At 37.2% G+C, this 218,296-nt stretch overlaps 5 protein-coding genes and 1 long non-coding RNA gene across 8 annotated transcripts; 4 read left to right on the top strand and 2 right to left on the bottom strand.

Moving 5' to 3' along the window:
• Positions 1-5,383: 5,383 nt before the first annotated feature.
• TEFM (transcription elongation factor, mitochondrial) lies at positions 5,384-14,488 on the top strand. 2 transcript variants are annotated; one of them, XM_081271626.1, is made up of 4 exons: positions 5,423-5,777; positions 7,206-7,669; positions 11,747-11,896; positions 13,932-14,488. In XM_081271626.1, exons 1-4 carry the CDS (start codon positions 5,747-5,749, stop codon positions 14,376-14,378), a joined length of 1,092 nt encoding a protein of 363 aa, XP_081127752.1. In that variant the 5' UTR covers positions 5,423-5,746; the 3' UTR covers positions 14,379-14,488. The 2 variants fall into 2 exon arrangements, with proteins under 2 accessions (XP_081127753.1, XP_081127752.1); XM_081271627.1 differs by lacking the exon at positions 11,747-11,896 and having other exon boundaries at positions 5,384-5,777.
• A 1,021-nt stretch (positions 14,489-15,509) lies between these two features.
• On the bottom strand, positions 15,510-88,135 carry ATAD5 (ATPase family AAA domain containing 5). The gene is made up of 24 exons (XM_081271617.1): positions 87,663-88,135; positions 84,605-85,136; positions 76,057-77,975; positions 74,532-74,640; positions 69,838-70,002; positions 66,912-67,035; positions 65,715-65,796; positions 55,059-55,243; positions 52,485-52,639; positions 51,211-51,370; positions 50,439-50,768; positions 47,596-47,692; positions 47,262-47,341; positions 46,533-46,675; positions 46,285-46,435; positions 41,371-41,544; positions 40,574-40,707; positions 39,735-39,828; positions 38,215-38,279; positions 24,627-24,807; positions 19,865-20,046; positions 18,698-19,548; positions 17,734-17,892; positions 15,510-17,627 (listed from the first exon to the last, which is right to left on the bottom strand). The coding sequence occupies exons 2-24, from the start codon at positions 84,668-84,670 to the stop codon at positions 17,549-17,551; spliced, it is 5,685 nt and encodes a 1,894-aa protein (XP_081127743.1). The 5' UTR covers positions 84,671-85,136; positions 87,663-88,135; the 3' UTR covers positions 15,510-17,548.
• Positions 48,364-48,910, top strand: LOC308636248 (ragulator complex protein LAMTOR5-like). Its single transcript, XM_081271628.1, has one exon. It carries the CDS (start codon positions 48,380-48,382, stop codon positions 48,653-48,655), a length of 276 nt encoding a protein of 91 aa, XP_081127754.1. The 5' UTR covers positions 48,364-48,379; the 3' UTR covers positions 48,656-48,910.
• Positions 85,792-86,734, top strand: LOC308636249. Its single transcript, XR_014019381.1, has 3 exons — positions 85,792-85,914; positions 86,065-86,193; positions 86,684-86,734. It is a non-coding gene; the product is annotated as an uncharacterized lncRNA (long non-coding RNA).
• Positions 88,136-88,186: 51 nt separating the features above from the next.
• Positions 88,187-128,911, top strand: CRLF3 (cytokine receptor like factor 3). Its single transcript, XM_081271616.1, is given in 9 exon segments — positions 88,187-88,455; positions 104,684-104,891; positions 107,963-108,050; positions 109,180-109,357; positions 113,728-113,950; positions 115,469-115,601; positions 125,888-126,000; positions 127,282-127,501; positions 127,503-128,911. Coding segments are annotated over 9 exon segments (1,320 nt in total). The 5' UTR covers positions 88,187-88,326; the 3' UTR covers positions 127,531-128,911.
• A 4,915-nt stretch (positions 128,912-133,826) lies between these two features.
• On the bottom strand, positions 133,827-184,511 carry SUZ12 (SUZ12 polycomb repressive complex 2 subunit). 2 transcript variants are annotated; one of them, XM_081271614.1, is made up of 16 exons: positions 183,978-184,511; positions 181,682-181,728; positions 181,528-181,592; positions 174,701-174,769; positions 163,306-163,355; positions 159,879-159,964; positions 157,499-157,730; positions 156,439-156,532; positions 150,949-151,054; positions 146,544-146,721; positions 144,027-144,118; positions 143,527-143,670; positions 141,418-141,575; positions 139,504-139,702; positions 138,381-138,460; positions 133,827-136,175 (listed from the first exon to the last, which is right to left on the bottom strand). In XM_081271614.1, the coding sequence occupies exons 1-16, from the start codon at positions 184,249-184,251 to the stop codon at positions 135,830-135,832; spliced, it is 2,220 nt and encodes a 739-aa protein (XP_081127740.1). In that variant the 5' UTR covers positions 184,252-184,511; the 3' UTR covers positions 133,827-135,829. The 2 variants fall into 2 exon arrangements, with proteins under 2 accessions (XP_081127740.1, XP_081127741.1); XM_081271615.1 differs by lacking the exon at positions 174,701-174,769.
• Positions 184,512-218,296: the final 33,785 nt, after the last annotated feature.

Raw genomic sequence — 218,296 nt, 5'->3', positions numbered from 1 at the left:
GCTCAGTGGTTAAGCGCTTCTGGGTTCAATCCGTGGAACCAAAAAAAAAAAAAATTGTCTAAGGTTACACAAGTGAGGTGATGCACACTGGATGATGCAAGGTACTGGAGCTAGATTTGAATCCAAGTGTGCCTTGGGCCCTTTTCACCAGCAGTTCAGGTTGAGCCAGAAGAACATGACTTACAAAAGTGGCAGTTCAGCCTGATTCTGTGCCTTGAATAGTCCTGCTCTCAACCATCATTAGCATTTTTTTGTGAGTTTCTTTCTGGGCTTTATGTATATTTTAATATGATTGAATATGTTTTCATACAACTTTATATTCTTTTATATCCCTTATATCCTTTTTCTACTTTTTGGGGTGGGGGAGGCACTCTACCACTAAGAGACATCCCCAGCCCTTTTTAATTTTTTTTGAGATAAGGTCTTGCTAAGTAGCCACGGCTAGCCTTGAACTTGAAATCCTCCTTCCTCCTTGCTTCTCCTGAATTGCTGGGATTACAGGCGTGTGCCACCACTGCTAGTTTTTTTTTTTTTTTTTACTTTTTTACATAATAAGTGTCATATCAGGGGCTGGGACTGGGGCTCAGCGGTACAGCGCTTGTCTCACATGTGTGAGGCCCTGGGTTTGATCCTCAGTACCACATAAAGATAAATAAAATAAAGGCATTGTGTCCAACTACAACTAAAAAATTAAAAAAAAAATAAGTCTCATATCATTATCATGGATGCTCTCTGAGATCATTTTAATGGCAGCATGATAGCCCATGGAATATGTATCTCTCTTTACTGTTAGACATAGATTGTGACCAATTTTTTGCCGGTATACATAATGCTGTAATGATTGTCTTTGTGCCTCATGCTTTTTCCATTTTTAAAACCATTTATTCAAGCATCTCTCCCTGTTGTAATCACTTGCTGATTGACTGGCTTTCTTCATTCTTTAAAGCTTTATGAGAACAGGGGTCAGGCCAGTTTTGTTCTCGTTGTATCCCCAGCACTTTCTGCACATTCAAGAAATCTTTGTTCCATAAGCCAAAAAAACAAGAAGCAGTAAAAATAATAAACAGGGCTGGGGTTGGGGCTCAGCAGTAGAGCACTCGCTTAGCACATGGAAGGCCCTGGGTTCAATCCACAGCACCACATAAAAATAAGTAAATAAAATAAAGGTATTGCGCCCAACTACAACTAAAAAAATAAATATTAAAAAATAATAAATAATGAGAGCAGAAGACTTTCTTTATTTTCTTCTTCTTCTTCTTTTTTTTTTTTTTTTTTTGGTACCAGGGATTGAACTCAGGGGCACTCAACCCCTGAGCCACACCCCCAGCCATATTTTGTATTATTTAAAGACAGGGTCTTACTAAGTTGCTTAGTGCCTCACCTTTGCTGAGGCTGGCTTTGAACCTGCGATTCTGCTGTCTCAGCCTCCCAAGCTACTGGGATTACAGGCGTGTGCCACCACACCCAGCCTACTTATGTATTTCTATGTTCAGTATCACCTTGTCTTCAACACTAGGAACTAGCTCAGAACCCAGAGGGACTCCTCAGGACAATACTGCCAAAGTGTTTGTTCAACCATTCATTAATTATTCACAGGACACCTTACTTTGTGCCTGGTATTGATTGTTATGGGTGCTGGGGACGTAGCTGCCTTTATAGAGCTTTCCTTCAGGTTGAGGGGACAGAAAATGAACACATAAACCAATACACATTTTACACAGAATATGGTGTAAGAGTGACAAATGCTATAAAGAAATATAAACAGAATAAAAGGTTAGAGAAGGATAGAAGATGCTATTTGGACAGGGAGGTCAAGGAAATGCTCTCTGAAGAGGGGACGTGTCAGCAAAGATCTGAAGAAAGAATCAAGGCAATTCTGTACCTATCTGAGACAAGACTGTAGCAGGAAAAGCAAACGTCCTGGGGTGATGACATCCTTTGAGCATAGAGCTGTCCAGCTCTATACCATGGCGCCTTGCTCATGCTGCTCCCTCTCCTACTGTAGCTGTCTCTCTCTGTTCACTAGTTGCCATGGGTCTAGCGAAAATCGCTTGTTCTCACAGTTTTTGTATCTCTGTCACAACAATCATTACTCTATTCTACACTTGTTTTTTAACCTGTTTTGTCTCAATCAGCAGTGTTTACGCGCAGATTGTCCTGTGCATTCTTGTACCCTTGGTGCCTAGCCAGTGTTGGGCCCCAAATAATGTTGATTGTTCCATTTCTATGAAACGTTCAAGATGGGCTGATTCACAGAGACAGAAGGCAAATTAGTGTTTGCAGGGTGGGGTGTGTGTATGCGTCAGGGACTAGAGAATTACTGCTCAACAGGAATGAGGTCTCCTGTTAAGGTGTTGGAAATGTTCTGAAACTAGATAGTGGCGACGGCTGCACAACACTGTGAATGTACTAAATGCAACTTAATTGCACACTAAAATGGTTAAAATGGTGGATTTTCTTATGTGAATCTTGCCACAACTTCAAAAGATAGTGGTTGACTTGAGTGGAGTTGATACCATCAAGAGACAGGCAGTCCTGCTTATGAACGTGAGACAGGGCGGCCAACAGAGAGTCAGAGAAATGAGAAATCTAGTCATGGGACCCGAGGAACCAGAAAATAAATCCTGAGCAGACACAAGATGATTGTTTACGATTCACACCTTTACCTGGAACACTGAATGAGAAGTGAGTCAACCAGGTTTTAGTCATGGCTATAGGTGAAGGGATTGGAGTGACATCTGTTAAAACTTTGAACTTTGACAGGGGGAGGGGCGCGTCTCCAATGGAATCAGACTTTAAAAAATGGGCTCAAGAATCCCCAACTTGGGGGCTGGGGATGTGGCTCAAGCGGTAGCACTCTCGCCTGCGACCCGGGTTCGATCCTCAGCACCACATACCAACAAAGATGTTGTGTCCGCCGAGAACTAAAAAATAAATATTAAAAATTCTCTCATTCTCTCTCTCTCCCTCTCCCCTCTCTCTCTTTAAAAAAAATCCAATTTATCCATTTTTCTTTAAGTTTAATGCTTTTTATATCTTGATAAGAAATGTTTGATAACTTCAAGGACATGATATTATAGAACATTAACCTTTATTGTTTTCCCGTACAGAATTAACCTGTGTTAATTAAACTAAGCCAGTGATTTCTTACATAGAATCAGGGAAGTGAGAAAGAGCTACTTTCTGAAGGAAGATATGATTTTTCATTTTGAATGCACTGATTCTGGTTTACAGTGAATCATGAGCACCACTTCCAGTCTGGTCAAAGTATAATTCTGAATGAATGCTCTGAGGAAGAAGGGCCTTTCTCCTCAAGGTCATTAGTTCTGAAGAAGTAGTGATGCTTCATGGAGAAACTAACATTTCTTGAAACTTTTATTACATATTGGATTCTCTATATCCTGTTTCTTGTGAATACTTCAAACAATCTGTCTTTTGAGTTAGGTATCATTATCTCCATTTTACAAATGAGGAAGCTGAGGTTCAGAAGATAAAAAACTGCCTAAGTTTGTGAAGTAAGTGCTAAGTTGTGTCTTGCCAGACAACTACTCCATCTCTGAAAGCATAACCAGGATTCCTTATTAATTAGTTTCTTCCAGATGTTGTAACAAGTCACCATGAATTGGGAAGCTTAAAACAAGAGAAATTTATTCTCTCACAGTCCAGAAGGCTAGAAGTCTGAAATCAAGATGTCAGCAGGGTTGCTTCCTTCTGAGGGTTCTAAGGAGAATCTGTTCCATGCCTTTCTCCCAGCTTCTGGTGAATGCCTTCCTTGGCATGTAGTTCTATCATTCCATCCATCTTCATCATGACATTCATATGGCCATCTTTTTATAAGGACAAGAGTCATATTGGATAAATCACTGCCCTAGGCCAGCGTCATCTCATGTTTTTCTGTTTGTGTTTGAGACTGGGGTATTACTATGTTGTCCAGGTTGGCCTCAAACTCTTGGACTCAAATGATCCTCCTATAGCCTCTGGAGCAGCTGGCACCATAGGCAGTGACTGTGCCTGGCATTTTCACCTTTTTGTTCATGTGGTGTGATCAGGTACTGGGGACTGCAATTTGTGACTGGTGCATGCTAGGCAAGCATGAGACCACTGAGCTTCTCACCCAGACCCTATCTTATTTTAACTACTTACATCTACAATGCCTTTATTTTCAAACAAGGTCACATGGTCACATTCTGAGATATTAGGGGTTAGGACTTCATCTTTTTTTTGGCACCAGGTATTGAACCCAAATATGCTCAACCACGGAGCCTCATCCCCAGCACCCCTACCTTTAAATTTTTTTAAAAAAGTGGGTGTAGTTGTAGATGCACATTATGCCTCTATTTTATTTATTTTTGTATGTGGTGCTAAGGTTCCAACCCAGTGCCTCACATATGCTAGGCAAGTGCTCTGCTACTGAGCCCCAGCTCCAGCCCCGCCCCCAACTTTTTTGGGAAACAGGGCCTCAGCTAAGTTGCTGAGGCTGGCTTTGAACTTGAGGTCCTCCTGCCTCAGCTTCCTGAGCTGCTGGAATTACAGGTGTGTGCCACAGAACTCGGCTCAACTTTTATCTTTTTTGAAGAATGCAATTACAATATTTCATTAAGTTGCATAAGCTCTGGAGTGAAATGGGAATCATTTTCTCCTGATTTGGAGGATTTTTGCACAAAAACTTAACTTTATTTCTTGTTAGATTCCTAACTTCCCCCAGGAAACTGTCAGGATTCTTAGAATTCCTATTCTTAGAATTCTCATTAATATTTATTATTCCCCACATCCTCATTGCCTTCTGGACAATATCCACAGGGACAATCAATCTATTGCTGCCCCACAAAAAACACAAACTCATTACCTTTTTCTTCCTCCTGACTTCCCATTTTTCACAAAATTGGCTAAAGCCTCCCCATTTTCCAGAAAGAATCCTTTTCTTTCCAGTCTCCTCACATCTCCCAGATTCAATTCCTTACTGTTCCCTGTCCCTTGGGAAGATAGTCTAGCTTCCAGACTGTTCTTCATGTTCCCAGGTTCTTCACCTTCAAGCCGGTCTCACATTGGCTATATACACAGCCATTTTTTTTTTCTAGAAAAGTTCGAATCTAACTTTGCAAATCAAAGACCAGAGACCTGAGGTAGCTCTTCAACTGAAAACATAGCGCCCTCAACTTTCTCCAGCCAATGCAAATGGAATACTTCACCCAGGGGCAAAGCCATCTCCTCCTTCCTCGTCCTCCCTGGTATCTTGCCTGCCCTCTTTTCCTCGCTGAGCTTCTGAAACAATTTGGGCTTCCCTCAGTTATCCCGCTCGACCTGAAGACATGGTTATTGGTGCACCTTTCTACTTCCCGTCTTTCCCATCCCCACCGGGCATTAAGCTCCAAGCTGGGTATCAACTGGAGCTCCTCCATCTATGCGACTCTACTCAACCCAGGAAATTTTCCCCGAAGAGGGCTGCCGTAACGAACTACAGATGAACCTGGCCTAGGTGTCTCCTTCCCGGAGATTCGGTCCTGCAGCTACTATGGGCAGGAGCGCAAGAACTTTTCCCGGAAGCAACGGAAGTCTGCGGGCCACCCGAGGCCTTGAGAGAAGCGCACACGGGTGTGGCCACCGGCCAACCCACTGCAAAGCCAGGTGTGTCTCGGAACGACACTTTGGCCGGAATCTTTCCGCGGAGCCCAGGCCGGACGCTTTGTGGCGAAGCAAACAGGAACCGGAAGTCAGTGGAGGAAGCCTGTAGCGGTGGGACTGGAGGATGAGCGTGTCTTGTCTGCTCAAAGCAGGAGGTAGGGTACCTAGAATGCAGGGTTGTTCTCCCATCTGCCATTAGCCCCTGAACTTGGAGTGTTTGTCTTCTCCTGTTCCATATCCAGGTCGTCCGCTTGGAGCTGTAGCCGAGCTGTCGGGACGGTTCTGGTCTCCGAACCTTGGATCTTGTGTGCTTCCCTGGCCCATGGCTCCAAGAGGAGGATTGATTCCCCCCCCCCCCCCCCGCCCATGCTGGGGATCAATCCAAGTGGATTCAGATTCCAACAGCAACTTGCTTACTTCTGGCTGCTTTATTCCCTGTGGCTGCGATGTCAGAGTGACTTTCCCTGGTTTTACAAAGTCATTTATTTTATGGTGTTTCTTTTGCTTGCAAAAACATAGTCATAGTAGAAATCTTGAGCAGTTTATAGAAGAAAATTAAAACCGCCCTTTAATAAGGCGCCTTTAAACTCGGCTAAAACTTTTCTTATAAACATAAAATTTAATTTTCTTAATTCCACCAGATGAGAATCCAGTGAAAATGGAAGTGAAGATAAATCTTAAACAGAGATCAATTACAAAAAAGATCCATCACATGGAAATATATTTAAAAAAAAAAAAAAAGGATATCAGTTGAAATGATTATTTCAGCTAAAAACCAAGCGCTGCTGGAGATCAACCCAGGATCTCAAGAGTGCTAGGCCAGCGATCTACCAATGAATTATGACCCCAGCCCTTAACTACAACTTTTTGACGGGCATAAAATACAAATTCTAGGTAGTGAAATTTAGGACTGATCCATAAAAATCAGAAGACAATTCTTGTGACTTAAAAACAACAAAAGCCCTAAAGGAAACAAAAGTACAGGCCCACAGTGGCTCAGGCCTGTAACCCCAGTCATTCAAGAGGCTGAGATAGGAGGATAAGTTTGAGGCCAGCCTCAGAATCTTAGCAAGACTCTGCCTCAAAACAAAAAGTGAAAAGGACCGAAGATGGAGTTCAGTGGTAAAGTGCTCCTGTGATTAATCCATAATGCCAACCCTCCCCAAAACAAAACAAAAAATGTATATTTCCTATTTTAAAGTTGATTCTCTGTAATAATTTAATATGGCCCATTATTTCTTTTTACTTATTAGTGTATTGTTATTATTGTTTTTGTACTTGGGTTGAACCCAGGGGTGTTTTATCACGGAACTACATCCCCACCCATTTTTGAGACAAGGTCTTCCTAAGTTACTGAGGATTTTGCTAAACTGCTGATGCTGCCCTTGAAATTTCTGACTTCTTGCCTCAGCCTCCAAAGTTTCTGGGATTCCAGGTATGTCACTGCACTTGGCGAATATAGTCAAGTATTTCTTAAATTATTGGAAAGTCTATGTGACTTTGCAAAGGATCTGGTCAAGCTTGTAACTAACACTATATAGAAGTAGGACATCTGGTTTATATTTTGTTAATTTTCCTTTTAGGGAGATGGAGATCCTTTCCAGTTCCAGTGGAGTTATCCTTGTTCCAGACCCTACGTAATTTCTGCTATCGGAAAAAATCTACTGCACCTGAGAAAACTACCAGCAGTGTTTCTTTTTATGATGAAAATGCAAAGGAATCTGGAAATGCACTTGACAAGCTCTTCTCTTCAGAACAGCAGGCTTCCATCCTGCATGTGTTGAATACAGCATCTAATAAAGAACTTGAAGCTTTCAAATTGCTTCATGGAAAAAAGTCCATCAGTATTATAGAACACAGAGAAAAGTTTGGGCCATTTCAGGATTTGGAGAGTTTGATGAATGTGCCCTCGTTCCAGTTTAAAACTATTGTTCAAGTTTGTAACTCGATTCTTTGTCCAGAGGGTGAAAAGAAAAAAAGAAAGTTCCAGGAAAACCGACTGTTGGGAAAGCTCATCAAACCAGACATAGAAAGAGAGAGACTTAAGGTATGTCATTTTCTTATGCTGCTTAATGTTTGAGAACTTTGTAAAGCACTGTTCCGGGCATTGTATTGGTAGGTTACTAAGACAAGTTTCTTCACGCTTAGTTGGTGGATCTAGACATATAAATAGATGACCTATTACACAAAGTATCTCATTTGAGCACCATACATGAGATGTACAGACAGTAAATTGACAAGTGAGAGAAGGGAAAACTTAGATATGACTGTTGGGGAAAGCTTACTGGAAGAAATTTGGATTTTGAAAATTAGGCTGGTTGGAGAGCATTATAGATAGAACAGTGGTCAAGAAGTAGGTCTGTGCAAGGTTTATTTAAGAGGACTGTCATAAACCAGGCGCAGTGGTGCCAGCCTGTAATCCCAGTGGCTCAGTGGGAATTTTAGACAGGAGCATTTAAAATACAAAGCCACCCTCAGCAATTTAGGGAGGCCCTAAACAACTTAGCAAGACCCTGTCTCAAAACAAAAAATAAAAGGCCTGGGAACATGGCTCAGTGTTTAAGCATGTCTGGAATTGGGTCCCCTGTACAAAAAAAGAAAAATAAGGAAGACCCGGCCCACGTGGAGAGCCTACAGGAGAAGGCACAAGTGGCCCTCACGGAGTACATGCGGGCCCAGTACCCGTCCCAGCCCCAGCGCTTTGGCCGCTTGCTGCTGCGGCTCCCTGCCTTGCTAGCAGTGCCCGCGTTCCTCATCTCCCAGCTGTTCTTCATGTGCTGATCCAGGACATGCTGCTGTCAGGAAGTACCTTCAACTGGCCCTACTTGGGACAGTGACTGTGGGAGGGCTGGATGCACACTGGCTGATCTGCAGACCTCAAGGGACATGGATGCCAGGCCTCGAGGGACCCAGGGTGAGGGCCCTGGCTTCTCTCCTGAGACACCTATTTTTTAAAGACTGTGGAATGTTTGTCTTTCCCGTTTTTTAAATGATCATAAAACCAAAAAGAGACTGATCTTCCAGGCCCAGCTGGCCCCTCCTGGAACCCCACCCAAGGAGGGCCCAGTGCTGGGCCTGCCTTGTCCCTCCATGTCTCGAGCATGAATTTGCGGGAGGGTGGGGTTGGCCTCCTGGTGATGTGGGCGAAGGCCTGGCCTCTGGCCTGGAGGGGCAGCGGCATGTGCAGGCAGCTCTTCTGGACATGGGGTCCACGTTGGACACTAGGTGACACACATGAGGCCAATAATAAAGCCGTTTCCTACTTGTGTAAAAAAAAAGGAGAAAAAAAAAGAGAGGACTGTTGTAAGATAGATACCCAGCTCTGTTTGAGGGTCATGTTGGAAATAATGAGAAGATATAAATATGTATTATGACTGAGGAGTGATTCTAGAAGAGTATACCAGTCTTTCCAGCAAAATTTAAAATTATTTTCTGCCCCCATCACCACTTTGTTTTTTGGTTTTTGGTACTGGGGATTGAACCCATGGTTGCTAAACCACTGAGCAACATCACCAGACTTCTTCTTTCTTTTTTTCTTTTTTTTTTTTTTTTTAAAGAGAAAGAGAGAATTTTAATATTTATTTTTTAGTTTTCGGCAGACACAACATCTTTGTTTGTATGTGGTGCTAAGGATCGAACCCGGGCCTCATGCATGCCAGGCGAGCGCGCTACCGATTGAGCCACATCCCCAGCCCTTTTTTATTTTTTTCAAGACAGGGTCTTGCTAAGTTGCTTATGGCCTCACAACTGCTGAGACTGCCCTTGAACTTGTGATTCTCCTGCTGCAGCCTCCTGAGTTGCTGGGATTACAGGTGTATGCCACTATGCCCAACCCACTGCCACCTTTAACAACCGTTCTAAAAGCCAATCTTTCAATGTTATGTTAAAAGATAAATATTCAGGGGCTGGGGATATAGCTCAGTTGGTATAGTACTTGACTCACATGTACAAGGCCCTGGGTTCAATCCCAGCACTAAAAAAAAAAAAGATAAGTAGTCACGTTACTTGACATGTCAGTCAAGTAATAAGCTTGGGAGCATTTAGGTCCTGTGTCACATTGCTTGATAAAATATTCACTTGTCCCATAATAAGTACCATTTTTATATGGAGCAGTAGTTCTCAGGTTTTTGGGGGGAATATGGATATTTTTAGTTAATTTTTTTTTTTTTTTTGGTACTGGGGATTGAACCTGGGGATGCTTAACCACTGAACTGCATCTCCAGCCCTTTTTATTTTTTGACAAAGTTTCACTGAGTCGATGAGGCTTTCAAACTCAACGATCCTCCTGCCTTGGCCTCTCAAGTCACTGGGATTACAGATGTGCGCCACCATACCCAGCAATATGGATAAGTTTGGTAAACACATTGAAAGCTATGGACCTTATTCCCCCCCCCCAAAAAAAAAAAAAGCATAGTGTGTGTATACACATACACACACACACATAGAACATCACACATGCTTTCAGAGGACTTGCAGATGCCATTACATATATCTGCAGGCTCAGGACAGAACTCCTGCTGCAGTTGATGTGGAATATATTTCATTCATATTTTTCAGGGAAGATTTTCATCCAAATTCATGGCTAAAACTATACTCGGACTGTAGTAGGGCTGCATCTTGTTTATGGGTTTGGTTTTTTAAGTCAGTTTGTAGGGAGAAAATTGTGTAGCGCAATCCTTAAAATCTGTTGCCCAAGGAAATGCTGTGCACAGTATGGCTCAGTGATGTTTATGCAACCTAAAACTAAAAGAATCAAAAGGAGGACTGTGTTTTGTAGATGTTTTTGCATCCAAATTATTCTGCCCACAGATATTTATCCAGTGATTTATGTAGCAGTGAAAGGGAAATGGGTGTAGCATTATAAACTATTATAAACTATTCTTCTTTATCCTGTATCTATGGAACACAATAGTAGTATCTCTCTCCGTAAATGAGTCTTATGGGAGTGAGGTGACATCATTGTACTTTATTTCCAAACTAAACTCAGCAGAGCTAAATCCATATAGCCAATCAGCTGTTATACATCTTAGAAGCTCTGTAGGTATCTCAAACTCATTAAAAGAAACAAAAACAAAAAAGCCTCATCTCTGGGCTGGGATTGTGGCTCAGTGGTAGAGCGCTTGCCAAGCACAGGCGGGACCCAGGTTCAATCCTCAGCACCACATAAAAATAAAGGCATTGTGGGAAAAAAAAAAAAAAACAACCTCATCTCCCACCATGTTCCTAGTTGATCTGCCTCTTACCTTCTTGCTTAAAAGTACCATCCAGTTGAGTTATCAGTTCTATTCCCACTATTCCTTGGCAGGATGGGGCGGGTACTGGGGATTGAACTCAGGGGCACTCAACCACTCAGCCACATCCGCAGCCTTATTTTGTGTTTTATTTAGAGACAGGGTCTCACTGAGTTGCTTAGCACTTCACCTTTGCTGGAGCTGGCTTTGAACTTGAGATCCTCCTGTCAGAGCCTCCAGAGCCACTGGGGTTATGGGCATGTGCTCTTTTCCTTCTTGTCATTATGTTTTGTTCTTAATACTATTAAGAACAGTTCCTTACACAAATCCCTACCTTTTGTTAATCCCCTATTGTCCATCTCCCACACAGCTGTCAGTGATTTTTCTGAAATGTAAATCTTATTATTTCTTAAAATCAAATGTTATGTTCCTTGTTTCCCAATATCTATCATATTAATAATTCTCAGTTTAATTACTAAATAAATTTTATATTACATACTAGTTTGGCATTCTGAGGTTGTAAATCAGGTTTTGCATCTGTTAAAATGTTTATATTCAATAAAAAAAAAAAAGTTTATACTTGAGCCAGGCATAGCGGCATATGCCTGTAATCTCAATGACTTGGGAGGCTGAGATAGGAGGATCCCAAGTTTGAGGCCAGCCTCAGCAATTTAGTGAGAACTTGTCTCAAAATAATTATAAAAAGTTCTGGAGTTTTATTGAAAATCCAATGAAAGCTGTAGACTTTATTCCCATTTAAAAAAAAAAAAAATATATATATATATATAGTACATATATACATGATAGAGTGTCCCTGGGTTCAATCCCTGGTACTGCAAAAAAGAAAAAAAAAGTTTATTACACTTATAATTAAATCAGCTCTTTTCTTTTAGGCAGCCAATAGTATTTTATCTATTGTTTTTGGTACTCAAAGAATTGCCTGGGCTCTCCTTGATCGCAAATTGACAGTGCTGGACTGGCAGCAAAGTGACTATTGGAAATTAGTGAATAGAACCTACCCATCATCACTCTATTTAAAAGAGGTAAGGCTGCTGCATCTCCACGTTCCTGTTACTGTGTAGCTTCTTGTGTATGCCTGCATAGCTTCTTTGTAGTTTTTAATCTTCTGCTCCCAAAAAGAATGTAATAAAATAATGATATTGGTTATTTTTTGTGATACTTATTACTTACCCACTCCTATTGTTTTTGTCACTTTTGATTAGTTCAAGAAATGTCTTAGGTATCAAAGGCAGATATTGAGAAAATCAATAGTTAATATATAAAAGGACACTATATATAGTGTCCTTTATATATTCTGCATGTTATAAAAAAACTTCACTATCTTGTATTCATAGCTTATTTTCAAAATGCTATCACTTGTTTCATTTAAGTCTTCAAAATCGGGCTGGGGATGTGGCTCAGGGGTAGCACGCTCGCCTGGCATGCGTGCGGCCCATGTTCGATCCTCAGCACCACATACCAACAAAGATGTTGTGTCCGCCGAGAACTAAAAAATAAATATTAAAAATTCTCTCTCTCTCTCCTCTCTCTTTAAAAAAAAAAGTCTTCAAAATCTTTTGAAATGGTTGGGAATTACTGTCTTGATTATACATGTGAAAACTGCTGTTCAGTCATTTGCAGAGATTATTAATTCTTGGTTAGTTGTTAAAATCCTATGCTCTAGGTGGGTACACTGGGGCACACCTGTAATCCCAGAAGCTTGGGAGGCTGAAGCAGGAGGATCTCAAGTTCAAAGCCAGCCTCAGCAACATCGAGGCACTAAGCAACTCAGTGAGACCCTGTCTCTAAATAAAACACAAAATAGGGCTGGGGATGTGGCTCAGTGGTCGAGTGCTCCTTAGTTCAATCCCTGATATCCCTGACCTCCCCCCCCCCCCCCCCCCCCGCCAAAAAAAAGATCCTATACTCTGCCCTAGATTATTATTATTTTTTGGATACTGGAGGATTGAATCCAGAGGTGCTTAAACACTGAACCACATCCCAGCCCTTTTTATTTTTTGAGACAGGATCCTGTTTTTTGTTTTTAATACTTTTAGTTGCAGATGGGCACAGGGCCTCTGTTTATTCTTCTGTAGTGTTAAGGATTGAACCCATTGCCTCACATGTGCTAAGCAAGCACTCTACCACTGCGTTATAACCCCAGCCCATGCAGAGGCTGGTTTTGAACTTGTGATCCTCCTGCCTAAGCCTCCTGAGCCACTGGGATTACAGGTGTGCACTACGAACCTGGCTGTTGTAATAATTTTTTTTTTTTTTTTAAAGAGAGAGAGAGGAGAGAGATAATTTTTAAATATTTTTTCAGTTTTTGGTGGACACAACATCTTTATTTATTTTTATGTGGTGCTAAGGATCGAACCAGTGCTCCGTGCATGCCAGGCAAGCGCGTTACCACTTGAGCCACATCCCCAGCCCTAGAAAAAATTTTTAAAAATATTTTTTAGTTGTAGGACGTAATACCTTTATTTTTTTTAATGTGGTGCTGAGGATCAAACCCAAGGCCTCATATGTGCTAGATGAGCGCTCTACTGCTGAGCCACAACCCCAGTCCCTGTCATAGAAAATTTTAAATGGTTCATAAAAGTTCTGAGTTGGGTAATCTTTGTCTTATTTTGGTACTGGGAATTGAAACTCGGGTGCTCTACCACTAGCTGTACCCCCACCTTTTTATTTTTTATCTTGAGACAGGGTCTAAATTGCCAGGCTAGCCTTGAATTTGATCCTCCTCCTTCTGAATAGCTGGTATTACAGGTGTCTGCCCAGCAAATTGTCTAAAATTAAGTCCCTATTGGTTTTTAGAAATTATGATGAAGCCTATTTTACAGATGAAGAAACTGGTACTGAGAACTAAACATTTTCTTAGCTCAGCCTGTTCCTGAAAAAATCATGACCAGAGCTTGACTACCCATAAATGCCTTTTCTCTTATTTCAAAATTGTCAACAGTAATATTATGTAAGTTACCTAATTAGAATATTTGAAGATAGAAATGGGACTAAATATGAAACTAAATGAATTATTTCTGCTTACTTATTTTGTCTTTTTTTTTTTTTTTAATAAAGATTTCTTCAGTCATTTCAAAAATGCCTAAAGCAGATTTCTATGTTCTGGAAAAAACAGGACTTTCCATTCAGAACTCATCTCTGTTTCCTGTACTGTTACATTTTCACATCATAGAAGCCATGCTGTATGCCTTATTAAATAAAACTTTCATCCAGGATGGCCAGCATCATGTGCTGAGCATGAATCGGAAGGCAGTTGGGAAGCACTTTAAACTGATGATTGGCGACACTCGGACTAGTGGGAAAGAACTAGTGAAGCAGTTCCTCTCTGAATCTGTACTGAAGGCGAAGCCTCGGGTGTTCTTTCCACCAGACAGAGTGGTATACTATCGACAAATGTTTTCATCTGCTGACCCACCTGATTCACACAGAAGAGAAGAGTTATATGATTCATTGTTACAAGCTATTGCTTTCTATGAATTAGCAGTTTTTGACACCGAGTCTTAGAATTCTGAGATGAATGTACCTGCTCTGTTGTACTATATATATTTATTCTAATTATAAAATCAGCTGTTCTGAACAACCATGTTAATGGAGAATAAAACACATTTTGAGTATGTTTTAGATGTTTAATGTCTGACTTTCAGCTATGAATTGGTATACACAATAATAAGCCAAGACTAGATCAATAAATATTTTGAGATTCTGTGCCTTTTGGGATTCGGCGTCAATAAAATGCCCTGCCCAGCTAAAAGAAAAACAAAGTTTTCTGCTTTTATCAAGTAGATACCATCTATATTGAGGATTTGCATTATTATGTTGTTAAAAAATAGAGAAAAATTAGTTCTTATGGGTGACTTATGAGAATAAAGCTTAAGACACCTGACAACAAAATTTTTAGACTCCTCATTCTCTAGGAAAAATATGGTTTGGCATACTGTCTGCAGTTTTAATCAGCTCAAATGTAATAACCCAGCCAGGCACAATGGTGTGCAGCTATAATTCTGCTGAGAGGGTAAGGCAGGAAGACTGCAAGTTCAAGGCCAGCCTATTTGGCCTAACTTAGTGAAACCCTATCTCAAAACAAGAGGTTGGGGATGTAGCTTAGTGGTAAAGCACCCTTGGGTTTAATCCCTAATACTGGGGGATAAAAAGTGAAATATGCTTCTTGGGAAAAAATTTCAAATAATTAAAAGTATGTGTATAAATAAATAAAGCAAGAAGTAGAAGTCTTGGCTCATCAGCACCTCCAGCTGCCTGGAGTCGTGTATACTCTTGCCAGTCACATGTAAGTCTCCACATTTATGTTTGTGATTATGTACTTACACATCTCCCCTTAGAAATGTAGGCACATAAACTAAACGTGACTCACTAAAATCAGTCTCTCTTCTTTCAAATCATCACCTTTGACACTGTTTTCTACTAGCAAATAGTTTTACAATGTACACAGTTGTTTTATGCCACAAATGTAGCATTCTTCTCCCACATGTTTCTGGAAATAAGTATAAGTGAAAACGTCAGCTTTAGACATTCATAGGATAATATGCAAAGTATTGAAAAGTCATCAAAATTTGATTACTTTTATCACAAAAGTGAATCTAAATCTTAGAGGAATTTATTAGTTTTAAGAAAGGGGCTGGGGACGCAGCTCAGTGCTAGAGCACTTGCCTAGCACGTATGAGGCCCTGGGTTTCATCCCTACCACCATTAAATATAAATAAATAAACAAATAAACCATTTCCCTAATGGGGAGGAAAATATTCCCATTATTTCTTTATTTTGGATGATTTAAATGTAGTTCCTATGGAGTTACTCTACTTTGGTTCATCAATTGTTGAGAATTATCACTTTCTAATAAATTAAAAAAAAAACAAATTATCAGGTAAGCGGTCTAATGAAGGAACTCAGTAGAAAAAAATGGATAAGTGAGTGCACTTAAAAGCTTTGTAGAGGGCTGGGGTTGTGGCTCACTGGTGGAGCACTTGCTTAGCAGGCATGAGGTGCTGGATTCGATCCTCAGCACCATATAAAAATAGATAAATAAAGGTATTGTGTCCATCTACAGCTAAAAGAAAAAAAAAATGAAACAAAAACACCCCCCCCCCCCAAAAAAAAAGCCTGGGTCAGGAGGATCACAAGTTCAAGGCCAGCCTCAGCAACTTAGCGAGACCTTGTCTCAAAAGGTTGGGGTATGGCTCAGTGGTTAAGTGCCCCTGGGTTCAATCCTTTGTACCATTAAAAAAATGCTTCAGAACACCTTATTTTCTCCTATGCAGGAATAAATCTGTAGGATACAGCCTATATCTGACCCACCACAAATATACACATTTACCAAGATGAATACATCTTGAACTCCTACATAATACTATGTAAAGTCTTTAACCTTTAATTAGATCAAGGTACTAATCAATACAAGAAGAGGTACGTTGAACAAATAAGGTAAAAACATCTTCATATACATTTGTAAACAGGTATGCATCTATGCTTTTAAAAACTATAAAATGAGGATCCTTGAGTTAAAAATACAATTCATCAGCTAAAATCTCTAAATATTAACATAAACATTTGAAATATAGATACAGCAATTTTAAACACACCTGATTATCCAATTGCAAAATGATCTCAAGTGATGGGATATTTTAAAGTCTTATCACTAAAATAAAAATATATACTCCCTCCCCACCGCCAAATCAACCTTTCTGGGCATGGTAGCATGTGCCTACAATACCAGCTAGTTTGGAAGCTGAAGCACAATTGCTTGAGCCTATGAATACTGGGCTAGCCTGGCCAACATAGCAAGACTCCTTATCAAACAATCGGGCTGGGGTTGTAGCTCAGTGGTAGACCACTTGCCTAGCATACCTAAGGTCTTGGGTTCCATCCCCAGTACTGCAAAAACAAAACAAACTTTAACATTAAATAGAAATAGCTATTATGTAGAAACTTTATGGTAGAACCCCAGCTTGGCCAAAATAGATATATAAAATGTAAGAAAAATTTACAAAGCAAATGATTTGAGTTGGCAAAATATAGAAGATAGCACCCATGTAGGGGTCCTAAAAATAATTTAAGAAATCTATAATTTAGAATGTTGAGTTTACTTTGTCAGTATTCAATGATTCAATGGTAAAATATGCTGAAGGAGTATACCAGATAAAAACACCAGGAAGTTCTTATGTTTTTGGAAAATGAGGCATAATTTTCTTCCTAGGAAGTTAATTGTTGAGTATTACATATGTAATTTTATGTTCTGTATTGTGCAAACTTATTTTAAAAAGATTACCATTTAGGTGCTTCATATTTACAACTTGACAGAACACTGACACTTGTAAAGGGATGGATTACAGGTAACAGGAAAGGGAAAGATGATAGATTAGTTTTGTATTGAAACATCTTGAGAAATATCTTAGTGAACTCCCAATAAACAGCTCAGTCACATACAAAACAACATCAACAAAGCAAAACTAGATTATACAAAAATGCAGAAAAAAACTATGATCATATATACAATTTATAATCCAACTTTTTCACTTTAAATATTTGCACAATAAAAAAATACAAATAGTCTGTTTTAAATGTACATTAAGAGAAATAAACTCTTCCATGAAAATCAACATAATACAAAAATGCATCTAAAGGACCACATAATCTGTACAAGACATTATTAATGGAGAATATTAAGGGAATTCAGCTGCCAAAGTATTCACAGTCTCTTTTGGAATGTCAAGATGAATTCCTTCAAAATAGTGCAGAAACCTGTCAAAATTACAAAGAAAAATATAAGTTAACATTTTCATCTCTTGAGAATATTTATTAATCCTGAAATAGCTCTCTAAAATGTTATTTTTTATAGAGCCTTTACCTTCTTTTACTTTTTCCTTGTTCTTTTAGCTTCTCAGTCCTACAGATGTTGCGGAGAACTGGCAGGTATTCAATTACACTAGCTTGTCTATTACCCAGGTTCAGAAGAGATCGACTAGAAAACACACTTTTAATGACTGATATCCTCTTCCAAGCACTGCTGGAAATTAAAAGTAATACATAATTTTTTAATGCCCAATAAAAATAACAATTGCAAACTTAACCAGTTTTTCTGCCTCTGATCTATACTGGATGATACTTCTAGATTAATTTCTTGTCATTAATTACTCTCATACATACTAAAAAATATATACATATATATTTTTTTCAATTTTTACTTTTTTTTTTTTTTTGGTACCAGTGATTGAACTCAGGGGCACTTAACCCCACTGAGCCACATCTGCAGCCCTTTTTTAATATTTTATTTAGAGACAGGGTCTCACTGAGTTGTTTAGGGCCTTGCTAAATTGCTGAGGCTGGCTTTAACTGGCAATCCTCTTGCCTCAGCCTCCACAGCCACTGGGATTACAGGTATGTGCCACCACACCCAGCTCTTACTAAAAATCTTAATGGCTATCTGCTATCTGGCAAACTTATTTCCCTGTCACTTAGGGGTTTTTCAAATCTAGCCCACCCTAATCTTCCTTAGAAATCACTCTGGTCTTCTTAATTTTCATTAGAAGCTACTTTATTATTTTTTAAAAAATATTTAATTTTTAGTTGTAGTTGGACACAATACCTTTATTTTATTTATTATTTTTATGTGATGCTGAGGATCAAACCCAGGGCCTTACACAGCTAGGCAAGCGCTCCACCACTGAGCCACAACCCCAGCCCAGAAGCTACATTATTAATATGACTTAACATGATCAATAGCCCAGCATTTTAAAATTAGTAAGAATAAATAAACTAATTATTTCCCCTTTGTCATTTATCTGAAAAATAAAAAGCAAAAGAAGACTTACTCTAAATCAGTTGCTGACTGACTAAAGCATACATTATTGTGCTTTTGTGAAACACTAAAAGTAAGATCCTTGGTTGGATCTCTTCCTAATTTCTTGCAAGAATTCAAGGATTCCAATGCTTTTGAAATAGTAGAAGAACATTTAGTAAAGGTAAGAGCTTCTGCAGTTGCCTTTAGTTCTCTAGAGCTTTGAGAAGTCCATCCATCATTACTCTCAAGACTAAACTCATCACAAAGTCCACTTTTAACCATTCCATCTGTCCAACGAAAGTCATTTTTCCCAAGTTCCTTCTGTTCCTTTATATCAGTTAAAAGGGCATCCAAGAAGGACATGTTATCCATAAACTCAGTGAGAGAATTTAAACAATGAGAGACAAGGACAGAACTTTTTTTCCCCGCTGGTGTTTTAGGAGGATGAGGAATAGATTCAATGCTAGACTCTAAACTATTGTTCAGGTTCTTTGTCCCTGAACTGCTGTCTCTGGTCTTGTTTTCTTCTAAATTTGAGGAAGATGCAGGTGATAGGTTAATAAATTCAGAAAAGTCCAAGTCACTGTCAAATAAATCACTATCATCTAGTGTTACAATCTTTTTCTTATGTTTCTTTTTTTGTGACTTATTCAATGGCCGCTCTCCTTCAGTACATTTCCTAGCAAGACACTTCATGCTCCTTGCTGCACTGGCATCCACATTTATTGATGAGCCACAAATGGTTTTTGATTCTGGAATGATATCAACTGGTAATGGTAGAATAAACTCAAGATTGCTATATAAAAAATCTACATCCCGCATGTGGAATTCTGTAAGAAGCTGGATGAGTTTATGCCATTCTTCCTTTGTAGTGATTTTGTGCTGAAAAGCAATTTTGAATACAGAAATGTTATAACAGTAGTTTGAATGTTTTTCTACAGATATAAATATAGTGTTTTCTATCTTTAAATACTTAGTCACTTACCTCTTAAAATTTTATTAGACTCCACTTAATACATGAAAATAGAACTGAGTCTAAAAACTAAATTTAGACTGCTAATTTGGAGAAATTAAATGCTCTAATATTTAGTAATATACACCAATTCAATAATTAAAGTCTTTGACAGCTACTCTGAAATTGTTGTTTTACAGATGACAAGGAATATAAATTTAACATTCCAAATACACATTAAAATACCTTTAAAAATGAAAATAAGTCTTCAGATGGGGAGAAAATGTTCTTGAGTCCAAACAAGGTCTCAACACAGCCAGTGTCACATTTGGGAAGGTCCACATGATTGCTTTTGGTATTTCTAGTGTTATTTTTGGAAGCAGGGCCATCTTCAGAGCAAGCTAGTTGTTCATTTCTGCTACTTCCTCCTACAATAAAAGAAAAAGCTATACATATTTAAAACAAATTTTATCAAACAATTAGATGCTTTGACACCCTTTGGACCCATATTCCACTTTGTTTTCTATATATGCATTTACTTTTTCAAGAGAATACCTACATCAAATAAGGTGATAATGGCTTTCAATACAACTCAATAGAAAAAGTGCAAAGATTGAATGGGTAAAAAAAATCAGGTAAAAATTACCTATTAAATTCATAAAAGACATGCAATAGAGGGTTTGGTGGTGCACCCCTGTAATCCTTGGGCAGGCTGAAGCAGGAGGACCACAAGTTCAAGGACAGCCTGGGCAACTCTCTGGGACCCTGATTCAAAATGTAAAAAGGACTGGGGATGTAATTCAGTGGTAGATCACCCTTGGGTTCAATCCCCAGTATTAATCAATCAATAAATAAAATGTAGGGGCTGGGGATGTGGCTCAAGCGGTAGCGCGCTCGCCTAGCATGCGTGCGGCCCGGGTTCGATCCTCAGCACCACATACCAACAAAGATGTTGTGTCCGCCGAGAACTAAAAAATAAATAAATATTAAAAATTCTCTCTCTCTCTCCTCTCTCACTCTCTCTTTAAAAATAAATAAATAAATAAATAAAATGTAAACTGCTGAAGTTGTAGCTTAGTGGCAGAGGACCTGCTTAGCATGAAGAAAGCCCTGGTTCAAAACCTAGGACTACAAGGGGAAAGAGATGTGCAATTTCTCTAGTGATCACAGAAATGCAAATTTAAAGTTAAACACTGTCCATGTTTCACCTTTTAAACTGGTAAGATTAAAAAGATTGATAATTGCTGGGCACACTGGCACAATGTCTGTAATCCCAGCAACTCATGAGGCTGAGGTTAGAGGACTACTAGTTCAAAAGCCAGCCTCAGCAATTTAATGAGTACCTGTATCAAAAATAAAAAAATAAAAAGGACTGGGGATGTGACTTAGTTATTAAGCACCCCTAGGTTAAATCTGCAGTACCAAAAAAAGAGTGGGGGAAGAATGAAAAAGACTGGTAATCTAGTTCTATCAATATACACAGCTGGGCGTGGCAGACGCCTATAATCCCAGGGGATTGGGAGGTTGAGGCAGGAAGATAGCAAGTTCCAAGACAGCCTTAGCAACAGCGAGGCACTAAGCAACTCAGTGAGATCCTGTCTCTAAATAAAATACAAATAGGCTGGGGATGTGGCTCAGGGGTCGAGTGCCCCTGAGTTCAATCCCTGGTAATAACCACCCCCACAAAAAGAAGGTGGTGCATGCTTGTAATTCCAGCAGCTCGGGAGGCTGAGACACGAGGATCACAAGTTCCAAGCTAGCCTCAGCAAAAGTCAGGCACTGAGCAACTCAGTGAGACCTTATCTCTAAATAAAATACAAAATAGGAATGGGGATATGGTTTAGCGGTTGAGTGCCCCTGAATTCAAACCCCAGTACAAAAAAGAAAGAAAGAAAAAAGAAAAAACCCACAAACAAAATCCAAAATATAAAACTATCTTTGGAGGGCAATCTGGCAATACAAAGTATATGTAGCCTTTGACCCAACAACAAACTTATAGTATTCTCTCTATCAGAATTATTCAGACTTGTTTAAGGATATATGTATAAAGATATTCACTGCACATCACTATAAAAACAAACAAGATAATTTAAATGTCCATGAATGATTAATGAAATTATAGTACTTCTATGGAATAGCATGTAGCTATGAAAAAGATTAGAGTAGAACTGTACATGCTACCAAAAAACTGCTAGGTTAAAAATCAGTGATTAGGCTGGGCGCAGTGATGCATGCCTGTCCCAGCGACTGGGGAGGCTGAAACAGGAGGATCGTGAATTCAAAGCTGGCCTCAGCAAAAGTGAGGCACTACGCAACTCAGTGAGACCCTGTCTCTAAATAAAATACAAAATAGGGCTGGGGATGTGGCTCAGTGGTCAAGTGCCCTGAATTCAATCCCTGGCACCAATAAATAAATAATTAAATAAACAAAAAAGCAAATAAATAAATAAATTTATAAATAAGCAAGCAAGCAAGCAATGGATAAATAAATAAATAAATAAGTTCTCTAAAAAAAAAAAAAATCCGTGATTAGAACTGGGGATATAGCTTAGCGGCAGAGTGCTTGCCTAGCATGTGTGAGGCCCTGTGTTTAATTCTCAATATGTCCTCCCCGCAAAATAAAATTCTAAAAATTTACTTAAAAAAGCCCTAGTTCAGTGCCCAGCACAGTAATAACAAAATAAAAACATAACAATACATATAAAATCATATATATATATATATGATGTACAAACTTTGCTAAGTTTGTAGCAATATTATATATGATTAGATATAAAGGTCTAATGGGTGCTACCTTTAATAAGTAGAGGAAGGGGCTGAGGCTATAGCTCAGTGGCAGAGTGCTTACCTGATTCTTAGCACCACATGGAAATAAATACATAAAATAAAGGTATTATGTCCATCTATAACTAAAAAAAAAAGTGGTAGTAGAGAAATAATTTTATTTATATATATTTGAAGTGCCAAGGATGGCCTTAATCTTGAGATGTTCCTGTCATGGCTTCTTGAGTAACTAAGAATATAGGTACACACTACCACCTTGGGCAGTCTCTGTGTTTCTTTAAAAGCAGAAATGAAAAATGTAAGATCTTCAAGAACAGAAACTGTGTTATACTTAGATTCTGCTTTCTAAAGTTCTTCTTTTTTTATTTTTTAGTTTCAGGTGGACACAATATGTTTATTTTATTTTTATTTGTTGCTGAGGATTGAAGCTAGTACCTCAAATATGCTAGGCAAGCACTCTACCACTGAGCCACAACCCTGGCCAGTGCTTTCTGAAGTTCTTAAGGGGGTGGTATAGTGCTTGCCCAGTGCTTGATACCTAGTACTGCAAAAAAAAAAAAAAAAAAAAAAAAAAAAAAAAAAAAGAAAGTTCTTGAGTATGGCAATTGTTATTATTAACTAATTTTTTTAAAATTTTTTTTTAGTTGTAAGTGGACACAATACCTTTATTTTATTTATTTATATGTGGTGCCGAGGACTGAACCCAGTGCCTCACAGGTGCTAGGCAAACACTCTACAGCTGAGCTACAACCCCAGCCCCAACTCATTTGTTTTTAATACCAGGATGTTTCCCATTTTCTATTTATTATATTTACCTTTTGAGAAATAGTTAAAGCTATCAGCTTACATTGAATTAAACATCGAGGTATCTCTACTTTGAAAAAAAATAATATGTAAAAATTCTGAGCTTATTAGAGGCAAAAAATTATAGGGCATTAATATTATAGAACTTCATCTTGGTTCTACTTAAATATGTATTTCCCAGATCAGAATCTGAACCTACATAACAGTGTCTATGGGGCATGGAAAGCACAAACTAGCAACTTCTTCAGGGAAGAAACATGGCTTACTCATGATAACACAGCACCTGGCACAGAGAAAGTATTCAATAAGTGTCTGTGCTTTGAGTTAAGTCACAATGAAGACTGAAAAGCAATAAGAAACAAAAGCACTTCTGAAATAAAGTTCTTGGGAAACATAGAATTACAGATTACTAAATAACCTAAAAGGAAGCTTATTTACAATACAGTCACATAAAAAGAATGAGATGTATCTATATACACTGATGTACAGACATCACCAATATGCCTTTTTAAAAAACTTTATTTATATGCAGTGTTGAGAATTGAACTTAGTGCTTCACACATGCTAGGCAAGTGCTCTACCACTGAGCCACAACCCTAGCCACCAATATGACTTTAATAAGTGAAAAAAGGAAGTTGCTAAGTAATAATTATAATTCTATTTATTTTATACCAAACATGTTTATAAACATATAAATAACAGTTTAGAAAATTAAACAATCAAATGTATGAGGAGGTAGGAAATGGGGGGGGTTGTTTTTTGCTTTGCAGTGTTGGAGATGGAATCTAAGTCCTTGCAAATGTTAGGCAAGTGCTTTACCACTGAGCTACAACCAGTTACTTTTAAAATCTTACAACAACTACACAATCAAAAGCAATTTACAGATTATCTAGCTTAAACTTCTAATTTTCCAGATGAAGAAACAAGATCAAAGAGGTAGACTGAATTTTGGAGGTTACACAGAAAGGAGAGAAAAGGCAGGAGAAGATCTGTTTCTAGGATCAGTTTAATAATCTTAATCACTTACTTGTAAAGTTCACAAAACTTCTTATGAGCAAAGCTGAGATATGTATATGTATTTTGAAGATTAGCATGATAACTAGATGGTCAAAAATTTTAGTCTTTCAAATATTTTGATATATATTTTAAAATTAGGTCCTGCCAGGTGTGGTGGTGCATGCCTAATAATCTCAGCAATTTGGAGACTGAGGCAGAAGGATCACAAGTTTGGGGTCAGCCTTGGCAATTCAGTAAGACTTTGCCTCAAAATAAAAGTAAAAATAGGGCTGGGAGTGTAGCTCAGTAGTAGAGTGCCCCTGGGTTAAATCTCTAGTACAACCACAAAATACATAATACAGACAGACAGACAGACAGTCTCATAATGGAAATTTCTCTTATAACATATAACATATGGACTTACGACAATGGGATAATGGCCTTTCTTCTAAAAATCCACCTCCGCTTCTAATCCAAAATTGTAGGTAAAGGATACTTTTTCTGATATCACAACCATTTGCAGTTAACAAGGTTACAAAGTCTTTTACATCAGTTCTGAAATTTTCAGTTAAACATATCATTTGTAGGTAGGTGGCAACATTTAGCTTAAAAACAGGGACAGAGTGGGAGAGAAAGAGAAACATGGTTAGTTGCAATTAATAGAAAAAAATACAGCAATAATAAATCTAAACATTATCTAAAAGAAATTTTGCTATAGTTCACAATATTTTAAAGAACGAAATTGCTCTAAAACATATAAAGCAATATACCAAATGAAAGGCATATATACATATACTATTTCTATTTATTGTATATAATCCAGGATAGCCAGGAAACTTTTATAGAAGGGTCTCCAATCTGAACACATTTTACAAATCTTGAAAAACCCTTAGGATTGTGTAATGGTATAGCTCAAGAGAATATTTCATAGCCATCAAAATTATGAATACTATAACAACACTGAAAAACACATGATTTTTTAAAACTGCAATTAGGAAACTATCAATAAGTGCATAAAAGCATATATGTATTAGGTGTGTGGTGTGTACCTAAAATCCTAGCTTACTCTGGAGGCTGAGGCAGGAGGATCACAAATTCAAGGCCACCTTGGGGAACTTAGCAAGACCCTGATTCAAAATAAAAAAAAATAAAGAGGGCTAAGGATTTAGCTCAGTGGTACTTCATCCCTTGGTACTTCATCCCATGGAACTTCAAAAAAGGAAAAAGAAAAAATATATATGTAGGTAAATAAGAAATAAAAGGGGAAAAATCTAAAACATTTTATTTGTTATGAGTTAACAGACAAAAAGAATTCTTTCATTTTATTTAGTATTCCAGTAGTATGTATGGTTTATAAAATATATGTGTGTGCATATATGGACATATATATATGTACAATTCTCTTTACATTGTTTCCTATGGAAAAAATTTTTTTACCTTGAAAACTAAAAGAAATAAATTGTACTTAAATTTCATAGATCTTATAAACCATTATTGAATTTTCACTATACTAAATAAAGCAAGTAAAAAAAAAATCCCTTTGAAATGTTTGCCTTTATTCTACAAATATACATTTACTCTTGCATACTTCTGGGATTTATGTTTACCATAAATTGGGAATTCTATGCCCAATATCGAAGTAGTGAATACCAGGAAAACCTGGCCTGTGTAAATAACTATAAACTTATAATTAACTGCAAATAAATTAGCCACCTGAAAGTACAAGACAGTGAACAAAAGTAGAGAAAACTGAAGAGGGATTCATTAAATGGCCCTAGGTGAATCCCCTCTACCCCTTTAATTATTTTTGAGGGAATGCTGCAGCAGGGTGGATAAAATTCAGAGAGCAACTCCCAGCTACTGACTTAAAGAACTGCAGGACAAAGTCTGGAATGATTTCAGTGTTTGGAAAGAGAAGAAATGATCCAGAAAGTAAAGAAACAGAAATTCTAGCCAACAGGAGGACTCAAATCTGGCCTCTCTAAAAACAGCCCAACTGAAACTACAGGGACCAAGCACAAATTTGTGCTGCAATAAACTGCAGGCAAATAGTTGTTCAGAGGAACTATCAGGATCCTGGTATCCATAATATCATTCACAAAGTCCAGGAGGAAAATCTAAACAGACACATGAAAATTGGAAAAATAACCAATACTTTAGAGACATGGTAATCAAGAGCAACTGAACACAAGATAATACAGATATTGGAATAGGTAGATAAGGATTTTTTTTTAAAGATAGTAAAATTGCCAATAATGGTGGCACACACCTGTAATCCCAGCTACTTATGAGGCTTGAGGAGGAATTTCAAGTTCCAGGCCAGCCCCAGCAATTTAGTGAGACCCTGTCTCAAAGTGAAAAACTTAAAAGGCTGGAATGTAGCTCCATGGTATAGCACCCTGGATCCACTCAATCCCTAGGACCCTCTCCCTTTCCCCCCAAAGAATAAAGTCTACAGGAGCATTAGAAACATGAAATACCTAATAAGTTTAAAGAAAGGTTTGTTATGCCTCTAAAAACCATCAATACTGTTTAACTGAAAAATTCAATATTGAGATGCCAATTTTCTCTCAAATTGATTTATGAATGTAACATAATTCCCATCAAAATGCTGGAAGTCTTTTTTTGGTATCAGGGATTAAACCCAGAGGTGCTTAACCACTGAGCTATATCCTCATCCCTTGTTTTTTGGGTGGGGGGTACTGGGGATTGAACTCAGGAGCACTCAACCACTGAGCCACATCCCCAGCACTGTTTTGGACTTAAAAAAAAAAAAAAAGTTTTTTTTTTTTTGTTTTGTTTTGTTTTTGTAGTAGTAGATGGACAGAATTATTTTTATGTGGCACTAAGGCTCAAACCCAGTGCCTCACACATGCTAGACAATTGCTCTGCCATTGAGCCACAGCCCCAACCCCCTATTTTGTATTTTATTTAGAGACAGGGTCTCACTGACTTGCTTAGTGCCTTGTTTATCCCGAGGCTGGCTTGGAACTTGCTATCCTCCTGCCTCAGCCTCCTGAGCTGCTGGGATTATAGGCATGTGCCACCAGACCCAGCTCTGGCAGTCTTTTTTAAAGTAAAAAACAAGTTAGAGGTAAGTTTAGTGGTCACATGTGTGCTTGGCATGCTTGAGGCCCTGGGTTCAAGCCTCAATACTTAAAAAAGAAAGAGCAAGGAACTTAGAAAAACCAAAACAACTTGAAGATGACTATAAAGTCATCAAAATTAAGAAATATGGTAAAGACAGGTGTGGTAGCAAACACCTATAATCCTAGTACTAAGGGAAGAGGCTGAAGTGAGAGGATCTCTTGAGTCCAGGAGCCTGAGATCAGACTGAGTGAAACTCTGTCTTAAAGAAAGCAAAAGTATGTTGGCAATAATGATAAATACATCAGTGCAACGAAATAAATAATCCTGAAAGAGACTGACATGTGTGCACAGAACTAAAATTATTTTCTAATATACCAAAGCAATTAAATGGGGGAAAGTAGATTCTATTCAGTAAATAAGGGTAGGAACCAGTGGAAATCCATGAGAAAAGAGAAATTTTGACTACTATCCTATGCCAATCACAGAATTTAATTTGAAATGGATGATAGACCTAAATGAGAAAACTAAAAATATTAAAAATATTTAAATATTAAAAAGATACAAGAAATGTAAGGAATTATATTCATAATAGTATTGTATGCTATTAAAATCAGAAAAAATCAGATTTCATCACAAAGAAAACTAAGTGGTAAAATGGGACATACTGATAAAATCAACTGATCAAGAGAATATGGCAATCCCAAATATAAATGCATAAAATAGTAGAGCTTTAAAATCTATGAAGCATCCCAATGACCTGGGAGACTGAGACAGAAAGATCACAATTTCGAGGGCAGCCTCAGCAACTTAGTGAGACCCTGTCTCAAAATAAAAAAATGAAAAGGGCTGGTAATGTAGCTCAGTGGTAAAGTGCCCATGGGTTAGATGCCCAGCACCCCTGCCCCCCAAAAAAAATTTATGAAGCAAAACCTGATAGAATTAAAAAGAAAAATAGATAAATCCAGGGGTGGGGTTGTGGCTCAGTGGTAGAGCGCTTGCCTAGCACGTTTGAGGCACTGGGTTCGAACCTCAGCACCACATATAAATAAATAAATAAAAGTCCATCAACAACTAAAAAAATTAATATATATTTATATATATATATATAAATCTATAATCAAAGATCAAGTTTTAATGTTTTTCCCTCATCAAATGATTGAATAATAAGTAGTAGAAAGGCTAATGGCCATCCTAACAGGTGTGAGATGATATCATATTGTGGTTTAATCTGCATTTCCCTAATGAGTAGTGATAATCAACATCTTTTCATATACCTGTTGGCCATATGTATTTTTTGGAGAAATGTTTATTCAAGTCACTGGCTCATTTTAAAAACCTGGTTGTTTATTTTGGTATTGAGTTGTAGGAATTCCTTATGGTTTGGCTCTTAAGCCCTTTTTAGATAGTTGATAAATTTATTTCCACTCTATACTTTACTGTTCACTCTGTTGATTTTTTTTCTCCACATTGCAGGAGCTGTTTGATATAGCTCAGGTGCTCCAGCCATTGTGGTGCCATCTTCAATGAGGCCTTCACAAGAGCTAAGCAGAAGCTGGCACTATTCCATTGGACCTCCATATTTGGGAGCTAAATTAAACCTCCTTTCTTTATAAAATTACACAGCTTCAGATATTTCCTTATAGTAACAGAAACTGATACACCAAGGACTCAATTTAACAAAATATGTGCAAAGTGTGTACAATGAAAATTATAAAACCTTGCTTATAGAAATTAACACCTCCCTTCATGAATCAGAAGACTCAATACTGTTTAATGTCAGTTTTACCAAAATTGATCTGTAAGTTTAATGCAATACCTAGAATAAACTATAAAGCTGACAAGCTGTTTCTAAAATTAATAGAGAGAAATGAATAAGATGTACAATAGCTAGAACAATTCCATAAAAAACAAATTTGGGGGCTGGGGTTGTGGCTCAGTGGTAGAGCACTTGCCTAGCACGTTGAGACACTGGGTTTGATCCTCAGCATCACATAAAAATAAATAAAATAAAGTCATGTCCATCTACAATTTAAAAAATTTTAAAAAATGACTTCATTAGAAGTAACCCATATGTCTATCAACAGGTGAAATGATAAACACACTGAGGTACATCCATATGATAGAACACTGCTAATTTAAAAGAAGAAAAAAAAAAAGAACAGACACATTACATGACTAAATATTTTAAAAAAGTTTTATGATGAATAAACACCAACTATTACATACTACAAGATTCCAGCCAGGCACAATGACACTCCTGTAATCCTGGAGGCTTGAGAGGCCAAACAGGAGGATCACAAATTCAAAGCCAGCCTTAGTAACTTAGTGAGACCCTATCTCAAAATAAAATATAAAAATGGCTGAGGATGTAGCTCAGTGGTTAAGTGCCCCTGGATTCCATCCCTGGTTTAAAAAAAAAGAAAAAAGAAGAAGATTTCACTTACATTAAATTCTACAATAAGCATAACTACAGTGACAGAAAAACAGACTGTAGTTAACAGGGCTTAGGAGTAGGGGAAGGGTCTAAACACAATGGAATCTTTGAGGTGATGTTCATTTTGTTCCTTTTTTTATTTTATTTTTTTATTATTTTTTCTAATGCAAAGCTCACATTTAAGATTCTACCAAAGCCTAAATTTAAGGAGAGCATGGATTACTAAAAACATCCATGTCTACGTTGCCTAATGCTTTCAAATGTCAATCCTATTGGTAACTACATATTTGTTTCTTCCTAAGATTATATATTCAACCACCCCCCTGTTGAAAATATTTCTCTTCTTTTCTTTTTTCTTAGAGAGAGAGAATTTTTTTTATTGGTTGTTCACAACATTACAAAGCTCTTGACATATCATATTTCATACATTAGATTGAAGTGGGTTATGAACTCCCAATTTTACCCCAAACGCAGATTGCAGAATCACGTCGGTTATACATCCACAATTTTACATAATGCCCTATTAGTAATTGTTGTATTCTGCTACCTTTCCTATCCCCTACTATCCCCCCTCCCCTTCCCTCACATCTTCTCTCTCTACCCCATCTACTGTAATTAATTTCTCTCCTTGTTTATTTTCCCATTCCCCTCACAACCTCTTATATGTAATTTTGTATAGCAATGAGGGTCTCCCTCCATTTCCATGCAATTTCCCTTTTCTCTCCCTTTCCCTCCCATCTCATGTCTCTGTTTAAAGTTAACCTTTTCTTCCTGCTCTTCCTCCCTACTCTGTTCATAGTTGCTCTCATTATATCAAAGAAGACATTTGGTATTTGTTTTTTAGGGATTGGCTAGCTTCACTAAGCATAATCTGCTCTAGTGCCATCCATTTCCCTGCAAATTCCATGATTTTGTCATTTTTTAGTGCTGCGTAATATTCCATGGTGTATAAATGCCACATTTTTTAATCCATTCATCTATTGAAGGGCATCTGGGTTGGTTCCACAGTCTTGCTATTGTGAATTGTGCTGCTATGAACATCGATGTGGCAGTATCCCTGTAGCATGCTCTTTTAAGGTCTTCAGGGAATAGTCCGAGAAGGGCAATAGCAGGGTCAAATGGTGGTTCCATTCCCAGCTTTCCCAGGAATCTCCAAACTGCTTTCTAAATTGGCCGCACCAATTTGCAGTCCCACCAGCAATGTACAAGTGTACCCTTTTCTCGACATCCTCGCCAGCACTTGTTGTTGTTTGACTTCATAGTGGCTGCCAATCTTACTGGAGTGAGATGGTATCTTAGGGTGGTTTTGATTTGCATTTCTCTGACTGCTAGAGATGGTGAGCATTTTTTCATGTACTTGTTGATTGGGTTATTTGTTATCTTATTGTCTAATTTTTTGAGTTCTTTGTATACTCTGGATATTAGGGCTCTATCTGAAATGTGAGGAGTAAAAATTTGTTCCCAGGATGTAGGCTCCCTATTTACCTCTCTTATTGTTTCTCTTGCTGAGAAAAAACTTTTTAGTTGAGGTAAGTCCCATTTGTTGATTCTTGTTATTAACTCTTGTGTTATGGGTGTCCTATTAAGGAATTTGGAGCCCGACCCCACAATATGTAGATTGGAGCCAACTTTTTCTTCTATCAGACGCAGAATCTCTGATTTGATATCAAGCTCCTTGATCCATTTTGAGTTAACTTTTGTGCATGGCGAGAGAAAGGGATTCAGTTTCATTTTGTTGCATATAGATTTCCAGTTTTCCCAACACCATTTGTTGAAGATGCTATCCTTCCTCCATTGCATGCTTTTAGCCCCTTTATCAAATATAAGATAGTTGTAACTTTGTGGATTAGTCTCTGTGTCCTCTATTCTGTACCATTGGTCCACCCGCCTGTTTTGGTACCAGTACCATGCTGTTTTTTGTCACTATTGCTCTGTAATATAGTTTGAAATCTGCTATCGCTATACCGCCTGATTCACACTTCCTGCTTAGAATTGCTTTTGCTATTCTGGGTCTTTAATTTTTCCATATGAATTTCATGATTGCTTTATCTATTTCTACAGGAAATGCCATTGGGATTTTGATTGGCATTGCATTAAACCTATAGAGAACTTTTGGTAATATCGCCATTTTGATAATGTTAGTTCTGCCTATCCATGAACAGGGTATACTTTTCCATCTTCTAAGATCTTCTTCTACTTCTCTCTTTAGGGTTCTGTAGTTTTCATTGTGTAAATATTTCACCTCTTTTTTTTTTTAAAGAGAGAGTGAGAGAGGAGAGAGAGAGAGAGAGAATTTTTAATATTTATTTTTTAGTTCTCGGCGGACACAACATCTTTGTTGGTATGTGGAGCTGAGGATCGAACCTGGGCTGCACGCATGCCAGGCGAGCGCGCTACCGCTTGAGCCACATCCCCAGCCCCTATTTCACCTCTTTTGTTAGGTTGATTCCCAAGTATTTTATTTTTTTTGAGGATATTGTAAATGGAGTGTTTTTCCTCATTTCCGTTTCAGAAGTTTTGTCGCTGATATACAGAAATGCCTTTGATTTATGCGTGTTGATTTTATATCCTGCCACTTTGCTGAATTCATTTATTAGTTCTAGTAGTTTCTTTGTAAACCCTTTTGGGTCTTCTAGGTATAGAATCATGTCGTCTGCAAATAGTGATAATTTAAGTTCTTCTTTTCCTATTTTTATGCCTTTAATTTCTTTTGTCTGTCTAATTTCTCTGGCTAGTATTTCAAGGACTAAATTAAATAGAAGTGGTGAGAGAGGGCATCCCTGTCTTGTTCCAGATTTTAGAGGGAATGCCTTCAACTTTTCTCCATTCAGAATGATGTTAGCCTGAGGCTTAGCATAGATAGCTTTTACAATGTCAAGGTAAGTTCCTGTTATCCCTAGTTTTTCTAATGTTTTGAACATAAAGGGATGCTGTACTTTGTCGAATGCTTTCTCTGCGTCTATCAAGATGATCATATGGTTCTTATCTTTAAGTCTACTGATGTGGTGAATAACATTTATTGATTTCCGTATATTGAACCATCCTTGCATCCCAGGGATGAATCCTACTTGATCATGGTGCACAATTTTTTTGATGTGTTTTTGTATTCGATTCACCAGAATTTTATTGAGGATTTTTGCATCTAGGTTCATTAGAGATATTGGTCTGTAGTTTTCTTTCTTTGAGGTGTCTTTGTCTGGTTTCAGAATCAGGGTGATGTTGGCCTCATAGAATGAATTTGGAAGAGCTCCCTCTTTTTCTATTTCCTGAAATAACTTGAAAAGTATTGGTATTAATTCTTCTTTAAAGGTTTTGTAAAACTCCACTGTATACCCATCCGGTCCTGGGCTTTTCTTGGTTGGTAGTCTTTTGATTGCTTCTTCAATTTCATCCATTGATATTGGTCTGTTCAAATTGTGTGTATCCTCCTGACTCAGTCTGGGCAAATCATATGACTTAAGAAATTTATTGATGTCTTCACTATCTTCTATTTTATTGGAATATAGGGTTTCAAAATAATTTCTGATTGTCTTCTGTATTTCTGTAGCATCTGTTGTGATGTTGCCTTTTTCATCCCGTATGTTAGTAATTTGAGTTCTCTCTCTTCTTCTCTTCGTTAGCATGGCTAAAGGTCTGTCAATCTTATTTATTTTTTTGAAGAACCAACTTTTAGTTTTGTTAATTTTTTCAATAGTTTCTTTTGTTTCAATTTCATTGATTTCCGCTCTGATTTTAATTATTTCTTGCCTTCTGCTATATTTGCTGTTGTTTTGCTCTTCCTTTACTAGGGCTTTGAGATGAAGTGTGAGCTCATTTATTTGTTGGTTTTTTCGTTTTTTGAGGAATGACCTCCAGGCGATGAATTTCCCTCTTAAAACTGCTTTCATTGTGTCCCATAGATTCCGATATGTTGTGTCTGTATTTTCATTTATCTCTAAGAATTTTTTGATTTCCTCCTTTATGTCTTCTGTAACCCATTGATCATTCAGTAACATATTGTTCATTTTCCATGTGATGTAGGATTTTTCCTTCCTTCTTTTATCATTGATTTCCAGTTTCATTCCATTATGATCAGATAAAATGCATGGTATTATCTCCACCCCTTTATATTTACTGAGGGTTGCCCTATGGCATAATATGTGGTCTATTTTTGAGAAGGATCCATGTGCTGCTGAGAAAAAAGGATATCCATTTGATGATGGTTGATATATACTATATATGTCAGTTAAGTCTAGGTTATTGATTGTGGTATTGAGTTCTATAGTTTCTTTATTCAACTTTTGTTTGGAGGATCTGTCCAATGGTGAGAGAGGTGTGTTGAAGTCACCCATAATTATTGTGTTGTGGTCTATTTGATTCTTGAACTTGAGGAGAATTTGTTTTATGAATGTCGCAGTACCATTATTTGGTGCATAAGTATTGATAATTGTTATGTCTTGTTGGTGAATGGTTCCTTTTAACAGTATATAACGTCCTTCCTTATCCCTTTTGATTAACTTAGTCTTGAAGTCGATTTTATTCGATATGAGGATGGCCACCCCTGCTTGCTTATGAGGACCGTGTGTGTGGTATATTTTTTCCCATCCTTTCACCTTCAGCCTGTGTATGTCTTTTCCAATCACATGTGTCTCCTGGAGGCAGCTTATTGTTGGATTTGTTTTTTTAATCCATGATACCAGCCTATGTCGCTTTATTGGAGAGTTTAAGCCATTAACATTCAGAATTACTATTGATATATGGTTTGTACTTCCAGCCATGTTTGATTATTTATCCTTTTTTGTAAAAAATTTAGTTTGTTTCTCCATGATTATCTTTCCCCTCGCCCTCTGTCTTTACCGAGGCACTTCCCACTGATGGTTTTGGTTAGTGTTTTTCATTTCTTCCTCTTATACTGTTTTGCTCAAAATGCTTTGCAATGCTGGTTTTCTCGCTGCAAATTCTTTTAACTTTTGTTTATCATGAAAGATTTTTATTTCGTTGTCATACCTGAAGCTTAATTTTGCTGGATACAGAATTCTTGGTTGGCATCCATTGTCTTTCAGTGTTTGAAATACATTGTTCCATGACCTTCTTGCTTTCAGCGTCTGTGATGAAAAATCCGTTGTTAACCTTATTGGTTTACCACTGAATGTAATCTGTCTCCTTTCTCTTGTAGCTTTTAATATTTTCTCTTTGTTCTGTATATTGGATATCTTCATAACAATGTGTCTTGGCGTTGGTCTACTGTGATTTTGTGTGCTCGGTGTCCTGTATGCATCTTCAATTTGTATATCTGTTTCCTTTTTTATTTCTGGAAAGTTTTCTGTAATTATTTCATTCAGCAGGTTACTCATTCCCTTGGTTTGAATCTCTGTACCGTCTTCTAGCCCGATGAGTCGCAAGTTTTTTTTTTATGTTATCCCATAACTCTTGGATGTTTTTCTCGTGATTTTTTACCAGCCTTTCTGAGTTGGCTAGACTCTTTTCAAGATGATATATTTTGTCTTCATTATCTGACGTTCTGGCTTCTACTTGCTCCACTCTGTTAGTGATACCCTCAATTGAGTTTTTAATTTGGTTTATCGCTTCCTTCATTTCTAGAATTATTGTTTGATTATTTTTTATAATCTCTATCTCCTGATAAAGATGCTTAACTTCTTCTTTTATCTGTTTATGTAATTCATTCTCAATGTGTTCTTTCGCTGCTTGAATTTGCTGTCTCGTATCCTCTTTAAGGTTCCATTCCATCTGTCTAAGGTGTTCCTTGAGTTCTTTATATGACCATTTTTCTGATGACTCTAGGTCCTCCTGAATATTTAGGCTGTCCTGCATTGTTTGTACTCCTTTTCTTCCTTGCTTTTTCAAGCTGCTCATGTTACTTCTTGTTCTGTTTGACTGCTGAGTTACTGTTTACTCTTATAAATTTATTTGATGCTTGGGAGGAAAGGTATTAGAAGGGAAGGGAAGAAGTCACTGTAGCCGCAGGTTTCAAGGAACTTATCTCCTCCTCCGCAGTCTGGTGACGTCAGTTCTCTGCCATGGTGGTATCTCTTGCAAATGGCGACAGTTCGTTTCCTTTTGCCGGGTGACCAATGCAACGGGTGGGTCCTTACTGTCTCTCCCAAGCCCCGTTTCAAACCTGTGGCCATTACCTATGAAGGCTCGGTTGGCATTTACCTCCGTAGGATCAGAAGGGCTGACCAGTTGTTTCAGCCGGATGGATTAGTGCTGAGTCACAGCTGTTTGTCTGCGGGAAGCAGGTGAACGGGAGCTTGAATTCAGCCGATCCGGGCTCAGTGTGTGTTCTGAGAGGCCCAGACTGTTCGCCCCAGATCCACGTCAGCTCAGCATTGCCTAGTGATCCTGAGCAAACAGAATTTACACTGTTTATGACTCCCTATGCCCGCACAGCTGAAGAGGTCAGAGACTTGATCTCTCCGTGCCCGCCGCCATGTTGGTATCCCTTTTGCAACATGGTTGTCATTTGAAATATCAGTTCTTCATGTCCCTGTTCAGTTACGTACTGGGAGCAGCAAGCAGCTTCTCTCTGCAATTGCTTATGAGTCACGCAGCAGGAGGGGCCCCGGAGCAGGGCAAGTAGGAGAGCCCCCAGGTTCCCTGCAGGCTGACGTCTATGAGACAGCAGCCCAGGAACCGACTTTTGAGAATTTTTTTTTTAGTATTTATTTTTCAGTTTTCGGTGGACACAACATCTTTATTTTTATGTGGTGCTGAGGATCGAACCCAGCGCCGTGCGCATGCCAGGCGAGCTCGTTACCGCTTGAGGCACATCCCCAGCCCTGTTGAAAATATTTCTAATCCTATCACTCACTTTATACTTTGTCTGATCTCCTAACTTATATATTGATATCCATTTTCCTACATATTTTCCCAAGTACATTCTTGTGACTGACTCTTCAATGTGTGCTGACATTTACATTCACTCTCTAACAGAAATCCTATTTCAAAAGGACTTTTGTTCCTTTTTTTAAAGTCATGGTCTCACTGTGTTGTCCAAATTGGCCCAGAATTCACATGGACCTCCCAAATAGCTAGAATTACTTGATGTATGCTACCACACCAGACTTAAAATATGTTCAAATCTTGATGCACATGTCCTATAGCTACATTTTGTCAAACTCATTGAGCCATACACTTAGACTGAGTAAATTTTACTATTATGTAAATTATTTTTCAATAATGTAATTAACAAAAACCACATGAACACAAACACAGGTGAATAACATCATTATGGCTAAAGTTAAAAAAAGACTGATAACTGCAATTCTCATGCACAGACCTATTTGGCAGATTCTTTTTTTTTTTTTTGGCAGCACTGGAATTAAAAACAGGGTATTCAACCATTATGCAATATCCCCAAGCCCTATTTAATTTTTGTTTTGAGACAGGATCTTGCTAAGTTGCCCAGGCTGGCCTTGCCATCCTCTGCCTCAGCCTCCTGAGTTGCTAGCATTAGAGATACATACCATTGCACCTGGTTTATCTGGCAGACTCTAAAAAAACAATTAAACAAATACCTACTGCATATGACTCAACAATTCCACAAACAGAACAGCATGGATGAATCCAAAAAACCTGGTGTTGAATGAAAGAAGCTAGATACGAAAGGGTGCTTAATTTTTATTTCCTATTATTTGAAATTTCAAAACTAATCTCAATTAATAGACATTAACATGAAGAAGTTTTATGGGGTGAGAGAATTATTCTGTATCCAAATTGTAGTGATGGTTTCATGAATCTATATAGGTATTAAAGATCATAGAACATAACTCCCAAAGAAGTCAATTTCAATGTATGTCATTTTAAAATTAAAGAATTTTTTTTTCCCAAAGGTTAAAAGAAAAAATAAACAAAGTGCAATGTTCATCAGTGAAGAAAACCAGAAAAGGAATAATGGTTACTTCTAGTGGGGAAGGTCATGCTGACCAGAAGGCCATTAGGAAGTTTAGAAGGTGATGGAAGTGTTCTATATTTTGATCTCAGTGATGATTTTGGGGGGCTTTTACATATGTTAACATCCATTGAACAGTACATCTAAGAAAAGTTCAAATTTCAACTATATTCATGTTTTCCCTTAATTAGGTACCATTATTGGGGGGGAGTAACACAAATGAACATTTGAATACAGAAAAAATTTAATTATTTTTTAGAAATCTTTTTTTAAGGAAAAAAAAAAAAAGCCAGAAGTTCCCTAAAACTAACAAAAGTTGTAATATATCCCTTAGCAAACACATTTTTAAATTATGATATCTAAATTTAATAAGAAACCACTTTTTTTTTAAGAGAGAATTTTTTTTTTTAAATATTTATTTATTTTAGTTTTTGGAGGACACAACATCTTTGTTTGCATGTGGTGCTGAGGATTGAACCTGGGCTGCACGCATGCCAGGCGAGCGTGCTACTGCTTGAGCCACATCCCCAGCCCTAAGAAACCACTTTTCACATAATTATGGTGTATAATCTATGATCATCAAAATTCAAAACTTACCAGAGAAGGAGTACTGAAATTGATTTCTTCAAAGCAGCCATCAAACAGTAAACTAAATGTTGGATCTACAGGGAAAAAAAAAAAAAATTAAACATTAACACCATTAAGTAACTTTTCCCAGTTATACTTGTCTATCAAAATATTAAACATTTCATTAATAATGAAAGTACAGTAGTCTACCCTTATTTGCTTTCTGCAGTTTCAGTTACTTACAGTCAACGATGATCCAAAGATATTAAGTAGAAAACTGTAAATCTAAACAATTCATAAATTTTAAATTTTCATGACATGATGAGTAATGTGATGAAATCTCAAGCTATCCTGCTTGAGATGAATCATCACTTCATTAGGTATACCCATGCTGTATATGCTTCCCTCCTGACAGTCATTTAGTTCTTGGTTATCAAATTGATTTTTGTGGCTATCACAGCGCTTGCATTCAAATAACTCTTATTTTACTTAATAATGGTCCCAAAGTCCAAAGAGTAATTTTTTACAGTATATTGTTGTAATTATTCTAATTGATTCTTTGTTGTTAATCTGTTACTGTGCTTACTTATAAATTTAACTTATTATATAGGCTCGGTGCTACTTGATATTTCAGGTATCCACTGGGGGTCTTGGAAGTATCCTCAGCAGGTAAGGGGAGTCTACTAAACAATAATACCATGCACATCACTGATCCTTATGGAACTTTCAATCTTGACCTAAAGTAATTATGATCTTTTAATTAAACTACCACCTTATGATGAACAGGATTTTTATAAATATTTTTAGAACACAATCACTGTTAAATGGGCCATCAATTTGTAGGTAAAATCTAAAACATACACATTTTCCTAGAAGTCTATGGCAGAGCTAGTCTCCTGAATAATGCAATGAAAAATATTAGACAAAAATGAAAATATAATATTTGTAATTTTTTTAAAAGAAAGGAAATTGTACGAGTTTTGAAAACTATGCAATGCTAATTCCTGAGAAAGGAGATTCTGTTAGGTTGATGATAGCTTACTTTAGCTAAAATGTGCAATAATCCATATTGGAAGTGTCATAAGGTGCTTAAATTCAATGTTAAGTAACTGTAGAAAGGACTAGAAAATGAGGCCTGCTGATCAAATTACAGATACAATGAAGAAGAAAGAAAATGATCTGATATTTTTTCCTATTGTAACACTAGCTAATCCATAAATCTATCTGTGTTCCAGGCTGTGGTTGGCTTACTAAATATCTAATACTCAACATGGTTATCCAATGTAGTACCTATTTTTAAAAAGCCATCGATATTTGTGAAATAATACAATAGTTTTTAATTACTGAAGGTTGCAAATCAATTTTTTTTTTTCCTTCAAATTTGAAGAATCCTTAAGATATCCACTTGCCTCAGTCTACAGAGCAGCTGGGACTATAGGTACACCTCACTGTGTGGACCAGTCAACTCATTTTTAAAGGAACAAAATTAGAGGCTTTCCTAAACATTTTAACCAAAAGTAATTTTTTGTACTAAAATCATTGTTACATACCACTTGTAGTAAGGATTACAGGTCGTTTCGTTGTTGTCATGAATGTTTTGATTGCATTCAAAAAACCAGCATCTTCATCAAAAATGACATCAACCTACAAACCATTTGTTAGAATATTAACAAGTAACAAAATACTTACTAGATCTCAATTATGTATACAGAGTAAAAATACTATACGCCTGTGAGAGACAAAATTTATTAATTTTTAAAAAAGTATTGTCAGGGGCTGGGGATGTGGCTCAACTGATAGCGCGCTCGCCTGGCATGCGTGCGACCCGGGTTCGATCCTCAGCACCACATACAAAAACGAAGATGTTGTGTCTGCCGAAAACTAGAAAATAAATATTGAAAAATTCTCTCTCTCTCTCTCTCTCTTTAAAAAAAAAAATTAAAAAAAAAAGTATTGTCAGCCCATGATGAAAGCTTATATCTTATACTATAATTTTTTTTGATTATCAAATATTAAACATTAAAACCAAAAAAATGCAGTCACCTGTAAGTGGATAGATGAAGGTCAGAATAATTTCTATGATCATTAAATAATTAGTAACATTGAATTGCATTAATTATCTTCCTTAAAAAATTCAAGAGATAACAGTTTCATTTGCTTTAATCAAATAGATTGGCTGGGGATGGAGCTCAGTGATAGAGCACTTAACTAGCCTGTGTAAGACCCTGAGTTCAATCCCCAGCACCATGGGAGGAATGAGAGAGAGAGAGAGAGAGAGAGAGAGAGAGAGTGTGTGTGTGTGTGTGTGTGTGTGTGTGTGTGTGTGTGTATCTTTTTAAAGAAATTTTTACCCTGAGATGTCATGAATGTTGTACCTCTGTAAGCCTACCTCCTCAAAAAGAATAAGAGATGTTGCATTTTTCCTGTTGGGTTCTTCAGCTCCAAATTCTTTGACGTTTGAATTAGGTACACTTGCAGATTTAGTCTGAGTAATTTGCTTCTGTTCCAAAGAATTTTTAATTCCTGAATAAATAAAATATTGCTATTTTAGGCAAAAATCAACATTTTTGGCTTACACATACTAGGCAAGTGTTTTACCATTAAGCTACATCCTCAGTCCTTTTCATTATTATTTCTTTTAATTTTGAGATGGTCATATTAAGTTACATTGATTGCCCTTGAACTTGAGGTGGTTCCTGAAACAGCTCCTCAAGTAAATAGCCAGTAAAATCAAACACAGTATAAGCATCATCTGAAATCCTTATCAAAACTGAAACGGGACTGAAGTTGTGGCTCCAGGGTAGAGCACTTGCATGTGTGAGGCCCTGGGTTTGAGTCTCAGCACCATATATAAATAAAATAAAGGTCTGTTATAACTAAAATAAATATATATTTTAAAAAAACTGAAACAGAAGTTCTATATGTAGAACCTTCAGTATAATTCAGCTTTCAATAACAGCAATAGGAACTCATGAAATATCTGCATATTTTCATGTATCTGGACCATTATTATTAAAAAATGCCAAGTTTGGGCTAGGGTTGTGGCTCAGTGGTACAGCACTTGCCTAGCATGTGTAAGGCACTGGGTTTGATTCTCTGCACCGCATATAAATAAAGTCCATTGACAACTAAAAAAATAAAAATTAAAAAAAAAAGCCAAGTTTATTTGTCAATTTAATGATTTACCTTTGTTACTTTCCAGAAGTTCTATTTCTTCATTATTTTTGGACTTGGAAGATACTTTAAAGTAATTTGCCAAAGTTTTAGGGGGAATTCCTCGCTTCTGCCCATTACTTTTTGGTGATGATGGAGGAAGTTTTCTTGGTGAAGTAACAACTTTCTTAGGAGAGTTTAATTTTTCTGCACAAAACAAACTGTGTTTAAGGATAAACATTCTAAAACTATACAGGTAGCAAGATTGTATATTACTCCTTATCAGGTAAAAATCAAAGATACAGAAATTTTCTTTCATTCTTACATTCAAATGCTCAATACAGTAAAAAAAAAATCACTATATTGTTACTTATGCCCACATAGAGAAGGCAAGCCAACCATTTGGAAAACGGAAAATTTGAAAAACACTCTTTTCCAAAGAAATACATATTTTTGCAACAAGTAATGATCACAATCCCTTTAGTGAGTTGCTCAACATTTGCTTGAGGTCAGAAGAGGATAGAGGAAAAAATGACAACAGAACATAAATTGTATTGTTCAACTTCAGCTTATCCCTATTGTAAATTGACTTTAGAAGCAAGAAATATATATTTCTAAAGATGCTTTGGAGGATAGAGTTAAAAAAATAAATTACTGATCTCTACCCCCAGAAGCCCCAAGGCATTAATTCCAGAGCATATGTTCTTTTTCTATCCAAAGAAATAGAAAACTACAATCCATAATAAAGAAAAAAAAAAAAAAAAAAAGAAAAAAACAATCAATTGAAAAACCAGATCACAGACAATACAGATAACAGATATACATAGATTAAAAATATTAAAATAGTTACTGTAATTTTACTCCTTATGTTCAAAAACCTCTATGTCTATGTGGCACAAACCTGTAACCCCAGCAACTCAGGAAGCTGAGGCAGGAGAATGGAATGTTCAAAGCCAGCCTCAGAAACTTAGTGAGGCCCTAAGCAATTAGCAGGACTGTGTCTCAAAATAAAAAATAAAAACAGACTGGGGATGTGGTTCAGTGGCTGAATAACCTTGGGTTCAATCCCCAGTACAAAAAACAACAACAACAAAAAACTATATACTCTATGTATGTATAATATGTCAAAATGTGCTCTACTGTCATGTATATCTAAAAATAACAAATGAAAAAAAAAAAAACTATTGGAAAGACTGAGTACATGTTAAGTAGAAACCCATCAGAGTAAAATAGACCCTAATAAAAAGTACAGAAATGGGCTGAGGATATAGCTCAGGTGGTAGCATGCTTGCCTTGCATGCACAAGGCCCTGGGTTTGATCCCCAGCACCACAAAAAAAAAAAAAAAAAAAAAAAAAAAAATTACAGAAATGAAAACTACACTATGGGGCTGGGGATGTGGCTCAAACGGTAGCGCGCTCGCCTAGCATGCGTGCGACCCGGGTTCGATCCTCAGCACCACATACCAACAAAGATGTTGTGTCCGCCGAGAACTAAAAAAAATAAATATTAAAAAATTCTCTCTCGGGCCTGGGGATGTGGCTCAAGCGGTAGCGCGCTTGCCTGGCATGCATGCGGCCCAGGTTCGATCCTCAGCACCACATACAAACAAAGATGTTGTGTCCGCCAAAAAATAAAAAATAAATATTAAAAACTCTCTCTCTTCTCTGTCTCTCTTTAAAAAAAAAAAATTCTCTCTCTCTCTCTCCTCTCTAAAAAAAAAAAAACCAAAACTACACTATGGCACTGAAAGCATATTAGATACTGCAGGAGAAAAGGTCTGTAAACTTGAGTAAATAGTAATAATTATTCAAACTGAAACACAAAGAGGATGAAGATTGAAAAAATGAGCAAAACATCAGAGAGGCCAGGCACAGTGATGTGACTAGAGAGGCTGAGGCAGGAGGATCGCAAGTTCCAGGCTAGCCTCAGCAACTTAGGGATACCCTGTCTCAAAATAACAATAATATTAAAAAAAAAAAGACTGGAGATATTGGTCAGTGGTAAAGCACCTGGGGGTTCTTTACCAAGAAAATAAAAATCACTGAGCTGTGAGACAACTGCAAGTAGTCGAAGATATCTGTAATTAAGTTTCCAAAGGTGGAGAACAGAAAACATATTTCGGGAAATAATGGTTGAAATTTTCCAAGTTTACTGAAAACTATCAACCCATATATCAAAGAATCACAACACCCCCAAACAAACAAAATATGTGGAAAATCACCAACGAACATCATAATCAAATAAATTAAAACAAGTGCTAGACACAGGAGTGCATGCCTGTAATCCCAGGGGCCAGGAAGGCTGAGGCAGGAGGATTGTGAGTTCAAAGCCAGCCTCAGCAATTTAACGAGGCCCTAAGCAACTCAGTGAGACCCTGTGTCTCAATAAAATATTTTAAAAAAGGTCTGGGGGCTGGGATTGTGGCTCAGCAGTAGAGTGCTGGCCTAGCAAAGGCAGGGCCCTGGTTCGATCCTCAGCACCACATTAAAAAATAAATATTAAAAAAAAAAAAAAAGTCTGGGATGTAGCTCAGTGGTGAAGTGCCCTGGGTTAAATCCTTGGTACCAAAAAAAGAAAAAAAGAAAAAACAACAACAACAACAACAAAAACCTAGTGATAAAGAAACCAATTTAAAAATTGCAATGAATAATGAACACAAAGGACTGAAAAACATTAAATATGTTAAAATCCATGAGTTCATAGTAATACCAACCCCTCTCCCCCCAAGGGAAAAAAAAAAACCTCCTTGGTCAATTTGGAGGTTGCTAGAATATCATTACTCTAAGAACAAGAAAATAAAAGAAAGAGCTGGTCATGATGGCACATGCCTGTAATCCCAGTGGTATGGGAGGCCAAGGCAAGTTCAAAGCCAGCCTTAGCATTTGCAAGTAAACGGACGGAACTGGAGACTGTCATGCCAAGTGAAATAAGCCAACCCAAAAAACCAAAGGCCCAATGTTCTCTCTAATAAGCAGATGCTAACATATAATAAGTGGGGAGGCAGAGAAGTTCATTGGATTAGACAAAGGGGAATGACGGGGAAGAGACCGAGAATGGAAATAGGAAAGAAAGTAGGATGAATCTGACCTAACTTTCTTATGTTCATATATGAATATATGATCTGTGTAACTGCACATCATGTACAACCACAAGAATGAAAAGTTACACTGCATGTATAGTAATCAAAATACATTCTTTTCTTTTTCTTTTTAGTTGTAGATAGACACATTACCTTTATTTTATTTACTTATTTTTATGTGGTGCTGAGGATTAAACCCAGTGCCTTACACATGCTAGTCAAATGCTCTACCCCAACCCCCCTCAAAATACATTCTATTGTCACATATAACTAAAAAGAACAAGAACAACAACAAAAAGCCAGCCTAATCAATTTAGTGAGGATGTAAACAACCTAGTCAGACCTTGTCTCAAAATAAAAATTAAAAAGGGATGTGAAGGGCTGGGGCTACAGCTCAGTGGCAGAGCACTTGCCTAGCATCTGTGTGAGGAACTGGGTTCAGTTTGATTCTTAGCACAATATATAAATAAACAAATAAAATAAAGGCATTCTGTCCATCTACAATTATAATTTTTTTAAAGGGAGTTGGGGATGTACCTCAGTGATAAAACACCCCCGAGTTCAATCCCCAGTACAGAAAAATAAAAAAGAACCATTTTAAAATATAGTTTATATCTATGAACTATATTTTAAAGTATCCAAATAGTTGACAAAGAGTAGTGCTTCTCAGAATTCCCACTAATGAATGCAAAAAGGCTGAGAGAATTACAATATCATCATTTTAAAATCCCTAACAATAATTATTCCATTAGACAAAGATCATTAGTGGGTCTAAAGTACCATTAACTAAAGGTAAGGGAGCTTATGGTATATGGGTCAGAATGAAAATACTTGAATTCATTGATTACTCTCAATATCACTAAGAAGGATGTGTGTTCTGCTGCTATGTCATAAGAAGTAGAAGCCTACCTATTCACATATGCCACACACAAAACAGACCTGAATCTAATCAAGCCCCACTATCTAACCACCAATTTATAAGAAATATAGGGAAGAGGAAAATGTTAACTGACAGTGTGAGGATACAGTCATTGCCAAGTCCAAACTACGAGAAATCCTATGGCAAATGACAGGCTGTTCAACATATAAACAACATGAAAATAATGGGTCAGGGAATTGTTAAGGAGATTTAAAAAAAAAAAAACACACACTAAATATAAGATATGAACCTTGTTTGGATCCTGATTTGAACAAACAATGTGAACAACAGGAAACTAAAATCAGTATATTAGAGGATATTAAGTAATATATTGCATTTTGTTAGACCTGATTATGATACTATTGATATGCTTTTCAAAAAGCCTTTATTAGTTAAAAACATATGTGTTGGGGGGGGGGTTGGGGTTATGGCTCAGTAGTAGAGCTTCGCCTCACATGTGTGAGGCCCTGGGTTTGATCCTCAGCACCACACACAAAAAAATTGATTGATTGATTAATTAATTAATTAAAGGTAATGTGTCTTACTACAACTACAAAAAAATAAATATTTAGGAAAACAGAAAGTATATGTGGGTAAAATTACATGAAGTCCCTCAGATTTATTTTGTTTTAAAATAGTCCAGGGGAAAAAACAAAACAAAACATGTTAATATGCAAGAAAAGATTTAAAATGAATGGCAAGCAAGGCATGGTGCTATCCCAGCAACTCAGGAGACTGAGGCAGGAGGATCCCAAGTTGAAGGTCAGCATGGGTAATTTAGCTAGACCCTGTCTCAAATATAAACTAAAAAAAAATTGGGAATACTACTAGATTCTATACCCCAGTTATGGGAAAAAAAAAAAGGCAAAATGTTGACAATTAAAAACTATTTTCTCAGGTTTTACTTTTCTCAAAAGGCTATACCTTAAGAAAAATAATTTACTTACTTGGTGACTTGCCTATGTTGTAGCTATTAAAAAAGCAGGGTTTTTGTGAGTTTACACCTTGCTTGTCTACTTGATGGGACTGAGTAGCTTCCTTCAGCTGAGACAGAATCTGTCTACCACTGCGCTGGGAAGAGGCATTTACTTCAAATATCTAGAAGAATAAATGAGAAAATGGCAGAATACTTTATGTTTTCTTTTAGGTCAAGGTTACTTATTAACATTAACATTCTTCCACTGCACCTACTAACCTTGAATCCAAGCTCCTGAGCACAAGCATACACTGCAGCAGTTTTTCCCACTCCTGTTGGCCCTGTTATAAGAACAGTATTGCAAAGACGACTCTCTTCCTCATCATCTGAACTGCCTTTAAAGTCTTTGCTATCTGACAAATCTGAAAAATTATTCAAAAACATATAAAATGATTAATTGTTTAGGCAGCAATTCTATCTCATGAACCCCAATAATCAAACACCCCAAATTTCTTTTTTTTTAAATATTTACTTTTTAGGTTTAAGTGAACACAATATCTTTATTTTACATTTATGTGGTGCTGAGGATCGAACTCAGTACCTCATGCATGCTAGGCGAGCACTTTACCACTGAGCCACAACCCCAGTCCCCTCAAATTTCTTGACAATAAATACTGGAAAATGAATTTATAAAAGTTAAGCCAAATATTATATACTAATTTTAAAATTACATAAAAATGTTTGAGCTAATTTAACTCTTTTTTTTTTTTTTAAAGAGAATTTTAATATTTATTTATTTATTTATTTTAGTTTTTTTAGTTATTTTTTTTTACTGGATCACAGTTTTCGGCGGACACAACATCTTTGTTTGTATGTGGTGCTGAGGATCGAACCCGGGCCGCACGCATGCCAGGCGAGTGCGCTACCTCTTGAGCCACATGCCCAGCCCCGAGCTAATTTAACTCTAAAAAAATGTTCAGTTAAGAAGAAAAAAAATGAGTCAAATACCTTCCTGTTTCTCCTCTCTTTTTCCCTTCAAATTCTGTCTTTCTTCCAGTTCAGCTCTTCTCTTCCAGTCTTTCAACCAACTGTCATAAAGTATATTAATAAAAAGAAAATTCACAGAATATCAACATCTCTTAAACTTTAGATATTATAAAAATAAGTTTTAATAGCAGTAACCTTGGGCAGTGGAAATATGAGAAGGGAGAAACTTCACTTAAAATTCTTTTTTTTTTAAATGATGTTTCCCATTTAGTATGTTAGTTTGTAATTTTTAACTTTTAGATTTAACTGAACACTAAATTTATAAAATTTTTAATGCTTTAAAAATTTCACCAACCTATGTAACTTTTTTATAGCTAACTCATTGCCTATGAGTTCACTGGCATTCTGAGGTTGATACTTTTCTGTCCAAAGCATGTCTTCAGCTCCAGAATCTAAAGCAGAAAAGAAAAAGCTAAGATAGTATTCACTCCTTGACATAAGCATATATTCTTAGACATTTACATTTTTTATAATGAAATAATACATATTTGTAAAAATATTTACTTTTTTTAATCTTTTTTTTTAATTTTTTTTTGAGAGAGAATTTTAATATTTATTTTTTAGTTTTCGGCGGACACAACATCTTTCTTTGTATGTGGTGCTGAGGATCGAACCCAGGCCGCACGCATGCCAGGTGAGCGCAATACCGCTTGAGCCACATCCCCAGCCCCAAATATTTACATTTATAAAATGCCCAAAATGTAATTTTTAAAACTTAAACATTACTTTAAAATTTTCTACACCAAATCCAACCCCCTGGGGGGGAAAAAAAGCAACAACAGTAACAAAAAAACTAACTACTGCACTCAGTGGGCATGCAGGTCTGCAATCCCAGCAGCACTGGGGCCTAAGGCAGGAACATCACAGTTCAAAGCCAGCCTCAGCAAATTGGTTAGGCCTTAAGCAACTCAATGCGACCATGTCTCAAAATAAAATATAAAAAGGGCTGGGGATGTGACTCTGGGGTTAAGCTCCTCTGGATTTATTCTCTGGTACTAAAAACCCCAAACCTAACCACCATAAAATCTCATGAAAGGTATAAAGAAGTACATCTTAGGCCAGGGTGGCTTTCGAGCGGGATGGAGGTGACTTTGGAGCAGCACTTGGAGGATACAATGAAGAATCCGTCCATTGTTGGAGTCCTGTGCACAGATTCACAAGGACTTAATCTGGGCTGTCGTGGGACTCTGTCAGATGAACATGCTGGGGTTATATCTGTTCTAGCCCAACAAGCAGCTAAGCTAACCTCTGACCCCACTGATATTCCTGTGGTGTGCCTAGAATCAGATAATGGGAACATTATGATCCAAAAACATGATGGCATCACCATGGCAGTGCACAAAATGGCCTCTTGATGTCTCTCATCAGTTCTCCAGCAGCCTGTCATAGGGACTCAATCCTACTATGTTAATCATCTTACAAAACTAGTTAAGTTGCAGTGATTAAGCCATTCATTGAATATGCATTGGGTACTTTTCTATTTATTTTAGAGTGAGTTGCTTTTTAACCAACGTATCAGGATATTAATAAGGATCATGTTTTGAAGCAGCATGTCCAGATCACTTTGTATATAAAATTTTGTTAGGTTAAATAAATCTGCTTGGAGGAAAGCTTAGGTATTTTCTGGATTCTTTAAAATCCTAATCAAATGCTCATTTTTTTCAGTTATAAAGTTATATTTTTCAAAAAGAAAAAAAAAAGAAGTACATCTTAAAATTTAACAACCAATCAAGAAATATGACTATTAAAAATAATTTTTATAAAACCCAACAATCTATAGAACAAAGGCAGCATATGTGGTTTCTTTTGACCAATGAAAATATTTAAAACACCATATGACGTCAATCAGTATAAAAAGACAAATGCTATACTCCTAATAGAAAAACTAAATATTAATTCAATCCCTAGCACCACAGGAAAAAAAAAAAAAAAAAAGACTGGTGACTTGCAATACCAAATATTAAATTATACATAAAGTTTATATAAAATGGATGAATTCAAAGGAATACGTTGGACATACATTGTTTAAAAGTTGCAATAGATGTACATTAAAAGAAAGGGTGGTAGGGAATGGTGGTGTCTGCCCACAGTCCCAGCTACTAAAAAGGCTAAAACAGGGCTGGGATTGTGGTTCAGTGGTAAAGCACTCGCCTAGCACATGTGAGGTTCTGGGTTCCATCCTCGGCAACACATAAAAATAACATAAAGGGGACTGGGGTTGTGGCTCAGTGGTAACGCGCTTGCCTAGCATGCATGAGGCACTGGGTTCGATTCTCAGCACCACATACAAATAAATAAAATAAAGGCTCATCAACAACTAAAAAATATTTAAAAAAAATAACATAAAGGTCACCTACAACTAAAATAAACATTAAAAAAAAAAAAAAAAAGAAGGCTAAAACAGGAGGATCTTGAGTTCGAGCCCAGCCTGGTAACATAGCAAGAACCCAGCTCAAAATTTTAAAAAAGGAAAAAAAAAAATTTTTTTTTTTTTTTGGTACTGGAGATTGAACTTGGGGGCACTCAACTACTGAGCCACATCTCCAGCCCTATTTTGTATTTTATTTAATTTAGAGACAGGGTCTCAGCGAGTTGTTAAGCACTTCACCATTGCTGAGGATGGCTTTGAACTCCCGAGTCACTGGGATTACAAGGGTGCACCACTGCGCCAAGTTCAAAAAAATTTTTTGAGAGAGGGGAATATGGCTGGGTTTGATGGTGCATGACTGTAATCTGAACAGCCATGGAAGCTGACATAGGAAGATCCCAGTTCAAAGCCAGCCTCAGCAACTTAGGCCCTGAACTATTTAGTGAGATCATATCTCAAAATGAAAAATAAAAAGGGCTGGGATGTGGCTTAGTGGTTAAACGTTCTCCAGGTTCAATCCCAGTACCAATAATAATAATAATAATAATAATGATAATAATGATGATGATGATGTGGTTCAGAGGTAGAGCACTCGCCTGGTATGCGTGAGGCACTGGTTTCAATCCTCAGCACCACATAAAAATAAAATAAAGGTATTGTGTCTACCTACAACTAAAAAATAAATGTTTAAAAAAAATAATGCAGAGACGGAAAAAGAATGAGAGATTAAAAACCAAGTTCTAAGTTGAGAGGAAGAAAATCCAATTTACCAGAAATGGAAGATATTTCTGCTGGAAACTCTCTGTCACCATCTATGATCAGAATATCATTATCTTCTACTGCTCCTGTTTTCACTTTACGTGGTGTACTCAAAGCAGTTTGTTTCTTCCGAGACATTTTAGAAAATATACCTTTGGAAGAACCTAGCTTTTTCTCAAAAGAGTTGTTTCTTTTGTCAAGTTCTTCTGGCTTCCCATTTATCTTTACTGGACTTACTGAATATTCATTTGGTTTCTTTCTTTTTGACTTCTGATTTTCTATTTCCACTCGTTTCCTTTTGCTTTCTTTTTGATTGTTATCAAGCTCTACTTGTGGATTTTCTGATTTGGGAAATCATAAAATGCATGTGCTGTTAATCAACAAAAAGCATTTTCAACACCCAATAATCTTCATATCACTTCTAAATAGCCTGTAGTCTTATGACATTAAGATGAAAAGGTAAGAATGGAATGTGACATACTGAAAGTAAGCTGAGACTTTTAATATTTGAGTGCCTTTTGTATAAGATATGTAAGTTAAAATCCTCTTATCTTGCTTTCCTTAATGAATGATTTATAATTAAAACTGTCTTTGGATTGACATCTACGGAAGCTGGCAGGCACTAATATTGCATTGCTCAAGATGCTTTGCTTGAAGTTAACATTTCTCCTTACCATCTGTAAGCAATGTTCTGTCTATGGTGGCTGCTTCTAAGAGTCAAAGCCTAAGTCTTGATGTTTCAAAACCAAAATATTAACATTAATGATAACAATGATCACTAACCTTGTTTACCATGATACTCAGAAAGTGCCTGGTGCTCAATTTGTTTTTTTAGAAGCAAGGGAAAATATTTTCCCACAGAAAATTCAGGATTTGACCACCTAATTTCTTCTAGCAAAAGATTTCTTACTTCTTTAGTAAAATTCTTCCTTGTCTTTATAAGCTGCAATGAAGAATAAAATGCATAATAGCAAACACATATCATTTATGCATGTTAATCACAAAACTACCAACTATGTTCTGTTCATATTAAGTCAATATAAATGTTGGATTAGCTTTAGTCATTAAACACAAAGCTGCACTTGCATAATTTTTGAAAGACTTATTTCATATATTTTTTCTTTACAAGTAATTGTACTTTACACACCTATTAAACAGTGCTGACTTATAAAGCATCTAACTGTGCTATAATATATATAATATATATATTATAATATATATATATATAATATATATAATCTAACATTTCTTTGAAGTTGGCTATTATTAATTCTTTTTTAAAAAAAAAAGAGAGAGAGAGAGAGAGAGAATTTTTTAATATTTATCTTTTTTTTAGTTTTCGGCAGACATAACATCTTTGTTTATATGTAGTGCTGAGGACTGAACCCGAGCCGCACGCATGCCAGGCCAGCGTGCTATGGCTTGAGCCACATCTCCAGCCTGGCTATTATTGATTCTTAAAATGTTTTTCAAGCTCTGTATTTACTGGGTGTGGTGGCACACGCCTGTAATCCCAGCAACTCAAGAGGCTGAGGCAGGGGGATGGCCAGTTCAAGGCCAGCCTAGGCAATTTAGGGAGACCTGTCTCAAAATTTAAAAAAATTAAAAAGGGATAGGGGAGGCTGGTGATGTGGCTCAAGCGGTAGCGCGCTCGCCTGGCATGCGTGGGGCACTGGGTTCGATCCTTAGCACCACATAAAAATAAAATAAAGATGTTGTGTCCACCGAAAACTAAAAAATAAATATTAAAAAATTCTCTCTCTTAAAAAAAAAAAAAGGATGGGGATGTAGCCCAGAGCTAGATTGTCCTTGGATTCAATCCCCAGAACTGAAATCATGTATGTGTGTGTGTGTGTGTGTGTGTGCGTGCACACGTGCACATGTGTAACTGTGAATATTTAAAAGAAATCTGTATTTCAATTAGATACATTTTTAAAAAATTGGACATTAGGGGAAGAAAAGGATTTCTAGGTTAAAAAAGTAGCATCCAATTTTTTTTCCTCTGAAAGATGTGAAGAAAATGCCCTATAACAACAGATTAGCTCTCTAGTACTTACCATGACAGCAGAATTACTTTTTGAATTTGAATTCAGTGTTGAAAATTCACCAAGAGCAATAACACATTTTGAGAGATCTATTACTTTAGTATTAGACTCCTTAAATGTAGTTAACAGAGGACAAGAAGGTAGTTTCAAATTCCATAACCAACACCCTGAAGAGAAACAGAAAAACTATCTTAATTAACTTTTTATACTGTGTTCATTGAATGTCGAATATGAAAAGACTTGATAAATCCTAACACCACAAAAAACAAACAAAAATGATGTGACAACCACATAGTTATCATAAAAGTACCAAAAACCCAAATGAGTACAAAGGGAACAATATCCTCACCTCTAACAAATACAATTAATAAAAATTCCTCCCAGTTGTTAAAAGAAGCACATATTAGCAAACTTTCATTTCTTTTTTAATCAGTTTTGATACTTAGGGTAAAAATTTTAGGATTTTGGGGCTGGGGATGTGGCTCAAGTGGTAGTGTGCTCGCCTAGCATGTGTGAGGCACTGGGTTCGATCCTCAGCACCAAGTAAAAATAAAATAAAGATATTGTGTCCACCTAAAACTAAAAAATAAATATTAAAAAAAATTTAGGATTTTAGGGGGTATTAGCAAACTCATTTAAAGTCTAAACTTTAAAGTCAAATCTGTATTCCAATCCAAATTCTGCCAACTATCATTCTTATATGAACAAGATTCCAAATGAGTGTGGTAAAATGAGTGTGATAAGTGCTCATCAGAACTCCGCTTAACAATGAGTACTTCATAATTATTAAGGATGTAAAAGAAAGGGGATTCCCCCAGTTCTTGCCTCATCTGCTCATCTAAAAACAAAAATACTAAATTTGGGCCAGGCATGGAAATATACACCTATAATCCCAGTGACCCTGGAGATTGAGGCAGGAGGATTGCAAATCTAAGGACAGCCTAGGCAACTTAGCAAGACCCTGATTGAAAATGAAAAATAGGACTGGAAATATAGCTCAATGGTAGAATGTCCCTGGATTCAATCCTTAGCAACACCTGCCCCCAACAAAAAAGAAAGAAAGAATGCTAAGTTTTATAGTAGCACTCCTTTGAAAAATCGCATTCAGGAAAAAAAAAAAAAAAGCACAATCCATTTTTATATTTAAACATGATATTAAAAAAGGTTGAGTTGGGGATATAGCTCAGTGTTACAGTAATTGCCCAGCATGCATGAGGCTCTGGGTTTGGTTCCCAAGACCACAAGAAAAAAAAGGTTTTTTTTCATCAACTTAATGACAGTGGCAGAAATGCAAAATAGGGAAAAGCAGAAAAAATTATTAGACTGAGAAATTCCCTATACCAAAAGAGGCTGAACAAAACTTATTAGGTAATAAGGTCAGAAACACAAAAGGAAAAGAAAAAAGAATAGAAAACAATATGCATTTCATGGTCATGAGGAATGCACAAAACCAAACCTCAAAACCAGCTGAGCTGAACTTGTCTTTCTAAAAAAATCTTTATTTTATTTACTTATTTACTTTTATGTGGTACTGAGGATCAAACCCAGTGCTTACACTTGCTAGGCAAGCACTCTACCACTGAGCTACAACACAAGCCCCAGAACCTTGAAGCTACAAAATAAAATGAAACAAAAACATCTCTGGGTAGAAGTAATGCTGATGTAATGATAAAAGCCTTTTTTGTACTTTATCAGTAACTAAAAACTGTAAGTAAAGGTTATGGTTGTTATAGCATCTGAATCCAAATAAAACTGGATTATGATTAGGCTGACACCATGGAATAAGATACTTTTGCACAGCTTCCTTGCTACTTGTTACCTGTGTATTCTATGAAGAGACTAATATGGTACTAAATAGTTGAAGCTGTTCTGAAAGGATGTGAATGGATTTCTCTGAGCATACAATAATAATGGACAGGACAAATGTGTGTGTGTGGGGCTGGGGATGTGGCTCAAGCGGTAGCGCGTCCGTCTGGCATGCGCGTGGCCGGGGTTCGATCCTCAGCACCACATACAAAGAAAGATGTTGTGTCCGCCGATAACTAAAAAATAAATATTAAAATTAAAAAAAAAATGTGTGTGTGTGTGCTTACTTACAAACACACACACACACACACACACACACACACACACACACACGGTTTTTTTTCTTTAAAGAGTGCTGGTGATGGAACCCAGGGCCTCATGCATGCTAGGCCAAGTGCTCTCCCAGTGAGCTAAATTCCCAGCACTTCAGAGAAATAAAGATGATCTGCTCTGATTTCAGAGAGGAACTGCCTTCCTTTTAGAACATAGTGCCTGTCTAGAGAATATTCACTCAAGGTCCTTCACACTTTCCTGCATGTTTCTGACAAGGTATGGAGGAAGGTTCCCTTTGGCTTCCTTGCTCTGCAAACCTCCATTCTCATTAAACTGAGTAAAAGGCTAAGGAAAAGAGGATGAAACATATACTTAAAATTCCCACTAAAATCACAAAAAGAATGACCTGAGGCTAAGAAAACTTGGCCTCATTTTAAACTACCTATATAGTTTTATATTACTTCTAACAGTTAAAAAAGAGTAAATGTTCAATAATAATAAACTTACCATCATCTTTTTGTTGTATATGAACAACTTTCTGGAAACTGGTACTCAATGAATTGTACACATCCAGAACAGCAGCTTTCTTTGCAATTTGTCGTTTCAACAAATCTGGCAAACCACTCATTAGAAAATCACGCTTTGCTTTAAATTGTACATCACAGTCCTGAGATTTCTCAGATGTATCTTGACTTTAGAAAATGATTTGAAAAAGAAGAGCTAAGGTTATAAACACTTAAAAGAATAAAATACATGGGGCTGGGGATGTGGCTCAAGTGGTAGCGCGCTTGCCTAGCATGTATGAGGCACTAAGTTCGATTCTCAGCACCACATAAAAATAAAATAAAGATATTGTGTCCACCTAAAACTAAAAAAAATAAATATTTTAAAAAAAGAATAAAATACCTAGAAAATAAATACTAAAATTTAACTTAAAAATTAATCACCCATCTAAGATGTTAGCTAGTCGAATTCTTTTTTTGCTTATATAACACTAATATAAAAGCCTGCCATATTAATTAATAAAAACAAATATGTATTTTTAAACAATGACTTGAAGGACATCCACCAAAATGTTAACGGGATATCTGTAGGTGGAAGGAGAGTTTTTTCCCTTGTTATTTTGTTTTGTTTTCAGTGCTGGGAATCTAATGCAGAGTCTCCAGCATGCTAAGCCAATACTCTACCACTGAACTACATCTCCATCCCCAGGGGTTTTTTGTTGTTGTTGTTGTTGTTGTTGTTAAACACTCATTTATGTTGTAATTAGAAAACAAAATCAGTGCCACATTTCAAAAAGTTAACCAAAGAACTTGTAAATGTATTGTTTCCAATATAATAGCAGAAAATTGATGTCTATCTCACTGAATTATCTTTATTTAAATTTCTTGGTATCAGAGATTGAACCCAGGGTTGCTTACCCACTGAGCCACATCCCCAGCCCCTTTTGTATTTTATTTTGAGACAGGGCCTTGATTAGTTGCTGAGGCTGGTTTTGAACTTGGGATCTTCCTGCTTCAGCCTCCTAAGCTGCTGGAATTACAGGCATATAACACTGCACCCAGCTTAACTAGCTTATCATTAGATTATGAATCACAGGAATCTTGACTACAATGGTAGAAGTGGAAGAGGTGAAAGGGTGGGGGAGAATGGAAGGCTGGAGTGGTGGTGGTAGGGGAAGGACTGTAGTGGGTGGTATATCACAGCTTATATATCCTTTCCTAACTGCCAGATAGAGAGTTAGAATTGCAATATCTTGAGTGAAATGAGCGGAAGAAGAGTCTTTTTAAAAATATTTTTATTAGTCGTTGATGGACCTTTATTTTTTATATGTAGTGCTGAGAATTAAACCCCGTGCCTCACACATCTGAGGCAAGCGCTCTATCACTGAGCCACAACCCCAGCCCTGGAAGAAGAGTCTTGAAGCCAGATTAGAGAAATTAATCTTAGAACAGAGGAGATAGGGGCTGGGGATGTGGCTCAAGCGGTAGCGCGCTCGCCTGGCGTGCGTGCAACCCGGGTTCGAGCCTCAGCACCACATACCAACAAAGATGTTGTGTCCGCCGAGAACTTAAAAAAAATAAATATTAAAAATTCTCTCTCTCTCTCTCTCTCTCCCCTCTCTCACTCTCTCTTTAAAAAAAAAAAAAAAGAACAGAGGAGATATATTTTTTCTTTTGTTAATAGGAGGAAACGGGGAAAAGAGGTATAGTTGTAGCTAAATTAGTGTGTTCCAAGAGCAGAAAGTAAACTCCAAGGAGAGAAATACAAAGTGTTAATATAAAATATGCATATATATTATGTTATATATTGAAAAATAGTTTTAGGTGTGTGTGTGTGTGTATGTGTGTTTTAGCTCAAAATAATGAAAATTTATTGTCTCACATATCTGGGGTATAGAAGTCAGTCCTCAATGTGATGGGAGGGTCATGCTCCCTTGAAAAATCCAGAGGGAAGAATTCAATTAATAAGATTAGAGATGAAGTGGGCTGGGGATGTGGCTCAAGCGGTAGCGCACTCGCCTGGCATGTGTGGGGCTCTGGGTTCAATCCTCAGCACCACATAAAAACGTAAAATAAAATAAAGATGTTGTGTCTACCGAAAACTATATATATATATATAAAACCTCCCAACAGAGAAAACCCAGGACGTAATAGAGTCACAGCTGAATTTTACCGGATCTTTAAAGAACTAACAGCAGCCAGGCAAAGTGGCACATTATCTATGACCCCAGCAATTTAGGAGGCTGAGGCAGGAGAAATGCAAGTTCAATATCAGCTTGGGAACTAAATGAGACCCTCCCTCAAAATAAAAAGGGCTGGGGGTGTAACTCAGTGATAGAGCACCCAAGGGTTCAATTCCCAGTACCATACAATAAATAAACAAACATACCAAAACAACTAAGGCCAGTTATCTAATTAGTACTTGAAATAGAAAGGGAGGGAATGCCTCCAAACTCATTATACAAAACTGGTATCACTGGGGCTGGGGATGTGGCTCAAGCGGTAGCGCGCTCGCCTGGCATGCGTTGGCCCAGGTTCGATCCTCAGCACCACATACAAACAAAGATGTTGTGTCTGCCGAAAACTAATAAATAAATAAATATTAAAATTCTCTCTTTCTCTCTCTTTAAAAAAAAAAACTGGTATCACAATGAAATCAAAAATCGAAAATTACAGGACAATATCCTTGATGAACAAAGATGTGACAATCCTTAACAAACACTTTCAGATCAAATTCAATAGCACATTAAAAAGATTAAACATCATAATCAAGTTGGTTTCATTTTAGGGCTGCAAAGATGTTTCAACATTTACAAATCAATAAACATAATAGACATAAATAGAATCAAGGACAAAATCACATGATCTCAATAGATACAGAAAAAGCCTTCTGGTCTCTCACAGCTTCTGGGGCAGCCTTTGGTGTTCCTTGGCTTAGATACCTCACTCCAGTCTCAGAGTCCCTCATTTCAGGGCTTTCCCCCATCACGTCCATGTCTCTGTGTCTCCCCTCCTCCTCTTACATAGACAGCAGTCATACTGGATTAAGGGGCCTCATATTAATTGCATCTGCAGGAATTCTATCTCTGAATGAGGACATGTTCTGAGGTACTGGGCATTAGAACATTAATCTATCTATTGTGGGGACAAAATTCAACATATCAGAGATTTAGGGGACCACCTTGCATTCTTCACCACCTTTAGATTAACCACTATCACCAGAGAAAGTGGAGCATGTGTAGCCCTAGCACCACACACACACACACACACACACACACACACACACACACACAATAGGCTACAGTATCTTGCATTCTAGAATGGGAACAGTGCATTCACGATACTGAGGCCCCAGCTGATGCTTACTGAAGTTTCTATGGCTGAGTTTACTAATGCACCCTGTACTAAGGCATTCAAGGCAAGCTCCCAAAGAATTTCCACACTCTATAGCCATACTTTTTATCCCAGGAATTCATTATGTTTTGTTTTTAGTTTCTTGGCTAAAACATCACAAATTAGAGTTTTAAGGACTCTTGAAATTGACCTAGTTCCTCCAAACCTTTCTGTAGGACTGAGAGCTGAAGGTAATGTGAAGGTAATGCGTGCCTACCCTGCAGTCACCTACAGTCAGGGTAGAGGACCCAGACAGGATGGAGTTCTGCATGCTCGCTTCCTTCTTCTAGATATATGTGTATTTATATATAAAGCATGTCCAAGTTTTATCTACTAAGACGGCCTAGAAGCAGTGACACATCAGGAACAATGAACACAATGAGCACACAGATCTTGGTCTCTAAAAACCATGCTACGTGAAAAGCAACTAGGTTTCCTTCGAAAAGTACCTGACTACAGAGCTGAAGCAAGGCAAGTAAAAGATGAACCTGGAATATCTTCCTGTTCAAAAAAGTAAGATATGCTCAAAAATCATGAGTCTATGTCAAAGGGATATAGGAACCAAGCCAAGAGGCTCAGATTGGCAAAATTAAAAACAATTTGAGCGGGCTGGGTATGTGGCTCAAGCGGTAGCATGCTCGCCTGGCATGCGTGAGGCCCGGGTTTGATCCTCAGCACCACATACAAATAAAGATGTTGTGTCCGCCGAAAACTAAAAAAATAAATATTAAAATTCTCTCTCTCTCTCAAAAAAAACAAAAACAAAAACAAAAAACAATTTGAGCATGAAAATAAATAATATTAAAGGATATAGCCCACTGAATAAAACAGTAATGAGATAAGCAAATAAACAAACATAAGATGCAAAAGCAAACTACCACACAGCAAAAGAATGATTGCAAAGCAGAATCACTATTTTGTAGGCATCATAGTGTGATTAATTCAGAATTGGTTAAGACTGATAGCTGCAGGTATGATGAAAAATAATTATTGGCATTATTTTAGAATACTTGCTGACCAGGCATGATACCTGTCATTCTAGCTACTCAGGAAGCTAAGGAAGATTGATCAAATGTTTAAGGCCAGCCTGGACAAGTTAGCAATACCCTGTCTCAAAATAAAAAGTTTTAAAAGGGCTGGGTATGTAGCTCAGTGTTAAAAGCATTTGCCTTGTATGTGGAATACTGTTAAAAAAATAAAAATACCCAGGCATGGTGGCATATACCTGTAATCCCAGCAACCCAGGAGGTTTTCAAGTTCAAGGCCAGGTTGGGCAATTTAGGGAGACCCTGTCCCAAAATAAAACATAAAAAAGGCTGGGGATGTAGTCAGAAAGATACCCCAGGTTCAATCCTCAGTACCACAAAATAAACAAATAAAGCTTGTCAGGAAAATATTAAGTAACCCAAAAGGAAAGGGGGTAATTTAAGATGAAAAAGTCTGGCAGACACAAACATATCCAACTGATCAAGGTTAACATTCCATCAGTGGGACAGGTGAATGTCACATGCCTCCTTTTTTAAAATATATATATATATATATATATATATATATTATATATATATATTAGTTGTAGATGAACATAATCTATTTGTTTGTTTGTTTGTTTATATCTGGTGCTGAGGATAAAACCCAGGGCATCACACCTATGAGGCAACTGCTTTACTACTAAGCTACAGCCCCAGCCCCAGCCCCTTACGTGCCTCTTTTTGTGATGCACTGAAAAGATCAGAGCACTAGTCTGTGTAATCCTGACAAGTATATAAGCTGAGTCTAATCATGAGGAAATCACATGAAACCAGGGTAAAGGTCATCATATATCATGTAAAATCTTCATTCCTTAATAAAAACAGCCAAGGATATAGGAAATCTTGGTGAGGGGGCTATGGGAATCTTTGTAGTATTCTGGCAGCTTTTCCTAAACATAAGGTTTTTAAAATTTTTTTTGTAGTTGTACACAATAAGTTTATTTTATTTATTTATTTATTTTTATGTGGTGTTGAGGATCGAACCCAGGGCCTTTCACGTGCAAGGCGAACGCTCTACTGCTGAGCCATAACCCCAACCCCCTAAACATAAGTTTTTTTTCAACACAAATTATTTTAAAAATTTTTTTCATGGTACTCAGATTGATGAACGTAAGAATAACTCTAAGAAATCAAAGTAAATAATTCAAAATAAGAAAACTGATTCCTGAAAACAATTCCGCTAGGTAAAGCAAATGCAGATAAAATAACAGTATACTCAAGCAATTACTTTCCTCATTTCAGACTGTCCTTAAGCAAAAATTTCTTTTGTAGGAAGAGGGTATTGGGGATTGAACTCAGGGCCTTGAACATACTAGGCATACACTATACTGCAGACCTACTCAACACAGCCCTTTTTGTTTTCAGGTAGAGTCTTGTTAAATTTCTGAGGCTGATCTTGAACTTGTATCCTCCTGCCTCAGCTTCCCAAGTAGCTGGGATTATAGGAGAATAGCTGGGATTACAGGCCTATACCACCATGCTCCACACCCCAATTTTTTTTTATTTTAAAAAGCACAGAATCAATCAAGATATTACAAAAGCAAAACAGACTGCTAGAGCTGATCTATAGTTTTTCAACCATAAGCTCTTCAACCTCCTGGTAGCTGCTAATTCATTAACATCTCTATTTCCCCCCATCCATCGACATTTTCCTTTATTAATTTCCCTTCTTAACCAGTTTGGATTCCATGTTTCATCATTAAATACCACTCAACAATCTACTCAATGCAATAGCTCACTTTTTGTGGAGCAGCCATAGTCACAAAATTAGGCTCATAAATTGAATTCACAATATCAGCTCAAAGGGCCCCCAATAACATTTTTCTGTTCCACTTGCTCTCCTACTCTACAAAGACTATTTCAAATCTTCGTTCTCTTTGAACTCAGTCCCTGCCTAGTCCTACACCTCACCTTCAACAAGCAATCTCATCTTACACTAGAGAGGAAACAACATATGATAGGTATTTCTTCATCTTCCTATGTAAAAAACACATAATCAGGAAATTCAGCAAATCTATCCTCTCTCTGTCATTTTTTTGTTTTTAGTTGTAAGTGGACACAATAACCTTTATTTTTTTTTATGTGGTGCCAAGGACCAACCCAGTGTCTCACACATGCCATGCAAACACTACCACTAAGCTATAGCCATAGCCCCAGCCCTGTCTCTCTCCTCTTAAAATAGGAAAGTTGCTCTCTATAACACAAGGCTTATTCCTCTAAAATAACTTTAAACTGATTCCATGTAATTGTCCCAACAAACCCTAAAGATTTCTCCTATATGCTCAGCTTCTCCTTAATCCTCCTCTGTAACTTTTAAACAAGATCAAACCTCTCCTTAAATTAAAAAGTCCTGACCTGGCTCAGTGGTATACACTTCTAATTCCAGAAACTTGGAAGGCTGGGCAAGAGGATCTAAGTTTGAGGCCAACCTTAGCAACTTATCGAGGTCCCAAGCAATTTAGCGAGATGCTATCTCAAAATAAAAAGTCAAAAGGGCTGGGGAGGGGCTCAGGTTTGGCTCAGAGGTAGAGCACTTGCCTTGTTTGTGCAAGGCCCTGGGTTCGATCCTCAGCACCACATAAAAACATAAAAATAAAAAGTTATTGTGTACAACTACAAAAAAATAAATATTTAAAAAAAAGGGTTGGGGATATTGCTCAGTGGTTAAGCACCCCTGGGCTCAATCCTCAGTCACAAAACAAAAAAACCCACCATTTCAAAATATACATTAAAGGCCAAATGTGGTAGCACATGCCTATAATCCTAGTTACCTGAAAGGCAAGACAAGAGGATCACAAGTTCCAGATCAGCCTAGATAATTGAGACCTTATCTCTCTCTCTCTCTCTCTCTCTCTCTCTCTCTCACTCACACACACACACACACACACACACACACACACAATTTTTTTAAAGGGCTAGAGGTATAGTTCAGGGGTAGGGTATTTGCCTAGCATGTGTGAGGCCCTGGGTTCTATCCCCAGAACTTAAAAAACAAAAACCAGAATCTTTAAAAATTAAGAAATTAAATTAATTGAGTAGAGTAGGTTTTAGAGACCCTGCTGCCCAGGCCACTTGAAGCTGTGTCTTAGGAGGCACAACAACCAGGGTACAGGTAGAGTGAATAGAGGGCTGGGAAGGGCCACTCCTGTTGATATAGCCTTGTTCACTCCTTTTCTAATAAACTGGGGCTGGGTTAAAAAAAACAGAAGAAGAAGAAATTGAGCCAGGCACAGTGATGCACACCTGTAATCCCAATGGCTGGGGACGCTGAAGCAGGAGAATCACAAATTCAAAGCCAGCCTCAGCAATTTAGCAAGGCCCTAAGTAACTCAGCAAGACCCTATCTCTAAATAAAATACAATAAGGGCTGGGGATGTAGCTCAGTGGTTAAATGCCCCTGGGTTTAATCCCTGGTATCAAAAAGAAAAAAAAAAAGAAGAAAAAGAAGAAATTAAGTGAATTGGCAAATTATAGGATATACAGGATAAAGATGAATTAATTATCTATAAAGAAATAAACAGTTCACAATAGCTAGACTGTGGAACCAACCTAGATGCCCTTCAATAGATGAATGGATTAAAAAAATGTGGCATTTATACACAATGGAGTATTACTCAGCACTAAAAAATGACAAAATCATGGCATTTGCGGGAAATGGATGGCATTAGAGCAGATTATGCTAAGTGAAGCTAGCCAATCCCTAAAAAACAAATGCCAAATGTCTTCTTTGATATAAGGAGGGCAACTAAGAACAGAGCAGGGAGGAAGAGCATGAGAAGAAGATTACCATTAAACAGGGACGAGAGGTGGGAGGGAAAGGGAGAGAGAAGGGAAATTGCATGGAAATGGAAGGAGACCCTCATTGTTATACAAAATTATATATAAGAGGAAGTGAGGAGAAAGGGAAAAAAAAACAAGAGAGAGAAATGAATTACAGTAGATGGGGTAGAGAGAGAAGATGGGAGGGGAGGGGGGATAGTAGAGGCTAGGAAGGGCAGCAGAATACAACAGACACTAGTATGGCAGTATGTAAAAACGTGGATGTGTAACCGATGTGATTCTGCAATCTGTATATGGGGTAAAAATGGGAGTTCATAATCCACTTGAATCAAATGTATGAAATATGATATGTCAAGAGCTTTGGAATGTTTTGAACAACTAATAATAATAAAAAAAGAAAAAAAAAAAAAAAGAAACAAACAGCCAGGAGCAATGGTGCACACCTGTAATCCCAGGGATTTCAGAGGCTGAGGCAGAAGTATCCTAAATTCAAGGCCAACCTTGGCAACTTAGTGAGAGACCCTACCTCAAAATAAAAAACAAAAAGGGCTGGAAATGCAGCCCACTAGTAGAGTACCCCTGGGTTCAGTCCTCAGTATCAAAAAATCTAAAATTAGAGAAATAAACAACTAGAAAATAAAAAATAGTACCATTTACGATGAAAATTAAAAAATAGTACCATTATGATGAAAATACAAAAATAGTATCATTTACAATAACATCAAATAATGAAATACTTAAGAGATCTATTTAACAAAATGTGTACAAAATTTCTACACTGAAAACTATAGCACACAGTCAAAAGAAATTTCAAACTAAGAAAGATGTACTATGTGCCCAGATCAGATAATTCAATATCATTATCTCTAAATCAATTTTTTAAAGTTAACACAAATATTGGAGTCATGATATTCTGTTTTCTTTTCGTGTTTATTTATTTACTTGCATATTGGGAATTGAACCTAAGAGTACTCTACTACTAAACTACATCCCCAACACTTTTTAAAAAATATTATTTTAGTTGTATATGGACACAAGATCTTTATTTTTATTTGTTTATTTTTATGTGGTACTGAGGATCAAACCTAAGGTCCCATGCATCAGAGGTGAGTGCTCTACCACTGAGCTACAACCCCAGCCCCCCAGCCCTTTTTATTTTTTTAAATTTTGAGACAGGGTCTCACTAATTTGTCCAAGCTGGCAAATTACAACTTGAATCTCTCATTCTATTCTCTATGCAGTTGTTAGATTAATTCAGCAGGCACATTAAACTTCCAAAATCCAATTCTGCTTATATCTGTATTATGCTTAAAACCCTTTGGCTACTTCTTTTTGTTCTTAGTATAATCAAAATCCTTTTAGACTGCCTCCAAGATCCTATATTGGCTAGCACCCACCTCTCCAGCTTAATCTCATATTCTTCCTACCCTTGCTCTCTGTGTTCAAGTCACACTGGTATTATTTCAATCTTTGGAAACTCCCATGTTCCATCTAGCTACAAGTACTTTGACACAGATTGTTCTCTCTGGCTGGAACACTGTTCCTCCCCCTGATGAACTCCTGATATTCCTTTAGATTTCAGTTTATCATTTCCTGTACAAAGCCTTCCTTGATCAAACCAAACTTCCTTAATATAAACTCTAATAGCATTTTGTACCTCTCTTTAGCACAATGCCAATTTTTCATTTGTTGACCTAATATTTAATTATAGAAACAATCTTTTATTTAATTTTTTTTAGAGAATTTTAATATTTATCTTTTCTTAGTTTTCGACAGACACAACATCTTTGTTTGTATGTGGTGCTGAGGGTGGAACCCTGGCCGCGCGCATGGCAGGCGAGCGCGCTACCGCTTGAGCCACATCCCCAGCCCTAAACAATCTTTTATTTAGTCTATAATCCTCATGAGGACAGGGGGATTCTGTCTTCTTCCCCAGAATATACCTAGTGCCAAAAATACTGCATGGCACACAGTAGCTATATAAATATTTATAGAATGTTCATAATCACTCTTTTATATTTTTGTTTTGTTTATTTACTATTCTCATTTTATGTCTAGAGATGACCACAAAGCATTTGTAAATAATCAGGATCATAGCAGTGGTAGCACTGTCAGGAGTGTCATCTTTTTCAGGGTTGGAGGTAGGGTACTAGGGATTGAACCCAGGGGCAATTTACCACTGAGTCACATCCCCAGCACTTTTTATGTTTTATTTTGAAACAGGGTCTTGCTAAGTTGCTGAGGCTGGTTTTGAAGTCACGATCCCCCACTTCAGCCTCCCAAGCAGCTAGGATTACACACATGTGCTACTGCCGGACTCCGCTCTAGTGTCATCTTTTAAAATGGACTTAGTAAAGCTCCAAATGATAATATGCATGCTTTCTCACCAAAATAAATGAACAAATACAAAATGTATTCCATAAAATATTTTGGTATTTTAAAACTTACATTGGACTTACCTGCTCTCTTCCAAACCAATGTCAGGATCAGCTGTTTTTGGAACCTTTCTGGCAATAAATAAAGGGGCAACTTTCATTTTTCCTTAAAAAAAAAAAAATAACTTCAGTTAGTATCAATGCTTACAATCTCCATTTACTTTCCACTACTTTCAAAATTATATCTTTTTAGAATTCTAAAAATTAAAAAACAAATTCCCCCTGGTACTGAGGGGTGCTCTACCACTGAGGTGCATCCCAAACCCTTGTTATTTTTTACTGAGACAGGGTCTCACTAAATTGCCCAGGCTGGCTTCAAACATGTGATCCTCCTTCGTCAACCTTCCAAGTAGCTGGGATTATAGGTGTGTGCCACCACGCCTGGTTAATTATAAAATTTCTATATAATGATCTATTCCTTCAACATGGCAATATAGGAATCTCCTTGGAAGCTTTTATTTGTAACTAAAGATTCCCACAACTTACCTCTAGAGATTCTTGTTCAATATAAATAGGAAAAGATCTAAACCATTAATAAAAGTTTTGATTTAAACAGATAATTTTTTAAAAATATTTTTACTTGTTGATGGACACAGTACCTTCACTTTATTTATTTATTTATTTTTAATGTGGTGCTGAGGTTCCTCACACATACTAGGCAAGTGCTGTTCCAAAAGTTACAACCCCAGCCCTTAACCAGATAATTTTGGGAAACACTAACTTAAATAAATAAATATAATAGAGATGCAGTAAGTTAAAATATACTCACAGACAAACTTAAAATTGTGAACAAAGCTGGGCACAGTGGCGCACACTTGTAATCCCAGCTGCTTGGGGAAGCTGAGGCAGAATAGTGAGTTCAAAGTTAGCCTCAGCAACTCAGAGAGGTCCTAAGCAACTCAGCCAGATCCTGTCTTTAACACACACACAAAAAAAGAAAAAAAAAAAAAAAACTGGGGATGTGGCTCAGTGGTTGAGTGCCCCTGGGTTCAATCTCTGGTATCAAACAAACAAACAAAAAAAAAAACTGAAAAAAAAAATGACTATTTTCCCTCTGAAAGACTCTTCACTATATCAAAATTTTGCTTATTAAAAAGGAAATAATAATATAATTAAAATTATCCATTTTACAAAAGAGACTAAATTTCCATCGTGAGTACAGTCAGAATGATCTCCCCAAAGGTTCTACTATTCAGTATAAATGGTATTAAATCTGATTACCAGGTACATTTTTAGGAGACTTGTCAAGCTTTTTTCCTAGCACATCGTTCAAACACTGAAGTTTCTTCTGATTTTTCTCTGATGTCTTTAAAGAAGTAGGACTTGAATCTATTATTATAACATCCTAAGATAAAATAAGAAAAAAAAATTAAATACAGTATTTCTCCTTACAGGGGATATATATCCCAATAATTCCAGTGGATGCCTAAAATCTCAGATAGTTCAAACCATACATATACTAGGTTTCTTTTTTATACATACTTATCACAAACTGTTGCTGTTATTTTTGTAGCTTGAGATATGAGAGCAAAGCTAGAATGAATTTCTTTTTACTTCTTCATAATTTTCAGATAAAAAATTCCTTCTTATTTTTACCTTTTCACTTAAAATAAAAGCTTGGCTCTTTTTTTTTTTTTTAAAGTTTTTCTTTCTTTTTTTTTAATATTTATTTTTTAGTTCTCAGCGGACACAACATCTTTGTTGGTATGTGGTGCTGAGGATCGAACCCGGGCCGCACGCATGGCAGGCTTGAGCCACATCCCCAGCTCCCGCTTGGCTCTTTTTTGACATATTCAATTGCTAGCCTCCCTACTCTTGCACTTTGGGGCCATTATTAAATAAAATAAGGGTACATGAACACAAGCACTACAATACTGCTTCAGATGATCTGATAACTGAAATGACTACTAAATGATTAATGGGCAAGTGGTATGTAGAACATGGATATACTGATCTGCACTGTCCTAGATCAGACAGAGTGGAACAGCACAAAATTTCATTAAGCCACTCAGACCCTAATTGCTTATTTCTGGAATTTTTTATTTATTATTTCCAGACCATGGTTGATCATAGGCAACTGAAATCGTTGAAAGCAAACACAGGTAAGGGAGCTATTATAAATCATACAACCAATGTCATTAAAATATACAAAAGGTTATAGTTATAGAAACCATAGATCTGGCAATTAAATTAGCAGCTCCACGTATCTCCTACCGGACATTATTTGATTGAAAAGAAAAAACATGATAGAATGATAGGAGTATATGTTTATATCATACAACTTTATATGACAGCAAATAGTAGTTTTAATATGACCATGGGACTTCATTTTAAAAGAAGCCACTTTTCCAAAAAAGAAGGATCAATATGGCCAAGCTATAAAAATTCTAGCCATATCCTTTTTAGAATTATACATCCTAGAAATTAATACGAAGTTTGTTATTTTCCTGTGGTCAGCATATATTTATTGAACACCTACTATATGTGAGTTAATATAGGAGGCTCTGGGAATACACAGACAAATAATACTCAATTGTCTGCTTTAAATGTTACAAAAAGGATCAGGAGAGAGAGAACTAGTACATGAGTAGATAGTTTAGCTCTAACTTAGGGTGTTGAGGGCAGTATCTGCTAAAGTACAAAAACCCATGAAAATAAAATACATATAGGAAAGGAAGTTATTTGTCTCAAAAGCATCAGCACAGCTCTCAAGGAAAGGTGGTAGAATTTACATAGTATTATTTATAATAGCCAGAAAGAAACAACCCAAATGTCCACCAAATGGTGAATGAGTAAATAAAATATAGTATAAACACGGGGAAATTATTTGGCAATAAAAAGGAACACTTAGGCTACAACATGGATGAATTTTTCTAACATATACTAATGAAAGAATCTGAACAAAAAGGACCACATGTTATATGATACTGTTTTCATGAAATGTTTTGAATGGGCAAGTTAAAAGAAATAGAAAGCAGATTAATATTGGCAAAGGGGGGGGGAATGGGAGGATTAGGAATTGACAGCAAAGAGAGACTGGATGTCTTTTAAGGGTAATAAAAGTGCTCTAAAATTGATTATTATGAATGTATAACTGTGAATATACTATAAGCCACTGAATTACACACTTTAAATGGTGAATTATATGGTATGTGAATTAATCTCAATAAGCTTTATTTTAAAAAAAAGAGAAGATAGTGTCACTTTAGCATAATCTTTAAGGCTGAGCAAGAAATCTCAGGTAGATTTTTGCATCTAGGTTCATCAGAGATATTGGTCTGTAGTTTTCTTTCTTTGAGGTGTCTTTGTCTGGTTTCGGAATCAGGGTGATGTTGGCCTCAAAGAATGAATTTGGCAGAGCTCCCTCTTTTTCTATTTCCTGAAATAACTTGAAAAGTATTGGTATTAATTCTTCTTTAAAGGTTTTGTAAAACTCCGCTGTATACCCATCTGGTCCTGGGCTTTTCTTGGTTGGGAGTCTTTTGATTGCTTCTTCTATTTCATCTATTGATATTGGTCTGTTTAAGTTGTTTGTATCCTCCTGAGAGGTAGAGAGAGAAGATGGGAGGGGAGGGGAGGGGGGATAGTAGAGGATAGGAAAGGTAGCAGAATACAACAGTTACTAATAGGGCATTATGTAAAAATGTGGATGTGTAACCGATGTGATTCTGCAATCTGTATATGGGGTAAAATTGGGAGTTCATAACCAACTTGAATCTAATGTATGAAATATGATATGTCAAGAGCTTTGTAATGTTTTGAACAACCAATAAAAAAAAAAGAAATCTCAGGTAGAAAAGAATACTTGGAATATGTATCTCAAGATGAGAAAAACACAATGAAATCAGTAAAAATTGTACCACTTGAGGAAGAAATGAATAATTTAGTGTGACTGGAGTAAAGAACTGTTTCGAAAAACGGGAAGAGCCGGTTCAGGTATGGAAGATTTTCAGTTGACTTAAGGAAGATACAGGTTGTATTTTGTAAGCAAAAGAAAGCCAAAGGCTTCTAAAGCAAAACTGAAAAGGATATTCTGTCTTCACTTCACGGCTATCATATAATGCTACCTATGACCTTATAAAGTTTCTTTCTCTCACTCCAAGCAAAATAGGACAGAATTAATACTATAGATATTTATAGTACTTACTTCTGTTTTTGGTGGTTTCTCTCCTTCAGGAAGCCTCTGATGTCTAGAGGAACGCCTTAAAGGTATCACTGTTTCTTCAGTAGCCTTTGACCTACAGATGTGTAAAGCTTTTGCTTTTTCAATCAATTGTTTTGCTTTTGATATATTTTTTTGAGTTTTGCTTGCCTAGACAAAAATTTGAAATATTAATTTAGCCATGGCAAATATTTTATATTTAATAGAAAAAAGTATATAATAATAGGAAAATATAATTGTAAATCAAATAACCAAGAAAGAAATGGTTATCACATCTTACTAGGAACCTTAAAATGAAATGTATGTAGTTATGATTAGTTTACTTTTCCTATTTGAAATTATCTTGATAAACATTTACTTGTAGGCAAAACACCTAGAAGCATGTCTGTAATATAGATTAGGATTGATGGTTATTTTCTCATCATCTTCATGGCAATATATTCCTTTATTTTAGTCACCAAAATCAGGTAAAATAGTTTCCAAATACAAATAGTCTCTCAGTCTACTGTATGCAAAGCTCTGAATTGGATACCATAAATGAAAAAAAACATAGTACATGAACCTTGACCTCTAGAAACTTTTATATGGCAGGGAAGAAAGTAAAAACATACTGGCAATAACATAGTATATGCTATTGTGTGTATGTATATATCTTATATATACAGAGAAAACAAGAAACACAGAAAGACAGACTGGGAGAATGATACATACTAGATACATAAAAAAATAAGCCATAGGAGTTTAGGAGTAGAGAGTATTTTAGGCTGGATCCTTTGGAGTGAGGCTGAAAAGGTATTATGATATGTAAAATGGTACTAGCCAAGAATAACATCTGTCTTTCAAACTTGGCTCTGCCATTGATGTATAATGTGACCTTGTACATTCAAATATTATCTTCCAGAGAATGAGCTTCTCCATTCTGAATTCCTTGAATCTTTACATTGGGATTAAAAACATATACAAGCCAGGCACAGTGATGCACATCTGTAATCCCAGCAACTTGAAGGATTGAGGCAGGAGGACTGCATGTTCAAGACTAACTTCAGCAATTTAGCAAGGTCTTAATCATTTAGCCAGACCCTGTTTCAAAATAAAAATAAAAAGTGGGTGGGGGACAGGAGTGGATGGTGCATGCCTATTATCCCAGCAGCTCAGGAGGCTGAGACAAGATGATATTGAGTTCAAAGCCAACCCCACAATTTAGCGAGGCCCTAAACAACTCAGTGAGCTCCTGTCTCAAAAAATAAAAAGAGATGGGGATATGGCTCAGTGGTTAAGCAACCCTGGGTTTAATTCCCAGTACCCAAAACAAACAAACAAACTGTATATATAGCAAAATGCCAAAGAGTTTACTTTATGTGATTCCTTTAAAAAGAATATATCTAGGGCCAGGGATATAGCTCACTTGGTAGAGTGCTTGCCTCACATGTACAAGGTCCTGGATTCAATCTCCAGCCCCCCCCCCCGAAAATATCTAATCACAGAAGAATAAAGTTTAAGGAAAGAGGCTGGGGTTGTGGCTCAGCGGTAGAGTACTCGCCTAGCTTGTGTGAGGCCCTGGGTTCGATCCTCAGCACCACATAAAAATAAATAAATAAACAAAGATATTTTTTTTAAAAAGTTTAAGGAAAATTTAACTATTAGTATTATCTAGATGGATAAACACCAAGCTTTTAGTGCTCTTAGGAAAACCAGTTTACTATTTATTTTCATAGAAACATGATACATTTCTCCCAGAAAATTATTAAGATTTTTCTCCTAAAGCTAGGACACAAACAGTAATAAGGCTTCTGAGAAAAATCACAGTCCTCTGTTAAGAGGTTCGTTGACAGACTATGAAATAAAATAATTGATCCAGACCCAATTTGGACACATTCATTTTTAAGATTTGTCTTGCTGGATTTACTGAATCCCAATTCTAAGAAATACATAGGACAAACCAACGCACAGTACTTCCAAAATTAAAGTTGGAAGTTGTCCTTTAGAATTAAATAAAAAAGAACAAGATGTATGCAATAAAGTTGACTTCAGACTTTTAACCGTTAGCTGTGGTACAATCAGCGGGCATCTAGAGTGCTTTCCAACAGGGTAAGGATCATCTAACTACTTACAGTTATTATACCATCATTGGGCTGATAATTTTGTTGTGGAGAGCTGTGCTATGCATTTATTATAGAATGTTTAGCAGCAATCCTGGTCTCTCTCTCTAAGAAACCAGTTGCACTCCCATTCCTCTAGTGATGCCAACCAAAAATGTGCACAGACATTGCTAAATATCAATCGTAGGGAGGAAAAAAGTCACTTCCCTTGAAAAACAATTCCTCTAAAGAAATAGGTAGGAGATATATATAGATGTGTGTGTGTGTGTGTGCACGCGCGCGCACACACACACACATGCACACACACCCCACATATGAACAGTATAGTTGCTTCTGCAAAAAAGCTGCTTGTCCCCACTATGGGAGAATTGGATTGTCTTCAGAGTGAATCGATGTGTGCATGTTCCAGAAAAGCCACCAAGTGATTCTGATATAATCCTTGAGTCAAAACTACTACTGCTAGGAGCTGAGGCTACAGCTCAGTGGCACAGTGGTTGCCTTAGCACATGTGAGGCTCTGGGTTTAATCCTTAGCACCACATAATAATAAATAAAGACATTTTGTCCATCTACAAGTACACAATATAAAGAAGAAGAATCTTTTAAAAACTGCTACCAAAGCTTGCTATCTCTTGGTTTTATTTAACAACTGTCATTTTTGATTGCTTATCACATTGTAGGCATTGTGCTTAGTACCCACATTATTAATCTCATAAAGTAAATATTATTTTTTTAATATTTTTTGTCCTCTGCTGCTTCTTTTTTATTTATTTATTAATATTTATTTTTTAGTTTTTGGCGGACACAACATCTCTGTTTGTATGTGGTACTGAGGATCGAACCCGAGCCGCACGCATGGCAGGTGAGCGCGCTACCGCTTGAGCCACATCCCCAGCCCCAAAAGTAAATATTATTTAACCTTATAGTATAGATGAAGAAACTTGTTAGTTCATGAAATGAGGAAACTCCAGCACCACACACACACACACACACACACACACACACACAAAATCTAAGCACAGAAGAATAAAGTTTAAGGAAAATTTAACTATTAGTATAAAGGCATTTATACTAATAGGTATACAATCCAATTCTCTCATAGTGGGAATAGACAAGCAGCTTTATTCTGCAGAAGCAACTAAACCGTGTGTGTGAGTGTGTGTGTGTGTGTGTGTATCTCCTACCTATTTCTTTAGAGGAATTGTTTTTCAAGGGAGGTGATTTTTCTCCTCTCTGCAATTGATATTTAGCAATATTTGTGGACATTTTTGGTTCTCATCACTAGAGGAGTAGGAGTGCAACTGGTTTCTTAGAGGTAGAGACCAGGCTTGCTGCTAAATATCCTATAATAAATGCATAGCATAGCTCTCCACAACAAAATTATCCAGCCCAAATATCTAGGTTGAGGAACCATGTTTCAAAAAATCTAAATTAGGGCTGGGGATGTGGTTCAAGCGGTAGCGCTCTCGCCTGGCATGCATGCGGCCCGGGTTCGATCCTCAGCACCACATGCCAACAAAGATGTTGTGTCCGCCAAAAGCTAAAAAATAAATATTAAAATTCTCTCTAAAAAAAAATCTAAATTATAGATATAAAATAGAAATACAGTTATGACCTACAGGTATGATTTAATGCATCCTATGTAGAAATCCTAACCTTCAGTGTGATAATATTAGGAGGTAGGGCCTTTGAGAGGTAATTTGGTTATAAGGATAAAGCCCTCTCTTGGCTTGCTCTCTGCCATTTGAGGAAGATGGCAGCGCGTTACACATAAGGTACTAGGTCTCTGCTGGGACCTTGATCTTGGACATCCCAGTTCCCAGAACTGTGAGAAATAAATTTCTGTTGGTTAAGCCCCAAAGTATATGTAATTTTGTGGCAACAGCACAAACGTAGATATGCAACCACAGGGAAAATAATTGGAATGTAAGTCAATAAGAAAGTATTTTCTAAGGAAATTATACTTTCTTTCTCAACTGCTTTCATCTCACAATAAGAGTTTTTAATATCTTAAAGCATTATCTAGGGCTGGGGATGTGGCTCAAGCGGTAGTGAGCTCGCCTGGCATGATGCGGCCTGGGTTCGATCCTCAGCACCACATACCAACAAAGATGTTGTGTCCGCCGAAAACTAAAAAATAAATATTAAAAAAAAAAATTCTCTCTCTCTCTCTCAAAAAAAAAAAAAAAGCATTATCTAGAGGAATGGGATAATAGTGAAAAATAATACAAGGTCATAATTAACCAATGTATGAAATATGAATCTTTTGGCTTATTACCTCCACAGTACTTAGTACCATGGGTTTTTTGCTTTTTTTTTTTTTTTAAAGAAAATAAGAGCCAAGTGTGGTGGTGCACAGCTGTAAACCCAGCAACTCAGGAGGCTGATGCAAATTCAAGGCCTGCCTGAACAATCTATCTCAAAATAAAATTAAAAGGATTGGGAATAGATAGCACAGTGGCAGAGCCCCTACCCATGGATTCAAACCCCAGTACCACAAAATTATAAATAAATAAATAAGTATAAATAGAACATAAAAAGGAAATAGTTATCAATTATAGGACTCCAATATTTTAATTACCTTTCTATTTTGAGAAGTAAAATCTCCACCAGTTGCCTCTGATTTCTTAGACTTTTTATTATATTTTTTCTTAGATTTTTTGGGAGTACTAATTCTGGTAAATTTCATTCTGAAAAAAAAGATGAAGTATTTAGAAACTCTTTTCATGACTATAACGTGTAAAATTCTCAGTTAAATATAGGAATAAACCAAGTAACACTCCAATTTCTGGACTTAATTATAATAAGACAGAAGGAAAAAAAAAAAAACAATTCTTAACAATTTGATTCAAAAGTAGTCAAACTTGCTGGGTATGGTGACACACACATGTTATCCAGTAACAGGGGAGGCTGAGACAGGAGGATTGCAAATTCAAGATGAGTCTCAGTAACTTAGCGAGGACCTAAGCCACTTAGGAAGACCATGTCTCAAAAAAATAAAAAGGGTTGAGGATATAGCTCAGTGGTAAAGCAGTCCTGGATTCAATCCCAGGTACCTAACAATCATAATCATAATAAAAATCATAATCATAATTTTTTGGGGGGAAGCCAAAATTTACTATTTGTTAATCCCTTTAGAAATAATAAGCCTTGGGGCTGGGGATGTGGCTCAAGCGGTAGCGCGCTCGCCTGGCATGCGTGCAGCCCGGGTTCGATCCTCAGCACCACATACAAACAGATGTTGTGTTCGCCGAAAACTAAAAAATAAATATTAAAAATTCTCTAAAAAAAAAAAAGAAATAATAAGCCTTAGGCCAGGTATGGTGGTGCTCTCCCTTATTTCTAGTGGCTCAGGAGGCTAAGGCAGGAGGATCACAAGTTCAAAGCCAGCCTCAACAACTTAGCACAGTGGTAAAGCACTCTTGGGTACCAAAAAAAAAAAAAAAAAAAAAAATCCTCTAGGATCATTCTTAAATTTATCCAGAAGCAGCATGCAAGTATATACTTCTTCACAAATGTGTCCGTTTATTCAAGAAGTTAATACTCCATGATTTATTTTTAATCTCATTTGCTAAATTTACAGAAGACATATTTGAAGCATAGTTTTTCAGGGATTATCAACTATGACAATTAAGAGTTTAAAACTCATCTAAAATACATCTAGAACTTTTCTGAAATTATGACTGATTATAAATTACATGTGAGAAACAAAAAGCATTTTGAAATCCTTTTTGCCTTCTTACAAATCAGCTGTGTTCTAGAAAAAATAATGCTCTAATACAGGAAAGGAGAGGGAATGGGAATGGGAAAGAGTAAAATGAATTAGATATAAATTTTCTATGTTCATATATGAATACACAATCAGTGTAACTCCACAGTCATGTACAACCACAAAAATGGGAAGTTATACTCCATATATGCATGATATACATTCTACTGTCATGTATAACTAAAAAGAAATATATATATCTGTCCATATCTCCCTAGGGGATGACAGGTCAAGGAAAAAAGAAAGAAAAAAGAATGCCCTCCAACATATGTAGTATTTTCATTCCCAAATAATACATGCAGAATATTAGAACTTTGGAATAAAAACAAAACTTTACCTAATAGGGCTCTCTGAATCAGAGGGTACTGTTAGTAATTCTGCTGTGTATAGGCTATGCTTTTCTGATACATTGGCTGTTTTGGGAGTAGAAAACTTTACTGGACTATTGTCTTGTACATCTTCATAATCAGGACCTCTAATGGTAGTAGGTGTGCTGCTATTTCTTATAGATCGTCTGGATGATTTAGGTGTGGAAACATTTACCAATCTGTCTTCAGGTTCAGCTTTAGGATATATAATCTTTTCTTTAATTGATGTGCTGGTTTTTCTTGATGATTTATTCTTGTCACACAGAGAAGAAATCATTAGAGGGTCATCATTTGCTATACCTTCACAAACAAGGTTTTCACTGTTAAGTAATGTAGTGCTTTTGAAAATTTCTGATTTCTTGTGTCTCAAACTCATTCTAAGTCTATTCTGATTTTGTTTACTTCTTAAGGAAAGAATTGTTTCTTTCTTTTGATTATTTTCTTTTTGATTTTCACCTGTAGTAGCCCCAGTATCTAATGTTTCCTTATTCTTTTTCTTTAGCATTTTACTTTTCTCCATAGGAAAACTTCTTCTATCAGCATGTGACTGTGAACTACCATTTGAAACCATTTGAATATTAGAATTTTCCATGATTTTCTTAGAATTATTATCTCGTTCTTCTTCATTTATATATTTTTCATTGAGGTCTTTCTGCTTATCTGAAGACTTTTTGACACCATTTTTAATTGCATCTGATGCTGGCTGCCTAAATGCTTTCATAAACTGCTGCCTTTCTTCTAGGGTACACTTTGGTTTCACAGCTTCAGAACTTCCAGCTTCCAACACAGCCAATTCTAATTCTTCCTCCTGTATAACAACATTAGATTTTCTTTTCTGAATTGTCTGTTCATTCTCAGGATCAGAAAGACTATTTTCCATCTCAAATTTCTTTTGTTTCAAGAAAATTGGGGGTATTTTCTTTGTCCTTTTTGGAGGAATGGGGTGAACTTGTGCAAGGACAGTAACTGTCTTAAAGCGCATCAGCTGAGATATCTCACAGTTTTCTGATTCACTTATATAACCACTTGTGCCTATTTCCTCAACAGTTTCAGAAGGTAAACAAATTGACATTGTTGAGTCTGGTATCTGTTCCACTTTATTTTCCTTGTGACTTTTTAAAAATTCTTCATATGAGACAGTTATCATACAATCATTTAAATGGGCTGTTTCAGTAACATGATCACTAGAGTTTGCATCATTTGTAGTACTCTCAATTTCATTAGTTAGGGAAGATACTATCTCTTTGCTGTCTTTATCACTATTTTGAAGCAGATTTAGTTCTTCTGCCAAGGGTAAACTTTCAGATAGATCTATTACATCTCTGTATTTCCTTTTTCCTAGCCTTTTACAATCACCTTTTGTCATCCTTTGTTTAGGATTCACTTTCTTAGAATTTTTCTTGAAAGTCATAGCATTTGACTGTCTTTCAACATCATGAATACTTTCTACAAGAACCTCCACATGTTTATTGTAAAGTAAAACAGAAGCACTATTTTCCACAAAATCATTATTTAAACTACAGTCTTCTTTGCTATCATCACTATTAATTTCAATTGGAGATTCATTCTCAGTTTTTATATTATTTAGCTGTTGAGATAAATTAACCCTCTTTACTTTTTTCTTAAATACTGTATTTGAGAATGTGTCCAAAGGTTTTTTACAATCTTTGTTATTGTCAACAGGCAATGGTGCAGATGACTTTATCTTACACTCTTTCACTGAGTGTGTCTTCTCATTTGTGGGTGAAGTCTTTCTAAAATAATCCATAATATTACTAGATTTGGGTGGAGAGAAAACTCTGTCTCCAGTCTTCCCTATCGGTGATAAATATTTTGTAATTGTTTTACAGGAAGATCGGTCATCATCTTTTCGTCGCTTCTTGCATGGCTAGCAATTTAAAACAAGAAAAAAGTATTTATTTAAAGCAAAATAAAACAAAGTGTAACTTTTAAACATGTCTCTATCATTTTAAGAAACTGAAGCCAGGTGTGGTAGTACATGCCCTGTCACCCCAGCAAATGGGAAGGCTGAGGCAGTTGAATTGCAAGGTCAAGGTCAGGCTCAACAACTTAGTGAGGCTCTATGCAACACAGCAAGACACTGTCTCAAAATAAAAAACAAAAAGGACTGGAGATGTAGCTCAGTGATGCAGCACCCTGGGTTCAATCCCAAGTACCAAAACAAAAAGAAAAAAAGAAAAGAAAAAGAAAGAAAGAAATTGGATTAATGAGTTTGGTAGCACAGGCCTACAATCCCAGCCTATAACCCCAGCTAAACAGGATGATGAAACAGGAGGATTGCAAATTCAAGGCCAGCCTGGACAATTTTGCAAGACCCTGCTTTAATAATTAAAAACAAAAACAAAAACAAAGGCTGGACATGGTGGTACATGCCTGGAATCCCAGATACTCAGGAGACTTGAGATAGAAGGAGGCTGAGACAGAAGGATCACAAATTATAGGCCAATCTTAGAAACTTAGTGAGATCCCACCCCAAAATAAAACCAGGTACAGTGACATTTGCTTGTAATCCCAGCTATTCAAGAGGCTGAGGCAGAGGGATTGTAAATTTGAGGGCAGCCTCCACAACTGAGCAAGACATTGTCTCAAAGTAAAAAATAAAAAAGGATGGAGATGTAGCTCAGTGGTAAAGTGACCCTCAATTAATACCAGTAACACAAAAAACAATAATAATAAAATTAAATTTAAAAAGGGACCACACACCTGTAATCCCAACAACTCAAGAGACTTAGGCAGGAAGAATGCAAGTTCAAGACCAGCCTTAGCAATTTAGTGAGGCCCTAAGTAGCTTAGTGAGATCCTGCTTCAAAAATAAAAAATAAAATGGGCTAGGAATGTAGCTTAGTGGTAAAGTGCCTCTGGGTTCAACTGCTAGTCCCCTCCAACACCTCCCCAAAAAAGGATGGGAGTAGGGAAAGAGGTGTAATCCAGTAGTAGAACACCCGGGTTCAATTCCAAGTACTAAAAGATAAAGGAAAAATAAAATAAAATTGGACCAAAACTGAGTGTGGTGGCACATGGCTATAATCCTGGCTACTCAGGAGGCTGAGGAAGGAGGATCACAAATTAGAGGCCAATTTAAGCAATTTAGCAAGACCCTGTCTCAACACAAAAAGGGCTAGAGAGGTAGCTCAGTGGTATATAGCCCTGAGTTTAATCCTTAATACTATAAAAGTAAAGGAGAAATTGGATTGTGCATGGGGGGGCTCCTTTAGATGCAAAATATGATATATTAGAAAGAAACAAGCTTTATTCATTTATTTATTTATTTTTGGTAAATAAATGAACCCAAGGGGCTGGGGATGTGGCTCAAGCGGTAGCGCGCTCGCCTGGCGTGCGTGCGACCCGGGTTCGATCCTCAGCACCACATACCAACAAAGATGTGGTGTCCGCCGAGAACTAAGAAAAAATAAATTAAAATTAAAATTCTCTCTCTCTCTCTCTGTCCCCCCCCTCTCTTTAAATAAATAAATAAATAAATAAATGAACCCAAGGCACGCAATCACTGAGCCACATTCTCAACTCTTCGTATTTTAATTAGAGATAGGATCTCTCTCTAAGAGGCTTAGGGCCTCACTAAATTGCTAAGTCTGGTTCCAAACTCACAATCTTCTTGCCTAGGCCTCCAAGCCACTGGGTTTACAGATATGTACCACTCTGCTTTAAAGTTAAAAATACATTCAAATCTCAGTGTCATGTCAATTTGCAGGCACTCGCATACACACACACACACACACACACAAACACATCATACTTCAATAAAAAGTTTATATTGAAACAAAACCAAGGCTATACTTATGAAAAAATTATTAATGTTTCTTGGTCTCTGTTTATAACCTTTGATTACCAATAACCACCTTACAGAATTTGTAATAGGTATATAAAAATATGTGAAGTTTGACACATGGTAGGGACCACACAGTTATCAATTGCATTCCCTTTTACTTTTTTTTTTTTTTTAAAAGAGAGAGTGAGAGAGGAGAGAGAGAGAGAGAGAGAGAGAGAGGGAATTTTTTTTTAAGAGAGAGAGGAGAGAGAGAGAGAGAGAGAGAGAGAATTTTTAATATTTATTTTTTAGTTTTTGGTGGACACAACATCTTTGTTGGTATGTGGTGCTGAGGATCGAACCCGGGCCGCACGCATGCCAGGCGAGCGCGCTACCGCTTGAGCCACATCCCCAGCCCCCCTTTTACTTTTTTAGTTAAAGATAAACACATGGCCTAGGGATGTAGCTTAGTGTACAACACTTGCTTAGTACATGTAAGACTCTAGGTCTAATCCCCAGCACTGCAAAAAATAAAAATTAAATAAACACATTATCTTACTACTGCTAAGATGCAGATACTTAGCAAATAAGCCCAGAATCCCAAAATTTACTAAATCAAGTAGAAATTACATTGAAATATCACCAAAAGAACACTTGCCACAATTCCAGGTTTTTTTTAATGTTAACTTTTTTAAGTTGTAGATGGACACAATACCTTTATTTTATTTATTTAAATATTTTTATGTGGGGCTGGGGATGTGGCTCAAGTGGTAGCGCGCTCGCCTGGCATGCGTGCGGCCTGGGTTCGATCCTCAGCACCACATACCAACAAAGATGTTGTGTCTGCCGAGAACTAAAAAATAAATATTAAAAATTCTCTCTCTCTCTCTCTCTCTCTCCTCTCTCACTCTCTCTTTAAAAAAAAAAAATATATTTTTTTATGTGGTACTGAGGATCGAACCCAGTGGCAAGTGCTCTACTACTGAGTTACAACCCCAGCCCAATTCCAGTGTTTTGATACTAAAACAGTTACTGCCTACTTCCTGCACTAGCTATTATTCTCATGGTATCAAGGTGATTAAGCTAAGGATAGTCATATTTTTGTCAGTCATACATTAGTCATTTGTGGTCAGCAACAATGGACGCACCCAAGTAAGTTGAGCCAAGGTTATAATGAGCCCAGGTGTGGCTGAAGAAGATCCAGAGAGGCACTAGCTGTTGTGAGGAAAGCATAAAGCTCAAAATGAAAGTCATGAATCAGATGATACTATCAAGGAAATTTAATTTTTCGTGTGTAAACCCAGGATCCCACACGTTAGGCCACTGAGCTACATCCCCAGCCCTTTTAAATTTTTATTTTAAGGCAGAGTCTTGTTAAATTACCCAGGCTGTCCTTGAACCTACTATCCTCTTGCCTCAGTCTCCTAAGTAGCTGGGATTACAAATACGACCCCATCTGGTCCAGTAAGTATTGATCCTTTCTGCTTCTGGAAGTTGATTAAATTTTCTGGTTATGATATTGAAAATTAAGGTTGGGCATGTGGTATCACATGCCTGTGATACTAGCTACTTCAAAAGCTGAGACAGGAGGATCACAAGTTTGAGGTTAGCCTGACAATTTAGTGAGACATTGTCTCAAAAAATAAAAAGGAGTAGGGCTGGGTATAGTGGTGCCCACCTGTAATCCCAGCGGCTCAGGAGACAGAAGGATAGAGAGTTTAAAGCCAGCCTCAGCAAATATGAGGAGCTAAGCAATTCAGTGAGGCTCTATCTCTAAATAAAATACAAATTAGGGCTGGAGATGTGGCTCAGTAGTCAAGTGCCCCTGAGTTTAATCCCCAGTACCAAAAAGAAACAAGAGGGTAGGGAGGTAGCTCAGTGGTAGAATGCCCCTGAATTTAATCCCCAGGACTGAAAAAATAAAAAAGCAGGAGGCTGGGAATATAGTTCAGTGTAGAGTGCTTGCCTGCGTGTCTGAGCCTGGATTCAATCCCCAGTACCTAGGGGCAGCAGGTGGAGGATCACATATATTGGGACTTGATACTGCTCTCTATAGCCTAATAGCAGTCTTTCAGTGCATCTTGACCACTGAGCCACATCTCTAGCCTTTTATTTTTTATTTTGAGACAGGATCTCACTAAATTGCTTAGGGCCTCACTAAATTGTTGAGGCTGGTCTGAAACTTGCAATCATCCTGCCTCAGTCTTACAAGTCTCTAGGAATATAAACATGTGACACCATATGCAGCTTAGGTTAGAATTTCTAAATGGTATCTTTGAAAAGATGTCATTTCTCACTTTACTCCAGACTAAGTTTGCAGCATACCTTAGGACTAGACAAACTTCCAATGGCTTGGGAGGCTGAGGCAGGAGGAACACCCCGAGTTACCAAAATAAATAAATAAATAAATAGATGGTGTAGATAAGCTACTTCAAAAGCCCATTAATTATTTGAACCTGGCCCTAGAAATTCACTGATTTTAAACAAGTATATATGCACAAATAAAAAGGTGAAAATAAGTAGATAAATAAATCAGTAACTTCTATAATAGGAAACATATCATTTTATTGGTTACAAAAAGTTACATATTGTTTTTACAATGATGAGGATTGAACCCCCAGCATTAAAATTGCTAAGGAAATACTTAACACTTTATCACTGAGCTATGTTCTATTCATGTATCTGTCTTAATTTTGTGAGAATAAATTTGCCAGAATAACAAGAATAATTTTCAAAGCTAAGTAATAAATAGGGGATTTGCATGTCTAGAAAATTAAATTGTATTATAAAGCCTTCAGGATTAAAAGCATACTTCTCATGCATTAGTAGGCAAGCAGTGTGATGTAATAGATTAGAAAACCAGATACAGCCAGGCGTGGTGGTTTACCCCTATAATCCCAGGGACTAAGGAGGCTAAGGCAGGAGGATAGCAAATTCAAAGTCAGCCTCACCAACTTAGTGAGGTCCTAAGCAACTTAGCCAGACCCTATCTCAAAAACTAAAAAGGGCTGGAGATTTGGCTTAGTGGTAAAGCGCCGCTGGGTTCAATCCCTGGTACCAAAAAAAGAAAGAAAGAAAGAAAGAAAGAAAATCAGCAATAGACTTAAGGACTTAAGTTCACATTTAAGAACTTGTATGTGGTAACAACAGCATTCAAATTAGTGGAAAAAGTAACAGTTAATAAAACATGTTGGGACAAATTTCTCAACATTTGGATAAATATGAGGCAAAATTAATTAAAGACAGATTAAATTATACATGTTAAAATGAAATTGTAAATGTATTCAAAAAATGGTATTATTATTTATGTAACTTTCAGATGGTATCAGAGGCTCTATAGAATAGGCTCTTGAGTCTGAAAGATCTAAGTTCAAGTGCTGACCCCAACATCAACTGGAAGGGAACCTTAAGCAAATCACTTACAACTTTTTCTTTATTTTTAAAATTTAAGATGGAGCTGGGTTTGGTGGCACACTCCTATAAATCCCAGCTACTTGGGAGGCTAAAACAGGAGGATCACAAATTTGATGCCAGCCTAGACAATTTATGGAGACCTTGTCTCAAAATAAAAAATAAAAAGGACTTGGGATGTAGCTCAGTGGTATAGCACTTAGGCAGTATGGGTGAGGCCATGGATTCAATCCCACACACACAGAAAAAAATTTCAGAACCTACTCTAACCTACTTTTAATTACTTCTTAACCTTCCTTCATTTGTAGAATAGAGATAATAATACCTCATCATAGCTTGATATTAAGCAAAATAGCATAAAAGACCTTACAATTAAACACAAAGTATCATTATTATGAAATAGGCTCTTTCTAATCAGGGTACCAAAATCACAAACTATTAAGCAACAGAGTGATAAAACTGAACATACAAAATCAAGAATTGTGTAATTCAGTGCCAGAAGTCCTTCACACCTGAGAAAAACTGAGTAATTCACTTGAATTAGCAAATATGAGCATCATACTTATTATGAATGAGTCAGAGTTAAGGGAACTTGGAGCTAGGACTTAACAGAGTTGAGTCTTAGTTAACTTCAAGGACAACAAGATACATGAATTAGAATGCCAGTATGAGATGAAAAGGTGTAAATATAGCAACTATATACCTGAAAATGCTAACCCTCTACTTCCAGCGCAGAATAACATTATGATTACAGAGTATATTTCACTGAAACTTGATGAATCCAGGAGAACATCAGCATGCTGGGCTAGGACTCCTAAGGCTGTGGAGCCTTAAGAAATTGATTTTTTTTTTTAAATTAAGTACCTTATTTGATTCCAGGAGTCACATTCTAAATGGAAATTACGAAATGAGGTGGATGTATTGACTACTTGAATTTAAAGATCTTTTTCAAAGCTTAAGTCCTATAATTCCAGACCACGACTGAGAATCTGACCCTAGGATCCTGCCGTGACATGTCACAAGTCTAAAACTTCAAGTTCCACCCACATTTCAGGATCTGAGAATGGGCTGTGTCTTCTTAAATCCTGAATTGCAGTGACCCCACAAATATCTCACAATCCCAATGTTTGTCAGTATTTACTACGACTCTAAGAAACGACACTACGTTGGCAACTGTCCCACACAAAGTTCTAACTGTGGGTCCTTACCATGGCCCTCCTTTGCCATTCCGTATGCAAACCAAGGATCACCCTCCTCCCACCCCCACCCTACAATCCCCAACAGATGAAGGAAAGAATTTGACAGAAATTTGACCTCACCTCAATCTCGTAGTCCTTCACTGGAGGGGGAGCAGCTGCAGCCGCCATGGCCAGGACCCCCACCATGCTCCCTGATTCCCCGAATCCCAGCTCCTAGGACCTTGTGCGGTCCGGCTCAGCCTGCCTGGAGGCCATGGAGCTGGCCGGCTCCGGTAGGAGCGAATTGCTGGGCCGCCGAGTCAGTCTCAGGGTCCCACCGCGCCCACCCGCCCAAAACGGGCGCGGAGACTGGGCCCAGCTCCGTCGAGTCAAACGCGGAAAAAGGCGGTGAGAAAGCGCGGGCAGCGAGGGCCCTGGGACGCGGCCGCCAGTGCAGGACGTCTCTGAGGCGGCAGTTCCAGGATGAGCGCCCGGGACTGGAGCCCGGGTGCCTACAGCCAAAAGAACACAGATCGGGCCGCGGGGCTTCGGCGGGAGTTCTTGTCAATTGGGTTTTCGCGCCGTCCTGAGCGCAGGGGGCGGAGTTTACGGCTGCTTTGGAAGCCTGCGCGGATGGTGAGTCAGGAGGGCCAAAATACGTCTCTTGACAAACCTGCAAAAGACGGAGCCAATTGCTTTGTTTAATTTAAAATCAGCCAGGGTTTTGGACATTCAGACTTTTTCTGTTGTATAACACAGTGTCACCATTAAAAACTAATGATTTGACTAAGGTCACCTAGTCAGTTAATGGCAGAATGAAAATTTAGACTTTAAGCTAGCCCTTTTTTAAAAAGTGAAAATGGGAAAAATACGAAAAATTGAATAATTGATTGCATTCCTAAATGTAAATTGATTATAGACTAGAATGCTAATATCTTGGTAGCGTCCTACCTGGAGACTCGTCCATTTGGGGGTCCTAAATTTTTATACCTCTAACTGGACTCTGGAGGCATTTTCTCATGAATTTCATCGTTGGGAGCAGCAAACACAAAATTATTGCCTCATCTGGCATGTTTTCAGTTTCTGTAGGGATATCAATAGTTTGCTGGTTTCTTGTGATGGTAATCTCTTGCATTATCTGCAATATTTTCATGGATTTTTTAGACTTTTTTTTTTAACCTAAAAATCGCAATTACATAAATAAACAGTTTATTTAGGTGCATAGTTTCAACAGCATGGTTCTTAAGAACCGGGTTATGTAAACTGTTTTTAACTATTAATTAACCTTTTTTAATCTTTATTTATTTATTTTTATGTGGTGCTGAGGCTCAAACCCAAGGCTTAGCACATGCTAGGCAGAAGGCACTACCGCTGAGCTACAACCCCAGCCCAATTAACCTTTTCTTTTATTCTTCCCTCTGGACGTGCAGCTTCATTGAGAGAGCTCCAAGGTAGGACCTCAAGCAAGCTCCTATTTTTACAAATTGTTATTATTAACTCAATTTGTGTGTGTGTGTGTGTGTGTGTGTGTGCCGGGGATTGAACTCAGGGGTACTCGGCCACTGGGTCACATCCCCAGCCCTATTTTGTATTTTATGTAGAGATAGAGTCTTACTGAGTTCCCTAGCGCCTGGGTAAATTGCTGAGGCTGGTTTTGAACTCGCGATCCTCGTACCTCCGCCTCCTGAGCCACTGAGATTTACAGGCATGCGCCATCGCACCCGGCTACAGTAAGTTTTGTAATGTTCTTTGACATTTTTAACCAAGAACAGGCATTACTTGAATAAATATAAAAGTTATGGGCTGGGGATGTGGCTCAAGCGGTAGCGCGCTCGCCTGGCGTGCGTGCGGCCCGGGTTCGATCCTCAGCACCACATACCAACAAAGATGTTGTGTCCACCGAGAACTAAAAAATAAATATTAAAAATTCTCTCTCTCTCTCTCTCTCACTCTCCTCTCTCACTCTCTCTTAAAAAAAAAAAAAAAGTTAATAATGCCGGCAATCCCCGGCACCAAAAACAACAACAACAACAACAACAACAAAAATCCACTGTACAAAATAACTGATTTCTGATTCATATGTCAGACCTATATCCTAGAGGCAGCTACTTCCATCAATCATTACAAGTGTTTTGTTTGTTTTGGTACCTGAGATTGAACCCAAGTGAGTTTAACCACTGAGTCACATCCCCAACCCTTCTTCTTTTTTTTTTTTTTTAGGACCTCACCAAATTGCGGAGGCTGGCTTTGAACTCCTGAGTCCTGAGTCGCCCATGGCGCCCAGCTTTTTAAATACCATAATATTGTCACCAGCATGGGGTCTGAAGAAGTTCCCAGAAGGGAAAAGGGGACCTCAACGCAACCCTGGTGGGTTCTTAATTTATACTACAGAAAGGAGAGGCACAAAAGTTTAAGAAAGTAGTCTGAGGGCTGGGGATGTGGCTCAAGCGGTAGCGCGCTCGCCTGGCATGCGTGCGGGTTCGATCCTCAGCACCACATACAAACAAAGATGTTGTGTCCGCTGAAAACTAAAATATAAATATTAAAAAATTAAAAAAAGAAAGTAGTCTGAAATGGGTGTAATCCCAGGCAGGAGGATCGCAAATTCAAAGCCAGCCTCAGCAAAATTAAAAAATTAAAAATTTAAATAAACAATAAAAGGGCTGAGGATGTTGCTTAATAGTTAAGCGCCCCTTGGTCCCATCCCTGGTACCAAAAAAAAGAGTAATTATCTCAGGGGGAGTCCTGGATGAGGCAGTTTTCAGCTCTGACATTCTGGATTAGCAGCCCCCACACTATGGGCGCTAGGGACTACATTCAACCTGTTGCCTGTTTTTGTATAGCTTTTCAAAGAATCATTTTTTACCTTTTTTAAATAGTTGGGGGAGCATGCAAAAATTATTTTGTGATTTGTGAAAATTATGTAATATTCAAATTTCAGTGTCCTTAAGTGTCTTTTTTTTTTTTTTTTCTCCAGAGACTGGGTCTCATTGTGTTTTCCAGGCTGACCTTGAACTCCTGGACTCGAGCGATCAGCTTCTGCCTTATTGTCCCAGTAACTAGAGCTACAGGCACAGGCCACCCCACTGCGCTGGGCCCATAAGTTTTTATTGCACTTGATCACACCCATTTACTCACTAAGCTGCAACAGAGACGTCATGAACCGACAAGCCCAAAATATTTATTACTTGACCCTTACAGAAAAATACTGCCAACACCCTTCGTAGACTTGCGCCGGGATTGCTGTATTGCTGGTTATCCTTTAGGCCTCTCTTGGTTCCCTTCTTGGATGATGAGCTCCTAGGCGGTGGTGTCTGGGTTGCAGTAACCTCCTAGAACGCGGGTCGTGGCTAGGAGTCTCATTGACCAGGCCCGTACAACAGCGACGACTAAAGGGCCAAGGCTCCGGCGGCGTCTGCTCTGGTCTCAACTGCTGAGCTTGGGAAAGATAATTCCCTTTTCTGTCCCTGGGCTTCCTCCTCTGTGCAATGGAGATAAAGGCTGTAAAGTGATATAAGAGAGAGATAAGATGTGGAAAGCACCGCACAACGCTCTTATGAGTCTTGCCGTGCCTCCAAACATTTCCTGAGGAAACACTGAGCAACAGCGTGGCGCGGGCGCAGGGCCGAGGCCAGCAAAGTGGGAGACACTGGGACTCGCAGGCCCTACGCCGGGGGGGGGGGGGGGGGGGGGGGGGGGGGGCGCCGCCGCACGGCTGTCAATCAAAGTCGTCTTGGGGCGTGGACTGGAATGGCAGGGCGGGGCGTGGTGGCGCTTCCGCCAGAGCGAGGCCGCCCCGGGCCTCCAGCCGGCGCGGGGCACACTCGGGAACCCGCTCCCGCAGCCGCCTGCGGCGCGGCCTGATGAGAGGGACCATGGAACTGGAGCCGGAGCTGCTGCTGCAGGAGGCCCGTGAGAACGTGGAGGCGGCGCAGAGCTACCGGCGCGAGCTGGGCCACCGGCTGCAGGGGCTGCGGGAGGCGCAGAGGCAGGTCGGAGGGCCGCACCTAAGGGGCGTTGTGGGCCCGGGAGGTCGCGGGGTGCCGAGCGGTGGGCTAGGACTCCGGATGGTGGGAGTGTCCGAAAACTCCGGAGAAAGAGGGGAGAGCTCTGAAGAAGGACAGGGACCTCGTCAGGTCTGAGAATGGGGCGCTGGGAACTGGGGAAGTTTTAGGGGAAGCCAAGTTTGGGGGAATCGTACGAAAGTGTGAGGAGTGTTCCCTAAACTGTGAGGGGCAGCGATGGGAGGGAATAGGATTGGCGTCCGAGGTTGGGGAGAGTGAGGGACCAAAGCAAAATCCGAGGGATCCAAAGGGTAGTGATGACTGAACAGAATCGGGAGGTGGGATTATTTGGGAAAACTTGTGTTAGCGATTAATTTTAGAGAGCCTGAGAAAAACCGGGGGCAGTGATGACCTGGTGAGAGCTGAAGAGGGAGGAGACAAAATGGATATTGGAACCGAAGGACTAAAGTGAAAGGGAAGAGGTAGGGATAGAGAAACCGTAATGTTAACACTAAATGAATGGGGTTAGTGTTTGAATGCCTCATATGATCTTGAATTCATTTCGTAGAAATCGGAGTCATCTCTTCTAGGTAGTTTAGAATTTAAGGATAAGGTTAATTGGAAGGGCAGAGGAAGGAAAATGAAGTGCTTGAAGGAGACTATACCAAGGGACAGATTTTAAAGAGAGGAGTGCTCAAGGGAGAAGCTAAATATACCTGCAAGTGGTGGAGTTATCTGTTCCAAGGGGAAAAGGTTATCAAAGTTGTAGGAAAGCCACATGGTTTCTCTACACCCTCAAACATACACAGAAAAAAGATATAACCTACTGCTTATGTGTGATTGGACAAGTAGTTCTTTAAGTCTACTAATAACCTAAGGGCTTCATAAATGCATTTTGAATGAGTGGGATTCCATCTGAATTTCTCTAAGTCTCATTTGTTATTTATTAATAGATATTGTCAAGCTAGTCAGTCCTACCTGACAAAGAATCTGAAAATGTTAGAAGAGTGTTGTCATAGTGTCTTTGGATCTTGTCATCACTAAGAATACTCAGCATACCTTGGGCTTTATGTATTTTAAAGTCCTTGTAGAGCTGATGTAGGCCAGACGTCATTTTCATTTTAGTAGCAAAACTGAGACTAGAATCTAGGTATGATTATCCTGATTTGGTGAATACTTTTGCATGACATTCGAATACACTTCTCTGGATTTTCTTTTGAAAACATCTGCATTATTCCTTCTGCTATTTTAATGTAAAGGTTCTAATTCAAAGACATTGTTTAAAAAGATACTAAAATACCTCTTAATATACAACTAATGTGTCAGCCAGTTAGAATATGTCTGAGCATAACAATTGTTTTTTAACAATATCAGTAATTAACTATCAGTAGACATAAAAGGAGTGAGCACCTGGGAGTGGTACTTATTAACTTCTCATGTGATATTGAATGCATTAAAAAAAATTAGTGTGACTCCATCCTTCATGGTTTAGTATTCAATTTCCAAACCAATATTCTTTTAAATTTTATATCCAATAATTTAAATAGAGGACATACTTTCCTATAATTTAGTGTTATTTAGTATGGTTTTCCTTTTTGTTCTGTTTCGTTTTGAAAGCCATTGTCTTGGGCCTGAGACAGAAAAAAACTAAAGGAGCATCCATCACAGACTTCTGGTGACATTGCCTTCTGACAAGGAGGCTAAGTGTGGTTCTTTTGTCAACTGGAATGTGTTTTGTGCCAGTGCCAGTTACAAAGGCTAATTCTATTCGATTGTGTGTGTTTGGGTTTGTAGAATAAGTCCACTGTTAACTTGTGTTTTAAGGAAGGTCTGTGTTACAAAAATATTATCAAAATAAGCAGTTGGTTTTGTTTGGTGGTTAGGATATTTTTAGAGTCCCAGTCATTTTCAGAGTAACTACATAAAATATATGGCTTTTTAGCCAAAGAGTTTGCATGGGGAAGAATGAGAAGATCAGAAAGGGAGGGATGTATTTAGTTTTTTGCTTGCTGATTTTATTTACTTTTGGCAAATGATGTTGGGTGTGGGGGTGATACCAGGGATCAAACCCAGAGCCTTGTGCAGGCTAGGCAAGCACTTTACACTGATATGCCTCCAGTCCCTGATATTTTCCAATTGAGATATAATTTATATACCATAAAATTCGTGTTTTAAAGCATTCAATTCAGTGGCTTTTAGTGTATTTACAAAATTATTAATTATTGATTAATTCCAGAATCACCACCCCCACCCCCTGGAAAAATTCCATATCCCTAGTTATTCTTACCAGCGCCTGTCAACTAAACTATTTTCTGTTTCTATGGATTTGCCTGTTCTGGGCATTTCATATAAATAGAATCACACATTATGTACAATATGTATTCATTCTTGATTATCATTCATTCATTCATTATTTATTTATTTATTTATTGAAACAAGGTCTTGCTAAGTTGCTTAGGGCCTTGCTAATTTGATGAAGCTAGCTTTGACCTTGTGATCTTCCTGCCTTAGCCTCCAGCCAGACACCATGCTGGGCCCTGCTCTTTTTTATTTTAATTTTGAGACAGAATCTGGCTAAGTTGAGATGCTGTCTGGCTGGTCTGAAACTTACAATCCTGCCTCACTTTTTCTAGTCATTGGGGTTACAGGCTTGCACCACCATCCCAGCCATGTTTTTACCGTTTTCTTCTTTTTGGGGGGGAGGGGGTATGTGTGTAGTACTGGGGATTGAACCCAGAGCACTCTATATCCCAGCCTTTTCATTTTTAATTTTGAGAAGGGGCCTCACTAAATTGCCCAGTCTTGCCTTGAACTTGGGGTCCTCCTACCTCAATCTTCCTACCTAGTAGCTAGGATTACAGGCAGGCATCATGGCAGCCAGCTATGTTTTTACTTTTTTTAGATTATATTAACAAATTACTGGATCACATGGTAACTCTTTTTTTAATTAATTAATTATTTTTTTAAAAGAAGTTAATGTTTTTTTTTTTTTTAAAGAGAGAGAGAGAGAAAATTTTTTTAATATTTATTTTTTAGTTTTCGGCTACCGCTTGAGACACATCCCCAGCCCAACTCTTTTTTTTTTTAATACCTTTATTTTACTTATTTATTTTTGTATGGTGCTGAGGATCGAACTCAGTGCCTCACACATCAGAGGCAAACGCTGTACCACTGAGCCACAACCCTACCCCAACCCTACCCTCTAACACATGGTGACTCTTTTTGTTTTAAGATTTGTTTAACCTTTCCCGGAACTCTTGTCATATCTTTTATCTTTACTTCTGTTTCTTACCCTTTAAAAATATCTTGTGAAATTTGTCTCATGTTTAGAAATCATGTGCCAGGTGTATAATCTCTGCAAGTTGGTAGGTTGAGGCAGGAGGATTGTGAATTCAAGACCAGCCTCAGCAATTTAGCAAAGCCCTAAGTAACTTAGTGAGACCCTGTCTCAAAAAAAAAAAAAAAAATTAAAAGAGCTGGGGATGTGGCTTAGTGGTTTAGTGCCCCTGGGTTCAATCCTTGGTACAAAAAAAAAAAAAAAAAAATCAAAAACCTGTCAACATGTAGCAGTTTCTCCTCTGTGGTTAAGTTTAGGCCTTCCTCTCTGTTTTCAGAGAAAAGGAAGTTCTGTGTAGGAATGCAAGGGTTGTCTGTAGCTTTTATTGTTTGAATAAGTTAAAGGCAAGAGAGATGTTGGTTGTCTTCAGGAAATCAGATAATGTTTACAGCCACCTTATCCTGAGGTTGAAATCATTAAGAAGAATTCTTTATAGCTCCTTGGAATCTTTGGTTCTAAGATATAAATACCATAGAAATTAACTCCCACTCTCCTAAAATGTTCATTTATTCATTTACTCAGTAAATATTTATTGGGCATTAGAGGTACTTCTGTATACTATATACTGAGGTCAGAGAAAAGATCACTGTCCTCATGGATTTATTCTTATCTTTGGTGGCTGATCATTAGGTTATCATCCCTAAAAATACAACAAATAAGAAAAACTAAATTCTTGTGTATTCATTTTTGGATTTTATTTCCATTTTTTGTTGTTGTTGTTGTTGTTATCACTTGCCCTATTTCTACAGCATTAACTTTTCTGCTTATTCTAAGTAGAGATAAACTGATCAAGGGATGCAACTGTCTCTTCAGGCCTCCTTGAGGATGTTGTTACAATCTGAGGCCTGGTCCTTAAACTTTGCAAATCCAGAATCGCCATCTTTCTCTGTTATTGAAGGGGGATTGCCTTGCAGTACCAGAGGTGCCTATGGTGAGAAATGCTAATATTTTAGTTCAGGTGCAGATAATTGTTTATAAAATGAATCTACTGGCCTTCATGTGTCTTTTAATAGTGTGATTTTTTTGTTGTTTTTTGTTTTGTCTTTCCTGGCACTGACAGAATGAAGTGTCTGTCCCTCAGAGAAAATGATTAGATCCTGGTACATAATTGAGATGCTGTTTGAGAGCCCTGCCCAGCTCTGGCCAGTGGTGTCCCTTAGATCCTTGCTACAAGTGTGATTCATAATCTTCAGGAGTGTTATCACTTATGAAGAATTCAATTGTGTGGTGGTGCACTCTGTAATTCCTGCAAGTTGGTATGTTGATGCAGGAGGATTATTATTTGTGAAGAATTGAAAACCTCAGGCTCCACCCCAGACCCACTGAATCAGAGTCTGCACTTTAGCAAGTTTCCAGGCATGATATGCGTGCACATTAAAGAAAAGGCACACTGTCTTAGAGTACATCATTATCGCTTCAGCTCTTTACTGATTTCTGTTGCTTAAACTGTGGTTTCATAAATTGCTGTGGTTATCTTCAAGGTTAAAATGTTGTTTGAAATACTGCACATTTGTTTGTTAGATAATTGTGCAGAGATATACAAGGGAATAACTGACAAACTCAAGTCAAAACTTGTCTAACATGTCCTCATACCTGTAACATGGCCATTTGATGAATAAGGTTTCCATAGCATTTTCTTTTCTTTTTTTTTTGGTTTGTTTGTTTGGTACCAAGGATTGAACCAGGGGCTCTTTTTTTTTTTTTTTTTTTTAAAGAGAGAGTGAGAGAGGAGAGAGAGAGAGAGAGAGAGAATTTTTAATATTTATTTTTTAGTTCTCGGCGGACACAACATCTTTGTTGGTATGTGGTGCTGAGGATCGAACCCGGGCCGCACGCATGCCAGGCGAGCGCGCTACCGCTTGAGCCACATCCCGAGCCCCATGAACCAGGGGCTCTTAAACTTTGCAAATCCAGAATCACCGTCTTTCTCTGTTATTGAAGGGGGATTGCCTTGCAGTACCTTTTTTATATTTTATTTAGAGATGGGATCTTGCTGAGTTACTTAAGGCCTCACTAAGTTGCTGAGGCTGGCTTTGAACTCTCAATTCTCCTGCCTCTGTCTCCTGAGCTCCTAGGGTTATAGGTGTGTGTTACCCCTTCTTACCTGCTTCATTTTAAAAAAATCTTTATTTTTTTTTTTAGTTGTAGTTGCACACCATACCTTTATTTATGTGTGGTGCTGAGGATCGAATCCAGGTCCTTGCACATGCTAGGTGAGTGCTTTACCACTGAACCACAACCCCAGCCCCCCTGCTTCATTTTTTAAAACAATTTCTGATGACCTTTTGAAGATTTTGCTGCTATTATTTATTAATTTTTTTATTTGGGCCAGGTGTGATGGTACACACTTTATAATCTCAGCTACTTGGGAGGCTGAGGCAGGATGATCACAAGTTTGAGGCCAGCCTCAACAATTTAGCAAGGAGACTCTAAACAATTTATTGAGATCCAAGATTAAAAAAGAAAAGAACTAGGGATGTAGCTCAATATTAGAGCACCCTTGAGTTCAATCTCCATTTCCAAAAAATAAAATATAAGTTTTATTTGTTATTAAAAATATACATTTAAATGGCTTTCTGGTTCGTTTTTTTTATGGTACTAGGGATTGAACCTAGGGTAATTGCCCATGCTAGACAAGCATTCTATCATTAAGCTACATGCCTAATTCTTATTTTAAGACAGGGTCTTGCTAAATTATCCAGGCTGACCTTGAATTTGCAACCGTCCTACCTCAGCTTCCCAAGTCCTGGGATTACAGATTTGCACCACCACACCCCACTTGACTGGTATTCTTGATATTCCTGATGTATAATACTACATGTTTTATAGATCACAATTCCCACAGGATTTGAAGACACAGTGTACTAAAGACTGGGACATATATAGAACCCAGTAAAGAAAAAAAATAAGTTATTTCAGAAAACCAAGACAGGAAGTCTTAGTAGCTCAGCAAAGAAAAAAAGCTATTATTGCTCCTTTTATCTCTCACTTCCCCTCTGTTACCCATTTTCAAAACAGTACAAAAATCTGCTTGAATATAATTTGTTACAGCAGTAGCACTTTAAAATGTCCCTGTTGTACTATTGTAAGAAAAATTTAAATCTAGATCTAGGGAAAACCAAGAACAAATGAAATCCTTTAAAAGTAATCTCTAATTCTACTATTTGCTGACAGCTGTGGTAAACATTTTGGTGTATCCTACACCTGCCCTACAAAGTTGAGACTTCTTCTATACATGCAGTTTTGTATCTTTTTTGGGGGGGGGAGTGGGGGGCTAGCATTGTAAGCATTTATCAAGAAAACTTTTTCACCTGCAGCATAATTTTTAATGCAGAGGTGAGTGGAGTGTATTATGTAGATTTTTGTGGAGCATTTGTTGGTAGTAGGCTGAAAGTATTTACTTAGGTACCCAAAAATACTGAAAGCAAAGCTCTGCAAGCAAAACTAAATAATTTAAACTTAGGTGGGGGTAGGAGGGAGGGGCCACATAAATATCTCCTGTGCTATTTAATAATTTTCATAGAGAAGAACTACTCTTCTTACTATAAACCCAGGAAATATGATTGATTTTGTCATTCAAAAATCCAAACAAGAGGAGCTGGGGTTGTGACTCAGTGGCAGAGTGCTTGCCTTGCATATTTGAGGCACTGGGTTCAATCCTCAACACCACATAAAAATAAGTAAAGTAAAGGTATTTTAGAAATTAAATAAATAAATAATAAAAAGGTATTATGTCCATTTACAACTAAAAAATGTTAAACAGGGTGTGGGGGGCTGGGGTTGTGGCTCAGTGGATAGCGCTCACCTAGCATGTGTGAGGCACTGGGTTCAAGTCTCAGTACTACATATAAATGAACAAATAAAATAAAGATCCATTGACAACTAAAAAAATATTAAAAAATAAAAATAAAAAGCCAAACAAATGTAGGGTAGTCTTTTATTATTGAGAACTATCAGCGAATCACTTATACGTGCATTTACTTAACAGGGACAAGTTAGCTTCAAGATCCAGTGAAATGTAATTTTTCTGATTTTCATGTTCCTTAATTTTAAAATGAGGATCAAGATAGTGCCTACTGTAGCTGACCAATGTGAGAACTGAAATGAGAAACATATTTAAAATGTTAAGCACGATGCTTACAATGTGAGACGTTCTTAATTACTAATAGCCATAATAATAAATCCACTATGTATTGTTTTCAAAGTGACAATTCCTACTTCAACTGGCAGCTTATTCTTTAAGCTTATAGTCTCTTCTAACAGAATGCCATTTTTTATATGATTTATTTTTATTTTTTTTAGTCATACATGACAGCAGAATGTATTTTGACATATAATACATACATGGAATGTACATACATCAATCATATTGTCTATTCTAGCAGAATGCCATTTTTGAACTCTGGTGGCAGTTTGTGGTTGTCCCACTTTTAATGCTTATTATACTTGTACATACAGTTGTCTGTCCTCCTTACTCAGAATGAGAGATTTTTGAGATCAGGACCATGCCTTATTTATCTTTACTATCCCAATTCCTGGCATGTACTAGACCTCAAAAATTGGTTGAATGAATGCCTTCAAGAATTTTGTGGGTTTGGGCTGGGGATGTGGCTCAAGTGGTAGCGCGCTTGCCTGGCATGCACGGGGCTCTGGGTTCCATCCTCAGCACCACATAAAAAACATAAAATAAAATAAAGATGTTGTTGTCTACCGAAAACTGAAAAATAAATATTAAAAAATTCTCTCTCTCTCTCTCTCTCTCTCTCTTCTCTCTATCTTAAAAAAATAATAATTTTGTGGGTTTGATTTTGCAGTCATCCTTTTTTAGATTGTCTGCAGCTTTCTCTGTGACAAACAGGGTCATATATACCCTATTTATTAATAAAGTTAATTAAGAATTAAACATTTGTTTTATCATATAGTTTGGTTATCTTGTTGTATAATAAACTGTGCCAAAGCTTAACAGGTTAAAAAACAATCATTTTATTTGCTTACAGTTCTGGAGGGTGACTGGAACTGAGTTTTCTTGGCAACACTCTTGTGGTTGCAGTCAGATGGCAACTGGGGGTGGAATGTCCAAGACAGAATGTTTACTTACGTGTTTGGAGCCTTGGTGTTAGCAGGACTCAGTTGGAATGCTGGGCCTCAGCACCACTCTCTCTTTCTCCTCCTCTCCCATATCTTCCTCTCCCTTTCTCCTTCCTTCCTCTTTTCCCCTTCTTCTCTCTTTCTCCTTTACCCCCTCCGCCCTCCACTTGTCCTCTCTATGAGGATAGCCATGCTACCTTTCAAACCATACTACTCTGAAACCACAAGAGTAGAAGTTGCCAGGTGTTCTTAAGACTGAGACCTGGAACTGTCACTCATCAGTTTCACTCTATTGCTGTGCACATGTGACTATGTTGTTAGTCATAGGCCAGCCCAGATTCTAGGACAGGGGACTACAGGAGGCTCTGAGTAGCACTGGGAGTTGTGTTTCCTGGCTCATTGGGGGCCACTAATATAACAGATTACTAAATCATATACTATACTTTTTCTGTTGAGAGTTTTCAAATAAGAATTTTTAAAAACATAACTATAAACTAGATTTGGTGGTACACACCTCTAATCCCAAGGACCCAGGGGGCTGAAGTAGGAGAATCACAAGTCCAAGGCCAGCCCAGACAACTTAGTGAGACCCTCAGCAACTTGTCCCAAAAAGGACTGGGGTTGTAGCTTAATGGTAAAGTTCCTCCTGAATTCAGTCCCCAATACTGGGGTTAAAAAAAAAGTTAATATATATAAGTCTTAAGAGTAAACATAACAGGCTTAGGAGTTAATATTTGAGTCAAATTCAAATTCTTCAAATTCTCTGCCACTTCATTGACTTAGTGATAGGAGCAGGTACGTTAGGCTGACTCCCATGTTACTCATCCATAGATGATTTCTATATAGAGTTGGTTTGTTTATTTATTTTTGATATTGGGAATTGAACCAGGGGGCACTTAACCACTGAGCCACATCCGCAGCCCTTTTAAATATCTTATTTAGAGATAGGGTCTTGCTGAGTTGCTTAGGGCCTTGCTAAATTGCTGAGGCTGGCTTTGAACTCTCGATCCTACTGCCTCAGCCTCCCAAGTCACTGGGATTATAGGCCTGCACCACCACACCGGTCTGTGATAGGGTTTAAATGAAACCATGTAAGTTCCTGGCACACCAGGTGCTCAGCAAATGATACCTGCTGCTTTGTTATCATTGCTCTTGTTATTAATGAGTGATATCTTTGTCAGTGCAAAGACAGATAACTAATGTTGTGCATTTCATATGAACTGAGAGAGACAGTATTTTGGTTAGATTCTTCGATTTCAGTTGACTATGTTATATCTCCCCCCACCCTTTTCCTTTTTTCCCTTTTTGGTTCTGGGAAGAACCCAAGGCCTCACACATGCTAAGTATATATTCTACCACTGATCCTCTACCCAAGCCCTTTACTTCATCTTTTATTTTTGATCATTGCGTTCTTGTTAGCTAATGTTTCTTCTTTTTTTTTTTTTTTTTTTTTTTTTTTTTTGTATAGCTCTTTTATTTTTTATTTTGAGACAGGGCCTTGCTAAGTTGCTTAAGTCCTCACTAACTTTGAACTTGTGATCCTCCTGCCAAGTTGCTGGAATTATAGGTGTACACCACCTCACCTGGCAGCTAATGGTTTTTAAAGAAAGAGTGTTAATTTTACCCAGGTTTTAGTTTTTTATTGGTCGAGCAATTGAGGAAATACGTTCTTAGATTAAACCTGAAAAATGTTCTTTCTTCTATAAAGTCATGCACATTCATGTTTTAGAGATGATAGCATAGATTTCACGTTACAAACCATTAAAACTTATTTGGTGAAATATAATATTATATTGACATAGCAATTGTATATTGCTGCTTAAGACTAGAGGTCTTTAAATCACTTTCTCCATAGATTTTATGACTTTTTATTTGCTAAACTCTGAAGGAAAATATGTCAATTATTTTGTTTTGGAGGGTTGTATTCTCTAGGCCTTTGGTTAGCTAGTATTGATGAATGGCATTTTTTGTGTGTTTATCATCCTGTTAAAACTGTAAAACAGTTACTTTGAAATTAGAGTCAGCTTAAGTAGAAACTTTGTAAATATGTTTAATGGGTTTGTTACACTAGAGGTTTTAGTGGTAAATGAGTTCAGGTTATGTTTAATCAATATATACAATGTGTTATAGTTTCCCTTTTAGACCTTGACTTTTCTTTTGTTTGTTTTCTTCTTAAATCTACCTTGTTACAAGCTGTGAGAATTGTTTTTGCCCTAAATGATGTGGTAGCATATCCGGCTGATGGTTGCCATACAATGCTTTATGTAGGGGCAAAAAATACATGTTGTAGGAAGTGTTTGTAGCCAATATATGATTTACAGTTTTTCCTGAGAACTCTTTAAAACAAGGTCTGTAAGTACCAAACAACTTGGTGTAGCAGAAAGAGAATGGTTCTTGGGAGTCAGACTGTTTGGGGGGCCCTATAGAGTTCAGTAGTAAACAATGCAGACTCATCTCTCAGAGTTGTGAAGATTTAAAGAGTTAACTGTGAACACAGTAGACCATTGATACCATGTCAAACAGGAGGAAATTTATTTAGCAGTGAAGTTCCCATTTTTAAATTAGTTTCATAAAGCCAAGAAAATGAACTTGATTAAATGAGAATTTCTGGGAGAAGAGATAGATCCCGAAGTAGTAGTATCAAGTTTGAAATGGCAAGGGACCAAATTTACAATCAGAGCACAAGAGGTGGGTTTAGAAATGGATTCTTCCTTTCATAGTTCTCTCGCTATTTGTGTTCACTTACTTCCCTTTTTTTTTTTTTTCCTGAGGTTCTAAAACAAAAACAAAACATAGTCAGGGTCTGCAACTGCTGAAGGAGCTTTTGAATTCTTTCTAAAGAGGAAATTGACTTTACCTAACCAGTGCACTTCCTGTGTGTGCTGTATCCGTTAGAGAGTGAAATAGAACCTTGGTAGAGTGCTCAACTGCAGTGTTTCCTCTTGGTGGTGGGCTTTTGAAATGTTCTATAGTGTTCTGACATGCTGCCTTCATTTTTTCTGCCATCTGCACTGTGGATACAAATCACATGAGGCCTTGTTCAAAACACAGGTTCTGATTCGGTACTTCTGGATAGAACCTGAGATCTTGCATTTCTAATAATATTCCAGGTGATATATCAAAATCGCAAAGCCTTCTCTCTCCCTGGTTCTTTCAAAATGTTTTTAAAAACACCCATAATTGACTTCATTTTTATTCAGTGTTTATTTGTCACATGCTATGTAGATGGAGGCCTGATTCTCAAGGATCCCAGAGTTGAACAATGTACCAAAACAAATACATTTTGGGTTTATGGCCTTTTTTTCTTTCTTTTTTTTTTTTTTTTATATTGTACTTGGGTTTGTTTCATAGTTCTGTAGTTAACAATTAAATTTAGATTAGGATTTCTATATTTATTTTTATTTTTGATATAAGAATTTCTTTTAGTTACTATACAAATATAATTATATTAATGTCAAAAGGAGAAAACAATTATTTGCATAATCTGCCCAGCACATGAAACTACTCCTTCTTTCTGTGTTTCAGTTCTTGGGCATGGGAATCTTTTGTTTTTACATGTTGTGAAATCGCTTAAAAACAATATTCTCTTCTGTTTTTTTTTTCTTTTCTTTTTATTTTTGGTACCGGGGATTGAACTCATTGGTACCTTATCACTGAGCCATGTCCCTGGAACTTTTTTTAATATATATATTTTTTAGTTGTTGTTGGACACAATATCCTTATTTTATTTATTTCCATGTGGTGCTGAGGATCAAACCCCGTGACTCACACGTGCTAGGCAAGTGCTCTACCACTGATCCACAACCCCAGACCCACCCCCCTTTTGATACCAGGGATTGAACTCAGGGCCATTTAACAACCAACTGAGCCACATACCCAGCCCTTTTTTATATTTTATTTAGATGTAGGGTCTCATTAAGTTGCTTAGGTCCGCCCTAAGTTACTGAGGCTGGCTTTGAACTTGTGATCCTCCTGCCTCAGCTTCCCAAGCTGCTGGGATTACAGGCCTGCGCCATGACTCCTGGCATCCCCAGCCCTTTTTACATATTATTTTGATACAGGGTCTTTCTAAATATCTGAGGTTGGTGTCAAACTTGTGATCCTGTCGCCTCAGCCCCCCAAGTCACACAGATTACTTGTGTCTTCTGCTTTTTATGTTTGCTATTAAGAGAGTATAGAGAAAGCTTTCTAAATTTTTCTATTAACTGTTGAAATATTATCCTTTATCCATATTCTGATATGTTGTTTCTTGGTAGATTTTTCTTGTATTTCAAACTCTTTTTTAAAAAATATTTTTTAGGGGGTTGGGATTGTGGCTCAGCAGTAGAATGCTCGTGTAGCATGTGCGAGGCCCTGGGTTCAATCCTCAGCACACAAAAATAAATAAATAAAATAAAGATATTTTGTCCAACTACTTCTAAAAAATAAATATTAAAAAATATATTTTGGGGGGCTGGAGGTGTGGCTCATTGGTAGAATGCTTGCCTGGCATGTGTGAGGCACTGGATTCAATCCTCAGCACCACATAAAAGTAAATAAAATAAAGGTATTGTGTCCATCTACAACTAAAAATTAAAAAAAATATATATATATATATATATAGACATATATACATATATATATATAGTTGTATATAGACACAACACCCTCACTTATTTATCTTTCTGTGCTGAAGATTGAACCCAGGGTCCCACACACCCTGGGCGAGTACTCCACCACTAAGTCACAACCCCAGAGTATATTTCAAACTCTTGCTAAGAAAAAATTAGCAAAAGGGTTAGGGGGTAGTAAACATAATATTATATGAGACTGGTATAATAATATTTGCAAAGAAGAGTATATATTTCCTTATTTATTTATTTATTATTTGCAGTGCTGGGGGTAGAACTCAGGCACCTGTATATACTAGGCAAGCGTTCTACCATTGAGCCACATCTCAGCTTATATGTTTGTTTTAATTTAACTGAGTTAAAATTGCTCTAAGGAGAAAAAATGGATTGTGTGTTATCTGAATTGTATTTCTTTAAAAATAAAACAGTACCTCACTCTTAGATTGCTGGTGGTACTGCAAATTGGTGTAGCCACTCTGGAAAGCAGTATGGCAATTACTCAGAAAACTTGGAATGGAACCACCATTTGACCCAACTATCCCACTCCTTGGTCTACACCCAAAGGACTTTAAATCAGCATACTATAGTGATGCAGTCACATCAATGTTTATAGCAGCCAAATTCACAATAGCTAAATTGTGGAACCAACCCAGATGCCCTTCAATAGATGAATGGATAAAGAAACTGTGATATACTCATGCACATACACAATGGAATATTACTCAGCATTAAAAGAGTATAAAATTATGGCATTTGCAGGTAAATGGATGGAGTTAGAGAATATCATGCTAAGCAAAGTAAGCCAATATCCCCAAACCAAAGGCCAAATGTTCTCTCTGATAAGAGGATGCTGATCCATATGGGGGGAGGGGGCATGTGAAGAATAGAGGAACTTTGAATTGGGCAAAGGGGAGGGATGGGAGAGGGCATGGGGGTAGTAAAGATGATAGTATGAGAAGGACATAATTACCCTAGGTACATGTATGATTACACAAATGATGCGACTCTACATCATGTACAACCAGAGAAATGAAAAGTTGTGCTCCATTTGTGTACAGTGAAACGAAATGCATTCTGCTTCATGTGTAACTAATTAGAACAAATAAAAAAATTAAAAATAAAAATGGTTTGGTTTGTTTCAGTACTAGGGGTTAAACCAAGGGGTGCGTTACCACTGAGATATACTCCCAGCCTTTTTTTTTTTTTTTTTTTTTTTTTAATACTGAGGATTGACTGCAGGGGCACTTAACCACTGAGCCTCATCGTCAGCCCTTTTATTTTTCATTTTTTTAAAATTGTGTATAGACTCAATGCCTTTATTTGTTTTTATGTGGTGCTAGGATCAAACTAGTGCCTCACACTTGCGAGGCAAGTGCTCTACCACTGAGCCACAACTCCAGACCCTTTATTTTTCATTTTGAGACAGGGTCTTGCTAAGTTGCTTAGAGCCTCATTAAAGTATGAGGCTGGCTTTGAACTTGCAATCCTCCTGCCTCAACCTCCTGAATAGCCTGGATTATTGGTGTGTGCACCATGCCTGGCCAACCTGTTTGTTTTCAAAATATGCATGAGATGTAACAAATTTTCTGTCATATCTTCTCAAACTGGGGTTCTAAATCTCAGCATTGTGGACTTAGGGCAGTGTTTCATAAAGTGTGGCCATCAGAATCTCAGGTATGCTTGTGAAAAATGAGAACTCCATCTATACACTCTTCCTCTAAGCTTCTGGTTTGAGATGGAACCTGGCAATTTGAATTATAAGAAGCAGCCTACGTGCAAAGAAAGTTTTATAATTACTACTCTGGCAAGCCATGATTTGGGTCTGAAGAATTTGGTTTTTTTTTTTTGTTTTTTTTTTTTTGTTTGTTTTTTTTTTGGTTTTGAAATCCATTTGCACCTCTTTCTTTTCTTTTTTTTTTTTTTTTATTGGTTGTTCAAAACATTACAAAGCTCTTGACATATTTCATACATTAGATTCAAGTGGGTTATGAACTCCCATTTTGGGTCTGAAGAATTTGTAAACTTAAATTGAATATTTTTTAGGGCATAGATTATTCATTTTTTCTGGGAAGAGAGTCTATAAACCTCTCATAACTCAAGAAGGATTAAATTATTGTCCCAATTAGGCTACTTTGGACTGTAATTTATAGTCCTGTGGACTATAAATCTTAGTTTTCTTTTAGCATAGCAAGTACATTTTATTCATGAGGTGATTTGTGTATGTTATGACTTCCTAACATACTATTTTGTTGCTTCTATTAAGTTGAATTTTAATCTCCTAGTAATTAATTTTTTTACTGAAGTGTGCTGTTCCCCAAAACTACATTGGATAAATAATAATTCCTAACATTTATTTATTGAGAACCACAATGTGCTAGTTATTTTATGAAATGCAATACATAGATTATTTTAATCTTCATAGCAACTCCATGAAGTTACTGTTATTATATTCATTTGACAAATAAGAAATTTGAGGCATGGAGTACTTAATTAACTTAACCAAATTGACATAGTTTGTGAATAATCGAACCAAGAAATTGAATTCTTTCTGGTGTGACTCGATTTTATGCAATTCTGCAAGTTTGCACAAATGAATTATGTTTAGTTTAGGAATAATGGAAAGTGTGTGTGTGTGTGTGTGTGTGTGTGTGTATGATAGAATATTATTCAGCCTTTTAAAAGAAGAAAATGTTGTGGAGTGAAAAAAGCCAGATATGTTTAAAAAAAATACTACATGATTTCACTTATGTGGTAACCAAAAAACCCAAATGCCTAAAATAGAACGATTACCAGGGATGGGGTAGAAAGGGATAGTAAGATATTGGTCAAAGGGTACAAAATTTCAATTATATATGATAGTTTCTACAGATCTAATGTACAGGATGGGGATTATAGTTAATGATACTGTATTATACATTTGAAAATTGCTAAGAGATACCTTAAGTGTTCTCACCACATACAAAAAGGTAACCATGTGACAATATGGATATATTAATTAGCTTAATTGTAATATTAGTTGACTACATTATGTATATTAGAACATTACACTTTCTACTTTAAGCATATATATTTTTAACTAAAAATTTTAAAGAATAGAAGATTATAGTTATATGGTAACTTTATATAATTAAACTTTTTCTAGAAATTCAGATTTTGAATTTTTAAGTTGTTTCTTTTTCAGATCAAAGACAGTGCATCACAGACAAGGGATGTCCTCAAACAGCATTTTAATGATTTAAAGGGAACTCTTGGGAAGCTACTCGATGAACGATTGGTGACCCTTTTGCAAGAGGTAGACACCATTGAACAGGAGACCATTAAACCACTAGATGACTGCCAGAAGCTCATCGAACATGGAGTTAACACTGCAGAGGACTTAGTTCGAGAAGGTGAGAATCCAGGAAGCCTATTAAATATGGTTCATTGAGATTGATGTTTGGCTGATTTCTTAGGATACCAGAAGGCTTCTTGTCATCTGTGTGGTACTTGGGATGTTTCTACCTTTTCAGCTTATAATACAGGATTAAGATACACTGTGGGCATTCCAGGGTACATGTAATTGAGGTATTTGAAACAAGAAGGAGTGAATGATTTGTCTCAAATAGTTCTATAGTAATAATATCTGTTTCATTTTTAACACAATTTTAAGGTAATTTTGAATCTGTTCAAATATTTTTCAAGGATCATAGAATTTAAATCTAAATGAAAAGGGCTAATTTAAGTTTAAATATGATTGATATTGACTCATGAAATTGAGTTGTTATATTTCTGTCTTCAGCCAGTGTTTTTAAGTCATGCCCAGATCTTGTCTTCTTGTCTTCTTTCCTTCATGTTGACTTCCCTGCCTTCAACATAGGTCTTTATCAAGTGTTTTGTTTCTTTTCTTTTTTTAAAAAAACTGGGGATTGAACCTTCAGCCCCAGTTCTTTTTTAATTTTTATTTTGAGGGAAGGTCTCACTAAGTTGCTGAAGCTTAGCCTTTAACTTGTGAGACTTCTACCTCAGCTTCCTGACTCAATGGGATTACAGGTGTGTGCCATACTGCCCAGCTCTTTGTAAGGTACATTAAATGTTCTTTGAGGTTCACAGCCCAGTGGGAGAGATATACATGCCTAGAGAGATGGAAGAACTTACTGGAACATGGAAGAGGAAGTGCTTCAGTCTCTCTGGAAAAGTAGAGGGTAGATTTTTGCAGGAGGAGTTCCCCAGAGGCTGGAAGAAAGTCATCAAGTAGACAAGGGAAAACAGAGGGTAACCATGATTCCAAGTGGAAGTAATGTCTGGAGTGGAGTGAACGGCATATTCAAGGATTTATTGAAGTATTTTTTTAGATGACACTGTCTACAGTCTGGAGATTGGATCATAGGTGGTGAGACTGGAGGTAGAAAAGACTGATTAGAAAGTTACAGTTGTCCAGAGAAAAATGGAAAGATTGTCAAGTGAAGATGAGACAGGGCTGCTTTTAAAGAGGTTTTTGTTTTGGTTTGGTTTTGAGATAGAACTGAGATTATCAATCAGCAGCTATTGATTTTTGGTGATTATCGAGATATAGATAGAGAGGAAAAGGGGAAAGCCAACCTAGTTTTGGATGATTGGGTGAGTGGTGGTGCTAAAGGGTGAGGGGAGGGTCTTAGTGAGTATTTAGGCATTTTTTTTTTTTTTTAGTTGTACACAATACCTTTATTTTGTTCATTTATTTTTATGTGGTGCTCAGGATCGAACCCAGAGCCTTGCACATGCTAGGCGAGCACTCTACCAGTGAGCCACAACCCCAGCCCCTAGGCATTTGGTTTAAAGTGAATTTGAGGTACTTAACATGAAAATGTGGGTATAATGCTTAGGAGAGAAATCATGCTGGAGATGTCAATGTGCATACAGATCAAATCTGAATCTGTGGGAATAAGTAAAATCATCATATCATGAGAAAAATAAGTGTCAGAGGGTAGAACATTAAGGGATGCCAGCATTTAAAGGACAGTTGGGATAAAGAAGCCTCTGAAGGAGACTAAACTCTTTCACAGAGTGAGCACTATGAGTGGCGTAAGATAAAAAGTCTAGATAGCTCATAAGCTTGGAACTAAAAGTTAATCGCTTTTGTCCCACTTAGAATGTGGCACTACTGTTATCTTTACATGCTAATAATAGTTTTCTCTTTTCTTCAATGGGAAGTGTTTATTTTTCACTGACCTTAACAGTGCCTTTGAGAAAATTCTTTTCAGCAGGAACACAGGCTGTCTTTTCCCAGAGGCTTTGCATTTGGAAACAAACCCAGAAACAGGTCAGCACAGGTCAGGGTTCTGCACCCATTGCCCTGAAAACTAAGAAATGTTTTCATTTTAGAAAAAGTCCTTTGAGGCACATAACATGTTTGTGGTAGCATTTGACACTTGAATTTTTTTTTTTTTAAATACTGCAGAAATATTTTTCATGGGCTGGGGTTGTGGCTCAGTGGTACAGTGATTGCCTAGCACTTGAGAGGCCCTGGGTTCAATCCTCAGCACCACATAAAAATAAAAAAAATAAAGGTATTTTGTCCAACTACAACTAAAAAATAAATATTAAAAAAATATTTTTCACTTCAGACTCTTTCTTGACTCTTTCTCCCAAGGTATAAACACTTATTTATGGAATTTTGAGGCAGTATTCAATATCTCTGTTTTTCTTTTGGTCAAGAAAGTCAGATGGTCTCAAAGAACTCAAGTAAATCCAGGGTACTTTCAAATGGAAAAACGTTCTGGCAATGTCCTTCAGCTGTGGAACCATAATTTTCTTACCCTCTACATAGCTTTTTCTTTTTCTTTTTTTTTTTTTAATATTTTTTTCATTGTTGATGGACCTTTATTTTATTTATTTAAACATGGTGCTGAGGATTGAACCCAGTGCCTCACACATGCTAGGCAAGTGCTCTTCCACTGAGCTACAACCCCAGCCCCATAGCATTTCTTTTTTGTTGTTCTGTTGTGTGATTTCTGATCTTCTAAGATTCTCTAGGAGAGGTGGACAGAAGATCCTGAGCCTGCTGCTTTGTGTAAAATTGATTGTCAAACCAATTTTGCTTTTTTAGAGCAGAATCACTAATATCTGGCAAAATGTTCCATTTTCCCTTCTTAGGCTTACTAATAAAGTCACTTCTTAAATAGTCTCTACTTTTACATATTAGGAATTTGATTATGGTGTCACTTAGGAATTTTTTGCAAGAAAACTGAAAACCATGGGGCTGGGGATGTGGCTCAAGCGGTAGCGCGCTGTCTTGGCATGCGTGCAGCCTGGGTTCGATCCTCAGCACCACATACAAAGATGTTGTGTCCGCCGAGAACTGATAAATAAATAAATAAACCTCTCTCTCTCTCTCTCTCTTAAAAAAAAAAAAAAACTGAAAACCCAGGTAGATAGTGGTTGTATTGATTATACTAGTTGTGTGACCATTTTTCACTGTAATAGTTCTTTCTCTTGATTGTAGGTGAGATCGCCATTCTTGGTGGCATAGAAGAACAGAATGAGAAACTTTGGAGCTTTACCAAAAAGGCCTCACACATTCAGTTGGACAGGTAAAAGAGTTTTTGACTTTTTTTTTTTCTTTTTGTGGCATTAAGGATTATTTTAAAGGCCTCACACATGCCAGGCAAGTTCTCTACAACTGGAACTACCACTTCAGACATTTTTTATTTTTAAAAATTTGAGACAGGTTCTCACTAAATTTGGCCACACTGGCTTTGAACTTGCCAACCTCCTGTCTTAACTTCTCTAGTAGCTGGGATTACAGATGTGTGGTACTATGCTTAGCTGGATTTACTATTTTGGGGGGTGGAGGAGGTACCAGGGATTGAACTCAGGGGCACTCAACCACTGAGCCACATCCCCAGCCCTATTTTGTATTTTATTCAGAGACAGGGTCTCATGGAGTTGCTTAGCACCTTGTTTTTGCTGAGGCTGGCTTTGAACTCACGATCTTCCTGCCTCAGCCTCCCAAGCAGCTAGGATTACAGGTGTGCACTACTGCGCCTAGCTGGACTGACTTTTAAACATTTAAACTATGTCTTCTTTTGCCCCCATTAAAGATTCTGATTAAGGGGTATAGAGAATAAAGTTTTCAAAGTGTCATTACTCATTATCATTAGTATTAGCATCAAATAGTTGTGATTATAAATCTTTGGCATCATAATACTATAGATTTTTTTTTCAATTTCAGTGGAGAAGAGAATTGTTGTATTTGCTTTAGGCAGCATATACACTAAAGTTGGAATAATTCAGAGAAAATTAGCATGAACTCTACGGGGACAGGATTCTGAATATATCATTGAAATTGATACATATTTTAGTAAAGCAGATCTTTTGGTATAAATTGACAGTTGTGATCCTACCAGTTTTTGCCCCTGTTTATTTGAGAAGACAATTATTATGTAATCTTTTTTTTGGGGAACTGGGGGTTGAAGTCAGGGCTTTATGAATGCAACCAGATGCTTTGCCTCTGAGCTACATCCCAGCCCTGTTATGTAATCTTTATGAAGATAAAAGGCCTTCACCACAAAGTCCCCCACTGTCACAAGAATTATTTACCAAGAACTTCAGGACCCTTCTAGGATGTTGCTAATCTAAAATATTCTTTATATCTTTAACTTTATTCTAATTTTAATTTAGGTTAAAAGCCTCATAAACACATGAGCTTTGTTTCCTCAGCTTACCAGAAGTGCCTTTACTGGTTGATGTGCCTTGTTTATCTGCTCAGTTGGATGATTCAATTCTTAACATAGTGAAAGATCACATTTTTAAGCATGGAACAGTAGCCTCTCGCCCACCAGTGCAGATAGAAGAACTAATAGAGAAACCTGGAGGCATCATAGTACGATGGTGTAAGGTATGTAATTCAGGATTGTAGAAGTGGCCTCAACATTATAGGTTAAAGATTGGGAACACTAAAGTTCTTTCATTAAACTACCTTTAAATATTTTCTTATCTTTCCAAACAAAAGTCCCTTTTGCTTTACAATTAAGATGAAGTCACTGTGAACATAAAAGAGGGTGATTCTACAGTTTGAAATAAATAGTTTTGAAGGTACTTTTGTGTGTGTCCACCATGCAGCCTGCGCAATGGTTTCATTAATGAGGTTCTAGGCATAAAGTTAGCTAGATGAGATTGAAATAAAACACACAGATTCAGTTACCTTATTTCTATTGCCAGGTCCCAGACGGCTCCCCTCTCTGGTTCCCTCCTCTAACCGCCCAGCAGGGCAGCAAGGATTACTCAGGGCTAGCGGGAGAGAGAGAGTTTGAACACGCCTGGGAGTAGCCTTTTATTGGGGAACAAAAGATTCAGGGGAGAATTCCATCCAATGAAGGTTGAGGGGGGACCGCACTCCAAGGTCAGGGTCAGTGATTGGGCCCCCAGGGTCAGTGGTCAGGCACACCCCCACATGGATGGGCTCTCTCATCAGGAAAGGGCCGGGAAAGCTCCGACACAGCCAGAGCACCTCAGACCCTTAACGGGAGCCACCCAATCACGTGTCAGAAATGGCTTCCCACATGTGTGTGTGTGTTATTAGGCAAATGTTCTGCCCTTGGGCTCCATCACCAGCCTCTTGAAGATACTTTGAAAAATCTATTCCAACATTGTGTTTTGTTTGTTCTTTTTAGATATACATGACAGTATAGTATATTTTGACATATTATATATACATGGAGTATAACTTATTCTAATTAGGATTCCATTCTTGTGGATGCACATGATGGTATGTTCTTATGTCAACAAAGGAAGGTTATGTCTGATTCATGCTCCTGCCAACATTGTGGGGTTTTTTGTTTTGTTTTGTTTTTGTTTTTTGATAGCAGGGATTGAACCCAGAGGTCTTAACCACCAAGCCACATCTCCAGCCCTTTTGTTTACATTTTATTTAGAGGCAGGATCTTGCTGAGTTGCTTAGGGCCTCACTAAGTTGCTGAAGCTGGCTCTGAACTCTGATCCTCCTGCCTCAGCCTCCTGAGCTGCTGGGATTACAGGTGTGTGCCACCGTGCCAGCTAATATTGTTTCTTTTTTAAAAATATTTTTTAGTTGTATATGAACATGATAACTTTATTTTTATTCTCTTTTTAATAGCTCTACTTCTGAGCCACAACCTCAGCCCTCTTTTTTTTTTTTTTTTTTTTAATGTGGTGCTGAGGATCAAACCCAGTGTCTCACACCTGCTAGGCAAACGTTGTACCACTGAGCCACAACTCCAGCCCCCAACATTGTTTTTTAACATACATTTCCGAGGACTTAACTCTCAGTGAATTGAGAATTTCTTCCTTTTCTATTTATTAGAAAAGCCAGAAGATGACAGTGAATTTGACTATCTTAATTTTTTTGTTCAGCATTGAACTAATAACCTTTGAAATAGGATTTCTGATTGAGCTCTGTGGTGCACTCCACCCAGCAGCTCAGGAGGCTGAGGGCAAGAAGATCTAGAGTTCAAAGCCAGCCTCAGCAAAAGGAAGGTGCTAAGCAACTCAGTGAAACCTTGTCTCTAAATAAAAAATACAAAATAGGGCTGGGGATGTAGCTCAGTGGTTAAGTGCCCTGAGTTCAATCCCAAGTACCCCCCCCCCCAAAAAAAAAAAACAAGAAAAGAAAAAAAGAAATAAGACTTTTTTTTTAAGAGATAATACTTCTTTTATTTATATATATTTTTAGTTGTAATTGGAAACAATATTTCTTTATTTTATTTTTATGTGGTGCTGAGGATTGAACCCAGGGCCTTGCTCATACTAGGCGAGCGCTCTACCGCTGAGCCATAACCCCAGCCCCCGAAATAAGACTTTTTTGGTACTGGGGATTGAATGATTAACCACTAAGGCATGTCCCCAGCCCTTTTTATTTTATTTATTTTTGAGACAGGTTCTCCAAGTTACCTAGGGCCTCACTACATTGCCTAAGCTGGTTTTGAACTTTCAGTTCTGCCTTAGCCTCCCTAGTTGCTGGGATTATAGGTGTGTTCCTTAAACTCTCAGCTTGCCCAGAATTTTGCATGTTAAGTCATGTTATGTGTTTGATTTAACCATATTTTAAGTACAAACAACATCAAAATTAGCTATAGTATATAATATGTTAACTGTGAAGAAATACATCATTCAGAGGGGAATGCTTAGCTTCTGGAAGGTATTTTCTTAAATGGATTCTTTTATATATATATATTTTTTTTTAGTTGTAGTTGGACACAATACCTTTGTTCCATTCATTTATTTTTATGTAGTGCTGAGGATTGAACCCAGAGCCCTGCGCATGCTAGGCAAGTGCTCTACCACTGAGCCCCAACCCCAGCCCCTTAAATGGATTTTTAAAAAAAGTTTTTTAGCTGTAGATGGACACAATACCTTTATTTTATTTAGTTTTATATGGTGCTAAGGATAGAACCCAGTGCCTTACATATGCTAGGCAAGTGCTCTACTGCTGAGCCAAAACCCCAGCCTTTTTTTTTTTCCTCTTTTTTAAGAGTCTTAGTGTGAAAGAAAGAAGTAGAGATGCTTTTGTTGGTACAAAAGAATTCTATTATTGCTCATATTCTCTACCACCACCACCACCACCATCACCAACAAAACAAAGAAACCCTGAGGAATCTTATTTCATTTTTATTATTTTGATGGTCACTCTATGTAGGGTTATTTCCAGTTTCTGGTTTTTTTTGTTTTGTTTTTTTTTTTTTTTTTTTTGTTTTTTGTTTTTTTGTTTTGCTATAAGCATTCTTATTCATGTTTCCTTGCACAGAGGCATAAGGTTTGTTTTTTTTTTTTTTGTTTTTGTTTTTTTTTCTGATATGTACCTAGCTGTAAAATGATGAGATCTTAAAAGTATTGGATTTATATACTATTAGGTAGTACTGGTCTTTTAAAAAAATAATTGCATGAGTTTAGCCTTCCATCACTGTATGTGAAAGTGTTCTTCAACATCTTCACCAATGTTTGGTATTGTCAGATTTTTTATTTTTGCCAAAATGGTATTCATTATGGTTATTACATTGCATTTCCATATTACGAATTGGTTTGAATATTTTTCTTTTCTTTTGGCTATTTACATTTACTTCTTCATCTTCTTTTCTTCTCTCTCTCTCTTTTTTTTTTTTTTTTTTTTTTTTTTGGTACTGAGGATTGAACCCAGGGGCACTTTATCATTGAGCTACTTCCCCAGTCCTTTTACTTTTCATTTTGAGACAGGGTCTTGCTAAGTTAATTAAGGATTAAGGACTTGCTAAATTGCTGAGGCTGTCCTTTTTTTTTTTCTAATTTTAATATTTATTTTCTAGTTTTTGGCAGACACAACATCTTTATTTGTACGTGGTGCTGAGGATCGAACCTGGGCCGCACGCATGCCAGGCGAGCCCGCTACCGCTTGAGCCACATCCCCAGCCCCTGAGGCTGTCCTTGAACTTGCAATCTTTCTACCTTAGCTTCAGAGCTGCTGGGACTACAGGCATGTGCCACTATGCCTGGATTGCGATTTATATTTCTTTTTCTTTTTTTTTTTTTTTTTTTTTTGGCTTGGGGGAACATTGGAATTGAACCAAGAGTGCTTAACCACTGAACCACATCCCCAGCACTTTAAAAAAATTTTTTTTTGTAGTTGTAGATGGACAGCATGCCTTTATTGTATTTATTTTTATGTGGTGCTAAGGATTGAACCTAGTGCCTCACATGTGCTTGGCAAGCACTCTGTCACTGAGCTACAGCCCCAGCCGCCCCAGCACTTTTCATTTTTTATTTAGAGACAAGTTCTCATTAGATTGCTTACAGCCCTGCTAAGTTGCTGAAGCCAGCTTTGAACCTGCAATCCTCCTGCCTCTGCCTCTCTAGCTGCTGGGATTACAGGCATGCCCCACCATGCCTGGCTCTTGGCGATTTATATTTCTTAATCTAACTTACTCATATCTTTTGCCTATTTTTCTGTTGAGTGTCTTGTCTCCTATTTATTTTTAGGATTATACATTACAGGTATTAATTCTTTGTTATATGAGTGATGTATAGACCTTTCAGAATTATTCCTGAATTCTGAATGTTTTACTAAGGCATTATTATTTAGAAAAACATGCCATTTCTTCAAGGAATCAGATTTTTTAAAATATCAGTCTGGGAAGTATTATAAACACTTCAGTCAATAAAGAAAAGAAAGGAACTAGTGATGACATATTTCCTATGGCCTTCCCTAGAATAGCCCATATCCAACCTCGTTTTTACCTAACATAAAACCTTTCTTTTTAGGTGGATGACGACTTCACAGCCCAAGATTACAGGCTTCAGTTCCGTAAATGCTCTTCAAATCATTTTGAAGATGTTTATGTAGGTTCTGAAACTGAATTCATAGTATTGCACATAGACCCCAATGTTGATTATCAGTTCAGAGTCTGTGCCCGAGGAGACGGCCGACAGGAGTGGAGCCCGTGGAGCGTCCCCCAAATAGGTCATTCTACATTGGTGCCTCATGGTATGCAATACCGTCTCACCCCTAAGGCTTAAATGCATATAGAAACAGTTACATTCTGTGCTAAGGGCTACCTACTGACAACTTTTTTTCTTCTTTTTTTTTAATTGCTTTTATTTTTTAAATACATGACAGCAGAATGCATCACAATTCTTATTACACATATAGAAAATAATTTTTCATATCTCTGTATATAAAGTATGTTCATACCAATTCATGTCTTCATACATGTACTTTGGATAATGATGTCCATCACATCTTTTCTAAAGATAAATCCTGAAGTGATGAGAAGAGCATGGAATATCTTGTACTCAAATTACAGTTCCTTCATGTAAATTTTGTTTTTATCAGTTCTTATCTAGGGATCTCAAAAATAATGCTAGATATATTCTTAGCATCACCTAAAATCAAAGATTGAATATATTGCATAGGACACAAAGTTTTTCAAACCTTCAATAAATATCTGGGCAGAGGCAATTTCTTAAATCTTAAGATTTGAAATTGGTCTCTCTTCTCCATTACTATTTCTAAAGACATATTCTTTTTTCTCCTTTTTTTTTCTTGTTTTGATAAAAAAACAGAGTTTCACTTTTCACTATATTGCCCAGACTGGCCTGGAACTTTTGGGCTTTACCAGTCATCCTGCCTCATCTGCCTGAGTAGCTGGAACCACAGGCATGTGCCACACACCTAGCCACTTATTAATAGGTAGTTTTTTTGTCTTCTTCTTCTTCCCCCCCCCCCCCCTAGTTCTGGGGATTGAACCCAGGGCCTCACCCATACTAGGCAAGTGCTCAACCACTGAGTTATACCCCAGCCCTTTTCATTTTGTTTTGACACAGGGTCTTGCTAAATTGTCCAGGCTGGCCTTGATGATTGCAGTCCTCCTGCCTCGGCCTCCCAAGTAGCTGGGATAACAGGCAGGTGCTACTATGCCTGGCAGTGTTCTTTCTTTAATGTGGTGCTGGGCATTGAACCCAGGGCGTTGCTCATGCTAACCGTGCACTCTACCATTGAGCTACACTCCCAAGCCCTATTAATTAGTCAGGTTGGAATAAACTCAGACTTTAACCATGTTTTTTTTTTTTTTTTTTTTTTTTTTTTTTTTTTTTTTTTTTTTTTTTCTGGGGATTGAACCCAGTACTACATCCCCAGCCCTTTTTATTTTTTAGTTTGAGACAGGGTCCTGCTAAGTTGCTGAGGCTGGCTTTGAGCTTGCAATCCTTCTGCCTCAGTGTTCCAAGTTGCTGGGATTGCAGGAGTGTGCTATCACACCAGATTTAAAACATGATTTTTATTAGCTAGGAGATAACACTTAATTGATGCTGTACCAAAACTGTGTAGGAATGTACTAAAATCTTTCTGTAATTTGTAAGAGTACCATGATACCCCATAATTGAAACCCTTTATCTTAGTAAATTTGGCCATGACCTCTATTAGTAGTCATTTTTTAATGTGTCTGTATTGAAGTTATCCTTAAATAGGAGTCTAATAATTTTCAATGTCTTTGCTTTTAAAAAGAGTGGACAACTGGCTTTGAGGGATACAGTCTGAGCAGTCGAAGAAATATAGCACTCCGGAATGATTCTGAATCCTCAGGTGTTCTCTACTCCAGCGCTCCAACCTATATTTGTGGGCAGACATTAACATTCAGGCAAGTGGATATGAATATATCTGTCATAATCTGGGCACAGTGGCGTCCATCTGTAGTCCCAGCTACTTGGGAGGCTGGGTGGGACAGGAAGATTGCTTGAGACTATGAATTTGAGACCAGCCTGAGCAGCATAGCTAGATCCTGTCTAAAACATCTGTCATACTTAAGTAACATAACAAAGTACACAGAACATGTATGAGCTTTAAATTAAAAATATCCTGAATTTATTTATCATTCATAGGCAGTGTTACTTTGGGGAGAGTTCTTTATTTCTGTGTTCAGTTTTCTCATCTGTATTCATAAAGTATTATGAAGATTAACTGATATGTGTATAAAAATGTGTGTAAAAACTCAACATGAGGGGTTGGGATTGTGGCTCCGTGGTAGAGCGCTCGCCTAGCATACATGAGGCACTGAGTTCGATCCTCAGCACCGCATAAATGTAAAATAAAGATATTGTGTCCACCTAAAACTTAAAAATAAATATTAAAAAAAAAAACCTCAACATGAGGGCTGGAGATATACCTCAGTTGGTAGAGTATTTGCCTCGCATGTGCAAGGCCCTGGGTTCAATCCCCAGCACCACCAAAAGAAAAAAACAAAGAAATAATACCTCATAAGTCTCTCCACCACCTCCCCCCTCCCCCTCCCGCCTATGGTACTGAGAATTGAACCAAAGGTCACTTTACCACTGAGCTATATACCCAGATTTATTTTTTATTTATTTATTTTTAAATAAATAAATAAAATAAAGGTATTGTGTCCATCTACCACTGAGCCACAACCCCAGCCCTTTATTATTTATTTTGAGACAGGGTTTTAGCAAGGCTGGCCTCAAAATTGGGGTCCTCCTGCTTCAGCCTTCCAAATTGCTGGGATTATAGACAAGTACCTCCCCACTTGGCTTAAAAATCATTCTTAAGGGCTGGGGTTGTGGCTCAGTGGTAGAGTGCTTGCCTAGCACACGTGAGGCCCTGGGTTCCATCCTCAGCACCACATAAAAATGAAGTAAAGATATTGTGTTCACCTACAACTAAAAAAAATAAATTTAAAAAAAAAATCATTCTTAAAAATTCAGAGGCCAGGGCTGGGATTGTGGCTCAGTAGTAGAGCACTTGTCTAGCATGTGTGAGGTGCTGGGTTTGATCCTCAGTACCACTTAAAAATAAATAAATTAAATTAAGGTATTGTGTCCATCTAAAACTAAAAAAAAAAAAGAAAAAAAATCAGAGGCCAAGGATATTTTTTGCTTTGTCGATCTATGAGAACAAGTCTCTGAGAGAGATAAATATCAGCGTACACAAACCATGCAGATGCCTCTCTGTAAAATGAGGTTCCTCGTAGGGTTAGTTATAAGAAGGAGCAAATAATTAGAGGGTTGGGATTTTTTCAACCCCACCTACCAACATCCAGGAAAGGGCATGGGGTAGGCAGTGCTGGAGAGTAAACTCTGTAGAAACTGTTGAGTCACAAGGTTTGATGAGCTTTCAGATTGCTGTACACAATGAACTGCTGGAAGAGCGTTGTACCTAGAGGGAGTGTGCCATCTCTGTGCCCTCCTTCATCCCTTACCCTATATATCTCTTTGTCTGCTCATCTCTGTTCTTTATAAACTGAACATTGTTTCTCTGAGTTCCAGGACCATTCTATCAAAATATCCCCCAGAGGAGGAGGAGGTCATGGGAACTCCTAGTTTATACCAAGTTAGCAGCATGTGAAGCTCAGATTTATGATTGGTACCTGAAATGGGGGCAGCCTTGTGGGATCTAATGCTGTCTCTAGGTGGAGTGTCAGAATTGAGTTGAATTATAGAACATCCAGCTGGTGTCCAGGGAGTTGGAGAATCGCTTGCTGTGGGGTGGGGGAAACAGAACAGCCCACACATGGTCAGGGAAGTGTTCTGTGCTGTACTGAGGATGAACGTATAAGAAAAGATTGTTTTTTCCTTCATACAGTGTTAGATTTTCAACTGTTGTATCCTCAAGCTTTAAATTCTCATTCTCAAGAGAAGCCCCATTTATCATGCATTATCTTTTAAATATATATCTGATTTGGTTTTTAATATTTTATTGAGGATTTTTGGGTTTCACAAGAGGTGTATTTGTGTTTTTTCTTATGCCTTTGTAAACAATTTTTATACCAAAGTAATGGCCAACCTCAAAGAAATTTAGGAAGTATTTCCTCTTTGCTTTCTAAAAGTATTTGTATAGAATTGGTATTATTTCATCCTTACATGTTTACCAGAATTTACTAATGAATTTGTCATCCTAGAGTTTATCTGTTGGAAGATTTTCAATTAGATATAGGACTATAATAGATAAAGGACTCTTCAAATTATCCATTTCTTTTTTTAAAATATACTTTATGTTTTAGAGTATTTTAGGTTTACAACAACTAAGAGAAAGGTACAGAGAATTCTCTTGAAGTGCCCTCTGCCCCCATATATGCATAGCTTCCTCTATTAACAGTATTCCCCACAAAAATAGTACATCTGTCACAACTGAGAAACTTACATTGACACATCATTGTCACTCAAAATTCTTGATCAATGTTTTAAGAGACAATAAATCCTATTTTAGAGTTAGTGTAGCAAGGAATGTATTTCTGTATCAAAAATCCTTTGCCACAGGCTGGGGTTGTGGCTCAGTGGTAGAGCACTTGCCTAGCATGTGTGAGGCACTGGGTTGAATTCTTAGTACCACATATAAATAAATAAAGTCCATTGACAACTAAAAACAAAAAAATTTTTAAAAATCCTTTGCCATGAATTGATAAGGCATCCTTCTCTCTTCCTTTTTCTTAACAAGTTTTTTTTTTTCCCACTTTAACAAGGACATGTTTGTTGACATATGATTTAATACCTCTTCCTTGGGATTGTCAGACTTACTTGTCACATTCCTGCAGTATGTGATTGTCCTCATGTCACTGATTCGTTTAGCAGCATTAAGTATTGATATTTTTTCCTCAATCTGTAACTGATAGACAAAATAAAATTCTCATTTTGTTATTTCTTAAATTTACTATGAAGTTAATCATTTTTCACAAGTTTATTAGCCATATACCTAAATTTTTAGAATCTTTGTTCTAGGTGTTCACTTTAGGAAGAAGGAAGCTTGAGATTAGATATTAATGATACCTTGCTATTTAAATCTAAAAATAGCCAAAGTGCAGATTAATAAGAGTAAATTAGCTAGCTGGGTTTTTTAAATTGTCATTGTACTTTTATTTTATTTGTTTATATGTGGTGCTAAGACTCGAACCTAGAACCTTACACATGCTAGGCAAGTGCTCTGCGACTGAGCCACAACCCCAGTCTTAGCTAGCTGTTTTGATGTCTTTGAAATTTCTCCCTTTTTGGACCTTGTTCTTTTTAAACCATTTTACCTTTGAGAAAGATTATCATCTAGAACTTCTATCCTACTCTATGAAATAGATGAATTCCAACAAACTTTTACATAAATTTATTTTTTAAATTAATTATTTGTCAGGTTATTTTTGTATGTGGTGCTAGGAATTGAAATCAGGGCCTCACATGTACTGGGCAAGCACTCTACCACTGAGCTACACCCCCAAACCTTATAGAAGGTTTTACCTCCTGCATTGAACCCAGGGGTACTCTACCATTGAGTCATGTCCTCAGCCCTTTTTATTTTATTTTTATTCTTCTGGCACTGGGGATTGAACTCCGGGGCACTCTACCATTGAGCCATGTCCTTAGCCCTTTTTATTTTTTATTTTTAGACCAGAGTCTTGCTAAGTTGCTTAGGGCTCACTAAGTTGCTGAGGACTGGCCTTGAACTTGTGATCCTCCTGCCTCAGCTTTCTAGATGGTTGGAATTACAGGCCTGTGCCACTGCTCTGGTATCTGAAATTTGTGTCAGGATTTTATTATGTAAGTTGACTGAATCATAGTTTGCAGTTCACATTCCTTCCCCTCCCCAGAGGTTGAGTTGATATCATGTGGTTCAAAGGTTGGTCTTTGTGGCAGTTTCCATCCAAAGTCATCTTGTTAGGAGTAAACTATCCAGGGACCCACCTTGAGTCACTTTATTAACATAAGCTGTCCAGTGTGAGAGGTCCACCATGAATAGCAAACACACTCCTGTCTCAAGGAAAATTCCTCCCAGGAACCAGGACATAAACCAGCCAAATTCTTCATTATACAATATTATAACAAATATACACTATTATTTATCCAGGATTCATAAGTATTTATTTTTTAGAGAAACAACAAATTAGGGATAAAATTTTGGTCCTAGCTGGGCACAGTGGTGCACACCCAGGTACTGTAGAGGCTGTGGAAGGAGGATTGCAGATTTTGAAGCCAACCTGGGCAACTTAACCAGACCTTCTCAAAATAATATAGAAAGGGCTAGGGATGTCACTCAGTACTGCTGGGGATGTCCCCTAATTAGTAGAGTGCTTGCTTAGCATGCACAAGGCTCTGGTTTTAAATATCTTAATGTTTATTTTAGAATAAACCCGAAGATTATCATAATCAGAAAATTAATAGCTATAATACTATTATCTAATCTATAGACCCTACCAGATTTAGTTGTTTCAGTTAACATTCTTTATAGAAAAAGTCTTGCATCATGTATCATGTCTTGATAGTCTCTTTTAATCCAGAATAGTTTTTCTGGTTTTGTTTTGACTCTCTGAAGAGTGTAAGCTAGTTATTTTATAGAGTGTTCTCCAACTTGGGGAGTATTTCCTAAAGATTAAATCCAGTCATGGATCTTTGGCAGAAGTATTATAGAAATGATGTCACATTCTTCTCAGCATCATATCAGGAACCACTTGATGTTAGTTGACATGTTGCTGGTGCTATTAAGTCAATAAATCCCAAGTTTTTAATTCTGGGAATATTTTAAATGCAATTGACACAGGTTCATTAAAATAGGTTGGAAATCATAATCTAGAGTTTATTGATTTACTGTAATAATGTTAATGACATTAATAATGTTAATGATATTAATAAATATTATCACTAATCATTCACCTGTTTTCTCAAAAGAATAGATCTCTTAAAATATATATAATTTTTCAGTATTGAGCATGGTGGCACATTCCTATAATCCCAGAGGCTCAGGAGGCTGAGGCAAGAGGATCATGATTTCAAGGCTATCCTCAGCAATTTAGTGAGGCCTTAAGCAACTTAAGGAGACCCTGTCTCAAAATAGAAAACATAAAATGGGCTGGGGATGTGTGATGTGCCACCGGGTTCAGTCCCTGGGATCAAAAACAATTATTTATATATTTACATATATATATATATATTTTTTTCAAAGTTGCCATAAGTGTTGTATTTCTTGGTCAATTTAAGTTTTGTAGGTGTTTCATAACAGGAGATGGGATAGGATGGATTAACTTTAACATTTAGTTAAGGTGGTATCTAACAAGTATCTTTTAAGGAGATAGTTTGAGTTTATATTACTCAATAATCACTTTTTTACTATTAGTTACTTATTTATGGTAGTAAGGCTGGAATCCAGGAGCTGAGCTATATCCGCAGCCCTTTCTTTTTTTATTTTGAGACAGGATTCTGCTAAATAGCTTCAGGCCTCACTAAATTGCTGAGCCTGGCAATTTAGCGAGGCTCACAATCGTCCTGCCTCAGCCTCGCAAGCCACTGGGATTACAGGTGTGCACCATGGTCCTAGGCTCCCCAGCCTTTTTTTTTTTTTTGAGACAGGGTATCACTAAGTTGCTCAGCTGGACTTCAACTTGTGATCCTTCTGCCTCAACCTCCCAAATTGCTGGGATTACAGGTACAGGACTACTGTCTATTACTGATTCTTTCAGTTGGTTATTACTTTGGTAGTTGTTAGTGGTTTTTCCAATTCTATCATTTCTTCTACATTACTTTATACTGTGAGAGTTTTTTCTTCTGTATGTATTTATATCAGTATAATCTCATGGTTGCTTATCTGTTCAAAGGGCTGTACACCCTTACTGCCATATTTCTTAAAATCCTTTCAGGATTTGGGGTTTTTAAACATTATTATTATTTAAACAGTATTTGCTATGCTTTAAATGTGTCTCCAAAATCTCAGGTGTTAGAAACCTAATCCCCAGAGCTGGGGTTGTAGCTCAGTGGTAAAGCACTTGCCTAGCATGTGTGAGGACCACACTAAAATAAAATAAATAAAATAAAGATATTGTTTGCATTTACAACTAAATTTTTTTTAAATAAAAAGAAAAATAAACATAATCCCCAGTACAAGGGGAACGTTGAGAGGTGGGACCTTGTAGGGACGATTAGCTCATGAGGGCTCTGTCTGCACTAGTGGATTCATGTCACAGGAGTGGGGTTTTTGGGGGAGGAGGAACCAGGGATTGAACTCAGGGGCACTCAATCACTGAGCCACATCCCCAGTCCTATTTTGTATTTTATTTAGAGGCAGGGTCTCATGAGTTGCTTATTGCCTCACTTTTGCTGAGGCTGGCTTTGAACTCTTGATCCTCCTGCCTCAGCCTTCTGAGCCACTGGGATTCCAGGCGTGTCCCACCAAGCTCAGCTACAGGAGTGGGTTTTTTTTTTTTAATATATTTTTTAGTTTGTGATAGACCTTTATCTTATTTATTTATTTATATGTGGTGCTGAGAATCGAACCCAGTGCCTCACTCATGCCAGGCAAGTGCGCTACCACTGAGCCACAGCCCCAGCTCCTCAGGAGTGGGTTTTGATAGAGCAAGTTTGGCCCACTCTCTCTTTCTGTGCTCTTTTGCCCTACCACTTTCTGCTATGGGATGTACCAAGCTCTTGCCATCAGATGCTGATACTTGGGTGTTGTACTTTTGGCCTTGGGAACTGTGGCAAATAAATTTCTTGTCTTTATAAATTACCCAGACTTGGTATTCTGTTTAGCAATACAAAACAGACTAAGACAGTATTACAGTAAGTAATCTTATCATTCTGTAGCTTCTCTTTCCAAAGTTATGTATTGAGATTAAGACCAAACTGAGCTAATTTATTTTTTTTAACTTGCTGTATATATTTTTTCCATTTCCTTACTGATGGGTTTTGGGACATTTGGGGTTATACTATTATAAACAACACTCCAGTGCTGTAGTGAATATCCTTGTACAAGTCTCCTTGTATTCCTGTTAGAATTTTTCTAGGTAAAATACACAGAAATGAAATTACTGTGTCATTGTGTGTGCATCATCAGTCCTTTCTGCTTTATGAGGTATTGTCAGGTGGCTTTCCCCAGCAGCCATCTTGGTTTATATTCCAGTCGTGGTATATGGGAGATCCTGTTTCTTTATGTTTCTTCTAGAATTTAGTGTGATACTGTGTCATAAAGTTTTGTCTGTCTTATAAATGGGAAATGATCTCTCACTGTATTTTTTTATCTTCCTTAAGTTCTAATGAGGTTGGAATTTATTGGCCATATAGGTTTTCATGTTGGTGAATTGTCTGATTCTGTAATTTCCCTATTTTTCTTGTGGATTATCTGCCCTTTTCTCAACTTGTTGATAATTGCTAAATTCTGGGACATATCTTCAAATACTAGACTTTTTTGAGATAATTTTTGATCTAGATTTCATCTCAAAATAATTTCCCAGAATATTAAAAATAAAATATTTCTCATCTTTTAATTGTGGCAAAAAAAAAAAAAGCCATTTGTGGTGGTATATACCTATAATCTCAGTTACTCAGGAGGCTGAGTCAAGCCAGCTCTAGATTTTGTAAATTTTTTTTATATCAGCCATGATAAAGATCTGATGTAATACTGAGGGATCTTGGGCTGAAGATGTGGCTCAAGCGGTAGTGCGCTCGCCTGGCATGCATACAGCCCAGGTTCGATCCTCAGCACCACATACAAAGATGTTGTGTCCACCGAAAACTGAAAAATAAATATTGAAATTCTCTCTCTCTCTCTCTTTGAAAAAAAAATACTGAGGGATCTTTTTTTTTTTTTTTTTGGTAACTCTTTTTTTAACACTTAAGTTGTAGATGGACACAACACAATGCCTTTATTTTTATGTGGTGCTGAGGATCGAACCTGGGTCTCGCCTGTGCTAGGTGAGCGCTCTACCACTGAGCCACAACCCCAGCCCCTGTTGGGGTTCTTCTATATATTTTTGCTATTAACCCCTTATCAAATGTATGGTTTGCAAATATTTTCTCCAATTTCTGGACTGGGGATGTGCCACAATGGTAGAGCACATACTTAGCATGTGTGAAAAGCCTCACATCAAAAAAAGAAAGAAAAATGATTCATTCCATAGGGGCCTTTTCACTCCCTGGATGGTTTCCTCTGCTGTGCAGAAGTTTTTTAGTTTGTTCCAATCCTTGTCCATTCTTGCCTCTGCTTTGAGGGTTATATCTGAGAAATCATTGCCAATGCCGGAGTTCTACGGCTTTTCCAAGTTTACTTCTAGGAGTTTTATAGTTATAAATCTTATATTTCTTTAATCCATTTTACTTAGTTTTTGTGTGTGGTGAAAGATAAAAGTCCAACATGATTCTTTTGCATGTAAACATCCTGTTTTCCCAGCACCATTTGTCTTTTCCCCATTGGATAGTCCTGACACTTTTGTCAACAATCATTTGACTGTAGACGAGTGGGTTTATTTGGGGGCTCTCTGTTCTGTTCTTTTGACATAGATGTCTTGTCTTTATGACAGTACCATACTATTCTGTATTGTTAATATGTTTTGGTCTGAAAGTATAAGTCCTGCAGTATGCTCTGCTCTTCTCCTTCCTGGAAGCTATAACAGAAACTGGGGCCTTCTTGCCCAGCCCTGAGCTGCACTGGCTTGGAGAAGGGACATATTTGTTAAGATTAAAATAACACCAACTTCATAGGTTGTTATGAGAATTGGGAAAGATTCCATCCATGAATGACAAGGACACATTCTGGAAAATGCATCATTAGACTATTTCCTCATGGTACAAACATCATGGAGCATACTTACACAAACCCAGAGATGTGACTTACTACACACCTAGGCTTTATGAGTAACCTATGTGTATCCCAGGCTACAGACTTGTACAGTATGTTACCGTACTTCATATTGTAGGCAGTCATAATGCAATGGTAAATATTTGTGTACCTAATCATAGAAAAGATATGGTAAAATACTAGATGACCAGAACTTTTCAGCTCCGCTATAATCTTAAGGAACCATCATTTTATGTGTACTCTACCATCGATCAAAACATCCTTATGCAGTGCATGACTCTAAAAATATTTAAAACAGTGCTTAGAATATAGTAAGTTCTCAATTGTTATTTATTATTATTTAGAAAAGAGCAATTGTGATGAAATTGCTTTTTCTTTTTTTCTTTTTGCCGTATTGGGGATGGAATCCAGGACTTCATTCATTCTAGGCAAGCATTCTACCACTGAGCCATATCCCCAGCCTTTTTTTTTTTTTTTTTTTTAAAGATAGAGTGAGAGAGGAGAGAGAGAGAGAGAATTTTTAATATTTATTTTTTAGTTCTCGGTGGACACAACATCTTTGTTGGTATGTGGTGCTGAGAATCGAACCCGGGCCGCACGCATGCCAGGCGAGCGCGCTACCGCTTGAGCCACATCCCCAGCCCTCCCCAGCCTTTTTTATTTTATACAAGCCGGTCTTGAACTTTCAGTCCTGCTTCAGCCTCCTGAGTAGTTATGCTTACAGGTTTGTTCCACCATGGCCAGCAATGAAATTGCTCTTCTTTAAAAAAAAAAAAAAATATATATATATATATATATAGAGAGAGAGAGAGAGAGAGAGAGAGATGTTAATGGACCTTTATTTATTTATTTGTATTCCATGCTGAGAATCGAACCCAGTGCCTCATGCATGCTAGGCAATAACTCTACCACTGAGCTAAAACCCCAGCCCGAAGTTGCTCTTTTTATATACATACTTAGTCATAGTTGGACACGATAGCTTTATTTTATTTATTCATTTTTATATAGTGTGGAGGATCGAAACCAGTGCCGCACATGTGCTAGGCAAGCACTCTACCACTGAGTCACAACCCCAGCCCCCCAAAATTGTTCCCTTTTTTTTTTTTTTATGGTGCTGGGCCCTCTGCATGCGAGGCAAGCATTCTACCAACTGAGCTATATCCCCAGCCCCCAAAATTGCTCTTTTTAAGATGGTAGCTATAACGGGGCTGGGGTTATGGCTCAGTAGTAGAGCACTCGCCTTGCAATTGCAAGACTCTGGGTTTGATCCTCAGCACCACATAAAAATAAATAAAGTTAAAAAAAATGGTAGCTTTTCGATACTTTGTTATTAAAAAAAAAGACAAAATAACCTTTCTACCTCATTTACAGAGTTGAAACTGTGGGACAGCCAGACAGAAGAGATAGTATAGGAGTATGTGCAGAGAAGCAGAATGGATATGACTCTCTGCAGCGCGATCAAGCTGTATGCATTAGTACCAATGGTAAGAGATAAATAACTGTCATTTTTCTTCAAACATGTTAATTACTGTAGTAAAATATGAGTTTGTCCCAACATCATACATAAAAAGATGAGAAGATTTAGGGTTTTTTTGTTTCTGTTTTTTGGCAGTGCTGGGGATTGAATTTAGGATCTACACCATTGAGCTATAGCCCAGGATTCCTTTTTTTTATTCCTCTATACTGGGAATTGAACCCAGGAGCAGTCTACTGCTAGACTACTTTCTTAGTCCTTTTTATTTCTGAGACAAGCTTTTGCTGAGTTGCAAAGGCTAGCCTTGAATTTGAGGTTTTCCTTCCTCACCCTCTAGGTACCTGGGATTAGAAGTTTGCACCATTGTGCCTGGCAAGGTTATTTTCCATATGTAGTCTCTGGTGCTCTTTGGTCCCTTACTCCACAGTATCACACTTCTCAAAGTCACTATTAAAACAGTTCAATATTTTGCAGCAGCATAATATCAAGCACTAAATAGAACAAGATTCCTATTTATTTCCTATTTATTCCATATTAAACAATCTTGCTATTTTATAAATTGTAATTTTTTTTTTTTTTTTTTAGTACTGGGGATTGAACTCAGGGACACTCCACCACTGAGCCACATCCCTAGCCCTATTTTGTATTTTTTAAGAGACAAGATCTCACTGAGTTGCTTAGTGCCTCACCATTGCTTGCCATACTGGCTTTGAATTTACAATCCTCCTGTCTCAGCCTCCTGAGCCACGGGGATTACCACCACGCTGGACACAGGTTGTAATTTTTTAGTAGTTTCTTTTGATGCGTTCACCTGGGAGATTTATACTCTATTGAAAAAGACTTGAATCTGTACTAGAATTCTAACATGAGCCAGACATGGTGGTACATACCTATAATCCCAGCTACTTGAGAAAATGAGGCAGGAGGATCACAAATACAAGCCCAGCCTGGGAGATTTAGCAAGACCCTCTGTAAAAATAAAGTAGAAAAACAAAAAGAGCTGGGTAGATCACTTGCCTGTCAATTGTGAGGCCTTGAGTTCAATCTCTAAGATTGCAAAAAATAAAAAGTTGGGGGGAGGGAATAAAACGTTAGTAAGGCTTTAATTTTTTCTTCTTCTGTAGATGGTATTGATTAGCATATTTAAATTCATTATTGATGTCGATTTGGCATTCTGAAATGTACTTTTTTTCTGAATTAGGAAATTAGCTATGTTATCAGTTACATGGAGGCTCTTTTAATTATCTAACAGTCATTGCTCACAGGTAAATGACATCTTTAACATTTCTAGGTGCAGTTTTTGTAAATGGAAAAGAAATGACTAATCAATTGCCTGCAGTTACCTCTGGATCCACTGTCACTTTTGACATCGAAGCTGTGACTCTAGGAACTACCAATAATAATGAAGGCGGGAACTTCAAGCTCCGAGTAACTATTAGCTCAAATAACAGAGAAGTGGTTTTTGATTGGTTACTTGATCAGTCTTGTGGTTCTCTTTACTTTGGATGCTCATTTTTTTATCCTGGATGGAAAGTATTAGTGTTTTAGAGTTTTGGATGCTTGGCATTGATTTACTGTATCTGCCTCATCCCAGTTTAGTTAACTTTTGTTGTTGTTGTTGTTTAAAGTTAATCTTTCAGGCCATTGGAAATGAAAAGTGTCTACTGACAACATTTTTAACAATAAGAGAGTTGAATGGTGTGGACAAAACCATAATTCAGTCAATTTTGGTTTTAGCACATTATTAATAAAAATAGAAAATTACAATAAAATCAAATTAGCTTTAAGTGTCTGGGATGATAAAAATCCTATACCCTTCCATTGTAGATCTTAAAGTTGGTTTAATGTAACATTTTATTAAAACTCTTTCAGCATCCAAGACCATTGTAAAACTTTATAACAACTGGAGTAGACCAGATAAGAAGCCAGAGTTCTGTAAAATTCATTCACTTGTTTTTTCCACACGAGTGCATTGACTGTGTGCTGTATGTTCAGGAATTTGAAAGCAGTGTTAGTGTTTATCCCATTTTCATTAATCTTTAAGTCTAAAAAGCTTTATGATTTTTTTTTTTTACAATGCCTGAGTCAGTGTCTGTAATAGGCAAGTATTGTCTTTTGTTCTTGTAGTTTGATTCAAGATAGGATAGAAGATGCAGGGTTCAATGGTTCACACCTGTAATTTCAGCAAATCAAGAGGCTGAGGCAGAAGGATCACAAGTTGAGGTCAGCCTCAGTAACTTAGTGAGACCCTGTTTCAAAATAAAAAGGGTTGGGGATGTGGCTCAGTTGTAGAGGGCCCTGGGTTCAATCAATAAATAAGAGAGAGGGAGAGAGATAGGATAGAGGATTTTGTACAGGGTGAAACTACTTATGGAAGTAGTAAACACAGCAGTGTTAGTCATTTCACAAGTACATTATATGTACATGTGTGCCTTCAGGGTCAATGATATGCATATTGCTATTTGTAGTTACAAGCTCTAGTCCAGTTAATGTCAGTTTGATAAATGGTCTGTTAGTGGGCCAAAGAAATATAGGGTAAATACTTGACCGATTTTTTTAAACTTAAATTTGTGTAAGATATTTATTTGAGGGACTTAATATGTAAAAAAATAATAGCCATAACTTGATATAGCAGCTTACAGATTTTTTAATGTGAAAAGTATTTTTTTTCATTTTTATCAGTAATAGAAAAATGGAAAAGCAAGCTTGATATTTTTGTAAGATAATTTATTTTGGGGCTCATGTTCCCTGTTAGACAATCGTGACCAATTTTCTCCTTGCCTTTTTATGTGTAAGTGCCTTTCACATGTTTAGTGACTGTAAAGAGGTTCCAGAATGTAGATGCCTTGCCCAGCCATCGGAAACAAAATAAAAAGCTCAAATTTAAATGTGTGTATTTTTTATTTTGTGAGATTAAATGAATCTGAAAGGGAAAGGGTTCTTGTGGCTCCAGGCATTTGAATTAGATGTTATGGTAATTTGTGGAAAGTTCTTTGTTCTTTCTTATGTTCTCTAGATCTGATACTAAGTGTGTACCTGACAAAATGTGCCCTATAAATGTTGGACTGAATGTGGATAAATCATTTTCTTCGTACATCTCCATCCCATTCCTTTCATTCATCAAATATTATTAAATGCATTTGTTTCTTATCCTCTATGAGAAAAAGGCACCTTAAATATTCCTTTTCACAAAGTGACTTAAAACTAATTCTAGACAGGAGTGTAATATCTTGAACTCTGAAACTATTTTGTCTTAAACTATAAACTGAAGTTTTGTTTTCAAAGCAAACTCATTCTGTTCAAACAGAGGTACCTAACATAGTATTTCAAAACTGTATGCCTAGAGGGAAAAGAGAATTGGGGTGTTAACAAGAATTGATATTTATTGATCTCCTCCTGTGTACTGGGCATAGCGCTAGATTTTCCAAGTACATAAGTGATCTCAATCTACATTTCATACTTTTATGATAGATGGCATTCATATTAAAACTTAGGCTCAAGAGGTGTGAACTAATTGTCTAAGGTCATGGTTAACAGCAGGTCTTGTCTAGACTCTGGCCCGAGTGTGGATATGTGGGGGGTGCAGTCTAAGTGGAAAGCCCCAAGTTGTTCAGAAAGTGAAGTTCTCTATGAACTGTTTCTTAAACGAGGAGTAGAAAACTGATAAGCGCAGAAATGGCCTCTGAAACAGAGGTGGAGGAACAGGGTTTGTTAGTGCTTCCCCCAAAGTGGTGGTGGGAGTGCTATGTGAGGCTCAGAGTGCAGTGGCTGGAGACAATCTGGGAGGATAGACCAGGATCAGATTGTAGAGTCTTGGATACCAAGTTAAAGAATTGGTATTTTTCAAAAACATTGATATTCAGTCTTATAGGTAAAGAGATTTCTTTTCAAAACATGAGTTAGGCAATAGGCAATAGGCTGTCATCCTTGAGACATTCAGCTGCAAAATGAGACAGTGACAACAGAGATATGTTTGTATAATTATATCAAAATGGATTCTGCTGTCGTGTAACTGAAAAGAATCAATGAATTAAAAAAAAAAAAAGATACATAACCAACCAGTATTTGAGTTAGACCCAAAAGGACTTGACTACTGATGTGAGAGAATTAACCTGAATTTGAAGTCAGACTAATTGGTGACATCCATTATCACATCCATTATCACCATTCCATTTTCACCACAGAAAAATCCGATGTTTTACTTTTATACTTTTTAAGGAAACCATTAACAAAATGCAGGGTTTTGTTCTTTTATGAAACTAGATGATTCTGTTGTGAAGACTGATTCTAGAATGATTTATTTTTAGGGGGCGTAAAATCTGAATGTGTTCTATTAAAAAATGAGACCTGATATGTAGGTATCTGATACAAAAAAATTTTTTTAGAGTCAAGGTCTCACTGAGTTGCTTAGGCCTTCCCTAAGTTGCTGAGGCTGGCTTTGAACTTGCAATCCTCTTGCCTCAGCCTCCAGAGCTGCTGGGATTATAGGTGTGTGCCACCACACCCAGCTGATAAAGACTTTTAAAATAAGACTAGTACTGTTCTTTTTAAAAGACAAAAACTATATTTATTGCCAGGTGCCATGTCACAGGTCTGTAATTCCAGCAACTCAGAAGGCTGAGACAGGAGGATCTCAAGTTCAAAGCCACAGCGAGGCGCTAAGCAACTCAGTGAGACCCCGTCTCTAAATAAAACCGAAAATAGGGATGGGGATGTGGCTGTGGTTGAATGTCCCTGAGTTCAATCCCCAGTACCCCCCCCCCCCCAAAAAAAGAAAAAGTTTATTGAGGAGGCTAGGGTTGTGGCTCAGCGGTAGAGTGCTCACCTCACATGTGTGGGGGCCTGGGTTTGATCCTCGGCACCACATAAAAATAAATAAAGGCATTGGGTCCAACTATAACTAAAAAATATTTTTAAAAAAGTTATATTGAATAAAACTCATCCAACAAAAGCTTTTTTTTAATATTTATTTTTTAGTTTTCTGTTGACACAACATCCTTATTTGTATGTGGTGCTGAGGATCGAACCCAGGCTGCACACATGCCAGACAAGCACGCTACCACTTGAGCCATATCCCTAGCCCCCAACAAAAGCTTTTATTCCAAGTTTAACGTTAATTAAAACAAGATAGACCATTCTATACCACTTCTATAAATCATTCTTACATAAGACTATACTGGAAAAGTTTGTGGTTTTATAGAGAATTAATCTGTTTTAATATGTTCTAAAGAGACTTGTGCTCTTAAAATAGGTTACCGAAGAGAGCTGGGGTTGTGGCTCAGTGGTAGAGCCTTGCCTAGCATGTGTGAAGCACTGGGTTCGATTCTCAGCACCACATATAAACAAATCAATAAATAAAGGTCCATCAATAACTAATAAAAACTAAAAAAAAAAAAAAAAAACCACATAGGTTATGGAAGAAGGACCAAGCTTACATTATTTAGCATGTGATTTTTCTTCCTAGGTGGGAGTGGAGGATTGAAGTAAGCAAAACTGAGGTTTTAGAAAAGGGAACAGTGATGATCCAAAGTCAGTTATTGTGTTAGGTACCTTGAGGGAGATGTTTAATCCCATTTCACATTCAATGAAACAAACTCGTCATGGTCTAGTTACTTCTTGAGTTAAGAACCTGCAAGTGCACTAAAGTTGAAGTTCGATCCCAGCCTAACAACTTCAAAGCCTGTAATTCTTCCACCATACTAGTGTCCACAACACTAGTCTGAGATTAGACACTATGAAACAAGACTAAAACATAAATGTCTCCTTCTTTAGACTTCAAGATTAACAAGGACATTAACAATATATGACTTGTTTATCTTTCTATCTCCATGACTAACACACAGGCCTTACTAATTGCAGTTAAGTGGCTTATAAGGCTCTGATGGTCTAATTACCCACATGACAACTATGGATCTTCCCTACAAGTACCTCAGAAGAGAAACAGGAATAGTCAAGAGAGGATCTATTCAAAAGAAAACTGTAATTGGATTAGGAGGTGAGGTTTATTGGACCCTATTACATATTCTACATAAGCGATTCAATTTGTTAGAATATAAAGAAAAATATTCTAATCTAATGCCTGTATAACTTTACCTTTTTCCTGTAGTGACAAACAATAATTCCCAAAGGGATATATTCTTATTTAGGGAGAGGAGAAAGAAGCAAACAACTGCAGTTTTTACTATAAACCTTGGGAGAATTTTGAAGCAGGATCTCTTCCTCAACTTCGCATTCCCAGCGCTCAGAACAAGTGGAAGCACACAGATCCCCAAAAGATGAAAGGGTGCTTGCTAGTGATAGCATGCTACAAAAGCAGGTGGAAACCATTTGCAGCATCATTCATCAACTACTTCTTGGCACTTACTTCATGAAAGTCCTAATTGTCCAGATATTTCACTTGCATCACATTAGCATCCTAGTAGTGCTTCCTACAGGAACTTTTTTTTCTTTCACAGTACTGGGAAATGAACCCAGGGGCACTTGATCCTTTTTACTTTTCAAGACAGGGTCTTGCTGAGTTGCCCAAGCTGGCCTGGTCTCCTATCTCGGCCTCCTGAGTAGCTGGGATTGCAGGCATTATGCCACCCTGGCTCTCAAATTTTTCTTCTCTCTTTAGTAAATCCTCTCATACTTCAAACTGCCTGAAATCCAAAACTTCAGCATAGCAGTTCAAGTCCTTGATTCATGTCACCAAATATAATAAGCACCAATTAAGACCATCAGGCAACAAGGTCAATGAGTCTTTTAAAAATAAAGCTAACTCCTTAAAAGAAATGTACCTATGGGCTGGGGTTGTGACTCAGAAGTAGAGCGCTCACCTAGCACCTGCAAGGCCCTGGGTTCAATACTCAGCACTACATAAAAATAAATAAAATAAAGGTATTGTGTTCAACTACAACTGAAAAATAAATATTAAAAAAGAAAAAGAGAAACATACCTAGTAAGCTTGGGATCCTAAAAGGGCACTTCTCAATTACTGGAACATAAAGCACAGAATTGTTACTTCAACTTCAACAACTTTTCCTCTTATATAGTACAAATGTTTCTTGACTTACAATGGGGTTACATCTCAATAAACCCTCAAGTTGAAAAAATAAATAGAAAATGCTTTTAATACATCTAAACCTTCTAACCATCATACCTTATCAACAGAACACTAATGATTTTTGCTCCTTGTGACACTAACTGGGAGCTGCTTGTCAGCATTGCAAGATAGTATTGTACTACCTATTGATAATCCAAGAAAAGATCAATTTCAAAGTCAAAAGTACAATCTCTAACATAAACACTTATCAACATCACAAAATCATAAAGTTGGCCCATCATAAACCAGGAACCATGTGTAAATAATTGTAAGATATATTTTTAGGGGCTGGGGATGTGGCTCAAGCGGTAGCACACTCGCCTAGCATGCGTGCGGCCCGGGTTCGATCCTCAGCACCACATACAAACAAAGATGTTGTGTCCGCCAAAAACTAAAAAATAAATATTAAAAATTATCTCTCTTTAGAAAAAAAAAGATATATTTTTAGTTTATCATTGTTTGTATGCCTACCCTATGAACTTTTGAAAATTGAAAAGAAAAATCCACAACTAAAGTAGGATAACTGTTTGGCTAATATTGGTATTACTCTGAACTATAAATCTAGAAATATCTATATATCATAAATGACATAACACTCATAAATTATGAAAGCAGGATTTCATGTTAGTTCCCCCCCCCCCTTAATTATTACCTCTGAGTCATCACTGCGGGTAGAGAACTTTTCTTCTATCTAAGCCAAAAATTTTAGTGTACGAATTAACAATGCATAATAACAACAATGACAAAAAAAGCAGAAATACAGCTTTTATATTATTGAACTTTATGTACAAAATCATTTCAAATAAACATTTAATGTAAAAACAAATGTTCTTTTAAACTGAATTTTTTTTACATCTACTGTACCATTCAAATGCTTTATCATCTTACATGATTTCTTCAAAATCTGTTATCAAGGGTACATATAGAAAAGCATTTTTTCTTTTATAAATAGAAACAAAGGGATTTTTTCAGCTTTTATTATAAGATGACATAAAAAGTTTACTCAACAGAAGTAATTTCATTACTATTTGGGGGAGGGAGTCACCAACTTTTTGTGCAAACAATGCTAGCCTTCTTTTAAGCATTAAGAGCATAACTGCTTAAGAAATGACATAAGCAATAATTCTACACCTACATCTCCCCTAAAATAATCTATTTTTATTTTTTTTTACATATGTGCACAGCTTTAGCAAATTAAAGCCCAAGAGAAATGCTCAAAATCCACTAGTCAGAGGCAAAATGAGAGTTTACTGGAACTCATCATTTAGAGAGCTTACAAATCAAGGAATCTGTAATGAAAGCTGCAGTTTCCCTCTTTCCTATTTTTTGAACACAAAAATCAATGACTAAGAACTTAATACTGGATGACAAATCATATCCACACTATTAGTTAAATAGCCTCACAGTTAAACACATCTTAAAGACCAATCAAATCAGTATTTACATTTTATAAATTTCTGAAGACACCATTAGAAAGCTTATATATCCCTTCACTAAACAAAATAGGGAACTGCTCTGATGGTGATGGAATGAAATTAAAAATACCTGTATTTACAGCAGCATTGATCCTTTATAAATAAAGAGTATGAAAACGCAGTATCTTTAAAGGATAATAAAAAATTGAGGTGATGTTACTCAACCACAGTGCTTGGAGTTGGAATAAAAACCTATTGGTGCTTATTAATGTGCCAGTAGTGAAACTGCTTTCTGTTGGAGAAAATCCAACTGCAAATATGTGCGTAAAACACATAACACAGGGCAAAATTGCTCAAAAACAATTCAAGTCAGCTTATCTGTATTGGATATTCTAATCATGAAATACATTACAAAGACACCCTTGCAATGAAAACAACAAAAACAAAAGTGTAACATTTTCTGCTTCATTTTTTATAGAACACTTCCCCTCCCCGAAAGTGGCATCTTAAAATTCTCAAACTTGGATTCTTTCCTTGGATTATTATTCTAATGAAAAGATTCATACAGCTGAATTTTCCATATGATTACCTAATTGAAAAAGAAAACCAAAAGAAAATAAATGTTCAAGTTTGAAAAAAATACATAGGTGAACAATGCACTAAATTTATCCATGTGAAAACAAATGGTCAGTAACCCTTATAAACCAACATGACATTTTACTGTCAACAATATGAAAAATTAACATCTTCTCAAACAGGCATAAGATGAAGAAGTGCTACCTTAAAATTGTAAAAGAAACTTAAGTAAAATATCTTGCATTGTAATTTTTCATTCCAAATTGATGATTTCAAAATCAAGGATCAAGGTTTGATTGCAAGTAGTAATGCAACAATTTCAATTTCACAAAAATCTTCAATTTCTAAAAAAGAGAATCATTCCAATTTTCCCTCCCCAAGAAAATCTTTCACAATTACAAAATAGAAAAACAGCTAGTCACAAATACAAAAAGCATTATAATTTAAATATGAAATAATTTCTAGATTAATTCAATGTATTTAATAAGACAATTGTTGCAGTTAAAAGTACTTTCTTTGAAGTATTGCTTTTCATGCTCAAACTAGAAAATGTTTTAATGACACCAATAAAACTGATATACATGTAATGCTGCATAATCAAGTGAAATAGAACCCTGATACAAATATCCTTGTTGAAATCATTTACTTCATCTAACAGTGCCTGTTTGGAACCTATGATTTAAAAACAAAAACAACTCTTCTTAGAGGCTGAATTCCCTAGAATGCAATTTCAGTGTTTGTCCATAACATGGGGTTAGGTCTTTTCAGAGTTTTTGTTTTTTGCTCTGTTTTGAAACCCCTGAGACACCATCTGTTTCCAAAGCTTTCTCTTTTGAGTTAATTTCACTAAATCCATTTGCTGTTCCATTTTGTTCCTCAGTTATTTCTTCACTTGAAGGGGAAGCAGATTCTCCTTTTTCTAATTTTTGCTGCATTTCACGGAGCTTGGTAACAGCTTTATCTATTGACATTATGCTAATAAGATTAAAGTCATGCATGCTGACTAGATGAAGCATGAAGTTTCGACATAAATTCTTCTTAATTATTTTCTGTCCATAATTTTCTACAAACAGCATACAGGCATGATTCATTTGATTGTCAGCAATAAACCTATTTAATAAAAAAATAAAAATACATTAATAGTTATATAAAGCATTTCTGTTAAATGCAATAGTGATAACCATTATAGAACAGTCAAGAATATATTTGAATCCAGTAAATGATGTTTATTTTGTTTCTAGCATTAAAAAACAAAACAAAACCCAGATCAAACACAGGGTGTTCTACACTGCACTACAACCCCAGCCCTTTTTATCTTTTAGAGGCACGGTCTTGTATAAGTTTCCCAGGCTGGCCTTGAACTTGCTATCCTCCTGCCTCAGCCTCCTGAACAGAAGGGATTATATATGTGTGCCACCAAACCCCGGCCCAAAAAATGATGTCTTAACAAGTAGTAAGACTACAGTAAAACTGAGATTCAATTGCCTGAATAAATTAATAATTTTAGAAATTTTAGATTAAGTCTCTGTAGACTCTTGAAAGACTTCACCTAATCAGAATGTAAACTAAATAGGTGCCAGTGAAAAGTCAATTCCCTTGGTTTCTTTCTTTTCTTTTTCCTCCTTCCTTCCTTCCTTCTTTCTTTCTTTCTTTCGCTGGGGATTCAACCAAGGGCCTTGGACATGCGAGGCAAGCACTCTACCAACTGGGCTATATCCCTGGCCCCAAACCAAGAGGTTTCTTAATGAAGTCACAATATAACAGCATATTTTCTTTTTTGTCAAATTTTTTTTTTTTTAGTTGTAGATGAACACAATAACTTTATTTTGTTTTTATGTGGTGCTGAGATAGAACCCAGTGCCTTATAAGTGCTAGGCAGGCGCTCTACCTCTAAGGAACAACGCTAGCCCAAACAGCATATTTTCTTTTGCCAGCACCACTGTTTTCACACTGTCATTGAGCTACCAATAGTCTTTAACTCTATACATATTAACAATTCCCCTTTATTTCTTTCCTTGATCGTCACAGATTTATTATAGAAGCAGGGCTTCTCTACTCCTTTCAGTTCCTAATAAACCTTTAAAAAAATTAAAGTTGTCAAAGAAGTGATGAGAAGTGTATTGGTGGAAGCAAAGTGCATGTACAATTAATATCTGAGTGAAATAAATGAAAACAAAGAGACAGCTGCTCAATTATCCACTAAAACTAAGAATCCAACATGGCATCCATATCTCTGGATTTTTGGGGGAGTGGAAATCAATGCATTTTGCCTAAATACCTGTCAATTTATAATGAATCCTAATAGTTGCTACAGTAATAGATTTGGATAAAGGAATTGAAAGGAAACTAAAAGTAACTTGACTAAAATTTATTTATGTATTTTTTGTGGTGCTAGGGATTGAACACGGAGCCCTGAGCTTCCTCAGCCTAAAATTATATTTCGTAACTGGCATATAAGGACAAAAGGAAACACATTTAACCCAACCATCCACCATCCATATATACATACTTTACTCATAATTGATTTTTAAAAAGAATTGTTTTAGTTGTAGTGTCTTATTTTACGTGGTGCTGAGACTCAAACCCAGTGCCTCACACATGCCAGGCAAGCACTCTGCCACTAAGCCACAGCCACAGCCCTCATAATTGATTTTTAAAGACTAGAGTAAGAGTCAAGCAAACTTCATGTATAAAAAGGCCAGACAGCAAGCACTTTAGGCTTTGACGTGATCGGTCTCCTTTTTTCTTTTCTGCATCCACTAAAAATGTAAACACTATTGGTAGCTCAAAGGCAGTTCAAAAACAGGTACACAGACTTCTGGACTAACTTGTGTTCAATCCCCAAGGGTAAAGTGACACACTAAATGGAAAACCTTGGATGTTTATGCTGTAGAACAAAGAAATATTAATTATCTGATAAAGAAAACAGAGCAGAAAAATAAATGACAATAGCAGTTCACACAGAGAAAACAAATTTTTTTTGGCAGGGAGGTAGAATGGGAACCTATTTTATTTTGTTGTTTTTTAGTATCAGGGATTGGGCTCAGGGTCACTCTACCACATATGGAAATGAAGAATTCCCAAGTCCCTTCAAAAACCTGCTATTAGAGCTAGAAGCCAATGTTTTTTCTCTTATAAATTCTGTGAATATCCCCATTTTTCTTTAAATAAAAATTTTGAGATTAGGGCAAAAATTTGGGTTACTATATAAATTAGTGAAATTTTAAATAAGACTGGAACAGGTAGGTTTATAGAATGTGAACAGCAAAAGGAATATAAAGAACAATGGAATATATTAAATTTAAAATACTCTACCCATGCTTCATGACATGGAGATTCCATAGTTTCATCACTTCTTTCTCTCCTTCATTAACATCAGAAAATTCTTCAATTTGCTAAAACAGTAACAAAAAAGAAAAAAAATATATTAAATGCAGAAAATAATTAGTATTTCTAAAAAAGTTTTGAGAATGTCAAAAATAGTTTTGGAATTGAAAACAGAAAAGTGGCAACATTTCTCGAAACCAAGTTATAATTCTGAAAGGCAAATCCTAAGTTACGAGTTATCTATACATATAGAAATTAAAATACCCAATACAAATTCACATGAAGAAAATCTTTTTTAAATTTAACTTGGTAAAACTTAAATGACACTATTCAGAAAATGGACTTTCCTGGATTCAACCCTCAGCACCACATAAAAACAAAACTAATGTATCCACCTAAAACTAAAGATACATAAATAAATATTTTTTTAAAAATTTTTTTTTAAGAGTGAGAGAGAGGGAGAGAGTGGGAGAGAGAGAGAGAGAATTTTAATATTTATTTTTTAGTATTTGGCGGACACAACATCTTAGTTTGTATGTGGTGCTGAGGATCGAACCCGGGCCGCACGCATGCTAGGCAAGCGCGCTACCGCTTGAGCCACATCCCCGGCCCAATAAATAAATATTAAAAAAAAAAGTTTCGGGCTGGGGATGTGGCTCAAGTGGTAGCGCGCTCGACTGGCATGCGTGCGGCCCGGGTTCGATCCTCAGCACCACATACCAACAAAGATGTTGTGTCCGCCGAGAACTGAAAAGTAAATATTAAAAATTCTCTCTCTCTCTCTCTCTCCCCTCTCTCACTCTCTCTTTAAAAAAAAAAAAAAAAAAAAAAGTTTCCTCATTGAAAGTCAAAAAGTCTAGTTCGTATTACATAATGTTTTCAAACAAATTCCCTTTTTTTGGTACTAGGAATTGAACTGAGGGGCACTTAACCACTGAGCCACATCCTCAGCTCTCTTTTAATTTTTTGAGACAGGGCCTTGCTAAATTGTTGAGACTGGGTCTGAACTTCGGATACTCCTGTCTCAGCCTCCTGTCAAACAAAATACATTTTATCATAAAATTCTAAGATCATAGCTAATAATGATGGTAATGACGATGATAATAATTACTGTAATGGTTTTTTCTCTTAGCCATTCGGGATCTTTTTCATCTTCACTGTCTACTTCCATTTCTTGTGGACGGAGAGGTAAGCATGTATCACTGTGAAAATACAGACGATTGTGGCCACTACTGTATGTTCGTTGCTGTTCCACTTCTCCATCTTCAGATTCAAGAAATTCAGACATGCTTGCTTTTGTTCGTTTTGGCCTAAGCAAAAAGAAAGAAATACTGACAGACTATACATTTACATGTACATCATCGAACTGAGTTTGACTTGAGGTCTGCAATAATTTACAATATTACCATTTTATAAAACCAACCACACCATAAAAGTAGTTGAGAGGATGGGGTTGTAGTTCAGTGGCAGAGATCTTGCCTACCATGTGTGAGGCACTCACCATGGCATGTAAATAAATAAAAGTCCACTGACAACTTAAAAAAAATTAAGAAGAAAACCTTATTAAAAAAAAAAAAAAAAAAAAGGTAGTTGAGGCAATCCTCTTAAATTATTTTCCTTCTATACATGATGTGAAGTGGACCTATTATTTATCAATCTAAGCATCAGGGTTTTAATGATAAAACTAACTGTGGAAAAACATTACTTAGAGGGCTGGGGATGTGGCTCAAGCGGTAGCGCGCTCGCCTGGCATGCGCGTGGCCCGGGTTCGATCCTCAGCACCACATACCAACAAAGATGTTGTGTCCGCCGAGAACTAAAAAATAAATATTAAAAATTCTCTCTCTCTCTCTCTCCTCTCTCACTCTCTTTAAAAAAAAAAAAAGAAAAAGAAAAACATTACTTAGAGAAAGTGAAAGATAGTTAAAAGGGAGAAAAAGGAACTATGTGCTAAACAGGGCACAATAGAAATATACATATAAAATTTTACTTGTCAAAATTGTATATTTTGCTGGGTATGGTGATGCCTATAATCCAGCTCAGGAGGCTGAGGCAGGTAGATCAGAATTCAAAGCCAGGCTCAGCAACAGTGAGGCACTAAGCAACTCAGTGAGACCCTGTCTCTAAATAAAATACAAAATGGGACTGGGGATGTAGCTCAGTGGTTGAGTGCCCCTGAGTTCAATCCCCAACACCCCCAAATCCCCACCAAAAAAAAAAAAAAAAAAAAAAGTGGATTCTAATGTATGTATAATTACAAAGTAGAAAACCATAACACTGGCTACACACAGAAAACTATCCAATTTTTTTTTTCACTTTCTTTTTTTTTTTTAAAGAGAGTGAGAGAGGAAGGGGGGAGAGAGAGAGAGAGAGAGAAAGAATTTTTAATATTTATTTATTTATTTATTTTAGTTCTCGGCGGACACAACATCTTTGTTGGTATGTGGTGCTGAGGATCGAACCCGGGCCGCACGCATGCCAGGCAAGCGCGCTACCGCTTGAGCCACATCCCCAGCCCCTTTTTTCACTTTCAAGAGATAAAATTTTCATCTCACCAGTCAAATCTGCTACTATAAATACACCACTGTGGAATAAATCCTAATGGAAGGATAACCAATCTTGGATAGTATCTAACCAGAGACCATCATGTGCAATATTAAATGATAGGGATAGAAGTGTTTATATTTCATACAACCCAATTACAGTACATCCCTTTCTTGTCAGTTCCTATCTAGAAACTTTCACTGGGAAAATTCTTTAATTCTACTAACCAGTATAGCAACCAGTAAAGAAACAGAGATACAACAGTTAAAATTTAGGGGGAAAGTTGGAGGACAAAATGAAAAAAACACCTACAGAAGGAGGATCTTGTGAGAGTTATAAAGCAGTACACCACCTCAGAGACTTACACTTAAAATAATAATTTTTATCTAAACAGTAAGTCTGGCTGGCTCCCCTTTTTCACTCTAACATCCCTGACAAAAGCTAGAGAATAAGCTTTTTGTGGTATGAGCTTTTTACCTACCTGCAAACAAGAATGTGTGTGATAGGTGTTCTCTTTACTGGTCCATTTCGGCTAAAAGCAAAACCTGGCTGGCGATGAATATCTTGAGGATTTCCTGCATAGGAGCCATCATAACACTCATTGATAGAAACATCTATCCTAGCACCTTTTGGATGATACTGTAACAAAAATAGCAGCATGTTTAGGAAAAGAAAATACTAATTATGCTTCTCTACCTAAGACCAGTGTGATGGTGCACACCTGTACGCCTGTAATCCCTGCAGCTCAAGAGGCTGAGACAAGAGGATGGCAAGTTCAAAACCAGCCTCATCAACTTAGTGAGGTCCTAAGCAACTCAATGAGACCCTGTCTCTAAATAAAATATTTAAAAAGGGCTGGAGATATGACTCAGTGGTTAAGTGCCCCTGCATTCAATCACCTGTACCAAAAAAAACAAATTAAAATAATAAGCACATAAATAAATACCTATCTCTCCAGTTAATTAATTAAAAAGCTGGAGATTGAAATCAGGGTCTTCTGCACACTAAAAAAGCAGTATATTGAGTAGCATCTCCATATTGTTATGGGTTTTTACTATTTTTAAAACTAAAATTATCCAGGCACACCAGCCAGTGAACAGGACATCACAAGACCTGGAGTCAAAAACGTGATGCCAGGTGCAGTGGTACATACCTGCAATCCCAACAATTCTGAACATTGAGGCAAAGGGATCGCAAGGCCAGACCGGGCAAACTAACAAGACCTTGCCTCAAAATAAAAATATTTAAAAGGTCTGGGGTTTACCTAACGTGGTGGCACACACTTGCAATCCCAGCAGCTTGGGAGGCTGAGACAGTAGGATCTTGAGTTCAAAGCCAGCCTCAGCAACAGCAAGACTGGAGATGTGGCTCAGTGGTTGAATGCCCCTGAGTCCAATCCCTGGTACTCCCCACCTCCACCCAAAAAAGTCTGTGTCACAGTGCCCCTAGTTTCAAACCCAATGGGGTTTTGGTTTATTTGTTTTGTGGTACCAAGGATTGAACTCAGGGACACTCAACCACAAAGCTACAGGCCCAGCCCTATTTTAGATTTTATTTAGAAACAGGGTCTCACTGAGTTGCTTAGTGCCTTGCTTTTGCTCAGGTTGGTTTTAAACTCTTGATCCTTCCGCCTCAGCCTCCCAAACCTCTGGGATTACAAGCGTGTGCCACCACATCTGGCTCCATCATCTCTATGGGAGTCTTTTATAGGGGAATGAAATATGTGTGTTAAAATTTTCAATTGTGGGCTGAGGTTGTGGCTCAGCGGTAGAGTGCTTGCCTAGCATTTGCGAGGCCCTGGGTTCAATCCTCAGCGCCACATGAATAAATAAAATAAAATACATTGTGTACAACTAAAAAATAAATATTTTTTAAAAATTTCTTTTATTGGCTTGGAGACTTTACATAAATTCTTTCTTCTGGAGACTGGGGTTGTAGCTCAGCGGTAGAGGATTGCCTAGCATGTGAGAGGCCCTGGGTTCAATCCTCAGTACAACATAAAAATAAATAAATAAAGGTATCGTCTCCAACTAAAAAGAAATTATAACAAAAACAGGGGGCTGGGGATGTGACTCAAGCGGTAGCGCGCTCGCCTGGCATGCATGCTGCCCGGGTTCGATCCTCAGCACCACATACAAAGATGTTGTGTCCGTCCAAAACTAAGAAATAAATAAAAAAAACAAACAAACAAACAAACAAACAAACACAGAATCTTGGTTTATTAAAAAAAAAAATTCTTTCTTCTCTCATCAAGAATAAGGAAATTGGGGCTGGGGATGTGGCTCAAGCGGTAGCGCGCCCGCCTGGCATGCGTATGGCCCGGGTTCGATCCTCAGCACCACATATAAACAAAGATGCTGGGTTCGCCGAAAACTAAAAAATAAATATTAAAATTCTGTCTCTCTCTTAAAAAAAAAAAAAAGAATAAGGAAATTACCCAAGTTTCTGTAAACTTTGAATCATTAATTGTAACTCATGCATAAAGCAATCTATCAAATGCAGATATTTTGTTATTTTTACACAAATATAATTTTTAAGAGTTAGGCTCTTATATTTAATATATATTGAGAAAAAATAAAAAATTACTTACAACATAATTAAAAATAAATCTGCTATGGCAGAGTTTAAGATGCTTGAGTAAACTATAAAGTTTGCGGCAGTTCAGAGTGCACCAAGGACAATGCAGATCATCTCTTGCTTCAGTCTGTTGTCTTGTATTGTTGTTATAAAGAAACTAAAGAAATAAAAAACAAAAAATCCAGTTAAGTCCACAACTTTTATCAAGATGTTTTGTTTCAATTTCTAAAAATAGCTAAGACAATTTTTAAAAGGAGTGTCAAATTAATAGATATTTTTATTTAAATATTCCCAAAGATTTTAGATCTAATATATAAAACAAATGCATTTCATGAGGAGCTGAGATTCTAGCTCAGTGGTAGCGTGCTTGCCTAGCACATGTGAGGCACTGGGTTCGATCCTCAGCATCACATAAAAAAATAAAATAAATGTATTGTGTCCACCTACAACTAAAAATATGTATATTAAAAAATGCATTTCATGATTACTTAACAGAAGGTCAGCTATGTTTACCTGATAAAATATTCTTAATTTTTGTCTGTTTTCATTTGAAGTATCCTTTTCTTTTCTTGTTTGTAGATCTGTAGTCAATGTTTCTTTAACAGCTGAAAATATACTTTTGTTTAATGAAAATATTTGCTTCTAAAAGGTAAAATAATACCTGGCTAAAATAATTAAACAATTAAAGATTTCACAGAATTCTATTTATGTGACACAATTTCTATTCTTATCTTTAGCTAATGATCAGAGTAACAATCCGGTTAATCAGTAATCAGATGTTAAGGTCTTTATTGGCAGGACTCAATTTTTCCTTTAAAAACTACCTCCTATGTCTAAACCATCATAAAAGGGGCTAGGGTTGTGGCTCAGTGGTTGAGCGCTTGCCTAGTACGTGGGAGGCACTGGGTTCAATCCTAAGCACCACATAAAATAAAGGTTAAAAATAAATAAACAAAACCAGGTAATTATATGTGGTAACTATACTGTTTTGAACAATTTGAAGTTGAGGAAAGAGTATTTGTGTGTGTGTGTATTATTTGTTCTTATAGTTTGCCTCTTTGGGGATGTACACAGGGCCTCCCACATAATAGGCAAGTACTCTACCACTGAGCTATATCCCCAACCCTAAGAATTGCTTTTGATTGGTTTTCATATTAATATATATTGAGAAAAAATAAAAAATTACTCACAACATAATTAAAAATAAATCTACTATGACAGAGTTTAAGATGCTATGTCCTAAACCATCATAAAAATAAGATATCCACTAAATTCTCATTTACCAGAAAGTTAAGTAAAACGTAATTATATTAAAATCAATCCAGAACTAAAAGATAATCAACATTAACAATTTTGATATATTTCATTCATACCTAATGGGAAAAAAGCCTTTTTCTTGATTCATCTGAGCATCCCATATATACAATTTTGTATAAACTCTTCCCTTTCCCTTAGTTCCTTTGTAACTTTTTTACCTATTTTCAATGGCTTCAGAGTATTGCTGAGAAGTGCCTAGACCACAATTTACGTGGGAAATCTTCCTGTCATGGGTCATTTCTTATATCTCTTTAATTTATTACAGTGACCTACGCATAATCAATGTACATAATTGATCAATGTCAAAGAAAACATCTTAAGCCGTCTGTAGTCTTTAAATAAATAAAAATACATGGATGTGCTCAGGTGAAGGGCAGTGCTCCTAATAGATATGACAGAACATTGTAGCTTGAGAATTAATACAACAGAGTCAACTCCATTTGTAAAATGTTTTTCCTTTTAAAAATATACTACAGGGGTGGGGCTGTAGCTCAATGGTAGAGCGTTTGCTTGCATGTATGAGGCACTGGATTCCATCCTCAGCACCACATACAAATAAACATATAAAATAAAAGCATTCTGTCTGTCTCTGGACTACAGAGCTGGGATTATGGATCATTGGCAGAGCGCTAGCCTTGCACATGAGGCACTGGGCTTAATCCTCAGTACCACATAAAAATAAATAAATAAAATAAAGGTATTGTGCCATCTATAACTTAAAAATATTTTAAAAAATGTACTAAAGGGGCTGGGGATGTGGCTCAAGCGGTAGCGCGCTCGCCTCGCATGCGTGCGGCCCGGGTTCGATCCTCAGCACCACATACCAACAAAGATGTTGTGTCCGCCGAGAACTAAAAAATAAATATTAAAAATTCTCTCTCTCTCTCTCTCTCTCCCCCCCCCCTCACTCTCTCTTTAAAAAAAAAAAATGTACTAAACCAGAATAATCCAGGTTTTGACGAACTTCTTCCAGCAACCCTAGAATTATAAAAAACAGTCTGAATATTTAAATTCAGTTCTATAACACTGTAAAACTTATTAAAGATATAGTTCCAAAGTACTTTTTAAAAATTATTGCAGTACTGGGGATTAAACCCAGGGTCTCATTCATGCTAGGCAAGAAGCCTACCACTGAGCTACATCTCCAACACTTTTTACTTCCTTTTGAGACAGTCTAAGTTGCCTAGGCTGGCCTCCAATTTGTGATCCTCCTGCCTAGTCTTCTAAGTAGGTGGAATTACAGGCATGTGACTCAGCATCTGGCAGTTCCAAAGTCCTTTCCAAGCTGCCACTGAGAAATCTAAAACCCAATCTGAAACCCAAATTTTTTTTTTCCTCCTCAGTTTATGGCATATTCATATATTGGAAAAACTGCTAAACTGATATGAAGGTATCTACAGACACCATGGAAGTGTTAAATAATATGTGGCACATATATTACATACCATATTATGCTTCCAAACATTTAAAAGAAAAATTCAAATTCTCAGACACATCTAGCACAAAGGTTCTAAATAAAGGTATATTTATCAGTACTTCAACATAAAACTTTACATTTAACACAGGAAAATCCTAATGTACAATAGTTAATAGTCAATCTAGCAAGCCAAATAATATTTCCTAAAGAATAATTACATGAAGCAAAATACAAATAAATCTAAAGGCAAAGTCATAACTCTGAAACCATTATTTTAATAGCAATGTTTTCTTTACCAATAGTTTGTGTAGGTTTAACTGAACCAGGTTTGTTTTCTTGATGGAGACTCTCTGAATTTCTAGTGGCAAGTGGCTTGGCTATAGGAGCTGTAGACTTATCATTGGTTTCTCCTGTCCAACGAAGAGTGAACTGCAATGTAGGTCCCTGAGAAAATGTTTCAAATGGAGGCAGCCTCTAAAAGATACAAAAACATGAAAAGTGAAGATTCACTAAATGAACTGAAATAAATTATAGGAATAAAATAATTCATTATGATGAGTCAATGTGGATTTGATTTAAATCAATAAATTTTCCTCAAAAATCAAAAGATAAGGTTAGATAAAATATGAAGGAGTAGACACTGTAGAACTGAAGAACTCAGGCTATTTGATACAGCAGCCACTTATCAGATGACTTTTTATGTAGAAATATTGATACAGTATGCCCAACTTTTAAGTCAGAAACATGAATTGGGAATGTAGGTCAGTGGTAAAGTGCTGGCATAGCATGCACAAGACCCGTTTATCTAGCACGGTTTTTTTATGGAAATCTTTCCATTTCTTATTTGGATGACCAACTGTCTTTAAAACAAAGCAAAATAAATCTGATTCCCACAGACTGCCAGCTTGCTCTCTTTGCTCTAAAGTGACAATTTCCTTAGGCACTTTGCAAACTGAGTAGCTTTCTTATTTCTCTTGACTTCTCTAAATCTCACTGCCACTGAGTCCAAATAAACTGCTCAAAAAATGCTTTCATGCTATTCTTTGACAGAAACCTTCAATGGGCTCTAATTCATTTTAAAGTCCTTCTACATCTTTCCTACCAGTAATCCTATTAAAACTGTAATTTTGGGGGGGAGCTATAGCTCAGCTGCAAAGGCACTAGGTTCAATTCCCAGTATCATCAACACCACAACAAAAACTAGAATTTTAAACTAAAACAAGGTAAAGATGTGATTGTATCAACTGGTTTAGACAGTTAAGTCTATATCTGGGAATGTGTCTTATAGAAACACTACCAATACAAAAAAGATAAGCATGATTATTAAAACATTTCGGAGATGTAAAAATAAAATTTAAAATAATCTGTTTATCCATTAAACCAAATTACCCATGATTTAGTAAATTATGTCATTTATTTAATAGCAAGTTTTAAAAAAGAAGTATACCTATATGATTTAAAAATATATACACATTACACTGTTGCAAACAATTTCTTAGGAGATCAACTTGTATTTAGAATTCTTATTTTCTAATGAATAAAAAGTAAACTTGGGCTGGCGATGTGGCTCAGAGATAGAGTACTTGCCTCACATGCGTGAGGCACTGGGTTCAATCCTCAGCAACACATGAAAATAAAATAAAGATATTATGCCCACATACAACTAAAAAAATAAATGTTTTTTAAAAAGTACAGTTTAAGAATTTTAAAACTAAAAAATTATAAAGATAATAAATAACAGAAAATACAAACACTGTAGATAAGTATAAAGAAACTAAAACTAGCTGAAATCTCATCTGTTAACCTTGAATGAACCACTATTTCATTAATTTTAGAAAAAGGAACTCATACCTGCTATTTAGTAAAAATGAAATATCGTGAAATTCTTCTCTATCATACTTTTAATGGCTTTTTAGATTTTTTTCATATTTAATTTTTAGTTTTATGTGGTCACAATATCTTTATTTTACATTTATGTGGTGCTGAGGATCAAACTCAGTGCCTCAAGCATGCTAGGTAAGCACTCTATCACTGAGCCACAACTCCAGCCCTTAGATTTTATTTACAATTTTTCATTTTAATGGCTGAAAAGATCTGCTTACTTACATTTTTCTGTTGATCAACTTTTTTTAAGTACTTCTATTTATTTTTATGTGGTGCTGATGAGGATCAAATCTAGTGCCTCACTCATGGCTAAGCAAGCACTCTGCCACCAAGCTATAGCCTCAACCCATAGTTAATCAAGTATTACTGTGTGACAAATTGGCAGAATTAGAATTGGTAATGATTATATAATTTTTAGTTTTATGCATATTGCAGATCTACCCTCTATTAAAGTTAAAACCAGGGCTGGGGATGTGGCTCAAGCGGTAGCGCGCTCGACTGGCATGTGTGCAGCCCGGGTTCGATCCACAGCACCACATACAAACAAAGATGTTGTGTCCGCCAAAAACTAAAAAAATAAATATTAAAATTCTCTCTCTCTAAAAAAAAAAATAAATAAAATAAAGTTAAAACCACCATATTCTTAAATAAAAGTATTATCACAATATGTGTCCTCATATACCTAATAACAGTACAAACCATCTCTGTAAAATTTTTGTCAAATTCATAGTCAAAAGTAATATCTTAGGCTGGGGACATAGCTCAGCTGGTAGAGTGCTTGTCTCGCATGCACAAGGCCCTGGGATCAATCCCCAGTGCCACCAAAAAAAAAAAAAAAAAAAAAAAGAAGTAATACCTCTGTCTGTGTCTCTTTGAATACTAAGACCAAGTATCTTGTTTTGTAGTTGTCAATGGACCTTTATTTTTATTTATTTATATGCAGTGCTGAGAACCAAACCTAGTGCCTCAGACATGCTAGGCAAGCACGCTACCATTGTGCAATGACCTGAGCCCAAGACTGAGTATATTTCTAGAACTTTGGTGGCCATTTATATTTGTTCTATTAAGAACTTCTTGATTATCTTTGCCAATTTTTATGTTCACAATATTAACATTTTGTTTTAATGTATCTTCACCCAATCCATTGTGTGTAGCAGGGACAAGGGAACTGCTGGGGATCGAACCCTGGACCTCAAGCATACTAAGCAAGCACTCTACACTAAGCAGACCCAGTTGTTTTCAACTTGAGACTTTTGCAATTAAAAAAAAAAAAAAAATTACTGGGCTGGGGTTGTGGATCAGAGGTAGAGCACTTGCCTAGCACAGGGGAGGCCCTGGGTTCGATCCCCAACACCACATAAAAATAAATAAATAAGTAAAAGACATTAAAAAATTTTCTTAAAAAATTATTAATTTTGGGCTGGGGTTGTGGCTTAGCGGTAGAGCGCTCACCTCACATTTGTGAGACCCTGAGTTCAATCCTCAGCACCACATAAAAATGAAACAAAATAAAGATATTGTGTCATGTATAACTAAAAAAAAATTTTTTTTTAAATTAATAATTTTAGTGAGCTATTTTTTATTTTATACTTTCTATCTTTATATCATCCCTACTAAGGTCTTCCTCACCACAAGAATTATATTAATATTTGCTAACATATTTCTGAAGTTACAATGTTGTTAATAGTTTCTTTAAAAAAAATTAAGATTGTAAGAACTATGGCTTGAACCAAGGAGCACTTAACCACTGAGCTACATTCCAATTCCTTTTTATTTATTTTGAGACTGGTCTCACTGAGTTGCTTAGGGCCTGGCTAACTTACTGAGGCTGGCTTTAAACTTGCAATCCTCCTGCCTCTGATTTCTGAGTCACTGGGATTACAGGGGTGTACCACCACACCCAGGCAGGACTGTTAATTTTTACATTTAGTATTTATAATCCTTTGGGAATTCAAGTTTATTTTCAGATGAGTAGAAACCACAATTAATGAATAATTTCTCTTTCTCATTCACACCTATATTACCACCTTTCTCATAAACTAAATTTCAAGTATACATGAAAATCCTTCAGCACTATAATTCAGTGATATGATTATCTACTCTTATGATTACATCAAACAGTTTAAGTTTTTATAACTTTATGGCTTGTTCCACTAACTGGTAAGTAAATTTTTCAAAAGTTTCTTTAGTATTACACACTATGAGATTAATTTGAGACTATCTTTTGGGCTTTAAAAAAAAAAATTGAGATTTTGCTTTTGTTAGTATACTGATACATTGAGAAATAAATGACACTATTATATTTTATTGAGTCTATTCAAGAAATATGTATGCCTATTTATTCTTTTATAACTCTTCAAAGTTATTTTGAAGTATGCTTCATCTAAGTTATGCAATTTCTTAATAAATTTATTATCAGACATCACATTACTTGTTACTATGAATGGGATTGAAGTTATCAGTTAACATTTATTGAGCACTTATTGTATGCCAGGCACAATATTAAACATTTTATTAATTACCTTATTTAATACATCAATTCTGTCCCTCAATTTACAGGTTAAGAAAACTGAGACACAAGTTAAGTAATTTGCCAAATGCCACACAGTTAGGAACAGAAATTTTAATGAGGCAATCTGGCTCCAAGAACAATGTCTTTCATTAAATATTCTGACTAGATCATTTTTAGTTGTGTTCTTCAAAGTACTAAAACAAAGTAGTCTACTTCCAACATGAATTTGCATTTAGAGAAGAAAACATCAATCAAAAATGGGAGTTCATAACTATAACGTGCTCAGCCTTCTAAGTAGTCCATACCTTCCCATCAAGAATAGTCTCCCATGTTGCTCTTTTCTTGCTTATTGGACATTCTTCCATTTCCTGCATGGCTACTTCATATTCCCCATCTAAAAGCTGTAAGCGCCTGTTAGACAAACACATACACTTTAAAGTAACCTGTGTATTACTAGAAGTACACAAATTCTACAACTTTACACTAAAAAGCACTTATTAAATTTATAAACTAGCTTATGTACCCAACAGGATTTTAAAATATATCTACACTGCAGTGCTAACAACAGCAATTTTAATGATGTACACTAACAGATAAATAACTAGAGAATTCTTCTATTACTGTAGTTTACAGATGTAACTCTACACACTGAAAATATAATATGGCTAAGCTCTCTAGACCTTGTAAGTTGTAAACATTAAGTATAAAGCAAGTGTGTGGGCTTTATACTTTTAAAAAAGGATAACAACAATCTTATAATACTTGCCTTACAAAAACCACTAATAATTAGGTTTGTTATTTTTAATTACTATACATGTCTGTACTAAAATCCTTTACTTTTATACTTGCCCAGTAAACTGATTAATGATTATAATAACAAATCTGACAATTATAGGAACCTGAGGGCACCTGGCACATATAGATGCTCAATAAATATTTCATTGAAGAAATAAATGAAACAGTGGTTGAATCAAAGAATCAAATGAATTATACTAATCAATTAAATTATACTCATGCAGTATAGTTTCTATATGTGTGTGTGTGTGTGTGTGTGTGTGTTATATATATATATATATTCCCATACTTCTAAATACTGGTAACCCTTACTAAACACCATTTTTCTACCGTGTTCAATAATTAATCGTACATAGCAAGAATCTGGCTTCTCTTCATCAGCCTTAAAACAAATACTATTAGTTGATAACAACTAAAATTTATTGAGTGCTTACTATGTGCCAGGCACTAAAGATTTTATATAGTTTATTTAAACTTCCCAACAACTTTATGACCTAGGTTCTACTACTCCATTTCCACTGAGGCACAGAGACGTTAAGTAACTTGCTTTAAGAACACACAGTAAGTAGCCAGATCTAGTCAGTGAATCTAGGTAGCCTGTCTCTCAAGTCTGATTCTTAACATCAAATAATTTTGAGACTAAGAATTTTTGCCTGTTCTCTATGATGTACTACTTAATTTAGTCTACTTCCATAGTACATCAGCAAAGCTATTCAATTCTCTATTTTAAAATACTAATTTTATTTACTCATTTAAATAGACAATACAGTCATATAGCTCTATATTTAAAAGGTGTTTCCATCATGCTTTTACATGACTACATAATATTTCATTGTATGGTTGTACATTTGATAGCTACAATCCAATGCACTCTCCTACCTGTAATGTATGAGGAGGCCTTTTCACCCACAGCCTCATGAACAGTGCTTTATCAAGTTTTTTGATCTCTGTCAATCTGATAAGTGAAAAAATGACATCTCAGTGTACTTTTAATTCAGATGTCTTATCTTTTTAATTGTTTAAGAATCACATATATTCTTTCTTAAATAAACTCTGTATTGTATCCTTTGTTCATTCTTCTGTTGGGCTGTGGTCTTTTTAAATTGCATAACTGTTTTGTATTAGAGGATTATGATATATAGGAGTTGAAAGTAATTCCCCCCACTTTTTTGAATTTATTTTTAATTATTATTTTTGCAGTGCTGAGGATTGAACACAATGGTGTCCACCACTGCGTTATATCCCTAACCCTTTTTATATTGAGACAGAATCTCACTAAATTGCAGACTGGCCTCAAATTTGAAATCTGCCTGACTTAGTCTCCCCAGTGGTTGGGACTACATATGTGTGCCAGGTTGGCTGTCATTACTTTTACTTTAGTTATGGCTTTTTTTTTTTTTTCAAATTTTTTATGTTTATTTTGCCCAATATTTCATACTTTATGTCTCTTGAATTTTGGTTACACTTTAATCTCTCTCTGAGATTGCAAAAACAATTTCACACATCTAATCCCCAGATCTTGGCCTATACTGTTCCTTTACTGAAAAGAATCAGGACTGGAAGAAATGGTAATCCAGAGCAGAGGCAGGAAAAGGCAAGCTTCAATTACTACTCCAGAAAATAAGGAAAAACTAAAAGTCAAGTTCAAAGGACACAAGAGCCTACCTGGAGAGGCTGATTAAATTTGAGATAATATGGCCATTAAAAGGATTAGCAACATGAACAAACTAAAACTAGTTGAATAAAAATGGAATTTTCAGCTGAGTGCAGTGGTACATGCCTATAATCCTACCAACCTGGGAGGTTGATCACAGATTCAAGACCACCTTCAGCAATTCAGCAAGACTTTATCAAAATAAAAATAAAAAAAGTTGGGGATGTAGCTCAGTGATAGAGCACCCCTAGGTTCAATCCTGTGTGTGTGTGTGTGTGTGTGTGTATACACATTTTTTAATCCATGCTGGTAAAAGATAAGAATCATCTGGGCGTGATGGCACACGCCTGTAATCACAGCAGCGCAGGAAGTTGAGACAGGAGGATCTGGAGTTCAAAGCCAGCCTCAAGAAGTGATAAGGCCCTCTGCAACTCCGTGAGATCCTGTCTCTAAAATACAAAAGAGGGCTGGGGAGGCTCAGTAATTGAATGTCCCTGTTTAATCCTCAGCACCAAAAAAAAAAAAAAGAATCATCGATGGATGATTAAACTATTTGGTGAAAGGGTACTGGAGGTAAAAGGATATTCACCCAGGTTCATGTATTAATACAGATCACATGTTAATTAGTGAAAAGCAAAAAACAACTGTTAAAATAGAGAAAAATGGCAACCACCATCTTAACCAACTGACCAAACCTAATATTACCTTGTGTTTGTGATGGAATACACAAAGAACACATTACCAAGGAATTAGTATCTCTGCTAAAAATGTTTAATTTGAATAATCACCAAAGTCCAAACTGAGATATATGCTACAAAAATATATGCCTATAATTTAAAAAGAAGTCCCAACAATATTCTGTGGCACAGGCCCTATGGTTCCACCTACTCGCCAGGGAAAGGTAGGAAGATCCCTTGAGCCCAGGAATTTGAGGCCACCCTGGGCAACACTGTGAGGTCCAATCTCAAAAACAAACAAATATAATAGTCTGGAGAACTATTCCAAATTGAAGGAAATTGGACAGTATGACAACTACCTACAGAATGGGGGAGGGAAACACAAACTATAAAGGATATTACTGAGGTCAAATGGGGAGCTAGTACTGTATTTGTTATATATTAATTTTTCCTAAGTAAGACAAGTGAACTGTAGTTATGCAGGAAAATGCTTTGGTTCTTAAGAAATAAATGTTGACATGTAAGTGAAGAATGAGGAATAAAAAGTAATCTTTCAGGGCTGGGAATATTGCTCAGTTGGTAGAATGCTTGCCTTGCATGCACAAGGCCCTGGGTTTGATCTCCAGAACCACATAAAAAAAGCAACCTGGTTCAGCATAAAAATAAAACATACTCGCTAGTGAAGCAACTGTGGCAAAATATTAACAGATAAATCTAGGTGAAGGATATATGGTGTTAAATAACCATTCTTTCAACTATTTTAGAGGCTTGGTAATTTTCAAAATAAAAACTTAGGGAAATGGGCTGGGGATGTGGCTCAAGCGGTAGCGCGCTCGCCTGGCATGCGTGCGGCCCGGGTTCAATCCTCAGCACCACATACCAACAAAGATGTTGTGTCCGCCAAGAACTAAAAAATATTAAAAATTCTCTCTCTCTCAAAAAAAAAAAAAAAAAACTTAGGGAAAAATTCACACTGTTTCTTCTTGGTATTTTTTCATTAGAAAAAGCATTGCTTGGGGGCTGGGAATGTGGCTCAGGCGGTAGCGTGCCCGTCTGGCATGCGTGCGGCCCGGGTTCGATCCTCAGCACCACATACCAACAAAGATGTTGTGTCCGCCAAGAACTAAAAAATAAATATTAAAAATTCTTTCTCTCTCTCTCTCTCCTCTCTCACTCTCTCTTTAAAAAATAAAAAATAAAAAAAAGAAAAAGCATTGCTTGGGTCTGGGGTTATGGTTCTGGGTTTGATCCTCAGCACCACATAAAAACAAATAAATAAGTTTGTGTTCAACTACAACTAAAAAATATTAAAAAAGCATTCCTTTCATACAAGGAATATGTTAAAACATATGTAAATTAGAAAAAAGAAAACATAATGTACCCAATCACTGCCTAAAACAGAACATTCATCAATATCAACAAAGCCCAGTAAGCATTGTCCTCACTGCTAGAAGACATAATCACTGTCTTCTTGTATGTTTATGTTCCTATTGTTTTCTATATAAATGTGATCCACACTCAAATTTCTGATTTTAAAAATAAACACACTACAATGATTCCTATTACTAATGCTGACATTATATGATATATTCTAAGACAAATGTTAGCCAAAATCTCTCTAATTTGAGGTGCTGGGGATGGAACCGAGGGCCTCAAACATGCTGTGAAAATACTCCATTCCTAAGCTACCTCCCCAATCCTTTTTTATATTTTGAAACAGTCTCACTAAGTTGCAGAGCCTGGCTTTGAACTATGATCCTCCTGCCTCAGCACCCTTCGTAGCTACATTAGAAGCGTGCATTAGCTCTATCTCATTATATCCAATCTTCAAGGCTGTCATATTAAGAGCCTTACACCTTTATTTACCTGGTGGCTAACAAATGATTATGTTAAAGCATCAATTTTTAAAATTAAGAGGAATGGCCCAGTTACTTTTCTTGGCTCTTTCTCCTATTATTTTACTGAAAGTGAACTGTACTTAATTACCAGCAATCAGTCTAGTACAAAAAAATCATGGCATGTATAGGCTTCATCCACTGACTCTGTGTAAAAAAACTGCTACATTGTTTCCTAGACTTTCTTTTACTGATGCTAAAATGTTTTTTCCCCAAATAGAAACTGCAGAGATGATTATATGCCCTGGTATTTCTTTGCCACCCTATGTGAAATACTCACATAGCCACACAATGATTATATACAATTTTCTTATCTTCAGTAAACACACACCCTAAGATTTCCACAGCACTCATTTCACTGAAGTCTGCTCAAATATTACCTCCACCTAGAGGCTTTATAGTAATCATTTATTCTCTTTATGTTTTTCTTCATAGCACAGTCACATCAGTTAATGTTTTTGTGTAGTGGTCAATGTCCTACATTACAAGTTAAGCTCAGGAAGTAACTTTGTTGCCTTCTCTGCCTTGAACAGTGTCTGGCAAAGAACAGACACTCAAATACTTGCCAAACGAAAACACTCAACTGAATCATTAATAGTTCCTTTTCTGTGCTTTACTGCATTCTGTGTTATCAAGAGAAATTCAGTATTTTTTTCTCCATTTGTTAAGAAAGAAAGAAACAAAGGTAAGGAAACAATATCACCATTAATTTCTACTTCAGAATGTAAACATTTCTGGAACATTATGGAACCCTTACTTGTCCATCAACATTACCTGTTTTTATCAAATACTGTCATTTGTGCAACAAATGTCTTTTCCCCATCTTCACGATTTCGTTTCCTTCTGGCTGGAAGTTCTTCATTGACATCTGAATTTAACAAACATTTCTTATAAATCAAATATTCAAACAAAAATTTTATTTATGATATATGGTCCCTTAACACAAAACATGCTACATTTATTTTACATGAGGCCACAGACCACATTTGTTCCAATTTGCAATTTTACCATATGTGTATGCCCTTACTTGTTTATATTCACTGACACTAACCCATATCTTTGCAAATGGTGGTTTCTGTTTGACACGATCTTCTTTGCTAAGCAAACTCCTTAATCACTGTTCCTGTTTAGGAACTTCAAAAAACACTTCAAGATTCACAAAGATTATTTCCTCTATGGTGCTTCTCCATACACCTCTGTTATAGAACTCATCATTTTACCACATTTATTTCTTGCCTATCTTCATATGCTAGATTGTGAGCCTTTGGAGAATAGGACTGATTTACCCAACCTGCACCCCACCCCACATTTATATGTTAGTCAGATGATTATTTCAAAGATAAATATAGAACTGTTGAAATAGAGGAATGGGTAGAGGGATAAATATGTGATAAATATAATAAAATATTTGTATTCAAGCTGGATGTAAGTAGAGGTATGTACCTGAGTCCCAACACTTAGGGGCTGAGACAGAAGGATCACTTGAACCCAGGAATTCACACTATCCTGAACAACAAAGTGAAGTGAGTCTCTATCCCAAAAAAATTAATTAATTAAAAAGTTCCTGTTTTAATGTAGGTAGTGAGTAGACAGGTATTTACAATTCTTTCAACCTCAATAGAGGTCTATCAACAACTAAAAAAAAATCTGTGTGCTAACAGATCAATAAAAATATCAGTCTTTCCAACTTTGGAAAGGTAAGGTTTTAAAATAATCAAAACAATACTTCACAAACAACTATGAACATTACAAAGGAATACTGATTCAGTCATTTTTATTGACCATCTTATTCTCCAATGATGAAATTTAGTAAGATTATTAAAATAAAAATTACCAATATTTTCATTGGTTTCTCCATTTATCATTCCATTAAACTCTCTTCTTCCCGGACGAGTCACTCTAAATAGCAATGAGTAAGACTTCACCATATGGCTGTTACTAGGTTCAAATTCATTACTGGAAACTGCAAGGGACGGGAAATTTCCAGGTTTTGTTTGATTGAGGTCGGGATTCAAAGGCACCTGCTTTTTACCTGTGGGAACTTGTCTTATTGGACAACTTACATCCTGCAAAGGTAAAGATTATTAAATTAAATTTATACATGAGCAACAATACAATGAAATTTCTAACCATAGCTACAGGAAACATGGTATAGGCCATGCTTACCAAATGCCATGTTAAAACAATCACTGTTTTGGAAACTGTGAAGCAAAGATAAAAAATGTGGAACTACAGTCCAAATATTAAATCAACTAAAGATTTCTGCAATATGATGAAAATAATGATACAGTATATTCAATATCTAGATGATGGTCATACAAAATAGTTTTATATTGGCAATTAAGGACTGGGGGTGTAGTTCAGATGTAGAATGCTTAGCTTGTGTTCTATTCCAGTTAGTGCAAAAGAAATATGGAATTAAAAATTATGCTTAAAATGCTAAATCCATGTAACTGCAACATTTACCTTAAATTTTCAACAATATCTGGTACAGATGAAAATCACCAGAATTGAAAAACAAAATGGCTATAATAACCCACAGTCAACATTATGAAACAAATTCATATTAAAAAATGTTTAGTAGAAGCAATAGTTACCAAATTCTAAGTAATGTTCTGTTAACATGTAAAGATGTTATGCTGAGGGCTGGGGCTGGGGCTGGGGCTAGGACTGGGACTCAGCAGAACAACACTTCCCTGGCACGTGTGAGGCACATATAAATAAATAAAATAGAGGTCTATCAACAACTAAAAAAATATATTTTTAAAAATGTTACCCTGAAAGAGAAAAACTGAAAGATACAGAGGACAGACCTTTGTGATGAGAGACATATCTTATGGTATTATTCTACATATTATATATTATCTTTTTTTTTTAAGTAGATGGACACAATGCCTTTATTTTGTTTATTTATTTTTACATGGTGCTGAGGATTGAACCCAGTGCCTCACACATGCTAGGCAAGCGCTCTACCACTGAACCACAACCCCAGCCCACATATTACCTCTCTTATGGTAGTATCTTTAAAAAAAAAAAAAAAAAAAAACTAGAATATTGGCTCATAGTCTACTGCACAAAGGAGTGTAAAATGAGAAATATTAAATCTCACTCACAGCCCAAGTTCTAACACTAAAGAATGACTAATACTGGCAGTTGACTATTATATCCTCCCAAGAAGACATTGGTGCTTTCTTAGAAAAACTAAAAAGAATCACATTACATTATTATTCACATTTTTTTTTTTGCATTTGAGGGAGATACTGGGATTGAACCCAGGGGCCCTTTAAAACCTGAGCTACATCCCTAGCATTTTTATTTTTTATTGAGACAGGGTCTCACTAAGTTGCTTAGGGCCTCACTAAATACCTGAGGCTGGCCTTGAACTTGCAATCCTCCTGCCTCAGCCTCCCAAATTGCTGGGATTACAGGCATGCGCCACCAAACCCGGCTTAAATTCACATTTTAATTATCTAATTCTTGCACAATTTTTCCTTCACTGTTTGTATGGGGGTTGGGTAGAAGTAAGGAGCAATGTGTCCAAACTTTACATAAACTTTTTAATACATGTAATTATATTGCTGTTTCCTATGGCCATAGCCAACTTTCCACCAATGTTCCAGAAGTTTTCAATCCTCTTATCATCTTAATAAGATTCTGACAGGACATAAGCATAGGAACCTCTATATAGGTCAGTTCCTGTTTCTCTTAAAAGACTGAAGGACTTGAAGCTACTCAAAGTATATCTGTTGGCTTTGGTAGGTTGCCCAGGAAACTTAACCACTGTAACACTTGTTTCTATGGTGAAAAGATTTTATCTTCTAAATAAAAATTTGAAGCAATGTATTAATAAGTTAATGGCTGATAATGCTGATAACAAAATTTCTTTGCCTGAGAGTAGTGTTTCTTTTGGGAAAAAACCTCTCTCTTACCCCTTATTTAAAATTTTAATGAGTACTAATAGCAAGAAAGAACCTAACAGAACTGAAATGATAGTGAAGCAAATAAATTCACATCATAAAATGCTAAAATATAGCTTCTTTCCTTATCTCCAGATTCCTGTGGAGAAAGTTTTGTATGCATTAGAAAAAATCACAAAGTTATGGAAGGCCGCAAAGAAGTTAGTGTTATAATTCAGCCATCAACATATTTCTACATGTGCATAAACAAGTTCAATAAAATCATTCCACTTGATCTATCAGTATTTTATACATTACCTTTCTTTTTTTGTGACAAACTTTGACAAGCAGGACTTCTAGGGTAACAGAATTTTGTTCATTTTCTGAGTTTTGTGATGGCTTATCTAAACAGAAAATCAATACTATAAATAAATACAGTATGTATTTTCCCAAGAAGTTTGGGAATTTCAAACAACAAAGACTTCCCGTAATAAAGATTCAAAACAAGTTGACTCATTCTTCTTTCCCCAATTAAGTTCCAAACTTGCAGCAAACACTTTAAAAGCCTCTTTATATAGTAATTTAAATAAACCTTTCACAAGAAAAACCTAATTATCTTCCTATATACCAATTACTTCTGATTTCAAGATTTAACATTTATGATAACATAATAAACTGCTAATAAAAAGTAATTTTGAGGGCTGGGGATGTGGCTCAAGTGGTAGCGCACTCGCCTGGCATGCGTGCGGCCCGGGTTCAATCCTCAGCACCACATACCAACAAAGATGTTGTGTCCGCCGAAAACAAAAAATAAATAAATATTAAAAAAAAAAAAAAAAAGAACTCAATTGAGACCCTCAGGAAAGTATCTACTTCCTGATCTTTAAAAAAAAAAAAAAAGTAATTTTGATAAACATAGTTAAACCCTCTTGGCAGAAGTTATGAAAGAAATGAGTATATAGACAACCACAGGAAAAAAAAATAAATATCTTTAATTTTTTCCTCCTTCCAAAATCTATTACTAGGAAATTTAAATTGGTTACTATTACATGTTTGTTTATGAGATACTAAACTAAAAAGGTTCTTTAATTGATCACAATTTTAGAAAAAGAAGTTAGTTTTGTTTTTTTTTAAAAAACCCTTTCCCCAGAATTTATAAAGTCTAAATAGGAAAGCAAAACCTTGCTACTGTTTACTACCTAGGATAATCCCATAGCTTATAAAATTTACTAATTTCAGTTTTGAATACTAAAGTCTATATTTTCTACATCAATTAACAAAAGCCTTGCAAATTTTAGGTTCCAGAGTACTCCTCTATAATATGCTTGTCTTTAAAGTCCCAAAGGTTCAGAGCTGTGAATGTAGCTCAATAGAAGAGGACCTGCCTAGCATGTGAGAAGTCCTAGGATCAATCTCCGCTACCTCATAAAGTCCAAAATGTGTTAACTAAACTAAATATTCAATCATTAATTCCTCATTAACCTTCAACATAGAACTATTATAACAGATGAATATATCATCACATACATGAAGAAACAAAAAGTTTCCAATACTTTTTCACTTTAAAAATCATCTCTTCACACAGGGTGTAAGCATCTCTTTGAAAGCTGAATCAGGATGAAAACACATGTATAGCAAAAAAATAATCCAATAGTCAAAACTCAGAAACAAAAACTCTCAGAATAATTCTCACCATGAAAATGGTACCCTAATAATCTCTATATTTATTTTTACCTCTTTTAGTAGCAATTGCTAAGCAAAAATCTTCATTTAAAAACAAAAAGGGGAAAAATGCAAATTTTAGGGATTTTTTTTTTTTTGGTGGTGCTGGGGATTGAACCCAGGGCCTTGTGCACATGAGGCAAGCATTCTACCAACTGAGCTATATCCCCAGCCCTAGGGATTTTGACATTGATTTTGTATCCTGGTTTCTTAACGTTAATTCCTTTAAAAAAAATGTAATTTGAATGAACATGAGAGGAAATGTACTTGCTTCTTCCTAACTTATGTTAATTTCAAAGTTATAATAGGAAATTGTTTTCAGGAAACTATCATCAGAGCTCACTTTCAGATTGACTTTTAATAATATATAGAAAAGGGGCTGGGGATGTGGCTCAAGCGGTAGCGCGCTCGCCTGGCATGCGTGTGGCCCGGGTTCGATCCTCAGCACCACATACAAAGATGTTGGGTTCGCCAAAAACTAAAAAATAAATATTGAAATTCTCTCTCTCTCTCAAAAAAATAAAATAAAATAAGGACCCCAGAATATAACTGTAAATAATTTAGGGGGGGAAACATAGAAATGCCATTTGGCTTACTTCTTATATAAAAATGGACTAGATCTAAGGCAAAACCTGAAAATTACATTAGCTGATAATAGACATGACCAAATTACAAAAATCATACATTAAAAACATGAGCAGGTTCAGTGGCACACGCCTATAATCTGAGCAGCTCTGGAGGCTGAGGCAGGAGGATCACAAGTTCAAAGCCAGCCTCAGAAACTTAGCAAGGCCCTAGACAACTCAGTGAGACCCTGTCTCTAAATAAAATACAAAATAAGGTTGGGGATGTGGCTTAATGGATGAGTGCCCCTAAGTTTAATCCCCAGCACCACCACCACCACCCCCCCAAAAAAAACAGTTAAAATGTTCTACTATACTATTTTAATATAAAACTTTGTTGGTTTTTTTGTTTTCCAGCAGGACTTTGAATCAGTGCTAAGGTCTTTCACATGCTATGCAGGTACTCTACTACTAAACTATATACATATCCAGCCCCTTAAACTTTGTTTCTTACTGAACAATAAAGGAAGACCAACCTGGTCTCTGTTGATAATAAAGGTTTTATTCCATTCCCCGATAATTAGTGGATGTATGCACAAATTTAGGATGGACTAAGTTTAGAGATATTTTATCCATTTTTTTAAAAAACAACTATAATTTTCCCCAGCATGCTTTCAGGTTTTACTGAATATAAAATATTATATAATTTCCTTGGTTTAATGCCTAACATATTGATAATATCCATTTATTTAGAAAAAAACATGATGCAATAACATTAATTCAAAATGTCTTTGCAGAATGGATTCTTTACCTATTGTGGTTTTTCTAAATATATGTAGACATATGTATTTATTTAGTTAGTTGTCAACGAAACTTTATTTTTTTCTTATTTATATGCAGTGCTGAGGATTGAACCCAGTGCCTCACACATGCTAGGTAAGTGCTCTACCGCTGGGCTACAACCCGACTCCCCTATTCCAGTTCTAAGGCAATTAATTAAAATTTTCATCATTAGATTTCAAACCTGAAGTTCAAAAACAAGTAGCAGAGGGATGGGGCTGAGCTCAGCAGTAGAGCACTTACCTAACTTACACAAGGCCCTAGACTCCATTTCCAGCGCTGAAAAACAACAAAGAACACTTCCCCAATAGAACATCTTTCCCATTAAATGTAATCTTAATTCCAATTTTTTTAAACATTCCCAAACATATTTGGTTGTTGGATGCCAAAATACTTAAGGTACTAGGAAAGGTAGCAGAATACAACAGTCACTAATATGGCATTATGTAAAAATGTGAATATGTAACAGATGTGATTCTGCAATCTGTATTTGGGGTGAAAATGGGAGTTCAAAACACAATTTGAGTCAAATGTATGAAAGATGATATATCATGAGCTATGTAATGCTTTAAATAATCAATAAAAAATAAAATTAAAAAAAAAATACTTAAGGTACGTACCATTTTTGTGGAAGAAACCAGTAAATGTAAGCTGCAAATGAGCTGACAAGCTAAACAAAGCAAACAAAAGTTTTCATCACATTAATATTCTATAATAAAATAGCCTAGACTTTAATTTATAACAGTGAAAGCTACTCCAGCTAATTTATAAATATTTGATTTTCTCATTCTTAATTGCTGTTCTGGCCCATGACTCCATGTGCTTTTCCATCATTAAGAATGACATCCATACTATATACTTTAAACAAATAAACAACCAAAATCCTCCAAATCCACAAAAATAAAAAGCAAAAACAAAAATCACAGGAATAGGGCAGGGAAAAAAAATAGACAAAATGAGATGCCAGATAAATTACCGTGCTTTAGTGTCTTACCTACAAAATGGAAGGTTTCCCTTCCCACATCGCAAAAGGAAATTTTGATAAGAAGAGTTGAATTGATCCAAGTGTTTGACTTAAAGCAATGGAAATTCAACCCTCCTAATCCATGATGCAAACCCTTTGTTTTACATTTCAACTAGGAGTGAAACACCAACTACAAATCTACTATAGTTCTGTAATTCACTTTCAACATGCCATTTTCACTTTTTTCTGAAGAAGCTATTCAAAAGGAAGCATGAACCAGTGAGCCTTTGTTTTGAAAAACAGCTATTATCAATGAAAAACTATTAGGATGGGACAGAATAAACAAACATCAACAGCTTTTGTAAACCTTTAAAGCTCAAGAGAAAACAGGCTTATCTATTGGTCAGGAGTCGTTCATAACATTTTAGAGCACACTTTCTATGATGTGATACTGACAATTCAGATTATAAAAACCAAGAGAAAACAGACAGTGAGAAAAGGAAAGCAGAACTGATCCTTTAACTCAAGAAATTTACCAGTGAAAAGAATGAAAGTAAATAATACTTACAGAACAATAAGAACCAGTCAAGGATATCTGGTTTTTTTTTTTTTTCCTTACATGATGGTAACAATCTAGATATTTTTTATAGTAGAAAGGAAGAGTTACAGAAAGACATTGAGGCTAGAGCAATGACAAAAATGAGAACATATTATACTCTAAATTTGCCCAGGACTCCTCTTTTCCAAGATATAGAAGAGGCAAGTAAGATATTTCAATGAAAGATGTGGGGATGCCTGTATTTTCTAAGTGAAGTAAACCATCCAACTGATAAAAAAACTAGAGCAGGAACATTGTGGGGGCACTTCTAGAACTGTACTAAGGAAAGTATTCGAGAATATCAGTAGAGAACAAAATGACAATGGAAGAGTGGAAGTACAAAGGTTTAAGCAGTATTAGTATAATTTTTTAATATTTATTTTTAGTTGTAGGTGGGCACAATATCTTTATTTCATTTTTATGTGGTGCTGAGGTTTGAACCCAGTGCCTCACATTTGCTAGGCGAGCACTCTACCTCTGAGCCACAAGCCCAGCCCCTAAAAAGTATAATTAAGAGGCAAAAACTGAGGCAGAGCTGGGTATGGTGGTGGACACCTATAATCCCAGCAGCTTGGGAGGCCGAAACAGGAGGATCACGAGTTCAAAGCCAGCCTTAGCAATGGCGAGGCGCTAAGCAACTCACGTCTCTAAATAAAATACAAAATAGAAAAAAAAAATTAAAGTAAAATACAAAATAGGGCTGGGGATGTGGCTCACTGGTCAAGTGCCCCCGAGTTCAATCTCTGATACCAAAAAAGGAAAAAAAAAAAAGGCAAAAACAGTATACATTGGAATTCTTAAAAATAGGTAATTCAAATATTAGAAGCACTTTTAAATTATTTTGTGACATAAATCAGATGGTTTTAAAAACACGTGGGAAAGACTAACAATGAAAGAGGCAAGAAAAAAGTTTTAGGGTTTATCTGGACTGCAGTGATTGATATCTGACTATGTAAGTTTGACAAAAGAACTAATTATACACCAAAAGGAGTGAATGAATGTAAATTATACTTTAAAACAAATAAACAAACAAAAGCAGACATTGGGGGATAGACTGACTATACAAACCAAAGAATTTTTCAAAGTCATGCAAATGTTTTACATTTTTGATTGAGGCAAAGATTTAAAAGTATATACATTTGTTAAAACTTGAACTATTAGCCAGGAGTGGTAGTGCACACTTATAAACCTAGACATTCGGGAGGCTGAGGCAAGAGGATCATAAACTCAAGGTCAGCCATGAAAACTTGTTGAGGGGGGATGGGAAGTTGATGACTTATAACTTGATGATACAGAAGACCCCAGGATCAATCTCCTGTACCTTTTTTTAAAAGCCTTGAACTATAAACTTAAGATGAGTATATTTATTAAATGTAAACTATACTCAAAGTTGATATTTTAAAAGTACATTAGTCATTTACATGATATTTTACTAAAAGGATGGTTCATAGGATGGGCATGGTGGCACATGCCTTTAATCCAAGCAACTTGGGAGGCTGAGGCAGAAGGATCACAAATTTGAGGCCAGCCACATAAACACAGTGAGACCCAGTCTCAAAATAAAACATAAAAAGGGCTGGAGATGTAGCTCAGTGGTTAAGTATCCCAGGGTTCAATCCCTAGTACGCACCAATAAAAGGAAAGAGAAGGAGGATAGTTCAAATTTTCCCCATAAAAATGGACCCATAAATAAGATGGGTGTGGTGGTGCACACCCATAATTTCAGTGGCTTAGGAGGCTGAGGCAGGAGAATCATCATTGAGCTCAAAGCCAGTGTCAGCAATTTAGCAAGACTCTGTCTCAAATACAAAAAGGGCTGGGATATAGCTCAGTGATTAAGTGCCCCTGGGTTTGATCCCCAGTACTAAAAAAAAAGTAATTTCAAAAATTCATAAACATTTCCTTAAAAAGTAGTTAAAACTCCAAAATATAGCTAAAAGAAAGAAACATTCTATAACTTCCACATGTTAGAAGATAATCCATTACAACTCTAGCCAACTCCTAGTTGGTTCAGTTAAACCTATATACAAGGCCAAGTTAATATTTCCTTTTTCTTTACGTTGGAAGATTGAACGCAAATACTCATGCAGATTAATTTTCTGAAAACACCATTTTCTACCTATCGTTCCTTTCTGCAAATTTTCTTTCCTTTTTTTTTTTTATTTGTTGATAGATCTTTATTTATTTATATGTGGTGCTGAGAATCAAACCCAGTGCCTCACACATGCCAGGCAAGTGTGCTACTAATTTTACTTTCATTATTTTCATTTTCTTGTTTTTAAAATTTCTTTTCTACAACTTTTTTTTTCTTGGTACCGGGGACTGAACTCAGGGGCACTCAACCATTGAGCCACATCTCCAGCCCTATTTTGTATTTTATTTAGAGACAAGGTGTCTGAGTTGCTTGGTGCCTCCCTATTGCTAAGGCTGGCTTTGAACTCTCGATCCTCCTGCTTCAGGCACTCCAGTCATAGGGATTACAGGCGTGAGCCACCACACCTGGCTGCAATTTTCTAATTAGTACCCAACTACCAAATCCATTGTCTAATCACTGTCTATAACATGGTTTCATTTCTTATTATCTTCATTAAAGCTTTACATGAGAAAATAGAATGATAAAAGAACCAGAAAATTCCAATTTCACTTCTGGTTCAGATCTTAGTTGTGACCTGATACCTATGAGTACAATTACCTCTGTTAAGATTGTGAAGTTTGCATCAAATAACAGATCCAGTATTCTCTCATTTTACCAAGACGCCAAGCCCACCCATCCAGAACTTAAGTATAACCTCTTTACTTTATAAACACTTTTATTTATTACTGTCACTATTCCTGCATACACATTCTTTTGAAATCTTTATATTTTACTGGTGTCCCTAGCAGTGTCTTACAGAAAGACACTAATAAATGCTTTTTGTAAAGGATAAGAATGTCCTCCTAGAGTAATAGTTTTTGAAGGTCAGGGTTCATGGCCCATTTTACACTGTGATATTAATAGTATTTACGCTGTTTTTCTGGGAAATGTGATTCCAAATTCTAAGTTCCAGCTGTGACATGCCAGAAACATCTTGTATTATTATCTACTCTAGAAAATATTTAAATAGTATTATTCAAAATGTGGCTGTAAATTGAGGTCATTAGGTACACTTACCATTCCACAATAATGTAAGAAATTGAGAATAAGACTTTAAAACCTTTTTAGAAATTTAGCCGGAAGGAAGAGGATTGCAGTTTCAAGGCTAGCCTCAGCAATTTAGTGAGACTCTGTCTTAAAAATAAAAAGAACTGGGTATGTAGCTCAGTGGTAAAAAATAAAACAAAATAGAAACTTACAATAACAAAAACTGTATAGAAATTTAACAGTGTGAAAATATCTTGAGCATGAGCAATGTATTTTACAAATAAAAGTATCAATATAAAAAAGGTTTGAAATTAACAATGGGAATATGGTTTGCTGTACAAGATTCCTCCCAAACTCCCACCTCAAAGGATACACTATATATACATATATATAATCTAGAATAAGTGTAACCATTTTTACTTGCATAGGTGGTTTCTTCCAAGAAAAAAAAAAAGCAAACTTTTTTTTCCCCCTTTTTCTCTTCCTTCTTATAGCTACTATGTCCATATCCTAATTGTTTAAGCTGGATCAGATAAAGAAAGGGGGAAAAAATCATGTAAGACCAACTTGGTTTTATTTAGGCTATAAAGAATCTAGTTTAGATGAGCAGAAAAAAGATACCAGATAAGGATTTAGTTCATCTACATGATGTTTCCTGTCCATACATTCTTAGGAAATAAGCAATATAGTTGCAAGAAAATGGATGAAGGTGCTTGCTTCGACAGTACGTGTACCAAAATTGAAATGATATAGAAAAGATTAGCATGGTCTCTGCAGAAAGACGACATGCAAACTATTCCATGTTTTTACATGACTGACCAAATTATATTTTCATACTGTGTGCATACACAAATATGTAATATGAATTGCACTAATATGTATAATTACAATCTACTAATACAAAAGTTGATGAAACATTTGCAATTTTGGAACAGTACATTCTAAACACAAACATCTGACAGTTTTCAATCAGTCTGCAGAATAAGTCAAAAGAGACTAACATTTTGAAACATGATTCATGTTAGAACTTCAAATTTTAATAGCCAGATCCAAGAAAGATATCAATGTTTATATGCCGAAAAGAGACCAAGATCAGTACCTCTAGTTTATACACACTAATCTGATAACGGCAGGTAAAAAGCTTCGCTTCCAGGGTCATGGCTATGATTACCTCAAAACAGCACAAGTTGATAAGCTACTTGGCATTTTTCCTGCCAGATAGCAGCCATTCAACTTTTTTTATAGAATTTATCCTATGATATATAAAGCTGAGGAGTTGGTGACTACATTGAGCCCATTATTCTGGAATCCAGGCTCCCCAAATATAGGGTTCAGACTCAGATGAAAACATTTTGTAAGTGAGAAGATTAAGTTGGATGTGGGAATGGTGTATGTCTATTACACATAAATGGATCACTTTCCAAAATTACTGTCGGAAAAAGGCATATGCTACAACAGGCTCAAAGAAGATATTCTTACATATCCTACAAAACTGTACTATCTGTCCATGGTCATCTGTTCAAGACTCTTTCCATGCCATTCTTCTTGCCTCAAAGGCTATATTTACTATATTCTTTTTTTTTTTTTCTGAAACCATCTATCTGCTCATTCTCCCTCCCCATTTTACTCTTATGTTCATACACCACTGCACTTGGACCAGCCTGTGTCCATCTTCCAAATCATGGCTTTCACCGTCACTATTTCCACATCCAAGAGAGCTGTGTTTTCTATTTTATATACTCATGGCTTCCCCATACTTTTCTTCCCCACAATTATAATTTTATTCATTATGTCTGTCCTCCTAAACATTATGCTCCATAAAGACAAATCGTGTTTTGGAATTGGTGTGAGTATACTTTATATACAACCAGAAGTATGAAAAATTATGCTCTGTATGTGTAATATGAATTGTAATGCATTCTGCTGTAGTATATTAAAAAAAATCAATTAAAAAAAAAAGACAGATGTGTTTTGATCACCATTATATCCCCTAGGGCTTATATATAAACCTGGGAAATGGCAGCCTAAGGAAATTGGACCCCCCAGACCTTGTTTCTGTACAAAAAGATGCTTATAATAGGGAATGTTTAGGAAGGGAAGATTATTAACTCAAAAGTTTGGATATTAACAAAAAACACTGATAAAAGGCTCTTGAGGGCTAGGGATATAGTTCAGTGACAGAGTACTTGCTAAGGATGCATAAGGCCTTGGGTTCAATCCCCAGAACTGAAAAACTAAAACAAGATGAAATAAAACAAAGAACACTTTGCCTTGTGACACTACTGAAAATATAGGCTTGAAAATACCCCCAATAAAAGGTATCTTTTGAGGGGATTTCTCCAACCACTAACACTGGGCTAGAAATGGAAGCAGATCAAAGAAGAGAGGAAACATTCTACTTTTCATTGCCCCTGCAAACACATTTGTAAGCAACTCCAATCTGAAAATCTTTTCAGGATGTGTTTTCTCTATGGAAATGCACTTAAAAGTTTAAGAATTATTCCAACTCTTTGGACTAGAGAATTCCAATATTGGCAGGTTATATAGCATAAGAAACTCTTATTAACCCTGCTAGATTAATAACTACAGAAAAGCAAGAGATATTTATTCTAATAAGCAATGCTTGGTCCCCATACATTCAAAATTAGAGTGCCAGAAGATATCATAAAGCCATTCTAAAAGGAAAATAAAGATATTTAAAATATACATAACCACACCAAAAAAGCAAGAAGAAACATCAGGAAAACCTGGGAACCAAAGGTATAACCATAGTGAGTTTCTAAAATTTGCTAGTTCTGAAATTTTCAAAAGCTACTAAAAAAAAAAAAAAAAAAAAAAAAAGAAAAGAAAAAAAAGAAAAAAGAAAAAGAAAGAAAAGAAAAAAAGATTTTTTTTTTTCTTTTGGGGCACAGATGGTGGGTTTTATTGAGTTTTAAGGTTACAAATTGAGTTTTGGGGCTGTGGCTACGGCTTAGTGGTAGAGCGCTTGCCTAGCATGTGTGAGGCCCTGGGTTTGATTCTCAGCACCACATACTAACAAATAAATAAGTAAAGGTCCATCAATAACTAATAAAAATATTTTTTTTTAACATTGAGTTTTGGAGCTGAGGTTGTGGCTCAGTGGTAGCGTGATTGCCTAGCATGTGTGACACACTGGGTTCGATTCTCAGCATCATATATAAAGAAATAAAATAGGGCTGGGGATGTGGCTCAAGCGGTAGCGCGCTCGCCTGGCATGCGTGCGGCCCGGGTTCGATCCTCAGCACCACATACCAACAAAGATGTTGTGTCCGCCGAGAACTAACAAATAAATAAATAAATAAATAAATATTTTTTTAAAAAAAAGAAATAAAATAAAGTTCCATCAAAAACTAAAAAAATATTTTTAAAAATTGAGTTTTAAGGTTACAAATGACAATTTTGGTCTAGTATCACAGATTGACTGATACCTTAGAAAAAGGAAAAAAAAAAACTCGAAATATATACATGTTTTCTATTGTCTCCTTCTACTAACGTTTTTGCAAATGATTTCCAAGAACTTAGATATAAAGTATTAGCCAGACACAGTGGTGCCTGCCTGTAACCCCAAGAGATCGGGAGGCTGAGGTAGGAAGATCACCAAAATCAAGGCCAGCTTTAGCAAGGCCCAAAGCAACTTAGTGTAACCCTGTCTCAAAATTAAAAATTAAAAAAGGGCTAGGGGTGTGGCTCAATGGCATAGCATTCCTGGGTTCATTCCCCAGTACCCCCACAAAAAATTAAGCGTAAACCAGGCATGATGGCAGATGCCTGTAATCCCAGCAGCTCAGGAGGCTGAGGCAGGAGGATTGTGAGTTCAAAGTCGGCCTCAGCAAACATCCAGGCACTAAGCAACTCAGTGAGACACTCTCTCTTAAATAAAATTACAAAATAGAGCTGAAGATGTGGCTCAGTGGTAGAATGCCCCTGAGTTCTATTCCTGGTAACCCAACCCCCATAAAGAAACAAATAAATTTAAAAGCCATGAAAGCTGGGGCTATATCTCAGTAGCAGAGCACTTGCCTAGCACATGTGAGGCACCGGGTTCAATCCTTAGAACTGAATAAAAAATAAATTAAAAAAGGCATTCTGTCCATCTACAACTACAAAAAAATTAAAATAAAATAAAAAAGATGATGATGACCATGGAATACCAACTGCTTTTACACAAATAAAGATAGGATTTGGGTTTAGAATAGAAGTTGCTATAAATGTCATAATCAACTCAGGAATTTGTACTTAAATTTTAGGCTATAGTACTAGGGTATTTTTGTGTATGATGATTATCCCATTGAGTTCTGGGGATTAAATATACTGGGCTTGAGAATAGAGACATTACAACTTTGGAAGTACAGAAAAAACAAGAACTCCAAGCCAGGTATGGTAGCATATGCAGGAGGATAACAAATTCGAGGCTAGACTGAGCAATTTAATGAGGTCCTGAGCAACTTGGTGAGACCCTGTCTCAAAAAATAAAAAGGGCTGGCTATATAGTTCAGTGTTAAAGTGCCCCTGGGTTAAATCCCCAGTACCAAAAACAAAAAGGAAAGAAAGAAAAAGAATTTCAGTACAAAATGCCTAGACTACTGTTGTTAAACAGATGCAGTATCCAATTAAATTCAAGGAGATCCCTGTGTCTGAGATGGTACAGAGAACACAGAAGAGAAATGCTTTTATATTATGATTTAAGATTTTAACTTCTAATTAATGTCACAAACAACAAAGACTTGCTTTGTTCTTTTTTTTTTAATTTTTTTAGTTGTCAATAGACCTTTATTTTATTTATTTATATGTGATGCTGAGAATCGAACTCAGGGTCTCACACATGCTAGATAAGGGCTCCACCACTGAGCCACAACCCCAACCCTTGCTTTGTTCTTTTTTCAATAGATTTTTATAAGCAAAGTTTTATAGTACTGGCATTATTTACTGGTATATAATGTACTTCTTACAACCCTGTGTGAAAAAGTTTAGTACAATAGAAATAGGCTTACTTTGAGATGAGAAATACACTAAATAACTTGACTAGAGGGTCTGGCAAGTAAACTTAAAATGAAGCACTTTCCCAATGCATCTAGTATCCCTAGGAGCAAGACTGAGACATTCATAAAAATCTCTCACTGGAACAGCTAGATCCTAAAGACTGAAAATTTTGTCTTCCAAATTATAAGTAGGAATTTTAATGTAATCCTTAGATTTGTTCTTTACGTTGAACCCACGGGGTCAAAAAGAACAAAAGTTATTGGAAGAATAATTATGTACAAAGAACTGACCAGTATTATCTCCCTCATAACACACATTCTTAGGGAAGCTCTGTAATATTTATCAAAGACAATGACAACGAGATAATAATAGTTTAGCAGTGATGAACTAGAATTTTAATAGGGAAAATTAAGAAAAGAGTCTAGTTTTCTTATTATTATTGGCTCACTCATCATTCTCATTTGAAACCTGAAAGGTCTAGAGGACACTTTATACTTAGGTGGTCAAGAAAAGAAGCGGACGGGCCAGATCAGGCTCTAAGTAAAAAAAGGCCCTGAGGAGGCTGGGGATATAGCTAAGTGGTAAAGCACATGCTCAGACTGCACAAAGGCTCTGGATTCCACAAAAAAGACCCTGAGCATCCCAAGACCTAGCCCAAGGGTAGACAATCAACCAAGCATCTGGAATAGCAATTCAAGCAAAAAATAAGTGTGCAAGGCACTGGCAATATTTTCAGTTCTATTTTAAAGAGTACATAGAGCCAGGCGCAAGGGCACATACCTACAACCCCAGGGATTTGGGAAACTGAGGCAGGAGGATTGCAAGTTCAAGGCCAACCTCAGCAATTTAGCAAGGTCCTAAGCAATTTAGTGAGACTGTCTCAAAATAAAAAATAAAAGGGCCAGGGGATGTAGCTCAGTGGTGAAGTGCCTCCTGTGTTAAACTCCCATTCCCCCCCACATACACACCAATGCCCACAAAAAAAGTACATAGACTAGGTAAAGATTTAAGCTTCCAGAGTTGACCACCATACCTTATTTGCAAGTCAGAATTTACCTACATATTGAAGTACAAATTACACTTCAATTCTATAAGAATACAAGATATAAAACAAAACTGTTGTTTTTATAATTTAAATAACATAATCAACTAATTCAACAGCCAACTCAAGATATAAGCCAACTACAAAGAAAAATGAAATCTTTTATCAGTCACTAAAACAATAAGAAAACAAATGCAGCACTGTTAAGCATATATCTTATCAAAATTGTAAAATGGATTAAAGAGAAAAAGAAAAATACATTGTAACAATTTCCTAACTCCATTTTTTTTGAAAAGGACTGGGAATGTGGCTCAGTGGTAGAGCACTAGCCTATGACACAATGCCCTGGGTTCAAGCACTGGGGGGGTGGGGGGGAGATCCATATTTTCTAGTTCTTCATTCTCTCTAAAAGCAGTCAATGAATGAATAACCACCATACAAGTTCCTGTTTCTCTTTAGAAGAATATTCACTTTTTAGTTTGAATGTCAAAGATAAAAACAGAATTTAAAAATGCATATTATCTAGAGTAAGGAGATAATAAACTAATCAGAATATAAAGGATTACCCAGATATGTAATCCCAGCTACTTGAGATTACACATCTGGGATTAGCACACCTATAATTCCCATTACTTGAAAGATTAAAGCAGGAATATCCCAAGTTCAAGGACAGCCTGGGTAATTTAGTGAGACTCTGTCTAAAAATAAAACTAAAAAGGGCTGGGATGTAGCTCAATGATAGAGTAGCCCTGATTCAATTCCCAACATAATAATAAAGAATATTAAGCAATTAGTTCTAGTTATACATTTGAAAGTGTACAATAAGTAGGTTCTGTCAAAAGGGTCATAAAATTATATTTCGCATGATATTTAAATAAGAGAAAGGAAAGGATAGAATATGAAGATGATTATTTAGAAGAGATGTGACACTGTGAAGTACCTAGCACAGAAATGTGATTCTCCACTCCCTCAGGTGAGATGAACTGCAGAAATTACAGATTTTTATCCAAAATGTCACAAGGTGGCAATAAACAATAACACACACAACTGCCTCACAAATAATGAGTTCCTACACATTGTAGATATTCAAGCTAAGGCTTAAGAATTCTCTTTTCAGGGTCACTACTACAAAAATTAATTCCTGAGTTGGGTTGAATTTGGGCCAACTGACCTCTAAGGTTCCTTCCAATTCCTAATAGAACTGAGGTGATCACTAGGGAAATGATCACTATTAGGTTTTCCTCTTTCCTCAAATACATCACTTAATATAAACTAATAAGTTATCTTACCTATGAGATTCTTGCTCTCCTTTCATTTTCTCTACTTTTGATAACATATCATCAACTTTAAATGTCTTCCTGGAAGAAACAGATAAACAAAATAATCACTTCTCAACTGGGAAAGAACAAACAAATTACACTTTATTTTCACTATAACAGGCTAGATGGAAATCTGATTTTGATTATTTTTACCTAGATAAATTATGAAGGGTTCGCTGTAACAATGAATACTATTAAAACGTGTATGTTACAACACAGCAGACATGCTTTGTCATAAAATCTTTTGTAATTATTCCCAAATGAGTGATTTCTCCTTACCATGGCATTTGATTTATATTTCTTTTGACACAGTCTCCTACCTGTGAAATCTGTGTAAATACTTTATTTTTCCATATAGATTATAAGCTCCTTAAGGGCAGTGATTGCCTTTCTTCAAGCAAGTAGTGTTCAGCATAGTGCCCTATTCTTGGTAGGTATTCAAATATCTATTAAACTAGGTGAAACAAAGGCAAATTATGTGTATTTTGAAGCATCCATACCATACTTCTTTAAAGCAACCCAACAAAAAAGAACTAGCAGCATCACATAAAAATGGATATTCTATAAAGTATACCAAAGTTTATAAAACATCCTCAAAGGTTACAGTTGAATAATGTCATACTAAAGAGACAGTTTTTATGAAGTCATGTAAAAATTTGAAATTAGAGGACATATCCATCAAATGATAAAATTGCTTATTATCTTTAACTTGATACTTTTACGAGAAAAAAGTAATTTTTTCACAAAACAGAAACTGAAGTAAAATCTCCCAAAGCAATTAAAGATTGAATGGGTTGTAAAACAAATCTCATTTTACTTCTCAAGGTAGATTATGGTATTTCCTAGAGATAGAGGTGAAAAACTTTATCCACATGTAATTTGTTAATTGTAAAGAAACGTTTCTCTTTTCTTAAAGTGAATTTCAGGCTAGGCCACACTGAAATCCTATGCAATTTTATTTTTTGCAGTGCTAGGAATCAAACCCAGGGTCCAGTGTGTGCTAGTCAAGTGCTTTGTCACTGAGCTACATTCTCAACCCCAAATATTTCTCTTTATACCCTTTTATGTGTTCTCTTCAAATTTGGGACTTGAAATTTTACTGTACTCAAAATTTACTTATGACATTATAATGCTTGAATGCAGATAAGAGAAACTGAGGCCAGGCCCATTACTCAAAAACAGCTATTGTCACTTTTTTTTTTTTTGGCAGGACTAGGGACTGTGCTCTACCACTAAGTTACAACCGTAGACCTCAAAACAACTACTGTTTTCAATTACTATAATGAAAATTATTAGTAAAGAAATGTTAATATAAAATAATGTAAATATATTACAATAAAACATTGGAACAGCAGTACTGATAGTCTATATTCCAGTGATTGAGAAGTCTCTATTAACAAAAGATCATTTTTTTAAAAAAAACTTCTCTATTTAGAGTAATTAAAAAACTTCAATTTTGAAGTTTAACCCTATAGTCTAGCAAGAAATGCTTTATGAATGATGGCAATTCATTTTTTATCTCCACAGATGAGAGAAGAAGAAAAATGGACTATTCTAGGCAAGCTCCAAAAACAGTTCAATATAAATGCTGAAAAGTTATTATTAAGGAGGGCTTAAAGTTACAGGAAATTTTTTTAATATTTATTTTTTAGTTATAGGTGGACACAATATCTTTATTTTTAAGTGGTGACCAGTGCCTCACATGATAGGTGAGCACTCTACCTCTGAGCCACAACCCCAGCCCTGGAAATTTTTAGGTATAATATGTTTATGTAATGATTAAGAAATTCTGTCTTGCAGTTGGTTGACTCCACAGATGCCCATCATGTGTATATGGACTCCATGGATTTGGAGACCGATTATACTGTTTTTTTCTTATTATGTTTTTCATAACTGTAATAAAGTTTAACTTGTAAATTACACTCAGTAAGAGATTAACAACAGTAACTAATAATAAAATAGACTAATTATTAAAAAAAAGAAATTCTGTCTTTAATAAAGGTAAGACTAAGTCCCAAGGTTCATCTCTTCCAACATTATGAAGTTTTATGCAAAAGAAATGAATAAGAGAACTGAATAGTAACAATCACTTGAAACAGATACAATCATAAAGGCAACCCTACCTTCTTAAGAAAAAACAAACCATATGAACAACTATAGAAAAGTAGTTCCTCCCCCAACACCAAGTATTTCTGTTCTTTAGAAAGGCAATGCTACTGTAGCTCAGCTTTAATAAGGGAAATGGTTATCAAAAGGTCATCAAAAAGGAGAACATTTAAAAATTCAAGAAATTTCTGAAAATTTTCTTGGGAGGGTTCAGAAGTAGTTTACATAAAATCTAATAAAATGGATTCAAAGCCTTTCTCCTTACCTTAAGTTCTACTGCATCAGAATAGAGTTAGCCTATAGAATTTGAATACCTCTGTAAAGTATTAAGACTAAAATATGAAATGAGTTTTACCGATATACCAAGGGTAAAATTACAACTGACAGTATGACTTCCAAGGGAATAACATGCTTGTTCCAATAACAGATACTGGGCTGAAGATGTAGCTCAGTGGTACAACATATTTGCCTAGCACACAATAAGTCCCAACCAAAAAAAAAAAAAAAATTATATACGTGTGTGTGTGTGTGTGTGTATATATACACACACACACACACACACACACATACACACACACACACACATACACATATGTACATATATATGGTGTTATAGTAAAAAGGAGTTCCAAAAATAATTTGCGAAAAGACCACAATCATTGCTAAATCTGCTACCTTTAAAAGTCACTAATGCGGGCTGGGGTTGTGGCTTGGCGGTAGAGCGCTCGCCTCGAACATGCGAGACCCTGGGTTCGATTCTCAGCACCACATACAAAAATAAACAAGTGAAATAAAGGTGTTGTGTCAACTAAAAAATAAATTAATTAATTTAAATAAATAAATAAATAATAAAACTCACTAATGCTTTTTTGTTTGTTATGCTAGGGACTGACACCTGGGCCTCACATATGCTATCCAAGCATTCTACTATAGAGCTACATACATCCCCAGCCCCCCAAAGTCACCAACTACTTTGAAGAGACAATAGTAGTCATCTGAAGATACAATGGGTCGGCCTACAATTTGCTACAAATTACTCTTAAAACTGGGCATGGTAGCACACATCTGTAATTCCAGTGAAGAGAGGCTGAGGCAGGAGAATTACAAATTCAAAACCAGCCTCAGCAACTTAGCAAAACCATGTTTCAAAAAATAAAAAGGACTGGGGCTGGGATTGTGGCTCAGCAGTAAAGCGCTTGCCCAGCATGCGAGGCCCTGGGTTCAATCCTCAGCACCACATAAAAACAAATAAATAAAATAAAGATTAAAAAATTAAAAGGACTGGGTATGTGGCTCAGGGGTTAAACACTCCTTGATTTAACCCCCAGTACACACACACACACACAATTACTCTTAAAGTCTAATATATAAAGTCAGGTATATAATAAGAGAGTTTAACCAATGTCTATTCATTTCTTAATGGAAATAAAGGAGAGTTCGATGTTTCTTGGGTAGGCAAACACAACAGTGCATGCAGTGAGGCAGAAGATTAGAAGTTCAAGGTTAGCAGAGGCTATTTAGCAGGATCTTGTCTCAAAATATAAGAGTTGGGATGCAGCTCAGTGATAAAGTGCTCCTGAATTCAATTTCCAGAACCAATAATAAAGAAAGAATAAATGTTTTTTTGTTTTGTTTTTTTGGCTAGAAAATTGCTTAAAAATCCCCAAACCGCAAATATTTTAAAATCTAAATGGCAATAATTAAGAAAATCAGTTTATACTACCAAGGTTTTTAAACTATCCATCTACTGGACACAATATATTCCAAAATGAGACAGTCTAATAAACAAACATGATAAGAAATTGAAAAACTTGGCACGGTGGCACACAGCTGTAATTCCAGCTACTTGATAGGCTGAGGTAGGAAGACTGGAAAGTTTGAGGCCAGCCTGGGCTAAAAACTTAACAGGACCCTGTCTCAAAATAAAACAAAAAGGGCTGGGGATGTAGCTCAATGGAACAATGCTTGCCTAGTATGTGCAAGGCCATGGGTTCGATCCCCAGTACCACAAAGGAAGAAAAAGGTAAGATTTTAAATGTATATTTGTAATCCATTTATGGATTAATACACTTATTCTTTAAGAACTTAATCACTTTTAAAATTAAAATTAGGCAATATCTTTTTTGTTTTTAAACTATTTATTTATTTAATTTTTAGTTTTCAGCGGACTCAACATCTTTGTTTGTATGTGGTGCTGAGGCTTGAACCCGGGCCGGACGCATACCAGGCGAGCGCGCTACCGCTTGAGCCACATCCCCAGCCCAGGCAATATCTTTTTTTTTTTTTTTTAAAGAGAGAGTGAGAGAGGAGAGAGAGAGAGAGATTTTTTAATATTTATTTATTTTTTTTTTTTTTTAGTTCTCGGCGGACACAACATCTTTGTTGGTATGTGGTGCTGAGGATCGAACCCGGGCCGCACGCGTGGCAGGCGAGCGTGCTACCGCTTGAGCCACATCCCCAGCCCCCAGGCAATATCTTAATAACTCAACTGACTATCCATATTAAAAATAATTTAGCCAGGCATGGTAGCACACCCCTGTAATCCCAGCAGCCCAGGAAACTGAGGCAGTATTGCAGGTTCGAAGCCAGACTCAACAACTTGCAAAGCTGTAAGCAATCTAATGATATCCTGACTCAAAATAAAAAATAAAAAGGCCTGGGGATGTGGCATGGTGGTAAAAAGCCCAAAGATTCAATCCCTGGTCCCAAAGAATAAAAATTTTAAAATAACTTAGTGAAAGAAAAAGGTTAACTTAATCAAATTTTCTTAGTTCTATGAAATGAATCAAGGGTCAGCAAACTATGGCTGACTACACAGTTTAATCCACAAACTAAGAACGATTTTATTTTAAGTTGTAGATGGACACAATACATTTATTCTATTTATTTATTTTTATGAATGCTGAGGATGAAATTCAGTGCCTCACACATGCTAGGCAAGTATTCTACCACTGAGCTACAACCCCAGCCCCCAAGAATAATTTTTTTTTTTTTTTAAAGAAAGAGTGAGGGGGGGGAGAGGGAGGGAGGGAGGGGGGGGGAGAGGGAGGGAGGGAGGGGGGAGAGAGAGAGAGGGAGAGAGAGAGAGGGAGAGAGAGAGAGAGAGAGAGAGAGAGAGAATTTTGATATTTATTTTATAGTTATCGGCGGACACAACATCTTTTGTTTTGTATGTGGTGCTGAGGCTCGAACCCGGGCCACACGCATGCCAGGCGAGCGCACTACCGCTTGAGCCACATCCCCAGCCCCCCCAAGAATAATTTTAACAGAAAAAACATTGGCAACTGATCTGATGACAGAGAACACTTAACTCTGAACCCCAATTAAGCAAAATTTTTTCTCAAAAGAATTCTACATTTCTTACTTGTAGGCTTGTTACAAAATATTTTACTTTGTATTGTTGTATTGTAATATTGAATTTCATCAGTAAAAGAACTGGGGATTTTTTTTTTTTTTTTTTTTTTTTTTTGGTGCTGTTGTTTATATTAAGCACCTTGCATAATATCCTTGATTTTGCCTCCTGGCCACAAAAAAAACTAAAATATTTACTATCTAGTCCTTTTACGAAAAATGTCTGCTGTACCCTGGCATTAATCAACAGAGTAGACAGGTTCTGTTACCTACTTCATCACACCCTTCTTACTTATTTGGATCGTTAGCAATTTTCACCTTCTGAACACAATGTTTTCTCTGTCTCTCACCTTAGACTGTTAAAAGACAAATTATTTTAATGTCAATTCTTTAAAATATACTTTAATAAATCTATAAAACTAGATCTTGCTATATAAATGTGATGCCTATTTAATAACTAGGAGTCTCCTAGGGAGTTTCAAAGTCTATTGAAATAGCTTAATGGTTTTAAGACTATAACATACTAAATGTTTGATAGTTCTCTCTTTTAAATTTAACTTGTTAACTTGATATACTCAATAAATATAATCTTGCACATAGGACAAGAAACACATTCCATGATTACATTTGGCTAAGTCATAAACGTTAAATGCCAAAAATAAGCTGTGTACCATAGCACATCTCCTGACTCCACTATAAGACAGAAAGATTAAGAAATATTTTTTAAAAATTAAGGGCTGGGATATAGCTCAGTGGCAAAGCATCTGCCTTGCATTTGCAAAGCCTCAGGTTGGACCCCCAGTTCCAAAAAAGACAAAAAAAAAAAAAAAAGAACTCCACCAAAAAAATTAATAAATAAGATTTTTTAAAACTCCCTTTGGGCTGGGGTTTGGCTCAGTGGTAGAGTGCTTGCCTAGCATGGGTGAGGAACTGGGTTGGATTCTCAACACCACATATAAATAAGTAAAATAAAGACCCATTGACAACTAAAGAATATTAAAAAAAAATAAAAAATAAATATTATATTTTATGTCTCAAAGATAGTAAGCCCTTTAGTAAGTATTTAAATCCTGGACTTTTACCAAATTTGAAAATAACTAGTGAAAATACGAGTCAATAAAAATCACCTCATTCACTTTACTACTAAATCATTTCTACTAGGAAAAAACTGAAATAAATTAGGATTCCAAAAATAATACTATTAAAAATTACTTTGCACCCAATTCAACTAGCCACTATTTCACTTCAGTTTTCATATTTAACCTGTAATTAGAAACAGTACTTTAAGACAAAACTTTCAGATGGTTTGATCAGCTTGAAATAAGATTCATAAAATGTACCTTTTGATGTTTGTTCTGGAGTTTCGATGAGACATGTAAGTAAGAGTTCTGTGCAAAAATATTGGCTATAAAAAAAGTTTTAAAAATATTAAAATACAATACAAATGAAATTATAAAAATGAAATAATATTGATGAATTTCATTGACTACTTACTGCTATGAGATTTCGAGTTCGAAGAAATCTATAGATCTGTGTTGGTTCTAGGTAACAGAAAACAAAAATCCAAACATTATCTAAATTTATTAATTTTTAAGGAAACTATCAACCCAGATCATGTTATAACCAATAGAATCCAATCATCTGGTATGAAAACCATGTACTAATTATTTAAATCAAGGAAATAAGTATGCACAATAATATCAAAACACATTCAACCTATGGCACATTGACAAAATTCACCGACATTTATTTTAAATTCAAGGCTCTCCATAATCTTGTTCTTAAACCTTTCTGAGGTGGTTACTGTTATTGTGAAAAACCAAATAGTTGTAGTCATTTAATTAGCTAATTTTACTATTTGTAACCCATCTCTTTCCAAAAAGCAGCTGACATAAGGTAGCTATATTCAACAAAAATAAATATTTATTGTTGCCAAACAAAATGAAAATTTCACTTTTTAATTGGCCATTTAAAAATTTCATATAGTAACCAGCTAAAATGGAATAAAATCATTTTCCAGACATCCCAATATAGATATGATGAAAATCAGTCAATACTGAAGTCTAAGACATTACATGTGTCTAAAATTCACTGAGTATTTTTAACTTGTTTAATTTTGATTTGTTTTTCTTAATGTAAATATTATCTCAACATGTAAATACTGCCACCAATACATATTTCTGTGCAACTGACAAGAGTCCCAAAGTCTTTTTAATGTTTAAAATTAATTAAAATTTGTTATAAAGGACTTGGATTAAAGTTAAAAAAATAAATACATATACCACCTTGTATTAATGATCTATTAGTATCACATTTCTTTAAAAAACATCAAAATAAACTAAATGTAACTATATTAATAACTGCACTAAAGCATTTAAACTTCCCAGAAACTAAGACCAATGTTGAAAAGAATCAAGTTGTTTGGTGACCAGATCTAGTTCTTAATGACAGTTGATTTCTCCCAGGTAGATGCATCAGAAAGCAAATAGTTAAAACTTTCTTGGAGGATTTTTCATAACATTTAGAAAGAACTTTAAAATTTTCCACTTGTTCTTCAGTTCGTTTTAGTTTCAAGATAAATTAAAAGAAGATATTTTAGAAAAGTACAAATAAGTACGTTTATTGTCATGTCTCTCCTTCAGTTCTCCATCCTATTTCTAATCAGACGTCCCAGATTTTTTAAAGTATTTTAAGCAAAGGAATAACGTGAAATCTCTCTGAAGCAGGTTCACATTCGTTTCAGTAAAAACTGAAATTTCAAGAATTAAATTCCAATTAGAATTTCATGAAGCACTAATGAGAGAAAATGAAGGAGGGGTATTAAACAATGTAATATGTCTTTCCAAGCACAGCTGATACCGTGCCCTTAACATATGCCAGGGTAAGATTGTAAATAAAGACATTCAGCGGTAGAGCTGAGTTTATTCCAGTTTCTGTAAGATACTTAGCTGTTTAAGATTGCCCAAATTATAATGTCCACACAAAAGCAAAAAATCAGGATATAACAATCATTAAAGATCAGTTACAATTGTTTATAGTCATGATATTGTTTATAAATCCTATTGTTTGTTTCCAGACACCTTGCTCCCGTTTCCACCTAAGTCAGTCCTAGTTTTCGCCCTCCAAACAGTCCTTTAAAAAGCAGAAACTGACTTAAGGTTCGGGAAGTTAAGAGAGGGTTCCGAGGTCCTCTCCAAGAGAGGATGCTGGCCTACTACCTGTCTCAGTTTACGTGTCCATAAAATGGGCGGATATATTTCGAAAGATTTAAAGCATCAAAAGGTGCCTTGTTAAGATGAAGCACAAGTTAGTGCCCAGGCATTTCGGACCCATGACAATTTCGCCGGCCTCACGGCATTCATCCCTTCCCAGGCTGACTCTTGCCCCCCTCGAAACCTACAATCGAAACCCCGGTACTTCTGGAGTACGAAAGGCATGAAAGAAAACAAGTACTCGTCCTGGGATCTCCCTGCACCTTCAGTCCAACTGTGCAACCTCATCTCAAAAGCCTGCCCTTAACGAGGGGCCCCCGCGCCGAACCGCTCCTGCGGACCGTGGGGGAGTCAAGAACCCAACCCGGACCTCGCTCCCACCTCCACCAAAGGCCCAGGACTTGGGGTCCCGGGGAGCCGCAATCCCTGGCGTGGGGACATCCCCCGCGAAGCCTCCCTCCACTCCCAAACCAAGTGCACTCGCGGAGAGCAGGGGGCCCGGCCGAGAGTCCCGAGCCCCCAGCCCCCGGTGCCGCAAGAGTGCGTCTCCCAGCCCTCAAAGCCTCGCACACACTCACTCTCAAAGGCCTGGAGGAAAAGCTCGTGGTCAGCCTGGACGTGCTCCATTTTCGGCTTCTTCACCGGTAACACGGCGGCCCCCGCCGCTGCCGCCGCGGAAGACGAGGAGGAGGCCGAGTAACTGCCGCCGCCTCCACAGCCCCCGCCGCCGGATTTGCCGCCCGAAGCCGTCGCCGCCGCCACCGCCGCCGAACCCCCGAAGCCGCCTCCCCCGGACCCCGCGCTGGGCCCCGAGCCGCCCCCTCCCCCACCGCCGTGCTTCTGAGGCGCCATCGCGGTTCCTGCCTCCTCCCCCCGCCAGCTACCCGCCGGGCGGCCCCGGAGAGTGAGCGCCTGCAATACCAACCGCTCGCCCCAGCAGGCTCCGGCGGACCGAGGGGGGAAGGAGGAGAGAGGGGAGGAGAGGGGAAGGGAAGGGAGGAGGAGAGGAGGGAAGGAGGGAGGAAAAAAAAAAAGTGTCTCCTCAGAGCCCCGCTCCGCTTCGGAGGCCGCTCACCCTACCCTGGCCTCGCTCCGCCCACTTCCCCTCCCGGAGCTCCGATTGGCCATCGGGAGCGCGCGCCGCCGTGCTGCCCAGCCTGTTGGCCCGCGGATTCCCCCGTCAGTCACGCGGAGGCGCTTCTCGCGGAGGCGCGGCTTGGTTGGCCCGTGCGCGTTGCCGATCGCGGGCCCGGCCGCCTCTTTGAACTGAATTCGCGGGAAAATTAGGGGTCGGAGCGGCCTTCCTGCTGGCCCCGGTGCATTGTGGGGAGAGAGGGACCCAGCGAGCGGCTTAGGGAGCCGTTTCTCGCCTTCTGAGCGTCGTCAGTCGCCGCCCCCAGGGGGGTACGGAACCCCTGGAGAGAGGCGGGCGTCTAAGGAACTGGGGGTGAGGGGCCTATTAAGTGAACTGAGATCCTTGGCGAATCGAGTCTCAAGTGTCTCAGGACCCGGCCTGCCTGGGGCTTGGTGTGCCCACCAAGTGTGTAGGGGGGGTCGCTTCCCAGCTGGAAGGGCCCCGGGGGCGGGGATCGCGTCCCCTGTCCCCTCGCTACCACGTGCCCCCACCCTTGACCGAATCCCACCTCAGCCCCCGGCTTGAGGCGGCAGCTGTTGTCGGGCGCCACTGGGCTCCGGCGAAGGGAGCGATTTATAAGGTGGCAAGGGATGTCTGAGAGGAACGAGGAAAACTAATTTTGTAGATGTGAGGTTTCAGGGTTGTTAGCCAGAGAGGTTGTGGCTCCTCCGCACAACGGAGCAATCTTCGATCCTCCCCCGCCACCCCCGACCCAGACGAACGGGTCGGTTTCCTAGCAGGACCGACACTCCTTTTGACAATCCATTCATTTTGCGCTCAAAAAAAAAAAAAAAAAAAAAAAAAACGAGAGGGAATCCGGGGTCTTGCGGGTCTTGCTTGAAAAGATCGATGCATAGGCCCGATTCAGTCTTGTGGTACAGGTTGGTCTGGGAGCTAATGCTCCGAAAGCTTTGACTTTCTGGTTGGACAAAATGATCTCCTAGGATGTTTTTCCAAACTCAAATCCTGTTATCTTACATTACGTCGAAATGAAACATAATCTTGAAAAATCCCGATCTACAAACAACCATTTCATTCTCTTCTTGCGTTTTTTTTTTTTTCCCAAACGTCTATTTTGGGGTTCTCTCTAGTTAACTGCAAAACTGTTTACAAAACGAGCCTTCTTTGGAATGGTTATTTAAATATCTAAAGTACTGATTTTATCAAAACATTTTGTTTCTTCAGAAAACAAGTTCTACAAATGATGGATTTAATGTAAAATTTGGCATCTCAGTAACACATCTGAAATTAGCTGTACATCTTACCTGAAAATAGGTATACCTGTTGCTAATTTTTAAGGTCAGCTTCCCTGTAATTTATATTTAGACAAAAAGAATTCAGCATGCTTTCTTGTTATATTCTCTGTGCTCTGTGTTTTAAATTTTCCCTATACAAAAATGAGTTTGTTTGTTTGTTTGTTTGTTTGTTTGTTTTTTGGATTTCTGAAGTAAGCCATCTCTGATTAATGACATCCCACAGAGACTTGTGGGTATTTAGATCTTAGTAAAGTCCTCATCTTCAGCTTTATGGAGTTAGGAAATGAGGTTTCATCAATTCAGTCAATTTTGAAGCATTAAATTACACTAAGCAAATCACAAAATATCAAGTTATAAACCAGAATACTAATTTGTTATTAACTAACTATAGCTATAGCTGGCAAAATGCCCATTCCATCATTTGACCAGGGTTCTTCCATTCTTTGATGAAAAAAGGAATAGAGGAGCACATACAGTCAAAGAAAAGAACCAAAGGATAAATTATCATAAATCTCTGATGAACAGAGAAATGGACTTAAGGGGTTTAGAATGTTCTAAATAAATAACGTTTAAAGAACATCATTCTTAGCGTTGGGTATGTGGACCTCTACAGGGTCGGTATACGTTAACCTGCACTGGTCATGAAAATCAAAGCTAACTATGCTGGGAGAGAGGCATAGTAAGAAATCCTTACATTTGAATTCTCCTTTATCTAGTATATAAAATACTGGAGAAAAAAATCTTATTACCTTAGATAAATTAGAACTAGTTGAGAAATCTTTGATTTCTCTGTGTGTGTTGCTGGGAATTGAATCCAGGACCTTGTACAGACTGGGCAGATACTCTACCACTGAGGTACACCCCAGCCCTGTTACTATCTTCTTAATCAGATAGGTAAAACATTTGCAGGCCATCTCAGGGTTGGCCTCTTCTGAGTCTACCTTACTTGTTTTATGTTTATTTCTGAATTAGGGACAACAACTGTTTTTGAGATTTCTGATGTCTGTCCATAACATGTATATGTTTAATTCCTCTACACATACTGAATTTAAATTGTTTCTAGGGGTCTCGTGTTTATTTTTATATAATGTCTGGAATTGAAATCTTTTTTTTAAATTTTTTAATATTTATTTTTTAGTTCTCAGCGGACAACATCTTTGTTGGTATATGGTGCTGAGGATCGAACCTGGGCCGCACACAAGGCGAGCGCGCTACCACTTGAGCCACATCCCCAGCCCCATGGAATTGAAATCTTAATTCCTAAAAAGCAAAGACCATTATTCCTTTCTTTTATATTTTCTAGCACATGACAAAATATGTGTTTAAGGAAAAAATAGCAATCATTTTAATACTTGTCAGTATGTTTTTGTCCATATTATCTCACTTTTTCACAATGATCCTATAAAGCCAGCATTAATTCCATTTTATAGGTGATAAAGTAGGCTTCCAGAGATTAAATGACTTGCTTGTTGTTCACTGTCAGAGCTGTGAATTGAACCCAGGTTTTCTAACTCTAATTTCTATGCTCTTTTGTAATTAGAATAAAGTTATCCTTAGTAAAGTACCATAGGCTAACTGTCTGAAATTAATTTTAAAACTGAGGGTCACTAGCTTCTCTGACCAGATAGTCATCTCTTTGTACTTCCATCTATACTTCTCCCACTTTCACTAGTACCCATACTTTGCTTCATATAGACTTCAGAACTGGAATTTTAAAGATTTTTGTGTGTGTGCCTGGACTCCTTTGGCAGTCCACTGACACCTATAGGCCCCTCTTTAAAAAGTACATAAATGTAAAGTTTATTAGATTATGAAGAAAACAAATTACAATAAAATATTGTTACCAAAATAGTACAAACTAAAGTTGTGATGTAATACTATGAGTGTTTCTTTATGAAAGTAGTAATATGAGCTAGGAGCAGGTCAGTCTGATAACTATCAAATCTGCAAAGTAGTGATAAGGATAAATAATATTTTGAGATACCTGAGAGAACTGTAATGTGATATGAAAATATCTGTTATTTCTCTTGGTAACAAAGTCACAAATACTGTTAAACACTACTATGAGTTCCCCTTCACATTAGTAGTTGAAGGAAATACTAAATTTCAGTTAGAGATTAGTATGAAGGTGTAAATTTTTTCTCATCCAAGTACACAAACAATCCTATTCAACTTAAGAACCTCTGTGGCAAGGAGATGTAGCTCAGTAGTAAAGCACACACTTAGCATTTGTGAGGCCCTAAGCTCAATACCCATCACCAAAAAAAAAAAAAAAAAAAAAAAAAAAAAAAAAAAAAAAAACCCTCTGTGTCATAGCAGCAAGTGGTTTTCTTTCTCCCTTGCTGGAAGTTTGTGGGGGCAGGGATGATACATGATTTATCTTAGTAACTGAGATGTCTATCACTGTGTCTAGCATAGAATAGCAGTCCACTCAGTGAATCTTGAATAAGAATGGACACCAGCTGGGTGCGGTGGTACACGTGTGTAATCCCAGCAGCTCCTGAGGCTGAGACAGGAGGATAGCAAGTTCAAAGCCAGCCTTAGCAAAAGCAAGGCACCAAGCAATTTAGTTGCTTAGAGATCCTATCTCTAACTGAAGTACAGAAAAGGGGCTGGGGTTAAGTGCCATTGGGTTAAAAAAAAAAAAAAAAAAGGATGGACACCAGTGTACAAAGATAAATTATGATAATAATGCTTGAGTACTTACTGTGTGCCAGGCAATATGTAAAGTTTCTAGCATTTGTAATTTGTTCAATCCTCACATCAACCCTGTGAGATAAAGACTATTATTAATTACCCCATTTCATAGATGTTAAGTGACTTGCATAAGGTCAGTAATGGAGCTAGGATTCTAATCCAAACTATTTATGTCCAGAACCCTCACTCTTGACCATCATTCCACAAAACTAAAGACGTAAGATGTTGCTCAGGGGCTGGGGATGTGGCTCAAGCGGTAGCGCGCTCGCCTGGTATGCGTCTGGCCAGGGTTCGATCCTCAGCACCACATACCAACAAAGATGTTGTGTCCGCCGAGAACTAAAAAATAAATATTAAAAATTCTTTCTCTCTCTCTCTCTCTCTCTCTCTCTCTCTCTCTCTCTCTCTCTCTCCTCTCTCTCACTCTCTCTTTAAAAAAAAAAAAAAAAGATGTTGCTCAGCCAGGGACAGTGGTTCATGCCTATAATCTCACCTACTTGGGACACTGAGGCAGAAGGATCACAAATTCGAAGTCAGCCTGAGTAATTTAGTGAGACCCTGTCTCAAAAAATAGAGTGCTGCTGGGGTTGTAACTCAGTGGTAGAGCACTTCCTATCATGTGTGAGGCACTGAGTTTGATTCTCAGCACTGTATATAAATAAATAAATATCCATTGACAACTAAAAAAAATCAATGAATAAATAAAAAGAACTGGGGATGTAGTTTAGTGGTAAAGCACCCTAAGTTCAATCCCTAGTACCAAAATAAATAAGTAGTAAATTTTAAAAAGAGACTGGATAATTCTTAACAATTTCAGTCATCATTGCCTCTGGATCTGATATTTGGAACCTTGACTGTCATCATTATTTAATTCTCAAAGGATGCCTTGGGCTTCCAGGCTTGGTATTTCTGTGGACTCTACCTCTAGGACAAGATGGCTTCATTTGTTCATATTCCCTTTAAATGGAGCTGAAATTAAATTCCTCTTTCATCAGCTCAGCATGTTTTCATATGAAATATACTTATAAAAGTCCAAAACAAACAAAAACACCTTCAACCAGTAATTAACCACCATTTTCAGCCACCAATCTGTGTAACTCCCCAAGCTTTGACCAGAAGACCAGTTCCATGACCCTCCCCATCCCTATAGCTCCTAAGCAAGTCATACAGCCCTCCTGCTAGCCATGGCTTCATCAGCCACACAAGCTAAAGAGAGTACCCGCAATGTTTCATCTGGAACCCAAGCCAACCTCTAACAACCTGTCAGACCACCATTGAGGTGATTGAGAGTAGAGCAGCAGGTTAAGAATTTGCATGCCCCGCATATTATAAGTGGCATACACTTATAATATCAGGTATTTGGTAGGCTGAGCTAAAAGAATCATAAATGTGAGACCAGCCTGGGTAATTTATGAGACCCTGTATCAAAATGAAATAAAAAGCATTGGTTGCGGTAGCACACGCCTGTAATCCCAGTGGCTCAGGAGGCTGAGGCAGGAGGATCACAAGTTCAAAGCCAGCTTCAGCACAAGTGAGGTGCCAAACAACTCAGTGAGACCCTGTCTCTAAATAAAATACAAAATAGGGCTTGGGATGTGGCTCAGTGATTGAGTGCTCCTGAGTTCATATCCTGGTACCCACCAGACCCCCCAAAAAATGACAAAATAAAAAGGACTCAATGGTAGAGCCCTCATCTCGTATGCATAAAACCCTAGGTTCAATCCCCAGTCCCCAGTGGGGAGAGAGAGAGAGATGTTACACAAAAGCTAGGTGCATCTGTAGTCCCTGTAGTATCAGCCACTGACTAGAGAAGCTGAGGCAGAATTGCTTAAGCCTCAGGATTGAGGCCAGCCTGAGCAACATAGCAAGACACACACACACACACACACACACACACACACAAAGACATTGCACATATCATTTCTAGGTCAAGAAAGATGATCAGTAAATATTGCCTCTGATACATTGAAATGAATCATAAGTATGAATGCATTTGACAAAAAGTTACCAAGATATCAAGTCTCTTTTTTACTGATACAGTGTCTATATTCCATTTATGTTCATCACTTAAAATGATTAAGGAATGATACTCTGACAATAAAACAACAAATGCCATAGCAAAGAAAAATCTCTTGCTTTGAATGAATGTATTTACTAATAAGTTCTGAGAGAAATATAATCAAATTATTTTAAGAAAAGCCTCCAAAGTAAAAATAGTAATGATCTGCCTAATAACAGGTAGATTAAAAGAACAGTTTTAGCAGTCCTACTTGAAGCTTATAAACAAATGTTTACTCATTTTTGTTTCCTTTGTCTAAGAAAGAAAAACACAAGAACTGTGGAATACTCACGGTGCATTATAGGGTTTTCATAATAAACCGCTGATTTGTGTGTTTACCTAAAGTTAACTAGATATAATAAGGATAGCAGGGATCCTTAGTAAGAACCCCTGGGATACAAAGAAACTTGACACTAATAACCAGAGGGAGAATGAACCACCTGAGCCAAATTTGAAATATGTAAACCTGAATTTTGGTAGACTTAGGTCTGGAGACAACTATTATGCCTGTTTTTTAAATAGTAGGATTAGTTCTTACTAAATTGCCCAGTCTGGTCTCAAAATGCAACCCTCCTTCCTCTGCCTCCCAAGAATCTGGGATCTGGGTGTTTTATTTTTAATCTTAAACAACAGAAGTGAGCTTCATTGTATTTATTGAGCATCCTATCCATACAACCATCATAAACAATAGTATCAATATCATCCTTTTTTTAGTTTTTGAACTGGTGCAACAAATTTTAATTCAAAGTAGATATTCTAAAAGTAATCAGTTAAAATAATAATAAAGTCCAACAAAATCTCTCTGAATTTACAAGAGTTCACCAACAGTCACAGACCAGTTTCAGAACTGCTTCAAAAATTCACATTACAGCAACTGCAAAAGAGATTAATTCTCCCACCATTCCATAGCTTGTAAGGGGGAAATCTGGGATTTGAACTCAGTTGCATGGGACTCAAAACTCCACGAGGCCAGACCCAGTGGCTCACTCCTGTGATCCCAGTGCCTTGGGAGGCTGAGATAGGAGGATCTTGAGTTCAAAGCCAGCCTCAGCAAAAGCGAGATGCTAAGAAACTCAGTGAGACCCTGTCTCTAAATAAAATACAAAATAGAGGAGCTGGGGTTGTGGCTCAATGGTAGAGTGCTTGCCTGCATGCATGAGGCACTGGGTTTGATCCTCAGCACTACATAAATGTAAAATATTGTGTTCATCTAAAACTAAAAAATAAACATTTAAAAAAATAAAATACAAAATGTGGCTGGGGATGTGGCTCAGTGGTCAAGTGTCCCCAAGTTCAATCCCCAATACCAAAAGCAAAAAAACTCCATGTGTTTTCCAGTACAACAGAGATATCCAGGCTATTTTCTTGGAAGCTCCAGAGGAGAAGGTGAAGTTGCAAAATGGTGGGCTCCTTGCCATACCTTTCATTAATCAGAGTTATTATGCTTTTGTTTCTTTTAAAATTCATTTAATGATAATGGTTCTACTTATTAACTTTTTTTTGGGGGGGGGGCACTGGGGACTGAACCCAGGAGCACTTTAACACTTTGACACATTGCCAGCCCTTTTTATTTTTTATTTTGAGACAGGGTCTCACTAAGTTGCTTATGGCCTTATCAAGTTGTTGAGACTGGCTTTGAACTTGCCATCCTTCTGCTTCAACCTCTGAAGCCAATGGGTTTAACGCCTGCATCACCATGCCCAGTCTGCCTTTCCCTCCCTCCTCCCCTCCCCTCCCCTGTCCTCCCCTCTCCTCTCCTCTCCTCTCCTCTCCTTTCTCTCCTTCCTTCCCTCCCTCCCTTTCTCCTTCCCTCCCTCCCTCCTTCCTTCCTTCCTTCCTTCCTTCCTTCCTTCCTTCCTTCCTTCCTTCCTTCCTTTCTTGGCAAGGTCTTGCTAAATTACTTAAGACCTTGCTAAAGTACTTGGCCTCAAACTTGTGATCCTTCTATCTCAGTCTCTCAAATTGCCTGCACCACCAGGCCTGGCTAAGGTTTTTTTTTGTTTTGTTTTTTTTGTTTTTTTTTTTTTTAAACTGGGGATTGAAATCAGGGATTCTTTACCACTGAGCTACATCCCCAGCCCTTTTTATTGTTTATTTTGAGATAAGGTCTCCCTAAGTTGCTGAGCACCTCACTTACTTGCTGAGGCTACCCTAGAATTTGCAATACTTTTTCCTCAACCTCCTGAGTTGCTGGGATTACAGGCATATGCCATGGTGCCTGGCTCAAAAATTTTTTTTTTAAACCAAAGCATTATATTACGCTGTCTTCCAAAGTCTGATAATGAGAAAAACTGGGCTAGATTGGTACAAATAGTGTATCCTGGGAAAATCTCAAAATTGGAGAGCATCTAAAACAAGTTTATGCTAAGAATAATGAAGATTACTTTGTTTCATAAAAATAAATATAAAGGGCTGGGGATGTGGCTCAAGCGGTAGCGCGATTGCCTGTCATGCATGCGGCCCCGGTTCAATCCTCAGCACCACATGCAAAACAAAGATGTTGTGTCCGCTGAGAACTAAAAAATAAATATTAAAATTCTCTCTAAATAAATAAATAAATATAAATGTAAAAGATTATTCTGTATATGGGTAGTCCATGATTGATTTTGGCAGTGCTCTGGATCACACCCAGGCCTTATGTATGTTAGCAAAGTACTCTTTCACTGAGCTATACCCCCAGCCCTGGTTCCTAGTTTATGGTTTGACTTAAGGGCTTTTCAACATTGCAATAGTGCAAAAGTGATAGACATTCAATAGGAACTGTACTTGGAAGTTTGAATTTAGTTCCTGGTTGCAATATTTGATACCATACTCTCAAATGATGCTGAGCAGCAGTGGTGAGCCACAGTTCCCAGTTCACCAAGTGACCATAAGGGAAAAGAATCGAGACTCTATATTGTACTATTTTCCTCAGCTAGTACATTAAGTGTATTCAATGCATTTTTCATGGTTCTGGGGACAGAACCCAGAGGTGCTCTACCACTGAGCTACATCTCCAGCTCTTTTTAATTTTTATTTTGAGAAAGGGTCTTGCTAACTTGCTGAGGCTGGCCTTGAACTTATGATCCTATAGCCTTAGCCCCCCAAGTAGCTGTGATTATAAGCATGCACCACAGCGTCCAGCTTAAAATGCATTTGAACTCAGGATATTTTCAATTTATGAAGGTTGAAGATTTTATAGATGAGTTTATTTGGTTCCTAGTTCTTGAGGTTGGAAAGTCCAAGATCCAGGGATTGCATCTGGTGAGGACCCCTGTGCTCTACAGCTTCATCCCATTGCAGAAAGCAAGGTCAAAGGGTCCGTGAGAGAGGGCAAGAGAGGATTGAACTTGCTTTTATAGCAAATCCACTCTCACATTAACAGACTTATTCCTGCAATAATGTCATTAATCCATTCATGCTCTCATGACCTAATCATCTCTTAAAGGTCCTCTGGAGACTGTTGCATTGAATTCTAATTAGAATAAGTTATATTTCATATATGTATAATATGTCAAAATACATTCTACTGTCATGAATATCTAAAAAAAACAACAACAAAAGACTGTTGTGTTGAGGATTAAGTTTCCAACACATGGCCTTTGGGGGACACATTCAAGGCACAGCACTGTGTAGCTATCTTTTATATATTTTGTTAGCATTATCAGGTATTTTAATTACTTTTACAACACTATTATAGTTTTTTAATTCCATTTAAAGTTTATAAATTCAGTCAGGTGCAATGATTTACTCCTGTATTCCAAGTAGAAGTTTGCAGGTTGAGGCCCTGAGCAACTTAGCAAGACCTTCTCTCAAAACAAACAAACAAACAAAGGGCTGGGGATGTAGCTCAATAGTTAAGCACCCCTGAGTTAAGTCCCCGGTACCATCCCAGTCCCCCCCAAAAATTCACCTTTCGTTCACAATTGCTAGGCTATAATTGTTAATCAAAACAAATTAAAAGATACAGGCCTTAAATTTCAGGTAGTTGTTATTATTACAATTTTTTATTACAATTTTTAAAAAATTTTTTTAATTGTAGATGGACACAATACCTTTATTTTATTTATTTATTTTTATGTGGTGCTGAGGATCAAACCCAGTGTCTCACATGTGCTCGGCAAACACTTTTCCACTGAGTTACAACCCCAGCCCACAAATATTGTTTTTATTTTAATGACATGATCATTATTTGAAGGATATGTTTAGCAATTACTATGTAGAAATTAATCTGTAGCTAGGTGCAGTAATGCACACCTGTAATCCCAGAGATCTGGGAGGCAGAAGGAAGAAGATCCCCAGTGCCCAAAAAGGAGAAAAATAAAGAATTTGTTATATAAAATCAAATTTTATAGCCAAAGGAAATGTAGACAGTATCTAGTTTAAGCCTCTTAAATGTCTGAGGAAAGGAAACTGCATCCCAGATTTTAAAGTAATTTGCCAAGATCACACAGGAGGTTAAGTATATGTTGAGAGAGAATCTGCAGGACCGAATGTTTATGAAAGAGCTGTTTCTTAGCTTACTAATTCAGTGTACGTTAGATGTTTCAAACAAAACTAAGTCCTCATTTACCTTATTCTATTTGTGTTTGAACTACTTGTTTTTCAACAAGCCCTACCCTTGGCTTCCTGTGTCTTAATTTGTAGGAAGATATTCCCTTTGAGCTTGTAGCAATTTCAACTTGCTGTGAATCCATTGAAAGCCATTGTTGTTCCATCCTTTCTGCAGTTATTATTACTCTTAACTTAATTTTTGGTATGGAAAACTTTTTTTTTTTTTTAGTACTGAGGGTTGAACCCAGGGGTTCTTAACCACTGAGCCACATCCCTAGCCCTATTTTATATTTTATTAAGAGACAAGGTCTCTTTGAGTTACTCAGGCCCTTGCTAAATGACTGACGCTGGCTTTGAACTTGTGATCCTCCTTCCTTAGCCTCACAAGCCACTGGGATTATAGGCATGCACCATCATACCCTGGTTAACAGTAACTTTTTTTTTTGTACTGAAGATTGAACCCAGGGACCCTTAACCCTTTTATATTTTATTTAGAGAGAGGGTCTTGCTGACGTGCTTAGGGCCTCACTAAATTGCTGAGGCTGGCTTTGAACTTGTGATCCTCCTGCCTCAGCCTCCTGAACTACTGGGATTACAGGCACCACCCTACCCAACCAGGCTAACAATATCTTTTTTTTTTTTTTTAAATATTTGGTGGACACAACATCTTTATTTGTATGTGGTGCTGAGGATCGAACCCAGCACCGCGCGCATGCGAGGCGAGCACGCTACTGCTTGAGCCACATCCCCAGCCCAACAATATCTTTTTAATGTGACTAGTTTGAAAAAGTTACTACCTTCATAGTTGAACTGAACAACAGAGGTATCTCAAAGAGACCTCACAATGATTTAGCAGCCATTTTTGAAAGAAAAGCACAGGGTTTGTATGTTACCACTGGGATAGTTTGTACTCTAGGTGCCTGAAAAAATTCCTTGATATTTATAAAGTATCAACAATAGAACTCATAATTTTGTAACTATTTTCTATCATAGAGACACTGTAAGAAGAGTAAATTACTGAAAGAATAAGACTCCTTTATATCAAGGTAAATTAAGTTTCTGTACTTTTAGTGGTTTAGAAGCAAATTACATTCAGAGACAAGGAATTTTAATTTGGTTAAATAGAGTTCTCTTTTTTTTTTTTTTTAAAGAGAGAGTGAGGGGAGAGAGAGAATTTTTTTTTTTAAAGAGAGAGTGAGAGAGAGAATTTTTTTAATATTTATTTTTTTTTTAGTTATCGGTGGACACAACATCTTTGTTGGTATGTGGTGCTGAGGATCGAACCCGGGCTGCGCTGCATGCCAGACGGGCGCGCTACCGCTTGAGCCACATCCCCAGCCCAAAGTAGAGTTCTCTTAATAGGAGAGAAATGCTTCTGGCTCTATTTATATTCTAAAAATTTATTTTTTTCTTAAGTTCCAGTTTACAGCAAATAGGTAAAAGAGCACTACACTATGTGTCTATGAGTAAACATTTGAATTGATCACTAATTCACAGTGTGATTTGAAGAAGTTATTTAACTTCTCTATCTTAGTTTTCTTAAGCATAAAAGTAAGTTCTGATTCAGACCAGTGTTTGTTTGTTTTTTTTTTTTTTTTTGGACTGAACATTGAACCCAGGGGTGCTTTGCCACTGAGCTACATCCCTATTCTTTTTTACTTTTTATTTTGAGTCAGGATCTCAATAAATTGTTGAGGCTGCTCTGGAACTTTCAATCCTTCTGCCTCAGCCTCCTGAGTTACTGGGATTGCAGGAGTGCACCATCAGGCCCTGCTAGAATAGTGATTCTTGATTATGATAGATACCCTGGAAGTAGAGGGTAGATCATATTTAATTTGGGAAATAATATTCAATATTATTATTTTATTTTTTGAAAGCAAAACAAAAAGAAAGTTACCTGTAGTTTTTACACCAATATCACTGAAAATAAAATTCTACATCAGTGGATAAATGAAAAGGTAAACTGCCTGCTAATATGTCAGTTTTTGTTTTTGCCATTAAGAGATCGGTTAACTGGCTCCTGTGTCCTTTCAACATCATTATGCTTTACTATTTTTGTTGTTTTTATTCATGTTTTAATTGACATAAAAAAATTGTATATGGGGCTGGGATTGTGGCTCAGCGGTAGAGCGCTCGCCTAGCATATGCGAGGCCCTGGGTTCGATCCTCAGCACCACATAAAAAAATTAAATAAAGATTGTGTCCAACTACAACTAAAAAAATTTTTTTAATTTTTTTAAGAACTAGAGGCATCAATATTTAATAACTTACAGGTAAATGCTAAAAAATAATTAATAATAATACAGAGAACACACATGACTTATAAAAAGGGTTGTGGATCTACAAATGTGAAGGAGAGATCTTGGTATTTTCACACAGACACAAAAAATAAATACTATTATGACTGGCATTAAAATTTTTTTTAAAGTTGTATATATTTATGAGATCCCACGTGATGTTTTTTTTTTTTTAAAGAGAGAGTGAGAGAGGAGAGAGAGTGAGAGAGAATTTTTAATATTTATTTTTAGTTCTCGGCGGACACAACATCTTTGTTGGTATGTGGTGCTGAGGATCGAACCCGGGCCGCACGCATGCCAGGCGAGCGCGCTACCGCTTGAGCCACATCCCCAGCCCCCCCACGTGATGTTTTAATACATGTATGCATTGTGTAATGTTCAAATCAGGGGCATATTATTATCCATGATCACAGGTTATACTTTAGAACTTCCTTACTTTTACTACAAGATATGCCAAGCTGCAGGAGGATTGCAAGTTCAAAGCCAGCCTCAGCAACTTAGGGAAACCCTGGCTCAAAATAAAAAATAAAAAGTGCTAAAGACTTAGCTCAGTGGTAAAGCACCCCTGGCTTCAATCTCTGATACAAAAAAAAAAAAAAAAAAAAAAAAAGATGTGCCAGGCTCATCTTGTATAATCCCTACTCCACAGACATGTCTCTAAGGATCCCTGGTTCCGTTACTGGGCGGATAGTGTGAGAAACTAAGATGTGCAAGTTAGGAATGCTCATTGCAGTTGGGGTGTCATTGCTTCCAAACCTTCTCAGTAAACAGAGCTAGGAATATGTATTTTAACCCATATATGCACACAAATATATAATTATTTCTATGTCATTCTCTATATTAAGCTAAACATGAGCTTACACTGATAGCTCTAACTCTAACAGTAACTTTGTTTGTGTGGTGTGTGTGTGTGGTGTGTGGTGTGTGTGTGTGGTGTGTGTGTTTGTGGTGTGTGGTATGTGTACGTTTGTGGTGTGTGGTGTGTGTACCTTTGTGGTGTGTGGTGTGTGTGTGTGTGGTGTGGTGTCTGTGGTATGGTGTATGTGGTGTGTGTGTGTGGTGTGTGTTTGTGGTGTGTGGTGTGGTGTATGAGGTATGTGTGGATGGTGTGTGTGTTTGTGGTGTGTGATGTGTGTTTGTAGTGTGTGGTGTGTGTTTGTGGTGTGTGGTGTGTGATGTAATGTCTTTGGTATGGTGTGTGGTATGTGTGTGGTGTATGTGTGTGGTGTGTGGTGTATGTGTAGTGTGTGTGTTGTGTGTGTTGCTGGGGATCAAACATGTGAGCTAGACAAGTGCTCTACACTAAGCTACATTTCCAATCCATCTTTTTTTTTTTAAAAAAAAATTTTAGTTGTTGATGAACCTTTATTTTATTTATTTACATGTGGTGCTGAGAATCGAACCCAGTGCCTCACTCATACTAGGCAAGTGCTCTGCCTCTGAGGTACAACCCAGGCCCACCTTTTGTTTTTTAATGAGAGTTATATATTTTTTTCAATCTTTCCCTGAGTATTTAGTCCAAATGGTGCTATTAATATAGTTACTCATATCTTTAATAAAGGCCACCACATTTTTATTTGTTTATTTAGGTACTGGAGATTGAGCCCAGGGGAACTTTACCACTGAGCTACATCCCCCTGACCTTCTTTTTTTTTTTTTTTTTTTTTTTTGAGATAGAATATTGCTTAGGGCCTTTCTAAATTGCTGAGACTAGACTTGTGATCCTCCTGCCTCAGTCTGCAGAATTGCTGGGATTATAGTCATACCCAGCTTTGCCACCACATTTTAGTGAGAATGAATTTCTTTTTCTTAGAAAACTTGAAATGTAGGGAACAGAGAGATAACCACTAAATCCTGGAGGAAAGAAAAGGTGGCACTGCATGTTTCCCTTCCCAGCCAACTCTGGTGAAAGAAAGAGACAATGAGGGTAGTAAATGAATGGAAGTTTTGCTTATCAGTTCTGCCTTCTCTTTACCGGTAGAGCTCACCATGTAAACTGGAGACTTCCTCTTTACTTAAGGGTGAGCCCACATCATAAGGGGGATGTTTGAGGTTTCCTACTACAAGAGCTTCTAGAAAACTGTAATATACATTATATTTTTAGGATTGAAATTATGTTGCTTGTGCCATCAATTGAAGCAAAATTCTGAGGGTTATAGTGGCTCACACCTCTAATCCTAATGACTAGGGAGGCTGAAGCAGGAGGATTGCAAGTTCAAGGTCAACTTCAGCAATTTAGTGAGACCTGGCTCAAAATGAAACCATAAAAAGGACTGAGGAATGGCTCACTGGTAGAACACAGTGCCCCTAGGTTAAATCCCCAGTACTGGGGGTGAGGGGCAGAGTTTCTTTCTTTCTTTTTTTTTTTTTCTTCATAAAAAGCTACTTTTAATTTCCTATACGTCTTTAAATTTTACTAAAGTGTCTGAGGAGCAGAAGAAAGAACAGAATATCTCATGAATAGAGAGAATGAATTCACCACAAAACCCCCAAGTAGAATTGATAAACTTTTTATATTCTGGGCTAAATGTTTCCTGACACCATAAATTCTAATTTTTCAGAGAGAGAAGTATATGACAATTCACTTGGAAAATTATGGGTCTTGAAGACTTTCTCAAGAGCCTAAGCTAGGGCTGGGGATGTGGCTCAAGCGGTAGCGCGCTCGCCTGGCATGCGTGCGGCCCGGGTTCGATCCTCAGCACCACATACCAACAAAGATGTTGTGTCCGCCGAGAACTAAAAAATAAATATTAAAAATTCTCTCTCTCTCCTCTCTCTCTCTCTCTCTTAAAAAAAAAAAAAAAGAGCCTAAGCTATTGACTTGCTTCAAAAAATATTACAATAGAAGCCCGGCAAAGTGGTACAGGCCTATAATTCCAGAAATTCGGGAGGCTGAGGTAGCAGGATTGAGGGTTCAAAGCCAGCACTCAGCAATTTAGTGAGGCACTTAATACCTCATCGAGATCCTATCTCTAAATAAAATACAAAAAAGGGCTGGGGATGTGGCCCAGTGGTTAAATGCACCTGGGTTCAATCCTTGGTACCAAAAAAAAAAAAAAAAAAAAATTAAAATAGAACTTTTCACAAACCCAGTAAATAACCCTATTTCCTCAGAAAAAGGCCTTGCAAAATCAGAATGCTTCCTGCCTTCTTATTCTCAATTCCTGGTTATACTGCCTACTCTCCATTCATACTATTTTCAGCATGATTCCATGAACATTTTCTACACTTTCTTCATAAGCCTAGAATGCCTTCTCTCTCCATTTCCTCATCAAATTTCTACTTTCATCACTCTGACATCATCTGTGACATAAAAATGCCTTCCAATTTTCCCAGATAGAATATATTACCCATAGCAAATGTACTTTTCTCACCTATTAGCTAATGCAGGCTAGAAATGTGTCTAATTCAGCTGTCCATCTCTAGAGCCAATTTTAGAATAGGCATTCAATAAATGTTTGTTGAAGTGTTGACTAAGGAATGAACATATCAACATAGTTGCTTCAGATGCTGCTTAGTGGAATTCAGAGCTTGCCTCTGGGTATATATTTAAAGTGTTTAGAAGACAAAAGTAGGAGCCAAACACCAGGTTCACTAACCCTAGCTCAACCATTATGTGTATGGTGTTAGAAAACTCACTTCAACTTTCTGGATCTATTTTTTACAACAGTTACAGAGTTCTACCAGATCAATTATTCCTATTCCAAAATGGGATTATAGCCTTAAGTATTTTGGATCAGAAAAAAGTTTATGAGCCTCTGATAAAGTGCTTACCAATAGGCTGCGTGCGGAGGCATGCACCTGCAATCCCAACAGCTGTGGAAGCTGAATCAGGAGGATCCTGAGTTCAAAGCTAGCCTCAGCAATTTAGTAAAGTGCTAAGCAATTCAGCGGGACCTTGTCTCTAAATAAAATATTAAAAAGGTGTGGAGATGTGGTTCAGTAGTCAAGCACTCCTGAGTTAAATCCCCAGTACCAAAAAAAAGTACTAATTTTATAAAAAATGTATACACACACACACACACACATACATACATTCACATACATACATACATATTTATACATATTCTTTATGTGGGAAGCTATGGGGCAGTTGCAAATTTTAAGTATATTTCATCCACTGCCATGGATTAATTCCATTTTGTTATCATTTCTTTTTTTCTTTTTGAGGGTCCTGAGGTATGCTAATACTCTGCCACTGAGCTACATACCCAGAGCTTCATGCTTTTTCTATGATATTTCATATCATCTTTGTAAACATTTCAGAAACCATAGTACATGCATTAGTATTCCTGCCTTTCTCATACATTGATAGCCTAAAGAAATACTATGCTACTTCAGTCTAAAACATTGACACATAAGTGAACAAGTCAGTAGTTTATTTCAGCAGTCTTCAAAATTAACACTACATTTTACCTTTATGGCTTGTGATAATCAAAGTGTAATGCTTATAAAATAAAAAGACCGAAACCACTAATAGATGTTAAAGAAAAGGAAAATCCGGGCACTGTGGCACTCACCTATATTCCTAGCTACTCTGGATACTGAGGCAGGATGATAGGGAAGATGGCTTGAGCCCAGGAGTTCAGGGCCAGCCTGGTAACATAAAGAGACACAAAACAAAAGACAAAGAAAGACAAGCTAAGTTTTTCCTTGGCAGATTCCTCCAGGCTGAACTAGTCATTTGCTAGGCATGCTTGTACTTTGTGCATATCTTTTTTATGTGCTTATAAACATATATTTAAGTTTTACTTTCCTCTACTACACTGTGAGTGCCTCAAAGAGAGAAAATGTATGTTATTTATCTTCATATCTTCAGCATCTTGCTTTAGACTTTGCCCATTGTAGATATCTAATCAATATTTGTTTGATGAATAAATAAGAAAGATGAAATGTGAATTAGGCCTTAACTGCTGAAGATTTCACTAGGCAGAGAAGCAATAAAGAGCTTCACTCTGGGGCCTGACATGATCAGAACTGCTTTTTTTTTTTTTTAAGAGATAGAGAGAGAGAGAGAGAGAGAGAGAGAGAGAATAGAATTTTTTAATATTTATTTTTTAGTTTTCGGTGGACACACATCTTTATTTTATTTTTATGTGGTGCTGAGGATTGAACCCAGCGCCCTGTGCATGCCAGGTGAGCGCATTACCGCTTGAGCCACATCCACAGCCCCAGAACTGCTTTTGAGAGATTACTCTGATATAAGTAATATATCATACCAGGTTGCTATAGCCAATTGTTGAATTTTCAGGAATTTTGCAAGATAGTTGTTGAATCACTGTCATTATTTTCTTTCTTTCTTTCTTTTTTTTCTGTGTGTGTGTGTGTGTGTGTGTGTGTGTGTAATGAACTACTCATCAGGGGCACTTGACCACTGAAGCAGTGTCCCCAGCTGATATTTGAATTCTATTTAGAGACAAGGTCTCCATGAGTTGCTTAGTGTCTTGCCCTTGCTGAGGCTGTCTTTGAACTCAAGATTCTCTTGTCTTAGCCTTTCCAGAGTTGCTGGGATTATAAGCATGGGCCATGGCACTGGACTTGTTTTTGTTTTGTTTTTGTATTGTGTCTGCTCCCTAACTTGAACTAAGCAGCCAAAATGAATACTTAGCACACTCTTAAGGAAGCAAAGTCCTGCCTTGTACCAGTCCCATGTACCATCAGTGACATAGGCAACTGGATGAAGAAGACAAGATAATCTTCTCCCAGCAGTTTAACACCATCACAGGAATTGTTCTGTTGGGATAACTGACTATTGCTGGAAGAATCGCTGTCATTATTAAAATCTGGTTCTATAATGTCACAATCAAATAAATTATACTAAAACAAAAATAATACTAAAAACTCATCACTTCCAAATGATTTCTTATCTATAATCTTGAGATTGTTTATGTCTATTATATCTATATGATAGAAGTAGTAATATGATTTATATTGTGCATCCCAATGCCATCTTTAGAGATTTAAGCTTGAAATCAATCTTGAGGGAAATATTTGTACTATGGAAATGGGCAAATACTACAAATCAAGGCTTTTCTTCACCACTCTTCCTACAGAGAGTTGTTTGACAGGTATTTACTAGCATTGTTAGAAGTCAGAATTGACAAAAAGAGAATGATAAGTTTGGAAAGTAGAACTGAAGAAATAGGATTGAGGTAGTCAGTGGGGAAAAAAGGAAGGAAAAATGAGAAGTATGAGAGAAAAGACAGGGGATTGGAATCATTTGGAGATTCTAATACACAAGAAACAGGAATTTGAGAAAGAACAGAGAAGATAAATGAGGTGGAGTTGGGCAGAGTATGTGTGTATATGTGGTGGGTCATCTCCTGAGTAATGCAAGGGCAGGGGAGTAATTCAAGAAATGTTCCAGAACTGAGTGCCGGTTTCTGTTCTCAAGACTAAAAGGCTCAGGGGTCACTCTAGTTAAATTGGGCTAACTGGGCTGCAGGAAATAACCACACAAGAGACACAAAGACCTTTTTCTTTGGGGGTGCTGTGAAGGCTCCTCTGACCTTAAAGGTCCGCAGAAAGAGAGAGAGAGAGAGAGAGAGAGAGAGAGCGCGAGCACGCGCTGACCCCTTTTATTGAGGAGAAACTATTCAAATGAGGCAAGGGGCCAGGTTTCAGGGGGCTGAGTCTATCTTCATGATGTCCACTGTCAGCAGGTTGACTGTCACCTGGGTAAGCCACACCCAAGGGCACAGTAAGAGAAGGGGACACACACAAGGCAGGCACTTCCATGGAAGATTCTATCCTAAACAGGGCAAGGGGTTATATTACAAAGGAACAAGTGAGCATAGCTTCACCCATGGGGCTGTAGCAAGACACACCCATTTATGTGACTGAGCACCTCAGCACCCAGCTGGGGAGTGTAACTCAGTCACCCATAAGGTTGGCCTCCCACAACTGAGGACAAATGTTTCTAAATTGAAAGGACCCTCTGACTACACAGCACAAGGAAGGAAAAGATGCACATTGAGACATTTTCACATTGTTCATTTTCAAAATATCAAAGATAGAAGATCCCAACAGCTTCCAGAAATAATAAAAACAGGGTCATACACAAAGGTACACAGTCATGTATGAAAGGTAGAATTTCATTAGACTTCTCAGCGATAATATTGGAAACTATAAGACAATTTTAAGTTCAAAGGAAAAATGTTTAACTTCAAATTACATATCCAAATTATCATGTTAATCAAGTGAAGAGATGGAATAAAGGTATTTTCAGACAATTAGGATCCAAGGAAGGGGCTGGGATTGTGGCTCAGTGGTAGAATGCTTGCCTAGTACCCTAGAATGTGTGAGGCACTGGGTTTGATCCTCAGCACCAATTTAAAAAATTAATAAATAAAGTTTTAAAAAGCTATGATTTATTTTAAAAAAAGATCTCGGGAATTTTTTACCATTTGTAAAAGAATATTTTTCTTTAGTTGTAGATGGACACAATGACTTTATTTTTATATGGTGCTTAGGGTGGAACCCAGTGCCTCACATGTGCTGGGCAAGCACTCCACCACTGAGCCACAAAACCAGCCCAATTTTTTACCTTCTTACACTTTTTTACAGAAAGCTACTGGAGGATGTGCTCTACCAAAATGAGAGAGGAAAACACACATGGAAACCAGTACACAGAGAACTCACACAAGAAGTATGAGGATGAGGATGAAGGGAAATCCCAGAACGAGAGCTGTGCAGTTGGCTTAATGAGCAACAGTCAAGATTGGAATGGGAAAGGTATTTCTAAGAAAAAATAAAATAGAAGCTGTACCTGATCAGTTTGAATGCATGGAGATATACAGTTCTGGTAGAGCGTTGGGGGCGGAAAATTAACAATGGGTATGCAGAAAGCTTAACAAAAATGTGAGATAATAATTAACTTCTGGGAAAAGAAAAAAGTCTAGCAGAGGGAATATAATAACCATATATGGTATTTTCAAACTCATTATAATATATATTACAAATTGATTTAACCCCCAGTTGTGCCAACCTGAACATTTGGAGAGGATGAACGAGTGCATGAAGGGAGAGGAAGGGGACAGGATTAGTGCAAGCAGAGGACACCACACTTAGTGGGAAGGACTCCCCTCCCCTTCATAAAGATAAAAAAAATTCACCCCAACTTTTGAGCTCCCTTCAGACAGAAGAAAAACATTGAAAAGGGGCATCCAGAGGGAAGAGTGGAGGGGATTGATGGAGAGGTTTCTTTGCAACACGGTTGTCACGTTGTGACCCTTACCCACATTGGAGGAAGGGGCAGAGGTGCTATGCTTAACTCGCGAGCCCCCAAAGGGGCTTTGGCACCTCTGTTGCGCAAGCTGGGAAAGCTGAAGCCTTGACGCCCGCCCCACGCACAAAGAGCCACAGGCCGGCCACCTGGGCCTGCCTCCCTCAGGGTACTGAGGCCAGGAGAGGCCGACTCCCTGATCGTCCAGCTGGACCGGGGCTGCAGGCGCCGAACTGTCGAGGCGAGGGTGGCTGAGGGCCAGGCAGGGCGCAGCGGGGCCCATGCCGCAGCACAGGCCCGCAGGGACCTCCAAAGCTCCTACGGTGCCCCTGCGGAGGGCGATGCCGGCCTCCATCCACTGCTTGGCCTGAGGCCGCTCAATCCAGCCCCAACGCCGGCTCTTGCCCCGGGCTCCGACCTTGCCCTGACCCCAGCGGTGGCCCTCAACTTTGCGGCCCCAGCCTCGCCCAGCGACCACCATCCTCAGACCCCGAGCTCAGCCTGCAACCCACTAGGAGCCTGGGACGAGCCTGGAACCGCCGCACCAGGCGGGTGTCAGCAGCTCAGGCCCGGTATTTTCACGCCAGTTACCGCAGCACTTCGGTGCGGGTGCGTGTGAGCCAAGGCCTGTTCTACATCTAAGGGGGTGGGGGTGGGGGACCCAGCTCTCCACCTGAGCAGCCAGGCCGACATTCCGCGCCCGGGAATGACATACAAAGGAACAGAGGGAGTGGACCATAGAGTGGGGTTCGGGTTGCACCGCGGTTAAGTCTGTGCATCACTTTGGTTATACGTGGCATCCAGAAATGGGGAGGTAAATCACCAAAAGTAGTTGAAAAGTCTCCACGTGGTTGCACAGAAAAGTTGTAATTCGAAAGAGGGTAAGGTGGTGGTGTGGTTAGGGCAATACTGTTTTTCTTTACAAGCTTAAGAGTACTCCGGCTTTCAAAAGGATGTAATTTTTTTTTTTTTTTTTTTTTTTATGCAGTCGCCAGTGACCTTTAGTTGCCCCAAATCTTAGATTTCCCAGCAAGCTTCGCACCTATTTGCCCTATGATCATGCTTAAGTTACGTCACCCTTTGGAGCCTGGTTTGCTTATTTTTACATGAGGGTAGCAACACTCACCCAAAGAGCTGCTTGAGGATTGGTGGTGACAAGGTAGGCAAAATGCTTTGTCAGAGCCTGTGATGGGCACAGACTAGTGCAAAGAACCTTATGAATGAAGTTATTTTAAATGAATACGGGTTTGCGGCCAAAAGCGGCCTCTTGCCCACAATACCTGTGTGCTGAAGGGCTAGAGTGGATGAGATCCAATTTGAATGTGGGTTTTTGAGCAGACCAGGGTTGTAAAGGAGAGAGCAATAATAGGGCTGCTTGTGTGAACAACTCGAAGTCTTTTTAAATGTTAATTTGTACCTGGACAGCTCCCAGGTTGTGGAGGCTCAGAGTGAGATGGGGGACAAAAGGGGACAGAATTTTCAAAAGAGACAGAATATGCGGTATTGATTATGTGTATCTTATTTGATCCTATAAAAAATATTCCTTACGTGAAAAAAAAAAATGGATCACTAGTCCCATGAAGGCAGAATTTCCCCAGTGTTCAAAAACAATGTCTAAAAGAAAAGTTGAAGTAACTTGTAAAATATCAATCAGAAGTTCAGGTAAAGCAAATTTTCATCTTAACACCCTAACTAACCCTAAAAAGATGGTGGAGGTGAAATTTGTCTCTGAGCTTAGTGTTGAAGCCTCTTCTTTAATTTTTCTTTTTGTCTCTATTTAAATGGCTATTGTTTGTTTTTTGTGGTACTGGGGATTGAACCTAGGAAGGGTTTGCCACTGAACTACATCCCCAGTCCTTTATTTTTTATTTTGAGACAAAGTCTCATTAAGTTGCTGAGGCTGACCTCCTGCCTCAGCCTCCCAAGTTGCTGGGATTATAAGTGTGCACCACCACACCCAGATTAAAGTGTTTTATTTAGGGGCTGGGGATGTGGCTCAAGCGGTAGCGCGCTCGCCTGGCATGCGTGCGGCCCGGGTTCGATCCTCAGCACCACATACCAACAAAGATGTTGTGTCCGCCGAGAACTAAAAAATAAATATTAAAAATTCTCTCTCTCTCTCCTCTCTCACTCTCTCTAAAAAAAATAAAGTGTTTTATTTAAATAATATGCCTTTGTTATATTACTCAGTTATTTTTTTAAGTTTTTTTTTGAGAGAGAGAATATTTAATATTTATTTATTTATTTTTAGTTCTCGGCGGACACAACATCTTTTTTTTTAAGAGAGATTGTGAGAGAGGAGAGAGAGAGAGAGAGAGAGAATTTTTTAATATTTATTTTTTAGTTCTCGGTGGACACAACATCTTTGTTGGTATGTGGTGCTGAGGATCGAACCCGGGCCGCACGCATGCCAGGCGAGCGCGCTACCGCTTGAGCCACATCCCCAGCCCCCTTACTCAGTTATTTATATTAGTTACCACTATGAATGATTTAGTGAGCAATCCTCCAAAGCTTTTTTTTCCCCCTCAAATACACACATACACAAGCTTAAAATGAATTACACAATGTATTGTTTTGCAACTTGCCTTTTTAAAGTTTAACAATGTATAATAGGCCTAGTTCCACCTCATTATGTATGTATGTATACACTCCTCACTCTTTTTTAATAGTTGCATAGTACATCATTGTATAGATGTATTATAATTTATTTAACCACTTTTCTAATAGAGAATTCAAGAACTTTCTAATTTTTTGCTATTACAGACATTGCTTTAGTGACCCTCCTTGTACGTTTGTGTACTTTTGTAGCATATCCGTAGGACAGACTTGTAGATGTTGGAATTGTGGGGCTTTAAAGCATGCATGTTTAAAATGTTGATAGCTACTACCAAACTCTGCTCAAAATGAAGCTGTTAGGCTGGGCATGGTGGCGCATGCCAGTAATCCCAGCATTTTGGGAGGCTGAGGCAGGAGGATCTCAATTCAAAGCCAGTCTCAGCAACTTAGTGAAGTCCTAAGCAACTCAGTGAGACTCCATCTCTAAATAAAAAATAAAAAGGGTTGGGGATGTGGTTCAGTGGTCAAACACCCCTGGGTTCAATCCCTGGTACTGAGGAGGAGGAGGAGGAGGAGGAGGAGGAGGAGGAGGAGGAGGAGGAGGAGGAAGGAGAGGAAGAAGAAGAAAAAGGAGAAGGAGAAGGAGAAGGAGAAGAAGAAGGGGGGAGGGGGAGGGGGAGGGGAAGAAGAGGAGGAGGAGGAAGAAGAAGAAGAAGCAGCAGCTGCTGCTATTGGTCTTAACTGTATGCCCACCACCTCTCAAGCAACGTAGTAAATACATTTTAAAATGGCTTTCTCTGAAGTGATGGCAGCTACTATGTAGACCCCTACTGGTGGGCTATTAACAGAACAGGAAAAAGAAAGACTGATTAATTCTTTGAAGCAGGATTGAACCCAGGGGTGCTTAACTACTGAACTCTTTTTAAAATATTTTATTTAGAAACAGGGTCTCACTAAATTGCTTAGGGCTTGGCTATATTGCTGAAGCTGTCTTTGAATTTGTGATCCTCCTGCCTCAGCCTCTTAAACTACTGGGATTACTGGCATACACCACCAAACACTGGACAGAAAGCCCTTTTTCTTAGGTACTTCATGTTTACCCAAGTCAACAGATTCACTGAAACTTGGCAGGGGAACTTTGGGTTTGTGGCTCTACTGGTTAATAAAATCCTCACTATTTAAATTAATATGTAATTTGAATTTCTAACATTATGCTACTTTTGTAATAACATAAATAACTATATGATTGTTCAAAGTGACTAACTAGTAATTTACGCTGTAGATCCAGAGTTTTGAATTTATTTAAAAGCAAGTTACATTTATGCCATAAGTGGATTCTGGCTTGTCAGAGGAGTATGACTTTAAAGAGAAACCAAATGATTCCAAAGAGAGCATTCCTTCCTGTGCTTCCTAATAAATGTTCAAAGCTCCACAGGACATTTCCCCTAGGCTTTGAAGAACATCATTTAGCAGAAAATATGAAAATAAAATACTCTCATTCTTCTTCATGTGGCAGCAACTATATAAACCAAGAATGTTATTTTAGTTTGGGTTTAAGTGTTGTAAAGAACATGGATGCTCCTTTAATGTACCTCAAGCAATTTTTTTTTTTTTTAAAGAGAGAGTGAGAGAGGAGAGAGAGAGAGAGAATTTTTAATATTTTTTTTATTTTTTAGTTCTCGGCGGACACAACATCTTTGTTTGTATGTGGTGCTGAGGATCGAACCCGGGCCGCACGCATGCCAGGCAAGCGCGCTACCGCTTGAGCCACATCCCCAGCCCAGCAATTTGGTTTTGTTGTAAATTGATGCAAAACAACAAGGGAGCATAGAGTTTCAAGAGAATTGGATTCCAGAAAGCTCCAAATGAAACTTGAACTGCAGGAGTTTGTGGCTCCTCACTCCAGGGTGCTCTTATTAATGTGATTCATTGATTCTCCATTTTCTCAGGTACTGTGTTCTTCCTCTTCCCCTTTACTTTTGTAGATATTTTCTATACTTCACAGTTTCTACTTACTTGTAGCTTTTGCTCCCTTCCCACTTTGTCTTATGAGTCAAAATGGTGGAGCTCACCTGTAGTCCCAGCTTCTCAGGAGATTGAAGTGGGAAGATTATTTTTAAGCCCAGGAGTTTGAGACCAGATAGGCAGGCAACATAGTGAGATCCTATCTTTAAAAAAAAAAATTAACTTTTCCTGTTAGTCAAAACTCCTATCTCTTTTTTTTTTTTAAAGCTAGAAACACTTTATTTTTTATTTTTTTTTAAAGAGAGTGAGAGAGGAGAGAGAGTGAGAATTTTTAATATTTATTTTTTAGTTCTCGGCGGACACAACATCTTTATTGGTATGTGGTGCTGAGGATCGAACCCGGGCCGCACGCATGCCAGGCGAGCGCCCTACCGCTTGAGCCACATCCCCAGCCCAAAACTCCTATCTCTTAACTTTCAGAACTTTTTTTTGGGCTTTCAGTCTCATGTCCCTATCATAATTCCTTTCTACTTTTTAAAGATTTTACAGTATTGGAGATTGAACCCAGGGCTTCATGCTTGCTAGTTGGGTACTCTCCAATTGAGCTACATCCCCAGGCCTACCTAGTTCATAAATCAGAGTCCAAAGAGGGAGAGTTAGTTCATCTTTTTATGCCAAGGTATATTGTAGATTTTGGCTAGCCAACAGAGTAGTTGATTTTGAGTCAAGAGTTTACTTTTGGTCTGATCAGTAGCGGCAAACTGCCCAGGATCAAGTGTTAAGAAAAAAATAGATCAGTTTCATTTAGGAAGGGTTTGGGGGCATAATAGACATGTGAGTAATTCTTTAACTGGTTGTATTCATGATGTAGAGTAGTTCTTTTTTTTTTTTAAGAATGCTTATTAAATGTCTACCTAATGTTTTACAATACTAGGTACTAGAGAATTCAAAGGAAAGTAAAATACTAGTCTCTCTCTCATAGAAGTCACAATATCATGAAGGGTGGACATATAGATTAAAGATTAATACAGCTAGGCATGATGGCACATGCCTGTAATCTCAGTGGCTCAGGAGACTGAGGCGGGAGGATTGCGAGTTCAAAGCCAGCCTCAGCAATTTGGTGAGGCCCTAATCAATTCAGTGAGACCCTATCTGTAAATAAAATGCAAAAATGGATTGGGAATATGGTACAGTGGTTGAATGCCCTGGGTTAAATCCCAGTATCAGAAAAAGAAAGAAAGGAAGGAAGGAAGGAAGGAAGGAAGGAAGGAAGGAAGGAAGGAAGGAAGGAAAGATCAATACAAACCTATAGTACAGCTATGCAAACACTCATTAATTTATTCAATATGTAATGAGTATTACCGTACACCTAGCTCTGGAGATTGAGCATCAAATAACTTCAACTCCATGGAGCTTATGTTTCAGTGAATTGTGAAGAGAGACAGATAATAATCATATAGTATGTTGGATGGTGATCAGGGATGTGGAGGAGAGAAAAATAAGAATAAAGAATAAGGGAGCTGGTGATGTGGCTCAGTGATAGGACACTTGCCTGGCATGCACAAGGCCCTGGGTTCAATCCCCAGCCCCATCCATAGAGCAGTAAGGATTGTTGAGAGTAAGGGCTACAATTTTAAATAGGAAAGAACTCCCTGAGAGAGTGACATTTGAGAAGATCTGAACAAAGTAAGGCAATGAGTCACAAATTTATCTGGGGACAAGATCAGTCAGTGAACAGCCAATGCAAAGGCCCTGAATAGATATGTTGAAGGGAAACCAAAGAGACTGGTTTATCAGGAGTGGAGAAAACAAGGGGTAAGACTGGGAAATAAGGACAGAGAGGAAAGGGAGAAGTAGGGCACCTGGTCATACTGGAACTTACATGCAAGTGACAAATTTTAGTGATTGCTCTGAGTTAAGAAACACTGGAGGGTTTTAAGCAGGGGGAGATGAAGTCTGACTTTTTTTTTTTTTTTTTTTTGATAGTGGAGATTGATCCCAGGAGCACTCAACCACCAAGCCATATCCATAGCCCTTTTTAAAAAATATATATATTTATTTATTTATTTTTAAACAATTATTATTATTATTTTTTTTTGAGAGAGAGAGAGAGAGAGAGAGAGAGAGAGAGAGAGAGAGAGAGAGAGAGAGAGAGACAACATCTTTGTTTGTATGTGGTGCTGAGGATCAGACCCGGGCCGCACGCATACCAGGCGAGTGTGCTACCGCTTGAGCCACATCCCCAGCCCCTCTAAATATATTTTTTTTTAAATAAAAATATTTGGCCTGGAAATGTGGCACAAGCGGTAGCGCGCTCACCTGGCATGCGTGCGGCCCGGGTTCGATCCTCAGCACCACATACCAACAAAGATGTTGTGTCCGCCTAGAACTAAAAAATAAATATTAAAAATTCTCTCTCTCTCTCTCTCTCTCTCTCTCTCTCTCTGTCTCCTCTATCACTCTCTCTTTAAAAAAAAAATTTAGAGATGGGGTCTTGCTAACCCCATCTCTAAATAAAGGGCCTTACTTAGGCCCTTACTAAGTTGGTGAGGCTGCCCCAGCTCCTGAGCCTCTGGGATTACAGGCATGTGCCACTATGACCTGTGAGGTCTGACTTTTATTTTAACAAAATAATTTGGACTGCTGTGCTAAGAATAGACTCTAGGGCTGGGGTTGTGGCTCAGTGGTAGAGTGCTTGCCTGGCATGTGTGAGGCACTGGGTTTGATTCTCAGCACCACATATAAATAAATGAATAAAATAAAGGTTCATCAATATCTAAAAAAATAATAATAGAAAGAATAGACTCAAGGGGGCCAGAGTAAAAGCATGGGGCCCCATTGGAGACTACTGTAATAATCCAGGGGAGAGCTATGGTGGCTTGGAACTAGTGGTGGTTAGGACTGGTAATATTTTGGCTACATTTTATAGATCAAGGAGAATTGCTGATGAATTAGATAAAGAGTTAAGGATAACTTAAAGATTTTTGTCTGAGAAACTGAAAGAATGGAGTGCCATGAACCGAGATGGGGCAGGATTTTGGGTGAGAGCATCAGAAGCTTGGTTTTAGACATAAATGATTTTTTCCCCTGCCAATCAAACCCAGGACCTGTGCTTGCTAGGCCAGCATTCTACCACTGAACTATACCTTCAGACCCATATGATGCTACACATTTGGAAATTAGATAGTTCAGTGCTGTGGTAACCAAAATCTGAATTAATCAAGGGATATTAAAAATCCATTTTGTCACCAAAATTTAAAAATTCAGTTTCTTAAGCTACATTTCAAGTATTCAATAGACACATGTGGCTAATAACTACCATGTTGGATAGCACAAATATGCGATATTTCCATTATCACAAAAAGTTCAATTGAACAGCACTGATATAGATGACACTGAAGTCATGGGCCTGGGTAATACCATCTAGAGTTAGTGAAAGACAATAAAAAGAGACTCAAAGTCTCTTTGTATAAATGTATCTAAGTATACAAATTGGTGGGGGGGGTGGCAGAGTGTTAAAGGTGGGCTTCCTTTTAAGTTAAAAATTTTTTTAATGAATTAAACTTACCAAGTGGATAGTTGGATAAAAGACATTCTAGAGACAGGTAACAGTTTATGTTAAGAGGGTAAAAAATAGGGGTGAGGATTGTGGCTCAGTGGTAGAGCGCTTGAAGCATTGGGTTTGATCCTCAGCACCACATAAAAATAAGTAAATAAAGTAAAGGTATTGTCCACCTACAACTAAAAATTTAAAAAATAAAAAAATAGGGGCTGTGGCTCTAGCTCAGTAGTAGAGCACTTGCCTAGCATGTGTGAGGCATTGGGTTCGATTCTCAGCACCACATAGAAATAAATAAATAATAAGTAAATAAAATAAAGGTCCATCAACAACTAAAAAATATTTTAAAAAGAGAGATGTATAAAATAATTGCATGGTATGGTTGAGAAACTACAAGAAAGCTGGCATTTTTGGAGCGAGGCCATGTTACTTTAGTATAGTTACACACACACACACTTTTACATGCACACCCTCTAAACCTCTTCTTTGCTTCAACAGTGTGGGACTGAGCATGTGGTGCTAAAGCTAATCAGTCCATGTCTAATTGGAAGGCAGAATGAGACTGGAGAAAAAGAATTTTCCTTGTCACTTGCAAATTGTGAATGGGAACAGATGTAAGAATTAAGATTAGAGAAATAGATAGTACCTCCCAAGTTTCTTTCAATGATCAAAATCAAATGTGATGTTCATTTTCAATTTTTGGAAGTTTTGTTCCAAAAAGATCTGAAAGTTACTTAAGCTGGAGCTGTATTTCTATCTGGATTTGGGCAAACTGAAAAAAAAAAATTGATGTAGCTAATCAGCTATGGCTTTGATGAAATGTATTCACACACAGACAATCACCAGGCCCCATCCTGGAAGCCAATCATTTCAGAACATGTTTTTTCAAGATGTCAGTTTGTTTTAATAGTAGGTTGTTATACCCAAACTACCATATTCTAGGCTTTCTTTCTTTCTTTCTTTTTGCTCTCTTTCTTCTTTTTCGTTTGCAAAAAAGCAGTAACTTAAACCATAGGGAAAAAAAATCACATAACTGCTTTTCACCATTTAAAAGAAAACCTCTCCATTTACATGTGTTTTGAACTAAAAATCTCTTAAAACGTGAAGATTTCATGAGAATAAAAAAAAATATTTAAAAAAATAGAATCTGTTAGAATCTCACGTTGTCATTCTTATGTTCCTGCAGTTAAAGACGATGTCATTATTTCCATTATACTTACCTCTTAATTTTCAGAGCTTATTAGCCCTGCTGTAAAAACTTGTTCCAGTTGAAATTTGGCAAGCTGACAAGGCTGCATGCCAGAAGTAATTTACTATCCAGTATGGTTTGCGAAGTAAAAGAAGCTATAAATAATAGAAAAAGAAATGAAAAGTTACTGGTTCCAAATATTTTTAATGTGTGTAATGTGTGTCACCTCAAACTTTTCAGCTTTTGTTGTTGGCAATGGGAGATAACATGAAAGGTTTGAAAAGTACAGATGCTTTGCATTCCCATCAAACTGAGGGCTCTGATGTTCTTAGGCATCAAAGACCAGTCTGTGTCTATCACTTCTGCTTTGACTTTGAAGTATACCAGGGCTCTCTGTGTGGGAGAAGCAGGCAGGGGACTTCGAACAAGGCAGGGGGATGGGATTCCAGGTGCTTTACCACTCATTATTGCTGAAATTAGGTATTTCCCTTTATCAAATAACAATAATAGTGGGGAAAAAAAAGAGAAGCATTTCTTTCTCGGCAGTTTTTTAACCACTGAGCTGTCTGTGAACTTAATCTTCAGATGTGACCATGTGAATATTCCAAGGAAAAGTTCAAGTTTACTTTGAAGTTTATGTTTAAGTACTTTGAAGGCAAGAATGAAGTTTTAACTTGGTTTGCAAACATCTGGTTAGTGTTCCTCTGGCAGACTCCTTAAGAGATTTTCTCAGAGCCAGGCGTGGTGGCATGCGCCTGTAATCCCAGTGGCTCTGGAGGCTGAGACAGGAGGATCAAAGCTAGCCTCAGTGAGACTCTATCTCTAGGTAAAATACAAAAATAGGGCTGGGGAGGTGGCTCAGTGAGTGCCCCTGATTCAATTCTTGGTACCAAAGAAAAAATTTTTTTAAAAAAGAGAGATTTTCTCAGGACCCTAACTGAGAGCCCTCTGCAGTTTTCCCACTGGCTCATCACATCAGAATGGGGGCCAAGTGTTCCTCTAAGCCTTAGGATGATCAGGATCCAACATCCTGGGATTAATCTTACCTGACAATCTGGGGGAAAAATCATACGAATTTATTTAAAAAAATACTAATATATTGTGGGTTAGAGCACCAAATTCATGTGAACTCTTTTAGAGAGGGGAAGTACTGCTCATTTATTGCAATATTTCTGACTTTGCCACACACATAAGAATAATAAATTGGAGCTCTTGAAGAGAATGATATATTTAGAGTCTGGTAGTTAACTTTTACTTCTTATTTAAGGTATGACTTTCATAAAGTGTACAAATCCTAAGTGTATACCTCAGTGGGTAGATTTTTACACATGTATACATCCATGTGATGGTCACCTAGATCAAGTACAGACCATTTCCAGATGCAGAAAGCTTCCCAGGGCTCCCTCTTGGTCAGGACCACCTTACTAATCTGACATCTTTGCTGAATTTTAAAGATAAAATATAAGACTAAAACAAACAAACAAATAAATTTTCTGAGGGACATCCTAGATTTGGGTGCACTGGATATTGTGCAAATGGTTTCCTCTGCTGTCTTGGGCTTTGTCTAGCAGGTGTTTTTTTTTTTTTTTTTTTTGAGTGCTGAGGATGGAACCCAGGTCCTAGAGCACACTAAGAACTCTCTACCACTGACCTAGACCAGCAGCCCTTAGTAGGTACTTCTTACTTCTTCATGAGCTCCTTTTGTTGATATTTAAAAATATTTGTGTAATGTGATTAGGAGGGTTAATAAATAAAGAACTTAGAGCACATAGTAACTAGGCATATAGTAAGCCCTTGAGAAGTGGTAACTATTATTATGAGATGAAGAAGTGAAAAGGAGGTTTGCTATTTCCATTATAATTCTTAGAGCAATATGAACATAAAAGCTAAATTTCAAATAAGGGAGGTGAGTATTTATAGTTAGGTTGGCTTAAAAATCATAGTTAGCCAAGTGCAGTGGCCCACACCTGTAATTCCAGTTACTCAAGAGGCTGAGGCAGGAGAATTGCAAGTTAAAGGCCAGTCTCCAAGAGTTAAGCCAGCCTGTCTCAAAATAAAAAATAAGGACTGGGGATGTATGTAGTTCAGTGCTAAGTTGCCCAATACCTTAAACAAAACAAAACATAGTTAACTTGTTAAGGTCGCTATCAAATTTGCCTTGAAATGAAATATTACAATTTGATAGAGCTTGCAATCTTCCTTGCACTTAAAGAAACTTTGTAAGTGCCTTTTCTTATTCTCATACATTTTTAATTTAGTAATTATTAAATGCTAGACATTGCTCTATCATTTCCAGTGAGGAAAATAGGGGGAAAATCATTTAACTTACTATGTAGTTTATCCCAACTCCTACTGTTAACACGGAACCCAGAGTTTTACTATTCCAAACACATTGCATCTTGGTCTTTTTAATTTTTTTTTCTTTGTAATGGGGACTGCACCCAGGGATACTTTACTGGTGAGCTACCTCCCCATCCCTTTTTATTTTTTGACAAAGTCTCCCTAAATTGTCCAGGCCAGTCTTTTTTTTTTTTTTTTTTAAATAAAGTTGTCAATAGACCTTTATTTTATTTATATGCAGCGCTGAGAATGGAACCCAAAGCCTCACACATGCTAGGCAAGCTTTCTACCATTGTGCTACAACTCCAGCCCTAAGGGCAGGCTTGAACTTGCAATCGTCCCCTATCAGGGCCTCCCCAGTTGCTGGGATTACAGGTGTGAACCACCTATGGCTGGCTGCATCTTTGTTTTTTACCCATAATTCCTTTAATTTCCCTCAAATATTACAACTGAATTAAGAAACCATGAAGCCCAAGCCAACCTTTGTCTCATTTCTGAGACCAGGGGGTAAAATGTGAAATGAAAAAAAGGAAGGAACCTGGTTAATTGCTAAATCTATTCCCCTTTCATAATTCACAGAAGATCAAGGTACTAATGTGAATGTTGAAATAAACAGGTTTAGCAAGAATTCCTGCTTTTTTTTTTTATCATCTTCCAGAACTTAAAAAGAATTGAGCCATGCAGTTATTATTATTATTATTTTTTAGGTTTAGTAATTACACTAACAATATGGCTTCCAAGCTGGGTTGCCTGATGGTTTTCTTAGAAATGCTAAGTTGCTTGGGCGGTGGTGTAAGGAGGGTCTGTGTTTCAATACCAAAACCCCCTTTCCTAAAACAAATTATAGTGTCTGATCTACGCAGGGTCACGTGTTTTAAAAGATCGTGTCTATAGAGCTAAGATATTTAAATAAGACATTTCTTTCCTTTTTAATCACCCAGTCGGATTCTAACTGGCACATGAGAACCCAGTGTAATAACTGTTATCACACTATTTTACAGTCTAGCAGAAAGCTAGGACTAAGTCTTTTGGGTGGCGGGGTCAGCCTTAGCAGCCCCTACGATTTCCATGACTGATTTTTTTGAAA

Source organism: Spermophilus citellus (assembly GCF_964194105.1).
Source record: "Spermophilus citellus genome assembly, chromosome: 17".
NCBI lineage: Eukaryota > Metazoa > Chordata > Mammalia > Rodentia > Sciuridae > Spermophilus > Spermophilus citellus.
This window is presented reverse-complemented; position numbering and strand designations above follow the sequence as displayed.

What these genes read in the sequence shown, in the direction of transcription:
- LOC308636248 (XM_081271628.1), top strand. Translation starts at nt 48,380, where the DNA reads ATGGAGGTGACTTTGGAGCAGCACTTGGAGGATACAATGAAGAATCCG.
- TEFM (XM_081271626.1), top strand. Translation starts at nt 5,747, where the DNA reads ATGAGCGTGTCTTGTCTGCTCAAAGCAGGAG. An exon ending in TTGTCTGCTCAAAGCAGGAG is followed by an intron (nt 5,778 to 7,205) that starts GTAGGGTACCTA and finishes TTTTCCTTTTAG; the next exon opens with GGAGATGGAGATCCTTTCCA. An exon ending in TAGAAAGAGAGAGACTTAAG is followed by an intron (nt 7,670 to 11,746) that starts GTATGTCATTTT and finishes CTTTTCTTTTAG; the next exon opens with GCAGCCAATAGTATTTTATC.
- ATAD5 (XM_081271617.1), bottom strand. Translation starts at nt 84,670, where the DNA reads ATGGTGGGGGTCCTGGCCATGGCGGCTGCAGCTGCTCCCCCTCCAGTG. An exon ending in TTACTTCTCAAAATAGAAAG is followed by an intron (nt 70,003 to 74,531) that starts GTAATTAAAATA and finishes ATTTTTGTCTAG; the next exon opens with GCAAGCAAAACTCAAAAAAA. An exon ending in TGAGTATCATGGTAAACAAG is followed by an intron (nt 50,769 to 51,210) that starts GTTAGTGATCAT and finishes TTCCCAAATCAG; the next exon opens with AAAATCCACAAGTAGAGCTT.
- SUZ12 (XM_081271614.1), bottom strand. Translation starts at nt 184,251, where the DNA reads ATGGCGCCTCAGAAGCACGGCGGTGGGGGAGGGGGCGGCTCGGGGCCC. An exon ending in GGAGAGCAAGAATCTCATAG is followed by an intron (nt 163,356 to 174,700) that starts GTAAGATAACTT and finishes TGCTTTGTTTAG; the next exon opens with CTTGTCAGCTCATTTGCAGC. An exon ending in CTCCATGTCATGAAGCATGG is followed by an intron (nt 136,176 to 138,380) that starts GTAGAGTATTTT and finishes TTTATTAAATAG; the next exon opens with GTTTATTGCTGACAATCAAA.